At 49.4% G+C, this 285,148-nt stretch overlaps 5 protein-coding genes, 2 long non-coding RNA genes, 1 other non-coding gene and 1 pseudogene across 15 annotated transcripts; 5 read left to right on the top strand and 4 right to left on the bottom strand.

Annotated features, from left to right (window-relative positions):
- The first annotated feature begins 12,415 nt into the window (after positions 1–12,415).
- On the top strand, positions 12,416–12,522 carry LOC132505619 (U6 spliceosomal RNA). Its single transcript, XR_009535472.1, has one exon. It is a non-coding gene; the product is annotated as a U6 spliceosomal RNA (small nuclear RNA).
- Positions 12,523–14,211: 1,689 nt separating this feature from the next.
- LOC132529653 (BOS complex subunit TMEM147-like) lies at positions 14,212–14,860 on the bottom strand (annotated as a pseudogene).
- A 13,814-nt stretch (positions 14,861–28,674) lies between these two features.
- VRTN (vertebrae development associated) lies at positions 28,675–30,816 on the top strand. The gene has a single exon (XM_060166445.1). The coding sequence runs from the start codon at positions 28,675–28,677 to the stop codon at positions 30,814–30,816; it is 2,142 nt and encodes a 713-aa protein (XP_060022428.1).
- Positions 30,817–69,339: 38,523 nt separating this feature from the next.
- On the bottom strand, positions 69,340–71,435 carry SYNDIG1L (synapse differentiation inducing 1 like). Its single transcript, XM_060166432.1, has 4 exons — positions 71,331–71,435; positions 70,632–71,134; positions 69,637–69,777; positions 69,340–69,498 (listed from the first exon to the last, which is right to left on the bottom strand). The coding sequence occupies exons 2-4, from the start codon at positions 71,052–71,054 to the stop codon at positions 69,340–69,342; spliced, it is 723 nt and encodes a 240-aa protein (XP_060022415.1). The 5' UTR covers positions 71,055–71,134; positions 71,331–71,435.
- A 58,719-nt stretch (positions 71,436–130,154) lies between these two features.
- Positions 130,155–139,274, bottom strand: NPC2 (NPC intracellular cholesterol transporter 2). Its single transcript, XM_060138891.1, has 4 exons — positions 138,952–139,274; positions 135,619–135,726; positions 133,857–134,029; positions 130,155–131,006 (listed from the first exon to the last, which is right to left on the bottom strand). Exons 1-4 carry the CDS (start codon positions 139,031–139,033, stop codon positions 130,920–130,922), a joined length of 450 nt encoding a protein of 149 aa, XP_059994874.1. The 5' UTR covers positions 139,034–139,274; the 3' UTR covers positions 130,155–130,919.
- Positions 139,275–139,475: 201 nt separating this feature from the next.
- On the top strand, positions 139,476–145,456 carry ISCA2 (iron-sulfur cluster assembly 2). 2 transcript variants are annotated; one of them, XM_060138700.1, is made up of 4 exons: positions 139,476–139,558; positions 139,760–139,865; positions 139,987–140,102; positions 140,549–145,456. In XM_060138700.1, exons 1-4 carry the CDS (start codon positions 139,488–139,490, stop codon positions 140,721–140,723), a joined length of 468 nt encoding a protein of 155 aa, XP_059994683.1. In that variant the 5' UTR covers positions 139,476–139,487; the 3' UTR covers positions 140,724–145,456. The 2 variants fall into 2 exon arrangements, with proteins under 2 accessions (XP_059994683.1, XP_059994771.1); XM_060138788.1 differs by having other exon boundaries at positions 139,488–139,558; positions 139,763–139,865.
- Positions 145,457–145,589: 133 nt separating this feature from the next.
- Positions 145,590–153,555, top strand: LOC132513967 (uncharacterized). Its single transcript, XR_009538606.1, has 3 exons — positions 145,590–150,491; positions 151,030–151,729; positions 151,833–153,555. It is a non-coding gene; the product is annotated as an uncharacterized LOC132513967 (long non-coding RNA).
- LTBP2 (latent transforming growth factor beta binding protein 2) lies at positions 145,688–243,623 on the bottom strand. Of its 7 annotated transcripts, XM_060138485.1 has the most exons (37): positions 242,848–243,623; positions 236,430–236,500; positions 223,552–223,798; positions 196,572–196,762; positions 194,381–194,551; positions 193,650–193,856; positions 192,359–192,645; positions 191,215–191,317; positions 179,464–179,538; positions 176,398–176,520; positions 174,617–174,781; positions 174,145–174,360; positions 173,009–173,028; positions 171,746–171,785; positions 170,719–170,832; positions 168,469–168,597; positions 167,632–167,760; positions 162,572–162,691; positions 157,648–157,767; positions 156,446–156,568; positions 156,107–156,232; positions 155,559–155,683; position 155,249; positions 154,416–154,538; positions 154,193–154,318; positions 153,678–153,800; positions 152,896–153,027; positions 152,496–152,621; positions 151,781–151,924; positions 150,743–150,934; positions 150,532–150,615; positions 149,693–149,821; positions 149,278–149,415; positions 149,021–149,188; positions 148,421–148,702; positions 147,274–147,423; positions 145,688–146,824 (listed from the first exon to the last, which is right to left on the bottom strand). In XM_060138485.1, exons 1-37 carry the CDS (start codon positions 243,324–243,326, stop codon positions 146,679–146,681), a joined length of 5,445 nt encoding a protein of 1,814 aa, XP_059994468.1. In that variant the 5' UTR covers positions 243,327–243,623; the 3' UTR covers positions 145,688–146,678. The 7 variants fall into 7 exon arrangements, with proteins under 7 accessions (XP_059994468.1, XP_059994037.1, XP_059994115.1 ...); XM_060138054.1 differs by lacking the exons at position 155,249; positions 155,559–155,683 and having other exon boundaries at positions 148,334–148,702; XM_060138132.1 differs by lacking the exons at position 155,249; positions 155,559–155,683.
- LOC132513916 (uncharacterized) lies at positions 242,573–255,072 on the top strand. Its single transcript, XR_009538587.1, has 3 exons — positions 242,573–243,252; positions 244,366–244,527; positions 247,633–255,072. It is a non-coding gene; the product is annotated as an uncharacterized LOC132513916 (long non-coding RNA).
- Positions 255,073–285,148: the final 30,076 nt, after the last annotated feature.

Here is a 285,148-nt window from a genome sequence, read left to right as displayed (position 1 = left end):
ATCCCTGGTTGGAGAGCTAAGATTCCCTATGTCTCGCGGCCAAAAATCCAAAACAGAAAACAAAACAATATTGTAACAAATTCAATAAAGACTTTAAAAATGGTCCGCATCAAAAAAATCTTTAAAAAGATTTCTTAATATCACATATCCTGTTAAAATTTCCAAATGTAACTCTGATATTTCCCTTTTTTTTTACTTAAAAAAAAATCAGGATCTAAATGAGGTCCACGCATTGCAGTCAATCAATATGTCTTTTGAGACCCTTATAATCTATAGGTTCCTCCTCCATCACCTTAGATTAACCACTGTCATCTCTCTCCTGTCTTGCAAAAACCTCCTAATTGGTTTCCCCACTTGAATTCTTGCTACTGTTCTAATGCAGTTCCTACACAACAGCCAGGGAGACTGCAAAAATCAGATCAATACCTCGCTTAAAACCCTTCAGTGGTACCAAAGGCTCTAGGTGCCCTAGCTCCACCAAACACAACCTTTTTAGGTGCTGGGAAACAACCTAGTGCCCTCCATTCTTCTGTTGATCTCTACTCTTCCTTCATCTCCAGTGTAGTGTCCCTTCCCGAGAAAGCCCTCTCCTGACCACTTTCTCTAAAGAAGGACTCTATTATTCCTTCCAATAGCACCGCATTTTTTCTCCTCATGGCACTTATCGAAGCTTGTGATTATATTTTCATTTTGTGAAAATGAAAACTTTCACATAGCTTTATTAATGCCTCTCTCTCCACAGACTATCAGCTGCATGAGGGCAGGGCCCATGTCCACTGTATTCACCATTGTCCAGAAGCACTTAGTAAGGGCACAATAAATATTTGTGCAAGACAGTTCCTAACCTCACAAAACACACAGGCCATTGTCTCTGCTCATACTGTTTAATACTAGGACTGAAATTCCCCTTTTCCAGCTACCAGACTTGGGGCTACTTCCTCTCTCATACAAAGACAAAGGGTTTTTCTTTTTGGTTAAAGAAAAAAAAAAAAGGAAAGCAATTTGATAATAACTATCAAGCTTTAGATGATGCCATGGTTTCACTTCCAGGTTTTCTCTTATAAATATGTTTACACAAGAGCACAAAGGTTAATCGCGAGGGTGTTTCTGCAGTGTGGTAGGTAGGTAATAGCAAAACCCTAGAAACAACCAGAATTTCTATCAAGGAGGAAAGGGTAAAAAAGTATGACAATCACTTTATGGAATACACTTTGCATCCCTTAACAAGAATGAGAGAGGCTGCATGGCCATAGTGGTTCAGAGTATGGGCTTCAGAGCCAGATTGCACGGGTTCAAATCCCTGCTCTACCACTTAATATCTGTGTGACCTTGGGCAAGTTGCCTCAGTTTCCTTATCAGGGAGCTGTGGGAAGTATCTAAACAGCACCTGGCAATGATCAGGGCAAAATGGTGTACTATATAGTAGCATGGGAGAAATGCCTATGTTGTATTGTCTCACTCATTTTTAATTAACTAGTTTAATGGAAAAATTTAAAAACATGATAAAAAAATTCACACAGGATCATTAGGCATATAGTGAAAAATAAGTGTGTCTCCTGCTCCAGAGACAACTACTGTTCACAGTTTCTCAGGAATATTTACAAAAATGTTTCATGTAAATGCAAAGTTATATGTGCGATTATTTTTCACATACACACACACACACAAACACACAGCCTTACCTATTCCTTTTAAACACTCTGCCTTGAAGCTTGCTTTTTAGATTTTATAGTATATCTTGGAGATACTTCCATATCACACAGACCCACCTCATTTTTCCCCACTGCATAGCACTCCACTGTATAGAGAAACTTTTTTTTTTTTTTCTTGGCCGCACAGCATGAGGGATCTTAGCTCCCCAGCCAGGGACCAAACTGGTGCCCCCTGCAGTGGAAGTGAAGAGTCTTAACCACTGGACCGCCAGGGAAGTCCCTAGAGAAACTATCCAGTCCCCTATTGCTGGACATTTTAGTGGTTTATAGCTGTTTGCTATTACATAGAATGTTGAAATGAATATCCTTGATTAATTTTAAAAGATCGCATACTCCATATTTCATTTGAAAGAAAGCATATTTGTGTGTGCACGAGCATATACCTATTTAAAATGATTAGAATCTGTAGGAATTAGGAATTCAAGGAATGGAGAGAGCAAAAGACGTTTGAACGAAAGAGCCTGTGCATTTAAATAGGTTTTTTTTTGTTTTTTAAATGTGACCTGCACAGTAAAACCTTCCCAGAGGTTGTCTCTTAATAAGAAAAAATTACTTCATCTTCTGACCCTCGCAGCTTCTGGTTCACACCTCAGTAATAGAGTTCTTCCTTCTCATCTCTCCTGCTAGCCTGCCAGTCATCTTCATGTCCTGTAAGACTCAGTCCAGTGCCTGGCACGTAGGTGTTCACGAAACAGTTCTGGAATGAATGAAGCTACTCCTCTGACCCCAGTTTGCCTGCATATAAAATTAGGATGGTAAAGTGGACCCACAACTCATGGCCGTCATGGGAAATTATTGAGCAATGTGAATGCTCTTGAAAAAGATGAAACAGTGTGTAAAAATACTCAAGAATAGCCACTGAGGGGCTTCCTTGGTGGCGCAGCGGTTGAGAGTCCACCTGCCGATGCAGGGGACACGGGTTCGTGACCCGGTCCGGGAGGATCCCACATGTCGCGGAGCGGCTGGGCTTGTGAGCCGTGGCCGCTGAGCCTGCGCGTCCGGAGCCTGTTGCTCCGCAACGGGAGAGGCCACAACAGGGAGAGGCCCGCGTACCGTAAAAAAAAAAAAGGCCACTGAATCTGAAACTTATCCTATGGGCTGACCAGGTCAAAACACCTGCAGTGTAGCGGGTTCAAAGGCTCATGGCAGCTTCCCCACAAGACCAGCCTGTTAAATTTATTTTCTGACAAAAGGAGGACAGAGCAGGAGGGATCGAGTTGTTAGCCAAGCAGAGCCCTGCTGTCAGGTCTTTTAGATCTGAAATCATCTGGGCCTGTTCCACTCCAGAAGTAAATCATTTTGGAAAGATTTGCCCCCTGAGCTGTACGTCTGTTAAAAAGTTGACGTTTTCATATTAGAAATCACCCAAGGGTTGATTTGATTTCACCCAAGGACAGCTCCTTGATTGCAGAGTAAACTTAAAGGAGTGAGGAGCTGAGGCGGACGAAAATAATTCATTCAACTTTCAATAGATGTTTACTGAGCACCTAATCTCTATGTGCCAGGCATTGTTCTAGGTGCTAGTGATCCAGCAGTTTCAAAACAAAAAGTCCCTGCCTTCAAGACCTTAAGCAGATACAAGGACTTCCCTGGTCATCCAGTGGTTAAGACTTCATCTTCCAGTGCAGGGGGTACGGGTTCCATCCCTGGTCGGGGAGCTCAGATCCCACATGCCTCACAGCCAAAAAACCAAAACAAAAAAAACCCAGAAGCAATATTGTAACAAATTCCATAAAGACTTTAAAAATGGTCTACATCAAAAAATCTTTAAAAACAAAAGAAGACCTTAAGAAGATACATACGATAAACCAAAAAAATGATATGAAATGTGAATCATAATGTTAAGAAAACCATAGCGGGTGTCCCAGGTTAAATCCTTTGCGATGCACACCCTGAGATGTTTAGCACCTCAGTGGCCAGAGAGAATGTTCTAGGATCACATGTGTGCAAGGGTGGGGAAGGAAGCAGGATTGGGCACAGGGGGAAATCAGGCTGAGAGGCGGCTCGGATGACAGCCTCAGCAGACTCCATGGGGAGCTCCAGGGCTAAAATGGCCCATCTGAGTTGCCTCCTTTCTGCTTAGCCCCACTCAGTTCTTGTATGCGGGCTGCCTAGGGAAGGTCATGACCTTGGGCAAGTCCGCTCTGTGGCTGAGGCAATCCCTGAAGGGGCTGACAGCTGAAGGGCTGTCTGCTTACTACACTCCGAGCAGCTGGGGTGACAATCTTTCCTCAAGGAAGGAACTCTGGGCTGCACACCTCTGTGTCCATCACACAGGCTGCGGGGATCTGGGTGGCAGTGCTCCTTGGGAGAGAGTGATCAAGGAAGGTGTCTCTGGTTGGGTTTAAACAGCAACCCTGAGTGAAATGAGGGAAGGAGCCATGTAGATTCTGAGGGAGCTGGAATGCAAGTAGGGAAACCAGTTAAGAGGCAATTCTGTATTTCAAGTAAGAGGTAGTAATTGTTGAGATTACAGAGTAGAAGCTGTAGAGAAGTGTTTCTCAACCAGGGTGTTTTTGCCCCACCCTCTCCACCCCGCACTACCCAGGCCAGGGACTTTTGGCAATATCTGGAGATATTTTTGGTTGTCACCACCAGGGATATGCTCCTGGCATCTACTGGGTAAGGCTAGGGATGTTGGTAAGCATCCTACAATAATGCACAGGACAGCTCCCCAGAGCAAAGAATTACCTGTTCCAAAATGTCCAAAGTGCCGAAGCTGAGGAATCTTGCTTTAGGGAAAGTGACAAGTGTTGAATTAGGGATGTATTTTGAAAATAGAGCCAACAGGATTTGCGTTTGGACGTGGGGAATGAGAGAAAGAGGAGTCGAGGGATTCCAAGGTTTTTGGTCTGAGCAACGGAGTGAATGATGGTAGCATTTACTGAGATGGGGAGCTCTGGGGGAAGAACAGATTCTGGGTGGGGAACAGGTGGTAAATCAAGAGTGTGTTTATCAACAGTTAAATCTGAGACGCCTATTGGTGATGTTACTTAGGCAATCGTCTGTTTGAGTCTGGAGCTCAAGAATGATGTCTGAGCGGGAGCTGTAGATATGGGGGTCATCAGAAGAAAGGTGGGATTTTAAATCGTAAGAGAAAGAGATCACCTCGTAAGAGATCACCTAAGGAGTAAAGGCAGGTAGAGAGGCAAAGAGGTCAGAGGACTGAGCCCTTTGGGAATCCAATATCTAGTTGGAGAGGAGGAGGGAGAGCCAGCAAAGGAGATGGGGAAGGAGCAGCAGGGAGGTAGGAGGAGAAACACGAGTGTGGTGTCCTGGAAGCCAAGGAAAGCAAGCACTTCAAGAAGCATGGCTGGCTCAGCTATGTTGAATGCTGCTGAGGGGATGCAGGTGAGCTAAGAATTGCCCACTGGGATTGCATCACGGAGCTTGTCAGTGACCTTGACAATAGCAGGCTCCATGGAGTGGGTTTGGGAGAGAGAAAGAGGTGATAAAATGGAAGTAGGGGTTACAGGCAATTCTTTCAAAGAGTTATGCCATAAGAGGGGAACAGATAATATACCAGTAGTTAGAGGAAGATATGGGGTCAAAGAAAGATATTACAACACATTTGCAGGCTGAAGGGAAGATCTAGTGGAGAGGGGAAAATCGTTGATGTTAATCTCTGTTGCCTACTTACTACATCTCAGGAGCTACATTAGGCATTTCATATGGAATTTTTTTGGTCAAGCCGTGTGGCTTACGGGATCTTAGCTCCCACACCAGGGATTAAGCCTGGCCCTCGGCAGTGAAAGCGCAGAGTCCTAACCACTGGACCGCCAGGGAATTCCCTGTATGTATTATTTAATTTAACCTGTACATCAAACCAATGAGGTAGACTATAGTGATTTCCCCACTTCACAGAAGTTAAAACTGAGGCATGGAGAGGATCGGTTGGTTACATGGCCACGGTCACATGGCTAGTAAGTGGGGGAAGTTGGATGTAACCAGGATGTCTGGCTCTGGAGCCCAAGTTCTCACTTTCTTCTTCATCTGAATTCATTTCTTATTGCAGATTGTAACCACTGGCTAAAGTTTATTATCATTTGTTTCCCCCTTCAGAGGAAAACAAAACTGTTGACCCTTCAATACTCAGCTGAAGCTGATCTCCTGGGTTTTGTGTCTGACTGCTCCCACCGTGAGCCCCTCTGCTTCTGGAGCAAACCTCCATCTATCATAGTCTCTAACACAGCCCACCCAGACCATCACCCACCTAATTGTGTCTGTTTACTTGTCAGTCTCCTGCAGTGAAGCAGGAGCTCCTCAAGGACAGGAACTGTGTCTAATTTGTCTAATTCATCTTTCTATTCTTAGTTGGCAGGACAGGCCCTCAAACAATAAGTATTTGTCAAGGAGTTGAATGGATGGATGATCGAACGAATATAAAAACTTATTAAGAATATTGGAAGCCATAAGACAGCTGAGTATGGGCATCAAAATGTACAAGCCTGATACATACAAAAGTGATCTCAGTTCAGAGGAGTGGGGGCTTAAGGGTGAAGATGCTTGTTAAGAAGGCCTCACGTCCATACTAGTCAGTATGTCGAGATGGAGTCCAGGAGTTAGCACAGGAAGTTTCTTCCCTTTTCAAAGAATTCCATGGTCTTACCACTGGAAGCCCAGAGAATCAGGAAACTTGGGGTCCAGTCCACATTCACCCCTTACCATCTGGATGGGATTGCCAGATAAAATATTACATGAAATATTTGATATTTGCGATACTAAAAAAAGTCATTATTTATATGAAATTTAAATTTAACTGGGCTCCTATATGTATATTTGCTCAATCTGGCAAACTTCCAGCTGGTAACCTTGGCCAAGTTGCATAAAACCCCCTTAAGCTTCAGTCTCTGTATCTATAAAATGGAGAAATTTGAGCTTTCCTCATTGGCATGAGAATTAAATAAGGTCTTCAAGTAGAGTACTTAACACAGCGAACGGCACATGGTAAGTGCCCAATAAATGAGATAGTCGGCTTCGTAACATTTGTTTTAATTTCCTTCTCTTCTAGAGCATTAACGTATAATCCATCAAATTAGACTTACAGAGCTTCTCAGGAAGGCGTCAGTTAAGTGGTCAGTTAATGTGAGTTTGGGCAGCTGGCTAGGATGGTGAAGTATAGAGAGTTTGAGACTCAGTCCTGGGCCCCAAAGAGGGTTAATGGAGGATCTGAATTCTCATTCAGCCACTCATTTCTCAGTCAGATCCTGGAGTTTCCCCACATCAGCAACCAGTAAAAGAAAGATGTGATCCTTCCAGAAACCAGTAGAGGGCGGAGTGTGTGCGTTTTGGGATAAAACTGGGATACAGCAGGATCAGTCAAGTAGCACCAGCAGCAGGTTTTCACGTTCCTTTAGAGAACAGCGGAGGGCCCGAGAAAGCCCTGAGGAGGATACTGGCCAAAGGCAGTCAGCGAGACCCCCAAACCTCCAAGCAAATCAGCCTATAGAGGACCAGCCCCTAAGGGCGGTTTTGGGCATACACTGAGTAGAAAGAAAAAGAGACTCTGTATGTTGAAAGATACCAAAAAGCCAAAAGCAGGTGACAGCCAACAGAAAAAATTGCAAATTGTATAACAAAGAATTCCAGAATGCATAAAGGTGTCCCATCAATTGTTAAACCAAAGACAAAACCAAAAACAAACAAAAAACACACCGAAAAAAGGTTAATCTCTCTAGCAACAGGGAAATAAAAATTGAAACAACATTGCAGGGAGTTTCTGCCTTATTTTCCTATGGTTATTAAAGGGAATAACCTAATATTCATTGAATACCTATTCTGTGCCAGGCATTGTGCTAAGAATTTCCTAAACATTAACTCAGCACTTAATTTGTCAAAAACCTTTAGAAGCAGAAACACAGTATTCCCATTTTACCTATAGAAAACTGCTGCTCAGAAAGGTTAGTAACTTGCCTGGAACGCACTCAGCTGGGGAGGGCAGAGCAGGGTTCGGACCCAGGTTTGCATGCTTCCAAGTCCTTCCTCTCCTCACACTGGTTTTTTTTAGGACTTTGGTTCAAGCAGTATCTAATGCTTGAATATGGTGCTTTGGAGAAGGCCCTGGAAGTTGTGAACCCCAAGCAGCCAAATAGGAATGGAAAAGTAAAAACAAACAGAAACCTCAGAAAATCCAACAGCCTTACGAGCAGGCCTGGGGAAACAGATTGGAAAGTGGGGATTTGGGGAATGGACGAGATGGGAGTTCGGAAGCCCGGTTGGGGGGGGGGGCAGGGAACCAGTTGATGGCCTCAATTTTAAGCGAGATGGAGTCTGGCAGGCCTGAAGGTTCACAGCCTTAGAGGCTGGAACCCAAGGAATCTGTTTGTCGTCCACTGCATGCTGAGTTGTAAATTCTCATTTCTAAACCTTCCAGGGCGGAGTCTGCAGCTCCCTCCCCCATCTCGCACCTGCGGGCAGCGGGGGCTCCAATGAATGGACAAGTTCCACGAATTCTTGCCCCTTCCCCCACCTTTTACATAGCCAAGCCGCGGGACAAAAGGCGCCCGGGGCCTGGGGCTCCTTCCCCGGGCTCCTGCCAGCTCCGGGGAGTGTCAGACGGCTGGAGCCGCTCCACACCGCACCATTTACATTTTTTACAGCCTCCCTCCCACCCCCCACTCCCCTCTCCCTTAGGGCCATGGCCAGGGCCACAGGTCCTCTAGGCCCCGGGACTCTCCTTATAGTTCCCTGGAGGTTGAGGGCAGTTGCCTGTGAAGCAGAGAGCCAGGGCAGCAGGAATACAGATGGGGCTCCATGCTGGGTCCACATCCTAGAATCTAGGGCTGAAGGTGCAGGCCCTTTGTTCAGGACGATTTATTCTACCCGCCCAGCAGCAGCAGCCAGAATTTGCTTCCCGGTTCCTTGTAAGCCTGATTCCAGGCCCCACAGAGTGACTTCCTCGTAGGATATGGGTCCCTATCTTTCTTGCATACCTCCCTAATCCACTGATAAATGCAGCTATTATTTATTGAGCACCTACTGCATGCCAGGGACAGTGCAAAATGCCTGTGCATCTGTTCCTTCATTTAATTCTCACAACAAGGCCAGGTGAAATAAGTGTGGACACAATTTTCCAGATGAGGAAAGAGGTTCAGACAGGAGAGGTGTGTCGCCCCCGGGCCTCCACGCAGTCAGCGGCCTATCAGTTGTCAGCAGTAGTGCCAGGATATGAACCCAGGTCTCCTCATACCCCCCCACCTTGACTGTGAGTCTGAGGACCGACTGGGCAACTCCTTCCTCAAACTCTCTTGCACAATCCCTCAGTCCCTGCTGTTTACCTGTTTACCAGGTGGCTCTAAAATCGGACAGACCATCATCCTGATCTTTCCTGATCCTTAGGGCTGGCCCCACCTGGGCTCCCCTTGCCCTCCTAGGTAGCCTCCTATAGAAGCCCACATTTTGTTTCAAATAGTGGTTCAGTAGGACAGGCCAGGAAAAGGGACAGTTATTCCTCACGTCTGTGAAAAGCCCTGTGGAGATTCAGGTCTGGCTCAGATTTGCTACTCCCTGACCCTCCTCCATCTCTTGCAGGCCCTGCCCTTGTGGACTGAGGCCAAGCTTCAGACAAAATGAGGGCCAGTTGATTCTAACTGGCATGTTCCACATCTTCTGATAGCCCCCCAAGGCGCCTCCAACTTCCTAGGATATGGGCCAACACATCAAAAGGCGCCCTGCAGGGAGAGGAATGAAAACTCTGGAACCTGGCCACATCCTGCCTTAGAGAGAAAAGCTGAAATACAGCCACGGAGGTGATCATGGTTTCAGTCAACCCAGCCAGCCCTTGGCGTCCTCAAAGGGCCCAGCAGTCCCAGCCCTTAAAGGGCTCAGAAGCCACTTTAGCCACAATAATTATATGCACTGCACGTACCCAGCAAATGACAACACAAAGTGCTTCCTTCATTCATTTACCAAAACACAGAAATAAATACGTAAGTATCTAAATACTTCTCTACATATTACCTTCTTTGACTAAGCATTTCCACTTTGTGAATCTTACAGAAATGTTTGTACAATGTGTGCAAGTATGTCTTTTCACATTGTTTGTAACAGGGAAAAAGTGGAAACAACCTAAATGTCCAACTGCAAAGAGTTGATTAAATATATTATTGTACATCCCTACAATCAGATATTCTGCAGCTGCTAAAAGGTGTGAGCTAATTTTGTATGTACCAACAAGGAACGTAATCCATGACATACTGTTGGGTGAAAAGAAGCAAGTAGCAGAACAATATATAAATGTCATTCCTTTTTGTTAAAAAAAAATGTATTTATTAAGGTAGAAGGTAGATAGATAATTCTTTTAACCTGAGGATTTAGGACAGCGGTTGTTACCTTAACTGCACATTGGAATACCCAGGAATTAAAAAGATCCAGAGGGGGCTTCCCTGGTGGCACAGTGGTTGAGAGTCCGCCTGCCGATGCAGGGGACACGGGTTTGTGACCTGGTCTGGGAAGATCCCACATGCTGCGGAGCGGTTGGGCCCGTGAGCCATGGCCGCTGAGCCTGCGCGTCCAGAGCCTGTGCTCCGCAACAGGAGAGGCCACAACAGTGAGAGGCCCGCGTACCACAAAAAAAAAAAAAAAAAAGATCCAGAGGCCCAGGCCCACTCCAGACCATGTATCAATATATCACAATCTCTTGGGGTGGGTGGGAGGGAGGGAGTTTTTTAACTTCCCCAGGTGATCCCAATGAGCAGCCAACTTGGGAAACACTACCTTAAAAAAACAGAAGGAGGGCTTCCCTGGTGGCGCAGTGGTTGAGAGTCCACCTGCCGATGCAGGGGACGCAGGTTCGTGCCCCGGTCTGGGAAGATCCCACATGCCACCGAGCGGCTGGGCCCGTGAGCCATGGCTGCTGAGCCTGCGCGTCCGGAGCCTGTGCTCTGCAATGGGAGAGGCCACAACAGTGAGAGGCCTGTGTACCGCAAAAAAAAAAAAAAAAAAAAAACAGAAGGAAGGAAAGGTTGACTCAGAAAGGAAAATCAAGTTGTAACCTCTTTACATGAAATCTAAACAGATATTACCTACTCTGCTCTTTCTGGGAAAAGAAAGGGGCTGGATCGCCTCGAATTATCACTAGCCTTCTGTAAGCACTGAGTTAGTTGAGTTTACCTCTGAGCAATGCCAAACTTTTTGATGACACCTGTAGGGGTTCTAGAAGTTGACCACTTGACTTCAGGAGATGAAGTCTCCAAGGGCAGCAGGAAGGTTAAGAGCCCGCATTGCTGCACCTTCTGAAGGACGTGGGCCACCACCTCATTAGTAAATGGGAACACAAACGAAGCACTTTGCACAGTGCCTGACGCAGTGGCGGTGCTTAATATGTGGTAGCTTATTTCTTTTCAGGAATGGAAAGAGCTCAGAGATAATCTTAGTGCCTGCTGAGTTCCAGGCACATATATATGGTGTCCTGTAATCCAAACAAGTCTGAGGCCAACATTCATATACCCATTTTACAGATGAGGAACCTGGGGCATACCGGGGTTGGCATCTTGTCAGAAACCAGAATTAAAAGCCAGTTCTGTCCAACTCTATATTTTGTACTTTGCTTACCACACTGTCCCTTCTTAGGGACCTTTTGGGCAGGGATTTAACTCTGATTAGGGCTCTCATTTTTAGACTCACTATTCATTTACCTTCAGAGGAAGGGAATGTGTGGCTGAAGTTACCTGGGATCACTCTGCTTAGAGATGATAGGACACCTTAAAAGACTGTGCCCAAAAGTGGTCTGGAAGGCCTGAAGTTGAAGCCACACCATGAAAGGAAAGGAAAGTTCTATCTCTGAGCCCAAAAGGAAACGTTATGGGCTTTGGGCATTTGTTCTGCAAGGCAAATGGATGCAGGCAGAAGACCCCTCCAATCTCGCACCCCAAATTTTCCATTCCCTCCTCGCTCAAAGCAACTGCCTGAGCCTGGTTTTCACATCTGTGTTTCCTGGCCTGGCCTGCGAGTTTATCTTCGCACCTCAGAGGACTTGGTTCTGCTCCCGTTGCTTTTCACTTCCCTTGAAAAAGGGAGGTGCTCTTGGGCTTTGTCCTGTTTTCTCTTCCTCCTCCTTTTCACACCACTTGAATCAAGTACAGCAGTCAAAAACAGGGACTTATTGAGTATCCACCTTAACCAGCACTGTGGGTAGCACATCGGTCCTGGAGAGTCTGCCTTAGATCACCAGTACTTCCTCCACCTGTATCTCTGCTCTATCATCTCTGTTTCCTGGGCCGTGCAACCCCCATGCCACCTCCTCTAGGAAGCTTTCACGGATCTCATCTACTCCGTGTCCTTACAGCACTTGCACACCTCTCCTGCACGGCTTTCCATATCCTGTACTTGGTTTATGGCTATTTGTATGTATGTCTTCCCCACTAGACTGAACATTTCCTTGAAGGCAGAAACAATCTTTTCTTTTTGGCCGAGCTGAGCAGTTTTTGCGATTTTAGTTCCCCGACTAGGGACTGAACCCGGGCCCTCGGCAGGGTGCGGAGTCCTAATCACTGGACCACCAGGGAATTCCCACAATCTTTTCTTTATCTTTGTATTCTTCAAGAACCTAACTCAGTGCCTGGCATATTAAGAAAAAAAAAATTCATATGGTTGTTTGCTTAAACTCTTTCCAAAAAAGGATTTTAAGTGCCTTACTGAAATACAAAAAGAGTAGCAGAAATGGGACTGAAGAAAAGCAAGGGTAAAGAAATCATGGAATGAGAGTGCTCGCTTCGGCAGCACATACACTAAAATTGGAACGATACAGAGAAGATTAGCATGGCCCCTGCGCAAGGATGACACGCAAATTTGTGAAGTGTTCCATATTTTAAAGCAACTATACGCCAATAAAAATTTTTTAGAAAAGAAAGAAATCATGGAATGAGAGCCCATAATAACAACAAAAATATTTGAGTTCTTACTAATGCTGAGCACTGTTCTAATTGATTTACATGCATCACCTCATTTAATCTTTATAATAATCCTGGGAGGTGATTACTGTTATAATTATTTTATATTTGAGGAAATGGAGGCACAGAGAGGTTAAGTCACTTGCCCAAGTTCACACAGTGGGATGTGAACACAGGCAATGTGGTTTCAGAAGCTGTGCTCATAACCACAGCCCTCAGGATACCAACCACAGACATTCTGTGTGTAGAGCTGGGTTATGAATCTGGCTCTGAGGTTTCTAACAGTCAAAGCCAAGAAGAGAAGGCATTTAATGACAGGAGTGATTGTATTTATTAGAAACAATAAACCAAATCCTTGGGAGAAATGCAGCTTTTTGTAACCTTGAGTCTGAGAGAACTCATCAAGACACTGCTTTTCAAACTTTATAAGTTAATCTTCCATGGGTAAAAATTGTTAAACTCCCCAATACAGGTATATTTATTCATATTTATACTAATATATTATGTGCATTGTAAAACACAAAAATAGAAATTGAAAAGAATGAGAGAAACTATAAAAACACATGGAAATTCTGCTGAGGACCATCTTGTACACTCCCTGGGCAGACACAGGCCCCTCCTGAGTTCCCTGGTACGGTAGGTGATTCTATGGGATGGATCCTGGCAATAGATCACAGTGGCTGACATCACCATTTCTTATAACAACCAAAGCATGACACAGAAAATGCATTTCAGCGACAGCAGTTCTAGAGGGACCAAAATAATGTTGTCCAAATGAGTACATCTCTGATTGGCTGGTTTAATCTAGTAATAGATATTTTATTTATTACATATATTAAACTAATATAATATATAACTTAATTATATATATATTATATATGTATAACTAATATCAATTGAGCCTTTTCTGTATGACAGTCATTGTACTAGATGCTTTACTCATGCTCCCCATTTAATCCTATTGCAATCCTTTGAAGTAATTATCAGTATAATCACCATTTTACAGATGAGGAAACTGAGGCTCAGAGAGGTTAACTGGTTCATGGAGTAGAGCTGGGGTTTAGACTCATGTTTATTAGATTCTGAAGCCAACGTTCTTAATCACCTTCTCTACTCCACAGAAAATTTGAATATAGATGGTTTTAAACAGTAGTTTCCCCCTTTTACAAATCCTTTTTATTTATCAAAAGAATGCATTCTTGTGGTAAAAAATGCAAACAAAACTGAAGTGTGCAAAGTAAAAAGGCCACCTTTTCCCACAAACAAGCTCACCAGGTTTCCCGTTAGTCTACTCTTTCTAAAGTCTTCTAGACTTCTTTCTACTCACTGAACATGTGTATATACATATCAATTTTTCAAAAGTAGGATCATAACATATATTTTACTTTGAACTCTCTTTAACGTGGCTATCTTTCCAGGGTGGTTCATGCAGATCTGTTCACATATTAGGAGCAGATAACACAATTGACTACTTACCCCTCTCTTCTTAAAATATTCTCTCTGGGTTTTTCTTTCTGCCTTTTTTTTTTTTTTGGAACTTTGCAAATACTGTTTACTTCACTGAAACCTGGAGATGGGGAAAAGGTATGTGAAAGTCTGGGACACCGAGCCTAGGAGTGCATATTGACAAGGGCGACATACAGGGACAGGGTGCTGAGGGCCAGCAGTGCCGTCCAGCTGCCCAGGGAACAGAGGTGGATGAACATCTCTATGACAAAGGCCTTGTAGATGTTAAGGAACATCAGTAGAAGGACTGCTGGCTGGAAAGTGTGGTACAGGTCATAGCATGTGATCATCTACACCTGGGTAGATGTGATGACGTAATGGACCACACAGATGTTGGAGTCAATGCTCATCTGGATGTATTTCCAGTCAAACTCAGTGCCTGAGCTCCAACCCAGAGGGGGATGTAGCAGGACATAATGAACTTGACGGTGGCCCAGCCCAGGGTAGCAACCATGATCTTGTATTCCCCCTTGCCGGCATTCTGGGACATGACAAGGTTTAGGCCTATCAGGTCTGCCACAACCACGCTGGCCTTCATGAGCTCCCCAATGAAGTCATAGATGCCGCCTTCCCAGCTGGGAAAGAATGTGGCCAGGAACAGCATCTTGCACAGCTGCACGAACAGATAGGTGACCCCGGCCTGGACGCACTTCCAGAAGGCGCTGTACTCGGACAGCCTGCTGCACTTGTAGATGATGAAGTAGGGGAGAAGAAGGCCAGGGCGAAGCAGTCCCCAAAGGGGAATAGTGTCATGGCGTCTGCTGCCCAGCCTGCCGGAGCGCACCTCTCTGCCTCGGAGGCCTGGAGCCTGAGCCTGGGCCTGGCGTCCACCTTCCTTCTGCCTCTTTTCTTTTCCTCTGGGTGACTCTGAAGTTTAGTCCTTTTTCTTTCTCCCTTCTTTTCCTTCTTCTTCTATTCCCTTGCCTCTAGAGCTTATCCATCTATATGCTAACAACTCCCAGACTTACTTCACTCTTTACCTGGAACACTGCAATTTTCTCTATTTTCAATTTGCTTTGTTGTTAGTTTTAAGCCTATTGGAGGATGTATATTTGCATTTGCTTATACTTACAAAAAGATAGTCTGGAAGGAAGTTAATGAAAGGGGTTACCTGTGTGTGGTGGTGGGGAGTGGAGGGAATTGGGAATAAACTAACCAAGATCAAAGGCACCAGGCTTGAGATTACGAACAGAGTAATTGAGAGAACTTGGGTTTGGCCTGTGGTCTTGTCTCTCCTTTACGGATGAAATAGAGGTGACAGAAGAAATGTAATGAACTTGGTGGGGAGAGGACCACAAGGCCTTAAAACCTGGTCTGAGGCCTAGCTGTTCCAGTGGGGTACCTGTGCCTGTTTCCTTGGGACAGGGGAGGGGTAAATTATCCACAAGCCCTCTTCCCTGTCCAGGTGAATTCCCCAAGGGCACCTGCAAAGGCCCTGTAAATAAAGCAGGTGGCAATCTAATGACATAGCCCACCCTTTGCAAGCTCTCCTCCTGGCTAAGGATAGGGCGGCCTGCCCTCCGCCTAAATGGGAATGCTGCACGTGGTAAGTTTCCTTCCCCTTCGCTTCCATAAAGTGATCCTCCCATTAAACAAAAATAGATATTCAACCTTCCTATTATAAAACTTATCAAACACATCAAAACTGAGAGAATGGCATAATGAACCACCTTGAATGAATGGTAAAATGAACCCCTGATTCAATAATTATTGACATTTTGCCATATATGCTTTACCCTTTTCTTCCTTCCTTCCTTCCTTCCTTCCTTCCTTCCTTCCTTCCTTCCTTTCTTTCTCTTCCTTTTTTTAAAAATCAGGTAACAAAAGATCAGTGTTTAATGGCAAACAGTCGGGGGGGGGCACTTTTTCTTCTTCTTTTCCTCTGATTTATTTATTTTTTTTTTCTTTTTGCAGTACGTGGGCCTCTCACTGTTGTGGCCTCTCCCGTTGTGGAGCACAGGCTCCGGACACACAGGCTCAGCGGCCATGGCTCACGGGCCCAGCCGCTCCACGGCACGTGGGATCTTCCCGGACCGGGGTACGAACCTGTGTCCCCTGCATCGGCAGGTGGACTCTCAACCACTGCGCCACCAGGGAAGCCCTTTTCCTCTGATTTTTAAAGAGCAAATACGTAAAGTCCTACCATTTCAACCCTAAATTCTTACAAACATATCTGAAAATTTAGGACTTTTTCTTACTATTATCACCTCTAACAAATTTAACATTAATTCCTTAGAATATTATTAATTCCTTAGAATACGCTAATACCCAGTCTATATTCAAATTTACCACAAAATTAAATGACTTTAAAGCCATAAGGAATGCCAGATCGGAGCTGCAAATGAAACCAGAGAAGCTAGCATCAGCCCAGCAGCCCCCTTAGCACAGGTCTCTGAGAAGTGTCAGTGTCCAGGAGTGAGGGGCATTCCTTGGGAAAAGCAAGTAACAGTAGCTCTTATTGAGCACTTACTGTGGACCCCCCTGTGCTGTGGCTTCTGACTGGAAGAGATGACATTAGCTCTCTGTGTGTCTTCATAGTACTGAACATAATGCCTACATAGAGTAGACACTCAACTAATTGAGATGTGAATTGATCATCATACCTCCCTGGTGTTAAGTGTTTCTTTGCAGCGAAGGAGTGACTTCACTGTTTAATTCAATCATTCGAATAAAGTGGATATTATTATCCCTATTTTAAAGAGGAGGAAACTGAGGGTCAGACTTGTCTAAGTTCCCTAAACTAGAAAGTAGAGGAGCTGAGCTTCAACTCAGGTTAGTCTGACTCAGAGTCTGAGTGGTCATCTGTCTTGGTAATCGCCAAGGGACTCTGATAGGGGTAGTAAAGGCCTGAGTCCGGGGTAGAGTCCTGGGCAAAGAGAGGGTAAAAGGGCACGGGGGGCGGGGAAGAAGAGAAAGGAACAAAGAAAGGAAGCCAGGAGATTATGATGTCATGGAATTAAAACTAGCAGCCATTGGATAAAGAGCCATGATATGCAGTGAACACAGGTATTTGTTCTGCTGTGGAATGAATGAGAAGCTTTTGAACCTCAACCCTCAAACTCCTGAGTCAGGTCCATGGACATCATCATGTACTCAGAGCTAGCCCAGGATCTGGCCCATACTAGGAGCTCAAATATCTGTTGAATGAATGACAGTGCATGAGTGAATGTGTGAGTAAATGAATAACTGAATAAATGATGGACTAATATGTAAATTATTTAATAAGGCATTGAGTGGCTGCATTAATTGAATGACAAATGGATGAATTCTTTAAATATCTATAGAAGGAGAATGAAGTGGGAAGACAACTAAATCTAACAACAGCATCATGTCCAGAGCATTTTATCATGAGACCTGTGCTAAGAACTTCATAAGCAGTTTTTCATTTAATTCTCACAGCAAACTCTCCAGTACTATTAACTGAGGAATAAGGTCTGGAGATGTGAGAAAACTTGTTCAAGGGCACATAGGCACAGAGCTGGAATTTTAATCCTGCCATTACGCTCCAAAGCTCAGGCTTTTCACTATACAGTCAGTGTTCAATCAATATTACTTCACTCAATACCGGACTTGTTTTTTCTAGCTGATCCAAATACAGGTGAACCACCACTTATACAACCCCTGGAAAGCTGTAAATTTAAACACAGTTAATTACTTATCTCAGCTCATTATGTAAAGGAAGCTGTCCTATTGTATGCCCCTTTATAAGTGAAGGATTACCCTGAACTCATCTGCTTCCTAAATCTGAATTTTGTTCAAAGCAAGGTATATATTAACTAAAGATATCTACTTGTAGGAATTGGTTTAATTATTGCTGGGAATCTGGGATTTTTGGTGTTTGGACAGCTTATGATGAGGCCCTTAATTTTGTGATACCTCATCTTAATGGTTTAAATAAAGGTAGATTAAAATGTACCAAATCCAGAATCCATTAAAGACAAGATATGTTCAATATATGTAAAAATAAGCAGATTTCTTCATGATAAAAAAACCACCGTAAGCCAAGTCCAATTATAAACCACAAACTCAGAAAAAAATATTTCTAGTTCCTGTCGTAGACCAAGGGCTGTCTTCATATAAAACTCTCTTTAATCAATAAGAAAAGGTCTATAACCAAATGGCAAAATGGGGCAAAGGATATTCACAGGAAAGGAAATATAAATGGCTCTTAAATGGATGAAAAATGCTCTTTTACTCATAATGAAAATTGTAAATTAAAACCACACTGAGAGACTAAGTTTTCACCTATTAGATTGGCAAAGACAAAAAAAAAAATGTGTTGACACACTATGCTGGCTTAGGGGTAGGAAAACTACACTCATACTTTGTTTTGGGGGGAATAAACTGGTACAACTTCTACGAAGAGAAACTTGGCAAAATCTATCTAAATTACTATATGCATACACTTTGAAGGCATAGTTACACCTACACATGTGCAAAATTATGTATGTGCAAGATTACCAATTGTAGCATGGTTTAAGAGCAAAAGAAGGAAATGACCTTAAGGTTCATCAATAGAGGACTGGATAGGGACTTCCCTGGTGGTGCAGTGGTTAGGAGTCTGCCTGCCAATGGAGGAGAAGTGGGTTCGATCCCTGGTCCGGGAAGATCCCACATGCCGCAGAGCAAATAAGCCCTTGCGCCACAACTACTGAGCCTGTGCTCTAGAGCCTGCGAGCCACAACTACTGAAGCCTGTATGCCTAGAGCCCATGCTCCACAAGAGAAGACACCGCAATGAGAAGCCCACCCGCGCACTGCTACAAAGAGTAGCCCCTGATCGCCACAACTAGAGAAAGCCCACGTGCAGCAACGAAGACCCAATGCAACCAAAAATAAATAAATAAACATATTTTTAAAAAGCAAGGTACATAAAAGTAGTATATTACATTTATGCTTTAAAGAAAGGACAAAAGTGCTCTCTGAGAGATTTGCTTCTTTATACATAACAGATCTCTGGCATGATACCTTAGAAACGATGTTGGTTGCTTTTTTTCCCCTTAATACATCTTTATTGGAGTATAATTGCTTCACAATACTGTGTTAGTTTCTGTTGCATAACATAGTGAATCAGACATACACATGTCCCCATATCCCTTCCATCTTTTTAAAATTTATTTATTTATTTTTGGCTGCATTGGGTCTTCATTGATGTGTGTGGGCTTTCTCTAGTCGCTGAGCGGAGGCTACTCTTCGTTGCAGTGCACTGGCTTCTCATTGCAGTGCCTTCTCTTGTTGCAGAGCATGGGCTCTAGAGTGCAGGCTCAGTAGTTGTAGCAAATGGGCTCAGTAGTTGTGGTGTACAGGGTTAGTTGCTCTGAACATGGCTCGAACCCATGTCCCCTGTATGGCTCGAACCCATGTCCCCTGTATTGGCAGGAGTCTTAACCACTGTGCCACCAGGGAAGCCCTCCCCTCCCTCTTGAGCCTCCCTCCCACCCTCCCTATCCCACCCCTCTAGGTCATCGCAAAGCACTGAGCTGACCTCCCTGTGCTATGCTTCTGCTTCCCACCAGCCAACTACTTTACATTCGGTAGTGTATATACATCGATGCTACTCTCACTTTGCCCCAGCTTTGCCCTCCCACCCCATGTCATCACGTCCATTCTCTATGTCTACATCTTTATTCCTGCCCTGCAACTAAGTTCATCAGTATCTTCTTTTTTTTTTAAGATTCCATATATATGCGTTAGCATATGGTATTTGTTTTTCTCTTTCTGACTTACTTCACTCTGTATGACAGACTCTAGGTCCATCCACCTCACTACAAATAATAACTCAATTTTGTTTCTTTTTATGGCTGAGTAATATTGCATTGTATATATGTGCCACATCTTCTTTATCCATTCATCTGTTGATGGACATTTAGGTTGGTTCCATGTCCTGGCTATTGTAAATAGTGCTGCAATGAACATTGTGGTGTATGTCTCTTTTTGAATTATGATATTGGTTGCTTCTGAAAAGAGAAACTGTAGAAAGGGAACAGGGCTGAAATTTGAATCTTTAATACTTTAGTAAATTCCTGAACCAATATTTACAAGCATTTTGAATAATATACAGTGGTACTGTGGTCCCTCCCTACTTCAGCCCCCCCAACCCCATCCTAAGACCCCCAGTGGATGCCTGAAACCGTGGAGAGTACCGAACCCTATATATACTATGCTTTTCCCTATACTAACTAGTTGGGTAGCATCTACAGCGTGGATAGGCCGATGGGAGGGATGATTCACTCACATCCCAGGTGGGACAGAGCCGGGGGATGAGAGATTTCATCACGTTACTCAGAACAGCGAGCAATTTAAAACTCATGAATGTTTGCTTCTGGAATTTTTCATTTAATATTTTTCCACTGCAGTTGACCACAGGTAACTGAAACCAAGGAAAGCAAAACTGCAGATAAGGAAGGACTACTGTATTATTATTTAGATATCATTTATGTATAGAATACATAGGCACATATATGATATATATTAGTCAAAAGTAAAGTATTTAACACAGAATAAAAATATGCACAGAGAGACGAGAAAAATATACATGTGTATATGCACAGAAAAAGCTGAAAATATACAGAAAAAGAACTGGGCAGTTGTTTTAGGTCTCATAATGAGGAGAATGGGTTTGGGACTAAAAGGGAGGACTGGCTTAATTTACTCTATTTTTTACTCTGTACCGTTTGAGTCTTTTGTAAAGACAAAGTTTAACATGTGTAGTCTAAGAAAAGAAACTAGATTAGAAAGAAATGTACCAAGATGTTCACAATAGCTGTCTTTAGATAATGAGATTATAGGTGATTTTTCCTGCTTACTACTTTACTTTTAAAATTCTCCCAATTATTCATTTTCCCAATTAGTCTATAAATAAGACTCTTACTTTGGTAATGGGAGCGCCAACAAACCTTTTTATCACTAGGGTTTCTTTTTAAAAAATACTTTAAAAGATTCTATTAGCCTTTTAAAGAATTTTAAATTATCTTCATTGCCTTTATTAAATGATAGCAAGTAATACAGACTCCTTATAAAATGTCAAAAGACACAGAAAGCTATGTGGAAAGAAAAAGTTATCTCGTAATTCCATCTCCTTCTACAAAATCACCACTATTGTCTGAAACTGTTAAAATACTGCATTTATATTAAGAACTTAAAAATAATTTCAGATTCACTGGAGAGCCTGAGAACTGGAATATACTTGCTTTGGGCCAAGCAGTCCTAAATGCTTACGTTTATCTTATTGAATCCACCCAACAACTCTGGGGGTAAACGAACTCTCTGGTGTAAATGTTAGGCCCCAGTAACCACTAAATCAGGGCTCTGAGGTTTAAACAATTTGCCTAAAGCCATACTCTAGTATGGGGCAGGGTTGGCATTCAAATCCAAGTCCAGGAGGCGCCTAAACCACTGCCTCAGGCGACTGCCATCATGGTGGGTGGGGCTGGTGTGCTTAAGATGCAGGGACTGGACTTGAGTTCACTTCTGGTGGCCCCCTCATCCAGCTTTCCTGAGGATGGATGTTTGATAAACGAGTTTTGACTTAGGTGATAAGTGTAGGGTTCATGATCGTCAGAGGAGAAGATGATTAGTGGAGCTGGGGCATAACCACACTGGGGGGCATTTTACAGTGGTAGCGAGGGGTAAGGCGATAAAGAGGAGAGGTGGGTGGAACTGAAGCCTGGGAGAAGCTGTTAGCCCCAGCACTCCAAAGGGTTAAGGCTGGGCAGGAAAGCCCCTGGGGGGAGCTACCACCAAAGGCTGCAATCTGGCAGCCCTCACCTCCCCCACCAGCGGGGAACTGGACGGGCGGATAGGACTAGTTCCTCCGGGATTATCTGAGGCCTCTGGGCTGAGGTGAGCTGCGGGGAGGGACGGAAGCCCCAGGTACCACATGTCCTTACCTTCCTGCTGGGCTCAGAAAACCAGGTGTCCTGGGATAGGTGCCCTGGTCCCAGACAGAAGCATCTTTGGCCCAGGCACACTTTGGGAGTGAGAGGTGTTGAGCCTCAAGCCTGGGGGATGCTCAGAGAAAGGTGGGGATGGAGGCCTTTCTGGAAGGGAAGGGGGCCTGCACCAAGGTGGGGGCAGTGAGTTCTCCAGCCTCCCTGTCTTTTGGGGGCCAGGGATGGGGGAGCTGCCTCAGGAAGAGATGCATCTTGGGGGTTCAGAGAGCCCCAAGTCCTCTAACCAATCCCCCAAGGCTAGTTTCCCGGCTCCAGCTTCGCTCTCGCCCCCCTCCCCCTCTTAGCCTTGCCACAGACTTTCCTTAGGTCTTTCTATCTAAACCTCCTCCCCTCCCTTTCCCCTCCCCCCAAATTCTTTGGAAATCTTTCGACTTTCTTTCAAGTTTTCCCTGGGCAGTTTGGGGTCCGTTTCAGAGCTAGGTCAGGGCGCTTTAACACCCACAGCTGGGTAGAGTGGACGAGACAATAGCTGCTATCACTTTACCATTGGAAGTGACCCCCGAATTTGCACTTCTTTCATCTTGGGACCAGAGCACTTGAGGGTGGGCGATTTCCTGGGGGGAGTGGCTTAAGCCGCTTCTCCAACGGCCAGTTGGCTGTAGACGGTCCATGCTCAATGGTCCACCACAGATATGAAACCAGTTCTGGAGTGAGAGTGGCGCTCAGCTAGGGACACTGCCCACAGGGTGACTTAAATGTCCCAAGCTGGAAGGTGGAGAGAGAAGCGGACGCCCCCTGGGCTCTGGGCCACCCTCGAGGTCAGTAAACTAGGAAGTTTCCTCAAAATTAGGAAGGGTGGGTGCCTCGAGCAGTTTGGAGACCCCAGGGGAACGAGGGGGTGGCCTTGGGACACTAAAGGGCTCAAGGGTCATAGAGTGACTCTGAAGATGGGGTGTGTGTGTGTGTGTGTGTGTGTGTGTGTGTGTGTGGAGAGGGGACGCATTGTTTCAAGTTCTCCTTCTCCCCACCCCCACCTCCAGCCTCTTCCCCATCCCCACCCCCCGCTCGCCCGCCTATCTCCCCTCCCCACCCTACACAATGGTCTGGCCTTAGCCCCTCCCCAGACTCCCGGTGTTTCCCCAGTTGGGTCCCTTGTCTCAGATACCCCCAGCCAGCCAGCTCTCTCCCCAACTATCCAGGGCCTCCTGGCGGCTCGCTCCGCTTCCCCTCGTGGGCCTCGCTGCCCATTCTCCTTCCCTTCCAGGCGCGTGGTCCCCTAGAGCTACTCAGCTTGGGAACTACCGAGGCATGATTGACTGGGTGGCCTCAGGCCCACCCTGGTGCCCCCAGACCCTCCTGCTGCCCTTGGTTGGTGGGAGGTTCCTTGGGAAGTCACAGCCAAGGGACTTGCCTGCCACCAGCCAGGACCTGTGGCCGCCCACGCCCCGCGAGGCCTCCTGGCCACCGGGGAAGAAGCCAAGATGGCTGGCGCTCCCTGGAGCCAGGGGCGCAGCCTGGGCAGCTGGGCCGGCCAGAGAGGTGTGGAGCCAGGCCGGGTGAGATGCCAGCCATGCCTCCGCGGCCTTAGGCAGTCTTACTGAGGGCTGAGGCCAGTGTGGCCCTCCCTCACGCTTGTAGGGCCTGGCTGGCTATCGAGACTGCAGGGCCTGCTTTATGAGGGATGGGGAGAACACGGGGTCCTTGGTGAGCGAATGCGGAGCCCAGGATGAGCCTGGCAGGGAGGGTGTTTGTTCTAGAGGCCAGAGACCTACCAACACTGTCAGCAGATGCTTTGGCCCTTTCTTCCCTTGCCCTGCCCAGAGCGCTGGCTCACCCCTTTTAAAATGCAAGGGACAGAGGCCAGAGCTGGGCTCCTAGACCCCATCTGCTTGAAATCAGGAGACTGGGGGAGGAGGAAGTGGGACTTGGTGAAGGTGAGGCTTTGAATTGCCTGCAGAATTGCCCGTGTCCATTCATTCCTTCCTGGGCTCCAGAGCCCTTCTTAGGTGCCAAGATGCTGGCTGGATGCTGTCCTATTTCCTCCCTTCCAACCTCAAGCCGGGGAGCCTGTGTCGCCTTGAGGGGCCCTTCCTCCTCGGTTTCATGTTTTATCAGGTCCCTTGTAAGAGTGGTGGGGCCAGGGGAGCCCAGCTGGGCAAGACCCCTAGATTAGCTCTCACTTTCTGCACCTTATTCCACGAATGCACCTGGTAATTGTCAGATCTGCTTTGCACTGCGTTTCCAGGGAGCCATCACCAGAAAGACTGTTGCACCTGAACCCCATCAACCAATTGTCTACTTAAGTATGATTAGCTTCCCCGTACGGCCTCTGGCCTTTCCCCGCTGCCCCATTCTCTCCTGGTCCAGACCCACCTGAGTTGACGCGAGGTGCAGAGCCTCTCCAGGGAGCTACTTTTTCTCAGCAAGCTTTTGAGGAAAAAAGAAGTAGGGTATTACCTACTCACATCTCCTCTTACCTCTTTGGGGAAGAGGAAGGAATGAGTTAGGGTGGGGTGGGGTGGGGTGGGACTGGGATGGGAAGAGTAGGTAGGGTGGGACAGGGAAGGGGAGGGAGGAGGGTGGGGTTTGTGCAGGAAGACGTGTGGTCTATCTGGACGTGTTGGCAGGTATCTGGATACTACAGCGGGAATTCAGGCAAGTCAACTTTACCTTTCTGGACCTCAATTTCCTTATCTGTAAAATGGCCAGCTTTGTCTCGAAGCCCCAAGAATCCATGTGTTTCTGCAGCCTTTGGATAATGAGCATTTTGGGCCCTGTATTTCCCTGTATGGTGGAATCGCAGGGGTTAGGAGGGGAGCTCTGGAGTCAGATTGCTTAGGTTTTGTAGTTTTAATAGCTTGTGGTCTTGGGAATGTTATTTAACCCCCAAGCCTCCATTTCTCTATGTGTGAACTAGAAGTAGCTATCCTAGTGAAGGTGCAGGTGTGATGGAGTTGTAATGTAGAAGGAAAGTGAGAACCACATATAAATATTATGTCTGAAAAGCCTGAAGTCCAAACGCTCACCCAATGCAAAGCCCACAGAAACCTGTAATCGTTTAAGGGAACATTGTGCCCTCCTCCTGGTGTGGAAGGGCAGGAAGAATCACCCACACAATTTAAATTAATTATCCCCTCTTATTTTTTTTTTTGAGATTTTGGTTGAATTACCTAAATGTACATAGTAAACAGTAGGTGAATGGTGGTTATTTTCATAATTTTGTTTGCGGAGTATCTAGCGGAGCAGAACTCTCATTTATATGCGTCTGTATAGCAGCGTTTACAAGTGACATGCAAGAAAAACAAAACCCCTAGCATCTTTGTTGTCTGCCAGAATGAAAAAGCTCTTCTGTGTTTACAGTTTGCTCCTCAGAGCTCAATTTTTTTATCGCATATGGAAGTGCTCTCGGTGAAGTTTATCTCCTGAGTCCAAAAAACTAAGTTTTTAAAAAAGTAAATATGCAGTATATAAAAGATGAACAGATTAAAAGCCCAATTCCAGGGTCAGATAATGTGGGACAAATAGAAATCCGGTGAGAGGTTAGACCAGGTTTGTCACAATAAACACATTAAAAAAAAAAATCTACAAGCAAGAAATTTTTATCCAAAGGTGATTCTGATAACCAGTTTTTAAAAAGCTTTCTTTTTTATGGTTACCAAGTAAAATTCTGGTGGTAAGCCTTTGGTTCTTTAAAAACTTTTTTTCAACTTTACTGAACCATAATTTACACCCAAATGCATCCCTTGTAAGTGCGCAAAACACTTTCCTTTTAGGTGTGCAGTTTGATGAGTTGACAAGTGTATACACCCAAACACAATTTTTAAACCTAAGGCTAATCTAAAGGAATCTATTAAAATCTGAGAACAAAGATCTGAGAAAGGGTAATGGTCTCCTTTTTAATTTAAAAACAGTGTCCACAAAGGAATATTACTCTGCTTTGCAACACAACACGGAAAACCTACCAGTAATTAGGATGATTAGTTTGAATTGAAAGGTGGCTGGCATTTTAAACTGGAGCAGATGAATCACAGGCCCTAAAGAGCATCTGGTTTCAACTACTGGCAGCACCACTTATGAGGCCTGGGGCAAACTGGGCAAATGAGCCTAAATTTGATTGTCTCAGTTTTTTCACCTGTAAATTGGGGATATTGGTAGTACCCATCTTAAAGTTTCCGCCACCAGGATTGGGAAAGTGCATGGCAAATAGTAAACCTTAGTTATTAGATCTATGTCAGCACAGTGGCTAGGCTGCTGCTACCTCTTTGAAAAGACTAACTTTATCCCAGGGCAGCAGTTCTCAAACGTTTTGGTCTCAGGACACGTGTATGCTCTTAAAAATTGAAGACCCTGAAGAGCTTTTGTTTATATAGGTTACATCTGTCAACATGTTACATTCAAAATTAAAATTTAGACATTTAGAAAAGATTTCTTTATTAAAAAATAACAAACCTGTTACATAGTAACAAATAATAGTTTTTATGAAAAATAACTTTTCCAGAACAAAAAAAATTTAGTGAAAACAGTGCATCTTTTAAATTTTTCAAATCTCTAATATCTGGTTATCAGAAGATAAGTAGATTCTTATCTGTCTCTATGTTCAATCTGTTGTGATACATTATTTTGGTAGAAGTACATGAAGAAAATCCAACTTCATCCGGACACATAAATGGACAGAGGAAGAGTATTTTTGTTTTTCCTTTGGCTTTGCCACCACGGGGCTTGCGGGATCTTAGTTCCCCAACCAGGGATTGATCCTGGGCCACGGCAGTGAAAGTGTGAAGTTCTAACCACTGGACTGCCAGAGAATTCCCAGAGGAAGTGTATTTTGGTAGCATTTTCAGTGGATATTCTTTGACAACTACACCGCAACTCGACAGGTGGTAGTTCCTCAAAGCTTAGTTATAATGCAGAATCTGAAATAATATCCAGGAACTTTAGCACCGTATTATATTAAAAATCTGTTGCTTTCTTTTATACTTTGAATGGATCTTTTCCCCGTGCCATCCCATTGGTTATTTGGGAAATACAGTTCATTGAGTGATGCAAATCTTCAAATGTTGAACATTGCATTATATAGTATAAAAAGTTACATGTCTTAGTGTCACCACTGGTCCCATCAGAAAAATCTTTAAGTATTGGGATGCTGTCAAGCTCACTGTAGTGGATACAAGTTTTCCAAAATTCTAATTTTCAAATGAAAGCTCAGAAATTTTCACTGGCCATAAATAGTAGTAGTTTTCCTTGAAGTGACAGCCTCACCTTATTCATTTTTGAGAAAATGTCTGTCAAATATATCCAAGTCTAAATGACTAATGCCACTCAATTTTTCTTTCAAGTAAAAGTGGTATTCCATGAAAAAGCGGCTAGTTCATCATGCAACCCAATTGTCACTCATTCATTATGCACCAGTGTGCAGCAGAAATCCTCTATGAGCACTCCCCATTTTGTCACTCCCAACATTGAAGCCATGTACTTAAGGGTTATGATTTTAAAAAATAATGATCTTTGTTACTGCATCAAGGACATTTTGGAGTGATACTAGCTTTCTTTTTCCCAACTGTGGCTACATCATGGGGTAGAACACAGTGATTTCTAGTTTAATTCATGCTGAGGTACTAGCTGTACTCCAATGTTAACACGATGAAAAAGGCAAATCACATCTTAGTGTTGTTATCTTAGTATTATTATGAAAACAGTTTAACCTGCAGCCCCTCAGAAAGTCTCAGAGAACCCCAAGGGTCCATGACCTTACTTTTTTTTTTTTTTTTTTTGACTGCGTTGGGTCTTCGTTGCTGCACGCGGGCTTTCTCTTGTGGTGAGCGGGGTCTACTCTTCACTGCGGTGCCGGCTTCTCATTGCGGTGGCTTCTCTTGTTGCGGAGCACGGGCTCTAGGCACACGGGCTCAGTAGTTGTGGCTCGCGGGCTCTAGAGCGCAGGCTCAGTAGTTGTGGCACACGGGCTTAGTTGCTCCGCGGCATGTGAAATATTCCAGGACCAGGGCTCGAACCCATGTCCCCTGCATTGGCAGGCGGATTCTCAACCACAGCACCACCAGGGAAGTCCCCATGGACCATACTTTGAGAATCACTGTTTTAGGAAAAAGGAGACCAATTTAGGCTATGTGTGATTGTCTGTCTTTAACAGGTGTAGAGGTACAGCTTTTATACCTGCACTATATAATATGTATAGTACTAGATAATACTCTAATATATAATAGCTAATGCTTCTTTAGCACTTTACTATGTGCCAGGCACTTTTCTAAGGATGAATATATATATAAATATGTGTATGTGTGTATACACTTATATACACTTAGATGTCTCCGTCCTTTACTTTCATCGTCTCATTTATATCCGCAACTGTCCTATAAGGTAGATAACTTTTATTATTGTCCCCATTTTAACAGAAAAGGAACCAGAAACACAGAGAGGTTGAGTGACTTGCTCAAGCTAATATCAGAACCAGGATTCAAAGCCATTCTCTAAGGCCAAGCTCTTCCTTTGTACCACTGAGTAATTAAACAAACCCCGGGAGGCACGTAGCCATTACCTGCTATGGGGGGATGGGAATAGATAGATCTTGAGGGAGAAGGCAGAGGAGTGGATAAGGCACCATTGCTGGGTATCATCTGGGTGTCTTGGCTGACCTCTGCCCTCTCTCCTTTGCCCTGGTAGGATGACATCCCGGGAGCAGCTGGTGCAGCAGGTGCTGCAGGAGCTGCAGGAGGCAGTGGAGTCCGAGGGCCTGGAGGGTCTCGTTGGTGCCGCTCTGGAGGCCAAGCAGGTCCTGTCTTCCTTCGCTCTCCCCACCGGCCGAGAGGGAGGCCCCGGCCCCCAGGTGCTGGAGGTGGACTCGGTGGCCCTGAGCCTGTACCCAGAGGATGCTCCCCGGAACATGTTGCCGCTGGTGTGCAAGGGCGAGGGCAGCCTGCTGTTCGAGGCGGCCAGCATGCTGCTGTGGGGCAACGCGGGCCTCAGCCTGGAGCTGCGGGCCCGCACGGTGGTGGAGATGCTGCTGCACCGGCACTACTACCTCCAGGGCATGATTGACTCCAAGGTGATGCTGCAGGCCGTGCGCTATTCCCTGTGCTCTGAGGAGTCCCCGGAGATGACCAGCCTGCCGTCCACCACGCTAGAGGCCATCTTTGATGCGGACGTCAAGGCCACCTGCTTTCCTAGCAGCTTCTCCAACGTGTGGCACTTGTACGCCCTCGCCTCCGTCCTTCAGCGCAACATCTACTCCATCTACCCCTTGCGCAACCTCAAGATCCGGCCATACTTTAACCGCGTCATCCGGCCCCGCCGCTGCGACCACATGCCCGCCACGCTGCACATCATGTGGGCCGGCCAGCCCCTCACCAGCCAGCTCTTCCGCCACCAGTACTTTGCCCCCGTGGTGGGGCTTGAGGAGGTGGAGGCTGAAAGTGCCAGCCCCGGCCTGGCCCCGACTCCCACTGCCCTGGCCCCGCTGCCCCCGCTCGCCAAGACCCTGGAGCTGCTCAACCGGGAACCTGGCCTCAGCTACTCCCACCTCGGTGAGCGCTACAGCATCACCAAGAGCACCTTCTACCGCTGGCGGCGGCAGTCCCAGGAGCACCGGCAGAAGGTGGCCACCCGCTTCTCGGCCAAGCACTTCCTGCAGGACAGCTTCCACCGCGGGGGTGTCGTGCCGCTGCAGCAGTTCCTCCAGAGGTTCCCCGAGATCTCCCGCTCCACCTATTATGCCTGGAAGCACGAGCTCTTGGGCTCTGGCGCCTGCCGGGCCCTGGGCTCCAAGGAGGAGCTGGCCATGGAGGAGCTGGAGAAGCTGCCGGAGCAGCAGGTTGCCAAGGGGCTGGGGTGCTCCTCGTCGGCCATGTCAAGCCCTGGAGTGGTCTTAATGCAGCGGGCCAAGTTGTACCTGGAGCACTGCATCTCCCTGAATACGCTGGTACCCTATCGCTGCTTCAAACGCAGGTTCCCCGGCATCTCCCGGTCCACCTACTACAATTGGCGCCGAAAGGCTCTCCGAAGAAACCCCAGCTTCAAGCCTGCACCAGCCCTCTCGGTAGCCGGGGCTTCCCAGCCAGCATCTGTTGGGGAAGAGGCCTTGCTCCCTTGGAAGGGTGAGGCAGGAGAAGGGGCAGGGAAAGCAACGGGTGGGGGGTCACCTGCCCCCCGGGAGTTCCTACCCCTGAGGATGCCCCTGTCCCGTTGGCAGAGGCGCCTGCGCAGGGCAGCCCGCAAGCAGGTGCTCAGTGGGCACCTCCCTTTCTGTCGCTTCCGCCTCCGCTACCCGAGCCTGTCTCCCTCCACCTTTTGGGTCTGGAAGAGTCTTGCCCGGGGCTGGCCCAGAAGTCTGTCCAAGCTCCAGATACAGGCCCCCAGCTTGGGCAAAGGGGGCATGAAGGAAGCGGAGGAGAAACGGGAGAAAGAAGCTGGTAGGAATGTGACAGCCGCCATGGCCCCACCTGCAGGGACCCTGCAGATGACGGCTTCTCCAGGAGAGGATCCAGGGAAGGCCCTGGGAGGGCCTTCCAGAGAGGGGGCCCTGCAAGAGGGGGCCACGGCCCAGGGCCGGCCCCCCAGTGGGTCCCTGTCCAGCCACCCTGTGGTGGCAGCAGCGGCGGGTGGCAGGGACGGCCAGGTGCTGGTGATGGACGTGCTCGCCACCACGAAGTTCAAAGCCCAGGCCAAGCTGTTCCTGCAGAGGCGCTTCCAGTCCAAGAGCTTCCCCTCCTACAAGGAGTTCAGCGCCCTCTTCCCCCTCACCGCCCGCTCTACCTACTACATGTGGAAGCGCGCCCTCTACGACGGCCTCACCCTGGTGGATGGCTGACGGGGAGGTATGAAAGGGGCTGGGAGGAAGGAGGACCACTTTGGAGAAGGTCAGAGACCTGAGTTGCACCCCCCTGGCTTGGCCAGGATCCCTTTTGCTCTCACAGCATCGACCCTGAATCCAAGGGCAGCTTCGTGTTGTTTCCCAGCTCCAGGGCAGAGAGAGCCAGAGATCAGCCATCTTGGCCCCCTGCAGAGAGCTACAGGACCAGAGATATTCTCTTCAGTTGTTTACCATTCTTATTTTGATTATTGTGTCTTGGTTTTAGTCTTTTGATTCAAGTGCGTTGGCTGGGCCCCCTTGCTCGTGTTGGAAGCTGTATGTATGTGGGGACCCGAAGCGGGGTTGGTTAGCTAAAGCTGCTTTCAGCTTTTCCCCGGGACAAAAGGAGTATTGTAGCATGGCCGTCTGTCCCATTGGGTAGAATATATGTCTTCAGTTCCTTTCGGGGGTTGGCACCCCCCTTACTCAAAGATGTTTCCCAGAGGAACATTAAGAGATCAGATGTGGAGCAGGTCATGGCTTCTGCCTGGTGGCCCTAAGGGAGAGGGTGCCAGGCTCAGTGTGAGCAGAAGCAGGGATGTGGAGAAAGAAACAAGTTGGCCTCTAGGGGAGCACTGAAGGCTGGCCTGTCCGTTGTGAGGCGTGTGGTGAAGGACTTGGGGAGAGGGCCTTGGGTCTCTACTTGCTGGTGCTTGGGGCATCTGCTGTGGACCCCGCAGTCCTTGGCCAGCCCGGCTGGCCCTTGGGGACCCCAGTTTTTCTGTTGAGCTCCTCCTCAGAGCCTGTGCCCCATCTCCAGTGAGAGACCACACAGTGGCCACGCAGGCAAGAGACTGAATTTGCATTGTCCAAGAGTGAAGTTGGAAAACCAAAGAAATAAAGTGATGTGGTGCTCACAGCCCTTGGTCTCTGGTATTTGTTTTGTCCCACGTGACTGCCCATTCCCACGTTCCCTTTTGGTTTAAGGAGCAGAGAGTGACCATTTCTCTCCCTTGATGTTCCCATGTCCAGGACTTGGAGGATGGAGGGGATTGCTCTGGGGTTTCTGCTTAGAACTGGTTATTGACCTTGGGTGTTCTTCCCTCTGGGGGCAGGGCTATGGCTGCCTGGAGAGATACTTCCCAACAATGGGAGAAAACTGGCCAACTCAGTGTGCTAAGAGGTCAGGCCAGCGTGAGGGTCAAGTCTGTGTCAGGCTTCTATTCAGTCCTTGTGATGCACCCCGGCAGGCTAGGCCCAGCCACAGGTAAGGAAACTGAGCTTCAGTGTGGTTCACTCACACGCCCCCTCCAGCAGGACTGAGTATTAAGGCCAGGCCTTTGCTTGTTGGGATGCCACATCCTTGGGGAAGACGTTCCCTTAGGCCCTTTCTCCCCGTGTCTAGGTATTCTGCAGTAGCTGTCATCCTCATGGTCTTGGGGAGTCATTCTTGGTTCTGCTGTTTTTTGACCCCACATCCAATCCATCAGCGAGTCCTGTTGACTCTGACTTTAAAGTATGCCCAGAATCCTCCCCTTCACGCTGCTGCCACCACCATCTCTCCTGGCCCACATCTCAGGTTCTACCTGCCTCCTCCTTCCACTCTTGTCCCACACAATCCACTCTCGAGGCGCAGCCAGAGAGATCTTTAAGTGAAATCTGATTCTGTCACTTTCCTGTCTGAAAGGTGTCAGTGGCTTCCCTTCACTCTTAGAATTCCATGCACTGCCTTACAAAGTCCTTCATAAACTGGCCCCTGACTATCTTTCCTGCCTCTGGTCCCTCTGTTGCCTTTACCCACCACATCCAGCCACATTGGCTGCCTCTGATCTTGAATGTGCTAGGCTTGCTCTCCCTTTAAGAGCCTTCGCATCTGTTCCTTTGGCCTAGAGTGCTTTTCCCTGTCCTTCAGATATGAGTCACTGCCGCATATCCCTTCTACATTCTCTACATGGTGCCTATTCCCATGTGTTTTTGTTGTTTATTTGCTTATTTGCGTATGTCCCCCCCCCACCTCCTTAGGGCATAAACTCCATGAAAAGCAGGGCTCTTCCCTGACTGGCTCACACCACTGTATTCCCAGCAGGTAGATTAGTTTCTGACACACAGTTGGTGCTACAATTTGTTGAAAGAAGGAATGAATGAAACGGGGCCACTGTGATGTCCTGCTGTTATTCTTTGACATTCGTTTTTTTTAAATCAAACCTAATCCTAACTCTTCCTCATCGTCCATATTTCTCCATCCCTGCAGCTGCAACCTCATGTAGGCCAGCAGCTGCTCTCATCTCTGGTGCTTGAATGGTTTCCAAATTGACTCTGCCTCCACTCAAACTATTCCAGCCCCCCCGACAAAGTCCAGAATGATCTCACTGAAACCTAAATCTGACTTGTTGCTAGATTTCCCATTACCCTTAGCGCAAAATCCAAACGCTAATGAGGCCCCCCAGCTTGATCCCTACCAACCTCTAGGCTTATTTTTCCCCACTGACCCCTCATGCTGTAGCCCTCACTCAGACTGACCTTGCCTCCTACCTGCTTTTCCAGGAATCATGCAGCATTGTTATGGCATTGTCTCTGCCTGTCTTTCTCTGTGGGGTCTCCACTGAACCCCCAGTGCCGATGTAGTCGCTTGGTAGTCCCTTAACGTTTAGTGAAGAGATTGGACAAGTGATGTTGCTGCCTGGCCTGCGATGGCTACCTACAGCCAGCAGGTGGCACTCTGGTGCAGCAGGAGACAAAGTCTGGGTTCCCAGTAGGAAACAGTATCACGCTGTTTCCAACCACAGCCTACCACCCTTACTGCCTCAGCTCTCAGAGGGTGAAAGCATCTTCCGTCCTGTGAAATGCCGTGGTTGGAGCTCAGATTCTCCTGTTTGCTCCCTTCCTGCACCGTCAGAACCAGAGCAGATCTGATACCTGGAGCAGTGTCTCACAATGGGGTCTAAAAACCACCTGGATCTCAGTCCCTGGGGGAGCTTGTTAGGAGTGTGGACTCCAGCGCTCCACCTGGACCTACTGATTTAGACACTGGAGAAGCAGTATATGCACAGGAGCGAGTAGTCTACCTTGCTGTGCCTCACTCTCTCTATAAATGGGATTATAGTAACGCCTATAGTATAGTATGTTGCACGTAGTAATGCTCGGTGAGGATTTACTATTGGTAACAATGATGTCAAGTCTGAGAACCCCTGGGAATCTAATTCCTGTTTTCTAGGAGGAAGCTAATGCCTAAGGAGATTCTTGCTCAAGGTTACTCTCTAGATGATTAAAAACACTCCTGTCCCAAGATGTAAAGTTCCTTTTGTCAGAGGCCAGCACTGAGCCCAAATCCACAGGGAGATACTTCAGCTTCTGTTGGAAAAGAATTAAGAAAAATGATATGTCAATATTTATTGATTTGGAAAAGGTTTTATAAGTATGGTTATATTATTCTTCTGCAGAAAGCTGTCTCCTTTATAACCTTCTTAGAAAGGCAGAAATACCTAAGCAGTGACCATATTTGCTAAGAATACTTCATGCTGATTTTGAAGTTGACATTTGTTGAAATTATTTGTATTTTTTTGTGCCACTTTCTATCTCATGCAAATGTGGAAAGAAATTCCAGTGAAGTGAACAATGTTTGAATAAAGGGAGAAAACAGAATATGTGAGGTTAGCTTCTCACATTTGGTACTGTTGTAAGGTGACAACGGGTTCTAAAATTTTGAATATAAAAGCTTCACCCTAAAATAACAATCAGGTGAAACATGAATAATTAAAAGAAATTCAGTATCCATATGTTTATCGCCTGGGGCGGGGATCCTCTATTTTGGTGGAGATTGTCTTGTCTACCTTCATGCATGGGTTTGCTCCTCAAATATTTCTGAAGTCCAGCACTCAGACCCTTGGATAACTCTTGGGCCCTGAGCATCACCTCATATCTCACCTGCCTCTCCTGGCTGTTCCACCCTTATCTCAGTCTCACCAACCACCAATCTGGGCTCACCCCCCAACACCCACCAATCTGCTCTTCTCTCAGTGTTTTTTTTTTTTTTTTTTTTTACCATGGTTGCTGCCAGAGTCAGGTTATCAGACGAACTGGCCAGAAAGCTGGGTGTCATCCTAGAATTTTCTCTCCTCCACATCTCCATTGCAGAAGGACCGTAGGAACACTGCAGGCTTCCAGTGTTTCCGCATTGCTGGATTATCACAAGGAAGAGAATTTGATTGGTCCAGGCCATTCTCATCCTTTCATCTGAGCACAGCTCTCATGCCAGGTTGCATCTCAAGTCTGGTCCAATCGTCTGTGGCTGAGGTGCTGGATCAAGCCTTGCTCACCAAAGGGGTCTGGCAGATGTAATAGGCTCCTAGCCAGCAACCCATGATAGGCTGAGCCCTGTGCTGTAAGGTGAGGATACAGAACCATCTGACCTCAGCTCGTGTCCTCGTAAAGGCCTTGGTTTACTGGCAGCTGAGATTTGATTCAATACGACAGAGGCTTTCATACGGAATGCAGTGGGGTCACAAGGAAGCATATGCCGGCTTTGGCATCTCATAGCTCATCCGGACCCCCTCCCAACTTGTAGCTTCCTAGGGCCACCTCTTCTCTGAGAAATGTAGGCTGCCTGGGGGTCTCGGAAATGCCTCAATTGCTCCTCAAATGACTCTGGATGCTGGTTGTAAAAACTCACCCCAGTTTGGTGGCTGTCATGGGAGGATGGGAACTGAGGGACAGGCGCCCTGACACAAGGCAGTTGTTAAGGTGGGGCTGGAAGGCCCAGGGGGTGTGGGCGAGGGGAACCTGCTCTGGCCCTGGGTGCTGTCTGCTCATCTCACTGGTCTGACTTCCAGCAGGAAGGTTCTAGTATGATTTCCCCTCCCCAACTGAGGATGCCAGTAGGTTGTCACTAGCAGGTTCCTAAATATTGCCGTTACTGGTTTATCTCACGGAAGGGGAGGAGGAAGCTTTCAGGGAGATGAGAAGCAGCAGAAAGTAGGTTTAACGGTATAAAAAAAATTTTCCATGGAAAATGACTTTGAAAATAGCATGAAATCTGCTTAACTCTAGCGGCTCTGCCAGGCAGAGAGAGCTGGAGGGGGACCTAGATCGGAGGGCAGCCAGGAAGAGGTGGGGCAGACAGCGGCTCACGGATGGCCCTCCACTTGCGGAAACCGCAGGGATGGTGGAGGGCGAAAGGCCGCAGGTGATCCTCCCCATGCCTCACCTGGGCTAGACTGCAGCTCCCAGGATGCAGGCTGGTGGGAGGCCAGCAACAGGGAGGAGGGAAATCACAGGCTGTGGGGAGTCAGGGAGGTATTTGGGGAGCACCTGAGCGCCTTTGCATTCTGCCTGTCCCCAGCCGAGTCTGGCTCAGAAGGGTCAATGCAGTTTTACGGCTCATACGTGTTGACAGTCAGCCAAGCTCAGTTTCTAGACCCCTTGACTTTGGGCAGAGTTCTCTGTTGTCATTTAAGACGGAATTAGGGGACAGCGAGGGGGTATAGCTAGGCTGCATTGCAGTACCCAGGACAGGGGCTGGTGGCTGTGGAGTCCTTCGCTCCTCAGACCTCACCTTCGTGGGGACAGGAGGGAGGCTGGTATCTTTGGGATATTCAGTACTTAAAAAAAAAAAAATTAATTAATTTTTGGCTGCGTCGGGTCCTCGCTGCTGCGTGCAGGCTTTCTCTAGTTACGGCGAGCAGGGGCTACTCTTCGTTGTGGTGTGCGGGCTTCTCATTTTGGTGGCTTCTCGTTGTGGAGCATGAGCTCTAGGCATGCAGGCTTCAGTAGTTGTGGCACGTGGGCTCAGTAGTTGTGGCTCGTGGCCTCTAGCATGCAGGCTCAGTAGTTGTGGCGCGTGGGCTTAAGTTGCTCCGCGGCTTGTGGGATCTTCCCAGACCAGGGCTTGAACTGTGTCCCCTGCACTGGCAGGCGGGCTCTCAACCACTGTGCCACCAGGGAAGTCCAAGGGATATTCAGTACTTCATTCAGTCAGTCAGTCAGTCCACATTTGTTGGGGCCTAGAGGTGAGGGAGAGGAAGTATACAAAGCTTGATAAGACCTAGCGCCCCTTGGAGTGGTTTAGAAACATTGACTATATAACTGGTTCTCAATCCTAAATCCAGAGGTTCTCAGGGGTCCAGTAAGCGTAGTTTGCACTTTTATGTCTTTGTTCAGGATCTTAGATGATAATCTGAAATCATTTTATTAGAGAGATAAAGGCAGAGGCCTTTTACAATGATAAGTTGCCATTGAATGACATCTCAGTGCAATAAGGCTTTGGTTTTTAAAGTCAGTCTCTTGAACCAGGGACTTGTTTTATTTTATGAGCTGTAACAGAGGGAGGCAATGATGCTATGGGGTACAAGGGAGCAAGCCTGCCTCTGCTTGAGGATTGGGGAAAGATTTCTGGAAAAGCCTCTTAAAAGGCTCATAGGATCATCCTGTGGGGGTGAGTCGGGGAGGAAGGAACTGAGGAGAATGAAAGGCCTGGAGCTGGGAAAAACCCCAAGAGAGCAGGATTTTGCTACAGACGTTGGCCCCGGCACCTCGATGAAGCCCCACATCATCTAAAAATACCAGCTTCTTAAAAATTACCATGTCATGTTGGTAGCTTGAAAATGGCCACGATGGAGTATTTCCACTGCAGAACCGGCAAATCCTACAAATCAGCCAGATGTGCTGGAGCGCCCTCAGATGTCCTGTGACATCCCTTGGGGTCTTTCCTCTCCCTGGAACACTCTTCCCTAGATCTTTACAAAACTGGCTCTTGTCAGTCCCTTAAGCCAAAGTCATGTCACCTGTTCAGAGAGGCCCTCCCTGATCCCTCCACCTCACTTGGGCCCCGGTCACTATTACCACATCCCTTCATGGCCGTCATCACCGTCTGAAACAGTTGTTTTCTGCATCACTGTCCATCTCCCCCACTGGAATGCAAGCCCCCAGAGAGTGGAAACTCATCTGACTTGTTCATTGCTTTATGCCTCTGACCAGAACAGGGCCTGGCCCATGGTAGGTGCGCAAAAATATTTATTGAACTGCGAGAAGAGCGGGTTTGGAGTGGGAGGCTGCTTCCTCCTGGGCCCTGTGCCAGGGACCCCCTGTGGCTTGCAGTGGAAAGGCTGATGCCAGGTACTGGCCTGCTCTTGGCCAGGCCACACTGGGGATGATACAGGAGAGGGAGGGGGCAGGGGAGGGGGAGGAGGAGGAAAGTCTCTATTGCTTTAGAAGCTCCTGCACGAGGTGGGAATGGGCAAACCCATCAGATCCTTGTCTTAGGGATAGTGTTGCCAGATTCAGCAAATAGAAATAGGAGATGCCCAATTAAATGTTAATTTCAGGTAAACAAATAATGCTTTAGTATAAGTATGTTCTATGCAATATTTGAGACATACACTAAAAAATTATTCATTGTTTATCTGAAATTGAGATTGAACTGGGTGTCCTATATTTTATCTGGCAGCCCTACTCAGAGAGTCAGCAGTGATGTGCTGGCGGGCGCTCCCTGAGCCCTCTGGTCTTAGTATTATCCTCCCCGCTCCCAGCCAAGAGCTGTTGCCAGTTCTCTCTGGGCTGTGGGAGGATGGCAGGGGTCCCCCACCTCCATCTTTCTCCCCATGTATCCAGAGAGGTACTGAGCAGCTTGACTTTGACCACTCTGAGTGGCTTTCACCTGAAGCCCATCTGGAGCGAGCCGTGGGCTGACCGTGGACCTCAATGTGGTTAAACATTACAATCACCTGGGTGCTTTTATTTTTTATTTTTGGCCATGTGGCGCAGCTTGTGGGATCTTAATTCCCCGACCAGGGATTGAACTCGTGCCCCCTGCAGTGGAAGCGTGGAGTCCTAACCACTGGACTGCCTGGGAATTCCCACCTGAGTGTTTTTAAACTGGCTTTGCCCAAGCTCAGTTGCAGGCCAATTCTATCAGAACCTCTGCATGATCTCAGTAACCTGCCTTATGATTTTACCTTCTGAATAGTTCTAAAATCTGCCCACTTCTCCCCACTTCCATCATCATATATTGGACTGTATTATACCCTGAACCAACCTTCCCCAGGTACATTCTAGCCCCTTCTAGTCTGTTCTTCATGCTGCCACAAAGAGGGCTTGTTTGAAACACACGTCACTGAACACGTCACATCCCTTGCTTAAAATCCTTCAAGGCCATACCTTTTTTCTTAGGAAAAGATCAAAGCAGTAAATTTACAGTGGAGAAACGTGACAGACACCAATGAAATCAAGTGATTGAGGTTAGCAATACCAGTAATAAGACATACTACATCTATGCAATTCTTGCCAGAAATTCATAACCTTGATCTAACCCTGAGAAAACATCAGACAAGCTGAAATTGAGAGACATTGTACATAATAAATGATGAGTACTCTTCAAAGGTCTGAAGCTTATAAAGACTAAAACTGGAACTGTTACAGATTGGAGGAGACTAAGGAGACACAACAAACAGATGTAATGTGGACTCTGGACTGGATCCTGGAACAGAAAAATGAGATTAGGGGAAAGTTGGGTGAAATTTTAGTAAGTGCTGTAGTTTAGTTAGTAGTATTGTACCAATGTTATTTTCCTGGTTATGATAACTGTACATACCCATGCAAGCTGTTAATCTTAGGGGGAATTAGGTGAAGGGTAGATGGGAATTCTCTGTACTATTTTTGCAACTTTTCTATGGGTTTAAGATGATTTCAAAATAAAAAGTTAAAAAGAAAATCCTTTAAGTCTTGTTAAGGTATAAGACTGCTAGAAAATGGATTTTGGGCTTCTGGAAGACCAAGAAAGAGGGAGGTCTAGGGACAGGCCCGTCATGTGGTACCTCTCAATGATACCTGGTAGATGGTCCCTGCTCTCCTTCCTGGTCTATTTTTAAGCAAAATTTTATATAGGAGCTATTGTCTCTAAAGTATTGGACTGGGGAATATATGGTGTCAAGCCTACTGGGGGTCTGACTGTGGTCAGCATTTTCAAGTTCCAAGAATTTGATTTTCCAAAGTTAGATAGTAAATTCTTGGTAGTCAGGATTGAAACTTAGAACCCCTGGCCTTGTGTCCTGTGGGAATAAACATATCTTTGCAGCCAACAAATAAGTATTCAACAAACTTACTGAGTAACTGCTGTGTGTAAGGTTCTATACTAGGCATCAGATTTGCAAAGATGCATACATGTTGTTACAGTTGATAAGAAAATGTGCTAAGGACATGAACTAGAAATTCACAAAAGAAAATTTCAAATGGTCAATAAACATTTAAATGTGTGGGGAAAAGAAAAGTATTAGCAGCCTGGAGTATCTTTCATTATGTGAAAATTTCAAGCTCATCTCACTTCACTAGATTTCTTTTCATAGATTTGTTATCTAGATGTAAATATCTGTATGCAAATAAATGAAGAAAATGTAAGGAAAAAAAAAAGAAAGAAAATCCTTAACACAGCCTCAAGGGCTCAGCATTGTCTAGCCCTGGTCTGCCTCTTCCACGGTCTCAGATCACTCTCCCTGACATACAAGCCTTTCACATGCTGTGGCCTTTCAGAGGAAAGATTGTCTCTGCCTGCAATGCTTCCCCGTCGCCCCTTTCCCTGCTCAGACCTCAGAGTTCAACCAATACCCCTCTTCCTGGTCTCTCTCTTTTTTTTAAATTAAAGTATAGTTGATTTACAATGTTGGGTTAGTTTCAGGTGTACAGCAAAGTGATTCAGTGATTCTTTTTATAAATACATGTATACATACTTATATATATTCTTTTTATACATATATATGTATATATATACATATATATATTCTTTTTCAGATTCTTTTCCCTTATAGATTATTACAAGATACTGAGTATAGTTCCCTGTGCTATACAGTAGGTCCTTGTTATTTATCTATTTTATATATAGTAGTGTGTGTATGTTAATCCCAAACTCCTAATTTATCCCTACCCCTCTTTCCCCTTTGGTAACGATAGGTTTGTGTTCTATGTCTGTGAGTCCATTTCTGTTTTGTAAATAAGTTCATTTGTATCATTTTTTAGATTCCACATATAAACAGTATCATATGATATTTGTCTTTTTCTCTGTCTGGTTTGCTTCACTTAGTATGATAATCTCTAGGTCCATTCATGTTGCTGCAAATGGCATTATTTCATTCTTTTTTATGGCTGAGTAATAGTCCATTGAATATATATACCACATCTTCGCCCTCCCTGGTCTCTTAAGAGCCTTGTCATTCTCGGTTCTCATGGGCTGTCTGCTGGAGCTCTCACTGCAATTCTCATCAGCACAGTAAGGCAGTGGTTCTTGTCCTTAGAATCACCTGGGGAATGGTGAAAACTTCTGGTGACTTTGATGGGAGTGTGAATAGATTTACCCACTTAGGAAAACTGTATGGCAATATGTATTAAAGATATTTAATAGGTGAACATATACATGCCCTATGACCTGGGAATTCTACTCCTGAGTATATACCTGAGAGAATGTAAACATATGTTCAGAAAAACATGAAGCATACATTTTTTTTGTTTTTTTGGGTTTTTTTTGCGGTACGCAGGACTCTTACTGTTGTGGCCTCTCCCGTTATGGAGCACAGGCTCCGGACGTGCAGGCTCAGTGGCCATGGTTCACGGGTCCAGCCGCTCCACAGCATATGGGATCTTCCCGGACCGGGGCACAAACCCGCGTCCCCTGCATCGGCAGGTGGACTCTCAACCACTGCGCCACCAGGGAAGCTCACTTTTTTTTTTTTAAATAAATTTATTTAGTTTTGGTTGTGTTGGGTCTTTGTTGCTGCGCGCGGGCTTTCTCTAGTTACGGTGAGCGGGGGCTACTCTGTTGCGGTGCGCGGGCTTCTCATTGCGGTGGCTTCTCTTGTTGTGGAGCACACGCTCTAGGCACGCGGGCTTCAGTAGTTGTGGCACGCGGGCTCAGTAGTTGTATTGTACACATTGTATATATGTGCCACAGCTTCTTTATCCATTCATCTGTTGATGGACATTTAGGTTGGTTCCATGTCCTGGCTATTGTAAATAGTGCTGCAATGAACATTGTGGTACATGTCTCTTTTTGAATTATGGTTTTCTCAGGGTATATGCCAAGTGGTGGGATTGCTGGGTCATATGGTAATTCTATTTTTAGTTAGTTTTTTTTTTTTGACTTTAGCCACAGTTACTTTATTGAAATTATCCTCATCAGTGTTCACTCATGACTTCTTCTTTTTTTTTTTTTTAACATCTTTATTGGAGTATACAGCAGAAACGAATACAACACTGTAAGGCAATTATTTTTAGTTTTTTAAGGAACCTCCATACTGTTCTCCATAGTGGCTGTATCAATTTACATTCCCACCAACAGTGCAAGAGTATTCCCTTTTCTCCACACCCTTTCCAGCATTTATTGTTTCTGGATTTTTTGATAATGGCCATTGTGAACGGTGTGTGGTGATACCTCATTGTAGTTTGGATTTGCATTTCTCTAATAATTAGTGATGTTGAGCATCTTTTCATATGCCTCTTGGCCATCTGTATGTCTTCTTTGGTGAAATGTCTATTTAGGTCTTCTGCCCATTTTTTAATTGAATTGTTGGTTTTTTTGATATTGAGCTCCATAAGCTGTTTGTATATATTTGTATCTTTTGTCCGTTGTTTCATTTGCAAATATTTTCTCCCATCCTGAGGGTTGTTTTTTCATCTGGTTTATGGTTTCCTTTGCTGTGCAAAAGCTTTGAAGTTTAATTAGGTCTTATTTGTTTATTTTTGTTTTCATTTCCATTACTCTAGGAGGTGGGTCAAAAAAGATCTCGCTGTGGTTTATGTCAAAGAGTGTTTTTCCTATGTGTTCCTCTAAGAGTTTTATAGTGTCTGGTCTTACATTTAGGTCTTTAGTCCATCTGGAGTTTATTTTTGTATATGGTGTTAGGTAGTGTTCTAATTTCATTCTTTTACATGTAGCTGTCCAGTTCTCCCAGCGCCACTTATTTATTTATTCTTTTAAAAATTTATTTATTTATTGGCTGCGTTGGGTCTTCGTTGCTGCATGCGGGCTTTCTCCAGTTGCAGCGAGCGGGGGCTACTCTTCGTGTGTACATGGCTTCTCATTGTGGTGGCTTCTCTTGTTTCGCAGCACAGGCTCTAAGCATGCAGACTTCAGTAGTTGTGGCATGTGGGCTCAGTAGTTATGGCTCGCAGGCTCTAGAGTGCAGGCTCAGTGGTTGTGGTGCACGGGCTTAGTTGCTCCGCGGCATGTGGGATCTTCCCAGACCAGGGCTCAGAACCGTGTCCCCTGCATTGGCAGGTGGATTCTTAACCACTGTGCCACCAGGGAAGTCCCCCCAGCACCACTTATTGAAGAGGCTGTCTTTTCTCTATTGTATATTCTTTCCTTCTTTATCAAAGATAAGGTATGTGCTTGGGTTTATCTCTGGGCTTTCTATCCTGTACCATTGATCTATATTTCTGTTTTTGTGCCAGTACCATACTGTCTTCATTACTGTAGCTTTGTAGTATAGTTTGAAGTTGGGGAGCCTGATTCCTCCAGCTCCGTTTTTCTCTCTCAAGATTACTTTGGCTATTCGGGGTCTTTTGTGTTTCCATACAAATTGTAAAATTTTTCATTCTAATTCTGTGAAGAATGTCATTGGTAGTTTGATAGGGATTGCATTGAACCTGTAGATTGCTTTGGGTAGTATAGTCATTTTCACAATATTGATTCTTCCAGTCCAAGAACATGGTATGTTTCTCCATCTGTTTATGTCATCTTTGATTTCTTTCATCAGTGTTTTATAGTTTTCTGAGTACAAGTTTTCTGACTCCTTATGTAGCTTTATTCCTAGGTATTTTATTCTTTTTGTTGCAATGGTAAACGGGATTGTTTCCTTAATTTCTCTTTCTGATTTTTTGTTGTTAGTGTATAGGAATGCAAGAGATTTCTGTGCATTCATTTTGTATCCTGCAACCTTACCAAATTCATTGATTAGTTCTTGTAGTTTTCTGGTGACATCTTAGGTTTCTCTATGTATAGTATCATGTAATCTGCAAACAGTGACAGTTTTACTTCTTCTTTTCCAATTTGTATTCCTTTTATTTCTCTTTCTTCTCTGATTGCTGTGGCTAGGACTTCCAAAACTATGTTGAATTTAAGAGTGGCAAGAGTGGATGTCCTTGTGTTGTTCCCGGTCTTGGTGGAAATGCTTTCAGTTTTTCACCATTGAGTATGGTGGTTGCTGTGTGTTTGTCATATATGGCCTTTATTATTTTGAGGTTCGTTCCCCTCTATGCCTACTTTCTGGAGACTTTTTGTCATAAATGGGTGTTGAATTTTGTCAAAAGCTTTTCTGACATCTATTGAGATGATCATATGGTTTTTATTCCTTAATTTGTTAATATGGTGTATCACACTGATTAATTTGCATATATTGAAGAATCCTTGCAACCCTGGGATAAATCCCACTTGATCATGGTGTATGATCCTTTTAATATGTTGTGGATTCTGTTTGCTAGTATTTTGTTCAGGATTTTTGCATCTCTGTTCATCAGTGATATTGGTCTATAATTTTCTTTTTTTGTGATATCTTTTTCTGGTTTTTGTATCAGGGTGATGGTGGCTTAGTAGAATGAATTTGGGAGTGTTCCTCCCTCTGTAGTTTTTTGGAAGAGTTTGAGAAGGGTTGGTGTTATCTCTTCTCTAAATGTTTGATAGAATTTCCTGTGAAGCCATCTGGTCCTGGAGTTTTATTTGTTGGAACATTTTAAATTACAGTTTCAATTTCATTACTTGTGATAGGTCTGTTTATATTTTCTAATTCTTCCTGGTTCAGTCTTGGAAAATTGTAGCTTTCCAAGAATATGTCCATTTCTTCGTGGTTGTCCATTTTATTGGCATATAGTTGTTTGTAGTAGTCTCTTATAATCCTTTGTGTTTCTGCGGTGTCAGTCTGATTTCTCCTTTTTCATTTCTAATTTTATTGATTTTCATCCTCTCCCTTTTTTTCTTGATGAGTCTGGCTAAGGGTTTATCAATTTTGTTTATCTTCTCAAAGAACCAACTTTTTGTTTTATTGATCTTTGCTATTGTTTTCTTCATTTCTATTTCATTTATATCTGCTCTGATCTTTATGATTTCTTTCCTTCTACTGACTTTGGGTTTTCTTTGTTCTTCTTTCTCTAGTTGATTTAGGTGTAGGGTTAGATTGTTTATTTGAGATTTTTCTTGTTTCTTGAGGTGATATTGAATTGTTATAAACTTCCCTCTTAGAACTGCTTTTGCTGCTTCCCGTAGGTTTTGGGTTGTTGTGTTTTCATTTTCATATGTTTCTATGTATTTTTTATTTCTTCTTTGATTTCTTCAGTGATCTCTTGGTTATTTAGTAGCACACTGTTTAGCCTCCATGTATTTGTGGTTTTTACAGTTTTTTCCTGTAATTGACTTACAATCTCATAGTGTTTTGGTCAGAAAAGATGCTTGATACAATTTCAACTTTCTTAAATTTTCTGAGGCTTGATTTGTGACCCAAGACGTGATCTATCCTGGAGAATGTTCTGTGTGCACTTGAGAAGAAAGTGTATTCTGCCACTTTTGGGTGGAATGTTCTATAAATATCAATTAAATCTATCTGGTCTATTGTGTCATTTAAAGCTTGTGTTTCCTTATTTATTTTCTGTTTGGATGATCTGTCCATTGGTGTAAGTGGAGTGTTAAAGTCCCCTACTATTATTGTGTTACTGTTGATTTCCCCTTTCATGGTTGTTAGCATTTGCCTTATGTATTGAGGTGCTCCTATGTTGGGTGCATAAACATTTATAATTGTTATATCTTTTTCTTGGATTGATCCCTTCATCATTATGTAGTGTCCTTCCTTATCTCTTGTAACAGTCTTTATTTTAAAGTCCATTTTACCTGATATGCGTATTGCTACTCCAGCTTTCTTCTGATTTCCATTTGCATGAAAAACCTTTTTCCATCCCTTCACCTTTAGTCTGTATGTGTCCCTAGATCTGAAACGGGTCTCTTCTTGACAGCATATTTATGGGTCTTGTTTTTGTATCCATTCAGCCTGTCTGTGTCTTTTAGTTGGGGCATTTAATCCATTTACATTCAAGGTTATTATCGATAGGTATGTTCCTATTACCATTTTCTTAACTGTTTTGGGTTTGTTTGGTTTGTTTTTGCGGGTCTTTTTCTTCTCTTGTGTTTCTAGCCTAGAGAAGTGTCTTTAGCATTTGTTATAAAGCAGGTTTGGTGGTGCTGAATTCTCTTAGCTTTTGCTTGTCTGAAAAGCTTTTGATTTCTCCTTCGAATCTGAATGAGATCCTTGCTGGGTAAAGTGATCTTGGTTGTAGGTTTTTCTCATCACTTTAAGTATATCCTGTCACTCCCTTCTGGCCTGCAGAGTTTCTGTTGAAAAATCAGCTGATAACCTTAGGGAGATTCCTTTTTATGTTATTTTTTGTTTTTCCCTTGCTGCTTTTAATATTTTTTTCTCTGAATTTAATTTTTGTTAGTTTGATTAATATGTGTCTTGGTGTGTTTCTCCTAGGGTTTGTCCTGTATGGGACTCTCTGTTCTTCCTGGACTTGGGTGACTATTTCGTTTCCCATGTTAGAAAAATATTCATAAAACATCTGACAAAAAACTGATATCTGGGACATCTCATAAATAATTGATGGGAAAGGTCTGGCGGTTTCTTAAAACAACTAAGTATACACCTATCCTACAACCCAAAAGTTTCACTTCAAGGTATTTACCGAAAAGAAATGAAAACATATGTCCACAAAAAGATTTGTGTAAGAATGTTCGTAGAAGCATAACAACTCCAAACTGGAAACAACCCAAATGCCAATTAAGAAAATGGATAAATAAACTGTTGTTTATATAAAGGACACTATTCAACAATAAAAAGGAACAGACTACTGACACACATGACATGGATAAATATCAAAAACACTATGCTGAGTGAAAGAAGCCTAACATAAAGAAGTTTATGCTGTATGATTCCATATCTGTGAAGTTCTAGAACAGGCAAATCAATCTATTTTAGGGGGAAAAAAAAAACCCAGCAAAGAGATTGCCTCTTTGCAGGGGGTGGGGATGGGATAGGGCAAGGATTAGCAGGGAGGGAGAATAAGGGAACTCTCTGGAGTGAATGTAATGTTCTATATCTTGATAGGGTTTTGGATTACACAGGTATATGCCATTGTCAAAATTTGACAAATGTACACTTGAGATTTTTGCAGTTCATTGTAATATAAATTTTATGTAGAAAGTAAAAAAAAATACTGTAACCAAATATTGAACTCTAGCTGATAATATACATGCTGAAGTATTTAGGGAGAAGTAGGTAGATGTCTATGATATATTTTGAAATACATTAAAAAAATTAGAAGGGATTGATAAAAGGATAGAGTAATAACGGGAGATTCTAGGTGGGCGTTTACTGTAAAATTCTTCCAGTTTTTCTGTATGTTTGAAAATTTTGTTATAATAAAATTTTGGGAGTTATAAAATGTCCTGATGAAGTCTCTTCCAAGAAGTACTGGGTCTTGCTTAAAATATACCACTTTTAAACATTTAATGCCAAAGATGGTGTTTAAATGTTAAAGAGGAAGATGACTGGTCTGTCCTATTTAACCCAGCTAGCTATGGCATTGTCTATGTTGGATACATAGGAAATAAGTGGCAAATGAAACAACAAATCAACCTAGCAACAGAAAATACATTGATGTGTTGGTCCTACCCCTGCCCCCGCCCAATCCTAATCATTCATTTGGGGCATGGCTGGGGATCAGCATTTTAAAAACTTCTCTATGTGGTCATAATGTATAGCCAGGGTTAAGAACCACTGCTGGAAGGCCAGTGTTTTGGCTTAGTCACAGGGTCCAACATAGTCCCTGGAACATAGTAGGTGCTCAAGAAATACAACAAATATTAGTTGAATGAATGGTTGAATGATTCAATGAGAGAATGAATGTAAATGTGCTACAAGCAATGTGTGGATCTTCCACCATCAGTAATAATGATGCTACGATATAAAAAATAAAAACAATAAGACAGGCATCACTGGTGTTAAGTTTGGGGTTGGGGAGGGAGGCAAAAAGAGAGGCCCTGGGGGTGAAGTGTAGGTAAACTGGATTACTGGTGAGGCACAAGTAATGAGGCTCATTTCGAGTTAGATGCACGTGGACTTAGCTCTGCATCCCCAGTCACCCTGGAATTTGGGGTGAAGAGATGGGTAGGGTGCCTTGGGGCGGGAAGGGGTTTGATATGGTCCAGATCAAGTTGAGGGGCTGGTCTTCCTGCAGCTCTGTGGTTATAAGGCTTGGGAGTCAAAGTCCCACTCTGTTCCATCCTGGAGGGCACTGAGCTTGGTGGGACTCAGAGGCCTGGCAAAGGCCCTGCTCCTTAGAGGGTTGGTCAGCTGTGTGGCTCTGGGCAGTCATTTCAGCTCTCAGTACGCAATCTCCCTAGTCATGAACTGAGGGCAATAGTAGCGGCCCTGCTTTCCTCAGGGAATGTTGGGAAGATCAATCAGAAAAACATGTGGGAATAATCTTTCAGGAGCTAGAAAGCCCTAGGCATTCACTCTGTCCTCAGGATTCTTCCATCCTAACCCAAACCTCTGGACTAGCTTAAACACCTTTCTCCTCAGGGTCCCAGCATCTGGCCATACTGTAATGATGGCTTAAGCTTTGTCTTCCTAGCTTCTCCCAAATCTGACCCACACCTCTGCTGGTTGAGAGCAGGAGTGAAAAGAAAGCAATTATTTTGATCCACCTTCTTAGTGCCCAGCACACTGGGGATCAGAGTCGGGGTTTAGACAAAGCTGTTTCTGGCATCCAGGCTTCCTGAAGGGTAGGGCAAGTGTGTCAAGAGCCTTGGAGGTCATGGGAAGGGTGAAGGATTGGCAGGCAGTGCAAGCACTTATGGGCCATTCCCTGGACTCTCCCAGATAAAATTCAGGACATCCAGTTAAATTTAAATTTCAGATAGACAGTGAATAATTGTTTAGTATGAATATGTCCCAAATATTGTATGGAGTCCTGTATTTTTATTTGCTAAATCTGGCAGCACCAATGCTGCTATTCAACAATGTATTGGAAGTCCCAGCCAAAGAAATTAGGCAAGAAAAAAAAAAAAGCATCCTAACTGGACAGAAAGGAATTCCCTTGTGGTCCAGTGGTTAGGACTCCACAGAGGGCATAGGTTTGACCTCTGGTCAGGGAACAAAAATTCTGCAAGCCGCATAGCGCAGCCAGAAAAAAAAAAGGCAAGTTGGAAAGGAAGGAGTAGTTTATTTACTTATTTGCAGATGACATGATTTTGTATACAGAAAATGCCAAAGAATCCGCCAAAAAACTATTAGTGGTAATAAACAAATTTAGCAAAGTTTCAGGGTATAATATCAACCACAAAACGAGTTTTGTTTCTATATACCAGCAATGAAATTAAGATTTCAGATTCAGTAATCTGAAAAGGAAATTAAGAAAACAATTCCATTTACCATAGCATCCAAAAGAATAAAATACTGTGGAGTAAATTCAACCAGGGAGTGAAAGACTTGCACACTGGCAGCTATAAAACATTGCTGAAAGAAATTAAAGAAGACCTAAATAAATAGAAAGATATCCCATATTCATGGATTAGAAAACTTAATATTAAGAATAGCGGGGCTTCCCTGGTGGCGCAGTGGTTGAGAGTCCGCCTGCTGATGCAGGGGACACGGGTTCGTGCCCCGGTCCGGGAGGATCCCACATGCCGCGGAGCGGCTGGGCCCGTGAGCCGTGGCCAATGAGCCTGCGCGTCCGGAGCCTGTGCTCCGCAATGGGAGAGGCCGCAACAGTGAGAGGCCAGAGTACCGGGGAAAAAAAAAAAAAAGAATAACAATACTCCCAAAGTGATCTACAGATTCAATGCAATCCCTATCAAAATTCCAATGGACTTTTGTTTCTTTTCGGAGGTGCAGAAGCTGATTCTTACATTTATACTTAATTTCAAGGAACCCTGAATAGCCAAAATGACACTGAAAAGGAAAAACAAAGTTGGAGGACTCACATTTCCAAATTTCAAACTTATTACACAGTTGCCGTAATTATAACAGTGTGGTACTGGGTTAAGGATAGACAGACCGATAGAACAGAACTGAGATTCCAGAAATAAACCCCAAATATCTATGGCCAGTTGACTTTCAACAAAGCTGCCAAGACCATTTAATGGGGAAAGAATTCTCTCTTCAAGAAATAGTGCCTCACTCTATACACAAAAATTAACTCAAAATGGATCAACAATTTAAGTATATGGGCTAAAGCTATAAAACTACTGGAAGAAAACATATGGGTAAATCTTTATGACCTCAGATTTGTCAACGGCTTCTTAAAGTTGACATCAAAACGTGAGCAACAAAAGAAAAAATAGATGCATTTTTCTTCATAAAAATTAAAAACCTGTGCATCAAAGGCCACTATCAAGAAAGTGAAAAGACAAACAGAATGGGGGAAATATTTTAAAATCACGTATCTAAAAACATTCCGTATCTGGAATACATAAAGAACTCTTACAACTCAACAGCAAAGAGACAAACAACTGAGTTCTAGAAAGGGCCATTTGAATAGACATCTTCCCAAAGAAGAAATACAAACAGCCAATAAGCACATGAAAACATGTTCAACATCACTGGTCATTAAGGAAGTGCAAATAAAAGACCACGATGAGGTATCACTTCCCAGCCACTAGGATGGCTATAAATAACAAAAGAAAACAAACAGAAAATAACATGTTGTTCGGGATGTGAAGAAACCAGAACCCTTGTACATTGCTGGTGGGAATATACAATGGTGTAACCACCATGGAACACAGTTTGGTGGTTCTTCGAAAAGTTAACAAAGAACTACCGTATGTCTTAGTCAGTTTGGACTGCTATAGCAAATAGCCATGGACTGAGTGGCTTAAACAACAATTTATTTCTCCCAGTTCTGGAGGCTGAGAAGTCTGAGATCAGGGTGTCAGAATGGCCAAATTCTGGTGGGAAACCTCCTTCTGGCTTGCATCCTTGCTGTATCCTCACTTAGCAGAGAGAGGAGAGAGAGCGCTCCCATGTTCCTTCTTATGGGGCACTAATCCCATCACGGGGCTCCATCCTCTCTCATGACCTAATTACTTCCCAAAGGCCCCAACTTTCCATACCATCACAGTGGGGGCAAGGGCTTCAGCATATGAATCTGGGGGGGACACAATTTAGTCCATAGTACCATATGACCCAGAAAATCCACTTCTAGGTATAATCTCCCCAAATTGAAAATATACTAAAACAGATCCTTGCGTGTGAATGTTCATAGCAATATTATTCACAATAGCTGAAAGGTGGAAGCAATCCAGATATCTATCAACAAAAGACTGGATAAACAAGATGTGGTATATCCGTACAATATTCATCAGTAAAAAGGAATGAAGTTCCGACACGTGCAACAACGTGGTTGAACCTTGAAAACGTGCTAAGTGAAATAAACCAGTCACAAAAGGCCAAATATTGTATGACTCCACTTCTGTGAGGTACCTAAAACGGGCAGATTCATAGAGACTGCAAGTAGATTCGAAGTTATCGGGGGGCTGGGTCGGTGGGAATAATGGGCAGTTACTGCTTAATGGTTACAGAGTTTCTGTCTGGGGTGAGGAAGAAATTTTGGAAACAGTGGTGATGGCGGCACAACACTGTGAGTGTAACTAATGCCATTGAATTGTACACCTAAAAATGGTTAAAGTGGCAAACATTGCATTATATACATTTTACCAGTAATAAATAAATAATCTTTGTAAAAAAGAAATTAAATACTGATACATGCTACAACTTGCATGTGCCCCCAAAACATTATGCTAAGTGACAGAAGCCATACAGATTAGTCTATATATTGTATGATTCCTTTTATATAAAATATCCGGAATAGGTAGATCCATAGAGACAGAAAGCAGGTGGATGGTTGCCAGGGGAGAGGAGGAGGCGGGAAACAGGGAGTGATTGCTTAGCGGGTACTGGGTGTTCTAGAGGGATGAAAAAATGTCGCACCTAGAAAGAGATGGTAGTTGCACAACATTGTTGACTATACTACATGCCACTAGATTGGACACTTTAAAATGGTTAGTTGTATGTTGTGTGAATTTCACCTCAATTAAAGAAGATATCTGGGGCTTCCCTGGTGGCGCAGTGGTTAAGAATCTGCCTGCCAATGCAGGGGACACATGTTCGAGCCCTGGTTCGAAAAGATCCCACATGCTGCGGAGCAACTAAGCCCACGCGCCACAACTACCGAGCCTGCGCTCTAGAGTCCGCGAGCCACAACTACTGAGCCCGTGTGCCACAACTACTGAAGCCTGCGTGCCTAGAGCCCGTGCTTCACAAGAGAAGCCACCGTGATGAGAAGCCCGCGCACCGCAACGAAGAGTAGCTCCCACTCGCTGCAACTAGAGAAAGCCCGTGCTCAGCAATGAAGACCCAACGCAGCCAAAATAAATAAATAAATAATTTAAAAAAGATATCTGGCAACCCTACACGTGGCCCCTCCCCAACCCTGTGCCTTGTCCTCGCCCGGTTCCACGGACTTCTATGCATGAACTACAGAATCAGATTCAATTCTTATTCCTAAGAACATGGCCCATCACCAACCACAGCCCTTAAAAACCCTTCTCTGGGCCCTCAGGGGCTGCTGGGAAACAGGACCTCCTGGCGGCTCTGCCCCAATTCAGTGATATTTGGGTTCATTCATTTAGTACATTCATACCTGCTATGGATCAAATTAGGTCCTGGCCCTCCGGTTGCACAAAACCTGCGTTGGTGAGGGGATGGGAACAGATCAGATATGCAAACAGACAATAAAGCCATGCAACATTGACCCTGGAAGATTGTGCTAAGTAGGAGATGCGACTACACATGCCTGGAGGAGAGAGGCAGCTTCTGAATGGTGAGGAGGAGGAGGAGGAGTTCCTGAGGGGAAAGGGCACCCTAGGATCAAAAACGCCTGGAACGGGCTTCCCTGGTGGCGCAGTGGTTGAGAGTCCGCCTGCCGATGCAGGGGACGTGGGTTCGTGCCCCGTTCCGGGAAGATCCCACATGCTGCGGAGGGGCTGGGCCCGTGAGCCATGGCCGCTGAGCCTGCGCGTCCGGAGCCTGTGCTCCGCAACGGGAGACGCCACAACAGTGAGAGACCCGCGTACCGCCAAAAAAAAAAAAAAACGCCTGGAACGAAGAGCTGTTGCACAGGGCTCTTGAAAATGGGGGTGTCGTGGGCAGAGGATAAGGCCACAGTAGGCGTGGGGCCAGACTGAGAGGGGCGGTGAGGGCTTTGGGCACATCTTGGGGGCCACAGTGAACAGTTTCAGCAGGTTTTGTGCTCTGGGGTGGCCGTAGGGGCTCTGGGTATGCCTGAGGCTGTGTATAAAATTGCGTGTGCAGGTGTGCATCTTTCTGGGGCAAGTCTTCAGCTGCCAGTGCATCCTCAAAGGGGTCTGTGTCTCCAAGGAGGTTAAGACGTTAACTGTTAGCCAAGCTGATTACTGTTGCTCTCCTCTGGCCCCCTGCGTTCCAGCCAGGCCTGATTCCTCTCCACTCCCCAGCACGGGGCTGGTTCCAGGCTGTTTACTGCCTGAACCTACTCTCCACCTGCCTCCTATCACACCCTCTCCCCTCTAGGCTTCCAGGAGCCGTCCCCAGCAGCCTTTACTGCCTGGGCCACCTCTGAGTTAGGCACCGTTGTTTGGCTCCCATGTTGGAGTCTGTGGGTCTCTCTCCATAGAGGGCCTCACTTATTGCCTCCCCTCCTAACAACCTGCTTCGGGCCTGTTCCACCCCTTCCCTCTCCTGACACAGCTCTCAAATGTCACCAGTGAGTGATGAGCGATGTCCCAGGTGCCAAATCTGAAGTCACCTCAGGTACTGCTCTTTCTTCCACCCCCTCCTCCTCTTCATCTTCTGAAAAGCTGTCCTCTCTTGACCTCCCTGACATTGCACCTGCCTGTCTGGAATCTCCTCCTACTTCTAAGATCACTGCTTTTCTGTGTCTCTTTCTGGATTTTCTGTTTTTCCTTGCCTTTAAAACTGTGAGTTAAAAAATAGAGCTAATTCACACACTTGGGGGAAAAAGTCAAAACAGAACAAAAGAACATATAGTGAAAGAAACTGCTTCCTACCATGATTTTCAATTCTCCAAAATCTCTCTACAGGGCGGATGTGAAGTCCTTCCAAAGCTGTGCCGTCCCATGCAATAGCCACTAGCTATACATAACTATTGAGCGCTTAAAATGTGGCTAATTGGATATGTGGAAATGTGGCTAATGAGATATTTTGTAAGTATAAGGTACATGCCATATTTCAAAGACTTAGTACAAAAAAAAATACAAAATAGCAATAATTTAAAAACATAATTATAATTCAATAAAGCTGGAAAAATAACTTTAAAATATTGATTAAATGTTAAAATGATACAATTTGGGATATATGAGGTGAAAAATGTATTAAAATTAATTTCACCTGTTTCTTTTTTATCTTCTAATGGGGATACTGAAAAAAATGTAAATATCATATATGGCTTGCACTTGTAGCTAACATTATAATTTATTGGACAGCACTGTTCTAGAGCTAGGCTCTGCATTTATAAGTATACATGTACATATGTATTCCTTTAAGAACACAAGACGTACACAAATAGCAGACTTCTGTAAATTTCTTTTTGCCCTCAACCATCTTTCTCAGAGATTATGACCCATTGGTTGAACTGGGCCTTACAAAGTCATTCTTTGTAATGCCTGCAGAGCATCCATGAGATGACTGTACCATCATTTAGGGAGCCAGCCCTCTACTGATGGGGATTTAGGCTGTTTGTAATCTTCTAATGCTACCGTAACACAGTGAGTCAGTGACTGTCCTTGAACCTACACCTTTGGGCATATGCGCAAGGATATCTGTAGCCTGAATTCCTAAGAGTGGATTCACTAAAAGTGAATGTTCTTGGAGTACTGTTGTTGGCTTACCTGTGTGTGTCCTGCAGTGTGTACTGAGTGTACTGTGCTCAGGCCAGTACATGGTAGATTATTAGTTGAACAGAAAGCTCAAATGTGGAGAAGTTCTGAGTGGGAAGGGGCTCCATAGTTCACTATTTATTATTTCACAAATGTCTATGGTGGGTTACCAGATGAGCAGATGGGGTCTCTACCCTCGAGGAGCTCACAGAAGAATAAGGAGACATGTGTGCAAACAAATGATTCAAGCCAGTCAGGTGGTTTAACGAGGGTACGTGTGAAACGCAATAGGAGCGTTTTATAGATGATGAAACTGAAGCTCACAAGCCCAAGTGACTGTACCGTGGTCACGGGTGTGGATCTCTTTTCCCCTTTAGAGCTCACACTTTTGAGAGTCAGGATCCATCACAACTGTTTTACATCTGTTGTGAGATTGAGCTCCCCCCGCCTGCAGTCAATATATATTAGTCATTATGACATAACAGCCTTGAGATTTGTATTTTCATACTGGATCTCATTTTTATTTTATTTTTTTTGCGGTACGCGGGCCCCTCACCGCTGTGGCCTCTCCCGCCGCGGAGCACAGGCTCCGGACGCGCAGGCCCAGCGGCCATGGCTCACGGGCCCAGCTGCTCCGCGGCATGTGGGATCTTCCCGGACCGGGGCACGAACCCGTGTCCCCTGCATCGGCAGGCGGACTCTCAACCACTGCGCCACCAGGGAAGCCCTGGAAAAGCTTTTAAAAATAACTCATGTTATCAATGGACAAATGGATAAACAAATTATATATCCACACAATGGAATATTATTCAGCCATAAAAAGAAATAAGCACTGGAAAGTGCTACAATGTGGATGTACCTCAGAAACGAAGCGAAAGAAGCCAGACACAAAAGGTCACGTATTGTATGATTCCATTTATATGAAATATTCTTAAGAGGTAAATTCATAGAGACAGAACTCAGATTGGTGGTTGCCAGGGGCTGGAGGGAGGGGGAACGGAGAGCAGCTACTTAATGGATATAAGGGTATGAGGTTCTGGGAAAACGGTTTTCACAGGGAAGTCCCTCTATGGCTCGGAGCATGTAGGAGAAGAGTGAGGAAGGAATCCAAGGGCCAGAAGGACTTTGCCCAGGACTGGTGCAAAGTCTTACTTCAATCCACCAAATGACAATGAGGCAGGAGATAGATGGGCCCCAGGCTGAGCAGCTGGAGTTTGTCCCCTGTGGACAGATACTCCAGGATGAAGACAGTAGCAGGAGGATAACAGGAGAGGCTGGGTCCTGCCTAGATAAAAGAGACCACATATTCCTCATTCTCGAAGCCAAGGAGACCTTCCTGACTGTACATGTACAGAAATGCTCCTTGGAGGTCAAAAAGGGAGTGATGTCAACCTATCCATAGGCCTCTTTGCTAGAATCCATCTTGGCTAAGAGATATGCACACACACAAGGGAGGACCCTGAGATAAACCAAATACAGACTCAGAGCCCGGCAAACAAGATGATTGGCCAAAGGAAACCCAGAGGAAATGCCCCATGTAAGTGATTAAAACTACCATGAGGGTGCGACTTTTTCTCTGAGCCGACCTGTGTGTGCCTGTTCACATGTACTCTTTTTCCTCCTAATAAACATTTGTTTCACTAAAAAAAAAAAAAGAGTATGAGGTTCATTTTGGGGGAGATGACAATGTTTGAAACTAGATATAGGTGGTGGTTGCACAACATTATAAATGTGCTAATTGCCACTGAATTATTCACTTAAAATGGTTAATTTTATAACCAATGCTAGAGAGGTTGTGGAGAAAATGGAACCCTCCTACACTGTTGGTGGGAATGTAAGTTGGTGCAGCCACTGTGGAAAACAGTATGGAGGTTCCTGAGAAAACTAAAAATAATCCCACTCCTGTGCATGTATTCAGACAAAACTATAATTCAAAAAGATACAGGCACCCCTATATTCATAGCAGTACTATTCACAATAGCCAAGACATGGAAACAACCTAAATGTCCATTGACAGATGAATGGATAAAGAAGATGTGGTACATATATACAATGGAATAGTACTCAGCCATAAAAAAGAACAAAATAATGCCATTTGTAGCAACATGGATGCAACTAGAGATTATCATACTAAGTGAAATAAGCCAGAAAGAAAAAGACAAATGCCATATGATATCAGTTATATGTAGAATCTAAACTATGACACAAATGAACCTATCTATGAAACAGAAACAGAATCAGGGACATAGAGAACAGACTGGTGGTTGCCAAGGGGGAGGGGGCTTGGGGAGGGATGGAGTGGGAGGTTGGGGTTAGCGGACGTAAGCTTTTATATATAGGATGGATAAACAGCAAGGTCCTACTCTAGCACAGAGAACTATATTCAGTATCCTATGATAAACCATAATGGAAAAGAATATTAAAAAAAATGTGTATATGTGTATAACTGAATCTCTTTGATGTACAGCAGTAACTAACTCAACATTGTAAATCAACTATACTTCAATAAAAAGTAAAAATAAATGGTTAAGTTTTTTTTGTGGAACGTGGGCCTCTCACTGTGTGGCCTCTCCCGTTGCGGAGCACAGGCTCTGGCCGCGCAGGCTCAGCGTCCATGGCTCACGGGCCCAGCCGCTCCGCGGCATGTGGGATCTCCCCGGACCGGGGCACGAACCCGTGTCCCCTGCATCGGCAGGCAGACTCTCAACCACTGTGCCACCAGGGAAACCCTAAATGGTTAATTTTATGTTATGAGAATTTCACCTCAATAAAAAAGTAACCCACCTCCATTCTCCCTTTGATGCCATTAGGGACTCCAATTAAGACCCCACTTAGAAACCACAAATCCTTTCACATTATAAAGGAGAAGCCTTGGGAGGTGGGATGGGGAGCAGCTCACCAGGGGTCACAGAGCTGGTCCCAGCTGGAATAGAGCCAGAACCTAGGTCCCATTCACAGAACAGATCTTTATTGAGAACCAGTCCCTGTTCTAAGCACTCAGGATTCAACCAGCCATGAATGAGACCCAGGAGTCCCTTTTCATGGAGTTTGCATTCTGATGGGGGAAGGCTGACGAACACACAGTTAGTAAAATATCAAGCAGGGAGAGAGCTATGAAAGAAAACAAAGCAGCTAAGTGGTAGGTGGGAGGCAGCTGGGGAGGGCCTCTAAGATGAGGTGACATTTGAGCAAGCAAGGCAGAGCAGGTATCTGGAGAAGGGTGTTTCTAGCGGAAGGACCAGGACCAGCAGGTACAAAGGCAGAAGCGGGGCAAGGTCATGCTTGGTGTTTTCAAGGACCAGCAAGGAGGCCGTCTCTATCTGCCTCACTTCTGAGAAGGAGAGACTCATTTTGCCCTGGAGAACATGGTAGACCATTCCTGCTTAATAGCTACTTAGTCAATATTTAATTGATGCTCAAGGATGGAGGAAGTTGAGAGGTTGAGCAGAGTCTGGGGTGGGTGTTGAAGCTACACAGGTTTTTCCCTGGTGGAGAGGTCAGGACAGCTGCCATCTACCCAGCCTGGCCCCTGGCCCCTGTGAGGGGAGCTCCCTGAGGCTTCCTGGGTGGACTCCTGGGGGGTGGGGCGGAGGGGTTCAAGCAGCTCTGAGTCAGGCAGCTCCGCCAGGATGATGGTCCTTAATTGGCTTCTGAGTGTGGAATCCTCTATGCACCACCCCAGGGAGACCATGCAGCCGGAGAGAGCCGCTCATCACCTCTCCACCTGCAGACTTTGAGTGAGGGGCATGGAAAGAGGGGGACTGGAGCTGGTGTGGGTGCTGGCAGGGGCTCTGAGTTAAGGTGGGGTATCCGTGCTGGGCAAAGAGCTGGTGAGTTCTGAGATGTTTTCTTGCTTGAATAACCAGACACAGCTCCTGCCCAAATTGGGATAAAGAAGAAAACAAAAGTTGTTTCAGGCAAGAGTGGAACCTGACCCGTGCTCGCTTATTTTTACTTTACTTTCTGACTCACCTTGCTGGATCAATGGGGTTTGAGGTACAGACATTTAAAGACTGAAAACTTGGCTATTAATTTTAAGGCTCCCCAACTTCCCAGCCAGTTGGGCAATTTAACTTCTCTCTCTGAGCCTCAGTTTTCCTGTCTATAAAATATGGGTTGACATAAAAAGGTAGGAGCCCAGTAGCCAGCATAACGGTGGCACTGGACAATCCAAGCCTAAAACCCTGAAGTTGCCTTTCATTTTCTATCTGAGGTTGAGAAGATCCCTGCTCCATCTCACTTGAGCAGCAGCTCTCCATGGGGACTTATGACTCAAGCGCCATCCATCCCAACTCCCCTTGGCAACATATAGGTCACCTGCATGGGCAGGGTGACAGCTGACCTGTTCCCTGGGCACTGGGTCAGCATTTGGGGGAAGGATATGGAAACAAGGACCTGCCTTCCTGTCAAAGAGGCATGCTTCCTGTGTCTCTGGCTGGTTACCAGCCGCCACACCCACCTTTGCATGACCCCCCTCCCCAGGTCCTGGTGGTCTTGTTTCCCAAGATTCCTGCTCCTCCTGTAGGGATCCATTCTGGATCACAGCTAGATGGGCTGTGGATGCCTATGACTCTGTCCTTGCTTCTCATTGGCCTCTCAGAAGAGGGCTAGATGCTGTTCTTGGTCTTCACCATCTACCAGGTGGCTCGACAGGTACTGGGCAGGTTTGCTGGGCTTCTTGGGTTACAGGGAACAAATATTCCTTAAAATACGTTGGGGGTAAAACATGTGGTCCTCTCTCCATGACCCTAACCCCTGCTCAGGGGGTTATATATATCTGTGATTCTGGTGGCATCAGACTTGGGCAAGATGGGGTAATGGCCCTGGCATGTGGACAGTGGAGCCAGATGGCCTGGGTTCAAATTCCAGCTACTATCCTACTAGCTGTGTGACCAAGGGCAGGTTACTTTACCTCTCTGGACCTCAGTTTCTTTATCCCTATAATAGGGATAAAATACTAATAGAATCAGCCTTCTAGGGATGTCGCAAGGTTTCACTGATTAATATTCGTAAAGTGCTTAGTATAGGCTTGGCGCAGAGTAAGTACTCAATATCTTCTTATTTTGTTTCAGTTTATGTAATTGATTTTACATATCTTTGACAGTGAATTTTTAAATTGAAGTATAGTTGGTTTACAATATTATATTAGTTTCAGGTGTACAACATAGTGATCCAATATTTTAATAGATTATGCTTCATTTAAAGTTATTATACAATATTGGTTATATTCCTTGTGCTGTACAATATATCCTTGTAGCTTATTTATTTTATACATAGTAGTTTGTAACTCTTAATCCCCTACCCTATCCCCCTTATCTCTCCCCACTGGTAACCACTAGTTTGTTCTCTATATCAGTAAGTCTGTTTCTGTTTTGTTATATTCATTCATTTGTTTTATTATATTCATTCGTTTTATTTTTTAGATTCTACATATAAGTGATAACATACAGTGTTTGTCTTTCTCTGTCTGACTTATTTCACTAAACATAATACCCTCCAGGTCCATCGATGTTGTTGCAAATGGCAAAATTTCATTCTTTTTTATGACTGAGTAATATTCCATTGCATATATGTACCACATCTTCTTTATTCATTCATCTGTTGATGGACACATAGGTTACTTCCATATCTTGGCTATTGTAAATAATGCTGCTATGAACATTGGGGTGCATGTATCTTTTGCAATTAGTGTTTTCATTTTCTTCGGATAAATACCAGGAGTAGAATTGCTGGATCATATAGTATTTCCATTTTTAGATTTTTAAGGAACCTCCATACTGTTTTCCATAGTGGCTGCACGAATTTATATTCCCACCAACTGTGTACTAGGGTTCCCTTTTCTCCACATCCTTGCCAATATTTGTTATTTGTGGTCTTTTTGATGATAGCCATTCTGAGAGGTGTGAGGTGATATTTCATTGTGGTTTTGATTTGTGTGACAGTGAATTTGTTTTTGTTTGCTTAAGTTGTCATCTATCTGGGCATTGGGGTTACAATTGAGGGAGACAGACATTAATCCAATATTCATTATTCAATATATTAGTCCAATATAATATTAATCCAATATTCATTAATCCAATATTAATCCAATATTCATTAATCCAACGTACAGTTGCAATGGGGATCTGGGCTTTGAAAACGGGAACAGGGGGCTCAGAGAATGCACAATGATGGGCATAGACCCAGCCAGGCGGGTGAGGGAGGGTTTCCTGGAGTAAGTGACTTTAGAACCAAGATTTGAAGGGTGCATAGGAGTTAATTAGTCCAAGAAGGGAAGGAAAAATATTTCAGGCAGAGGAAATAGCAAAGACCCTGCAAGTATGAAGGGCTGACTCAACCAGATTTGCCTTTAGAAAAGTTCACTTTAGCAAAAGGGAGGCCATTTAGGAGGGTTTTTTGTTTTCATTAAAATCATCTTTGAAAAGAGACTGAACAGATTTATAATAGTATTAGAATATTTCTTTATAATAATAATTATTACTTTCCCCAGTCTTTTAAAAAATTATGGTAAAAAACAATAAAAAATTTACCATTTTATCCATTTTTAAGTGTACAGTTCAGTAGCATTAAGTATATTCACAACGTAGTGCAACTGATCTCCAGAACATTTTCATCTTACAAAACTGAAACTCTGTCCCATTAAATAACTCCCCATTTCCCCTTCCCCACAGCCCCTGGGAACCACCACTCTCCTTTGTGTTTCTGTGAATTTGACTCTTCTACGTCCCTCACAGAAGTGGAATCATGCAGCACTTGTCCTTTTGTGACTGCCTTATTTCACTTAGCATAATGTCCTCAAGGCTCATCCATGTTGTAGCCGGTGACAGGTCATCTTGGAGGCTTTTGCAGGAGCCCGAGTGCGAGCTGATGGGGGCTGGCACTGGGACTTGGCAACAGAGGAGGGAGAAGGAAGACGGGATCATGGAGATTGGGGGGAGGCGGAGTCACAGGATTTGGTGAAGCATGGGAAGGTGATGAAGTCGGGTGAGGCAGGACTCCCGCTTCCGGCCTTGACCTTCAGAGGAGGCTGTGGACAGGCCAGTGTCACTCAGACTTGTGGGCTCCTTTGGAGGATGTGGGTGACCAAGGGGCTGAGTTGTGAGTAGAGGAAACTGAGAAAGAGCCTCTTCTCTGTCTTCAGCCCAGAGTCTTGCGGAGATCAGAGAGGACAAGGAGAGAGCAGCTTCTTTGCCCCCTTGTTTGTATCCTCCTACAGAGCACAGACCTCGCTGCACGGGAAAGGTGGGTCTTTATGGCATCCCAGATGAAAAGGAGGAGGAGGCAACTAAGAGTTCTGTGCTCTGTCCCTTCCTATTCAGATACTACCAGGCTGGGCACCACAAGGGTCCACCCTGCTGTCCCTGGTCTGTTTTGTTCTCCTTGGAATTGTAAAGCCCCTCTCACCTGGAGACCCTCCTGCCAGCTCTCATCTCCCCGAAGAAGTGGGTGATTCTCCCCTCTGAGAGAGAAATCACGCACCAAAGAATCCTAACCCCAACCTTCTCCAGCTGTGTGGCAAGTCACTTCTTTCCCAGCGATGTGCCCAGAGAACCTGTGCTGAATGTCTACAGAAAGCAGGCCCCGCACCAGGCCTATCGAGGCCGAGACAGACACGGGTCCCATCCTCGGAGGAGCAAAAGGCTGTAGATGTGGCAGAGATATCAGTGTGAACGGCTGTGGTGACGGCTCATGAGGGAAGGTGGTTTGTTCCACTTGGTTTTGGGTGGGGCGGTGGGGAAGAGTTGTCAGAAAGTGCTAGAGATGGGATTTTCTAGAACTGTGTCTTGGAAGATTTCTATCAGCTTGGAGGAAAAGGTCAGGCAGTAGGGCAGACAAGGGAATTCTTGGCAGGGGGACACGAGAATCAGGCTCGTGCAGTCAGCTTGTTATCAGCAGACGTGACGCCTGGAGAAGTCAGCAGGTCTCCGTACACCAGGATCTGGCTTTAGTCTCTCTGGTGGTGGACGGTGTCGGGGTGGAGGAAGGTGAGGAGTTTCTGGCAGGGAAGCCACTTAGGGTGGTGGTCCCTTGGAGATAGTTAAAAACATTCTCCAGGGAATTCCCTGGCAGTCCAGCAGTTAAGACTCCACCCCTTGGGCTTCCCTGGTGGCGCAGTGGTTGAGAGTCCACCTGCTGATGCAGGGGACACGGGTTCGTGTCCCGGTCCGGGAAGATCCCATATGCTGTGGAGCGGCTGGGCCCGTGAGCCATGGCCGCTGAGCCTGCGCGTCCGGAGCCTGTGCTCCGCAACGGGAGAGGCCACAACAGTGAGGGGCCCACGTACCACAAAAAAAAAAAAAAAAAAAAAAAAGACTCCACTCTTTCACTGCTGAGGGCCCCGGTTCAATCCCTGGTCGGGGAACTAAGATCCCACAAGAGGCGCGGTGCAGCAAAAAAAAAAAAAAATTCCACATAGCGCTTACTAGACACCTAATGCTGTTGTAGAAGCCATACAAGTGTTAATTTACGTAATAGTCGCACCAACACTTTGCAGTAGTCACCATCATGGTGCCCCTTTTCCACACAGGAAAACACCCAAGGTTGCACAGAGCAGGGCATAGGATTCGAAGCAGGCAGTCTGGCTCCAGGCTCTGTGCTTTCAACCACTGTGTTAGGCTGCGTCTCTCAGCCAGCTCTGAGCACAAGTGTTAGGACAGGGCTGGAGGGGATGAAGGAGGGGAAAATGACCAGGAGCTGGGCTCAGATGGGATGAGGGTGGGGGGTGAGGGTGGAGCCACGTCAGCTGCAGACACCATGGTGGTACCATTCACTGAGCTGTGGCACCAGGAGGAAAGAGAGCCTTGCTGGCCTCGTTCTCCCAGTCTGTAAAATGGGGACAGGAGCACTTGCCTCAGTGCAGAGGGAGCCCGAGTGGAGGTCTTTTGTGCACCAAAGGTGCTCTGTCAGCGTGGCCTGCCCCTGCTGCCTCACCGCTAGCCCTGCCCTCTGCTGCCAACATGCCTGCTGTCCCCTCTGTCCCCCTCCTGGCCGCCTCTGGGGGCACCCTGCCCTCTGGGAATTCCTTTCTCTGTCATTTCCTCATGGAGCTACAAGTGGCTTTGAAGTCTGCCCGGCCCTTTAGAGGGAGGGAGGTGAGAGCAGTTCAAGGGATGAAGGTCGGAAGTATTTGGAAATGCAGATGGGCCGCAGGAGCACCTTTTATTTTCGTTCAGAACATCTGAGTGTCTCTGTGGGTCCCCCACGTCCCAGAGTAGTGCCTCCCGCCCGTTGCCGAGAGGATGTGAGAGCGCCGGTGGTGGTGGCGGGGACTGCTGTGAGCTTGGAGCAGGCAGGCTAAGCAAAGCTCTCACCCTCCCGCCCCACCCTGCCACGCCACCAAAACAGAAGGGCTGAGGTACCAGCCCCAGGGAGGGGCTGCCTGGGACAGCCTTCGAAGCAGGAAACAGCCCGGGAGGAAGGCTCAGGGAAGCAGTTTGTTCTTCCCTGGGTTTTCAGCGTTTCCACAGCAGGCAGCGACATCACCAGCCTAGCTCAGCAACTCCAGGACCTGGGAGGCGAGGCCTGGGTTTGGCTCATAAATCGCTGTGTGACATTGGGCAACTCACTTCCCTCTCTGGGCCTTGGTTGTCTCTTCTGTAGCATCAGGGACTGTGATTAGATCACCTCCAGGTTTCCTTCCTGCTGCAGCATTCCAGATTCATATTCTTGACAACTTGGCCATGGGCCCCTGCCTCAGCACACCCACTTCCTATCCTCCGGGTGGGGTTCAGGCCTGGCTAGACCCAGGAAATGTGCTGGGACTGTCTCTTGGAAGAAGCAGGGATGCAAGGGCAGACTGAGAAGTGGTGGGTTTGTCTAGAGCCCACTCCCCGGGAGCATCCTTAGGGGAGGAGAGAGGCCGTGTGCACACAGATGATGTCTTTGTGGGCAGGGGTGACATCTGAGATACTTAACAGTCAGGGCAGCTCAGGCTGCCTGAGCACTTGGGGGAGGGGGGCAGCTGTGCCCACCGTTAACCCTTTAGTTCCTGGGGGGCGTATCAGGGTCCTGGGGGAGGGACCAGGAAGGCAGGAAAGGGAAATATTTGGGGGGCTTGGGACAGGGCCTGTTTATCAACTGGTGAGGAAATGTTTCAGCATTTTGACAACCCGTGTGACTGTGTCAGCGACCTGCTATCTATCAACCCTGTTTGCGGGGAGGGAGGGAGGGAAAGGGAAGGCTGCTGGGCCCCTCGGGGAGCTGGTTTCTAGCCATTTCCACTATCAAAAGAATTCCTTTCATTCAGAGTGGGTGGCAGGTCACTGTTCTCACTTGGCCCAGCATCCCAAGGCCCCTGGCCTGCCACCTGAGGGTCCCCCTCCTCCCCCTGCCCTTGGGTACAGTGAAGGGAGGCTTCCTCTCCGCAGCTCCTTTCCACACAGCATTTTAGCCCACCTGTCCTGAACCACTGGCTCCTGTTTCCTTTGTGTTGCCCCTCTCAGCCATCCTCCCTCCCCTGCACAGGGCCCATTGGGCCCCCATCCTCCTATCCCCCCTCCCCCAGGTGATGACCTTTAAAATCTCATTCTGCCTAGCCTTTGGAGGAGAAAGTTGAGGTGGGGTTGCAGGGCTGGGTTAGGGGGAGCAGGTACACTTTAAGGGCAGTTGGTGGGGGAGACCCCGGATTTCTGGTAAACGGCCCCTTCTCTGCCGGCTGCCCTGACTTCCCTGTGCAGCAATTTCGGTTTCTATTTTAGACAATTTGAGTTGTTTGCTTCCCTGCCTTCCTGCTGGGTGTTTATAGTGACGAAAATAATTGGTAATATTTGCACAGATGTGCCGGCACTGCAGCTCATCGTGGGCACCTATACCCAGGGGACCCTCCCTGCCCCCAGCTTCTCTGCCAGCCTGAGGAACCAGCCGGAAGTGGGGTAACTGCAAGCCCCCTGCTTCCCAGGAGCCTCAGGCAGTGAGACACAGGCAGAGCTGGGAAGCAGGAGGCCTAAAGTGCCCCAGGCATGCCCGGAGGCTCAGCGTGACAGGGGAGGGGGCCCTGACAGAGTGGCAGGGACTGATCGGGGTGAGCCCAGGCTCCACAGAATGGGCCCTTTCAAGGGGGCCGGGAGCGAAGTCCCTAGGGGCTACATTTCTGATTCCATTTTCTTCTGCAGAGCCTGAATTTGCAGCTGAGGGAAGGGGATGGGGTGAGGAAGGCAGGTAGCAGGACCAGGGTTGAACATAGGAAACCGTTCGGCGGCTTCTTTGTCTCCAGGCCTGGAGCAGCGTTCTGCAGAGCTGGGAAGGAGGTGGGAGCTGTCAGGGCTGTGAGGCAGCCTGCCCAGCCCGAGCAGGGCCTGGACTGGAGTCCGCGCTGCCTGCTGCCCAGGCCGGGGCCCAGTGGGACTGAGTAGAGGGACACTGCAGACCAGACGGGGCCGGGGTCTCCTGCTTCACCCCTGGCATGTGTGCGTGCCGTATGTGTGGACACGCGAGTGTGGGCACGAAGCATTTGTGCCTGTGTGGGCTGTGCCTGTGTGCGCGCGTGCACAACGGAGTGTGCAGCTGCGTGCCCGCGCCTGTGTGTATGTGTGAGTACACACATGCTGTGTGTATAGGTGCACGTGTGCGTGCATGTCTGTGTTTTGGTTTGGGTTCCCCTGGGGCCCTCTGAGACAAGGGTTCGATCCTAGGTAGTTTATTGGGAGCTGATCCCAGGAAGCGCAGCGGGGGAGTAAGGAAGAAGATGGGGACAGGAAGGCAGCCAGCGAGGGACGTGCTTTAAGCCAATTGCCACTGCAGGCGACTGAAGCTCAGTCCTGCTGGGGAGCCCTGAGAGCGTGGAGAATACGACTAGTGTCCTCCCTTCTGGATGCCAGGAAATCTGGGGTTATTTGTCCACCGGCTTCCATCCGTCAGTGGTTGAAGTCACTTTTGGCTTCTCCTGCCTGTGGGCCCAGTATCGCAGAGTCCCCAGGAAGCGGCCCTCGTCGTGGGGAGGCAAATGCCGAAGGGATCTCGGTGGCACCGCCGGGTCTGCTGACGCTTGGTGGGTGTGGCGGGCGCGGTGATGTGCTGCTCGGGACCCCGCAGGAATGATGGGCTTAGTCCTCCAGCTGCTGCAGGTGCTGTCAGCAATCAGCCTTCAGGGCACACCCCGCTTAGGGGGCAGCTCCAGCTGAAGAGATCTGCCTCGCCTGAGAGTCACAGCCCTTTTCTGGGTGGCCCACATCCAATGACTGATCGATAAGCAGATATAAAGGCCTGGCCCTTCGTCCTACCTTGGGTCAACTCTGAAGGGCATCCTGGATCCAGACCCCACCTTGGGTTGGCCCAGCATCGCAGCCTGGCCTCCCCGCCATTCAGATCGGCCTTCCTCAAATGTTATCCCAAGAGCATCTCCTAATGCTCATACATCATGCGCTAATCTCCGTCTCAGGGGTGCCCAGCCTGTGCAACATGTGTGTCCATAGCTGTGTCTTGCAAGTAGGCACATGTGGGTGCGAGTATGCCAGCGCCCTCAGTCCAGGCAGGTTCCTGGGGGCCTGGGACCGAGAGCATTTGGTGCTGAGGCTGTGGTCTGAGGCAGACAGAGATGGTTTCCTCCCCATACCCCCCGTGAACAACCCCCATAAGGGAGGTATGAGGGACTCTAGAGAGGGCATTGGCAGAATGGGGCTCCTTGGTGACCCCGTACCTTGTGTCCACCCTTGATAGCTCCAGGCAGCTCAGTGGAGCCTCAGTCACCCTGGCTCACATCCCTTCCACCTGATCTCCAAGGCCTTCGAGTCTAGAAGGGATTTTTCTTCAGTATGGACCTTGCCTTATCTCGCAGAGTCAAATGCACGCCATCACCCTGCATCCAGGCTACTCTGAGCAGAGAAGTCCTCCAAGCCAGAGTGCCTTCCCCTTCTCCTAAGGCCCGGATGTGGGCATGTGCTCTCAAGAACATGCTGCTAGGGACCAGGAGCAGTAGGCTTGGGGATGGAGGTCAGTCTTGGGGAAGAAATGGACGCAGGCAAAGGTGGAGGCAGGCGAGGACAGTGAGAGGCCCAGAGGGCACCAGGTGTTACAGAAATGTTTATTACAAGGATAATTATATACAATAATGGGACATTAAAACTGCTGATCCTGGGCCTGTGAGACTTCAGGGGATGCAGGGAACGGAGGGCTGGGTAACGCCTGGGATTAGGGGAGATGGTGGGACAAGTTGGTGGATTCATAGCCCCGAGCTCTGGATGGGGGACGGGAATGACCAGGTCCACAGATTGTGCACGATGAGGTCCATAGCTTGAACTCTGAAAGGCCTGCCCTCACAGTGTGCTCCTCCTGCCTGTCTGGATGTCTCTAGAATTCTGGAGGATTCCTAGAGGTTGAGGGCGTTAAGAGCAGCTCTGAGCCGGGGTGCCAGTGAAGAAGCTCCAAGGCTGACCAGGGGTCCAGCATTCAGAGGTGGGAAAACATTACTGGCCTTTGAGACACAGGCCTGACCTTCCTCTTCCTTGAGTTGGTGGAGCCCTCAGTTTGGCTCCAGCCTGGATGTTCTAGGCATAATCCAAACAGCTCCAAACCCCCCTTGGGAGGCTCCTGCCACATCCCTGCCCATGAATACCAAGGGTAACCCCTTAGTATCCCTTAGATACATTCTCTTCATCTATCTAGACCTTGCTCACCTCCTCTAGGAAGCCTTCCTGGGCTGCTCAGCTGCCATGCCAGGCCTGTGTCCCTCCTCTCATCTCACTCACTACTCAGGGTCTCCTCGCTCTGCTCCCACAGGGCTGGATCTAGGGTCCTGTGCTCAGTGGCTGCTGGGCTCATGGCGCTCTCTCTCTGTCTACCTGGGACGGGGCCAGCTCAGAGCCCCCCGGGAGGAGCCTAGAAAAGGATGTTGGGGGAACAGGGGCAACACTATTCCAGGGCCCTCCAGGCTTTGTGTCATCTCATCTGCCTTTCGTTCCTGCACAGAGACGCTCCAAGAACCTGCCCTCAGCACAGAGTTTATACACCCGAGATGTCCCTTCTCTGCCTAGAATCTACACTGTCTTACAAGCCCACAGGAGAGGTGAGCACCCTCCAGAACCCGAAAGACCAAGGGGTCCCTATGTCTCTATGTACTGCCCTCTCGGCTGGCTGAGGTCTGGGCATCATGAGGCAGAGAGTGGAGCTGGGGAAAGTCAGGGTGTCCCAGGTGGAGATGCCTGTGGGCTGCAAGGACTGGGTCAGCTCCTCTTCTCCCCAGGCATCCCTTTCCCTCCCTGTAATCTGTTCTTTCTCTGTGGAGAGGTTAACAGAGTCGGGTAGTGGGGTGCTTGCAGGGCAGGAGACCCTTTAGGAAATAAGCAGAATGGGGAGAGCTCCCAGCTAGAGGGAGGGCCTGCCTGGAAGGCCAGGTGGGCAGCCCTACCCTCTGCTGCTTCCCAACACAGCCTGGGCTGGAGAGTGATGCTCCCAGCCCTGCTGGTTGCAATAGGCAGGAAGAAGTGAAGGTTGCACCCCTCAGGCTGCAGCCTGGGAGGCCTCCTCCCAATAAGCCACACTCATGAGCTGTCTTCAGGGGCCAGGGCTTCCCAGAAAGTCTGCTACCCCAAGCCCCCCTGCCTCCTCAGGTCGATCAGGGGAGTCAGGACGCCAGGACTTCTTGGCCACTAGCTGTGGCCATTCTGGGACATGTAAGCTGCCAGGGCTACCACCACGGCCACATAGAGACCAGCCCCGATGGCGATGGAGAGTGTGGCCAGGAATAGGGCCCGGCGGGAGGTGGTGCTGGCCAGGCGGAAGTCCCCCTTGGAGATGGCCTTGCTGGTCTAGGGAGAGAGAGGCGCTGATGAAAGGGAGCATCCCCACGCCCAGCAAAACAGCCCCAGCCCGCCAGGCCCTGACCCCAGGCCCCCCAGAGGAGCGGGGTGGCCAGAGCAGGAGCCCTGGGCCCCATGGGCTCTTACCCCCTGGGAGAAGTAGAAGGCAGCTATGCCCAGTGGCCAGAAGCAGCAGAGCATGGAGAAGATAGTGAGACCCAGGTGGTCCCTGGGAGGCAGCGTAAGGAAGTTGTCTTCGCTTTCACTCTCTGTCGAGGTTGCATCACTCTGCAAAACATGAGTGGGCTCTTGTGACCTGGGCCGGGATCACCCATTGGCAGGGATGTGGGGCAACGGGAAGACCATCTGTTGTTAGTGGGAGTGTGGGCTGGGCTCGGTACTCTCCACCAAAAGCTTTGACAGTGAATGGCCCAGTGATTCCACCTTAGGAATTTATCACTAGGAAAGAATACAAATATACACGTACCGGAATGTTCATCACAGGATAGTAATTGGGAAAGATTAGAAACAATCTCAACACCCAATGACCAGGAGATTGGGTTAGTAATTGATGCAAGAACCTACAACGGGATACCATGTAACCCTTAAAAATCGCCTTGTAGAAAATATTAGATGACGTGGAGCAAAACTGAAATTTGTTGCTTAAAGAGGACTATAACAACAACAGCAAAATGGTAATTATGTGAGGTGAAGGATGTGTTAACTAACCTTATTGTGGTAAACATTTTGTAACACGTACATGAATCAAATTATACACCTTAAACTTAAACAATGTTATATACCAATTATCTCTCGATTGAGCTAGAAAAAAAACAAGAACAAAAAGTGCTATTAAAAAATTAAATATTCATAAACCTTAAAAATTGTGAATCGCTATGTTGTACACCTACTTACATAATATTGTAAATCAACTGTCGTTCAATAACAAAGAGACCCTAATGCAGTTAATCTTAAAAAAATTAAATAGCCCAAGCTAGTGTTTCTCCAAGTGTAGATAGCACCCGTGTCAGAAGTGCCTTTTTTTTGGTAACATACAGATTCCTGGACCCCAAGCCAGGCCTACAGAATCTCAGCACCTGGAGGTGAGCCCAAGAATCTGCATTTTAAACACACATACTCACCTCCTCCTCCTCCTCCTCCTGGTCGTCCTCTTGGCCTTGGAGCTCCTCTTGAACCCCGTAGGACACAGTCTGGATGGCGACATCCTCTTCCGCTTGGCCAGGTTCTGTGGACCGCTCCGTAGGCCCAGCGGAGGGCTCCCTGCTCTCTGTGAAGCTGGTTTCGCAGCTGTCTGCCCTGGGCTCCTTGAGCTTGTCCCTCCCCAGGAGGCAGTTGGGCCTGTACCAGGCCTCCACGGCCAGCTGCAGGGATCCTGGGTCCAGGAGCTGGTGGGCGTGAGCAGGCCCAGCACCACCCAGGAGGTAGGAGTAGATCTTCTCCCGGCATGGCCAGGGGGGAGAAGCCTCGGGGTAGGGGTAGGGGCCATGGAGGTGTGCGGGGTTCTGAGGCAGCAGTGGGTTCTGTAGCTCGCTCAGACTCTCCATGGTTCTGGGGGCAGCTCTGGGGAGGAGAGCCCCAGAGCCCCAGGACTTGGTGGCCAGCTAAGCAGTCCTCAGAGAGCCTGCTGGGAGAGCAAGACAGACACCGAGGCCGGCATCTGGGTGCAGGACCGGAAGTGGTGAAGAGCACAGACTCTGCAGTCTGACTTGCTCTAGACCCTGCCTGTACCACCGGCCAGCCGCAGGACCTTGAGTTGGCCACTCAACTCCTCAGAATCTCCGTTTCTTTGTCTGCAGATTAGGGATAGCGGCAGTACTTACCTCATAGAGTTGGTTCATTCATCTATCCATTCAACACATAGTTACTGAGCATCAGCGATGGCCAAGCACTGGACAGATGCTGGGGATGCGATGGTGAGAAGGACGGGAAGCGGGGAGAGGAAGAAAGATGCACACTTTGTCTTCCAGAGCTTACAACTGGTGGAGAAAACGCCTGCCCTGAAGGAGAAGTACAGCAGAGGGTGTGAGAATGTACGATGGATAGAACTGACACAGAGGCGCAGGGGAGGCTTTTGAACTGAGATCTGAAGGAAGAAGATGAGCTGACAAGGTGAGGGGAGGGGGGACACGTTTCACGGAGAGGCCGAATAAAGGATGGTAGGCAAGGGAGCTGAGAGAAGGCTGGTGTGGCTCAGGGTACAGAGGAAGGTGTGAGATGGAGTGCAGGCCCAGACCGTGCAACCCCGTTTAGGCCTAAGGGGCCTTCAGGGATCTTGGCAGGGGTGATAGGATGAGATTTGGGTCCTGAAGCCTTCCTTGTGGCTGTGTGTGGGGGGCGGCTTGGACTGACTGTGATACCAGTAGGAGGCTTTGCCATGGCTTCAGGTAAGTTGAGGACAACTGGGACTCAACGGTGAGGAGATGGAGAAAAGGGGGCCGGCCTTGGGAGATACTGACAGGACTTGGAGGCAGGTGGGATGTTGGGTTGCCAGAGGATTTGTTCTAGGGTTGGTGGGACCACCGTTAGCTCAGAGCTCGCTACATGCCATGTGCTCACAGAGGTCAGTTCTTCCTGAGGAAGGATGCTTCTCCCCAGGTATGGTCTTAGGGGGATGCTAACCTCCCTTATAAGGCAAATTGTGGGATCTGGGGCAGGGCTTCCTGGGTGCTAAGGTATGGACTTGCACATCCCAGTTGGAAATGCAGACACCCTCAGGGGCTGCCTCTTCCTCTTTCAGCCAGCCCTGAGCACCTACTGTGCATTTGGGAAGGGCACATAGTGGGTGCTCAGGACTGGCTGAAGGAGAAAAAGGCAACTTTTGAGTGTGTCTACAGCAAATCCATACACACTCTGGGGTGTGGCAGGTAGAAGTGGGGTCTGGAGAGAGAGGAGGGGCACGCCAGGTGGCCTCAGGAGGCTTGCTGTCTCCCTTCCAGGCACATCATGAAGCTGGTGGGGGCCAGGGTCATGTCTTGCCCTGGATTTATAAACTGGAGGTTGGAGACTCAGTCCTGGCCCTGACACTTTGGGCAAATTTTCATGCCCTTCTGAGTTTCCTCACCTGTACAGTGCAGGTGATAATCCCTGCCCACCACACGAGGTTGTTTTGAGGATCCAAAGAGATGGCCGATATGCAAGTATGTTGTATATTATAAGTGGGAGGGGCTGCTATGCTCATTTCTGGGCTTTAGAACTTGTCTTCACCCCCATCTCTGGCCAGGGCCTTTTTTGGCCTTCTAGCTGGTGCTCTGCTAATTTTTGCCCTCCGGACTGGGTTTATCTTCCCCAGTCCTATTCCCTACCAAGAATTCACAGCCAAAGCCTTGCAAAGGCCATTTCTTCTGCCCCAAGAGAAGTGGCTGGATTCTAGAAAGCTGGTTCTTGGGGAGTGTTAAAGACAGAGCATGGCCCCAGAAATAATGCCCAGGGAATGGGACAGAGCGAGGGGAGGAAGAAGGCCAGGCGAGATTGGGGGAGGGCAGTGAGGGAGAGTCCGTGGGAGGCCAGGCTCTCCTGGCTGGGTTGCTATGAGGGCAGAGGGTGGGCTGTTGCCTGCCTCGGGGCAAAGCGTCAAGGAGAGACTGCCCCTGGCTCAGAGGCTCTGAGAGCCTGAGAATTGAGGCCTTGGAGCTGGGGTTCCAAGAATGTCTAACAGAGAATCCTGGAGGGGCGCAAAGAAGAGCATGTGGTCCAGGTGCCCAGCTCTTCACCCAGGGAGGACACAAATGGTGCTGGAGACACTGGACTGCTACGTGCCTGGAGGGCCTGTGGGTGCATTAACCAGCTGTGGCAGAAGTTTCTCCACATACAGGGACTGGGGAAGGGGGGGAGCTTAGGTCACTACTTTCGGGGCTGCTCACAAATGCAGGGGCCTCACTACTTCTCTCTCCTTCCTCTCCAGAGGGCAAACATGCAGGGGGGGAGCCCTTGGACTGTAGTGACGTGGAAGGGCTCCTTCCTGCTGGTGGGGAGCTGGGCACCTAAGGCAGAGGCCTCACAGGGCCACGCTTACGCCTGGGCTCCTTGGGGCATATTCCCAGCAGGTCTAGTCTCTCTAACCCCCAAGGGCAGCTTCAGAGCCCCTGTCACAGCCTGCCTCCACCAGCAGACGTGACCCACAGATGTGGAGCCAAAGGACATGTGACCATAGGCACATGTACTCAGTTAGGTACGCTGAGTTTCCGTTCCTGCTCCGCCCCCATTAGCATTTTGACCTGGCACAGTTACAGTCAGTTTCTCCATCTGTAACAAGAGGGGTTGGATTAAACAGCCATTGATGTGATGGTGGCACTAATATACCGTGATCCCATAGCCTCAAGGAGCCCCTCAGAAGCGAAATCCCCCCACTCCCTATCTTCTTCAATAGTCAGGAAGAGGTGAGCACACTCAGCACCCAGTGAGTGCAGTTTTCACCTTCCCCACTACGGCCCCTCCAGCAGGTTGAGGGAGGCAAAGGAAAGGCAACACGTCTATTTGCCAAATGGGCCGTGGAGCCAAGGAGTTATTGTCCAGCTTCCCACTCCCCCTGGGCTGCCCCTGTCCCGGCCCTGCCCCTGCTCACCTCACCCACCCTCTGCGCTTCCATCCATGTGGGCCTTTCTGAGGGAGTAGGGCTGGGGAGACCAACCCTAGGGCCCTCGGAACAGATTAATGCATCATATTCGCCCCTGCCCCGTGCTCTGCCTCACCAAGAGGCCAAGCTCTAATCCCCCAGAAGCAAAGGAGGGATACTTGTGTCCAGGAATCAGGCCCTGGAGCTCTGAAGACCATAGGGGCATTTGCAGGGTGCTTGTCCAGGGCAGGCAGGAGTGGCTGTGTCCCAGCTCACCCCCCTGTTCCTACCAGCCACCCTCTCTTGGTCAAAGTACACCCAGCTGAGCCTCGGAAACCCAAGCCACATAGCCTCGCCTGGATCACTGCTCTCCAACCCCCCAACACACACATGCTCTGATGGCGCCTTTAGGCAGAACTTCTCAGCACTTCACGCACAAACATGAAGCGTGCATTCACCCCGGGTTTTCCACGGTAGGGACAAACTGGAAGCCACCTGAACGTCTGACATTTGGGGACAAGTTAAGTAAACTATGGTGCAACAGCACAGCAGTACAAGGCCTTCAAACAGGTTTGCAAAGAGGAATAACGTGAGAAAGTGCTCTCTGTAGATTCAGCGAGAAGGGAGAAAAGAACACCGTATGTGCACATAATCTCAACTCTGCCAAAATGTCAACGGTGATTATCTCCAGGGGTGGGAGCACAGGTGCTTCTCATTTTTTTTTTCTTTTGACACCATGTTTTTTCTGTTTTCCACATGCATTTTTTTACGATGAGCACGCATTACTTCTAAACCAGGCAAAAATTAATGGATTTCTTCTGAGCCAAATCATCTAAAATCAGTTTAAAACCTCCCCAGGCTGGGGCATTCCTTCTGAGTTTGGAGGCTGAGCACGGCATGAAAACCTGCCCCCCGCTCTCCCCAGTATGCACAGAGAGGCACGTCACACACACACGCACATACATGCACGCACGCAAGTGCATACTCACACCCACACCTCCACCAAGTCAGGGGCTGCAGTACCCGCTCACAGCCAAGCCACGGGTCACAGTTCTCTAACAGGTCATGTTCTTTCCATAACCTGCTAGGGCCACACAGGAGTTCACTGAGCTGACCCTGGGGACCCAGCACCTGAGTCCTGGCCAGCAGGGGGTGGTGGCTGGGCTCCAGGCCCAGCCTTCTCTGCCCTTGGCCTGACCTGACCTTTAGCCTGTTGCTTAGGGCTGCCTCTCTCTCTCTGTTCCCTGGAATAAGGGACCAGCATTCAATGCAGAGCAATTTTCATCTCCACCTCTGCTGCCTGGTCTCACCTGGACTGCGTGTCCTTCCAAACTGTGTATGGTACTGTGTACATGCACACTTGCTGGTGAATATGTTCCTCTGTGTGTGTGTGTGTGTGTGTGTGTTGTGTGTGTGTGTGTGTGTGTGTGTGTGTGTGTGTGTGTGCATGTGCATGCACACGTGTGCACTCAGCTCCAGAGGAAAACATGAGATGTCTGGGATTCTGAATGAAAGAAGATTGCTCCAAACGTGTGGTCATGGCTGGAGGTCTGGGCCCCGCAAGAGGAGAGGGAGAGAGGTGCGTCTGTGAAGCCACAGTCCCTGGCTTGTTTCCTTTTGAGCTGAGAAGTGAACTGGGCCCTAAGGTTTTCCATTTGGGGAAGGAGAGCACAATGACACCTCCCAGACTAGGGACAGGAAACCATCCAGGAATCCACTGGAGTCCAAATACAGCCTCCCACGGGAGTCTGATTGCACTGGAGTCCAGTCATACAGTGTGACATTAGTTTATCTATAAAATGTATGGAAAGAGTAGAAGGAGTGGAAGGGGTTGATTTTTAACAGCTCAGCTCAACATGACCCTGGGATTCTACTGGGAGAAGAAGAAGAACTTACTTATTGAGCTTTTTGCAACGTGCCAGGAACTGAACTGTTCTAAACGCTCATTTTGACTCTATAATTCTAGTGGGAGAATAACAATAGGACAGAGGGCTTCCTTTCCAGCAGTTGCAGACTAACTTGTGTCACACCAAACCAGCCAATGACAGCTAGAAAAGCTAGGGGAAAATATGAAGGCATTGAAGAATCACCGAGGGAGCATGAACTTGAGGGGTCAAGGTGCCAAGATTCCACAGAAGGGAGAAATATGGTAGTGGTTACATGACTGCAGGTATTTCACAGAACTCACTGAATTGTACACCTGAAATGAGTGACTATTATTGTATGTATATTATACCTCAAAGCTGATATTTTTAAAAAGACAAAGACTAAATTTTTAAAACAACACAATGCAAACTACATGCTACTAATAATCAATGTACCCTAAATATAGAAATACAAAAAAATTCAAATTTAAAGGCTGAAATAATAACACCTCAACACTTACTAAATTCTTACTGTGTTCCAGGCACTGTTCCAAATGTGATGTATTATCTCATTTAATCCTTACAGTAACTCTATGAATCATTATCTCCATTTTACAGATAAAGACATTGAGGCATAAGAAAGTTATAAATGCCCACAGGCACACAGCTGGTGAGTGGTGAGCTGGGCATGGACCCTGGAAGTCTGACTCAAGAGCGACTGTGCTCTGGTGTCATCACATGTCAGCTGCCGTCTATTGAGTGCTTGCTGTGTTTGAACACCATGCCAAGTACTTCAAATGCAGTATCTCATTGAATCCATCCCCTTTCACATGGGTGGGGAGGATGTGACTCAGAGAGGTTAAATAGGCTTTCTGAGAACACACAGCTGGAGAGTGACAGAGCCCCATTTGACCCAGGCCTGTCTGATCAGAGCTCATGCTGGCCTGAACAGCATCAAGTTCAGGATTAGCTGTGGGCGTCCGGCTTAGAGGAAGTGTTTTTCATGCACTGCCTGGTGGGCTCTGAAATGTCTGGGAAGAGGCACCATGAATACTGTTAAAAAGAGACCACAGGAGCGGTGGTTAAGAATCCGCCTGCCAGTGCAGGGGACATGGGTTCGAGCCCTGGTCCGGGAAGATCCCACATGCCGCAGAGCAACTAAGCCCGTGTGCCACAACTACTGAGCCTGTGCTCTAGAGCCCGCAAGCCACAATTACTGAAGCCCGCGCGCCTAGAGCCCGTGCTCCACAACAAGAGAAGCCACTGCAATGAGAAGCCAGTGCACTGCAACAAAGAGTAGCCCCTGCTCACCACAACTAGAGAAAGCCCGCGAGCAGCAACAAAGAACCAACACGACCATAAATAAATAAATAAATAAATAAATAAATAAAAGAGAGAGACCACAGGGACAGTGTGATGTAGGACCAGGAGGATGGGGACAGTCCTCATCAGAAGCCTGTAAAATTATAACAGCTACTATTTACTGCATCCTCACACGAGCCCCGTGTTTCACACACTTTATCTCAAAACTGTACAACAATTCATGAAATTGGCTATTATTATTTCTCATTTTTCAGATGAGGAAACTGAGGCTCAGAAAAGTTAAGTAACTTGCCCAAGATTAAACAGTGACAGACCCTGGATTTGAACCTAGGTTTAACTGAGTCCAAATCCTGGCCTTTCATTTACTACACATTTCCGAGCCTACCCGTGTGTAGAGGGTTGTGATAGATGGTGTGGGTGTGGAATGGTGAAGACTTGGTCTTGAATGGGTTAAAACCAGGGCCTTAGTGAAGGGAATGGGAAATGGGAGCTTTAAGAAAAGATTAAGAGATTTGTGGTGATTTAGCAGCCCAGAGATGGCTGCCTAGATAACTTGAAGGTCTGGATTCAGATAAATACACAGTTTTTGTGAGGGAGCTCAACCTCTGACCACTATCTCTCAGTGCAGCAAGAGAGATTGCTTCTAAGCTGTAAGATAAAAGCCAGAACTTCCTAGCAGGGCAGAAGATTAAATAGAAATGATTACAATCCAGGGAAGAGGTGCTGTCTTTAAGAACAGGTGCTAGACTATCTTCCAGGCAGATAGTATGTAAACCGTTCTGTAAACTGCGAAGTGCTGTGACTTCGGTGGCTGTTTGTAGGTGGCTTAGGGCTGGATTTGATGATTTCTGGCCTGTAAGCAAGAGAGACCCCAAGCCAGCTTTGGAGTCATGGTTGCAGCTTGTTGCATCTCACAGTAACGAGAGCAAGAGTCGGGGGTCGGGGTTAGGTTGGAAGGCAGCAGAGTTGAGGGAAAATGGGGAATTCAGCTTTCTTTGCTTCAGCTGCCTCCTCAGGAAGCTTACGCAATGGATTATCCTTTCTCTCTCCTCTGTCTTCAAAGGCTCCAAACTCCTGATCCTTCCTGTTGGCACTTAAACATATTGCTGTTCCCCTGGCTTAAAAAAGTGATAACTGTAAAACCCGACTGCCAATCCTTTCCTCCCATCGAGAGGCAGGGGTCTATGTCCCTCCTGTCTAATCTGAGTGGGCTTGGGACTGCTTCCACCACAGAGCCCAGCAAAAGTGATGCTATGAGACTTCAGAGGCCGGGTTATAAAAGGCCATGCAGGCTTCACCTTGTTCGCTAGACTACTCACTCTTGGGACCCTGAGCTGCTGTGGATTACTCTGAGGCCGTCATGCTGGAGGGGCTGTGCGTGTAATGCTCTGGTCGGTGAAGCCTGCTGAGCCCAGCCTTCTGGCCATCCCCAAGATGCCAGACATGAGTGAAGCCATCTTGGACTCCTCAAACCAGCCCATCTGTCCTCTGAATACCACAGGGTGACCTCTCTCCATGCCACATGGAGTGGTATAATCACATAGCTCAAACCTGCATGAATTTCTGACCCTAAACATTGTGAGGTATAATAAAATGTCCATTGTTTTAGCCACTAAATTTTGGGGTAGTTAGGCAGGAATAGATAACTGGAACATCTGTCCTCAGTGCCACTTCCCCCCTTCAGCTCCTGTCCTCTCCCTCTCCTTTGCCTCACAGCTGCACTGCTCAGAAGCATTGTCTCCGTGCACATCAGAATACTTCCGCTCTCAGCTCAGAAGTCACCTCCTTAGGGAGGTCACCCCTCCATCCTCAGCCTAGATTTAGGTTGCCTGGTTATCTGCTCTCCAGGCTCCAGCTCTTCCTCTCCAAGAGCTTATCACAGTCTCTATATATGTGTGATTCCTTGATTAGTGTCTTTCTCCCTCACCAGAGCTCGTGAGCTTCAAGAGGGTGGGGAGTGTGTCTGTCCCTCATATTTGCACATAGTAGGCATTCCATAAACAGTTGATTTCATGAATGAGTGAATGAATTAGTGAATGAATGAGCTAGGTGTGCTGAGTCTCCTCCTTAAGAAAGTACTTTCCAGTACTGGGATGGGTGGAGCACATCTGGCTGGGGCACATTTAGTTCTGCACAACAAACATTTCTTAAGCAATTCAGACCAGTTCTTGGAATGCAAAAATAAACCAGAAGTGGTACCTGTTTTGAGGAGTAGTGGAGAATACAGACTAGCAAATACAAAGTTTCAATGCCATGGAGTAAGTTGTGCTAGCAGTCCATGGAGTGTTATGTGTGACCTGATGTGGGACTCCTGTCTTGAGATGGGAGTGGAGGTGATGGTGGGAACTCGGAAAAGGCTTTCACAGCAGGTGACACGTGAACTGAGTCTTGAAGAAAAAAATAAGTCATTAGGTGAGACAATGAGAGAAGAGCATTTCCAGCAGAGGAAACAGCACAGAGGCATGGGGTGGTGTTATAGAGGGGAAACAAGGTGGCTTGGTATTGATGGAATCAAGCAAGACAGGTGGGAAGGCTTCCTATTCCTTGCAGAGAAGCTTTTTTCTTTGGGCAGTGGGGAGCCAATGATGGTTGTAGCAAGGAAGTGATACGGTCATACCCATGTTTTAGGCAGAGCACTCTGGGTGGCAGCAGAAAGGATTTGAAGAGTGTGAAAATGGAAGTCCTGTTAAGAGAATATTGTAAAAATGCAGACAGGAGAGGATGAGGATCTGAACCTGATCTATAGCAAAATGGATGGAGATGAAGGGTCATACCTGAGGAGTAGTTAGGAGGCTAAATGAATAGGACTTTGAGACTAACTATAAGTGAGGGAGAGGTAGGAGCAAGAATGACTCCCAGGTTCTGGGTTTTTTTTTGACTAAGTAGAAGGTGATGCCACCAACTTAGGCAAAAAATCTAGGGGGAAGCTGTTGGTTCAAGAAGGCAGCCTGAGCACAAATGACCACCTCTTCTCCCTCGTAAGTTTCCATGAAAATGACAGGACATATATTTTCAAAAGAATAAAATCACAACAAAACTGGAAAACAGAAAAGAATGATATCAGTGGATCAGAAGCACAGAGGAATTTCTAGGAGATAAAGAACAGATAAGATTCTCTGGTGAAGAAATCAGTACAGAGACACTCACAGTCCCAAACACCGGAAGTAAGAACAATTCCTGTTCAAAGGAGAGGCCTGTTAGGGAAACAAACTTACCCAGCTTCGGAGGATTATGGAAAACAGCTACATGAAAATAAAAGAGAAAGATTAAATAAACAAATAGAAAATTGACCCAATAAGATTCCCAAATCATTCAAGCTATAGAAAAGATATTAAAAATCTTTTTCAATTCATGTCCTTAGAAAGATATAAGAGCACATTGCATCCATAAAAGAAAAACAGTCTGCTATGAAAAAGGAGCAAAGAACAAAGAAGTATTTTTGAAATTGAAAATAATTGTCTAAATTTTCAAAAATTCAGTGGAGAAGCTGGATAATAGAATGGTCACAGTTAAAGACTAACTTTTTTTGTTTGTTTTTTGTTTTGTTTTGTGATACGCGGGCCTCTCGCTGTTGTGGCCTCTCCCGTTGTGGAGCACAGGCTCCGGACGCGCAAGCTCAGCGGCCATGGCTCACGGGCCCAGCAGCTCCGCGGCATGTGGGATCTTCCCGGACGGGGACACGAACCCGTGTCCCCTGCATCGACAGGCAGACTTTCAACCACTGCACCACCAGGGAAGCCCAAAGACTAACTTTTTAATGTAAAAGAAAAAGTTAATGAAATCTCCCAAGACATAGAGCAAAAAGACAAAAAGATGGAAGATATGCAAGTTAAGAGACATGGAAGAGAGTCCCAGGAGATCGAACATCCATCTAACAGGAGTGTCAGAAAGACAGAACAGAGACGCTGGAGGAGAAAAATAGTAAATAAAGAAGTAAAAGCAGAACGTGTTTCCTGAGCTGAAAAATAAAAAAGCATATTTAGATTGAAACGGGTCATCAAGTACCAAGCTGGAAAAATGAAACACACACACACACACACACACACACACACACACACACACACACACACGCAAATGGAAGAATACGTGTTTGAGTTTGGTTTTAAAGTGCCTTTGGGATATAAGAGTAGAAACTCCACCTGGCAATTGATGTATAGAGTTGAAGCCCTGGGTGCTGGTCAGGGCTGGAGAGAGATTTGAGAATGATTGAAGGACATGTGGAGAGTGAGGAGAAGAGGGCTGAGGGGGAAACCCAGGGAAGAGAGAGAAACAGCTGGAACACTTCTCAGCTCCAATGGGAAGCTTCTCAGTTGCTCTTTTCCCGGGAACATCAGTCCACCCTCTTTTTTATCCACTGCCACCCTGGGCTCCTATAGGCTGGACTGGCCTCTCCTTCAGAGCAAAAGCTGCTTGCCTGGGGGGTGGGTTTGTGGCTGAGAAAGGTGAAAATTGCTGGGAGAATTGGGTGGTGACACCACTACTCAAATTAGTCCATTTTCAGGTGGAAATCAGATCATTATTCTTGCTGAAACAACCTGTCTCCCCACTGAAGCAGCTCATTCTCAACCACTTAGAATCAAATAGTGCATCTAATGGTGGAAGATGACACATCTAGCACTGGGCCCTCACTCCCTGCTTGGTTTGCTTGGGGCAGGGTGGTAGGGGAGCTGCAGGAAGGAGGGAGAGAGAGTAAAGGAGGAGGCAAGAGAAGAGAGGACCTGGATACAAAGAGCAGGAATGAGATCAGTCCTTAGTGTCTCCTGGCTTGTAGCAGAGGGGGCCTTGCTCCAGGCAGGCTGTCCACCGAGCCCCTAAGAAGGGAAGGAGGTTGTAAAGTGCCAAAGGTTTAGAGATCTGGGATGTTTCTTCTTCCCAAATTGAAGCCTGTTCCTCCTGCTTTTTTCTCCCTGGAATGGTGTACTTTAGGGCTGGAAGCCCCTTGAGGACGCACAGATGAATTGGCCTTTTGAACCTGAAGGTAATTAATAACGTACAGATTTCTCCAGATATTCTCTGCCTCTGTCATTTTGTGTGTGCTACCAGGGGAAGGGGCCTACATGTGAATATTTCAGTTTCAATCTCTTTCTTCACACACACATACACACACACACACCATTTCTTAATGACCATGTCTCATTGATTTCTTCCTCTTCCTCAGATCTCCCTGCCACCCACCCCCCCCTCCACCCCAAGCTCCAGATAACTGAGATCAACAAGTCACGTGCCAGGGTTGACTCTCTTCTTCCCTTTGAGGCCTTGTGAAGAGGGTCAGAACGGGAGCCTCGGTAGGGAGGGGGCTGGAGGGGAAGATAAGAAGTAGCCAGTGGGTAGTTTTCCCCGGCTGGGAGAGGAGCCAGATGTGTCTGCCTGGGTGACCAGAGGTGCCCTGCACCCTGACAGCTCTGGGGGTGGGAAGTCTATCCAGACAGCTGCAGAAGGAGGGGTGCTGTACTGTTCTAGTCCCCGCAGCAGGCCAGCGCCCTGACAGACCAGTCTCGCAGAACATAAAGCCCCTTTCTATGCTTTCTGCTGCCACCGTTGCCGTCACTTTGTTATGAGGGTTAGTGACTGTCCATTAACTCCGGAGAGCTGAGAGCTGATTCTTGCTGCACCAACAGCTGGGAGCCAGAAAGTGCTGACATGGGGGAGGGGCTGATTCCCCCACCCTGGCTGGGCGTTTGCAGGGTAAGTCCGGGAGGTCACTGGCATGGCTTACTCAGCTCTACCCAAGTGCCAATTAGCTAAGGTTTTTCTGAACATCACCGGGCCTGCCGCAGTTGAGGAAAATTATTGTCAGAGAAGATCATTTTGTTTTTAAATTTAAAAACTCTCCCCAGGGATGGATCTTTCCAGACTGTGCCCGTCTCTAGTCTTCTTAGGAGGAGGAAGCAGCCCTCGGAGGAAATGGCCTAGGACTGGGTCCCTGGCCCTTGGCTACTCACAGTGATGTTCTGGGGGGAGTGCTTTCCTGGCCTCTTGGCTTGGAGGCAGGGACCCTCCCAGCTCAGCAACTGTACACCCTCATGACTTTCTCAGGGAAATAAGGAAGAGAGGGGAATCTGAAGAAAACACCAAAACGATATGTGGCCTTTTCTGGTTCCTTTGTTCCCTTCTACTCCATTAATAAAATCTAATTCTTTACTGAGAGGATATAACTTACTCTCCAAACCAGGTTAATAAAGCTGGTATTCTGTGTTCAAGGAGAACTGAGGGATTTGTGGCCTTGGCCCTCAGAGAGCCCCACAGAACATCAAGGCTTAGAATCTTAAAATTCATCTAGCTCAACCCTTTTCTTTTACAGATGAGAAAACTGAAGCCCACAGAGGGGAAGGGAGCTGTCTGAGACAGTCAGTGGCAGATCTGGGACCAGAACACAGGGCTGTTGACTTCCAGTCAAATGCTTTTGTTCTGAGATATTTTAAAACTTCACTCTCTTATTTTACACCCAATTACTGAGTCCTTACTATCTTCCAGGTGCTATGGGGGAGGGGAGGTGTGGAGGAAAGCAAAGAGATGAAAACAACACAACCCTTGCCTTCAAGGAGCTGTTTCCCTAGATCTGTGATTCTTGGGAAAAAAACAAAACAAAACAAAACAAAACTGTGAGTCAGACTCTCACCCTATATTGTCTTCTACAGGTGATGATGGAAGAGGAGAAGGGGAGGGAACCCTTTGGGCTCCTCAAGATTTATAAGTTGAGCTTCACTTACTCTGGTGCCCCAGGAAGGCCAAGGACAAAGAAAGCCATGGCCGGGCTGGGAGAAAATGGGGTAAGGGTGGCAATGATCAGGTCTCCGCCAGCAGGCCTGACTGGTGGATGGGGACAGTGACAGCAGCTCACACTTGTATGGTGGCATACAGTTGACAAGGCTTCAGTCATGGGCGTTGTTTCATTGACTCCTAAGGCAGTTCCCTGAGGTGAACAGAGCAGCTACCTTATCGCCACTTTAGGTATGAGGAAACTGAGGTTCAGAGAGCTCAGGTAACTGGCCTAAAGCCAGTAAGTGCCAGCGCCCAGCTAGGAACTCCTAGTTTAGTGCTCTTTCTACGATTGACAGTGGAGAAGTTGTGCTGGGTGGAGAGGATGGGGATAAAGCAGTGGTCAGCCACAGCGCGAGGCCAGTCTTCCTCTACGCAGTTTTATTTTGCTCACTACGTTCTGCCACTCAGGGAACTCTGCTCTGAAGAAATGGAAGCACTTTGCAGGCCTGAATGAGCTCATTCAGCATGCTCTTGCCAGAAAGAGGGAGGACTCCAAATGGAGGTCTGTCTAGGGTCACCAGTATTCAGTCACATAATAGAAAACTGGACTCAGGTTCCCCAGCTCTGCCCTCACACACCAAGCAGCGTGTTGCAAAACCAGCCTCCTTCCATGAGAGTCCAGAGGGCCACAGGAAAAAAACTGAGGTATCTTCTGGTACCTCCCTCCTCTGGAGAAATGGGCCTGGCCCATCCCTTGGCCCAAGGGCCGTTTGAGGGCAAAGAAATGTTGAGGCAGAGGGACCAGAGCCACCCGGTCACCCTTATGAACAGGCTTGGAGGAGGAGAGGGGAGATTAGTGAAGCTGGCTCAGATTTCCCTAGTGTCGCAGAGCCCTGGTGGGGACTGGGGTACCAGGAGTCCAAGAGACTCTCATCAGTTCCTTGTGAGCAGGGTGTCTCAGAGCTGCCCGAGGTCGGGGTCAAGGCCTGGCAGTGTAGGGTCAGGGTACCCAGGTGCATGGCTGGACCCCAGTCCCTCAGGCCCCTCCCAGCTTCTCCAGCCTGTAGGGGGAAGGGTAAGGATGGACTTGGCGCTATCTCGGGCCGCCAGCAGGAAGTCAGAGCCCCCATTGCTGAGAGGGGTCCCACTGCCCTCCCCAGCTCAATATCCCCTAGGCGCCTAGCTGTGCGCTCCCGCTGCGCCCCCAGACGGCTCCTTACCTGTCCCGCAGAGGGCAGTCCCACCTCCTCCGCGGGGCTTGGGGGGCCCGGCATGAGCCGGTGAGCGACGGCGCCCCCGCCTCGCGGCTTCGGTGAAGCTCCCAGAAGGTCGCCTCTGCTCCCGGCCCCGGGTCCCTGCCGCTGCTGCCGCCGCCGCCTCTTCAGCACCGCGGACAGCTTCCTCCCGCCACCCGCCGCCGCCGCCGCCGCAGCCCGCCCAGCCCGGCGCGGTCCCGGGAGCCCCGCATCCTGACTCGGCCCCGCCGCCGCCGCGCAGCCCTCAGCCCGGCCCGAGGCGGCTCCGCGCCGACTTGGGAGAGCAGCGAGGACGGTCCCCCGCCTCCCCGCCTCCCTCCGCCGCCGCCGCCTCTCTCTCGCCTCCGTGCTCCGTGCTCCCTTCTACGCTCCGGAATCAGCCCACCAGGCACTCCGGACCTGCTCTGGGGCGGGGCGGGGCGGGGCGGGGCGGGAAGTCGGGGGAGCCTAGAGGAGGCAGCGGAGCGATGGGCGCGCAGCTGGAACTGGCGTCTCTGGTTCCTGGAGCCGAGCCCCCTTTCCCGGCCCTTTTCCTCCCCTACTTCCGCATTCCCCCAGAAGCGATGGGCGGTACTCCCATTTTGGAGCCCCTAGGCACCCAAGCCCGGAGTTTAAACATTGATCTGCCCTAAAAAGAAAAACAAGCAAACAAAAACCACTTATTGAGCACCTACTATGTACCCGACACTACGGCGGGTTTTAATGTTTTTAACCAATATTATCTTACATTTAATTTTCTTAACAACGCTATGAGGCTATATATATATATATTTTTTTTCCTTTTTCTATTTTACACATGAAGACGCCAGGCTCATAGAGATTAAATCTCTTAATTTAGAGATAACAGTGCTGTGCTGGGAAGTGCACAGGCTTTAACGACTGTGGGCCTGAGATTTGGTCCTAGGGTCTCTCTTATTAACTATATAACTTTGAATAAGTTACTTAATTTCTCAAAGGCTTGAGTTTCTCCTTAGCAAAGTGGGGGAGCTGAATTACCTCATAGGGGTCATATGAGGACAAAGTGAGATGGCATGTGTGACACATTGGCCCCAAATAGGCCCTCAGTGGGTGAGTGTTCCGTCAGTTCTCCCAGAGTGGTACCTGATATCCTCAGATATCAGCCAGAGTTTCCGGTTGCTTTGTCTCCCTGACTGTGTTGCTCTTTATCACCACCCCCCACTCCCCCACCATCAGTTTCCATTTTTTAAGTACGGAGGTATCCTCATCTTGAGTGTTAGGAGTGGATGAGGCTATTTTTTTTACAAGGTTGAGTCTCACCATAGTACCAGGAGGTTGGGAAAGGAGAAGAGTCTCATTTTCTGAAGGTAAATAGGGGCCTGCAAAGTAAACCCCAGAGCAAGCTGAAGCTGGGACTGGGGATGGAAGGAGGCACTGAGAACCAGGCTCTGGCAGTGGGAGTCCTCCCTCCCCCATCCAAAGATACCATAGCACACTGAATGGTGGTCTCTGGGACACTCCCACATGACATGGAGTATCTGGACCAGTTCCATTTAGCTCCTAGCATGCACTATAGGAGCCAAAAGCCCCCATCATGGAGCTTGGGTCTCCTTCTCTTCAGCGCTGGGCAGAGAACCCCCTAAGCCTTGTGGTCTGTCTCAGAGTTGATATTGGTGTTTAACCTGCTGGGTGTTGAATATATTCTTGCTTTTCTTGCCTCTGCCCCATCAGAGTGGAAGCCCCAAGACAGGCTCTTGGACCACTCAACCTGAGGCCCATATAGCATCTGTACAGACATCCCCCACCCCCACACAAGACACTGTCCCTTGAGTCTATGTGTCCTCTTGCACCTTTACTCCCCTCTGTCCTCCCTTTCACAGGGGATCATGGTCCCCTACTTGGCCTTTGCCTCCCTCTGCTTCTCCCCTCCCTACCCTGGCTTTGCTCCACATCTGGGCTGCATACCGAATTACTAATCAAAAGGATAATAAAAAAGCCAGTGAAGCAAAAGCTGCATATAAATTCTAAATACTAATGTTGATAATTATATGCTGTCGCCTGGAGGGAAAACTGAAGTGAGGCCATTGGTGTTGTGTCAAGGGCCCTGGTCTCTGGCCCACCAAGAGCCCTGAGTTCTAGTCTGCTCTTTGTCACAAATTGGCTCTGAGAACTTAGGCATTTGCCTAATCTCCCTGGGCCATTTCTTCTTCAGGACTGTAAGCCTCTTCAGTAGCTTTGAAGGAAGTGTAAGGGCCATCAGCACCATGTGAAACTTGTGACAGAGAACGGTGGGCCAATGCACCAGTACGAGTTTGTTTTAGGGAAATTACCTTTTATCCTTCACAAGATATAGGAGGCAGCTCAGGAACTGAAGCATCTACAGTTGTGCCAAGTTTCCATTCCATTCACCATTCCCTTCCTTTCTTTCTCCCTTCCTTTCTCCATTGAGCATTTTCTGCTATGTAATGAAAGTCAGCTCCCCTGCTAGACTCTGAAAATACGAAGTGTGTCCTTGGAGGAGCTGCCATGAAGGGTGGTGGGGTAGCTAGACATGTTAACCAGCAATTCCAACACATCAAGATAAATACTCTCATAAGGTAAGTAAAAAGTACACAGAGAAGGAAATGATTAGCCCTATCTGGGGAAGTCCCAGGAGGCTTCCTGGAGGAGGTGACATTTGAGCTGAGTTTTATTAAAGCATGAGACATTCCTCAGGCAGCCCAGGAGAGGAGGAAATTCGGTATAGAAAGGCTGGAGTGAAGAGATGAGGCTGGAGAACTGATGAGGAAGCTATAGCAGAGTCCAGGAAAGAAATGGTGAAAACATGAATAAGGCAGAGTCCACAGGATGGGGAGCAGGGGATGGGTTTGAGACACTTCTGGGGGAGAACACAGTGGAGAGATTGGTTGTGGGGCAGGGAGTAGGGCATCAAGGATAATGCTGAGGCCTCCTGCTTCTGGGAAGTTGATGCTACCTACAAGAGGGCCCTGGGAGGGAAGCAAGCAAACTCTGCTTACCCTGGGTAATGCTACTGAGTGCCATAAATCCCTCAGTTTCTAGGCTTTTATACTGTCTGTTTCAATTTTATTCTTTTTTTAGTTCTTAGGAAATTTTCTTAATCCCCGTGCCCCAAATCCCATCTTATCTTTTTTTTTCGGTACGCGGGCCTCTTACTGCTGTGGCCTCTCCCGTTGCGGAGCACAGGCTCCGGACGTGCAGGCTCAGTGGCCATGGCTCACGGGCCCAGCCGCTCCGTGGCATGTGGGATCTTCCCAGACCGGGGCACGAACCCACATCCCCTGCATCGGCAGGCGGACTCTCAACCACTGCGCCAACAGCGAAGCCCCCCATCTTATCTTGATTGTCCTAGTGGAAAAGGGAAAGGTTCAGGCTTGGAACAGGAGAGGTCAGTGGGGCAGAGCAGCCCTGGAAGCCTTCCTGGAGGAAGCAGCAGGTAACCTAGCTGGGACCAGAGCAAGATCCACAGATAAGGGATAGAGTAGGCACTGGGTGAAAACCTTGGAAGAGATGACTTCACGTCCTGTTCACCTCTCTGACATTCCCCAAACAGAAAAGCGTGATGGGCTCCATTTCTGTTGGAATTAGCTCTGGTTGTTAATCTCTTTCCACCTGGGGACTTTTCCTTCATAAGCTCTGTCACGCACAAACTCTTAGCTCTTTCTACAAGGGGTTGATTTGCTCACAGCGTTCCCTAAGGAATGTAAATCACCACTAAGTGTGGGGAGATCTGCTTTGTCTGCTACATCAATAGGCTGCATATTGGAAGAGATGCTCCCCATAAGGAAGAAGGCAAACCCCACCCCCATCCCAGTGAGCTCAGTCCAAGTCAAGCTCATGTTCAAGGCTACATGGCTGAGACCCACAAACCCTGGACTGGGGTGGGGTGGTGATAGGGAGACAAGCTGGCAGGTGCAGGGACAAGGAGGCCTTTGGGCTGCTTACTAGCTGAATCCTGTTCCCGTGGACACGGCTCCAAGGATGGGTTCATTTCTGGGTATAAGCATAACTCTGAACTCAAGAGAGAGCACTGGAGATCTTCCCTGCTTCTGAGTCAGACCCTCTGTTAGAGGCAGACCTTCCTCCCCGTCCCTCACCACCAACAGGGTGTGTAGTCTGTTTCTTTTATTATCATTAATGTTATTTATTTATTTTTGGCTGCGTTGGGTCTTCGTTGCTGCGCACGGGCTTTCTCTAGTTGCGGCGAGCGGGGGCTACTCTTTGTTGCGGTGCATGGGCTTCTCATTGCGGTGGCTTCTCCTGTTGTGGATCATGGGCTCTAGGCACGCGGGCTTCAGTACTTGTGGCACGTGGGCTCAGTAGTTGTGGCTCACGGGCTCTAGAGCGCAGGCTTAGTAGTTGTGGCACACGGGCTTAGTTGCTCCGCGGCATGTGGGATCTTCCTGGACCAGGGCTCGAACGCGTGTCCCCTGCCTTGGCAGGAGGATTCTTAACCTCTCCGCCACCAGGGAATTCCCTGTAGTCTGTTTCTTAAACTTCTTTGGGTGCTCTGGATTTCATTACCACAGCCGCCCACTTCTCTCCATAAGGGACTGTAAAACTGAATTGCAGGGCTTCCCTGGTGGCGCAGTGGTGGAGAGTCCACCCGCCGATGCAGGGGACGCGGGTTGTGCCCCGGTCTGGGAGGATCCCACATGCCGTGGAGCGGCTGGGCCCGTGAGCCATGGCCGCTGAGCCTGCGCGTCCAGAGGCTGTGCTCCGCAACGGGAGGGGCCCCAACAGTGAGAGGCCTGCGTACCGCAAAAAAAAAAAACCAAAAAACTGAATTGCAAGCCAATTTTTTTTTTAATTTGTTTTTTTTAGCAACACACCCATTCATGCCAGAGAAATAAGATGAGGAGAGTTCTCAGCACCACTCCTGTGGAACTCCCTGCTCTCCCGCCAGGCACAGGCTCACTCAACTCTTGGAAGGAGAATGGATGAGTTACTGCAACTTTGAGAGGCAGAACCAGAGCATAAGGTGGAGGAACACAGCAACTGCAGACTGCACAGCTCAGAACTCCATCAACATCAAGCCTGGCATCTGCAGGCTGCCTTGGGGGCATGTGAGCATTGGCTCATTGGCAGAGGAACCTGCAGTGTTGACACTTCCACACTTTTCCAGAGCAGGGATGTGTGAGCGTATATGTGTGAGGGTCTGGGGGGGTGGGCGTGGGAATTAGCAGCAGCAGGCTGACTAAGCAGGCTGACTGGGTTTTTCACCTGATGCAATAATGAAAATGAAAATGAGTGGAAGAATAAGAATGCTTGGTATTTGCCTTGCACGCTACAGTTTCTGAAGCTCAGAGATCTGCTCAGCCATTATCTCATATGTTCCTCATAAATGTGTATCATTCCCAGGTTACCGTTGGGAAAAATGAGTCCCAGAGAAGTTAAGCAACTTCCAACTTGGAAAAAGATGTCGGAGTTCAATAGTAGGCCAGAGGAAAGTTGCATTGTCACTGCTCCTTCCTCTACATTCCCTCTTGGGTCCCCTTAGCCCAGCTGAGTTAAGCCGGGATCTTCAAAAGGAACATCAGAAAAATTAAGGAAAAACAAAAGGGAAATAAACGCCCCCAAAGCACATGAAAATCCTTAGCCTTTGAGTTTGGCAAATACAGGTTCCTGACCCAGCAGAGAACGTGGGGCCTTGTGCCACTCTAATTCCACCGAGAGGAAACTTTTTTTCTTTCTGAGGAGATAAACCAATTTTATGGTCTATCATTATGTTATACGAAAGATCTAGAAATAACAGGTTTGTAGAGAAGAAATAAATGAATGGTAAATATGAGACAACAGAAATAAGTTAAAATTGAATTATTTTCCATGACATTGGGATGAAAAGCATTTCAAAGCATGTAGGTGTGGCTTTAGGGTAGGTTTTGTCCACTGGCCAAAGCCTGTCATAAAATTAAGGTGTTCAGCACCTTGTCTGCTCTACTGGCTTTCGATAAAACTGATGCATTATCCTGCCGTTCCCCTGCCCTGGAAGCTACAGCCAGCCAGGTGGGGTCTCCAGGAGGAGGCCTTCTATGCCTTCACCCTGAACTGAGACAGTGTAGAATGGGCCCCGAACTCTTGCCAGGTCCTGCCCTCAAGGAATCTTCTGAAGAGCTACATCCAGGACTATGTGTGTGTGTGTGTGTGTGTGTTACTGTATGCCTGCCCCAGGGGTGGATTTCTACGCTGGGAAAGGAAAGACTTTTCTTCCTCTGTGTGTAGGAAAACACTTTCTTATGCCTCCCTGCTGCATGTGTCTGTGTGTCTAATGTGCTGATGAGAGAAACGACCTTTCACTCCTCGCCAGATCAGGGTCTGGGGAGGCAGGGAGCTGAATGGCGAAAGAGCTACTGATGCTAAGAAAATGTTCTTAGAGCAGCTGAGTACTTGTTACATCCTTCCGCTCAGGGTGAGCAAGAGAGATCCATTCTGGGTCCCTTCTCTATGTTAAATGCTTTTATCTTTTAATCCTCAGAATAATTTAAATCAAGGCTCATGGACGTTAAGTTAATGCGCCAGATTCATACATTCAGCAAACAACAGGCGAGGTTTGAAGCCAAGTCTCTCCGATGCCAAAGCTGAGTCGTTTCCACTCTCTTCCCCAGCAGCCCTGTTCATCTGCATCATGGTCCGAGGGATTGGGACATTTAATGAGGGAGCAGGAAAAAAAACAAGTGGAAACAACCTCAAAATGTAAGAAGAGCCTCTCTGGATGTACATTCTCTCTCAGGTGGAACTGGGATGCCACAAGGCCCCACGTTCTCTGCTGGGTCAGGAACCTGTACTTGCCAAACTCAGAGGCTAAGGATTTTCATGTGATTTGGGGGTTTATTTCCCTTTTGTTATTCTTTGATTTTTCTGACGTTCTTTTTGAAGATCCTGGCCTGATTCAGCTGGGCTAAGGGGACCCAAGCGGGAATGGGGGCGGAGCAGTGGCAACGCAACCCTGGGGGCGAGCAGGGCGTGGCAGCTGAGAGGAAAGTGACAAATTCCAGAATGAAACACTCAGGCTGCTGTTTCCCTCTTCCAGAACACCCACTCCCAAGAGCTCTTCTCTTCGCCTGTCTTGGAAGAGGTGTGTGTGTGTGTGTGTGTGTGTGTGTGTGTGTGTGTGTGTGTGTGTCTGTGAAAGGGACAGGGATTAAGTCCTCAGAGACCAAGCTACTTGCTGTTGTCAGCTTCTTGATTCCTGGTCCCCCACGGTCCCAGCAGCATTCGGGGCACCCACATAAGCCCTGCCTCTTAGTGAGCACATATTTGGTTCCACTGCAGCCTATGTCCCATCTCTCATCCAATCCTGGTATTCAATCCTTTCCCTCTGGCTCCCAAACCTATTATTCCAGTACAAACTTTGGACCCTGACTACACCACCACAACAGGGTTCTGCTGTGTCAATGAGAATGTTTAACAACGAGGGTAGTGAAGGCACACCTTGCCAGGTTGGACACTGGAGAACTAAGGACAGAGAAGTACAATAGACAACAGAGAGATAGACAGAGGGATGGATGGATAGATAGATGACTGACTTTTTTGAGTGTCTGCCTTTGTGCCAGGAACTGGGCTAAGAGCCTGAGTATTATCTTAATGCATCATCTTTTAAATCTATGAAGTAAGAATATACTATACAATGTAAGTTGTATTCATTCTCAAATAATTTAATAGGTGCCAGGCATTGTGCCGAATGTTTCACTTAGTCTTAACAGTAATCCATTTCTTTTGCATTAAGAGAATAATTAATACAGGGATTCCTAGCCCTTCCCTGAGGAGATACTGGAGGGGCGTGGCAAGTAGAAAGAACAGGAGCCTTGGCATCAGGCAGGCCTGAGCTCAAATCATGATAGGTTTGTCAATATGGGTGTGTTCTTTTTTGGAAAGCAATTAGGCGCTATGTGTCAAGGACCAAATTAAATCCACTACTGGGAATCTACCATAAGGCAACTCATGCCAGGCACTGTTCTAACTGCTTTAGATGAATCATCTTATTTATTTATTTATTTATTTTTAATTTATTTAGTTTTTTGGCTGCGTTGGGTCTTCATTGCTGCACACGGGCTTTCTCTAGTTACAGCGAACAGGGGATACTCTTCGTTGCGGTGCGCGGGCTTCGCATTGCGGTGGCTTCTCTTGTTGTGGAGCACGGGCTCTAGGCACGCGGGCTTCAGTAGTTGTGGCTCGCTGGCTCTAGAGTGCAGGCTCAGTAGTTGTGGCCCACGGGCTTAGTTGCTCCATGGCATGTATCTTCCCAGACCAGGGACTGAACCCGTGTCCCCTGCGTTGGCAGGTGGATTCTTAACCACCGTGCCACCAGGGAAGTCCCGAGTCATCTTATTTAACTCTAACAACAACCCCATGAAAAAGTTACTTTTATCATCCCTCTTATACAGAAGTGAAAACTAAGACCCATAATTTACCTAAGGTTATATGACTTGTAAGGGTGGAGCCCAGATTCCAAGCTTGGCAGCCAGGCTCCAAGGCCTCACTCTTCAACTCTACACCACACTGACTGTATAAACTTTGCACATAAAACTGGCTAAACTGATAGCTAAAACTGGCTATCACACACACACACACACACACACACACACAAAAAGGGACTTCTCTGGCCGTCCAGTCATTAAGACTCTGTGCTTCCAATGCAGGGGGCGCAGGTTCAAGCCCTTGTCCTGGGAACTAAGATCCCACATGCTGTGCAGTGTGGTCAAAGACACAAAAACAAAAACAAACAAACAAACCAAAAACAAAATTAAAAAATGGCTATCACAGTATGGATTATTGTTATAGAAAATTTGGAACACATATAAATGTCCCCAAAACAGGGCACAGGGTAAGCAAATTTAAATAATGTTTTTAAAGAGTTTACAATACCATGAGGGAAATGCTTATAATATGAAGTGGAAAAAAGTAGGTTACAAAATTGTACATACAGTATAACCACAAGTATGCAAAAAAGACTAGAAAAACATCCTAGGAGGAACTAAAGCAAAGTGCTATTAAGGGTTGTCTCTGGATGGAGGCAACCATGGTTCATTTAAATGTTCCTCTTTTTTCTTTTCTGTATTTTCTAAATTCTCTGTAATGTACATGATTTACCTTAAAATTATTTTAAAGCTTAAATAAAAACAGGTATTTACTGTATTATATGTTGGGTGCCCTTGGAAGACTCATCTCCTCTCTCAATTTCATCACTTCCAGCAGGGATAATGGAGGGGCTGGAGGGGGGATGACCTCTCCCCCTGGCCTGCGCGGTGGGACAATTATAGTAAACGAGGTCACCTTTCTAAAGGGTTATGGTCTCCTTACAGCTGGGTGGACTGATGCCCTAGTGATTCTCACAGAAAAAAGGAAGGCAAAGAAGAAAGCAGCAGGGAGGATGCAGAGGTTGGGAAACATAAGGTTAGGAGAGAAGGAGGGGGCAGAGGAGACATCTTGGGGAGGAAGGGGGAAATGAGGAAGGAGAGCTGGAGCCCCAAGATGGGTCAGGGAGCTGCGACAGAAGAAAGTGAATCAGTGATGAGGCAAGATAAAGAGTGGGCAGGAAAGAGGATGACAGAGATTGAGAGAGAGAGAGAACACAGCAACCTGTAAGAGATTTAATACTTTTCAATGCCAAGGTTCCTGTTAAGCTGCAGTGGATTGCCCCAATGTTACAGAAACCATATTCTGCAGTTAAATGATGCTTACACCTAGGGGAAGCCTTTCCTTGGGCTTGCAACTTGAATCTGTCTCCCAGCTGCCTGGCCACTCCCCAGTCCTCGAGTCTCCAGCAAGAAAGGACCTTTCTGGGCTGTAACCACTGCAGTTTGCCAGGGACAACTAGACTTATGCCTGCTGCAATTCATCCAGCCAATGCTGGGAACTTTGGTACACATGAGTTATGACATGAACACAGGATTAACACCCAGCTGTCCCAGAACACAGTTTGCAAAGGCTGCCTAAGGCTTTTAGTTTATAGGTACTAAAAAAAAAAAAAAAAAAAAAAAAAAAAAAAAAAAAAAAATCACGGAACAATGTGAGATCTGCAAGGGTCATCTGTAGAAACTACCACAGGGAAGGAAATGAGGTCCAGAGAGAGAAAAAGAATTAGCTGAGACCAACAGCTGTTGTCAGCAGGGGAGTTTGGGCTTTCTAATTTCTTATGAGTAGAACATCGTTTATAACCTGAGTGATGTTTTATGTTTTCAAAGGGCTCACTGTGAATCTAACTACCCTTCTTTTACCCTCATAATATGCCCCTGAGACAGGTAACCCAGGAACAAGCTTGATATTTGTGTGTAGAAAAGCAGCAGCTCAGGGAGGCCATGGAATTCTCCCAGTGTTAATGGGCTGATTAATAAGGTGCTGGGGCTCAAAAGGAAATCTTCTTGAGAATGAGAGTATGGGGCCACACATTTTCCTGCGGAACTTTCAGTCACGGGAAGTCGGGAGCAATTTCAATTTCTGCAGTTTGCTGGAGACTTCAGGTCAAAATTCCTGCTTGGGGCAGCTTATCAAGGGTTAGAGGCAGAGAGTGAGCATGTCCAAGTTTCTACCGTCACATTCTGATTTCTACTGTGACATCATCTGCCTGGCACAGTTCTGATGTGTGTGGCCTTAAAGCCATTATCACTGATAACCATTGATGGAGCACTTACTGTATATAGGGAACGGAACAGGTTCTGGGGATACGTGGAGATACAAGACATGGCTTTGGTCATCAGAGACAAGATGATTTTAGCTGTGGAATAAGGTCAAATACATACAAATACAAAGAGGTGATGAGTCTGAGTCTTTGAACAGTGCCCCTCCCTTGCTTGTTCTATTCTATTTTCTTGAAATGCTCTGCTGCACCCACCTGCACATCCCTAAAATCTCAGCTCAGATGTTTCCTCCTCAGGCATCTTTTCCCAGATTCCTCAGCCTGGGTTGGATTCCCTTCTACTGGCTTCCTGTAAGTCCCTCCATGTTCCCTACTATAGCACTCAGCACTCTGTACTTCTAAATATTACTTGTCTCTCTCTCCCACCTGACTCTAATTTCGGGGAGAAAGATGGGGCTGTCTTTTTCATCCCTGGTAACTAGGCTGTGCCTGACATAACTAGACAATGAATAGATATTTGTTGACTAGACAAAAGCAACCATTCTGCTTCTACCGCCTCCAGTGTAGACTCTCGAAGGACCCTTGCAGCTCTAACTTACTGTCACTTTACACTTGCCAGTTGAGGCATTGTTTTCTTTGAGGCTGGATGTGACTGCCCTTAGTAGTGATGGAAACTACCTCACTGTTGCCCTTCTTTTCCTTCTCAGGGACCTAATGATAATCTGAGCATGGACAACATTGGGAACCTGTGGCTTACCTCCCTTTTATTAGAATGGCCAGGGCTGGCAGGAGTCCAGTAGGAACTTCCTTTCCATGTCTAACAAGGTTTCCACTTAGTTACCTGGTTGCTGGGTAGATGAGGCTGGGAAAATGCAGTGGCTAAGCAACACAGAACACTCAGGAAAGAAAACCAGCTAGAAGTATTTGTAGATTAGAAAAGCAAGGAAAGTTGATGGAAACAAACATTCAGAGTACCTGCCAGGCTGTTAATAATGTCAGAGGAGAAGAGCCTGGAACCAGCTGGAGGAAGAAGATAAGAAACACATTTATTTCCTCTGCCCAGACCACATCAGCTGCCCCCCACCCCCATCCCTATACCTTGTGTTTTACTGTTAGAAAACAATGGTTGCATTTCTCTGGCATGCTGCGCTGCGTCACTCCCTTTCTACATGTAGGAAAACCAAGTCCAAGATGTTAGCAAATTTGTTTGGCAGCAACAATGGGGTGTGTTACTGTCCATGGTTCCCAGTGGGGCCTTGAGGCCTGAGTCTTAGCCAGGCTTGTGTGCCCTCACAGATGACCCAGCTGATGAAGGATAGGAAGCAGTTGGGCTGTGGACAAGGAATACTTGAGAGCCTATCTTTCCAGACAGGCCCACAATAAATTATCTGAAACCCGTGGAGCCAGATGTTCTTCAGAATTGAGAATTTTTCAGATTTTAACAAGGTAATACGGTACATCTACTGCCTAGTATGTAAAATCCTTAGTGAGGTCCAGGGCGGCACCACTTAATCAAGCACATCCATTATCTCCTCAGAAAAACGTATGACTACTCATCCCAAGTGTGATCGATAAAGATGTCAGATAGCCTCATGGCAGTTCAGGGTCTTCCTGCAAATGAGTTTGCCTTAGACTTACGAAAAAGCTTTTGATCTTAGAGTGTTTTGAATTTCAGAATTTTGGTTAAGGGATGTGGTGCTATCCTTGGATTCCACCTTGGGTCAAACTGACCTGCAAAAATTCCTATGGTTGATCAAATTTCTTCAGCTTGTAAATGTCCTGAGTGGGGGTTGGACGCAGGGGATGGATGAGGAATGAAACTACACCAAAGAAAAGCAGCTTAAAGTATAGTCCTCAAACCTCCCCACCCACAAAGATTCACAAGCATAATTTTCTCCTGAGGACAAATAGTTAATAATTCTTAAAGTATAGCTGGAGATCCTGGAAGCACACAGATTGAAAAAATAGAAGCCCATTAGTCCTTTTTTTCTACAAGCCTGACTGCCCCTGGACTCTGGGCAACCTCTCATCTCCTGTTACACAAGCGTGAGCATAGCTGGAATTTCTTTGATGGGGGAAGAATGCTTTGTCATCGATGCATAATAATGGCTACCAGTACTGTTGACTGCTGACTACCTGTCCAGCTCTGTACTGTTTAACATTCATTATCTCTCTTATCCTTACCACTGTCCCGTGAGGCAGGATTGTGCCCATTTCACAGATGAGGAAACCGAGGTTCATAGAGGTTAGATAACCTATCTGAAATCATAAGCAAGTAAATGGTGGTATCAGGGATTTGAACTCTGATCAGATTCCAGTGCTTGCATTGCTTTACCACTCTTTGCCTTCATTGTCATGGGTGTTGGTTTGAATGTGAAAAGCGGGATGACATTACTGCTAGTTTTGAATCAGTTTAGTTTCTGGTGGCTTTTTAGTTAACTATACTGTGAAAAGATGTTTATTTACATTTACAGTACATGTTTCAAGTTTAAAAATTATACAAATAATAATTGCTCATAAAGTAAATAGTAAAAGGCTGCTTCCTTATGGCCTCCCCAGGCCCACTCTTAATAGATTAATAGTTTACTGTGTATCCTTCCAGAAGTATGTATATACTTTTTAGTTCATATAGGAGATCAGACATAGTCTACCATGACTGGGTTTTTTTTTTTTTCCTTTAATATATCTTTCCATATCTGAACATATTTGCATTTAATATATCTTTCCATATCTGGACACCTCATGTTTGTTTATGTTAAACTAGTTTTTAGAATGAAATGATACTAGGCAAACAGTAGTGAAAGAAATGAAGTTCCAATTACTTGACTTTAAGACATATACGCATGGCTGTTTTTTTTCTTTTTTTTTTCAATATTTATTTATTTAGCTGCACCAGGTCTTGCAGCACATGGGATCTTTGTTGCCACGTGCAAGATCCTCCTTGTGGCATGCGGGATCTTTTTAGTTGTGGCACGTGAGATCTTTTTAGTTGTGGCATGCAGGATCTAGTTCCTTGACCAAAGATGGAACCCAGGCCACCCCCCCACCCCCGCATTGGGAGTGTGGAGTCTTAATCACTGGACCACCAGGGAAGTCCCCGTGGCTATTTGTTTTTGAAGGAGCTTAGTATGCTGGTTAAGAGCCTAGACCTAGAACATTTGGATTTAAGTTCCCACGCTGTCCCTCAAAATCTTTGTAATTTTGGAATTACTCAATCTCTCTAAACTTCAGTTTCTTTATCTTTAAAGTAGGCTTAATCATGGTACCTCCCTCATGTAGTTGTATATACTAGAACAGATAATGCCGTGAATGGGTTTAGCAGTTTAGTACCGTTGTCTGGGGCAGACCAAGTAATGTAGGTCAAATCTGAAGCAGCCACACTCCTACTGCTACAGCAGATGTATAAGGATCTCCCTAAATTTGCTTGTAGGATAGCCCCTAATTGATAGCACTGAGTTCTTTTACCTTGGAAAGTGAGAATAAGTGGATCCAGGGATCTGTTGCCTTTTGCTCCCCCTCCCTCATCACAAACTGACTACAGTCAAAAATGTTTGGAGGCCACTGCTCTTGGCAGATTGAACTTTGGACCTTGGACACTAAACTCCTGCCCTGGAAAAGGAGGCAGGGTGGATATATAGAATTCAGGGTGTAAAGCACCGAGTTTGGAGTTAGAAGTTCTAACCCTAAATCTGCCAGCACCTTGCTGTGTGGCTTTGGACAGATTGTGTCTTCTCCACAGAGGATTTCTAAATCCCATCCAACTCCAGGATTCTAGGATTCTGTTCTGATTTGCAGGATTCTGCTTTTGATGTCCAGGACTATGCAGATGTGGCTGTAGAGAACTGGTGTCCTTAAAAAGCTGCTGGTTAGTCTGGTTTTGTCCAGACTGGTGTTTTGTTAGTCTGGTGTTTGGTCCACTTGGGAAAGCAGAGTGCTGCTTAAGCATTGCAGGCTCTGGAATCAGAAAGACAGGCTCAAATTTTGCCTCAGCTACTTCTTAGCTTAGTAATGTACTTAATCTGTCTGAGCCTCAATTTTGTCATTATGTAACATGGGGTTAATAATAGCACCTATCTTAGAAATATTACCTATCTTTTTGATCTTTCATCCTACAAATATTTGTTGTGCTCTCACTGTGAGCCAGGCACTGTGTTAGGCACTGGGATATAAGTATGAGAAATACCAGATGGAAAACAGACAATGACTAGATAATCATACTAACGAATATAAAATTGTAACTGTGAAAAGTGCAGCTAAGCATAGCAGCAGTTATAAGAACCTATAAAAGGGGGATCTGATGTGATAAGAAATTTTCGGTAAGGTTTTCCTGGGAAGGTTATACTTGCAGCATTGAGCACTTAAGAATGAGGATAGCTAACTGGATAAGAAGGGAAACAGGATGTGCAAAAGTCCTGTGGTGGCAGATGAGGAAGAAGACCAGTGAGGCTGGAGGGAAGAGAGTAAAAGGGAACTAGGTGAGGGTGAAGAGATAAGAAGGGTTTCACAATGTTTTGTTTTTATCTTAAAATCAATGGGAGGCCATTGAGGGTTTAATCAGGGAGTTGCTATTATCAGATTTTCCTTTAGAAGAGATCTCTTAATAAGAATAGGTTTGGAGGAAGGTGGTAAAATTAGTTTAGGCACACCAGCTAGGAGGTCACTACTGTAGTCCAGATGAAATAAGATGGTAGCTTACAAAGGGGTGGGAATAAAGGGAGTTAGAGCAAAGTAAACAGATCAGACAACTATTTAGGAAATAAAATAAACCGGACTTGGTAATAGATGGGATGGAGTAGGAGCGGAGTAGAGAGGGACAGGAATTTGTCACAGATGATGCTCATGTTTCTGGTTTGGATGGCTAATGTTGCCAATCTGTGGGAGAGGTACTCCCAGGGGAGTAGTAGGTGTTGGGGAAGGAGCCTGAGTGATTTTGGACCTGTTAGCTTGTGGTGCCCTTGAGACATTCAAGTTAAGTTGTCCAGCAGGCAGCTCGAGCTGAACTGGAAATACAATCTGGTGAAAATTAGCAGAGACAGAAACTGTGCATGTGAAGGAGATGCCCCAGGAATCAAGTATAATGTAAAGAGAGGAGAGGGCCTGGGTCTCAACCTCAAGGAAACCCAACACTTATTTTTGGGTAAGAAGAATGAGCCTGAAAAGGTGACAAGTGTGTAGGGGAGGTGAAACCAAGCTTAAAAATCGTGGGTCACTGAAGTGAAGGCAAGACTGATTCATGAAAGCAGTGCTCAGCCATGTGGAAAGATGATGAAAGGTCAAGTAAAATAGGACTGAAGGATGCTCATTGCATTTAACAGCACAGAAATCTCTGGTGACCTTAGCCAGAGTGGTAGATGTGGAGTGACGGGGTGGATGCCAGGGTTGAGGAGAGAGTGGGAAGTGAGGAAATGATCACAGTGAGTATAGAACAGTGTTTTACAACTGTGAAGGGGAGGAGAGAAATTGGACGGTAGCCTGAGATTCTTGGAAGGTATAAATTATATGATGGGTATAAAATACTTAGGACAGTGCTTCACCCAGAGTAAACTGGGGACTGAGGGTATTTGTCTTAGAGAAAAAGATATGAGTTGTTTGAAAGACCCAAGGATCCTGACTTTAGTGCTTCCACATGTCATTAGTGAAACTTACATTTTAGAACTACAAAGTGGACTCAGCCCTCTTGAAAGGGAACCTGGAGGACAGCTGGGATAGGAAGAGATTAAAGCTGCTTTCTTCAGGAATCACATGGTCCCAGGGTCAGGGAGGGCAAGCAGAATCAACAACTGTGGTTAAGGGTGAGGCATGGGGAGAGATGATTTCCCTCTGAACATCCAAACCTCCAGAGCATCTCTCCTTCAGTGTAATTCAGTCAAAATCCATGAAACTTTGATCAGCTACTTCAACTCACTGGTATCAACTCCTGTAGCACTGAGGACCCTATATAATTTATCAGTTGTTTATATGAGACTCTAATAAATCAAACAGATAAAATTATATTTATTAGAAGGAACTTATTTTATAAGTTCAATATTTATTTATTATAAGGTCAATAAGTGAGAAAAATGAGGCTGTTCTGATGATATTAAAAAATAAAAGAAAGAAAATTGGAGTTCTATTGGCTTCAGAAACCAATTTGTTCCTTTATTTTGTTTCAACTATAAAAGAACCTTCAAATTCTGATTCATTCAGATTAGTAGTTGCAAATAATACCAATTTTACCTAACAATGTCAGGATATTCTCTAATTAATCAAAGATGGCAAAAGGATATTTATTCTAAGATTTGCACAAAAATGAGCTAGTTCAGAGAACAAGAGGCTTCCAATGTTTAAAAAAAAATATATATATATATACACATATATACACACATATATGTTATATAAATTTGACAAACTATTTTTTGAATACTGTATTAACTGCTTTAGTATATTTTTATTTATTCCTCAAAACAACCCTATAGGGTAATTATTATTATTATCCCCATTTAATGTAAGGCTCAGAGAGATTAAGCAGACTTCTATTTCTGGAAGCATGAAAGTCTAGATATATTAAACAACCCTTCCACTAAAAATAGCTAAATTATCTGGATAAAATATTTTTAATGCATCAATGATTGGCATTAACAAAGGAAGTAAAGAATCTTAGAGCGAAAGAAGGAATCCCTGAGGATGTCTTCTCAACCTTAGTAAACTTAGGCTTGAGGTTTTATAGACTCCCAGTGCTCAGAAGACAGAGCCTAGGTGTTCCAAGATTCTTGTAATGTTTGAGAAGAGGGTAAAAATACTAATTTACTTTAGATTTCAATAATTTAAGCATGTAGACTTTTTCTAAGATAATCTGCAAAAGAATAATATCTTCTAAACTAGTATCAGAAGCAAATAGAGTGAAAAAAATTCAATTATTGTGAAAAAAAATCAAGAAGGGGTGGGGGGAGAACTATGAAAGGATAAAACAAATGACATATACAAAATACAATGTAGGAAGAAATCTAAATATTGTTTATTGCAATTAAAATAAATATACATGGGTTAAATTCTACTGTAAAAGATTCATACTAGATTAAAAAACAAAATCTAGCTATACGCTATTTAAAAGAGACACATCCAAAACACAACAATACAAAAACAAATGGAAAATAATATACTAGGAAAACACTCACTTAAAAAACTCTGCTGTAGCTATATTAATAACAGTCAAAATGAAATTTAAGGCAAAAAGGAAAAAGTATAATCATAGAGGGTTAATCATAATAATTAAAAGTTTACCAAACAACAGCAAAAATTCCAAACTTATATGTTCCTAATAACATATCCTCAAAAAAAGAAAAAAGTTGCAAAATTGCAAGGAAAAACTAGACAAATCCACTATCATAGTGGGAGATTTTAACACTTCTTTCAATAATTATTTAATAAATTAAGCAGACAAAAAGGTCAGAAGAATATAGGAAGTTTGAGAAACACAAATAACCAGCTTGGTCTATTGGTAAAATATAGAAGATTTCATCCAAAAGTGGAGAATGAAACCACAATAAAAATATTTTGTGTGATTTATAACATATGTACAAGTAAAATGCATGACAATAATAGTATAAAGGCCAGGAGTTGGAAAATACAAGTATACTTATGTATACTACATATTGTAAGGTTCTTATACTCTATGTGAAGTGGTATAATATCACTTGGAGGTAGACTATGATAATTTTAAAATGTGAAGTATAAATCCTACAGCAAGCACTAAAGTAACAAAACAAATACTTACAGCTAACAAAGAGACAAAACAGAATCAAAAAAATAATCAATTAATCCATAAAAAGACAGAAAAGAGTTTCTGGAGATCTTCTGGAAACATAGAAGAGATGGGACAAATAGAAAATAAATACTAAGATAATAGGTCAAACCTAATCATATCAATAATCATATAAAATGTAAATGATCTAATCATTCCAATTAAAAGTCAGAGATTGTCAGATTAGACAAAAACAAAACAAAACAAACAAACAAACAAAAACCCCAAGGGCTTCCCTGGTGGTGCAGTGGTTAAGAATCTGCTTGCCATTGCAGGGGACATGGGTTCAAGCCCTGGTCTGGGAAGGTCCCACATGCTGCAGAGCAACTAAGCCCATGAGCTACAACTACTGAGCCCACGAGCCGCAACTACTGAAGCCTGCGTGCCTAGAACCACTGCTCTGAAACAAGAGAAGCCACCGTAATGAGGAGCCCGCACACCACAACAAAGAGTAGTCCTCACTCACCACAACTAGAGAAAGCCCGTGGGCAGCAATGAAGACCCAATGCAGACAAAAATAAATAAATAAAATAAATTAAAAAATAAAAGAAAAGGCCAATAACATACAAAAAAACTCTAAATAAAATTTTAGCAAATCAAATCCAATAATATATAAACAGGATAATACATCATGGACCAAGTAGAGTTTATCCAGGAATACAAAATTGGTTTAGCTTTCAAAAATCAACCAATGCAATCCATCTTATTAATAATCTAAAAAAGAAAAACCGTAAGATGTTCTTAATAGATGCAGAAAAAATATTTAACAAAATCCAACACCCATTTCTGATAAAAACTCTCAGCAAACTACGTAGGAATAGAGCGGAACTCCCTCAACTAGGAAAAAGAAAAAAAGCATCCATGGAAAATCTATGGCAACATCACTCTTAATCAAAGACTGAACATTTCCCCCCAAAGATCAGGGTAAGAGGAAAATGTCTGCTCTCACCACTTCTGTTCAACATTGTATAAGCTTCTAGCCAGTGAAATATAGCAAGAAAAAAGATATAAGAGACATTTATTTATATTGGAAAAGAAGAAGTAAAACTATCTTTATTTACTGAGAAGATGGCTGGTAAAAAATCTTGATGGAATCTACAAAAATGTACATTCAAGTGGTCTTAGCAAGATTATAAGATAGAAGATACAAAAAACAATAGTATTTTTATTACCATCAATGAAAATTAGAAACCGAAATTTAAAAAACCTTTACCAATTATAATAGCACCAAAAAAATGAAGTTCTTAAGGGTAAATCTGACCAAAAGTGTACAAGACCTGTACACTGGAAACTACAAAATGTTACTTAGGGAAATTAAAGAGGACGTAAAAAAATGGAAAGTTATTCCTAGATCATGGATCACAGACTGTTTACATGCCAATTGTCTGCAAATCTGTCTGTAGATTCATTGGCTTTCCAATGAAAATCCCTGCCCTTTTTTTTTTTTGTAGAAATCAGTAGCCATTCTACTTCTAGGTATTTACCCATGAGAAAAAAAAGCATAAGCCCACACAAAGACTTGTACATTAATGTTCAAAGCAACTTTATTTGTAATAGCCCCAAACCAGAAACGACCTAAAATCCATCAACTAATGAATGGATGAGTGAAATGTGATCTATCCATGCAGTGGAAAACTACCCAGCAATAAGATGGAATTAAGCATAGATACACATGGATGAATTTCAAAATAATTATGCTGAGTGAAAGAACCAGATGAAAAAAGACTATACACTGTATTACTCCATTTATGTAAAACTCTAGATAACGAAAACTATAGTGACAGGAAGCAGATCAGTTGTTGCCTGAGTGGAGAGGGAAAGGTGGGGAAAAACAGAAAGAAAGGTTTACAAAGGAATAGGAGGAAACTTTTAGTAGTGATGGGTATGTTCGCTATTGTGAATATGGTGATTGTTTCATGGATATATATATCAAAAAATATCAAATGGTACACTTTAAATATATGCATTTTATTGTATGTCAGTTATATCTCGATAAAACTCATTTAAAAAGAAGTTAGAAGGGAGACACAAGAGGGAAGAGATATGGGAACATATGTATATGTATAACTGATTCACTTTGTTATAAAGCAGAAACTAACACACCATTGTAAAGCAATTATACTCCAATAAAGATGTTAAAAAAAAAAAGTCCTTTTGGAGGGAAGTGATAGAACTGATTATCCATCAGTTCATTTTTTCATTGTTCAGTGCAAAAATAATGTATCTTATAATATTCTAAGATATTCATTGACAACATTTTTAAATGCTCATAATTTTGCACTGATCTCTTAAAATTTCAGAACAGCTTAATTTAATTTACTTGGATGATGACTCTTAACTGTAAGGATCGGTTTCATTACTGATACTTTATCTGCATTTATAAGCTTGGTAACGTTTGTGACTGTTTTGTCAGTTTGAGTTTTTCAACTTGATACAAAGCTATATAATCATATTAGTGTGCCAATTATTTACATTTGAAAGATATATAAAAGGGATTTTTAATGAATAAAGTATTTCTTGTTTCTTTTGAAAAAAAAAGAAGTTAGAAAGAGAACTGAATAAAAAACACAAAGAAAGAAGGAAATGACAAATAATAAAATAAAATAAGTAACTTATCCAAGTTCACACAGTTAGAGAATGGCAGAATTGGTCCAAATTCAGATTTGTCTGACTCCAAAACCTGTTTTCTTAACATAAGTAAAACATCATCATTGTTTTCCCAATTTTTTCTTTCAGGCCTCTCACTGTTGTGGCCTCTCCCGTTGCGGGGCACAGGCTCCGGACGCGGCTCACGGGCCCAGCCGCTCCGCGGCATGTGGGATCCTCCCGGACCGGGGCACGAACCCGTGTCCCCTGCATCGGCAGGTGGACTCTCAACCACTGCCACCAGGGAAGCCCTATTTTCCCAATTTTGGTCATGCGGTATCACCGTCAAGATTTTTGTCAAGTACCACCTACTATCGTTAACTTAATATTTTTCTTTAAATTGACTCACTTTTTAAACTTAGCCTCATTCTAGGTAATAATAGCTGTGAATAGGTTGGAATTTTCCTGCTACACATTAAAATAAATACATATCAATTCAAAGGAAAAAAATTTACCCGTTGTGATGGTTGGTTTTGTGTCAACGTGTCTAGGCTATAGTATCTAGTAACTCAATCAAACACTACTAACCTGTTTCTGTGAAGGTATTTTGTATTTGTGATCAACATCTACCACCAGCTGACTTTAAGAAGATTATCTTTGATAATGTGGGTAAGACTCATCGAATGAGTAGGAAGGCCTTAAAAACAAAACTGAGGTTTCCCTGAGGAGGAAGAAATTCTGTCTCAAGACTGCAGCATCACCTCCTGCCTGAGATTTTCCAGACTGTGGACCTTCCCTACAGATTTCAGACTTGTCAGTTTCCACCACCGCATAAGCCGATTCCTTGAAATAAATCTCTTAACACACATGTATCCTCCTGTTCTGCTTCTCTGGAGGACCCTGACGGATACACCCACGTATCACCCATTCCTTCCACTCTTCTTCTTAAAGCAAGGTGAGAAGGAAATAAGTGGGTAGGGAGGAGGGGAGTGAGAGGTGGTGGGCCAAGTGGGGCCAGACGAAGAACCCTCCCTTCGTGACATGGGGAATGGAAATGCAGGAAGCAGCATGGGCAAGCCTCCCCACCTCTCTGGGACTCACCTATCACCTTGGAGCGGTGGGAACAAGAAAGGAAAGGAATGCAGTCCCCACAAGGTACGTCGTTCTTAGCATCATAGCCCAAGAACTGTCCAAGGCCATTGGGAATCACTCCCACCCCACCGGTCCACCCTCTTTTTAAGTAGATGAAGCCTGAGCAACAAAGTCTCTTGCCTAAGGACACAGCAGGTGAGGGGCAGAGCCACTTGATTCCCAGTTTAGCTGTGAATCTCCTCTGTGCTCCTATCAGGGATCCTGGAGCTGTCCATGGTGACACTCCACCCACTCTGTGGTCTCTGTGGAAAGCCACACCAGGGACCGAGACACAAAGGACCCATCTGTCCCCCACATCCTCTCTCGACTCCAGCAGCACATTAGCATCCTCTGGGGAGTTTTTTTAGAAGTTCTAGTATCTGAGGTCTACCCCAAACCACTTCTATCAGGATCTCTGGGGGGACGAGCTTGAGCGTCAATGCTTTTTGAAAGTGCTCCCAGGTGATTCTAATGTGCAGCTGGGCTGAACTGCTGCATTTCACATCCCGTTTTTTACCTCACATTTTACTCCCCTCCGTCCCTACTGGGGGGCTGTCCATTCTTACTATTTTTGGTGATCTGCCTAGAAGGGGAGAACCAGGGAGGAGGCTGGCCTGGCCGGGAACACTTTCTCCCTGTGCTGCCCTGGAGTTTGGCACACCTCACCCCGCTTAGTGCCATCCCATCCGGAGCTGCTGCCCCACCAAAGCAGAAAATACTAGTATCCCTCTCTCTTCCCCAATCTGACATGACCTCTGAGACTTCCTGTTCTCTCTTCAGCCTCTCCTCCCCTCAGACTTCCAACCCCCTTTCCTTTTTCAGTCCTTCTTTACCAGAAGTTCTGAGCCCCCTTCTTGGCTACCTTCCTCCCCACACCTGCTGTTCTCTCTCCTGCAACCGTGGCTAATTTGAGTCCCTCTGTGGTGCCTTTTTCCAGGAGAGGGGTGTGCCTCCCTGCAGCAGATGCCCTGGCTGCCCTAACCCCACGTCTGCAGGGAATGCCTCCCAGATGTCCCTTGCGGCCGTATAGTTGACTTCAGGCTGCAAGCAGGGAGTGTGTCTTTTTCTCTTCCCTCTCTGTGCTGCCTGAGAAAATTCCTGATGAGAAAACTGCAGCAAGAGCTGCCGAGAAAGACAAAGGACTGCTTTGTGGTGTTTTCCCAGTTCTGCAGAATCTTCTCTTGAGGCCCTGCTATGTGCCAGGTGCCAGGATTACAAAAGATGAATAAAGCAGTCCTTTCCCTCAAGGAATTTATAATTAAATAAAAGGTAGAATTTTTTATGGAACAGGGGAGAAAGGAGGACAGGAGAGGGGTATGGGGAAAAATGAATATTAGTACCTGTTATGTGCCGGGCAAATGCCTTCTCCATTTTATATGGAGTTTTATGGGCAAACTCCAATTAAAAGGTACTGTTTTCCCCATTATATAGTTGAGGATACTGAGGCAAACAAGGTTAAATAACTTGCCAAAGGCTATATAGATCTTAAGGGACAAGGTCAGGGTTTGGACCCAGGTCTTTGGACTCTAGTTCCAGCACTTTCTAGGAGTCTGATGGTTATTCCATAACTGACCCAGTGCTCTTCACCATATTGAGCCATGGGGAGAGCAGAAACCCTGGAGCTGGGGGTTTGGCTTCTTGCCCTGGCTTTACTGCTAACGAGCTGTGTGACACTGGGCAGTCACATTCCCTCTCTGGGTCTTGGTTTTTTTCTTTTTTTACATATAAAGTGAGGGAGATAAGAGTAGGTAATTTTAAAGATCTTTTTCAACTCTATGATTTTCTTGATTGCATTTCCTTTTCCCAGTCAGTTATATATTTATTTTGTTTCCATCTTAAAAGAAGGGTCGTGACCCTCGGGGGAGGGTCACGCAGTCAATCCTGTAAAGTCGGAGCCGGCACCCAGAGTCCAGCAGCCTGGCACACTGCAGTGGCCATCAGTCGGGGCTGGATGCATGCAATTAGACTTCCCAGGGCGGCACTGAGAGTGCCTGCGAGGCTTCCAGCAGCTGGGGCAGCGCCCCTGCAAAAGCCACCAAGAGAGATCACTCAGTTCATGGAAACAGGCCGAGGGGGAGAAGAGAACAGCCCAGAACCAGTCATTGTGAAGCCTCCCCAGGCATTTCACGCTTTTGAAAATGGCCCTGAGAGAGATGCTATCAGGAGGCATATTTAATGGATTTGGGAAATCGACTAATTTTGTCGCAATCATTTGCATGATGTCCGATGCATGCTGAGCATCTAGGACCAGCGTGGGTGTGTGAGTGGGGCCAGGGTGTCCGAGGGAGAGACGTGGCATGGGGAGGGCAGGGCAGAGTTGCTGGTCGTTTCTAGTTGCCTGAAAACGCCCCGCTGACTTCAGGCCACCAAGCTGGGTGTTGGGTCAATGCCCTCCCTTGCTCCACCCACCTTCTCCACCCCTCCCTCTTTCACATCGGTCCTCCCTCTCCTCTCTCCCCGGGCCTCCCTTCCCACCCTTGCCCGTAGCCCCGTTTCCCTATTCCCCCCAGTCAGCCCTGAGCAGAGTTCTTCCTGCAGCCACCCTTCTCCCATGTTCCGGGTCAATAGCCATCAACATCCCATGCTGAGAAGGAACACACAGCCCCTTGCATGCCTGATTCACCAAGAGCTGCTCTCCCAGCCCCTCCCTGGGCCTCTGGTGCGCTCCCTCCATCCTATGGGCCCTGCTTCTCCTCCTCCAGAGACACTGCTATCCATCATCTGTCTGCCTCGCTGGTCACAGTTACTTTCGCTGGCTGTCTTCAGCTTGGTTGTTTATTTTCTCTCTCTCCCCTCCTCCCACTCCCTTTTCCTCCACTTGTTCCTGGATTTGGGTTTGCTATGCGTTGCTTTTCAGGGCTGTCCTGCAGAGGGGGGCAGAAAAGATGCTCAAAGCAGTGCACTCACGTCCCCTTCCAGGTGACTCTCTCTCCTCTCCAAAGTTGAGGATCTTCGAGGAAAGAAGGCTACAGTCTCCCGTAGAGGCACACGATGCCATTTAAAGGGCCAAAGATTTGGAATCAGGGGACTCTAGTTTGGGAGCTAATTCTGAGAGAACTTTGGGTAGGTTCCTTAACCTCTCTAAGCCTCAGTTCTCTCATTTAGAAAACGGAGCCGTGATGACTGAGTGAGAAAATCACAGCTAACATTTACTGAGTAAATTCTCTATGTCAGGCTCCATGCTAGGCACTTTCGAATAGGATTGCATTTAAGCATGTTTGTGAAAGTGCTTTGTATATTAGAAAGTGCTGTGCAAATGCCTGTTATTAAAGGAAAGCAGAAAGCCGCTATTGGCATCTACATGGCTATCCTTTGTACCCAGAAAATAATTCAATGGGTACTTTTGACCAGTTCTGTTACAAAATTTCATACATACATCATCTCATTGAGCTTCACGTGGCTGCTCTGTAGTCAGTAAGCAAATATGATCGGCCCCACCCTATAGATAAGGAGGCCAAGACCCAGAAAATGGAGTCTGGGGAATTCTGCCTGTTTTCTCCACTTCCCCCTGTGCCCTCCTGTCCTCCCTGCCCTCCATCCCCCTGAAGTGGGCTGGGAAGTATACCTGTTCCATCTCATCTGATGGAAGGTGGGGGGCAATGTATGAGTGTGCCTGGGCATGGGCAACAGCTAGAAAGATGCAGTGACGTGCCAGGCAGAGGAGCTATTTGGAACAGGCAGGGTGGAGCTCTGAGAGTGGCAGAGTGCCCGGGGGGCTGAGGTGGCACATGCGGTGCTGTCTCCAGAGCGAAAGGGCATGGTGGGACCGGAAACCAGCAGGAAACGGGGCTGCCTAAGAGAAGGCATGGTGTGTCACGTGACTAAGATCCTGGACATGGGGCTCCGAGCCCAAGAGTCTAGCAAGGACTTGTTCTTATTCTCTGCTAACCTTGGGCCAATCAGATCACCTCCCACATATACCTGGTACCCCACATCCTCAGGCCATGGGACCAGACTCTGGTCCAGGAACTTGTGTCTGAACTTGCAGTCCCTTCCAGGCAGCCAGTGTAATTATCCAGGCCTTGACTACCACTTTACCCCCAGCCACCAAAGGCCACAGCTCATTCCCACACAGGCTGAGTCATGGCGCTAGCCGGCACACGCAGACCAGGGCTCCCTCAGAACCATGAAGAATAATCAGGGCTGCTGCTGACCCTTTCAGAGAGGCTCCAGTGCTCCCAACCCCAATAACTCACTGCCTGGGCAGATTCCTTTAAAAATTGCAGCCAGGGCTTCCCTGGTGGCGCAGTGGTTGAGAGTCCACCTGCCGTTGCAGGGAACACGGGTTCGTGCCCCGGTCCGGGAGGATCCCACATGCCGCGGGGCGGCGGGGCCCCTGAGCCATGGCCGCTGCGCCTGCGCGTCCGGAGCCTGTGCTCCGCAACGGGAGAGGCCACAAGAGTGAGAGACCTACGTACCGGAAAAAAAAAAAAAAATTGCAGCCAGTTAAAGCCACCGAGCCCAAGGATGCAGCCCCTTCTGCCAGCTAGGCTCTTCCTTACACTCACCCCCGAATCCTTCTGAGCTTCCTTTTTTCACCTTCCAAGGCCCTCTCTCCTCCAAAATTTTCTTTGGGCTTCTGGGTTCTCCCTTCCCTGCGCCTCCATGGACTGATGCGCTGTGGCTCTCCCCTCAGAGCGCGGTTTCCCTTTGGGCCGTCTCAGGTGGAAGCTGCCCTTCTCTCTCAGCCCCTGGGCTCAGGGGGTGGGCGGGTGACTCTGCTTCAACAAACCATTAAACCCAGCCCTCTACGGTTTGGCCCCAGTGGGTTCCCGCCGCCTGCTTTGCACTCCACTCTTCCTTGGTGCTGCCCTGAGGCCACCTCATTCAAGGAAGACATCGCCCTTCCTCTTCTGGGGACAACTTTATCAGCTGCAAGCCTAAACGTCACCATCATGTGGGATGATATCGTATCTCCATGGGCTGCTTCCTCAACAGCTTCGTCTCTCTGATGCAGCCCCTACTTTATGGCCACTGCCTGGACCTAGTCATCTTGGAACTACCCCACTTCTGGAGTGTTAAACACAAATGCCCTGTGGGCAGACCATAATCCCACACCCTTTGTGCTCTCCACAGCCTTTCCTACACCTGACCTGTGATGTCATTGGCCCTCCAGTTCCTTGGCTTTTAATTTCCTCCTCATATCAGCCCCACCTGTTTTCCCTTCCATCCTGAGCCAGGCTGGGGTCCGTATTCCTTTTTTTTTTCTAGTTGCTCTTACCTCTGTTGTCCCCTTGTCTTTTCATGACATCCTTTTGGCAAAACCCCAGTGTAAAGTTAATTCAGTTACTTGCCTTTTCTGCATCTCTACCTAGGATACTGGGTTCTGTGGTAGAAAAGTCACACGGCTGCACAGAGTGAGGGGACTACACGACCACAGCCAGCATCACAACCAGGCCTTCAAAGTGGCCCGGAATTTTCTTTCTTTTCCTTAGTCAGTTCTCTCTAGAGCTCATGGTCAGCGATTTCTGACCTTCTCCACTCTCTTCAAGACACCACCTTTCCCAGCATCTCCCTACACATTCCCAGCAGATAACCTTCAGAGAAAGTAAGAATCATTTGGCAGAAATTCCATCAGCATCCTGCCATCAAACAGACTTTATTCTTCCCTTCTTTGCTCTCTGGTCACAATGGATGAGGTAGGGGTCCAGATAACCCTCCTAAGAATTTAGGCTAATCCTTTCAAGTGCTTTGGACCCTCTCCCTTTCCACCTCCTTTTGAAATCTCCTTTGGTTGGTTTTCCGTGCACTACTCCCATCTTGTGTTTCTTCCTCCCTACCTGCTTCTTCTCATTAGCATTTAAACATGTTTGAGAACTGTTTCAAAACAAAACAAAAAACAAAACGATCCTCTCCCTTAAACCCACCTTCTTATCTCAATACCGCTGTGTTCATTATTGCTCATATAACAGTTTCACCCCAATATTGTGAAGCTTAAAACAACCAACACAAAACAATAAACATTACCTCATTCAGTTTCTGAGGGTCCGGAACCTCGATTCAGCTAAGCAAGATGGCTTGCGTGTCTCCTGAGGCTGCAGTCAAGATGGGACAGTAATTATGTGAAGGTTAGACCAAGGCTGGAGGACCTGCTCCCGGTATGGCTCAAATATGGCTGTTGGTCAGTGGCCTCTGTTTCTCATCACGTCGGCCTCATGATGTGGCAGCCGTCTTCCCCTAGAGTGAGTGATCCGAGAGAAAGTGGCTAAAATGGAAGTTGCAATATCTTTTGTTAAAGGAAAATCAAAATGGAGTTGGTATTGCTCACAGAGCTCTCTAAAATGGAGCTGAGAGGCCAGTGAGGAAGTGTGACTCATACACATCTCAGCTTGGAAGAAATCTGAGCTTTTGACCACTTATTGTCTTAACAAAGACATCCAGGACATCTGCCGGAAACTCAAGATACTTATCGGACTCTCACCTTAAAATAACTCGTGACAATCTGTCTACTTATCGGACCCTTAAAACCCTTAAAACCACTCTTGAGAGCCTATTCCTTAAGGACAAATAATTCTTTTCTTGTATCATAGTACAGCCTCATGGCTTTTGCCTTTGTATGAGCCCCTGACTCTTTCTCTTCCCTGGAACACGCTTTTGGTTTTACCTGAATCGGTTGTCTCCTGAATTACAATTCTTAAGACCCCAAATAAAGCTCTTTGTTCTTTGCAGCCTCGATACTGATTATTGTTTGACCCTTTTGAAATGTCCTCACTTCGGCTGTATTTCTTTGGTCACACAGAACAGCCCTGATATGATGTGGGAGGTGAGAACCCCAGGAGGTGGGGGCCACCTCGGAGGCTGGCTACCACAACCCACTTTGTAGCCAGACCTGTTCAAAGAGGTGTTCACCTTGGATGTCTCCAGATTTTGCTCTTCATTCAGACTGCTCTCACTGAGTCCCCAGTGACTTCCTTATTTTGAAATCCAAATGCTACTTCTCAGTCCTTATCTCAGGTGGCCTCTCCGCAGCATTCCATCCTGTTGAGTCCCTCCTTCACAAACATTTCCTTCCCTGGTTCTTGTGACATCACAGGCTCCTGGATTTCCTTCACCTTTCGGCCCCTCCTTGGTTTCAGTCACAAGCTTCTTTCCTCCCATCTGTCTATCTCTGAGGGTTGCTGCACCTCAGGGTTCTGATCTCAGGGTTCCCTTCTGTGAACATCATCTTGGCCTCTGCTAACCTGATCTCCTGGTACTCCCTGCACCCCTGCAGAATGTCTCCTGGCTCCTGCCCTCCTCCCACTGTCATCAGTTCAGATCAGCACCTCGGGGCTACTCTTTGTCCAATCATGAATTCCTCAACTAGAGGAAGAGGGAAGAGGCCTGAAGGAAGTAAGGATAATGGCATAAATTAATGCAGGGAGTAACCGAAATTCATCAACCTCAGATGGAGAAGCCTGCGGGGTGGTTTGATTATTGTTTTCAAGTCTACAGAGGCCCCTTGCTTTGAGAAATATGACCAATTGCCCTATCTCTTCCAAAAACCAAATAGGGAAAGGTAAAGTTTTAGTAATGACAGATCCAGGTTAAAATAGAGAAGCGTTAAGTGCCAGGAATTAGCTAGAGCAATGTGGAGTCTGATCAGCAAATTTTTTAAAGTAGGTTAGGTTTTTGCACATTTGAGATGATTCCTGGGTAGACTGAGCTAAGGGTGGGCAGGTGGATTGGGTAACTCACCACATCTTCCGTGGCCGCATGAGGGGAACTCCAGGGTGGCACTGAGCTCAGAACACAATCTCTTGTCCATTTCCAGCAGTGGAGTGTGAGAAAGCCCGTGCTCAGCAACGAAGACCCAACGCAGCCAAAAATAAATAAATTAAATAATTAAAAAAACCAAAAGGGACTTCCCTGGTGAAGCAGTGGTTGAGAATCTGCCTGCCAATGCAGCGGACACGAGTTCGAGCCCTGGTCTGGGAGGATCCCACATGGCGTGGAACAACTAGGCCCATGCGCCGCAACTGCTGAGCCTGTGCTGTACAGCCCTCAAGTCACAACTATGGAGCCTGTGCACCTAGAGCCCGTGCCCCGCAACAGGAGAAGCCACTGGGCTGCAGAATGGGTTCATTGTGGTCTGCAGGGTCAGGGCAGTCTAGCCACTGCTGTTTGGCTGCATCAGTCCTGAAACTGGCCAGAGCCTGGGGTTATAGGTAGGGAGGAGTGGTGTGAAGACAAGCATGAATTGGTATTGAGACGAGGAGCACAACCAGAGAGAATAACCTTGGCTGAGGAGCTGGTTGGTGTATCACCTCCTCCAGGAAGCCCCCCCGATACCACCAGACTGGTTTCAGCTCTGTGCTCTCACAATGCCCTGTGCTCCCTTGGTCCTCAAATGGACACTGTGGCACTGAGATGGTCTAAGGGGTTGTCTTTATACTCATCAAGCCATGAGCTCCTTGATGGCAAGAACCATGTGCTGTTGACAGCTGTCTCTGGGACCTGGCACAGCATGTGGACCGTGCAAAGTGCTGGGTAAATCAGTCTTCACTAATTAACCTAGGGAACAAAGGCCTTGGAGGACTTTGTATCACATCATCCCCAGAGGTAGCTTCAGTATAGCCCAGCAGAAAGCCCTGGCTTTTCAAAACCCCATTCCAATGGGACAACTGAAGAGATGACCCAAGGAAATCTGGGTTCTGGTACCTGCTCAGCCACTTATTAGCAGAATGACCTGGTTAGCACATGACAATCCCTTCCCCATGCCTCAGTCTCCTCATCTATGAAATGGCGGTGATGACCCCACAGATTCACAGAGTTGCTTTGCAAATCAAATGAGATAATGGGTGTGGAGGTGGTGAAAACATCTAGAGAAAAGTCTTTAAGACTTATACAGAGGTAAGAAGTTATTAATAGTCTCATTAATATTCTTACCCAGAATGCCCATGGAGAAGCAGTCTGTGGCAGCTCCAGCCCCCGCACCCCACCCTTCCATACTATTTCTGTCCCTGGAAAGCAGGTTCTTGGAATGGGAGTCCCCATTCTGCCACTGTGCGGGAAGGGGGTGAATGTCAGGCAGTGACGCCCGCCCCCCCAGCTCTCCAGCCTGCCCCTCCTTGGGGGTTCTCACCAAACCCTTTGATTTAGAAAGAATGGCCGACACCAGCACACCAGCCATCTGGAGGATGGCAGGCGGCATCTTGTCTCTGTCATTTCGTTTGATGCTGAGGTGCTGAGGTCAGGCCCAGTCAGGCCCAGGTACAAGGGGAAGCAGCTTCCACTCGTCTCCTGCGTTTTTGGGGAGGCGTGAGCTGCTCCAGGTGGCTGGTCCTTTCTCTCTTCCTACTCTTCTCCCCAGGACTGTTCAGCTGCCTGCGGCCCACCTTGCCTGCAGAGTGGAGTGGCCGGGAGTGGGAACAAACCCAGGATTTTCTCCTCCCCCATATTATTCACTTTCCTGCTGAGCAAGTGTGATGCTTGCCAGCATCAGCTGGCCCATTCCTAGGGAGCAGCAAAGAGAAGTAGGTGGCCCCAAGATGGGGAGAGGAAATCCAGATGGGTGGGGTCTGATGGTGACCTCATCCTCCAGAAAGTTCTGGAGATGACATCCAGGTCCTGCCAGCCAGCAGAATCCCCCAGGAGGTAAGCCTTGAGGGCTCCAGGCAGAACACCTGACCTCCCCTGGGCCTCATCTCCCAGTTTCCCCTGGCCATACTATAACCTGTGAACATCAGCACGAGGGCAGAGCAGATCTGTAGAAGTGGGGTCTTCACTGGCTTTGCAAATAATCAAAGCCTAGGGTCAGCAAAACTGTGGATACGAAAGAAAGAAAGCCAGGAGAATACATCTGAGGTCCAGGGAAGGCTGGCATCTGGAGTGAGGTGTCAGACGGGGGCTCTGCCAGCCCCGCCCAGGGCTGTGTCCACAGGGGGAGGAAGACCAGCAGTGGTTGTTACCTGTCTTGCGGGAATGGGCCACTACCAGAAATGCAGCCGCCTGCTCAGAGGAGGTCTCCTAGCTCAGCCTAGCTCCCCTTCCACGCTGCGCCAGCCAGGTCTGCCGCTGCTGACTTAAAACGCTGCCCTCAATTTTATCTTTAGCTCTGGCTGCTGGGAGCCTGAGTGACAGGCAGGCTGGGGGCTTGTGCCGGGGTGGGAAAAATTTGCAGCTACCTGGTTTGCTGAGGTGGCACGATTGCAAGGAGCAGGGCCTGTGTGGCGTTCGTTGCTGGATCTGTGGCTGGCGCGGTGGTAAGCACGGAGCTCCCCCAATACTGGTTGAACGGATGGGTGGATGCAGCCAAGCATGGATGGAGCAGAGGACCCCAGAGGAGAGGATGAGAGCAGGGCCATCTGGTCCACAGACCAAGTCACGGACCTGGAAGGAACTCCGTGTGGTCTTGGGCGAGTGACTTCCCCTCCTGGCCTCAGTTTCTTCATTTGTAAAAGGGGACTAGATAAGCAGTTCTCAGACCACCTCTGTGGACCACCTCCGCCTCTAATCCCCCACCCCACCTCCATAAACAAGGTGCTGCTGCTGGGCGCTTGAGTTGGAAGGAAGGGAAATGACGGACTACAACGCTCTCCTACCTCTTCTGTCGGGATTGAGTCACTTTTATCAATTCTGAATATTGAGCTTCCTGGAAAGAATTCTTTTATTTTTATTTATTTATTTTTTTAATAATTACTTACACTATCCAGAGTAGTGGATGTTTTGGTTTGGGAAGCAGAGACTGGTGTTTTTTTTTTTTAAACATAAATTTATTTATTTATTTGTTTTTGGCTGCGTTGGGTCTTCGTTGCTGTGCGCGGGCTTTCTCTAGTTGCAGTGAGTGGGGGCTCTCTTGGTTGTGGTGCGCAGGCTTCTCATTGCAGTGGCTTCTCTTATTGCGGAGCACGGGCTCTAGGCACATGGGCTTCAGTAGTTGTGGCTCGCGGGCTCTAGAGCGCAGGCTCAGTAGTTGTGGCGCACAGGCTTAGTTGCTCCTCAGCATGTGGGATCTTCCCGAACCAGGGCTTGAACCTGTGTCCCCTGCGTTGGCAGGTGGATTCTTAACCACTGCACCACCAGGGAAGTCCAAGAATTCTCTTAAACAAAGAGCAGCTCTGTTCCCCAAACACATCCAGACTTGAGGAGCCGGAATGAAATTGCCTCTTGGAGCAGGTAGCAAGAATAGCCCCTCCACTGTCTCTCTTCAGGACTGATATGAAAACCCCTTATCTGAGCAATAAAAAATGTGAAGTGCCCAAGAAAGGATGAGGAGGGGCCAAGGATAGACCCTTGCAGGGCAGTAGGAGGGTGTATTGGAAGGGGCAGACCAGGGGTTGATCCAAACCCACAGCTAGACCTCGAGAAGAAGCAAGCGGCCGTGGAGATGGCAAGGAGACTTGAGGCAGCAGGAGTTCCGAGGAGAGAGCCAGAAGAGGGACTTGAAGCCAGCATCCAGCCACCCCCGACTGTCCTGAGGTGGGAAGGCTCGGCAGACCCTTGAGGTCTCAAGAGGGGGATCCAGCAGCCTGGTGTGCTGGGACCTGGATGCCAGCTTGGGTGCTGACCCCGTGGAGCCCAGGGAACGTGGTTACCAGCAAGGCAGGAAGGCCTGCAGGGAAAGGGAAGCCTGGCCCAGGGAACTCCTCGCCTTTCCTCTTCGTCTGCCTTACGAAAGGAATGAGGTGTGACCGGGACCTCGGGCAAGTTATTTTAATCATTTGTGCCTCCCTTTCTTCCCTTGTTATAGGGAGATGACCTCTGACCCTGCCTATATCACAGAGGTATTCTGATCAAAACAGATTATAGATGTGAAAGTCTTTCTTACTACATATTGAAACTGCTTTACAGGTATTACTCAATGGCCAGAGGGCTGGGGTCTAGCTGGCAGGACTCTGTTTCTTCCAGGCTCTTCTTCCTCCTGTTCTATAAACTTGCTCCAGTGAGAGAGCAAGTACGCCCAGGGCCTACTTCTCTTTCTCCTTTGAACTTCCTTCCGCCTTCCTCCTCAAAGACATTCTCCTGCCATCCCCTTTCTTTCCCCAGCCCTTACCCCGGTCCAGCCTCTGATGCTGAGCTCCCAATAAGGCAAAGTTCCTGTTTGGACCCCTTGCTCCAGCCTCCCAATTCCAGCTCATCCCACACACTCGGCTGGCCTCATTATCCCCTCCCCCTGCTTGGAAACCTGCTGCGTGTTCAGTGTGCAACCCACACGGAGCCCCAGTTACTCATCAAGCGAGTCGCCTGGGCCACTCACTTCTTACTGACCCGACCCCACCCCCGCCAAACACCACCTGGCATGGCCCCCTGCAGACACTCAGCTTCCTACTCCCTCCTGCTCCAAACCATATCCTCAACCACCATCTGGAAGGCCCTCCCCTTTCTTTCTGCTAAATCAAGAAAATACCCCTTGAATAAGTGGTCGAACATCTCCTCCCCTTCAGGAAACCTTTCCCGAATAACCTCACTGAAATCTTGCCTTTCCGTCACTTGAATACTTTCTAGAATAGAACAGGATTGGCATCTCTGTAGTGTGTGTACCTGTGAGGTATGTGTCTGTGGGTTCTGCTAAGTCCTGTGGCAGTCATCTTTCCCAAGTCACCACACCCACTTGTTCCCCATGGTGGGATTGGTACAGACGGCCGACCAACTGGTAAGACTCATTATGTAGGAAGATGACCAGGCCAGGTCTGATGTTGGGGAAGATGGCAGGACAGCATCACGTGCAGAGGCCACAGTGACCTTTATGACAATGAGACTTCCCAGAGCCTTTTCCTTTTTACTTTAACATTTTTTTTTTTTTGATGTGGACCATTTTTAAAGTCTTTATTGAGACTTCCCTGATGGCACAGTGGTTAAGAATCTGTCTGGCAATGCAGGGGACATGGGTTTGATCCCTGGTCTGGGAAGATCCCGTATGTCGCGGAGCAACCAAGCCCATGTACCACAGCTACTGAGCCTGTGCTCTAGAGCCCGTGAGCCACAACTACTGAGGCCTGCACACCTAGAGCCCGTGCTCCACAACAAGAGAAGCCACCGCAATGAGAAGCCCTCGCACCACGTCGAAGAGTAGCCCCAACTCGCCGCAACTAGAGAAAGCCCACGCACAGCAACGAAGACCCAACGCAGCCAAAAATAAATAAAATAAAATAAATAAATTTTAATAAATAAATAAATAAAGTCTTTATTGAATTTGTTACAATATTACTTCTGTTTTCTGTTTTGGTTTTCTGGCCCTGAGGCATGTGGGATCTTAGCTCCCTGACCAGGGATCTAATCTGCACTCCCTTCATTGGAAAGTGAAGTCTTAACCACTGGACCACCAGGGAAGTCCCAGCCTTTTCCCTAAGACATGGCCACAGGCTGTCCTCCTCTAATGCCACCTGAAGCACTCGTCACCTGTGGCAGGAATTGTAGATGAGGCACAGACATTGTCACCCATCCCCAGGATGGCAGGCTGGTTTGTTTTGGTTGCCTGCACATTGCTAAAGGGTAAAGGCTCAGGGGCTGCTTATGTGCACACGTTGGGCTCAGCACACAGTCCTGGCCTATTTTGTGGTTTTATATCCAGAGATGCCAAGGACAGTCCGTGTCTGCTGCTCAGGCTGGTGATTTAACCCAGAATACCCTTTAGGTGCTTTCCAACCCTGCAGTGTTCTTTTGTATCGTTTGGGTTGGAAAATGAAAAGCTCTCTCTGCCAGCAATTAATTTACCAAAATAAACAAAAATTCTGCTTTTCGTGACAAGGACAGTCCCTGAATGCCAGTCTTAGGGCTGCCAGACTGCAATTGCAAGTGGCTGCAGCTTGCGCGGTTACAATTTACAGGTGATTTATCGGGGAGGTTATGAGAAAAGGAGAAAATGCAGTCAGGAAGGAGAGGAGAAAAGTGTCGCGCATCTCTTGCCCTCATCCGCAACTTCTCTGGCAACAAGTCTCGTGTCCTTGACTCTACCTTCCCGTTTTTAGTTTTATTTTTTTTAAGAACTGCAGATGATTTTTCTTTTTCCATTCTGTTCTATTTGGCTTATTTCCAACCCTCTCCTGACAAGGGTGCAGCCTGGCGCCCTGCTTTCAAACCCCATCACTGGCTGCGGGCACCTCCCGCGCATTCACCATCCAAGACCTTCAGCCTGCTACATTTTACAGGAGGGTCTGGTCCCTTCATGAGAGAGCTGCTTCTGGGGGTAGTTGATTTGATACACGCTGGAAACAGTATCCAGACTGCGGAGTTGCAAACTCCCTCGCCTTCCCTAAACGCTGAATGAATAGGGACAGGGATGCGTTGCATTGGAAAGGGAGGTGGCAGCCATGGATTTGAGATACAGAGTTGCTGAGAAGCTGGGAAGAATTTGCTCAGGTAGGCAGAGTGGGGTGTCTGGGGGTGGATGCTCTGAGTGGCACCAGCCAGGGACCATTAGAGATTACGCTGGGGGAGTTAAAAGCAATGATTTAAGTCTGAGAACATTGTCTCCTTCATCTCAGAGCCCGCTGAGAATCAATCCCAGTAATCACTACCCGCATCCCCACTGCTGCTCGCCAAGGCTCAGCTCACTCGTAAGGACCCACCAGCCTTGCTCACACACCTACTCTATCAACTTCCTGCTTCCTACCACCTACCTCTGAGAACTCTGCTCTTCGTGGCTTTGCAATCTGGATGGTTATCTTTGCCAAGATTCTATCGACTCTGATCCTGGGGATTCCCTGGGCCAGACTGTGGACAAGTATTTATGGTGCATGGTTTTCAGGTGCTTTGTGTGAAAAACAGACACAGCCCTGACTTCAAAAAGCTCACAGTTCCTCCTGGAGTCAAGGTAAACACAGAAAACCGAGGAAACATGCAGAGAAACGAATAATTTCCTTATAGGCAATGGCAGGAAGTTGAATCCTCTTCAAACTTTTCTGCTTTGCATCTCACTCTTGCTTCCTCTCCATTGTCTCCCACACAATTCCGTCATGGAATAGTTTGGACACAACACCCCACGGAGCCTCTTTATTTAGCTCCTCTCCAGAGAGACACAGAAGTGACCCCAACTCTCTCTGGAGGAGTGGGTAGGCAGAGCAACCTTGATAATAAAATCCAGTGAACAATTTACTGACCAGACTAACAGTGAGTGGTTTGCTGTGGATTCCGTTCAACACTGCATGCACAACTACTGTTGTGTTAGGTCTTCGAGGGAGGGGTGAGCGGTACAAAAATGAACAAGAAAAATCTTGCCTCAAAGGAGCGTATTCTTGGGCTTCCCTGGTGGCGCAGTGGTTGAGAGTCCGCCTGCCGTTGCAGGGGACACAGGTTCGTGCCCCGGTTCGGGAAGATCCCACATGCCGCGGAGCGGCTGGGCCCGTGAGCCATGGCTGCTGAGCCTGCGCGTCTGGAGCCTGTGCTCTGCAACGGGAGAGGCCACAGCAGTGAGAGGCCCACGTACAGCAAAAAAAAAAAAAAAAAAAAAAAAAAAAAGAGCATGTTCTTCATGTATATCTAATATTTGCTTTATAAAACTTCAATCATATGGAATCCTTTGGAATATAGTACTTTGAGGTATTAATGCTTTTCAGACTCTTTCACTGATCTACCACTGAAGTCATAGCATCAATGTCTTTGAAATCTTGTGTTTTTATCATCATATGAAATTTATACTCCACTTTATATCAGTACTGGTTTTAATATAAAATGATCTTCCTCTCCCTCAATCCCACACTCCTCAAAGTCTAGTTATAACCGAAGCAGTAGGAGAATGGGACACTTATCCTGTCTTTTGGACCCCCGTACATTATCTTACACCCAAGGAACACAAGTAGCCTGTGAGAAAATCAGGGTAATAGCTCAACACCTACCTATTGATTCTCCCTCCTTCCCAACCCACCTCCTAGGTCTGAACTTGCCGGGGGGCTCCAGACTTCCTATTTTTCCTACCTTGGCCCTCCGCTCCTACAAGCCAGTAGCCCCCTATTTCTGGGACATCTCGCCCCTGGTTACCTTCTTTTTGTGCCTCTCTTAGAGGATGTTCCCTGTTCAGTTCTGGTCCTTGATTTTATGTTTGGGATTGTTTTTGGTTTTGGACACAGCCATTTAGGCCCAAGGCAAATAGTGGCAAAAAAGTCATTAATCACTCCATTAATTAATTCTTCCAAAAATATTGATTGGCCACCTGCTCCTCAGGTTGAGCTGTGCTAGACACTGTGCATATAGTGATGAGCAAAATAGAAATGTTTTCTCTCCTGATGATGGTTACAAGTTATTGAGAGAAATGACATTAATCAAATAATCCTACCAGCATGTAACTTTGAACCGTGCCTGGAAGGGAGGAACTAGGGTGCCATGAGAATGTAGAGCAAAGTACGGACTTGCTCTGATCTGGGGGAGGTGGTCAGGGAAGGCTTCCGGGAGGAAGAGGTATTTCAGCAGAAATGTGGAGGATGACTAAGAGTTAACTAAATGAATGTTAACTGAGTGAGGGGGAGCATTCCAGGCAGAGGGAACAGCATGTGTAAGTGTCCCGTGCCTGGGGGAGGGGAGCACAGCCAACTTGAGGAACTGAAAGACCAGTGTGGCTGGAACATAGACAGAGAAAGGAGAAGTGGGTCAGATGGGGGCCAGAAGTCTAAAATCCAAATTGGTAACTTTAGCTGGAGATACACATATGTGTACTAGGTACATAGGACATAACCAAATATGTTTACTTAGTTCCAGAGTAAACGGAGGAGGAAGGACTTTAAGTGAAAACAAATTAACCAAGACGAGAAGTTCAGGAGAAGGTAAATTCACTACAATAAATATTCCCAAAAACCTCAGAAGACAAAGAGCAGGGACATGTTTGTTGAATGACGGAAGGAAGGATAAATGATGGATGAATAAAGATCTAGTACCATATTAGACATCTCCATTTGCAGCCATGCTCCCAGCAGAAGACTGACCTGGCTCTGCCGCTTCCAGGCCAAATTGCCTTCAGTGCTCTGCCCTCTGGATGCCATGGCCTCCTGTACATGTGACTGTCACAGCATTGTCCCATTGTATTGCTGTGATGGGTTGCCACTTGCCTCTACCACTAGACTCTGAGCTCCTTGAAGGCAGGGACCTTGCCCTACTCATTTTTTTCATCCCTCGGGCCGAGCAGAGTGCCTGGCACACAACAGGTGCTCAGTAAGCGTTGGTTGAAGTAATGCACAGTGTCCTGCCCACATAAATTCTGCAAGGGAATGAGGATGACGGAAATGAGCAGTTGCCTTAGCTGCATATACCCTCAGGTCTAACAGCAAACATTTCAGAAGAGTCAGCTGCCTTAGACATCCGTTTTGTGGTGAAATCTTAAACTTGCTCTTAGAGTGATCAAATCCAGGACGCTGTTTTTCTTGTGGGTTTTTCTGTGGGTATGTCCAGCTCATCAAGTCATCAGTAACTAAGCCGGAAAATCTACAGGGTGAATTGCCCATCCTCTCCACTAGCCTATGATATCAATATTCTGAGTATGAGTAGCCTTTGTATTTCCAAGCTATATGTGCACATCCGTCATTTCCTTTTGTCCATACAACACCTCTGTGATGTATTTAACTAAAAGAGGTTAAATGATTCGTCCAAAGATCCTACGGCAAATCAGTCCAGCCTAGAGTCTTTTCTCTTACATCCACTCTGCTGCCTTACTCCCTACCCCAGCGCTTTCCTTTACCCACCTTGAAAGGAGATGGTTCTCAGCAGCCACACTCTTGGAGATGCTCTGGATAGCTCTATGGGCCTTGCTCCTGCTGAGCCAAGCACTGGCAGGCTCTGGAGGGAAGCCGAAAGGCTGCAGCGATTCAGCGTACCAGAGAGGGGATAGAGTTGGATAAGCCAGATCCACTTTCTCTCGAACTCTCAGAGGCAACCTGATACAACATGCAGCTACAGAACTGGCATCGTGACCCAGACAGGGGCAGCCAAGAGCAGCCAGGAGGCTGGGAGAACAGAACTGAAGACAGACAGCTGCCAGGAAGGGAGGGGGAGACATTTCCTCCTGAGCCCAAGGCCAGGGAGCCTGCAGGCTGGAGACAAGCTAGTGTTGTCAATGAGCCCTGGACACAGATGACAACTGACTTCTACAGGATGGGAGCCCGAGTCCTGCTCTAGAGCTACCCACCCAGGATAGGGTACTACCATGCCCTTCTTTCTGTGGATGAAACCAAATCGACTGTTACTCTTCCCAGCTCTTTGGAGACCAAGGCTACTGTAGGGTTAAATGGTCGGATTCAAAACTTAAAGAATCATGACATTTTTTTTCCACATTAAAAAAATTTGTGGGCTTCCCTGGTGGCGCAGTGGTTGAGAGTCCGCCTGCCGATGCAGGGGACACGGGTTCGTGACCTGATCCGGGAAGATCCCACATGCCGCGGAGCGGCTAGGCCCGAGAGCCATGGCCACTGAGCCTGCGCGTCCGGAGCCTGTGCTCCTCAACGGGAGAGGCCACAGCAGTGAGAGGCCCGCGTACCGCAAAAAAAAAAAAAAAAAAAAAATTTGCTAAATGGGAATTCCCTGGGGGTCCGTGGTTAGGACTTGGCGCTTTCACAGCGCTGATCCGGGTTCAACCCCAGATCGGGGAACTAAGATCCCGCAAGACCTGTGGAGCGGCATAAAAATAAAAAACAAAAGCGAAAAAAATTGCTAAATAATTGCTGAGTTTTAGGCATTTACTTAGAGAGGAAAGGGCAGTTTCTATTCTCAAGATGTTTACAGTCTAGTAGGAAGGTAAGCTGACACAATAATTACAAATTACACATGAAAAAGAATGTGGTGAAGTGTCATAAAGAGAGGATTAGAATCGGCCTTAATGAAGGCAAACCCCAGGGAGGCCATCAGGAGGCCACTGGTCTTGAATGGCACCTGAAATGAAGCCTAGAAGACAAATTCATGGCAAATGCCTGTGATTCTAGGCCACTGAGCAGTTTCCATGGATGCAACCTTCTTTTCTTATCTAGAAGGATAATAATAATCAGGTACTTATTAGAGTCAGGCATTGAGCTGAATGCTTTGCATACACCACCTCGGGTCATCATTAGAACCACCCCCGGGTGGACACTCTTATCCTCCTGTTTTACAGCTGAGGAAATTGAAGCCTTAAACGTAAGTTAAATAACTCATCCAACGTCAATCAGCTGGGGAAAGAGTTGGAGCTGGGATAGAAACCCAGTATGTATTTAAAAATTTAAACAGTATAGAAATCTAAACAACTGCTGTGTTCCAAAAGTGAAAACCTCCCTATGAGCCTGGGGAAATGCTCAATGGTCCTGTGGAGTGGTTCAGATTGCAGATGGCATCTGTCTCTGGTGCCAGGCTCCTAGACTCTAAAGCTCTCCAGGAGGGGCCAAGACCAGCGCCTGCAGGCAGGAGAAGGCGAGATGAGGAGAGAAGATCAAGACCACCCATCTCAGAATTGTGGAGAATCGGGTGAAAGTCCCCAGGGACAAACCTATCTGAGATGGTCTCTCAATCAAATATCTTGGCCTTAGTCTGTCCTAAGGCCCTCTGGACACCGGGAAGTGTCCTTGCTCTCACAGGTGAGAGCTTGCCCGTGGTGCTTGAGCTTCCCTTCAGTGTCTTGATGAATCATAAGCTGTTAGTTCTGACAGAGACATTAGAGATTATCTAGCCCAATCCCTTCCATTTTTATATTACACATTGACAGTAATTCATGGCAGAGCCACTAGGATGTTTCGTCTTTGTTTCAGTAAAAGGTCAGCTTACCACTAAACACTGATGTAAGCTATTTCCCTTGATTGCAAAATCCAGAAAAGAAACTCATAACGGTTGTGCGCGTCCATCGAGAACCTCTGCAAAACCCCATCTTTAATATTTTGCTCCACCTGCAGTACCCCTTTTTTTGTGGTAGAGGCCTGTGGGTGGGTAGGGGAGAGCAGAGTAATGCATTTCTCTAACGCTAAGAACAGAAGCCCTACTGCTTCCTCACCTGGCATCTTCCAACTCCCAGCATCTCTGCCATATTCAAGGCCAGCAGTCATTCATTCTGTCTGCCAGGCTCCTCATCAGCTTAGCCGACCGGCAGGCAGAGCTAAGCTCATCCTTTCACTGCTGGCTGCTTATCTGGGACACACGACGTGTGGAGAACAGCCTGCCAGGCAGATAGGAGCCACGACTTTTCCTCTCAGAGCCCCAGCAGATGAGGGGAGCAGCGCTGATGGGCTAGGTCTGCCCCAGGGTCTCATGCCTTTCCTCTATTTGGGACAGCAAACATCTGCACTCTGGCGTCATGGGGCAAGGAGCCGAGAACAGGCAGGGAATGCCTGCAGCAAGTGGGAGACACCACTGCCCCTCTTCCACCCCAGTCACTAAGGAGCTAGCCATGTGTGTTCACCACTTTGCCACCTTCTCCAAGGACCCTCAAGCCACCTCTGCAGCCCATCTCCTGGGCCCCATCCACCACCCTCCCCTCCACTTCTTTTTAGAAACCAAATCCCTGGTTTGGAGAGCATGGTAGGTTCCTATAGCGATGGGCCTTTTAGCTGTTTCCATGGCAACCAACACCCAGACCATTTAGTTGCTAGTCAACTGACAGCTGTAACTGAATAGGATTCAGTTTAGAATCTGAGGGATAGGCCAGGGGATTCTCTTCATAGAAGGAAACACAACAACCCAAAATGACTCAACTCTTCTAAAGACTTTTTTAGGCAACATCTGTGGAGATCCTGTGCCACTTTCTACCGCAGGTCACACAAGACTGCAGCTCCCATTCCCAACACACACACACACACCCTCACCCTCCTCAGCTGAGTATGTCAGGCTTTTAAATCCCCCAGCTTCTACTTCCTGATCTCTCTCCCAAGGGTCCCTGGGAAAAGACTTGTTCAAGGTAACTATCACCTTGGCGACATTTTTCACACATAACCGTTTCCTCTGTGTCAATGCTCTCCCTATGTACCATGACCCTGTCCTCACAACAACCCAGTCATTTAAGCAATATTTGCTTTTTGGATTGTCTGATGTAAATGGCTAATCCCAGATCACCTTCCCTTAGCCTGGACCCCACCTATGTCAAGCCACTTTCCTACGTCCGTGGGTGTTCTCAGAGAACAGACTGTTTTATCAACCTTCGCAAAGCATAATTAAGATCAATCTGTTGCTTTTAAAAAGTCAACTAAAATTTCAAACCAAACATAGGGGATTAGAAATTACTCCATGCTCATTGCTTTTCATTAGCCTGAAGATTTGACGAAATGCCAGCCCTCCCATCTAACGCTCTCCCAAACTGGGGATACTGGGTATTGGATTCCCTTTATTCTGTAAACAGGGGTCTGCATCATGTTTTTTTAACCACTGGAGTCTGGGGTTTCTCTACTCTGGAACTCATGCAAGAGAGGAGCTGTCTAAGCCTCCATGGCTTGCTCAGTGGACTAGAAAAGCGTAAGAGCGTCACAGGAAAGAGCATGACCTTTTTGAGGGGGCTGCCCGCAAACCCTCTGTACAGAAGACGACCTTTCAAACTAATCCCTCCATGGGAGCCCTACCCAGCTCACTGCTGCAGGCTCCACGTAGCCTCACAATGGCTGGTAAACAGTTCTAAGCTGTCGCATGACCCTTCTGCTCTAACAGAAGGGTATACACTAGTGGGACTGCTTTTTTTCTGTCTTCCTTCAACATATGAGGGCAGAGGTACAAAATGCAGGGCAAGCAGTTGTTAGCCTCAAAGGAGCTCAATGACATGAGAGTCTTCTGGGATTAGGGCGAGAGCAGACGCATATGAGAACTGAGGTTTTCCAAGCACATGAGAAAGTTCCTGTGCATAGAGGATTGCCTCACTTTTGAGGTGACGTATCATCACACATCAGATTGAACCTTCTGATTTTCCTGCTATACCTAGATGAGGGACAATGTCTGTCTCTTGGAATGCAGCTAACATTTACTGATTATGTACTATGTGCCAGGGGTCATTCTAAATGCTTTACATACATCGCTTCATTTAATCCTCACAGCTCTACTGTTATTAACTCTAGTTAACAGATAAGGAAACTGACACACAGAAAAGTTAAGGGATTTAAAGATCATACTGGTTATCCTACTGATTGGTGAAGCCAGGATCCAACTACCGGCAGTCTGAAGCCAGAAACTACAGCAGTTAACCACCTCTGGAATCCATTTAAGTTTGATATACCCAGGGTTCAGCATGTGGAGACAGAGTGGGCTGTCCCTCTAGACACAATGTGACAGGATACACAAAACATCTTAGCTAGAGTACAGTGGTTGAATGGCTCCAGGAATTAACTAGGAAATCTTGGCCGTTGATAACATTATTCCCAATCTATTGCTGTCCCCTGGTGGTTTTCCTGGGAAACTCACAAGCCAAAGAAATCCAAGAAATCTAGTGAAACCAGTAGGATGAAAAGAACTGGACCAAACGACTTATTTGCTGCATAAGCACCCCAGACTGAAAGAGATGACCTTCCACATTACCCAACTCCTTTGTGAATAGGGCTGTAATCTCTGTGACAGCTAAAACCTGACTGATAGTACATTGATTCAAAACAGCAAAATATATGCCCCATGATTATACTTGTACTTCAAGAGCAGGACACTCCAAGATTTAAATAATCTAGCCATTACTTCCTGCAACTTCACATTTCATCTTTAAGCTTCTAGGCTTTCTTCAAGGCAGGAGGTTCCCAAAGATTGCCGTGCTTATGCCAACCTACTCCCCGCCTCAACCCCAAATTCAGTTCCCCTGACCCTGCAGATGTTGTTATTCAACTAGGTGATGTTTGCTTTCACTGTTTCTTTCAAGCACACTTGGTGGTATAAGACTGTGCAAAGTGAAGCAAACAAGGTCATTTTGTGTAAGATAGAGAGGTGAGGCCTAACTGTGTGAAAGGGAGAAGTGGCAGTTTCTGAAAGTCATGTCTTTACAGTACTGCACTCTGGGACCACGGGACCAGGTGTCCACCTACCATGGATCTGGGGGAACATACTCTGTGAAAGAAGCAGGTGTCCACAGCCCAAATGCAGAAGAAAAGATTGACGAGTTTTTATTTATTCAAAGGGACATTTCCAGGTGCATAAAGAAGCCACAAGTTAGTGTTGTTAAAAAAAAAAAAAATCAAACATCTGCTAATGAAGTGATGCATTTAATGAAAACCACCTAAGATAGTAAAGGAGACATGAGCTAACTGCAGAGAATTTCTGTTGTAGAAGACCTCCCCTCCACTACCACGCTGGACACCACTGCACAGCAGGTCATGGCCGGTGAAGCAGCGGAGCTGGAGGTGAGGAAGCTCATTGGCCAGATGCACTGAACTCAACGAGGCACGTGGAGATGAGGAACTTGCAGATGTAATATCCCACTTAGATGGATGTGGTTTGGAACCCGTGCTTGGCTGCAAGGGCTAGTAACCCTAGGGCGGGTTATCCAATATCCCCCAAGCAGCCTCATTTGGATCATGTCTGGTTAGACCCTCCTTATTCCAAAAGCAAAAACCAAACCAAAACAAACAAACAAAAAACTCTCCCTGAAGACAATTAAATCAATCCCTACAGTCTCACTTTCTCTTCCTTCCTTCAACCCTTTTACAAAGGATAATACAGGGGCGACAGTTCTGAGCTCTCAGGAAATAGGGTCTTAGATGCTTTTGGAGGTTGAGAGGCTAGAACGGCAGGCTAGAAATTCCTTTCATCTTATGGCACTGATTTAGTTTAGACTTGATCTCTCCTCCTCTCCCTCCACCCGTGCTCTCTCACCCCCAGACGGACATATTGGCATCAAATAGCTCTAGCTTTCAATCTGTACTGGGATTTGCCAGCAGAAGAGACGTTGGTCGTTGTCATCCGTAAGTTCCCACTCCACCACCAGTTTTATCTGGAGAAAGAGAAAAAGAATTGGGAAAAATGAAACTAGAACCTCACCTCAATCCAGAATGGGTTTAACTATGAATCCTAAATGTAAATTGTAACAAACTGCCTAATTCCTCATCCTTTTCTTCTTAAGTCATGCCACCATGAAGGCTGCTTGGGATGTGGGCACAGCCCGTGTCCTTTAGCTTAGAAGGGCAAACCAAGTTACACCTAGGATTTGGTGTTAGCAGTTAGCTTCTCAAATACAATTTCTAAAGCATTTTTTCCCTCTGAGATCAATGGTACATAAATGAAGCCAGGACTTCCCTGGTGGCGCAGTGGTTAAGAATCTGTCTGCCAATGCAGGGGACACAGGTTTGAGCTCTGGATGGGGAAGATCCCACGTGCCGCGGAGCAACTAAGCCCGTGTGTCACAACTACTGAGCCTGTGCTCTAGAGCCCGTGAGCCACAACTACTGAACCCCGTGTGCCTAGAGCCCATGCTTCACAACAAGAGAAGCTACCGCAGTGAGAAGCCCGCACACCACAACGAAGAGTAGCCCCTGCTCGCTGCAACTAGAGAAAGCCCACACGCAGCAACGAAGACCCAACGCAGCCAAAATAAATAAATGAATTAAATAATTAATTAAAAAAATAAAGCCATCCATGAAAAATAATTTTACATTTAAACAATTTCACATGCATTTTGACAACCTGATCCAGCTTTTTCCAACTTTAACTACGAAGTATGAAGAGTAAAAAGTTAGATTCCTAGGTCTCAGGAAACTTATTTGTTAGTTGGAAAATGAAATGTCAAAGCACAAAGGATGTTCAAAGAAGTTTAGGGTTGTATGAATACTTTCAGGGACAGTGACCTTTGTGGCAATACAGTTTTGATTAATGCCCTTAAACTGTTTTTGTTTTGTTTTGTTTTGTTTTTTTGCGGTATGCAGGCCTCTCACTGTTGTGGCCTCTCCCATTGCGGAGCACAGGCTCCAGATGCGCAGGTCCAGCGGCCATGGCTCACAGGCCCAGCCGCTCCGCGGCATGTGGGATCTTCCCAGACCGGGGCACGAACCCGTGACCCCTGCATCGGCAGGCGGACTCTCAACCACTGCGCCACCAGGGAAGCCCAAACTGCTTTTTCTTTCTTCAATAATATACCCGCTTAGAGATCTCTGCCTTGACTTGTTACACTCATACTATGAGCTCTCTCTTCTAATTCTTAATAAGGCACTGGCACTCTGCCAGTCCTTTCTTAAGCTTACTTGCTTTTAGTTACAACCTCTCTTTTGTACTCAAAATGTTTCTTCAGAATGCAACATTTGAGTGACAGTGATACCCAGCTTCTTGAAACTTGTTTGATAAATTTTTCAAGACTAGTACACATCAACTACTGTTTCACTTAGTGCACACATTAACATAGTTTAAGCTGCTTTTCAAATGAAATGTCACTTAAGCTGTGTGGCATGGCAAAACCAACAAAAACAACAACCAACAAACAAAAAACAAATGAAATGTCACTTAACAATAGCCACCATATATTAAGTGCCTACTCGGTATCAGGCCCTAACTAGACACTCTAAGTTATTGAGGCTCAGATATGCCCATGATTACATGGCTGCTCTGCAAATTAATCTACAAATCTCTTCCTGACCTTTAGGGTCTCTGATACCGCTTAAGCACAGACTCCCTATATTTGAGTCTTTTTAGAATGTCCTTTAATTACTTGCTGTTTCTAGGAAATAAATGGCCAGATTGCTCCTGGTTCTACTTGATCGCCTTTTAAGAAATACAGCTCTAGGGACTTCCCTGGTGGCGAGTGGTTGAGAGTCCGCCTGCCGATGCAGGGGACGCGGGTTCGAGCCCTGGTCCGGGAAGATCCCACATGCCGTGGAGCGGCTGGGCCCGGGCGCCACAACTACTGAGTCCACGTGCCATAGCTGCTGAGGCCTGTGCGCCTAGAGCCCATGCTCCGCAACGGGAGAGGCCACTGCAGTGAGAAGCTGCGCACCTTAGCGAATAGCAGCCCCCGCTTGCCACAACTGGAGAAGGCCCGTGCACAGCAACAAAAAAAACCCAACGCAGCCAAAAATTAAATAAATTAAAAAAAAAACAACAAAGAAATACAGCTCTTTTTCTTCATGGAAAAAAAGTAATCCCTTTACTTCCTCCATTCTTATCAAGATTCATATTGTTAACACAGGCTCATTCCAGCAGGCTCTATCTCACAAGTGTTTGGTAGAAAAAGAAGTAGGTACAGCAGGGCGAGTCAGAGGTGAAGGTTGGGGGGGGTGGTGGTGGCGGAGGAGAGAAAGCAGAGGAAAAAGCCACCACTCTGCTACGGACCTAATAAATTACTGCTTTCTTGTTAAGAGATTAATGGAGAAACCAAGTTTTTCTGATGACAATGCTCTGACTACTTGAAATCTTGAACTATTTGGTACCTAGCTAAAATCTTATAACATTGCACAGGTTTTGGAATCACGAGACCTGGGTCTCAATCTAGGCTGTAATTCTTGGCAGAATGGACTCTGTTCATATTGCATAGCATTGGAGGCTAACATCTCTTCATCTGTAAAATGGGGATAGTATCACCTCTACACAGGTGGTCACAAGAATCCAGTGAAATACTGTATATAAAAAAGGCATCGTTAGGCCCAGGCTGACCATTAAGCAAGAGACAAAGACCAAAGGGACACAGTGAAAACTCTCCACCCCAGCTCAAGATTCCTACACTCCTTTCTCCCAGATGTCCAACTCTTCCTCATAGAGATGAAGGATTCCTATTCTAATCTTTTCTTCCTGCCCCCTCTCCTCATATTTCCAATCTAGTCACAGGACCTTTGGTGTCCTCAACTACAATGTCACTTACAGAGGGGTATTCATTCTTCACGGGTAGTTTATTCAAGTAGCTATAGGTCTTGTCTTTTTCAATGGGGCAGCTGATTCCACTCTTACAACCGTCAGGCTCAGGAATAGGAAAGGGAATTGCGACGCCCATCACAATGCCATGCACCACGGCTTTGCTACTTTGAGACTGAGTGCCTAAGAGAAAAAAAAAGAGAATAAGATGGTGATGGAAACAGCCTATTTCCAAACTGTAAATAAAAAATTCAGACATATTCTCAAGCAACGGCATTGCTGGGATAGCAAACCAAATTCTGTACCTCTTAATTCCTACGGTCTATTTCCCTTTGGAGTTATACTTAGTACCTCCGTGAATGCTATACAGTAAGCATTCACTCTGAAACTTGAAAAATTACTGAATTATACAAAAAAAAAAAAAAAAGCAGTCAGTGGGGGCTGTTTTTTTTGCTGTTGACCCCACCTTGCTCTTCACTGCCTTCATAGTTTCTCAGGAGAATCAGAGCCACCTGGATGGATAAATAACTTTATCGAACAAGCTAACTGATTTTTGGTGATAAACTTTCTGTTTACTATTTACATCAGATTCTGTCAAAGTGGATTGCGTATCTTAAAGGGTTTGGGGAGACTGGTCTCTGAATTCTCAAATACCCTGTCCAAAGGATTCCGTTAGAAATTAAGAATAAAATGGAAGACAATATGGAAAGAGGGAACAGGAGTCTCCATAGAAATGCCACGGGCTGTAACAGCAGTGAAAGTGGTAACCCTTTAGAAACTGGGTAAAAGAAAGAGGAACATTTCTTGCTAACCTCTACCCTCCATATTGCAAGTTGGGCAGAGGAATAAATATACTAAAATTAGGGCAACTGGAGTTATGCACTATTAGGTTCTTCTGGAGATCCAGAGCATTGGCTCTGCTTCTTTCTTTCTGTCTGGGTTGGGAATTACTTTTGTTTAGAAGGTACTTTTTTGGTTTGGAACAATAGAGGGGACAGGGTATTGTCCAGGAGAGAGAACAACTCTAGGACTTAAGAGCTGTCTTTAGGCTTACAAACAAGAGATGACAGAAATCTCAAAGTTCCTAATTAGTCTGTCTAGTCTAGTTCCATAGGATAGAAAATGAGGGAAAGAGTCAAGGTAATGCTCTTTCTAGAAACAGAGATTTTCACATTGTCTAGATTCCTGGGAATCTGAAGGAAATGAATGTGGTACCAGAAAGAAACAAGTTCCAACAACATGTCTTCAAGTTGAAGAAGAAAGCTTCTTGATTGTTTCTTGGGTCACCAGTGAGTTCCCCAAACCTTACAGAGGCTAAATATTAATTGTTCCTGTATTTTCAGGCAGAAAATAGACTTAACAGCCAGAAGATATATTGCTTGAAATAACACTTTGGAGGCGTTCCAGAGTCTACAGGGTTGGGGTCTGTACTAACACTCTGCAGTCAGTAGCTAAACAGAGTTGACACTCCCATGAAATGTGAACCAAAAATAGGGCACGGAGAAGCCAAGCTGTCTTCTTTGACCTGTGAAAACATGGAAATCCCCCTGTTTGCTCGAAGGGAGTCTGGCAACTATGGATTCTGAGAAACAGGCATATGGGAACCCAGTATGAGAAGGGAGCATAGTGAATCCAAGCTTTGCCCATTGAGAGGGAGGTCACAGAATTCCTGACTGCAATTCCCCTCCCTCATATTCCCACAATTATTCCAATACTTGAGATTGATGTTACGCTTTAAGATGAATTTGAAGGTAAGAGCCACTTTTACTCACTACTGGTGAATGTGACATTGACACTGTAAGACTGTCCTTTGTGCAGTTGGCAGGGTTCGGTGGAGCACGGGTTCACATTCACTTCCTTTATAACTCCGACCCCAGAACCTGCAAAAGAAGAAAAATTTATTGAGATGGGTGGGAAAACAAACCTCCTACGCTGTCTCTTACCTAATGGGAAGGTGCTCTGCCTTCCCAATGGGGGCGAGTTCTTTCTCCGACCATCCGTGGTCCCCGGGAAACTGTTCACATTTGACAGGTGAAAGGGAATTAAAGAAATTATTGAGTATACCTAGTCAGCTCCCCTGCTCTATATCCTGGGAGGGCTATTCCAGGGGAAATCATCCCCACCCTTCCTTCCATCCTGACACAGGATTTTAAAGCAGCACACTCGGCATAAGCGATGGCTCAGGTTGCACCGCTACTGTTTCCATTTGGAATCTTGAGACTGGCTGCTCCCTAACTGCCTTTCCCTACCATCTTTCAATCCTGTCCTGGTAGCTCTCCAAATCAGTGGTCTCTGAGCTGTGTATACTCCTACAGATGAGAACAATCTTAAGCATGCATCTGTAGTACACTCTACTCTGGAACCTGTGTTCTTCAAAATAAGTGTCTTTGAGGCAGGGTGTGTGTCCTTTTTTTTCAGTCTAAACAAGGACAAAAATACCTTGACCAAAAAAGGTTAAGTACAAATCTTTAAGAATCTCCTTACTTCATCCAGGCCCCTGAAACCAGACAGCTGAATGGGAGAGAACGCAAGTAAATGACAGGGTAAGCCTAAGCTCCGCCACTCATATACCATGGCTGACAGCTAGACTCTGGGATCCGACACCTGGCTTTGAAATCTCACTGGCTCCATTACTTACTATGGAACCTTAAGGCAAGATACTTAGCCTCTCTGGGGGCTAATAATGGTACCTACCTCATAGGGTAGGTGAGCTAATACACATATAGCTCTGAAATAAGTGCTTGGAACATAGTAATGCTATATAGGTATTCACTATTACTATCATATTGGGATTTAGTCCATGAATTCAATCTAGAATAGCTGCTCCTGGGTGGGTTAGCAAGTTTCCCTTTCATACAAAGGGTGAGCCTCTCACCTCAAATTTACTTTGTGGGTAGAAATTATGGATCTAGACAATAGAATGGACTCTGTCTCAAAAGTAGAATGCATGAAGACAGAAAGGAAAAGGCAGGTTGAGAGCACATTATCTGCCTGCTCTTGGGTGGAAGAGTTGCATCATATTGACTAACACTGCTTCAGCTAAGTCTGTAAATCATACTTAGCAGTTCCCTATCACCAACTTGCTTCTCCATCATGGCAAAGTTCTCAAACAATAAATACAAGATTCTCTTCTTTAAGCACTCTCTTCCACTCTGTCCTATCGTCTATGGCCAGGAAAGAAAATATCTGGAATTTTAGTTAACAACTTATTGAAAATCAGTGCTTATGCTGAACTTCTAGTTTCAACTTTCAACTTCTAGTTTCTTTCAAGGCTGGGTCACATGATCTAGTAGGAACTGAGTAGAGTGCAGTACTTGTAGCTCCTTCATCTAGTTTTATTTTTGCTGACAAGACGTTCCTGGACTTCCAGTGTCAATAGAGCAAACTTCTCAGTCCTAACCTGCAAAAATTGCAAAACTAGTTCGCTTGGCCCCATTTCTCACTTGAGGAAATACCACTTCAGGGAAAGGGGGCATAGAGTGGGACTCAAAAAACCTTTTGATGTGGGCACTGAAGTTTTTACACTGTATTTCCCAATTCAAAAGTAAATTGAAAGTCTGTAACTGAAACTCTCCTTCCCTTAAGAGGTTTTTGCCATAGGTCTAACACCTGCTTTATTCACATGAGCAGAACAATGTCAGGATTTAGTTTCCTTAGTTGTTTTTCTTTTTTTAATTTTTAATTTTTTTGGTCGCGCCACGGCTTGCAGGATCTTAGTTTCCTGACCAGGGATGAAACCCCTGCCCCCTGCAGTATAAGCGTGGAGCCCTAACCACTGGACCGACAGGCGAGTCCCCCCCACCTTTTTTTTAATGTTAATGTTACTGTTGAAACCCAAAGTGACTCACAAACACCCACTAGTTTCCTACTGCTTACTAGGAACCTGGTTCCTTACTGCTGTAAGAACTTGGGCAAGTACCTTAATGTGCCTGTTTCCTCATCTGTAAAATAGATTGTGAGAGTTGAGTGACAATAAAGTTAACAGTGTCTTCATCCAAATGTTGGCCACTAAGTTTAGTGGAGAGAAAGGCAGTAATTTGAGGTGATAATAGGATCTTTCAAATGCCAGTCTCCTAGTTCAGTGGAACAGCATTTGTTAAGTATAAACAGGCCAGCAATTTTTATTCCTTAATCACTCCTGTCTCCTAGCCCCCAACTTTGCTTTTGCCTCAACATGAATTTTGGAGATATAGTGGAAAGAGTATTTCTTCCCTCATTTACTTTTCCAACAAATATTTATTAAGCAGTTACTATTACCTGGGCACTGGATATGAAGGAGCAAATTTATTCTGGTTGCCATTCTGCTGTGTGACTGGGTAAGTAACCTAACATCTCTGGAATTCAATGATTGACTATAGGATCTCCAAGTTTCCTTCCAGCTCATAAATTTTATAAAATCAGTTTCATGCCTCTTTCATTTATTATTACACCTCTCCACTTCAGAAAAGTTCTGCTCAAACAATTTAATAGACTTGACTGAAGGAGCTCACAATTTCTACCTCCTGTTGTGCTTCTCAACAAAGATTCCAACCGTAGCTGCATGACAGGGTTATGCATCACAAGTTGTGACCAGCAACATGAGTTTTATAAATAGGAGAGGAAAACTGGTAAGAATCACAAAATTCCATAGCCCAAAGGACGCCCTAACGGAATAACTCATGAAAAGGAGAACTTACTTTCGACTTATCAGCAAAACGGAAATTTAAAAAAGCAAAAGGAGTGGAGAGGCAGAGGACATCCAAGGCACAAGGCATAAATAAAAAGCAGTTTTGCGCCGCACCCCTTACGCCCAACGCTGCACATGGACCTTCGGTTGTTTGCCCTACAATCTTTAGGAAACTTCAGCAAAAGGCCCACCTCCAGGAATGTGCTGGGATCCCAAACACGCGTTCCAAGGAAGGAGAAAAGTTGTGAGTGGTCGGGTTTCATCCAGGCCAGCACCGTGTCCCCTACCCCAACCCACTCCAGCCCACTCCACGAGGGGTCCGAGGCTGAGCCTGGAGGCCCGGGGGACCCACCCAACCTAGCTCGGAGATCTTAGCACCGGGTTCTGTCGGGGTCTCCCGCAGAGGGTGCGGGAACCTCAGGCTGGCCCCGGGGCTCACCGCAGTCCTTGAAATGCACCGGCTCGGCCAGGGCGGAGGCGCTGAGTGCCAGGAACAGGAACGCGGCGCCCAAGAAACGCATCGCAGCTAAGACTACAAGCTCAAGGAACGAAGAACCAGATTCCGCGGTCACAAGATAAACCTTCAGGGGCGGGCCGGGGGAGGAGCCCAGTCAGGCGACCGGTCACCAGCAACCGGGTCCGAGGCCTACCCGCGCCCCGCCCCCGGCTCCAGGGAGCCAGACACAGGGTCCCAGACATTCGCAAACCCCGCCCATCCGCTCCGCTTTGCTGCCGGGCCAGCTGGCTTCCACCTCCCTCCGGCCCAGCTCCTCTCTCCAATGCTCCGTCCGGGCTTTGTGGGTGAGTCCCACAAATGCTTCCGCAACGGGAGCATTTCTAGCCAATCAAATCCCTCCTCCTCCTGCACCACCCAATAGGTGTGCTTAGAGGCGGGGTCTCTGTGGATCCCGCTTCCCGAGGCCCAGACGCAGAAGGGGATTGGGACAATGCGAGGGGCGGTGCTTGTGGAAGAAAATGGCGGCCGTCAGAGGGTTGAGTCTAACCGCCGTGGCCCTGAGAGCAGTCACTCTCTGGTCAGGGGGCAGGTACCAAGCCTAGAAAAGCACCTGGGAAGGGTGTTTGGTTCTGCGCCTCCAGGACTAAAGGGAAACTAAGGCTCGCGGGGGAGGTGAAGGTTTGGCGTGAGGCTGTCCAGGTGGAGGGACTTCAGGTTTGGCTTGAGGCTGTCCAGGTGGAGGGCGCCAGGTGCCTCTCTGCTCCCAGGCTCACCCTCCCCCCTTGCACAGCAGGCTCCTCGCGGCCTCCCGCGGACCTCGGGCGCTTCGGGAACTGTCGTCCTCCAGCCCCGAAGCTGGCGAAGGGCAGATCCACCTCACCGACAGCTGCGTCCAGGTAAGAGGCCGGACGCGGGGCAGCGGTGGCGGGCGAGGGCTGGGAGTGGGGGGATCTCCCCTTGGCCCACCTTTCTCTCTCCCCTTGCCTGGCATTCTTGACCCCCCTTCCTGCATTTCAGAGGCTTCTGGAAATCACCGAAGGGTCAGAATTCCTCAGGCTGGAGGTGGAGGGAGGTGGATGCTCCGGATTCCAGTACAAATTTTCACTGGATACAGTTATCAACCCCGACGACAGGCAAGGAGAAAGGGGTGGGTTCCCGGAGAATGTGCAGGAGGGAAAAAAGTGTCTCCACTTTAAGGTGCACTTTTATTCCACATTTAAAACGTTTGCTAAGGATAATTTAACATCACCCTTCTCACACGGTGGGGATACAGTGAAGATTTGTTGTCTTGATTCAAAATAACTAAGTCATAGGAGGAAAACTGGCCCGTCTAGGTGCATAGGGTAGTTGGTAGAGGGTCAGGCTGGACTAGAAAGATTCCAGGCTTAAACCTCTAAACATTTCCTAGTATTCATTCTGTTGAATCTTTTTGTCTCAGAGAAGATCAGCACCTGTTAGAGGTAATAAGGGAAGCTTCCTCTGTATTTCAGAAAACAGAGGATGTGCATCTCTGGGCTCAGAGGGTGTTACGGTTTTGGTGTGTATGATATACATTAATGCCTTCCTCCCATCTTTTCAGGGTATTTGAACAGGGTGGGGCAAGAGTGGTGGTTGACTCTGATAGCTTGGCCTTCGTGAAAGGGGCCCATGTGGACTTCAGCCAAGAACTGATCCGAAGCTCATTTCAAGTGTTGAACAATCCTCAAGCACAGCAAGGCTGCTCCTGTGGGTCATCCTTCTCTGTCAAACTTTGATGTGATGACAGGTGACCCAGAGATTATCATCATCTGTACGGATTTGAGGAACCTGGGATTAGAAGAATTCTAGAGGTTTCTTTCCAATCCTGTCCCTCTCACAGTTTCATTTCCCTCGATCCAGGAATGCTGTGTTGCACCACTATTTATTTTCAGAATGTGAAGCTTTTTCTCTTGAGTTAATTTCTCCCTCACAGTTGTAAGGCCAAGCCTGTAGATGCTATTACGTAAGATTTAGTAACTTGTTGAAACCAGTATCCTCTGTAGAGCCTCCAAGGTTCCAGAATTTGGAATTCTCTGGCCTTCAGAGCTACTTGTACATATGTGTATAGCTGTGTGTAAAAGCTTCATTTTAAAGAAAGTCCTTGATTACCTGTGTTGTGGATCAGGGTAATAGATTGGGTAGGTTGAACACTGGTTACTAGGCCAGAGAGGATGAAAAAGGCAAATGAAATGTTATCTTTTTCATTTCTTCCTTCCTGAATGTGCTAGTTGACTTACCCTTATTTTCTATGCAGCCCATTCTCTGCTTCCCATTTGTTACAGCAGATACATTTTCCTCTCCTACTCATGAATCTGCTATATTCACAAAACCAATTGCCCATCACCCAGAAAACTTGGACCTAAACCTCACTGATACTTGAATTGTTTGAAAAATAGCCTCATACTCCATATTCACACAGACATTTTAAGCTTCTTTGATCCTTTAGTGACTGAATCTTTTTAGAATATGTTGCTTCACTTACCTTATGGTGTAAAATGTTTCTCGTCTCATTGCATAGCAGGAAGTGGTCCCTTTGTTGGCACAGATAATAGATACTTGGGGATTTTTTTTTTTTTTTTTTTTTTAGTTTGGACTACCAGATAAAATGCAGGATGCCCATTTAAATATGAATTTCAGATAAATAGCAAATAATTTTTAGTATAAGTGTGTCTCAGTGAATACTAGAAATTATTTGTTGCTTATCTGAGATTCAAATTTCACCGGGTATCCTGTATATTTTACTTGTTAAACTTGGTAACCTTACTTTAGAGTCACTGAAAGAGCTTTTTAGCCACAAATTCCAATGAATTTTAAAGTACTTGTTTGGTATGGCACTTAAATAGGCTAAAGAGCTAGAAATGATCGTGGTATGTGTGTGACAGAGCTGGGGCAGCCAGAACTGCATGGACAGACAACTAAAAAAAGATAAAAACGCCACCACCATGACAAATGATTAATGAATGCTAATGCTGGGGAAACCACAACCAAGTTGATTCTGTAAGGATTATTGGTTAAACCCATCTTTTCCTCGAGAGCCTAAAAGTTCATGTTGGCAAATCTTGCATTTCTGGACTGGATTGAAATTTTTCTAGACAGGATTGGAGTTAAGGTCATTCAATAAAGAATTTACCATTAGAAAAATAGAAATACAGAATTTAGAGACAAAATAGCTGAGACAGAAACTTCATACTTACATTTTCAATATGGGAAAACCTAGGACTTAGAGAAAACAAACTATCGTGTGTGCAGTCTGTACAAAGATGAAAGAAAGGGACACTCAGAAACCTGAGCAGTTTTTTTTTTAGCAGATATGCATGGAAGGGGGCACAAAGCAGCATACTGTGGAAGTGTCTGTGTGTAACTTTACTAAGCCATTGAAAGTTGCTGCCAATACCTGGGCCTAATAAGATTTTCAGCTCAGACTAAGGCTTTCATCCTCGTTAGAAAGAGATTTTGTTACATTTTAGGTGTTAAACCTCTTCTTCCATGATATTTTTGTGGGTTATTTATTTATATGGTGATCTTAGCACCGGCATAATAGCTTTAGTTCAAAAAACAATTAAATTCCAGTGGTCAGTTAGGCAGGAACAGTGTCTCTTTGATTGACCATGTGTAAATACCTCATATTAATGGAAGAATTGGAATTTTGTGTTTACAAAGGGTGGGTTAGGGAGGAATCACCTTATCGCACTGGAAAAGCTTCATAGGGAAACCTGAGGTCCCCATTGGAGGAGGGCAATGTAGAAATTTTAAGAACACAGGGCAGGGGGAGTTGATAGCATCAAGGGGACAGGGCAGTTGGCTTGGAATAATAGTAAGTGGAGGTAAAATAGGTTTAGGATCTTCTGTAGGCTCTTCTGACCAGATGCCCTCTTCCTGGCAGGCCGTAAAAGCCAGCACACGTTTTCACAAATTTTGCTCACTGTGCAGTTCATTTAGGAAAATGTTATACTCTTCCAGTATCAGCTGGAAGATTTTTTTGCCTCCCTATTACTTTGAGGGGAGGTTATCAAGACGCTATTTATTGCAGAATTGGTTTTGTTTAACTTCATAAGCTAGTGACTGCCTGGGGCAACATGCCCCACCATTGCCGTAGCCAAACATAGTTGTGTAAGGACTGAAGGCACAGGAGCCCTCCCTCTGCTTTATGTGTGAATCTTTATATGTTGTTGGCTCAAAAGAGGGGGCTTCTTGGTCAACATCCAGATCTTTCCTTGTTGCGAAATCATACTCTTCAGTTACATGATTGATAGTGACCAGTGGTATATAAACTATAGGTGTCCCACCCACCCTTAGTTTCTTTGGGAATGTTGACCAGTTACAAGGGATTCAGAAGTAAGAGATTAGGAAGGACTACTAAGGTAGGTGTCCAAGAAGATACTCTTCTTTCTCTAACTTTTCTTCTGAGAATTGCGCCCCATTCTTTTGGTCTTTTGTCATAAAGCGTGAGCGGAGGGTCGATATTTGGCAGGAGCATCCTGTACAGAGAAGTGGGCAGCACTGACTGTCATGGGGTAGCCCTCCCGTGAACTCTGGCCCTGAACTGACACCCTGCAGTGGGCAGAGCCTGACACTGTCCCTTGCAACATTATCCTGGCCTTGCGTGTTTGTCTCAAAAGCAGGAAACTCCTCTCCTTTTCTAGATATCTTGCATTGATGTTTATGATTGCTCTTTTAAAATCCTTGTTTGCCATTTCTCCACAGAAATGCCGCAGGGCTGTTTAAAGGACGTTTGCTTTAAGAAGTTTTGAAATAATTATCATCTGGCTTTAATTGTAAAATATAGTCAGATAAGTATATAAAGAGAGGGAGCATTTAAGCAGTCTATGTCCAGCAGCTGTATTTAAAAATATTTTATTTTTGAATAGGTAAGACATATGGTACAAAATTCAAAAAGACACAAAAGGGAATACAGTGAAAAGTCTCCCAGTCCTGTGCCCATCCACTCTGTTGCCCTCCCCATCAACTACCCTTGTTTCTAAGAATTTAGCCCGCAGGTACAATTCCGTAGATATAAGGTGAAATAACGTATGCACAAGAATGTTCATTACAGCATTATTTTTAATAGCAAAAGATAGGAAACAATGGAAATACCCATTAATAGGGGACTGATTAAATAAATTATGATTTATCCGTTCAGTGGAGACGTATACAGTTATAAAATAGAATGAGACAGCCCTTTATGTGCAAGTATGTATTAAGTAAAAAATGTGCAGAACGGCATGCACAGTATGCCATTTGTGTTTCTAATACAAGGAAGTATGTGTATATGCATGAACTATCGCGGGAAGGGCGAGCAGGAAGGCGAGGGCTGGGAGGAGGAGCGGTGGGAACGGCATTTAAGGAAGTGCGCTTCCCGAAGGGTATATTGAGGAATGGTGAGTTCTCTGAAATACAGCGTGTGAGGTGGAGCGGCGAGGATGAGGTTAGCAGATATCCAATTCTTTTCCCCCTCTGTTTTAGAGAAATAGCAATAGCAGCGTAGGCTTCACTTTGTTGTATAACCTTCCTTTTTCCCTTAATCTATTTTGGAAATCTTACCCAGGCATTTAGAGCCACTTTTTTTTTTCTTATTAGGGCTCCATAGCAATTAATTGCTTCTAACCTTTTGCTATTACAAATAATGCTATAATAAGTAACCTCTTACATACGTCATTTTTCATTTGGTAAGAATATATCTGAAGGTTAAATTCCGAGAAGTGGAATTACTGATTTAAAGAGTAAGTGCTTTTATAATTTTGAAAGACACTGCCATATTATCCTCTTCAGAAGTTGTGTCAATATATACTCCTGTCAGCTATGTACGTGAGTACCTCTTTCCCCAGGTGCTTGCCGACTAGGAGTTTTAACAAACTTAAATCTTTGCCAGTCTGACAGTTTAAAAAAGTGTCTCAGTGTAGTTTTAACTTGTATTTCTTTTTATTATGAATGAAGGTCAGAATATTTTCATATGTTTAAGAACTATATATTTTTGTCTGCTGAGAACATCTCAACTAGTATAGTGACCCAGATAGAACACATTATTTAAGCTTTGTAAGTCCAAGTTCCTCATCTGTAAATTGGGAATAAAAGTAGTAAGTAGGATTGTTGGATGATTAAATGAAATTTGTGTACAGCATTCAACACAGGCCTGGCACATAGCAAGCATTCAATAAGTTATTTTGTGATGGCTGACAGAGCAGCAAGTAGGACAGGACAGATTAAATTAAGAAAAGAGCATTCATCTCCATGTCTTCAGGCACACAGAGCCTTGTTCATTTACATTGCCATTCATCAGAAATGCAAAGTCAGAGCTTTCTTTGTCTTAGAAGAGGAAAGAACCTTTTCCTCTTGGTTATTGGAACCCAATCATAGGCTATCGGCAGAGCTGGCGAGGGGGTAGCACAGCCTCATCTCTAACATTTAGACTCAGCCAAGAAATTTGGTTTATAAATTTGGTTTAATATGAAATAAAAACAAAAACAGAAGAGCCCAGATGTACATTTCTTTATTCCACCGTGGTTTTAAACTCCCAGCTAGCCAAGGTTGGAGTGAGTCTCTACTTGTAAACTCAGTGGGATGCTGAGTCTCTACTTGTAAACTCAGTGGGATGCTTCCCCTTTTATGAAGGGGAAGAGGACAGAGGCCTCTTGAGTTGAGAGAAGAAACAACGTAGGAAATCTCGCTTCCCCTAAACAAGATTACACTGTATTTCATAAGCTAGAAAATAGACCTCTTTATTTTTAGCACATCAAACTGGTGTCCACAAAAGGAGAGCCCAGGAGAGATTTGTTTCCTGTAAGAAGCAGTATGTATTTAACAGAGGTCTTCTGAGGTGGGCACCCTGCTTTGTGGTAGCCCTTGCTGTGGTGTACAGGAGCTATTGCTGGGTAGATTCTGAATGTTTATTTACCTGAAGCTACTGAATATTTTCTTTAGACTTGTATAAAGCCCTGGCTCCCCCTTTTTTTTATCAACTCCCCATATTTTTTTACATTGCCTTTCTGCTGCTTTCTCAGGCTCCTTGCTCCCCTTCATCTGTGTCTCTTACTAGCAATATAGTATCAGTCTTGCTTCTCTGAGATGAGGGGATCTTCTGCCCCTCCCCGGGGCCACAGAACTGGCAGCAAGGTGGAGATGGGGCACAACTGGCCCAGACCAGATTTGCCGAGTGGTGGTGATGGTTCTTGGGAGGAGGCATTGGAGTCACTCCCCAAACTCCCCCCAATCCTTTTTTGCTTGATGGATTCTGAAGGACCATCCCAGGGCAGATATAGCCTCTGATCCAGGTGTGGAATCATCAGGATGATACGTGGATCATGGCTGGAAAAGGGTGTGTGCAGTGTGAGGCCGAAGGACCTTGCATGTTTGCACAGCTTGAGGGGCTGGTTCAGGGCCATCCTTTGGTAAGCATCCCATAGCAAGGCCAGGACAGATGGCAGACTGGGCCTCACGGCCAGTGGTTGAAGCATTAAAGCACTTGGTGGTGGTTGAGCCAAGCAAGGGCATGGCGGTGTGGAGGTGGTGACAGAAGCTCACAGGCAGAGCCGAAGCTGGGGGAGATGAAAAGCAGGTGAGGCTGGCTGGGAGCTGGCTGCAGGGCCTCCTGCCCGGTGTCTTCATGTCGTCCCCCCAACCAGGAGAGCTTCCTCAAGGCCCCGCCTGTGGCCAGGGCCCACTTCCAGGTAACTGCCTGCACTGACCCCTCACCGCTACTCCTTGGTGGTGCAACGTGGGGGGCCTGCCTCGGCAACATAGCCTGGGGGGCAGTGGCAGCGGTAGGAGCCCTCCGTGTTCTCGCAGTGACCTTGGACACAGAGTGCTGCAGGCCCGTTCAAGTCATCACATTCATTCACATCTAAGAGGAGGAGAGGGAAGAGAGAGCTGTAGGGAGCCCACGTGCCTCCGGCCTGCTGCCTCTGCCCCTCTGGCCACTAAGCCCTGACCCCTGCCCTGCAGTGCAATCCTAGATGTGGTGGCCGGAGGATAAAGCCACTGCCCGAAAGGAAACAACTCACGGATACAAAGCCGGTGATAGTGAGCCCATACTGTGACCATGCTGTCTTGTCCCTGCCTTTCTTCTATCTGGGAACCTCCATGGAAAGGGCTTTCTAAACACAGCGTAGACCTTTGGAGCTCTCACCCCTCGGCCTGGAGACCGGCAGGCCTGCTAGGGGGCAGCAGTGAATCTCCCAGCTAGGCTCAGTCCTGTACCCTCAGTGAGCAGTGGGCCAGTCTGACTTTTCCACATGGAGCCAGCAGGGCCGTCCTGCTCCCTGGGCATTGCCACTCTGATTCCAAACCTACCCACACACGCCATGTTGGCCATGTCCAGCTGGAAGCCCTCGAAGCAGTCACAGGTGTAGCCCTCCTGCACGCGCACGCAGCGGCCATTCTCACAGCCGTTCAGGATGCCGCACTCCTCGGCCTGAAGCCCTTCAAAGCCGGCCTGGTGCTCTGGTAGGAGGGAGTCAGAGAGAGAAGGGGTCTAAGGCCTTGTACTCCACCCTGGGGGCCTCGCCCTCTGCTCAGAGGGTTTCCCCTAATGAGCTCCTGGGGTCGGGGTGGGAAGGATCATAACACTCTCACAGATGCTGAGACAAAAAGCAATACTCTTAAAAATAAGTATGTGTCATTTTAGATGGAGAGGCATGCTTACTTTAAATGAGGGCTCTGGGGAGGTTGGGACTCATTGCTTTCACAACGCCAGGGCTCCTGAGCGCTTGGGTGTCCCTGTACAGTTTTGATTTTGTTGTGGTTGGTGGCAGGGTATTTTGTTAAAATCTTTACATAGTTTTTTTGGGGCGGACACGATTGGTAGCAAAAGGGAATTACCCTCACTCACCACAAAGCAAAACTCCTCCAAGATCTGCCTAACCCTCTTCTTTCTCTAAGCAACCCCCCTCTCCTGGAAACGACCCTGTCCGTAATCTCAGTGCAGTTTTGATCAGTCTGATGCAGTGGCTGTCCCCGTGGCAGGTACCGCATCCACTGCACAGATGCCACGTCCGACTTCCTCATTAGAATCCAAGTCCCGAGTGCTGGGGTCATTGCCACTTACAAACTGGGTGACCACAGTGGACCTTTAAAGTGATTAGAAATCCTTGATTCCCATTTCAGGTCACAAGTGTGAACCTGTAGAGCAGGGTATCCTGCAAACTGTAAGTGGCGTGGTGGGAGTGTGCTTTTGTCCCCCTCTTCAACTCCCACAGGCAGCTTTTGGGGTTGGGATGATGCCCTGTACCTCTCTGTGTCCCCTGTGCTAGTCCATCAGAGGGAGGTGTTAATGTGTGACCCGGGCGTTTGGAGTTCTCCCTTGAGTGACCCGTGAGGGGGCTTGGGGGTCTTTTCCCTTCCCTGTCCTCACCCTGCTGACAGTGATGAGCAGATGGAGGAGATGGAAGTGAAACAGCTTCAGAGCCCACCTCTTCCCCATTTTTGCAGCAACACAGACCTGGATGGCTGGCCACGTAGTGGGGCTGGAGTTCTGAGGGCTGCAGGGGAGGCTCAAGGACCGGTGTGCGGTCCTCTGGGCGGCTGGCCGTGTTGGGGAAGGGCGGCTCAGGGATGGTGTCCTCGGGGCCCAGGTAGTTGTAGAAGGGGACCCCGTCTGGGCCATAGAGGCTGTAGTGCAGGTCCTCGGGCCCAGGGCCATACTCATAGCCGGGCCGGAAGTGGACCCCGGCCTCCCGCTCCGCTTCAATGCGGGCCACGTTGCACAGCTGAGCGTAGACCTCTGTCAGGGAGGAGGGAGAGAGGAAGCTGGGCCTGGCTCCTGGTAGCTGAAGCCTGGAGTGCTCTTTCCCCAGCTCATGCTCACCGCCCCACGGAGAGAGGGAACGTGCTGGGACTGCCGTCCTCTGTCCCCCGTTCTGTCCCCAAACAACAGGGACGGAAGACTTGCCCTACTCCGTTGACTTGCCCTACTCCGTTCTAAACCCACAGACCTGGCTGGCTGTGGATTCCAAGGTGAGGACAGTCCCTACCCTGGGGCCCAGCCCAGCTCCGCAGGTGTCCCCCCTTCCCTCCTTCAGGCACAGGCCGCCCTTCTCACCAGAGCTCCTGGGGGGGCACAGAGCACACTGCTGGCTCCAGGCCTCGCCGTCCTGGCAGCAGCACTCAGTGTAGGTGGTGTGGCGCCCGTGCAGGGGATGGCTGCACACGTAATTGGTGACTTTTTTCCAGCAGATGTCCGTGTGGATGTCATGGTCAGGCAGGTCCTCTGGCGGCACAGGGCGTGGAGGCATGTGAGCCCCCCAGCCCAGGTCTGCTCCCCCGGCTGCCCCACCGCCCCACGGCCCCCCCACTGACCCGCACTGCTGGTGCTGTTCACGCAGCGCTGCTGGCTGAGGTCCAGGGTGAGGGGCGGGCTGCAGAAGCAGTGGAAAGAGCCTTCCGTGTTCATACACCCGCCATTCTCACAGGCCATGTCCTGGCACTCATCGTGATCTGGGAGGCAGGGAGATGGGAGGAAGGTCGGGGGCAGTGCCAACGCGGCCTGCCCACAGGCCACCTTCAGGGAAGGGGGTTTTCTTGTAACTGTGTCCCCTCCTCACTCCCTTCCCAGGGATGCCTTTCCGGTAGGTTCCCTCACCTCAGACCTGCCCGCTGTAGTGGGTGTCTTCCCCGGGAAGGGGAACTCCCAGCAAGAGTTGGGCTGGCTGGCAGGGGTGGGTGAGCACTGAGCTCTGGGCCCCAGGGTGGGGAGGGGTGCCGGGTGTCTCACCCTCACACTTCCTGCGGGCAGCGTCGTAGTGGTAGCCAGGATCACACAGGCAGATGTAGCCAGGCACCGTGTTGAGGCACCGGCCGTTCTGGCAGAGACCGGGCCCAAACATCACACACTCGTCGGCATCTGTGGGAGGGCAGAGCTGAGGCGAGGGGAAGGCGAGAAGCAGGATGGGGCAGTTCTTAGGAATAGGGGTTCCAAAGCCAGGCTGGCTGGGGTCGAATCCCGGCCTTGCCACTTGCTAGGTGGGTGACTTCGGGCAAATTGATTAAGTTCTCCTTGCCTCAGTTTCCTACCTAGAAAATATGGAAATCACTACTTAACCTCTTAGAGTTATTATGAGGATTAAAAGGTTGATACATGTAAGGTGCTTAACACGGTGCTTGGCACGTCGCAAGCATTCAAGGGGAACTCCCATTTCTGTTATTTCCTTTTCCGGTTTCAGGTGTGAGCCCATTCCTGAACCACCCTTTCTGAGTGTGAGTTCCCCAAAGTTTTGGGCTTCGTAAGTGGGGCCAGCAGGGAGACCAGCAGCTGCCTCTGGCCTGTGTCCCTGTGCCCTGTGACTGGGTTAGTCAAGGCATCATAGTTTGTTCCTTGGAGGGTTCAGCCTCGAGTGAACAGAGAAACCAAAGTGGGGTTGTATAGACACTTCAGGAGGAGCTCAGGTCAGAACATCCAGCTAAAAATCTGCAGCCCTGGGACAGGAACGTTGGTTGGAAGCACCCTGAGAGGCAGGGACTGCATGCAGAGTTTCCCTGGGGACCTCCTGGAGGACCGGGCCGGGCCTAGTCAGGTGAGTGGCGTTTGGGAAGGAGGGTCTGTAGGGAGGTTACCTGTGTATGTGGTCTGTCCAAACATCCAGGCTCCTTCCACAGGGATGTAGCCTTTCCCACTAGGGCAGATCTCGCTGAATTCGACTGTGCAGGGAGGCATCCAAGCTCAGAGGGAGAAGGGTTCTGCCACCCCCTCTTCCTCTCCCCCCTTCTTTCAATGTCACCCTGCAGAGCTGACCCTGAGAGGATTTGGGACCCTTGGGGGCCTTACCTGAGTCCTCGGCTGGGCACAGCTCACAGGCATCTCCCCAGCCGGTGCCCTGGGTGCAGCAGCACTCGGCCTGCGTGGTGTTCCGGCCCAGAAGACTGGAGCAGGGCGGCTGGCCCTTTTGCCCAGAGTAGCATCCCATGCGGATGGGGCCTGGGGGGTGTTCCCCTGGCGGGGCCTCAGGGATCCTGTGACCTATTTGCGATAGAAGCCCCTTATTATTGTCTGTTCATGGCCCCCTGGGGCACCCTAGCCTTTGAAGTTATTTTAAAATTTAACCACTTATATAGCGCTTTACAGTGTGCGAAATGCTTCCATTGTCTCGCCTGATGCTCTTCACACCCGTACGGAGAGCTCACCCGAGGCCATCTGTCCTAGAAGAGGCAGCCGAGCCTTCGAGAAGCTAGGTGACTTGCCAAAGCCACCTAGTGGCTTAGCAGAGAGTTGACCCCCGTTCTTCTGGTGCCTTCCAGCGTACCATCCTGCCTCCCTCCACTGCAGTGGGGCGCCCCCAGTCCCTGGCATACCGTATGGGCAGCCCTCTCTGCCCATTCCTCTGCTTCACACTGTACCCCTGCCCCTCCCACCCTTCCTTGTCCTAAGTTCTGCTTGCTTTTCCCCAAGTCAGAGAAGTCCAGCTGAGTCCCATCCCGCCAGGGCTGAGAGGCTGAGCCCAGCAGCATCCCTCGGTGGAGTGGGATGGGGAGAGTCGAACTTAGCTTCAGAGTCTCCCTCAGCCAAGAGCTCCCCGGGGTTGGATTGAGGGTCCCTCCAAGGCTCAATCTGAGATCCCTGAGGCCCCCCTAAATTGGCATTATAGCTTCTTGAGCCTCCTGTAGTGTCATCACAACCCTGCAGCCTCCTGGAAGTTCCCTGGCCTGGAGCAGACTCGGCACCGCACTCTCAGACCCCTCACCGCTCGGCGCTCCATCCCTGAGCTGCAGCCTGGCCGGCCCACATCCCTAAGAGCTGGAGCAGTGGAAGTGGTTTGTAAGCCATGGAGTGGTGGTGCACAACGACGGGGTGGGGTCCGGGGCTCACCTCCAGCCACCCGCGGTCGGCAGCGCCCCTCCTGAGCATCATACTCCTCCAGGTCGCTGGCGCAGAGGCACAGGAAGGAGCCCTCCACGTTCTCGCAGAGTGCCGCCCCGCATACCGCCAGCATGAGCTCGCACTCATTCACGTCTGCCAGGCAGGAGGACAGACTCATGGGCAGAAGAGAGGCAGCCTAGGCACCCCTGCCCCTGCCTCAAGCCCAGCAGGCAGATCCTTGTCTCATCCCCCCCCAAAGAAACAGGCTAGGCCTTGGGGCAAGAGTGGAAGTGGGTATGAGTTAGCAGGAAGGAGGAACAGATGAGCAGAGGGCATGGAAAGGAAGAGGAAGAAGGAGAAGGGTGGCAGAAAAGAGTCCGTAAGTGGACAAAGAGGAAGGGTTCCTCCCTCCACACGGTCCCCACATGTGCCCCTTGAGACCTTAGGGTCTCTGGGGAAGGGTGGTGACTTCACTGGCGTGCTTGCTTCCCCTGCTGGTTGAAGGTGGCCTCGCTTCCTTGACCAACCTGGCCAAGGTGCCCCTGTAGGGTAGGGCTGAAATCTCCCTCCCTTGCCACTCTATGAGGACCCCTTATGGAGCCTTGTTAGACCCTGAACATTTCAGGAGGAGGGCCCTAGGGCCCCTCTATGCAGGGCAGCCAAGATCTGCGGAGATGGGATCAAGGGCCCAAGGGCCTTCCCTTCCCTGGCTCAGGCTTCTCACCAATGCAGTCCCAGCCGGAGGGCGAGGTCTCGAAGCCCTGGTCACAGAGGCAGCGGAAGGAGCCGTCGGTGTTGTCGCAGAAACCGTGGCTCCCACACATGGTGTCGTTGGCACACTCGTCTATGTCTGTGGGACAGGGGAGGCTACAGTGTAGGGTGTGCTCTCTATTCGCTGGGAATTCTTATTTATTTGGTCTACTAACACCAAGATTTCTGAAAGCTAACTTCTGAATACAGGAAAGGAAAACTCTAACACTGACATTCCTCTTCAATTTTTGTGTAAGCACTGCTGTATGGAAAATACACAAACTTCCAACAGCAGCAAAAAATAGTTTCTAGCTGGATACATGAAAAATAGGTGTCCTCAGGCTTCTCACCCTGGACACCCGCTCCCGACTCACCAGCACAGTCTCCAGTCGGGGCCACATGGAAGCCGGGCTGGCAGCCCGGGACACAGCGGTAGGAGCCGGGGCTGTTCTCACACCTCCAGGCCCCACACGCCGAGCCTCCGAAGTCCTCACACTCATCAGTGTCTGTCCCCAGAGTCATGAGAGGGGACAGAAGTGGCCGGGTCACTACTCTGGCCCCACCTCTCTGGCATTAAAAGGTCATGCCCCACAACCTCTGGGGTCTTTGGTCTGTTCCAAACTACTGTGCTCGTGTCAACCCCCAAGCATCAAGTTCAGGATCATTTCCCCTGACCCGCAGGGCTGAGCGTCTAGGAGGTGAGCGCTCTGCTAATTAGGAGAGCACCGAGCTCTCAGCCTCTGTGACACTCTGTCCCCCACACCCTGCTCTCTACAGCAGAGCACTTTCTACTTCTCTTTATAGAAAACCTTCCCCAAAGTGTATTATGGAGAGTCGTCTTCATATCTGTCTCCCTTGGTCCATTTCAAGATTGTCCATAACTGTCTATTTGTTCCAGCAAAAGACATTAAACCCAGGTGGTGTTTAATAAATGTCTATTGCATCAGTTTGGCTTTAAAAACTAGATTATGTGCTCTGCTAGCACAAGGAGTCCCTGAGTCAGCAGAGGCTCAATAAATGCATTGGATGATTAATCTGTGGAAAGTTCTCTGCTTCCTGGAAGCTGGGGGTCCAGGTCCCAGGGAGCTGAGGAGGAGGCAGAGTGGAGGAGACAGATGTGGGGAGGGGCCCCGTTCACTCCCCCCAGAGCCCTTACCCACACACTCCCCACTCTCTGCGGAGGTCTGGAAGCCAGTCTTGCACAGACAGTTGAAGGAGCCCTCAGTGTTGACACATTGCCCCCCGAGACACCGGTCAGTGACTGCACACTCGTCCACATCTAGAATAGAGACATCTGTCAGCAGGACCAGCCATGGGTCCCCAGGGCCCTGTGCAGCTTCCTCTGTGCCCTGAGGAGCCCATGGGAGGGCCAGGGAGTGGCTCGAAGTAGGAAAGTGCTGGAAGGTCCCAGGAAGAGTCCAGAGCTGGAAGCCAGAGGCCCGACTGGGGGGCGGAGCCCTGGAACTGGGGCTGTGTCAAGGGGAGAGAGGGTGAGGGCACCTGCCATAGACACCATGGAGAGGCCCTGGAGGAAGACTGAGACAGACCCTCCTGACACCTGCCTCCCGTCTCATCACTCAGCCTCCTATCTTCCCATCCTGGGTGGGACCGTGAGCATTTTATTTCAGTACTCTAGATAGCCTCTAGCGCCCCCTGCTGCTGGCTCCTCACCCTGGCAGCTGGCGCCCCCCTCTGCGCTGGCAAAGCCGGGAGCGCAGAGACAGAAAAAGGACCCGTGGCTGTTGAGGCACTCGCCGCGCGGTGCGCAGTACTCCTCTCCCACGCACTCGTCCACGTCTGTAGGGAGAAGATGGGCTGTGCTGTCTCCCGGGGACGCTCCCGCCTCCCCGCGCACTCTGCCCCCGTCCCCGGTGGGGAGACCTGAGCTACTCACCCTCACACACAGTGCCATTGGCCAGCTGGAAGCCCGGGGGGCAGAGGCACTTGTAGGAGCCAGCCGTGTTCTTGCACTCGCCTCCCAGGCAGCTGCTCTGGGGGTCTTCACACTCATCCACATCTGCAGGGTCACACAGGGAGGAGGGCAGCCGATGGCAGCACCTCCCAAGGGCAGGAGCCAACGGGGAGGTCTCCAGAGGACCTGGCACCTGCCTGAGGAGACTGGACCCATAGGGGCATCGTTCCCTTGTAAAGCAGCACAGCTGGGAGAAGCTGGCGAGGGAGCCTTTGGGGAGCGGGATAACTGCAGCTCCCTCCTTCTGTCCCAGCTTCCCCGCCTCTGGCAGCTCACACAGTGCCCACCTTGGGGACAGGTGGCCTATCCCAGCAACCCTGGCCTAGGGTGGCCGAACCCCACTGCCCTCATCATGGCTGAGATTTCACTGAGAAACAATTGGGAAGGCAAATGAGAAATAAGCTGAGGAAGCAGATACAGAGAACCTGAGAAGGTAACAGAAACTAGATTATTATTACTATTTTTTTGGGGGGGGGAAATGCGGGCCTCTCACTGCCGTGGCCTCTCCCGTTGCGGAGCACAGGCTCCGGATGCGCAGGCTCAGCAGCCATGGCTCACGGGCCCAGCCGCTCTGCGGCATGTGGGATCTTCCCGGACCAGGGCATGAACCTGCGTCCCCTGCATCGGCAGGCGGACTCTCAACCACTGCGCCCCCAGGGAAGCCCAAAACTAGATTATTTAAATTGGCTACAGATTGCCTGGTACAGGCCAAGGTTTTTCAGAATATGGTCCCAGCACCCACCCTTACAAGGAACCCTTGAGGACCTTCTTAGATGACAGATCTCAAGGGCCCCCGACAGAGGTGGATTTAGTAGGTCTGGGACAAGGCCCCGGGAAGCTGCCTGTTGAACAAACTCTCCCAGTGATTCTGACACGCGCTGAAACTTGTGATCCAGTGGCTCAGTGGTCCCCTAGACCCAGTTCTGCAGTCGCCTTTCCAACTACTGTTGGGGGAGGGGCAAGAATAGGTGTCCCCAGCTGGCCCACCATCTGAGGTGAGCGCCCTTCTCTAAGGGTGATGGGTTAGTCTGCGCTCTTCTCCCCCACGGCGGGGGGGCCTCTCACGTCACAGGTGTGGCCCAGGGCGCTGGGCCGGTAGCCCCGCTCGCAGTCGCTGCAGGAGAAGGAGCCGGCAGTGTTGGTGCAGACTCCCGAGGGGCAGACTCCCAGAAGGGCACACTCGTCTAGTTCTGGGGCAGACAGCCAGCCAGTCCCCGGGGGCCTAGGAGGCCTCCCTCCACCTGGTGAGGCAGGAAGCACCCCACGCCTCTGGCTCCCTCTCTGAGCTCATAGGACTTTCTGGGGGTCCCTGGGGAAGGGGAGGCCCTGGCTGTGAGCCTTCTGTAGGGCAACCCCAGTACCCTCTCCCCAGGATGCTCCTGGGGCAGCTCTACCGTCAGCTTCCCTCTTGCCTCCGTGACTCCCTTTTCCTCCTGTCCTCATGGAGGAGGAAATAGAAGCTGTCCCTGGGGCCAAGTCCATTCACAGGGTCCTCTAGCCTAGCCTGGAGACCTCGGCATCAGCCCCAAGCTGGGGGACAAATGGAATGCTCTTTGAGAGGCAAGAGGGCCTGTGTTCTCGGTCCCTCTCTGCCATCCCCCCGCCCCCGTCACCTTCGCAGGCGGTGCCGTCCTCGTTCACCCAGTACCCGCTCTCGCAGGCCGAGCAGGTGAAGGAGCCCTCCGTGTTGAGGCAGAGGCCCGCGGGGCACGAGGCCCGGCTGGTACACTCGTCAACATCTGAAACAGGCCACTGAGCTCTGTGTGGGGCTCTGCAGGACAGACACGCCAGGCTAGCCAGAGACCAGCGGGGCGGGAGTGGGGCAGGGTGGGGGAAAGGACGGGTCTCGCAGCCGCACGGTGCGTCAGCAGTGCTCAGGGATGCGGGGCCGGAGGGAGGGAGCTGCAGGCTGACTCGCTGCGGACAAAGCGTGCTTCAGATCTTCTCTGTACCTTGGCAGCCCTTCTCGTCTGAGGTGACCTCATAGCCCGGCTCACAAGAGCATCTAAAGGAGCCCTCCAGGTTGATGCACGTTCCACGGGTGCAGACCCCAGGGGTCAGACACTCATTCACATCTGCGGGAGAGAAGTCCAGGATGGCGGGCTGGACTCATCTCCCTCACGCAGCCTCCATCATCAGGCTGAGAGCATCTCAATTACGAGGCCAGGGAATCAGCATTCAGAGGGGCCATAGACACCCTGGGAAGGGCATGAGGTCCATCCTGTTCCTGGGCTTAGACAGGGTACCCTTCTCCCCTGAGCTCACTTCCCCCCACCGAGCTCACTTCAGCTCTATCTAGTGACACAGAGCATCCTGCAAATTCCTAGAAAAGGGGGCCGGGTCCCCCAGCCCTGGGACTGGTTTGGCCCATCTGAGGACACCTGCAGGCAAGTGTCTAAGACCCTTGACTCACCTTATAGTGAGTCTGAATCTCTCTGGTCTCCTACCCGCCAAGCAGACTGGCATTATCTCATGTTCCCAGCCCACCCACCAGGTTCACTAGGCGAGTGGGCAGCGTAGAGAGAGGGCAAGTTATGCCTGGGTGGCTGAGTGGCGGTCTCAAGGGCCTGGGAAACGTCTGCCCTCTCCAGAGCCTCAAAGCGTCTATTCACAACTCAGTCCCTCCTGGCATTCTGAACCCTGGGTCCTTCTTCCTGTGGGGGCTGAGGGGAAAGAGCATTCCTCCTACAGATGACATGCAGCACCCCTCCCCCCGGAGGGAGAAGAGCACCCGCTGTTCAGTTAGGCGTTGCTGTTAGACACTGAGACATTGAGATGCAGAAGAGCAGAAGACCACTCCTCCCTGGGAAACACACCACTGGTGTCAGCCTCTTCCAAAGACGCTTGGTACCTCACTCTGCCTAGCAGGATCCAGCCACAGAAGCCGCTGGGACCTTGGGCTGTAGCCCAAGGATGGATGTGGCCAAGGAGCTGACAGGCACCCCCCGCCCCCGGCTGATTCAGAGGGCAGAGCACCAGTAACTGAAGCACACCCATCTCAGCCCCAGCGTCACCTGGGAACCCAGCCAGGTCATGGAGGACAATAGCCTCCAAGCCACTTCCCTCTGCCCACCCCTTCCCCTTCCTGTTGTGGGCTCATCCAGGGGTCCCAAGGCCAAACAGCCCCCTCAGTGCCTTGGCAAGCAGCCCTCACCTACACAGCTCCCACTCTGGCCCCTGTAGCCCTCCTCGCAGGGCAGGCAAGTGTAGGAGCCAGGGGAGTTGACGCATCTCCCGTCAGGGCAGGTGCCGGGGTGATGGCATTCGTCGATATCTGCAAAATAACAACCCCGCCCGCCTTGGTCATGTCTGCGAACCACGGCACATGGGTGGGCTGTGAAGAAGCAAATCCTTGACCCTGCCCTTGGCTGGGGAGAAAGAGGGATGTCAGTTTCTGTACTGATGGAAACTAGGAAAAAGTGAGTGCTGTCCTGTGTTCCCAACCCCACCTCCCATCCACTGTCCTGGACAAAAGAGAGATGGAAGACCTTTAGGAAGGGAGACTCCCTGGTGAAGGAGGCTGCCCTTCCACTAGCTAGGGGAGGGTGAGAGAGCTTGAATTCATGAGCTGGACTCTTGGGAAGGGCCTTCGTATCTCCCTTGTTCCTTTACAAGGGGTGACAATGACGTGTTTGGACGTGCTTGGCAGATCCCAGAGGCCCCAGAATAGGTCCCAGCTGGGCAATGAGGGCCAAATGGGCTTCCCTGCACCAGGAAATGAGGACTGAGGATGATCCCCCAATCTTAGATGTGGCCAAGACCAGCCCTGAGGCTGATGCAGAGTGAAGGGTGGAGGCTGGCAAGGCTTCTCAGCTGGAGAGGAGACTTTTCTTCTAGCTGAGAACCACACAGAGCTCCAGCACCCACTCTGGTGAGATCCAGGAAAGTCAGCCAGAAAGGATGAGTCTGAGCACCAACCGGACAAGTAGGGGAAGGGGTGACCCATGGAGAGAGAGAGCAGCCAGTCCTGGGAGAGTGACAGGGAGCAGGAGGGTGAGCTCTCTCCCAGGAACTGCATGCAGGGCTCTTCCCAGCATGAAGCTTGCATACTGGGGAGTCCACCATCCAAGGCACCCAGGCGACCTGGGCTGAGTTAGGGAGGTTGTGACACAGGGATTGACCTCTGGGTCAGGACTGCAGGAGGACATTCTGCTCCTCTGGCCCAGTGTCGAGGCTCCCAGTCACTATTCATGACAGACGGAACTATTCATGACAGACAGATTGACCGAGCGCCAGATGTACCCTCCCTATGTGGATAACTGTCATTCTCCTGCAGGGAGGCCACCAGTTCATGTAGATCCAGAGGCCCTACTGCCCAGGAGGAAGACCTACTCAGCACCCATGGAGGAAAGAAAGGCAGGAGGCAGGGCCAAGGGTCAGAACACAGGCTTTCTGCAAAGGGACTCAAGCCAGCAGCTGTCATAATAGAACAGGACATGGGCCCGGAAGTGGAGGGTGAATATGAATCTCCTCTGAGGTTGTTTGGTCTACAGAAGACCGGGTACATCAAAGCCCTCTGTCCCAGGGAACCAGTACCTCTCAAGGTCAAAACTTCGCCCTGAGGGTCCACATGAGGAAGACATACACAGGGCGGGTGGTTTTTCGGGTGGTGTGTGTAAGGAGATACCCAGAACTCCCGGGCAATCTTGGGGACACTGAGATAAGGCTCACCTCTGGAAAGAGGGCAGCCAAGAGCCCCTAGCTGGGCTGTGGTGACACCAGGCTAAACTATTCTAAGGGCTTCTGTAAAGACAGAGATGGAGAGAATGAGGCAGAGGTGGAGGAAATGAAGGTCCTAGGGCCACCAACTTTGGCCAGCACCATGGCCCGCTGGCTTTGACTGAGGTACCGAAGGAAAATGGGCAAAGCCATTGGGAATTATCCACAATTCCTGCTTCAGGGATGTGAGACTCCGGGATGAAGAGAAAGAATGAGGCAAGGATCCTCCTCTAAGACCACACTGAGGAAAAACGGAGTCTTTGGACCTCTCCTGCAGGGATCAGGCAGGACAGGAAGGAGATTAGATTTACCAGGAGCAAAGGGCCCTGAGGTCTGCCCTGCCCCAAATGTTCTGGGCACATCTGTGGAGGTGGTGCCCGAACTGTTTCACACTGGGCGTTAGGAGACTTGCAGGACGAATGCTGTTCACTGAGAATTCCAGCTCTCCACTTCTGGGCCACGGTGGGCTTGTGCCTCCTGATCCCTTGTGGCTGGATGGGGCCAGGGGACTAGCGCTGGCCAGTAGCTATGACGTGTGTAATTCATGGGCCCAAACATTTATTTGTGTGCAACCCCGCAGGGTGCTCTTTCTTTCTTCCATGAACACTGGCCACATTCAAGATGCCGGCCGTTCCTTTAGCCAGGTTCTAGGGTGAGGAAACGTGGGGCAGGACGTTTCCTCATGATGGACGTGTGGCCTTGGTCAGATATCAAGTTTGCGGTGTCCTAAATCACAAGGGTGAGGTTGGTTGTCCATGTAGTATAACCTGGCCTGTCTTGGCACACCCACCACTGCCACACCTGGCACGCCTTCCTCAGACCAGAGCCCCAGCCAGCGATGATCATGTGCGAGAGGTCTGTCAGCAGGTGAGAGAGGGAGGGCAGAGGGTCAGAGCAGCCCACAGTCTCCACCTGAGCCAGGGCAGGCCTCTTCTAAGTGGGGGTGGATATAACAGAGCCACTAGCCTAGCCGATTACAGGAGCCAGGTAAAGATTCTGGATGAAGTGGGTTCCATGTGAAAGGCACAGGCTCTGACGTCACCAGATATCTTGAGGCCGTTCCGCCAGCCTCTTGGTGCCTGGAGCCAGACTTTTCTGCCTAGTCTAGGGTTTGAATTTTAATCTAAGCTTATGATATGCTTTGGTAGCTTTTACCCTGGTCCTCGGGGGGCAGGAGCTGTCTGTCTTTTTATTGCTATATTCCTAGCCCATGGCTGGGACCCAGCTGGCGCTCAACAAGTGTTTGCTGACCGAAGAATGAGACCATGTGACTAACTGAACCTTCACATCCTCTTGGTATGAGGCTGCTGAAGAGATCCCAGAAGACCCAAGGAAACAGTCACCCCAGGGACCAGCTTGCCAGCCTGCTGTCTGTACACTGCGAGGATCCTGGAGCGTCTCTAACCAGCACTGCAGCCTCTGCGTGAGGAAATGTGAGGGTGCTGCCTCTGTTCCTTGTGAGAGCACAGGGTGGGGAGGGTGCTCACTCAGGCGCCAGACGCTCAGGTGACCTTGGACGTGGGTGGGGACAGCAGAGCCCTGGCAGTCTGCAGGGGAATCTAACCCCTTTCCATGGGAACCCAGAGTCCTGGTACGATGGAAATGCCATCGAGACTTTGGATGGGCTGCTGTCCAGACCACTCGGGCCTTTCACCAGATACTTGAAGTTTAAGTGGAGAGAGTGATTTCTTAGTTGGAAGAAGAAGAAAGAAGGAGAGGAAATTCACTGGGCTCTCGGGGTGATGGGCCGGGTCTGTGGTTATGGATGGAAACCTGGGGAAGTGTGCAGGCTACATCCGTTTTTCTCTCAGCAGACTCAGAGTGTCTGCCCTGGGCCGGGAACTCAGCCTGACCTCCCAGCCGAGGTGTGTGTCTGGAACCTGGCGTTGAGGGGAGATTAGACGTGCGAGAGAACGGGTCCTCAGACAGTAGTGCTGCCCCCCACTCGCTGTAGGGCGGCACGTGCACTTTGTATGTGGCAGGTTATTCAGTACTCACAAGAGCCCCTAAGATGGGCATTATGGTTTCCATTTTCAGACATTGAGACAAGAGCCAAACCCAGGCCTGTCTCCGCCAGAGCCTGTGCTCTTGCACGGACTGGTTAGTATAAATTTGATATTTTTAATGTCCTGGTATTTTTCTTAGTTCATTTCCTTTAGTTTTGCTTTACTTTTTAACAAAGTCTAATGCCAAATAAATAATGTTCGATGCTTAAATGAGGCAGTCTATCAGATCCCTAGCGCAGCACCTGGCACATGGCAGGCACACATCAAATGCTAACTCCCTTCACTCTCCCTTCTCCCGGAACACGCCAGGATGTCTGTCCCCAGTAAGTTAGTGAGGATAAGGGAAGTGGGTTCAGGTTGGGATCATAAGTGGGCCTGAGTTTAAACGGGGAGGCATTGAGAGGGGAAAGTAACGTGCCAGGGATGCAGACAGAGTATTGTCTGTCCTACATCCCTAGTGACCTCTCCCCTTTGCCAAGACCTGCCAGGGCTCTGGACTCTGCTTCTGTGGTAGTGGCATTGGGAAGGGGGTGGGCTCCCTTCACCAGACACAGAAGCTCATCTCTCACCTCTAGGACCCTCTGAATCCTGGCCCAGGGAAACCTGGAGGCAGGGAGGCGTCTGGGCCTAACCTTGGATCCAGGGCAGGACTTCCTTCCAGAGAGAGCCTGGATTCCCCCTCACCCCTTCCTGTCTCAGCCAGTCTTGGGAGCACATGACCCAGGCCTCTTGCAAGCATCTGAGACCCCCAGCCTGTCAGGGGGTTGGAAGTGGCAGGGCTGCCAGGAGCTGACATGATGGTGGCAGGTTCAAGCCACTCTGTGAGGACATCAGTTGGCAATGACACAGCCACCTTATGGCAGGGCCTGGGAAAGGGGGCCAGGATGAGGGCTCATTTGTTCATTTATTCCACTAGCATTTGTTGGGGTGTCCAACACATGGACATTTGTCAGGTGTCCATGCATGGTCATCTAAGGATATGGTCCAGCTCTGAGGAGCTCACAGCCTTAAAGCTTTAGCAGGTAAGCCAAGCCCAAGGCCCCAGGCACCTCCCAGATAGATCAACCTTCCCTCTGCCGCATGACTCAAGGTGAGGGACAGAGGTGCATGGAGGGGTGCTCCCGGGATCTCATGTACATAAAGTTACTGTGCTCCGTGCTGCCGGGACAGACAGGATGTCAAAATCCCACTGAGGGGACAGAAGGGCCCCAGAATCCACAGATCGGTCTCTCTGTGTGAAGGAGGGGGCCCGGCATCAAGGGGCCCAGTCGGGGATAAGCTGGAAGGGGAGCTGGTGGTGGGCGGTGCCCGGGGAGGGGCCAGGAGAGGGAAGAGCGGCACCCCATTCCTTACCTTGGCAATGGCCCTTCCTGACCATCGCGTAGCCCTGGTCACACTCGCAGTGGTAGGAACCCTCGGTGTTGGTGCACTGCCCCCCGCTGCACACCTCGGGCTGCCCACACTCGTCTATGTCTGCGAACACACAGAAAAGTCCTGAGTTGGGGCCAGCCCTGGAGGGGGTCCTGGGACATCTGTTCAGAGGCCAAGGCCAAGGACAGCCGTGCTGAGGCCCAGGCAGGGAAGGCATCCTTGCTGCAGCGATGAATGGCAGGGTCTGAGACTGACCTAGCTCAGGCCCCTGTAAACTCCTGAGTTCCTTTCTCCTGGAGGAGACGGCTACTTTGGGGGCCCGTGGGGACTCTCACAGCTGTCTCCTTACCCCAGTGCAAGGGCTGGTCTTTAGGTCAGGTGGCTGTGCCTATGGCACTATCTGAGGAAGCCAACGAAGTCCCCCTCTTGACCCCAATAAACCCCCCAGAAGTCTGCTCCTAGAGTTCCTAGGGGCCTTCCTAAAAGTTAGGGATTGGAATTCCCTGGCAGTCCAGTGGCTAGGACCAGGATGGTGCTTTCACTGCCAGGGGCCCTGGTTCGATCCCTGGTCAGGGGAACTAAGATCCCACAAGCCACGTGGTATGCCCCCCCACCCCCCAAAAAAATAAGTTTAGGGATTAAGCAGCCAGTGAGAGACAGCATCTTAGGCAGCTGTGGATCTGTCCCTTTGGTTTCTGCCATTGTCCCAAAGCATAATGGTGCCCTGTGATGTCTTGAAAGCCCAATCCTGGTCATGCCCCTCCCCTGCTGGGTTCCCTGCTGCTCAGCCTGCCTCACAAGGCCTCACCCCAGCCTTGCTGTGTGTGCTGATCCCCACTGGTCCAGCCTCCAAGCCTTTGTTCACACAAATGCCTCTGCTTGGTTTGATGGCCTGCAGAGCCCTACTCCCATTCCAAGGATGGGTTCAGGGCTTCCCTGGTGGTGCAGTGGTTAAGAATCCGTCTGCCAATGCAGTGGACACGTGTTCAATCCCTGTTCCGGGAAGATCCCACATGCTGTGGAGCAACTAAGCCTGTGTGCCACAACTACTGAGCTGGCATGCCACAACTACTGAAACCTGCGTGCCTAGAGCCCGTGCTCAGCAACAAGAGAACCCACTGCAATGAGAAGCCCGTGCACCGCAACGAAGACCCAACACAGCCAAAAATAAATAGAATAAAGATAAATTAAAAAAAAAAGGGTGGGTTCAATTTGTCGACTCTAGGTCACTCTGGCCACTCCTCATTCCCTGCCCCTCACAGTCAAATTAATGGAGGACTCACCCTTGCCCCAACCCGTAGCAATGGTTCAAACACTTCACAGAGGCTTTGTGCAGATGAAATGAGATAATCCAGGTAAAGGGCTTAGCACAGTGCCTGCCTGACACAAGGTGAGCACTGAAGAAATGTTAGCTGTTATTATTTTTATTCTAGCATTAAACCTACCCTATAAAATCCAAGCTCCTCAGTCTGGCATGTGAGACCTTTTGTGACCTAGCCCCGCCTGGTTCTCTCACCTGGGTTGCTGCTTCCCACATGCCTCCTTCTTTTTCTTTTATGGTCAAAATTTTAATGTCAAAAACTTATAAATGTTTGGTATTAGTCCACATACAATTCAGTTTTTGGTGTAGAGTTCTTTGGCCTCACGAAAAAACACTTGGTTTACTTCACTAATAGGAATATCTCTTAATGCTGAGATGGCCTCTTCTTGGTAATTCTTCTGCTGTCGATTTCTGGCATAGTTATCTGTGATTGCGTGAATGGAGTTGAGTGGAGAGGTACTCATCATGTTCATCCCAAATAAGAGCAATTATAGTAATCACATGATTACTATAGTAATGAGGAGGTACACAGGCAATACAACTGCTCGATATTTTTGAGGCCAACAGGATAAGCCTGAGGAGTTTAGCCTAAGGAGCTTCTGCACGTGCTGTTCCCTCGCCTGGAGTGGCTTCCCACCCACCAGCTTGGCTGTTTCCTTCTCATCTCTCAGTGAGGCTGCCCTCGCCCCTCCAACCCATATGGCCCTTCCCAGGGTTCCCTTAGGAATCAACCCTTATATTGAATAGTAACTGCTTTTTTTTCTCCCTGACTGCTGAGAATGTGCCTTATTATCCTAGTGTCCTTAGTACCTAGCCCAGACCCCCCCAAAGCACTTATTGCATGAATGGAATAGTAAGCATTTGTTTACAGACATGAGCAATACTTCATGACACTTTAGTGCACAGTGGAGTCACTGGCAGATGGTATAAAATGTACACTCCCAGGCCCATGTCCAGAGATTCTGATGCAGCAGTACTGGGCGGGCCCAGGAACCTGCATTTTAATAACTCTCCAGGCAATTCTGAAATAACTGGTCCTCCCTTTGGGAAGCTAAAGAGAACCTGATAAAGGACCCACAAACTGGTAGGGCCAGGATGACTGCCTGATAGATAAGCCTGGGAAAGCTGACTTGTTCTATGGAGAAAAATGGAAATGGAAAAGACCCGATCTTAACACCCATGCAAGGATGGACTCCAGATGGACTAAAACATGTCGTGAAAGGCAAAACTGTAACTTTAATGAAAGAAGGTATAGGAGAATATCTTTGTGAATTAAGAGTGGGGAAGGACTTGTTAACTAAAGCTCCCAAAGCATAAAAAATAAGGCAAAAAGGTGAATTTCAATATATCAGAATTAATGATTTCTGTTAAAGAAAGGACATGTGGATAAGGTCAATGGACAGAGGACAAGGTGGAAGAGTCGTCATATCTAAACCCAGGCAAGTATCTGGAATCTATAAGGAACTCCTAAGGAGCCACAAGGAAAAGCAACAAAGGCCACTGGAAAAGAGAGCAAAAGATAAGAACAAGGGCTTCCCTGGTGGCGCAGTGGATGAGAGTCCGCCTGCCGATGCAGGGGACACGGGTTCGTGCCCCGGTCCGGGAAGATCCCACATGCCGCGGAGCGGCTGGGCCCGTGAGCCATGGCCGCTGAGCCTGCGCGTCCGGAGCCTGTGCTCCACAACGGGAGAGGCCACAACAGCGAGAGGCCCACGTACCACAAAAAAAAAAAAAAAAAAAAAAAAAAAAAGATAAGAACAAGCAGTTTCTAGATAAGGAAACCCAAAGGCTCATATACGAAAAGATGCTCATAGATACTAGTAAAGTAAACGTTATTTTAAATATTTAATAATCAAATAATTTATCTTAATCAATTATTTATATTAATTTCAATTCTAGAAATTGTAATGCCTTCTATTAATTATATAAATTGATGAAATAATTTATAAATAAGAATAAAGTAAATATTTAAAATAAGGAGGTATTGTTTTACCAGAGCAGCAAAATTTAGAAAGTGGATGTTATCCTGGATGAGGCCTCATCACACCACTGCCAGACCCCACTGGGAGAAGCTCTGACAGCTGACCTTGACCTTCCTGCCTCCTCCCCCAGCTGTCGGGTTGGCAGGGACATCTGGACACCCAGGCTGGCACGAGGCAGGACGCTTTGTCTGGGCCAGTCCTGGCGACACCCTTCCCTGCAGCAGCCACTGCTTGTCCCAGGCCAGCATCACGGGCCGGGCCTGCAGGGAGCAGTGCCTCTGGCCCACAACACGTGCCAAGGCTGCGAAGCCCAGAGAAGCCCCTTGCTCCCGGCCTCTGCCGTTGATAACTCCAGACTGTTCTGAGCACTGCTGCCTGAGTCATCTCCCTGAAAGCTGGCTGACCGCATCGCCGCCCTCTGCTTACAAACCTCTATTGGCTGCCACTGTCTGCGGGACAGCGACCAAGCACTTCAGCCTGGCACTCAAGACACTTCGCAAACTGGCGCCGGCTCCTGACACTTCCTCTGCATACCCCGCGCTCCCATCACACTGGATTTATCATTATTCCCAGAGCACGCCAGGCTTGTTCATTGCTCTGCCCTCTGCAGAAATGGTTCCGTTTCCCCGAAATACCCTCTGCTCCCTCCTTCCCTTCATCGTGTGTGTAAGGGAAGGTTTTGGAAGCAAACCATGTTTTGGGGCCAGGGTGACTTTGATTCTGTTTCCAGCTCTGCCACGGCTCTAGGTGTGAGGTCTCTGGGTGGTTCAATTCACCTCTCTGAGCCTCAGTTTGCTGAACTGTAAAATGGGGATAAGGATTTGTGCTGCATGGGGTTGGGATGATGAGCTTCATAAATAAAGGACTTAGGACGGTGCTGCCATATGAGAAGTGCTCATTAAATGGTAGTTGTTATTATTCTGTCCCCCTCAAACGCCCCTTTGGGAAACCTTCCCACATTCCTCCATACAGAACCAGTGCTTCCTCATCCCACAGTGCCAACGTTCACACCTCACTCATTGCAGTAACCCTAGAGCTCACACAGCGCCCAGGCCAGAACCAGCAACGTGAGCCCCAAGAACAGCAGTGTCATTCTCTAGGTGAAGGATCCCAGCTCGGTTACGGATCTTACAGCACCGCTTCGAAAGCGCTGCACCCTATTCTCTGTAGTTCGTAAAAAAGTATGTGGAGTGTTTCGTATGTGGTGTAAATGCCGCATATTAAAGGGCCTTTCTTGGAAGCATCTTTGTCCAGCGGCCCCATGCAGAGCTTCCCAGGGAAGCTTAAAGCCTTGCAGGCATTTCCCAGCAAGGGCAAGCCTGCTCCCAAGGCTGCCTGGAATCCCAGTTGGTGTCCTCACGGGTCACCCTCTTTATCCAATAGGAAAGAAGCTCCTTGTCACTCAGGATTTGGGGACCTGGTTTTTCGTCTTCATCTCCAGCCATGTCCCCAGACCCCTCACACTCTTGGCTCCAGTCACAGTTCCTTGGAGCGTTGGTGAATGTTGCTGCCTTTCAGATTCCTATTCCTCCATCTGGTCTCAGCGACCTTAGCCTCAGCGCAGGGTCTGCTTCCTCCCAGGTCCAGGTTAGAGCCCTGGTCTTGGTTCCTGCGGCCTCCGTATTCCCCACACTCTGCAGCTGTGTCACTGGGTGCTGTGAATGCCTGGATCCTCTTCCACCCCAACACTACCTGTGCGGTCCTGTGCCCCTCCCAGGGGCAAAGGTGGCTCACCTTACCTTGGCATTCCTGTGTGGCCCCCGAGGTGGCCAGCGTGTAGCCAGGGTAGCAGAAGCAGGAGTAGGAGCCCACGTGGTTGACACAGCGCCCCCTTCCCTTGCAGGGGTCCTTCAGACACTCATCGTCATCTGAATGGAGGGAGGTGAGAAGGACAGTCAGGGAGGCCTTCCTTTGGGCACCTGCCAGCCACCTGCCAGCCACCTGCCATGCTAAGGACTGGACAGGGAATGGTGCTGTGGGGCTAGGAGGGGATGAGGGAGCAGAGGAGGCTGGGAGTTGAAAAATCTCTAAGGCTGAGGGCCATGAAGTCGGTTCATTGGGCCCATTCAAGAACCAAGGGCCTGGGGCAGTGGCTCCGCACCTCCCCCCTGCCCCGCGTCCCCCTCCCCCAGTGGCCCGGTGATAACTTCCTTTCTCCTTCAAGGCACAGTGGATGTGTCTCCCTTGTATAAGAATATTGGGGGAGTGGATGAGGCCCACACTGGATGATTTATGTGTTATGCCTCCGAACCTCTCCCCCAGGGATGGCCGTGGCTTCAGTCTGCTATGCAGACTGAGGGGTGGGCTGATCTCAGAGCTGAAGGCTCCAAGTACCAGTCAGGGGACCCTGGGGTGGCTTCCCATCCTCCTCAAGTCCTGGGGACTCATCAGATGGTGCTCCCAGAGACCGCTGTCCCCGAGGTTAAGGTTAGCTTTGTCCATAGGGATTGCTCTCCTCAGTCCATCCACCACACAGCACTGCTCGGGCTTTCAGCTGCCTGGACTCTGGACTGTCCTCCAGCCCTGCCTCCACCCTCCCCAGCCACTGAGTGAGCCCAGGCTGCCCATGTGGATACCTGCGCAGTAGGCCTGGCTGGGGTGCAGCCGGTAGCCGGGGCTGCAGATGCATCTGTATCCATCAGGGAGGTTCACACAGGTTCCCGGGCCGCAGATGTTGGTGGTCCCAGCAGCACATCTGTCAATGCCTGTGGGTGGCGGAGCAAAGCAGAGGCTATGGTGGGGTGCGGATGGGTGAAAGCAGTGGAGTGGGGTGGGGCAGGGCGCACGGGCCTCAGAGGACCACAGAAGCCTCTCCCCAGCCTTAGCTGGGCCCTCCCACATCCACGTATAGCGTGGCCTGCGTAAGAACCCACGGCCCCTCCTCCCAGGGCCCCGAGCCCTACCAGGATAGAGCTTGCAGCACTGCATCCCTCTGACCGAGACCCAGGGGGTTCCAGTAACCTGTGTCCCGCGTCCCAGCAAAGGGGCTCCCCTGCTGAGGCCTCCAGCCTGACCTCACCCTGAATACGGGGACAGCTCTCATCCACAGCGAGTGCTTCCCTTCCCTGGCAACTCCTGACCAGTTTTTCTTAGGCAGACAGACAGATCTGGTGAGGGGGGTCTTGGGACAACTGCCAGGGGAAGAGGGGAGGGGTGGGCGCGGGCTAACTGAGCAGGGCCTTGAGTGCCATGTTGAGACAGGCCTGTAAGCAAGGGGGTCATGGGAGGTGGGGTGTGATCAGAACTGTCTCAGAAAGACCACGCATCTTGCATGTCATCTTGTTCAGAAAGGCAGCAAGATGGCAGATGGACTGGGGTGGGAGGGGAGGCACAGAGGGCCCCTAGAAACCTGTTGAAATGAATTAAACAAGGACTGCCTTGGGTGCTGGTAATGGGTAAAAATGGGAGACGGAAACTGAATTCAGAAGCAGTTTGGAGACTCGCCAGGACTCAGGGCTGAGGCTGCATAGAGAGAAAGAGATTATAGGTCTTTTGAACTGTGTCCATAATACCAGAAAATACCTGGCACTTAAAACATGCCGAATGAACAAATGACTGAATGAATGAGCGATGCTCTCACTCCAGGTCTCAGCCGGAAGCCCACACACCCACGCTCCCAGCCCTGCCCCACAACACAGAGGGAACCCCAGAGACCCAAGGAAATGGGTCAGGATGTGGCCTGTGGTGGTGCACAGCGGGGCTTCACAGCGTTTGCTAAATTGGACTGAACTGAACGTGCACACCGGCCTGTTTGTCGGGCTACCCTGCCCCTGGTCTGGCTCCAAGTTTGTGTCAGCCTGGGGGCTCAGGAGGACCTCCAGCCAGGTTCTAAATGTCCTCCCAGAGGGGTGGGGTTGGGGGATGGCAAGGGGGAAGAGGGATCAGGCGAAAGTCTATAGATCGTGGGAGGGATTCTGTCCCCACATAGCTGAATCCCCAGCTGAGCCCCTTAACCCAGCTCATCTTGCCCGCCGAGCGGAGGGGGGCTGAGGACACTCGTTGGAGCAGCGCACTGAGCCCAGAGAAGAGGGGTCCTGGGGGAGGGCAGCAGGGACGCCCTGGTTCAGGCCTAGGAAGGCCAAGCTCCCAGCCCCACCCACACTCTCTGGACTGTTCCACCAACCTGCAGGGTCTCTCCCTCTGCTGGAGGAGATCTGGAAATACCCCTCACCCCAAAGTGACCTCAGTCTATGAGGTTACAAGCAGCAAGGCCCTGATGAGGATGCTCGTGGGAACACACGCACGAACACACACACGTGAGCACGCACGTGAGCAGGGAACAGCTGCAGCAACACCGGCTCTGCTTCTCTTGAACCAAGTCCCCAGACAACGAGCCTTTGAGGAGGGTGCATTCCAGGGCAAGGTGGATGTGCCGGGGATCTCCCCCACACCACCCCGCAACCACTGCAGCGGCCAGAGCCTGGGGAACGCAGGCTCCAGGGCAGCTAAACAACTGTGAGAAATAGAACCATTTTCCTTCCCTGAAGTCGGCCCTCCCTGTGGGCAGGAGACTGCCCACCGCCAGGGTACTCAGCTGACCCAGGGTCAACAGCCTGGAAGAGCCAGGCTCCCGGAGGCCCCATGTGCTCGCCTTCCTTGAGAAGGCCCCGTGGATTCTCCTGGAAGGCACCCCTTCTCTTTCTCCTGCCTGGCTTGACCAGTGCTCCAGACGGGACTCCCCCGATCACTAGGGGCACCCTGTGCTCTCTGCGGAATGCGGCCGGGGCCGCTGACCCCGGCGGGAGTTCACTGGACACTGTGCATCCGGTGGGAGAGCCCTGGAGTTGGCTCTGGCCGCCCACACCTCATGGGGCTGTTGCAGGTACCTGACGGGGCCGGGGTCACCAGCACATCGGTGGGGGCGGTCACTTGCTCTTCTGCCCGGGCCTCCGGGATCCCCTGTCCAGGCAGTGGCAGCGTTGGTCTTCCTGTGGCGTCTCCTGCGGAGGGGAGAGGGGCGGGGGGAGCGAGTGGGCCTCAGCCCCTGGACTGCCCACTTTCCCACCCCCTGGACAACATCCCCTGCAGAGGTGCAGTGCCCTGTCCTCCTCCCTGCCCTCCAGTCCATCGGGCTCCGAGAACAAGGGGTGGAACCTAGGGCGGGTCATCCCCCCCTGCCTCTTAGTCTCCTGAAACTTAACCTGGCCCCAAACAGAGTCAGAGAATCTGAGAGCCCTGACGGGGCTCAGAGCACATCTGGTCTCCCGGCTCCACTCCGCAGGGAAGGAGGTGGAGGCTCGTGGGAATGGCCACTTGTCCAAGGCCGCTAGCTTGTTGGAGATGGAGCCGTAGCCCGGGTCTCCTGACTCCTATTTCAGCACTCTCCTTCTGTCTGCAGAGTTCTTTACAGTTTACAGAGCTCTGCCTGGACCACCAGTGTCTCATCTGCCTTAAGAGGCAGGCATTCGTGTCCACATCATAGTAGAGAAAGCTGAAGCCGACTTCTGAACAGTGCCCTGTCTGCAGCCCCAGGGACCGGCAAGCTGGGCTCTGCGGAGCTCTAGCCATTTCCTGAGGGAAGACAGGCTGGGGGCAGGGCTCTGTGTACCTGACCCGCCCCTGCTTCAGCCAGCCCTTCCTCTTTGGTCTTGTTTATTTGCTGACCAGCACCATGAAGGGCAGAAAGAGTGCTGTGGCTGCGGAGGTATTTGTAAGGCATCGCGGTGCCTTTCGCTGACCTATAACACCTTCCGCAGACAGAGCTCCCAGGAAAACTGATCACACGTCTCATCACCCTCAAGCTCAGCTGATTTGAGCCTGTGCACCAGCTCCCAGGTACTATCTCCACTCCCAGATTAAGGTCTCTCCTTCCCTCCCTTTGTTTGCTGGGCACCACTAGGAGGAGGCACTCACCTGGGACCCAGGCAGATAGCTGGGTAACACTGGTTGTGACCTGCACAGAAACGGGAGGAGGTCACTCTTGGCTTCCCTGTCACCCCCATGATGTGCTTCCTTCCTCCACACTCACCCCTGCCTCCAGGCTCCCCGTCCAACTAACTCCCTCTTTCAGTCTTTCATTCATTCCAGGTGTTGATGAGTTCTTACTACACCCTGGCATTCTGCCAGGCACTTTATGTCTACTGTCTTAATGAATCTTCTCAACTATCCTCTGGTAGAAGGCTGTGATGATCAAAGGAGCCGATGTATGGAATGGGCCAGCTCAGCGTTACAGCAACAAATATCGTATCAGTGCTATGATCTCCACATCTCAGACAGCAACAGAAGTTTAGACGTTAACCAGTCTACCGAGGGTCACAGGGCCAGTGTGGTGAAGCTGGGACCCCAGGCCACACCTGGTGTCTCTCACCATAGCCCATGGACAGAGGTAGATGAGCTGTGGGGAGCAGGGGAAAGAAAAATGGGCAGGGGATGGCAGAGGGCCAGGAGCATGGCTGGGGCTGGGGGGACACGGAAGAACTTTGGTCTGGGAGACAATGCATGCTTCTCCAGGGAGAGAAGAAGCTCCCTGGGGAAACAATATTTGCGGAGAGTCAGGGATGCAGGTTGGAGGGGCCAAGGGATAGGGTAGGGATTGGCGGACTGATGAGGGAAGAAGCAGCTTCACTCTTCTGGAATGTTTTTCTAGGAGGACACTCAGTTCTTTACAGGGAAATCCTGGGCTCAGGAGAGGGGGTGGGATCCCCCTTTCTCAATGAAGTGGTTTGAGGCTATTCACAGCTCTGCTTCTACTTCCGCACGAGCCACTCACAGAGGAGACCTGAGACCTTAAGCAAGTCAGGCTCAGAAAGTGCTGAATCCGGAATTAATCTGGAATCAGTTCTAGACCTCATCTGCTGTGATGAAAGCCTGAGTGACAGCCAGGACTAACAGGACACGTTCCTGCTTCCTTTCTGAAGGGGGCCCCAGAGCTTCCCGAATGAGAGTACTTGCACAGCAGCTGCTGGAAAAACAGGAGCTGTTGTTATTACTTCCTTTAGGGTAAAACTGGGTCTTTGGATCAACTCTCCCACCACAGCTTCTCTGCAAGTAAAATCCTACGTACACTCCATCTTTCTCCCCTCCCTCCCTCACGGGACGCTGCCCTGCGGCCTCAGTCCTACCACGTCCTGCTCTCTGCCACCCTTGCGCGACTTGCTGGTGGGAGGGCTCGCTTACCTGGCCAGCCTGAGAGTCACCTGGGAAGGAAAGGTGAGAGCGTGAGCTCAGGGAGGAGGGTCTGGCTGCCTTCTCCCTCCCACCCACGGCCAGGGCTGGTTCAGTCCATGACCTCCTGACTTCGTCCCCCGCAGGCTCAGTGGTAGAGAGAGCCCAGACTCTTCTTACCTGCCTCTGCCCCTGCCACCCTTCTGGCACTGGCCAGCCCAGATCCCAGAATCCCAGGTCTGGAAGGCCTACAAGGTGGTCAGTTGGTGAGAGGAAACCTCCGGGGCTCCTTTGATGCCCCCGGTGACAGGAGTCCCACCCGCTCCGGGCCAGTCCACCCCATGGGTGGACTGCCACCCCATCCTCGCTGTAACCCTCCTTGCACTGCCACCTCCTCCCTCCCGACCACATCGGGTCACTCCGCCCCTGCCCCAGGCTACAGGCCAGGGCAACAGTTCTAGGAAGGGGAGGAGTTGCTCCTGGCCTGGCCAGTGTCTGGTTTCCATGATGACTGGGGCTCTGCCTGACTTCCGTGTCTGTCTGTTCCCAATTCCTGGAGCACTTTGGCCATCACTTAGTTCTCCTGGTCCTCATATGTCCTTGGCCTCCTGCACCCTGTGCTACCAGTAACCCGGGCTTGCCTTCTGCGTGGTTTCCCAGGGCACCTGCCAGGGGTGCCTAGAGCCCAGTCCCTTTCCAGCCCCACGCCTCCTGGGCCCAAGGCGATTGAGCTGGAGCCAGTGCTCTGACTCTAAGGCCACGGGAGGGGATCTAAAGCCCCCAGATTCCCCAGGATCCACCTGCCGACCCTTCAGCTTGGCAGCGAGCACCAGCCCCAGAAGCTGCGCGGCCGGGGGCAAGGGATGGAAAGGCCTGGTCAGCTGGAGTGGAGGATGCGGCGGGCCTCTCCCACCCCCACCAGCAGCTCCCTGGGACATGGGTACCTATTGACCCTATATAGGAGAAAGAGGAGGTGAGGCCATGTCATCAGGCCAGGCCATGAGAGCACGTTCCCAGGGCTGTGCTGCTGCTCTGAACTCCTTTTTCTAATGCCCCAGAGATGGAATGCCATGGGTCCAGTGGCTCTTTGAGGTGCTGTAACCCGAGGGGAGGGGGAACCTCTCAGGCATCTTCCCCAACCCAGATACCTTTGTCAGGGATGGTCCCGGCCTCCAGCCAGGTGCCGGTGGCCTCCCGGAGTGGCTGCCTCTCTGCTGGTCTGGGCAGGGTCCTATTGCTCTTCTGCCCCTGTTGCCTCGAGGGCCTGGTCAGTTCCTCCTCCTCAGCTTTCCTCATGGACAGACGGATGTCTGAGCTTGAGTAGGTGTAGCCGTGGCCGGCAGGGCAGATCTCCTTGAAGGCCTCTGCAAGTTCAACAGTCAGAGGACAAGCTGAGGGGTGCTGTTCCCGCAGGAACCCAGGGCCCTCCTTTTCCTGCCTTTTGAGGGACAGGGCAATTGTGCCAACAAGGAGGGAGGGGCCCCAGGTTGGGTTAAGGAGTTGAACAGGAAGGAAAATTAAGAGTCTTCTGGCCTGACGTTAGGTCAGGTAGGGGAAACTGGCCACTGGCTTGGAGGAAGCCCTTCGGCGGCCGGGGCTGAGATGAGGACAGAGGGTTACCTGTGCCAGGCAGGGGGCACTCCTCACACTTGCTGCCCCAGGCTTTGCCCACTCGGCTGCAGCAGCATATCTGCTTGGTGATCTGCTGGGCCAAAGGCAGGGTGCAGGTGCCGGGCCCCAGCAACCGGTAGCACAGCCCCTGCTGCATGGAGATGGCCTTGTCCGCTGCAACAGACACGGCAGGTGGGGATGGGCAGGTGGCCAGCGGGAGGGGAAAGGCAGTGGGTGGAGGAGTGACCGGCCACGTGCGTTCAGATTGGCTTGGCCTGCATCTCGATGTAGAAGTTGGGGCCCTGAAAATGCTCACAGAACATTTGGAAGAGGAGCTGCAGGAATGCTTTTAGCACCTCCTCGTGTTATCTGTTTGAGGCGACCCTTGACTCTCACCCTCATGTGGGGAAGCTAAGAGCAGGAAATGTGGATGTCTCTGCTTGTCTCCAGATTCTGAGTCTATACGTGTTTACAAAAGCCCATCCTGGGGAGCACGAGGGAGGAGCAGTGTGCTCTGAGGGCCACAGTCTCCCTGGGGAGATGAGATGAGGCGAGAACCACAGGCCTGATGGGGAGCTTGGAGGACCAGGCCCTGTCTTGGTCGTCTTTGCAGCCCAGACACCCCGGGCAATGTCTGGCGCATGTAGATACTCAGTAAATGCTCGCTAGATTGATGGCTGCCTGGCTGGAGCCATGAATCAAAATCCCATGGACTGCAGTGAGTGTAAGCCATGCTGGGTTTAGAGAATGACAACACCAAGGGCCAACCCTGCCTCCCTGCATGAAGGGTCTCTATCCAGAACTAATAAATAAGTCACCATGAGCTCTTCCTGAGAGTGGCCAGATGGGTTCTCCCCATTCTGGGTCCCCTCGTTCTCTGCTGTCCCTTTAAGGCTCTTACTACCTCCTTGCCCTGGGGATGCTGGGTCCAGTCTTTCCCTCACATGGGTGCTCCCTCTGGGTGGTGCTGGCGTCTGTTCATCTTGTGGCCTCCCCAGACCCAGTACCTGGTGGTTCACAGGGAACCGGCCACAGGGAACTCTGCTGAGCCTTGGGTGGCCCACACGACCTGGGTGGCTACTTTGCAGAGGCCAGTCGGGACTGGTTTTATTCAGTACTGGTCAGGCCTCCCTGGTCTGGCTGTGCCGTCAGCTCTGCCATGGGGAGTGGTGGGTGGAGGGGGGCACTGCCAGCCTGGGCCTCTCCCAGCTGGAAACCACAGAGGTCACTGGAAACAGCTGCCTGGGTGTTCACACATGCACACACATGGACACGATGCTGATACGACTAGTGACATGTACGCGCTCACGGACACACGGGGACCGCAGGCTTACGGAAAGGCCCCGGGGCCGGCAGCAGTGCTGCTCCTGCTATGGGCAGGCTCCTTAAGAAAGGTCTGCAGTGAAAGGACCAGGCTGCTAAGCTCAGGCACTGGAAGAGGCAGCCACGGATCAGCCAGACGTCACAGCAGGGACAACACACATCCTCCCAAAGCAGATGAGGCAACAGATGGGACAGTAATGATGAGAGAAAAAACAGAGGAGGTAGAAAATCCCAAACTCTAAAGCCCTCAAAGAAATACATAAAGAAAACAGAGAAGCAGTGACTGTCTCCGTCCCAGCAGGATGAGAGATCAGGTTTGGTACTTGGGGCCCAGTTCCAGGTGGAGGAGCAGCCCCTGGACCCTGCGATAGGGTCTAGGGGCACTTCTGCTCTCAGTCTGGCCCGTGGACCATGAGGGTCCCATCTCGCCTCTCAGCGTCCCCACCCTGGGTCCCACCTGCACTCACACACACAGCGACTCCTGGATGGATCCAGCAGGAGGCCGGGTCTGCAGGTGCACAGGTAGCTGCCCCTGGTGTTCACGCAATCCGAGTCCTCGCACAGGCCCAGGGTCAGGCACTCGTTGATATCTGCAGGGTTGGCGGAGATGACCAAGCGCCCCCCAACCCAGGCCTGATGGAGGGGAGGGGTCGGGGCAGAGTTCTCCTATGATTCTCCAAATAGAAGGACAGCAATAAGAGAGCTGCCGTTTACTAAGTGTGATCCCTCTCTCTGGGCCTCAGTTTCTCATTTGTAAAGTGGGGATAATAATAGTAACTACGATGTAGTCCTATTAGGGGTATAAAATGAGATAAAAATTGCGAATCGCTGGGTCTAGGAACCGGTAATAATGGTCATAATATTAAGAGCTAATGTTTATTGAGTGCCTCGTGCCAGGTAGTATGCCAGGTGGATTGCATAAGATACCTTATTTAATTCTCACAGTTTTATCAAGTAGGTCCACACGGCCTCATTTTATAAGTGAGGAAACTGAGGCTCCAGGAGTAACTTGCCCAAAGTCACTCAACTAGTAAGCGGCATCCTGGGACGTAACAGGGGGAGTAGATGAGGGCAGAGTTTGAGTTGGAGGGTGGAGAACAGGCTGCCCAGTCCCTCCTATTCAGTCTTCCTTGAGAGACCCTGAAGCATCTCTGCGGGACCCAAGATCCAGGGACCATGTCCACAGTGAGAAGCTGCAGGATGGAGGGGCCCCGGCAAGGATGAGGAGGTGGGAGGATGGAGGCAGGTGCTGGGAGGTGGAGCAGAGGTTTAAGAGGACAGGGGAAATCACAGTGCTCACACTCTGAGCTCCAAGAAGTCAGGGGCCCTCTTAGCGATGGCACCTTTGCTGCTGATGGTGAGCATGGGAGATCTGTGATGGCCGCCCACCTCCAGTGCCAGGAGATAACACATGGCAGCCCAGTGTCATCAGGGCCGCCTGCTCATTCACAGGCTTTGGAAATTGGCACTGAGTACAGGAGTAAAGGGGCTGAAGGATGACTCAGCTTGGGCACCAAGGGGAACCACTGCTTAGCAGGATGTTCTATTGGGAGGGAGAGCTGGGACGGGGAACTGATCCGTTTGCCTCCAGTCTATGGCCAGAGTGATGTCTAAACTCAAATCTGACTTGCCTCCTGTCTGCTTGAGAAGCTTCTGGGCTCCCCCTCACCTCCTAGAGGGAGCTTCTAAACCCTCACCTGGTATCCAATGTCCTCCACCATTTTCCAAAAACCTGTGTGTGGGCCGGTGGCTCTGATGAGACCCTGGGATGTACTTGTTATCTCCTGTGGGTGCACTGGCTGTACTCCAGCCGGCCCAAACTGCTCCTTCGCTCATACTCGTCCCTCGGCCTGGAATGCCCGCATCCCCTTCTAGCTGGCCAACTCCATTCATTTTTTTAAGTCTAGGTCAGGTATCACCTGAAACCTTCCCTGATCCTCCAGTCTGGGAAGGGGCCCCACCATAGGATCCCATAGCACCCAGTGCCTCTTTCTCTCGAGAGCACTTCTCTCATAGTGTGTAATTGTTAAGGCATCTGTCTTCACCTGGGGCAGCAGCTGTGTCTCATCCATCACTGTGAACTAACACCTAGCACAGTGTATGCAGATCATAGCAATATCCCAAAATTAGCCTGTGGAAGTAGGAGAGAAGGATGGAGAGAGGAGGGATGGTGCCTGCAGGTGCAGAGATGAGCGGGTCCCATCCCAGACAGGGAGACCACAGCCACAGACATGGGAAGGGGGAGGTTTCAGGGGCAGGGCCTCCTGGGGAGGGCACCTTGGCATCCTGAATTCTGTGGGCTTGGTGGAGGAAGGACAGAGAGCACATTCGAGATCTTGGGAATAACTTTAACACTGCAGACTAGGAAACATGCCGGGCGGAGAGGCCACTGAGGACAGTTTAGATACGAGCAGCCCCGTTGCACTCTCTAAGGGCAAAAATACCAACTTCTCCCCACACCCACTGTCCGTGAGGTCCTTGCCTCATTGCCCTGGAGGGAGGCTAAGCCTGGGCTCGGCTGGGTCAGAGGTCTTCCCTTTTGCCGGGTCTAAGCACCTGTTCTTATCCATGGGCCAGAAATCCCCACAGGCAGATAGCTCAGCCGCCCCAGACTCCTCTCTCCTGAAGTCTCCACGGGGAGGGGACCTAGGAGATCGTCTGGGTCAATCCTGTCTGTAACCTAGCTTCAAGCAAAGTGAACTGTACAGACAGCGGTTTGTCCAGTTCCCAAAGCTCTCCAAAGGGACAGCTGCCTCAACCCCAGGAGCCTCCCACTGGCTGGAAAGCCCAGCTCATACCTCACCTATTGCCAGGTCCACAGCCAACAAGGGCTCCCTGCTCAGAGCCATGGCTGAGCTCCCCCCTGCCCACTCTTCTGTCCTGAGGTGTCCCTGGGCCTTGCCCCTCTGGGGGCCTCTAATGCAGAGCACCTGGGCCTCAGCTGGCCTTACAGAGCCTACCAGCCAGGCCAGCAAGGCCAAGGACTGTGCTTTATGGTCCCCCTCCCCCACTCCCCCTCCATCCCGTTCACCTGTGCCCTCCCCGCTCCCGGCTGCGGGAAGGAGGCCTGAGCAGCTGAGGTGCTTTGCTGGAAAGAGTCCATCGTGGTCCCCACCAACTCAGGCTGACTTGATCTCCCACCCTGGAGTTAAAAGTCTTCCCATTCCAGGCAGAGCAGCCCAGGAGGTGAGTGGATGTGCGGGGACCGTGGAGCACCTTGAGATACAGCACAACACAGCCCTACAGAGTCACACTCCCAGATCTGGGTGGGGGTGGGTAGAGATGGGGAGGAGGGGAGGGCTTGGCTCCCAGGCGCTTTCTCAGCTGCACCATCACTATCCTCTGACTTCCTTGGGCCCCTGGAAGCAGCAGCCCCCATAGCTCCCCCGAGCTAGGGCTTAGAGGTGCCCAGTGGAGACCACTCAGACAGTGGCAGCCGCTCCTTCTATCTGGGGATGTGCGAGTCTCCCCGCATCATCAAGCCTCTGTTATTTCTGCTCCCCAAGCCCAGCCCTGTCCCTGGTTATTCTTACCTTGGCAGTGAGTGAGGTTCAGTCTCTTGTACCCCTGGGGACACTCCAACTGGCCATTTTCAATCACTGGGAAGGCTAAGGATTGAAGATACAGACAGGTTTCACTGGAGGGCCCTTGGGCTCCTCTGTCACCCATGCTGGGAAGTGGGGTGCAGTCTGGATGTCAGCCCACTCTGCAGCTGTGAGGCCCCATCCCCCCAAGCCATTGCCCTGGGTGGCTGCACCTCCTTAGCTGAAATCCCTTCCCTGGCTCTCACCAGGCTACTCTCAGCCCACTTGCTATTACTAAAAATGATACCTAGTGACTATATATCTTGTATATATAGTTATAATAATATAGTCATATAGTTATTAGATACAGTATATATTATATGATATCAATGTTATACAATATAACATGTGATTGAACAAACTTGTGTGTTTTGTTTTTTTTACTTTTTGTTTTTGAAGTAATTATGGATTTGCAGGAAGTTGCAAAAAATAGTACAGTGAGGTCCTGTGCTTCCATCACCCACTTTCTCCCAATGTGCATCTTACACAACTCTAGTTGTTTTGTTAGTTTTTAAACATCTGAATATGACAATTCACAGTCTGGTTCTAAGTTCAGTTTATTCTGATACTTGGTTTGAGTGCCACCCTAGCTGACAAAGCCCCCCGATCCTGGAAGAAGCTCACCGTCGATTGCACTTATAAATCCATGATATCTATTCACTCACATTCACCAACCATGGGATGTTGTTGTTGAAATTTGGTTAGTAATTTTCACGTTCCCTGAGGTCAGCTAGTTGTTTTTACAAAGTCAAAAAGAGTTAGAATATCCCAGTTCTTGAGTTTTTCAAGTATGCAAGGGGAGAGGATTTATAGCAGCAAATTACAGGATGATGGAATTTTTTCCAAACATTCATTTTCAAAAGGCTCTGTCCCACCACAACTTCCTTGAAAAGCAGCCCCGCTTAAAGTTTATAACAAAACTGGGCAGTGGTCTGAGTCCAGATGGGCCAATAAGGCAATAACTGTCAGTATTTTGGTGCTGATACATGTCTTATCTTGATTTCACACCATTCCTCTTACTTTAAAGAGAGAGAGAGAGAGAGAGAGAGAGAGAAAGTATGCTTAAAAACAAAAACAAACAAAGAAACAAAAACAACTGACATTCAGTAAAAACAGGGAAAACATCTCCACTACCTTGGAGGGTCAGACTCGCATGTCAACCTCCAAAGAAGTGCTTTGAAGGTGTTTTTTTTTTGAAGATGTTTTTTCTTGAAAAGGGCTAGCAGGTAGTATACTATTGACAGCTGCCTGTGATCACAGAAAAAGGCAGGAAATGTGGAACACCCATCTTTTTGTTTAAAAAAAATGAAGAAGGACTGCTTTTTCAGTTTGATGATTCCTTTGCCAAGACATAGCCAGTAATTCTCAAGGGGCACAGGCATTTCCACAGACACTATTCCAATATGAAGCTCCGTAAAGATACCTTTATACTTTAAAGATCTTGTTTTATGAAGTTAACCGCATGATGACTTCCTGTGACAGCTTGTCTTCTCCCAGCTTTGACTTCTTTGTGGCAATATCCTGCCTATGAAGGGTACAGGGAGGGGACTTTCCAGTTAGCATTCCCCAGCTCCATTGCCTTGCTGGTCCTAACATCAGCCGCTGTACTTATAGAGTTATTGGGTAAACCTTATTTTTATTCAAGAAGTCATTTACTGTGGAGAATATAGGTCTTCTATCTTCTAAACAGGTTCAACCTTTAGTGGCTTACACAATAGATAGTTCTTCATATATTTTATTGCTGAAATAGATTCTTGCAAATACCAAGAGATATGTTAATAATACCTATACCTTCATCCAGTTATACAGCAAAATGTGAGTGTCTCAGTGTTTTAAAATGTTTTCTTTTTTTTTTTTTGAACATTTATCTGTTTATTTATTTGGCTGCATCGGGTCTTAGTTGGGGCACATGGGATCTTTGTTGCCACGTGCGAGATATTCGTTGTGGCATGCAGGATCTTTAGTTGTGGCATTCATGCGGGATCCAGTTCCCTGACCAGGGATCGAACCTGGGCCCCTTGCATTGGAAACGGAGTCTTAGCCACCAGACTGCCAGGGAAGTTTCTGAAATGTTTTTCAAATCAAGATAGCTTTTACTCTATCATTAGCTGTTATCTCTGGGCACATTATACACTGAAGGCAGTCTGGTATTAATGATAGTAGATATAAGCTGTATTTTTTTTTAAGCTGTATTTTATATAGACTTCTTGATCATTTGACTCCTGGGGTCCATTTTGGGTCCCATCTGAGAGGTCATCATTATTTTTACCTTGGAATATGGCCGATTACATGTCAGAGGAGAAGTGTCAGCATTGCATTTTTAAAGGATCGCTTAGGATTATTCATATTATTTTATTTTATTTACTTATTTTTTAAAAGAGGATTTTTAAATAATTAATTAATTAATTTTGGGCTGCGTTGGGTCTTCGTTGCTGCGTGCGGGCCTTCTTTAGTTGTGGCGAGCGGGGGTGACTCTTTGTTGCAGTGTGCGGGCTTCTCACTGCGGTGGCTTCTCTTGTTGTGGAGCACAGGTTCCAGGTGCGCAGCCTCAGTAGTTGTGGCTTGCTGGCTCTAGAGCACAGGCTCAGGAGTTGTGGCGCACGGGCTTAGTTGCTCCGCGGCATGTGGGATCTTTCTGGACCAGGGCTCGAACTTATGTCCCCTGCATTGGCAGGCGGATTCTTAACCACTGAGCCACCAGGGAAGCCCCCCATATTATTTTAAATCCTGTTTCTCTGCAAGAATTTTTTAGAGTCATTTCTCCACTTGGTGAGGGCTGCTTTATTTAAAACTAGACAACCTAACTGAAGAACCCCACAAACAGCATTGTCATGCGTTACATGTTGTGATACCAAAGACAAACATGAGGAGGTGCCGTGTTTCCCTGGAAGCCCCACACTTCCCTGAGGACACTTGCAACAGTCTGACATAGAGATCAAGTGAGGACATAAATTAGTAAAGCTTAATTTTTTTTTTAAGATTAAAGAACTGTAAATTGAAGTTGTAATTTTTTCTTTTTTGCCACAGATGGTATTCCCCAGGGTTTGCATGTTCTTCCACATGGGAATTAGGCTTCAGCCTAAAAGGCCGCTGTGTGGCGATAAGTGAGTATTCTGAAAATGCTGACATTGAGAAAAAGGATGGGGTGAGGCCGGGAAATGTGAGCGCCTGGCCCGGGGCCTGGTGGCATGAACTGAAGACGGGGAGGAAGAAAGAAAGAGGGGAAGTTGTTTGGAGAAACTCAGAAAGCAAGCTGATTAGATGCAGGCGCAGAAGGTGGGAAGGAATATCTTGAGGCTGATGCCAGGGGCCGGGAGAACTGAGACAAGGGGACATCTGGACAGGGCTTCGGAGGCCTGAGGCCTTTGGTGCTATTGTCCTGTCTGTTTCTCCTGTCTGTTTCCTGTCTGTTTCACAGGTTAGGAAGGAAGGTGAAGCTCAGAGGGGGCCTAGTCGGGGTTGCAGCCAAGCTTCTGGCTGCCAAGGGCACGTCCCTCCTACAGCCAGAGAGGAAGGGAGGGGGGAGCCAGGAGGCTAGGGCAGCAAGGTGGTGTAGGCAGAAGGACCTTGCTTCTTGACGGAGCAGGAGAGGGGTGGCAGAGAGCTGGGATCACAGTAAGGCTGGGCACCAGCTGTGGCACCTGCAGGGTACCCCGAGAAGCTGAGCAATGTGTGAACTAAGAGGAGTGGGGCTCATCCGTTAGTCTGGAAACATGCGCTTTTTCTAGAAAGTGATTTCCTCCTGAGAGGACTCTGCCTTCTCACTGGCCTGAAGAGAAACTGTCGGCTGGACAGCCCTTGGTGAGGGCAGACTTCTAGAGAGAAAGAAGTGTCAAAACCAGCGTTCCTCGTGAGACACCCATTTTTGCCAGCACCCTGCACCCCACCCACCCCGAACCAGGGCCCTCAGCCCCCTTCCTCAAACCCACAGAGGCCTCCTAGAGGGGGCTGGATCCCAGCTTCTGTAAGACCAAGTGCAGCAGCCAATCCAGAAAAATCTGCTTATATCTCTTTGGGGGAAAGAAAGTCGAAGTTGAGATGAGCACATGGAAGGGAGAAACCTTGGCTTGGGGTGAGAATTCAGCACTCACCCACGGCTCTGAGCGAGATTTCGGCAGTGATGGGGGAGGGCGGGTATCACCAGGCGCACCTCCCAAGTGCTCCCAGCACACGTAGGCCTTCCCTTGCCGTAATGCTTAATGGACTGTGCTGTGGCTGCCTGTTTGCTTGTCCATCTCCCCTGCTAGTGCATAAGCTCTGTGAGGACAGGGACCTTGCCTTCTTTGTCATTGCTATGTCTCTGGAGTCAAACACAGCACACGGAATAGTATAGGCAATCAAAATGGAATGAGTAATAATAGCAGACACTAAAATAGCTCATACTATGGGCTAGGTCCTATTATAAAGGCTTTACAGGTAATAACTTATCTAATCCTCATAACAGCCTTGGAGATACTAATATTATCCCCATTTTACAGATGAGCAAACTGAGGTACAGAGAGGTTAGGAAACATGCCCAAGGTCACCCAGCTGATGGATTGAGCTGGGATTATGCATCTGCTTCCAGAGGATAAATTCTGAACTATTCCCCTCTACTGCCTACAAATAAATAAATGAACGAACGAATTCATGACGAGCCTTAGAGTTTTCTAGGCCAAGAATCTTAGGGTCCAGAGGCCACAAGGAGATGCCTGCCCAGCAGGAAGCATATGACCCTTCCTGGGAACTCCTCCTCTTCCTTTTATAAAACAAGGGATCAGGAGAGTGAGTGGGGAAAAAAAGGCAGGGACACCCAGAAGGAGGTCAGAAGAAGTAATCAGATGCTGGGTAGATGCTCCGTAATGTGTACAACCAAAGCGTCATGTAGAATCGGTAAAGGAAATAGTGAAGAACATGTACTCCTCCCATGGCCCCTCAGCCAGATCAAGGATAAGTCAAGGGTCAGAGAGCAGAGGACTTGTGGATCTGGAAGAAGAGAGTGGCTGATCTGGGATTCCTGTGGGCGCTTCAGAGAGGCTCTTTCGGGAAGTGGTCTTGCAGCTTTTGGACTTTGACCTGAGAAGCCAAAACAGCTGCTGAGGGGTCAGCTGGACTCAACCTCAACTCCAAGGAGTCTGAACATCACCAAGTGCCTGTGAAGCACATAGGGCAGACATGCATGACTTTCCTGGTCAGGAAACCTGGGCCATGCGGGCCTGGAACTCAGGTCTTCTGGCCCCGGCCCCCAGCCCTGTCCACTCACTGCTGCACCTTGGTTGCTCACAGATGGGGAAGGAAGCAGAGGGTTCCCTGGCTGCAGACTGCCCCCACCCTGCGGATTCTCACCCTTGGCTGCTGGAATTCCCAAGGAGGCCTCAACGAGAGCAAACTGATTGCTGGAGACAGTTTTGGCCCTGACTCCGAGACAGAGCTCGGGGAGGAGACGGTGGAGACATATGTCTGGCCACAGGGCTGTTTACAAGCCATGCTGATCTCAATCTGTGATGACAGATGGCTGCAGCAGGGAGATGTGGAGGGTCCCTTGCCACACACCCTTCTGCCCAGAGAACAGATACACACACACACACACACACACACACACACACACACACACACACACACACACACACACACACACTGGACGAGGCTAAGTTTGATGCACAGGGGCACGTGAGCAGGCTGGAGCTGAACCCCTGATCTGTAAGCTTCAGGTGGGTAAGCTGGATAGAAACTTTGACTCCCCGGGAGCAGTGGAAAGAGTGTGGGTGCTGGGGCAGCCAGACTAGCGCCTAATTCCTGGCTCCACTCTGACTAGCCGTGTGACCTGGGCACATTTCTTAACCTCCCTTGGTCTTAAATTTTTCACCTGTAGAAGTGGGGACAGAAACTCAGTTCGTGGGTTGTTGTGAGGATTAACTGGCTGTTTACTGAAACAACCAATGTCAGACTGAAACTAGCATAATGATAATGCCTGGCACAGTACCTGTAAGTATTCCTCAAGCCTCCCTCCCTCCCTTCCTTCCTTTCTCCCTCCCTCCCTCCCTCCCTTCCTTCCTTTCTCCCTCCCTCCCTCCTTCTCTCCCTCCCTCCCTCCCTTCCTTCCTTCCTTTCTCCCTCCCTCCCTCCCTTCCTTCCTTCCTTTCTCCCTCCCTCCCTCCCTACCCCCTTCCTTCCTTCCTTCCTCCCTCCCTCCCTTCCTTCCTTCCTTTCTCCCTCCCTCCCTTCCTCCCTCCCCCCTTCCTTCCTTCCTTCCTTCCTCCCTTCCTTCCTTCCTTCCTTCCTTCCTTCCTTCCTTCCTTCCTTCCTTCCTTCCTTCCTTCCAGAAACACAGTTTCGAGGAAAGCAAGGTGGCCTGCTGCCCCTCACTGGCTGGAGACACTTGGGCAAGTTACTCTCTGAGCCTTGGCTTTCTTATCAGCAAATGGGGATGACTTTTCCTTTCTCAGAGGGTTACTGTGAACACTAAACAGGCGTGCAAAACCCGGAGCATGATGCTTGTCACATATTGGTAATTATAATAATGTCCATTACTCCAGATCTTCCTCCTTGGTGAAGTCCTAATGGATCCTGCAATGATTGTGGAAATGCCACCCAAAGACAGGCTCTGACTGCTTCCTCGGGAGACTCCGGAGCCAGAGTGGGTGTCTTGGTCACCATGACCAGTGAGGTGGAGAGGGGTCTGGTCAGAGCCCTGGCTCAGACAGGCGCCGCTTCCGCCACCCTAACCCTATCCCTCCCAGGGCTCTCCAGGCCAGAGATGCCACGTGTCAGTGACACCCCTGCTAGGGTAGGGAGGGTGCTAACTGGAGCTGAGTCACAATTCCCAGGAGGCTTCGAGACAAAGAATCACGGCTTTTATCAGCCCAACAACTGGAATTCTGAAAATCTCATTTCTTTAGGGCAGGAGACTGGGTGTCTGACCCAGATTTACAGAGAACAGGAGCCCCACCCCGGCACAGCTGTCCCCCCAGCCGGGGTCCTCTAGCTCATTGAATGCGTAAGCCAAGAAGCAGAGGAAGGGGATTACAGAGCGATTAGAAGCAGGGCTCTGGGGTCACATAGACCTGGAGTTTCAGGCCCAATTTCTTCATCTGCAAAATGGAGATAGTAACACCCACCTAGAGATGTTGTTAAGAGGCAAGGAAATGAGAACGAACTTAGCGTGGGGCTTGGCGCGTATTACATCCTCTGAGTAAAGGGCTGCTAATGAGGACGTGATGAGAGTGATGCTGCCATGACTCGCCCTAGGGTTCTCTGCTCCAGCCTCCTCAGACATCACCTTCACATGCCCACTCTCCTCGGGGGCTGGCATCACAGACCTACACCTGGAACACTCCTTGTGGGCAAGGGCCATGGCAAAACCCAGACAAACCAAGGCTTTCCTTCTATTGAGAGTTTCAAATAAATGTTCAGATGTATATATAAACCTATATTCCCTCAAAAATCAATTTCCTTTCCACACACCTGTTCTTGGTAGGCATACTCCTCGTGGCAGGGAGTTCAGTACTTCTGGAAACATCCCGTTATATTGCTGGGCAGCTGCAGTTTTTAATAAGTTGTCCCTACTGCTCAGTTTCCAGTTGAGTTCTGCCTACTAGAAACATCCACACATCGGCTTTTGCCCACGCCCTGAAACCACACGGAACAAGCCTGCCCACTCCCCCAACCCCCGGATGTTTCTTTCAACGCATCTCTGTTAATTCAGGCCTGCACTGCAGGTTGCTTCCCTGCCTGTCTGTTCAATCCAATCTTCTGGCAGGATGTTGTCCTTCATGTATACGTGGAATACAGTCCCGGGATGCACCCTCTTGACTGTAAAATCCTGGTCTAGCATCCTGATTTGTATTGTCTTCAGGTTGCCCCAACGCCCCCCTCCCCAGAATGATTAGGGAGATCCTTGTCCCCTAAGAATCAGACACACTGTGATTTGAATCCCAGCTCCCCTATCCTAGCTGTGTGACCTTGGACGAGTTCCTCAGCCCTCTCTGAGCTACATTTTTCTCCTCCGTCAAATGGGGATAAAGATCCTTAGCTTGCCACTGGTTGTGACAATGAAATGAGATCACGTAGGTGCAAAGCACGGCATAGCGTAAAACTTCAGTACCTGGCAGCTCTTATTGTTTTTAAGAGAGAGAGACGCAGAATTCCTTGAAGGGGACGAGCAAGAGAATCAGCTCTCCCTGGAGACACAGGGAGGGGCCTGGATTCTGCGGTGAACTCATCCTACGCCAGGCAGACGGAGAGATGGTCTCGTGGCAAACAGCCGGGGCCCACCACTGCGGGCCGCGCGCCGTGTACCAGCCCAGCCTGCCCCAGCAAAGGGGCCTTGGGGTTGACACGCCGGTGCCAAGCCAGATGGGGCAGCGGCCAACTTTCCAGTCAGCCCAGATGTCTGTCTTTCTCGGATGAAAACTCAAAAATGTGGTCTCAGTCAAAGTGGCTTTTGAGAGCTGTGTGCTCTCCAGACCCCGCAGAAGCTCTGAGCTGCGACTTTTGATAACTCCCCAGGGCTCAGGAGGATGTGGCTCAGGCCAGGTTCTGGCAGGTCAGCTGCATCTGTCACTCAGAGTGAAGGGAGAAAGGTGGGGGGACCAGAGGCTGACCTAGATTGACTCTCTGAGCCGTTTCCCTAAGAAGGCACTGAGGAATTTTTCTGGAAGAAAAGGAATTTGTCTGTGCCATGTAACTGAGACTTCAAGGCAGTCCTTTCCCATGTCAGAAATAGCAGCACTGCAGGGACCTTCTTCAACCGTCCTGTACAGCCTCAGAAGCCAAAGCTGATTTAGCGGAAGCCATGAAGTCACGTGGTTCCCCCCGCTGTTGGCTCCATCACTCCCCTCACCCCCGATTCTACTAGACTACCTTGTTGGGGATGACAAAGCCCTTCCCTGAGGGGCACAGCCTTATTTTATGAGAAGAGAAATAGAGGTTCAGAGGGGCAGAGCCATCAGGGCTGAGAATGTTCCAGAACTCAGGAGTATGCCTGTCTTGCCAACCATTCCCAAACCTACCCCAGCAGCTCGCCTTTTTTTCTAGAGTCTTGCACAGTAACTTGCCTGTCTTGCCTACGTAAAGAAACATTCCCCACCCCGGCCCCAGGCCTGGGACTGGAGCTAGGTGTCTGGCACCCTGTCACCACAAACAAGGTTCCCCAGCATCTTGCCCCTTCTCTCTACAATGCCCAGCTGCACTTTAATGCATTTTAAATGTTTACATTGCCCTTTGCAATTTCTTGCTCAGTGTGGGGAATGCCTAACATTCCAGGCTCTGCACCCTTGTGCCCAGCTTGCTGAGGTGTGCTGAACACAGTGAGGGGTGGTGCGAGCAGGGGACAGGGAGGGGGTGGGTGCTCAGCCTTGGGTGTGCTATGCTCCAGGAAATGTTCTCACTCTCTTGATCTCACCTGCCTGTGCAATTTCCTTGGGTTGTTAAGCTCTTTCCCATCTCTTTGGCCCCCTCTAATAATTCTATTTTTAAAAAATAAATAATTTATTTATTTAATTTTTGGCTGCATTGGGTCTTTGTAGCCGCGCGGGCTTTCTTTAGTTGTAGTGAGCAGGGCCTTCTCATTGCAGTGGCTTCCGTTGTTGTGGAGCACGGGCTCTAGGCACGCAGGCTCAGTAGTTGTGCCTCGTGGCTCTAGAGTGCAGGCTCAGTAGTTGTGGCGCATGGGCTTAGTTGCTCCACGGCATGTGGGATCTTCCCGGACCGGGGCTTGAACCCATGTCCCCTGCATTGGCAGGTGGATTCTTAACCACTGCGCCACCAGGGAAGCCCTACTCTAATAATTCTTCAGACCTCATCCTGGATGTCACCTCTACAAGAAGCTTTCCCTGATCCGCAAGTTTGGGAATGGATCTCCTACCCCACGGTGTACAGATGTGCAGGTTGTGCACTGCACAAAAGCTCCACATCTAACAGAATCATTGGCATCCTGGATTTGTCCAATTATAAAGACTATTTTGAACACATGGAAGGGGCACCTTTCTCTAATTTGCACAAAGGTGGTCCCGGTTCTGTTGTCTGCGCCCCCCTCCCCCACCAGCCTGTAAGCTTGGAGAGGGGAGGCACTGTTTCTACCTCATTCTCCACTGTTAAGGCCTACACACTATGGGTACTTCAAATGGGTACTTCATCAATGAAAATATTTGCTGGCTGAGTGGAGTGTGGGATATGGAAGTCTCAAGGGTGGGTCTGACCAGGAGGAATAAAAGTGGTAAAACATCTTTGGCCTGCAGGGGGTGATGCTGAGCAGCTCCACACACTCCTCCCCATGGGGCAGTGGGTCCAGTCCCTCTTCCTTTCTTGGAGGGATACTTCTAACAGTAATTATAACAGCTACCACTTACTGACCTAATGCTAAGTACAGGTGCCATCTCATTTACTCTCCACAGCGGCCTTATGAGGCTGGCCCTATTACTGTCTCCATTTCACAGATGGGAGATGGGGCAGAGAGAGGTCAGCAGGCAGAGCTGGGACTGGTACCTGCCATGTATTGGATGCTCAAGCCTGAAAGTGTAATACTACCCTTCGGTGCTTCATCAAAAATTCTATCACACTGTGAAACTGTCCACATTTATTTTTAGTTTGGAGAATATGGTCACTGCTCCACAGCCGAGTCTGAAGTTAGGAACAGCCCTGCCATTCCCCCCTTCGGGCTGTGGGCCAGGGCCCCCACAAAGCTGACTCACTGAGTTGACTTTTTTTTTTTTTTTTTTTTTTTTTGCGGTATGCGGGCCGCTCACTGTTGTGGCCTCTCCCGTTGCGGAGCACAGGCTCCGGACGCGCAGGCTTAGCGGCCTTGGCTCACGGGCCCAGCCGCTCCGCGGCATGTGGGATCTTCCCGGACCGGGACACGAACCCGCGTCCCCTGCATCGGCAGGCGGACTCTCAACCACTGCGCCACCAGGGAAGCCCCCGAGTTGACTTTTGACAGGCAAAAGAAATACATGCCAGGCCTGGACCCAAGCCCAGGAGTGAGGCCTGCAAGAGGGAGACAGGCTGAGCGGGCAGGGGCCACACTCAGGCATAGGTACCTCGTCACCTGTCTCCCAACTTTAAGATCAGTGCCTATGAGAGTGGCATTTTGCTCACTCCTGAATTCTCAGTGCTCAGTATAGGCAAGGCACCTGGTGAGTATTTGCTGAATGAATAAATGAATATGTTAGGTTTTCCCACCACAAAAAAGAGGGCTGGGAGCTGAGTTTCCCATACCCCAAGGCCGAGGACATTCGGGGACAGATGCCCAACACTGATTCAAAGGCTGAGAGACAGGAAACAGCTGAGGAGGGGGCCTAGGGGTCCCTCCAGGGAGAGAGTGAGAGAAACACTGAGTCACTAAATCAAGACCTCTGGGCCCCTGGTATCTGGGCAGGGGGTATGTGGAAGGGGGTTGAGGGGTAAAAGAGGGCCCAGCATGGGATGTAATTCCTAAAATCTGAGGAAGAACAACTGGCAAAAGAGAGTAACCCATTCCAGGCCATCAGACCGAGCAGGCAGGCCACGCTGCACCTGGCAATGGGTCTGTGCCGTCAGGAGCCTCTGCCACCAGCCAAAAGCACACTCAAGGTCGATTTGGAAAGCTTTCCTAGTTTACCAGCCTGTTCTACCTGCCTGGCCTCTGAGGCCCTGGTGGGAAATGCGGGGGCTGGTGCCTGCAGCAGAGGCCAGGCCCTGGGAGAGCTTTGCCGACAACCCTGGACCCTGGCACCCAGCACTCACCTGGTCTGGGTGGACACGGGGCACAGGAGGTCACTCCCCAGAAGGCTCCCACACTGCCACAGCAGTCCTCTTGGGCAGTCAGCTCCAGCAGGGGGTTGGCACACTGGAAAAAAGCCCATGGACACTCATCACCTGCTTCCCTCCCCTGCTGTGCACAGAGATGTCGCAGGAAAGCCTGAGACATGAGCTCACCACTCACTTCCTGCAGAGAATGCCCCCACCCAAAGGGAGGGGAGGAGAGGGGAGGAGTTGTCCCGGAAGGAAGCAGTGAAACCCAGAGTCCACTCTGCCAGACCCTAAACTTGGGAGGGGAGTGGCAGGAACACATCCAGATAAGATCTTGTCTGTGAAGTCTGCAAGCTGCCCCCATCCATGTTCCCAGCCCACAGAGGTTGGGCTTTCCTCCATCAAACTCCAGGGTATGCCAGGGCCACCTCCGTGAGCAGGGTCCATGCTCAGCGACACCACAGCTGACAGGTGCGGAGGAGCTGCAGACTCGGAGCCCCTATCCCTTGGCTACTCACTACCTCCCCCAGTTCCGAGGAGGGGTTTCTGGGAACGCCAAACTGCAATCCTAGGGAAAACCATCCTGGGTCTGGCTTAGCCTCTATCCTTAGGTGCCTGGACTCAGAAAAGCTTACATGATTTCCCATCACCGACTGAGGATGCCACCGGGGGTAGGGGGGGTGGAGTGTCTTATCTTTGCACCGCCAAGGCTTTGGGGTTTAACCTGCATTTGCTAATTTCACATCTCTGTGACTCCACCCTTAACTAAAGACCAAACTCCTTCTCGCCAGATCTAGTAGCCCCACTACCCACGCACCGGGAGTCCTACACTCAGCTGCAGGAGAGCCCAGGATTTGCTAGGACACAAGGACGTTTGTTCCCCTCCAGAGGGGGCCTCTCTTGGGTCCTCTTCTGTGTGCCCGGCACTGACAGGTACCCAGCGGCGACCAAGTAGGAGGCTTAACCTCTCTACACTCGGGCAATTTTATGCCCTGAGTTTTCCCATGTGGGGAATGGGAGACCCTGTAGGTTCACATTCCTCAAGAACATGGAGGAGAGAGAGAAGGAGGAGGGGCACTGCAGGAAGCAGTCGTGGTCCCAGAAGACCCCGGGGCTGGGGCAGGAGCTGCCTTCTCACCTGTCCATTCACAGCACTCAGGTAGCACCGGCCCAGCAGTGCCGGAGGCCTGGGCACCACCGGGGGTGGCGGCCGAGGAACCACTCCAGACCGAGCTGGGATGCTGTTGCTGTCCCAGTGACCATGGCCGGGGCTGGCGGGGAGCCAGGGCGAGGGTCTGGTCTCCACGCTGTTCTCCTCTGGGGCCTCCTCGACCTCGCCCCGTACCCGAGCCACCTGGTGGACCTGCACGGAGGCCTCAGGCGGGTGGTGGATGTGCACCTTCACCAAGGAGGGGTTCACAGAGGCTGGGCACAGGGGCTGGGGTCAGAGGTGGGGAAACAGGGCCCCACCCTCTGAAGAGTGCAACAGCCCTGGGCCAGGCAAGCCACTGGCTGTGTCTCCCCAAAACTCGCCTCCATTTCTTCACTCTCTACTCAAAACCCAGAACAATACCCCAGGGAGGACAGGACCAAGCACAGGTTCCTTCCCTCCACACCTTAGCACAGGCTCCGGACGCGCAGGCTCAGCGGCCATGGCTCACGGGCCCAGCCGCTCCGTGGCATGTGGGATCTTCCCGGACCGGGGCCCGAACCCGTGTCCCCTGCATCGGCAGGCAGACTCTCAACCACTGTGCCACCAGGGAAGCCCCATACCTTTTCTTGAAAAACCTTCATTACCAACTTCCAAACTACCTTCCTGATTCCACCTCCCCCCATGATCCTGCACAACCTTCGAGCTCCAGCCCAACAGACCCTGCATCGTCCCCACTATATGCCTTTGTTCACACCAGTCCCTCTGCCCAGGAAGCCCTCCACTCCCCTCTGCTTAACCAAAGCCTATGCATTGTTTAAGGCCTAACTGAAGTCCACCTCCCCCATGCAGCCTTCCCTGAACTCCCCAGGCTTGGGGCTCTCCATCCCCTGATCTCCTACAAAATTCTGTATTTTTTGTACCCTTTATTTGGCACCTAATAACGGAAGGCAGAGGAAAGGAAATGTTTTATGATGCTATTCTTTCTCATGCATCCTCTCTCTGTTGTTCAGAGCCATGGGTTCCTTGAAATCAGGACCCTACCCTTATACTCTTTTGTTTCCCCCATCGCACCCAGTAGGCAATAAGAGCAAAAAAAAAAAAAAAAAAAAAAAAATTGATGAACTCAGATGGAAGGGCAGAGAAAAACTTAGGGAATGAAACTGAGCGCTAAGGGTAGAGGAGAAGGAAGGGCTGGACACAGCTTCCCGTCCCCTCCATGAAGATGCCAGCACCCACCCTACGCGTTACCCAGGTCGCCTCCCAGCCCCACACTCACCCATCTGGTTGGAGAGAGGCAGCGTGAAGGTGGACTGCTTCAAGGGGCCCTGTGGCGAGGCCCTGTGGTGGACCCCCCTCTCTGGAGGCTCCCTGTCCAGATTGGGAGCGGGCAGGTGGCAGAACTTCCCAGTGGAGTTGGTGGGGCACCAGCATTCGTCCCTACCAATGCAGCGGCCTCCATTCAGGCAGGGGATCTGGCAGAAATCTACAACATCGACCTCAAGGTGACGTGGTGGAAGAACACAGCAGCACCTACTATGTGGCCGCTGGGTGACAACAGGGAAGCAGGGGGAGCAAGACCCCCAAATCTGGATGGCTCTGGGAACCGGGCACCCCCTGAAATGCAGGGACTTTCCAGGAGGCCTGGGAGGGTGAAGGAGGATGGATAATAACAGGCCTTGCCTTTCCTCCACCCTGCAGTAACCTGGGGGATGGGACGGGAGTGGGGGGCTTGGGGGGAATGGCACTGTTAACGCCTTCACTTTTCTGTGGAGGAAACTTGGATTCAGCGAGGTTGTGAGACTTGCTCAGAGTCGCATGTGACAGAGCTGGGTGAGGACTCAGCACTGTGTGGTTGGAGACCATTCACAGGAGCCACGGTACGAGGGCACCCGGCCTCCTTCCTGCAGAAGAGCTGGGATCCAGCCCAAGGCAGGCCTGTCCTTCTGGCTACCCCTGCACCCAGCCCCAGGGCCAGCCAGGAGCCATGTGAACGGGGAATGGACTCACAGATTCGGAAACCAGACTTGGGGTCATGCCCGTGGCCGCTCTGGCTGTACAGGGTGGTGGTGTCGCCACGCTCGCAGCTGCTGGTACAGCGCCCATGGGCACAGGTCTGCTTGCAGACGGTGGGAGTGAAGACGATCTTGATCTTCTTGATTTTCTCCGTGAGATTCAGCCCTGCAGAGAGAGGGCTTGGGTCCAGGGGGCAAGGCTGAGAGGCACAGCTGTGACCTCCAGAGGCTGGTTAGAAAGGCCCACGGGACTGGGCTGAATCCATCCCAAGGGCATTTGCTAGTACCTCCTGGATGCGAGGTTCCATAGCGGGGGCCGAGTAACAGCTCACAGGCCAACATCTACTGAGGGATGCCGACAGGCCAGCAACTGAGTTCATGCCTTATGCACAATAACTCTCAACCCTGTTGAGTATTATTTTAGGTTGAACCACTAGAAATTGCCATTTTTGTTGGTTAAAATGGTTGAATATTGGCAACGTTCTTACATCTAACCTAATATTTCCATCTGACAGTTAAGGAAACTGAGGTTCAGAGAAGGATGGGTTGCATCCCAAGTCACACAGCTAGCAAGGGCTGCATCTGGGCTTTGCACCAAAGGGCAGAGAACAGAATGTAGCTCAGACTTGCCAGAGAAGAGAGTTTTCCAAGAGAACACCTGAAAGAATGATTTAGAGTCGGGTGTTGGAGGCCCTAATGGCCAGAACAAGGATAGGGAACTTTATTCAGTTGGTGGTGGGAAATCATTGAAAATTTTCAGTGAGAGATCAAAGACGAAGTGGGGGGAGGGTAATGCCATCTGAGCTGGGGTGTGCAGGTGGATGGAGAGACAGGGTGACTGGTTGGGAGGTCTTTGTAGCAGTGTGAGCTGAGGTCGCTTCATTTAACACAAGTGGAAATACAAAGGAGGGGTATTCATTCTGTATAGGGGGCCCAGCGGGGAAGCCAGGAGGCGGAGGGGTTGAGAAGGGAAGTATAAAAGGTCTATGGAGACTTGACTGTGAAGGAAGGAGAGATAGAAAGGAAGGCAGAGGGAAGTGGAGAAATAGCCATGCGTGTGTGTGTGTGTGTGTGTGTGTGTGTGTGTGTGTGTGTGTGTGTGTGAATGGGAGAGCTGTAAGTAACTGTATATGCTCTAGGGAAAGGGCTGAGTTGGGGATAGGTTGAAGGGGGAGGAGAACCGGGGTGGGGGGAGGGCAGGTGACAGCCTAGGGTTCCAGAAGAGTCAAGAAACAGTGGGATGTGCCTTAGACAAGAAGAGGGGCACTTCCTTCTCAAAATGGCAAGAAAGGTCATCAGCTATAAAAAGGACACTGATGCATGCTGTCCACAGCATGGATAAACCTCCAAAACATTACACTAAGTGAAAGAGCCAGACACAGAAGGCCACGTATTGCATGATTCCGTTTATATGAAATGTCCAGGATACGCAAATCTATAAGGACAGGGAGTAGATTAGCGGGACCAGGGGCCGAGGCGAGGGTGGGAGTGGGGAAGGGAGTGACTGCTTAATGGGCACGGGGCTTCTTCTGGCAGCAATGGCAATGTTCTGTAATTAGATGGTGGATGCACAAAATTGTGGATATGCTAAACATCACTGATGTGTACACTTTAAAATGGGCAGGAAGGTGAGGACTCTGGGGAGTAGAAAGCATGGCCATGGGATGGGCCTGGGGAAGGTGGGGGCAGCTTGGAGTAGCTGCTCTGAGGAATGAGAGAAAGTGTCCAGGCACACCGGGAAGGATGGCTGGGCAACGAGCAAGAATGTGTGGAGGCTTGAATCCTCAGGGATGCTCAGCTCTCTCCTCTGGGAAGCAGAGGCCCTGCTGTAGGTAACAAGGGGTTTACAGGAAGGATGAGGTGGAAGGACCGGCGCCAGGGAGGTGAGGTTCACAACTGGATATGAGGGAAGCAAAGGCAGAACAGGTGACAGATGGGGCAGAAATGGAGCAATCAAGGTCTAGGTGTCTCAAAGGGGCAAAGCCTCCAACAGCTGGTTTAGGACCCCTGGAGCCCGACACAAAGCAGATGCTTGACAACTGTTTTGTTCATTGGCTGAAAAGATAAGAGACAGGGTGACAACTCAGCCCTTCTGAGAGGGTGAAGGGGGAAGCAAAGGTGGGGAGAAGGAGGTCCAAGATTTAGATGGCCTGCTCTTTGAGGACCTGGAACCAGGCTGTCCTTACCCCAGGAGGATGACGGGTGGCCCAGATATGCTGCCTGCTGGGCACCATCCTTCCGTTCAGGGCCTGGCCCCATGGGCAGGGCATTGGAGGTCAGCTGGCCATTGGCCGCAGTGGCCAGATAAAGTCGGACAGTCTGGGACAGCCCCACGTGCTGCTGGGTGGCGTGTGTCTGGCTGAGCCCACTCAGGGTCCTGTGGAGACAACCGGGGCATGGGGTTTGCATCCCAGGAACAGCGTCTCTGTGCCCTTCCTGTCCAGGACGTCCACCCCCGCCTCTGCACTAGAAGAGTGTTCTCTGGCTGCCTTCTTGCCAACTCCAGGAAAATGGAGGTGCCCTGAGACAGGGGAACAGGGCTAAGGCCAGCTGGCTAGTTCGGTGGGAGTGCCTACCCCTATGTAGAACTGCCAGGCTTTGGCTGGGTATTCTGGGCAAGTCACTGAGCCTCCCTGGGCCTCAGGGCCCTCGACTGCGAAATAAAGGTGTTAGATTGGTCCCATGTAGCTCTGACATTTGAAGAGTTTGAGACTCTGATGGACCAGCCCTTGCCCTAAAACTGAGTCCTGTGCCTGCTTCTTGCCACTTCTTAATACAACCTTTCATACAAATTGCTTGTGGAACATGTGCCCAGCAAATACACGTTAACAGATTGATTCGGGGGCAGAGCCCTGAATATCCCTCTGATTAATGTTATTGTAAAAATAATATAACAACAATGTTCAAGGAGAAAAAAAATGAATTCATCATCCTCCTACCCCAACACGGCAAATACTTTGGCATATTTCCTTTCAACCTTTGCTCAAGTATATGTTCTTACACTATTGTCATCACTTGCAGATACCATTTAAATTCTGATTTTTCACTTAACATTAGATCGTACTTTATACAATTCCACAATTTTCATATTGACCATCTTAATTGCTACAAGGTAGTCTATCTGAAGATGAATCACAATTTATTCAGACATTCTCCTGTTATATACTTAGATTGTTTTTTTAATTTTTAACTGTGGACATCCTGACTCATATGGATTTTTTTCTTCGGTTAAAATATTCCTTTAGTATAGGGGGATCCATTAAACTGTTTTTATTCTGTATATTTGAAAAATATTTATAAGAAACATTTTGAAAAGGCTTATTATTTTAGGATTAATTCTGTGGACTAGAATGATCATATCAGAGGTTACATTTATGGCTCTAGGTATACGCTGGAGGACTGCTCTCCAAAAGGTTGTATAAATGTCCCATTCAGAGTGCAGCCTCGCCAGCATTATTATATTATACACAGCCTCACCAGTGTATTATTAATTTTTCATCATCATCATCATAAATGATACTTCAATGTTGCTTTAGCTACCTTTTTTTTTGTCATTTCTGAGGTTGAATTTTTTTCATACATCTATTTACCACTTGTGAAAATTTTCTGCTCATGTCCTTTGATATCTTAACTATTTGAGTTGTTTGCTCATAAACTTGAACGGTTCTTTATGTGTTTATTATAAGGTAGGTCATTCTACAAGGCAGCCTTATTGTAAATACTCTGTCACTGTCAAAATGTATGTGAACCACTGTATACATGACAGTGTCTGGACTGTGGTGGGTGTGAGCACATTGTAGACACTGAAGCTGAGAGAGTAATTACTTGCCCAACGTTATACAACAGGTAAATCAGGCCCCAGGACTCCAATCCAGCAGAGCTTGACTCCTGTGTCACCCAACAGAGCAGCCCAGACCATGACAGAAACTCAGCCTAGAAGCCTCTGCTCAGGCCTGGGGTGGTGCTCTTTCCTCCCGTAGGTCCCACCCCTAGCCTCTCCACTGGATTCTTTGCCCAAGTGGGTCCTGGGACCCTCTCCCTCCATTGTCCCTACTCCTGTTCTGTTGGCCCCGGGTGTCCAGGCCATGAGCAATCTCCCTCTTATCCCTTCCTGGCAGAAGCCAGAGCAGCACAGGTGTCAGAGTTGGGCACCTTCCAGCCCTTCCCCAGTCCTGTTGGCCTGGGACTTGGCTCCCGTGAGCTTCACCACTGCGCTTCTTCCAGTGCGACCAGCAGCAAATACTCACCCTGACAGCCCCAAACATGCCCCAGCCTGCTCCCTGAGTTTGAGGGCTGGAGTGAGAGAGAGGGCCCGTTAGCCACCCCAGAAGCTCTGGGAGCTGTAATGGACCAGATTTGGGGGCTCCACCCTCAGGCACCTGCTCCTAACTCCGAGGAGAAGGTCAGCACAGCCAGCTGCAGCAGAAAACACAATCCTTCCAATGGCTTCCAAGAGTTCACCAAAGAGTGAGAGGTAAGTGAGCTGATGGGTCAGTGGAAGTCTCCTCCTGGTGGTACCAAGCCAGTGCCATGGCTCAGCTTAGTGTCAGCATCACAGAGCACCCAGGGAGCTAAAGGGAGTAGTTCAGGTTCTGCCTGGACCACCTGGGACATTTCTGAACTTGATGCTGACAAAGAGCTCTCCAGTCTGGTCAAGGTGGAAACTCAAAGGGTTCTTTCTTGGTCGTTTGCTGTCACTGTTGTTACTGTTGCCATCACTTGTTTCTCTAGTTGGAACTCAATGCTAATGGCCCCAAGATTCCTGAGTTCAAATCCCTTAAGGGCCAAAGGTTTAACTTTGCAGAGAAGAAAAAAATGTCTTCCCTAGTTGTAGAAAGGACCTGTCTGTACAGAGAAGAGAGGACAGGAGTTGGGCCAGGCAGATGTCAGTTCTGCCTCCTACTTGACCAGTCACTGAGATCCCCTGAAACTCAGATTCCTAATCAGTAAAACAGGAATAGTGACACCCACCTCACCGGGCTATGGTGAGGACCAAGGGGAACAGTGACACCATGTGATTATTTTGAAAATATAAATAAGTGGTCACAAGTTGAAAACTATACCAGAATTTTAAAATCACATGAACAAAGAAAAGGAAGTGCTAGCTATAGTTCAGACAAAATACCTCTCCCCAAGCCACTAAAAATTCTTCTTCATCTAAGAGGAATAAAAGACACCTCAAATATCTTGTTATACTGCCCAAGCATCCTTACATATAAAAGGCCAAGGGACTAATCTGGTGTCAATACATTTTTAACAACCACAGCCTTCTGAGCTCAATCCATTGTCATCTACTGCTGTGATGGGGATTTCGGGTTAAACAATACAAATCAAGAAGTCCTACCTTCTGAGAGGCTCACAGCCAAGTAAAGAAGGAAGTCTTGATTCTTTGATAGGTCCTATGTCTTACACTGAAAACACCCCTCGAAAGAGTCAGCTATCTCCCTTCATAAACCCCAGACCAGTCCTTGGAGGTGGACAGGGAGGGAGGGCCCCCCACCCCATGTGTGAAGGGCTTCAGGTCCTCAGCTCAGCTCTGGCTCCTAGAGAGTGGTAGCAACAGAGGCAAGTGAGAGCTGCACTGGGAAGGTGACTTTCTTTGACTAAAGTCCCCGGAGCGGGGCTCTGTCCACTCTCAGCTTTGGAAGAACTGCTTTGATTTCGTTAAAGGATAGCATAAAGGTTCTCAGACTCGCCTGGCCCAAGATTATCTCTCTGGGATTGTTCCAAGGGGGTCCTGGCAGAGCTGCCACAATTGACTGGAACATCCATCTCTCTAGACTTCAGGATTTCATGGATCAGTAAAATTTTGAAACAAATGTAGGGGACCAACATAAAGTTGCCAACTTTTTATTTAGGTAAGACATTAAAACACACACACACACACACACACACACACACACACAACTCCCAATTATTACCACCATAATTTTACGAAAGAAAAGACATTTCAATGCCAATAAGAAATATTTGAATAAGCTTAACTTCGTGGAAATCTCACCTCATTGGTTTTATTTTTTTCATTTCTTCATGGACCAATGAAAACTCTCATCACAGACCATCACGGAGCCAAGGAGGAGCCACTGGGTATGATCCACCAAGATGTGCTCTGGCCTGAGGACTCTCCGGCTCTTTCAACTAACTTGGGAAAAAACCTTCCATCCCAGCTGGCTGGGATCTTCAGACCTGAGTGGAAACTTCCTGGACAGTGCATACCCATGATAATGCCACTCAGCTGAACATGTTGCCCCCATATTCTGCGCAACTCACTAAGGTTCTCAGTGATGGGGAGACGAGTGGGTGAAGGGCTCCGTACCCTCCTTCCCACCCACTTTCACCTTAGCCTGGTGGCTCCACTCTATCTAATTGATAACTGGGTTTCCACATACTATTTCGTTTGCTAAGTGTTCTGCTGCCAAAAGAAAGTTTAAAAACATCACTGCAAGGTACATAGAATAATTACAGCTCCCACGGACAGAGCACTGAAGGATGTACTTTAAATGCATCATCTTTTTTTTTAAATGCATCATCTTATTCATGTTATTTTATTGAATGAAAAAAGTAAGTTGCGGAATAATATGGACAGTAATACTTCCAGGTTTTTGTTTGAAGAAAAACCTCTCTCTCTTCCCTACAGATATTTATATAGGCATAGGAAAGGTCTGGAAGGATCTGTAAACAGTGGCTGCCCCTTGGGGATGAGAATGCCTAGGTATGTGTTACTACTGTTTTAAACTTTATGTTTTCATATTTTTAGATTTTTTTCAGTAAAAAAATTTTTTTTACAGTTTTACAGTAACCATGCATTATGTTGTAATAAAAATAAATCTCTATTTTCCCCAGCAACTCCAATTTATAGGTAAGGAAATTGAGGCTCAGGAAAAGCATGATAAATGTGTGTATATTACTAGGATCCAAGGTGGACTCTGATGGCTAACAGAGGTACAGGAGTTCAGATGTAAGCAGGACCATGACATTTGAGCTGGGGCTTAAGAGAAGGGTGGGAATTTCACAGTCCAAAATGAGGGGGAAGACATTCCAGATAAGAAAAGTAACATAAGAAAACGCGTGAAGGTGGGAAGCATGGGCCATATTTAAGGAAGGATAATGAGCACAGTTGGATAAAGCATAGAATGGAAGGGAAGGGAGGGAAGGAAAATAACATCCATTCAGTGCCTACCAAGTAGTGGACATCATTCTAGGTGTTTTACATAACATATCATTTACTTGTCCAAACAACCAACCCTATGATCAAAAACCTCTGCTTGGCCAAAATGACTTTAAACAAAGTAAAAAGACAAAATGGGAAAAATATGTGCAATTCATATCACGATAAAGAACCAATCTCCATAATATTTAAAGAGCTCCTAGAAACAGAAAAGACAGACCAAACCAATAGCCCTAGAAGAAAAGTCAGCAAAGGAATATGAACTGTTCACAGAAAAAAAAACCCCAAACGTTTCTTTTTTTTTTCAAGATCAAGATTTTTAAAAATTAATGTTTCATTGCTTCATCAAGTACCTTCTCAAGTATAATTTTTTTTGTTTACTATGAATATATGGTGACAAAGAGCACAGTTTGAAGGAACTGCACTGACTTTTCCTAAGGCACCAGCCGTTTTCCCCACCACGGCTTATGAACCATAGTGCAATTGTCAACACAATGAAAAAGGAACTTAGTATTATTATTAAAATAGTTTTAACCCTTAAAGGGTCTTGGGCTAACAGATAGCACTTTGAGAACTACTGTTTTACTAGAACAAAAATATATTTCTCATTTTTGTTATGTTGACTTTGGGTTGGTTACAGGTATCTTCATTCTGGAATCCTGGCAAAAGAAAAAGCCTTTATCTGGCACCTGTTTTTCCTGTGGCAGAGGAAAATGAGCAAAATAAATTCATGCATTGGCTTCCAAAGCTTCTTCTTAGACATGACCTATACAACTTCTCATCTTCCATTGACTTTGGTCAAGTCCCATGGCCAAGCTTGATGTCAATGGAAAGAAGGAAGTACTCCTCCCATAAGTAGGGACCCTGGAAACCGTGGCCTCCGACGCCGCTCCCCTGTCCTGGGAAAGGAGACACAATTCCCCTCCTCGCCTCCGCCGCCACCTCCAACCACCCCCAAAATAACCCCTACGGGTGGGGAGAGGCAATTATAACCCGGGCGAGCGGAGGGCGGGGGAATGGGCGTCGGGTGGGCGGGGTCGGGGAGCGCGGCGCGGGTCCCCAGGTGGCGAGCGGATGTGCTCCCACCGCCCCAAATGTTTCTTAAACACATGAAAGTAGGCTCAACTTTTCTCATTCTAAGGGATGTGCAAATGAAAACTACTTTGAGATAGCATTTTTCAGTCCATCAGATTAGCAAAAAATCCAAAAGTTTAATAATAGACTAATTTGGTGAGATTGTGCAGAAACAGACACTCAGATGTTGCTGGTAGGAATGTAAGTCGACACAGCCCATTTGGAGAGCAATTTGGCAATGTCTATCCACACCGCAATGCATCAATGCTTTGCCCCTGCAGGTCCACCTCCGAGGCTGTGCTGCAGATACACCTGCTGTGGTAGGCACTGCTGCCGCCCTGCCCAGTCCCCTTTGCGGCCGGTGCACCCCACACTGGCTCCCCCTGAGCTGTGCTCCGGACGGAAGACAACCACCTGACAAGCTCCTCCCACCATCATGACCACGAAGCCAATGACTGACTGAACCGGAAGTTTAAAAGCCCCGCCTCCTTGCTTCAAGGTGGGACAGCTGTCCAAGCTCCGCCCTCTGTTAGGCTTTGGCTTGATTTTCCCGGGACCAATCCTTGCTTGGCTCTTTCCGCCTTTCCATTCTGCTTCCCTCCCGCCCTTAGCCCTTCCCGAGTAAATCACACACACACCTGAATTCACGTCCCAGCTCCGCCTCTAGGGGGAACTGACCTAAGACACTTGTAAACGTCCACAATGATGGATGAACAAGATTATTCATAGTAGCACTGTTTTGTAATAGCAAAATATTTTGTAAAGAACAGAAACAATTTAAGTGTCCCTTAGTAGGAGATTGGTTAAACAAACTAAGAGACATCCACGGGATGGAGTCCTATGCCCTCAAAACAGAAAGATGCAGCCCTTTTACATCCACAGAAAAGCTCTCCACGATATATAGAAAAGTGAAAAAACAGCCCAAATCTGGCCCACCGACTGTTTTTGTACAGACTGTGACCTAACAATGGTTTTTTATACTTTTTAATGGTTGGAAAAAATCAAACGAAGAATAATATTTCATGACATGAGAAAGCGATATGAAATTCAAATTTGTTTCCATAAATACAGTTTAACTGGAACACAGTCACACTCATTGTCTAAAACTGCTTTTGCTCTACAGTGGCAGAGCTGAGTAGTTGCAGACACCATATGTTGTACAAAGCCTAAAATATTTACTATCTGGCTTTTTGTGGAAGAAGTTTGCTGACTCCTGGTGTGGGGCATGTAAACTTTTGTGTAAAAATAGAGAAAATAAGCATGAATTTATTTGCATATTCATAAAGCAACCTTGGAAGGATACCCTGAGAATTAATAAGTGGTTTCCTGTGTGTGTGTGTGTGTGTGTGTGTGTGTGTGTGTGTGTGTGTGTGTTGGGGGGGGGAGTGGGAAGTGGATGCATGGGGAAGAAACTGGTGCTACAATTTAATGAATGCTTGTGCTGTGCCGGGCTGCATGCCAACAATGCATGTCACATGCATTATCTCATGAAATCCTCTCCGTAACCCTAAGAGTTAGATACTCATTATCCCCCATTTCACAGTCAAGAAAACAGAGGGTAGGGAGATTCTATACCTTGCTGAAGGTCGCAGAACTCCTAAGTGCAGAAGCCAGGTTACCAAACCAGGTAAGTTCATCCTCAAGCCACCCACCATTTGTCATTTCTCTATCGCCATTTCACTGAGGCTGTGAGGGATTAAAGAAGAATAGGTTCGGGTCCATATCGTGGAGGGCTTGAAATATCAGGGAGGTGTCTGGGCTGTACTGAATGGGTAAGGGGGAGTCCCTAGAGATTTTGGAGAAGCCCACCCTCTTTCATGCATTCAAGAAGCACTTACTGAATGCCTGCCACGTGCCAGGTATCCAGGTCCAAGGGTGGCAAAGACTCTCTTGCCCTCTCTGCTCCAGTGGAGACTGAGCAAAGGAACCAGCATCCCAGCACATGTGTGGAGGTACAGCGGGAGCCATACATTAGCCTTGAGGTGCAGGTGGTCTTCAAGCAGGTCTGGGACATGATGGGATGGACCTTTTCAAATGTTTATTACTTTGATGAAAGATTACCTGGTGGTGGATAGACCAGAGAGGGGAGGGCTGGAGGCCAGCTGGAAGGCTTTGGCTGGGCTCTAGGCTAGCAGGGACCAAGGATGGGACCAAGAAGAGGATCGGGATTCAGGGGATATTTAACACATAGAGAGTTCCCAGCTGTGGCTTAGACAAATGGGTGGAGGACATTCCAAGATCTCAAGGAGTGATCCAAGAAGTGACTCAGTTTGGGACATGGTGAGTGCTGGTGCCTCAGGATGGATGTCAGAAGCAGATGGAAATACCCAGGAGGCAGCACTCAGGAGAGAGGCTGCAGACACAGTCTGCAGACACAGTCAAGGGAGTCCTGGTGGAGAGGTGGGGCTGCAGGGACCATATTACTCGGGGAAGGTATTCATAACAAACCACGACTCAGAGTTCCACTGCTGGACTCTGCTTACACTTGCCTGTTTCAAAAAGGGAAATGTGTTAATGAAGAGACTGGTCCCCGTGTTGGGCTTTGCTCCCATAAATTTGTCTCCAACTTTTGGTGCCTGCTACCGCTTGCCTGCTAGCATGCGATAAAGCAAGTGACAAGCCAAAAAGGAATACTGACGGGAAAACGTGGCAACAGCCCATCACACTTCACTCGACAGCTTGCTGTCTACATGGCTACGTGCGTGTGCCTATAGCGGGTTTTTATTTTGCACACACAGATGATCATCATAGTTTCTGCTAGTAAAACTGTTCCCAGTTCTAATTATGGAATTAATTACATTGATAGCTCATGGTATCCCTTATGACTGCCAGATGCTCTGACACGGAAACACTTTGAGAAATACAGGAGCAAAGAGAGAATAAATAAGGGCAGAGGAGGGGGTCTGGGGAGCAGCAAGGCTTGAGGGGCAGACCAAGAAAGAGGCTGTGGAGATGTAAGAGAGGTAGGAGGGGACAGGGAGAGAGCACCAAGACAGGAGGGCGCTCCTTGTACTCTATCCCTGCTCCGGGCCTTCCTGTAACTGCAGGCCCAGCTCGTTACAATTGAACACACCTTGGCGCCTCCCAAGTGGCTCAGTCTCCCCTGAGAATCTGGGTCCTGGAGATGCAGGGGGAAGGCCTCGCAGAGCTCTGCTCCTTCTCTCCTCCTCGCTGTCCAGGCCTCAAGCCCAGGCCACAGTCAGGTGGCCCTTGTGCCTAATCCCCAGGGACCCAAGGTAGTGTTTCCAGACATCACGCTCTAGCCCCTGCTGCAAACCTGCCCTGCCCCGGCAGGGAACAAGGGGGCACCCAGCCTTGGTGGGCGAAGAGGAGGGGACACCATGGCCTTGGCACAAAGCGAGGAGCCTGCTGATTCTACGTGATGCATAGTTTGGGGGCCTGAGCAGGTGTGGCCCAGGCTGGGCTAAGACAGCAGCCATCACTCCCCAGCCTCTGGGTATCAGAGGTGCCAGGTTGGTGGGTTCCCAGGTGTCACTGTAAGGAGGGGAAGACTTGAACTCTGCCCCTCTTGTCCTAGACAGTAATAATGAACATTTATTGAGCACTAACTCTGTGCTGTGTATTAATTGTTCTATTTGCATATGTTATCTAATCTTCACAACCACCTTAAGGGGCTAGGTACTGTTATTAACCCCAGTTTTTCAGAAAATGAAACTGAGGCACAGAGAGGTTAAGGACTTGTCCAAGGTCATTCGTCTAGAATTGCACTGTCCAGTAGAACTTCCTGTGGTGATGGAAATGCTCTATAGTCTGTGCCATCCAATACGCTAGCTACTAGCCACTGTGGCTTTGAAGCACTTGGAAATGCAGCTGGTGTGACTGAGTTTTACATTAAATTAAATTTAAATAGTCCCTTTGTGGCTGATGGCTACTGCATTGGACAGCACAGCATAGAAAATGGAGGAGTCTGGATTTGAACCCGGAAAGTCTATCTTGGCTATGTGGTTAAAAGTTTCCCTGGCTACCCTCACTGCATTCTTTGTCCCCAGGCACTTGGGTTCCCTGACTGTCCTGGCCTAGGGGAATCAGCACCCTTTTAAACCTTGCTGTCCTGAGGATGTGGCAGGAAAGAGACTGGATTTCCGGAAGACATGGACCCAGGACCAGGTCACAGGGGAGCAGGGTTCAGCATGGCCTGAGGAAGGATGTCTAAAAAGCCAGGGTTGCCTGGCGACATGGTGGTCCCTGGAGAGGCCTGAGCACCTTGTCCTTGGGATCGAGGACCTGGGTCCTCGCCTCTAACCCCCCACCCCCCCACCCCGTGCCAGAAAGGAAGCAGCAGCCATTCCTGCTCAGGGCGGGGCTCTGGGCCCGTGACATCTGAGAGACAAGTAGGGTGGCATGCTCAGTGGGGCAGTCCTGGGGGACCCAGCCCCTTCCCACTGCCTGGCACACAGTTCCGGCATCCCCAACACTGGGACCCTCATACCCTGCTGCCCTCCCGGAAGGGCCGAGAGCTGGCCTCCCCTACATGTTTCAAGACCTCTCCTGCTGCTGGTCCTGCTGTGCCCACTTGCCCGACACCTTCGGCCTCACCGGTCTGCCTGAGGTACCCCCCCGGCCACCTGTGAGTCATATCCCCCTGCTCTGAGGTCTGCACCTTTAGCTTTTTTCCGTGGCCACAGCCAGGTCTGAGAGGTCCGGAGCTCGGGCTCACAGACCCCAGGGAATGCCCCTGCCAGGCTGAGGGTGGGGAGGGGGCAGAACCCAGGGAGCCTCGCCTGCTCAGAACTGCACCCTGCTCCGCTCGCCCAGTAGCTGGGGAGAGAACACAGCACCCTGCTTCCTTGCAGGCGGATAAGAGGCGGAGGCTGGCGGAGCTGTGCACGTCTGGGGCATCGTCTGTGGGACACTGAGCCCGGGCCTGAGGCCTGGCTCCCACCTCTAGAGCAGCATTACGTAGGTGCTGCCTCAGTGTCCCAGGTGTCCAGAGACCCCTCTGAGCCTCCTCACGCCCCTCCACCCTCCAGACACCTCATGCCTCGGTCAGCTGCGAACGCTTCGCCACTGAGCGGCCTGCCTCACAGGCCGCCAAGCCCTTGCTCCTTGACACTCTGCATTGCCTTTCTTCTCTCCTGGTTGGGCCAGGGTGCTGGGCAGGAAGCTGGAGTGGGCAGCCCAGGCCCTGGGATCACACCTAGGGCACCTCAGGGGGCAGAGAGGGGAGGAGGAGGTGCCCTGAAGGGCTGCCCAGGGCCCCAGGAAATGCCCCTCATTTTCTAGTAAGTTTCATTTTGTCCAAGTGTCAAACTGCCGAGCAATCGCCCTCTCCCTCCAGCCGGGAAGGAGGTAAAGGAAGGGCCCCTCCAGGAGCTCCTCTGCCTCCTTCTGGGCCCAGCAAGACCACCCAAAGAGCTGCAGCATGGCCAGGGATACAGACCCCGAGAGGGGAAAGGAGGGGACTGGATCTTACCCTCTTTTTTTTTTTTTTTTTTTTGCGGTACGCGGGCCTCTCACTGCTGTGGCCTCTCGCATTGCGGAGCACAGGCTCCGGACGCGCAGGCTCAGCGGCCATGGCTGACGGGCCCAGACACTCCGCGGCATGTGGGATCTTCCCGGACCAGGGCACGAACCCGTGTCCTGTGCATCGGCAGGCGGACTCTCAACCACTGCGCCACCAGGGAAGCCCCTTACCCTCTTTATATATATATATCCTTCATGGAGTCATCACAGCGCTGGGCAGACAGCTGCCGCCCCCCAGAGAGTCATCACATGGAACTCTGTGGCTCCCAGCACCCTGGCCTCACTGGAGCCATCTCCCCAGGTCAGGCCAGGTCCCACTCCACAGCCATCCAGGGCCAATGAGCAGTCTGAAGCCTTTGGCTCCAAGTTCCCCCAGGAAGACGTGTCAGCTTGTGGGGAACGTGGATGTCATGAATTCATCATCTAACCACTTCCAAGGTCCACTTGTGAGCACCTCAGATGGTACGTGGTCCCACATGGGCACTGAGGGAAAAGCATCTGGCCCACCGAGGGCTTACCATCCAGGCAGGGAAGCAGGAGGCAGGGGAGGGCTGGCAGGCACACCTGGTGCCTTCGTGTGGATTAGAAAAGGGGCCCTGGACAGCCAGTTTACAGAGGCTGCCCTGCTTCCTTCAGGCTGATGTAGCATGGTGCCGGGGCTGGGCAAGCGGAACGTAGGCTAGAGTTTAGCCCCATTCATCTCCTGACCTTTGTGTAGAGTGCAACACGCCCCCCGCCCCACACCATGCACAGTGGTCCTGGGAGAAGACCCTGCACATGAGTGTTTCCTACAATCCAAGAGAGGAAAAGCAGCAGGTAGTCAGGTGAGCTGCCTGGCCAAGATGCTCCAGGCCTCCCTACGCAGGTGTAGCCCTGGGTCTGGATGCCTGGGGAAGACTTTCTAGAAGTTGTGTGATGTTAGCTGGAGGAAGGCATGGGGAGGACAGTGTCCACCCAAGGGCGAGAGAACCACGAGTGCAAAGGGACACATCCAAGAATGTGCTGGTGATGGTGCTCAGGGGGTAAGGAGGTGTGTCTGGTTAAAGGGAAAAAAGGAAGGGCCAAGGATGACAACAAATAACAGCAAATAGCTACATTTATTTGCCAGGTACTGTTCTAAGCACTTTATGTATATCAACTAATTTAATCATCATTATATGAGGAAGTAGGTATTATGATTATCCCCATTTTACAGGTGAGGCACAGAGTTGCTAGGTAACTTGCCTAAGGTCACAGAGCCAATGACTAACAGAGCTGGGGATCCGACACAGGAGGCCTGCATCTGCATCTCGTTCCCGAGCCTGTACTCTAAACCTCTACACTATATCGTGGCTTGAGAGCTATGCTTTGGGTCTGAGCTTTAGAGCCTTATCCTTTGGGTCTCATGTATAAAAGGGAAGCCTTGAAGGAAGGTGTTTTTACCAGGAAGGAACAAGGTTAAAAATGGTCTCTTAGGAAGGCGATCATGGACAACTCCTCCCTGGAGCTCCCACCCACACTGACCACCCAGGTGCCTGGCCAAGAGTGCTCTCCTCCCCCACCCCTGCCCCCCAGACATTTTCTCAGGGCATCTGTGGTCCCCAGGGTGAGGCAGAGGTGAGGCAGGGAAGTCTGTGGAGCCACAGTACTCCACACACACCCACTGGTTCAAGTAACTGCTCTGTTTACGGAAACTCAGGCACAGAACAAACATCACTTTAGAAAGGTCCCCAGTGCCCTGCAAGGCGGCTCCCACGATCCCCACAGCACCTGTGAAGCACTTGCGGTGCAGAGACAGTCAGTCTCTGGCCCTAGCTCACGTGTCTCATGAATGGCAAAACCCAGGATTCAAACCAGGTCTATCACACTCCTCCCAGCACTGCACCCTCACTCTCACCACAAGCTGCTGCTGCATGAGTGACAGAGAAGCAAGTGAAAAAAGGAAGTGGTTGGAGGGGTGAAGAGGTGAAGGGAAAGAAAACACGAGGCAGGGCGTATGGGCACCTGGAAAGTGCTACAGATCAGAGGAGAGAACTTTAGGCTGAGGGGATTGAGTTTGGACCACTTCCCAAAGCCATGAAGAACTTGGTACGTCTCGCCACCACCAAATGGGCCATGAGACGCCCACCTCTTGAACCCCGAGTTCCCAGCCTGTGGTCTTTGGGACCCATCTTCCTTCCATGTATGTTCCCCCAACCCCTGGCGGGCACGTGTGCCCAGGCGCGCGCACACACACACACACACACACACACACACACACACACAGAGCTTAGCTGGCCTGCCTTATAGGACAGCAAACACAGGCCTGTGACTTCAGATGAGTTTACCCCACCCGGACAGGCCCATTGTAGACAAAGGCAGCTGGTGCCTGGGTCAAGGATATGCTTCTCAGGGGCTGGTCAAAGTCTTGGCAGCCTTCAGCCAGCCTGCTCTTCCAGGGCCTGGAACTCTTCCCCAGGACCATAAACAAAAGGAGATTTCTAAAAGACCTGGGCGCCCAATCTGAGAAGCCTTCGCTCATCCCAAACCTACCAACCAATTATGTACCATATACCTGAAACAGACACTTCATTTTAAAATTTTTACTAGGCTCTTTACGCTTGAGAGTGTGATTTTTCTACGCTTTACTTGATTAGTGCAAACCTATGCTATAAAAACTATCATTCCCCATTTTACAGAAGAGAAAACTGAGGCACAGAGAAGCTGTTTACTTGCCCACTATCACCACCGGGCAGGGAGGTGCTGGGATGGGCTCTCAAGGCTTGAGCTCTGTACCTCTGGTGGATGACAGTCCCCAGCATGCTGCTCACCCTTGGCTAAGATAGGAAAACTTACCAGAGCCAGAAACACCTTCAAGTGGTCTGGGGAAACTCTCAGAGTTTCCAGTTACCGCTGTCGCTATAAACAAAGGGCTCAGGTAATCCCAGAGTCTAGGGACAAATAAGAGTTGGTGCCATTCATAGGACACCTAAAAGGTGCGTATATGCATTTACATATGTTAGTAAATCTTCCCGACAATTCTATTAGTGGCAGGCATCCCCATCTTACAGATGAGAAAACTGAGGCTCGTGAGGTTAAATCACTTGCTCTGGGCAGCATAACTATTAAGTGGCAGAGCTGAGATTCAAACCCAGATGTATCTAACAATAAGACATCAATTATGCCACAGTTGCTCCCTCACACACTATTGCCTGCTGTAGGGGCTCTGACCTTGACCCAAGAACCTCCAAAAAAAAGAAAGAAATGTGGAATCAGTTTGTTCCTCAAGGGTGTGGCTTGGCTGGCGTCTCAAGAGGATACCCCCGCCCCTTGGAGTACCAGATTCCCTCCAGAGGCCTCTGATGCAACCCCTACCCACCCCCACCCCCCCACCTCCCCACCCCCGCTGGCTGGGTGCACCCTTCGGTGGACACATTAGGTAGCAGTGAGGAGCCCAGGCTCTGGGAGGAAACCGAGCGTGGGCGACTGGCTGGAAGCAGAAATATGGTATCTCCAGAGGTTTTGATTTGCGATCTTCATTTTGCAAGGAATGGGGATTTTTTTTCTTTTCAAAAAGCAGTGGATTTCCTTGAATTTTAGACCTTTCACAAATATTTTTTTAGGAGAAAAAAGAAGGAAAAAATCCCCCACAAAATGCCTGTCACAGCTACTCACTTCCACATTGAATCACGGACACAAAACCACAGCTATGTGGCTAACAAAGGAACTATGTGTTTTCATATCTTGTTATTGGAAATCATTTAGCAATCTTCACTATGTCATCTGCAGACAGACAGACAAATAGACGCGCAGACACACGCCTCTGGGTCCTAAGCCGCCAATCTTACAAACTCGGTCATCAGATAACTTTGCATTTCACCCATTTTCCCTTTCTAATCCTTTTCTGGGAAATTACACAGCAAGGCTTAAATCTTCCTCCTTAGCCCCTCTCCAGAGGTGGGGTGTGTGTGCACATGTGTGCCTGCCAGTGATTGGAGGAGGAATGCTGAGACATTGATTCAGTTAATTCCACAAGTGGAAACAAGTATACATTTCACAGTCCCTTTTTTATTAATATTATCATAATAGCACTTTACTTTGGTAAAGTGATTTTCACCTGGGAAGCTTACAGTGCCTTTTCTGACAGTGGCAAATTAATTAACTGATGGCAGATTTACAGATTGCATAACTGGAAAAACTACTGGACCCATAAATCAGAAACTTCCTCTGCATCCCAGACAAGGGGTGAAACCTGATATATATTTGAAAACCTTGAGCTCAAAAGGAGAATTCACAGGGCCTGAAAAATCTCCATTCTGATTATGATTTTTGAGGCATGTTCTCTCTGCACAGCTTTCCACCCTCTCTCTCTCGCTCTCTCTCTCTCTCTCTCCACACACACACACACCCCACCCCAGAGGGCTACATTCACTGAGCAGCCAGTTCCGTACAAAGCAACCAGATGGGATGGGCATCCCCCTGGGGCATCTGAAAAAGAGCATTGACTGTCTTTCTGTTACCTTGTGGCTTCATCTCTCCCTAACCTTTCCTTTCAAACAAAAATCCTAGAGGACTTAGGTCAGTACAGCCACAAGCTCAAAATGTTCATCGTTACTACTTTTTTTTGTCGGATGCTGGAAACCGTATACATTAACGTTTTAATGCCCCAACAACTCCTCCAGGCTCTCGCCAGTTTTCTGGAGTTTCCTGAAAAGACACAAGATGCGTTGCCTGACCCAGTCCTCGGCAGCTCCCACGCCAAGCTTGCTGCTCTGCACTGGCCTGAGCTCACCTGCTCTCGGGGCTACTTAGCCAAATGGCTACGAGCACGGGTTCCAGAGTCCTGAGTGGAGCTGGGCTAGAATGGCCCCTCCTGTCAGTTTCCTCCTGGTGGAGTATCCTCCTCATAGGATCCTTGTGAGGAATGGTTAAGGTGCTGGAGATCTTCCACTTGCCTCTGTGGACCTTTCTCTGTCCCATTCTGGGCCCTAGGAGGCTCCTTCACCCTCTGTCTTCCAGTCCTGTTCAGCCCACATGGGAACCCCAGCAAGAGGGCAGAGGGCAGCAGATGGAGGGGAGGTATTGATCCTCCATTTCCCTCCTGACGGGCCACTGTGGGTAGTGGTGGCTCTATTCCTCTGCCAGAGGTCACAGCCCTGTTGTGGTCCTCTCCTGTGGCTGGAGCTGCTCTGGGTTCCAGTAACCGCTGACCCCTTGTCTCTTAGACCTGCAGGGCTGAGGGCTTCCCTATACTCCGCTTCCCTTGTTGTTTCCTTTGACCCTGTCCACACCTTTGCAAATAGACCCTTTATCAAATTGTCCTCACTGAGTGTACCATCTTTTCCTGCTGGAACCCTGACTGATACAGAAAAGAAAGGGTCTCAGCTATCAAGTATTGAGCCCTCAGCTATGTGACTCGGCACTTTATCCACTTTGACTCATGGAAGTGAAGAGACTCACACAACGTCAAGCAGCTGGGGAGCAACAGAATCAGATGAAGCCGAGGTCTGACTCATGACCGCTATGCTGTATGGTCCCCGGTATCAAGTGAGGTGCTGCCTGTAAAGTGCTTTGCACAGTAGGGCCGGCTGACTCAATAAAGCCCCACCAATGGTAGCTTAAAATAACAGCTATACCGCACTCAGAAAACCCACAGTCCTAAAGTCTACTCCAGCGCAACGCGAGCCCCGCCCTAGCCACAGTCCTAAGGTGGAACCCTCGTTCTAATACCACACTAAAGTTGCGCTCCAGGCTAACCGAACCACCACCCTATTGTGAAATAGAAAGTCACCTCGACCACAATCTTCATCCCACCCTTCGTAACCCAAACATTCCTCACCATAACCACCAGGGGAGGCTAAGATCAGGGCTGTGGAGAGAATGGGGAGCCTCTCTGCCCTCCGCACCTGGGCGCTTGCCCCCTCCCAGTGGCAGGAACATCCCACATCCCACTCCATCTGTCCTCCCCTCGTTGGACTCAACACAACTGGCCAGAGGCATTTGTGCAACATCCACTTGCCTCATGTAACTGACTGGTGACTTTGGTGTGGGGAGAAACAGGAGGGCAGAGCACCTACACGAGGCCTGGGACAGAGCAGAGGCGCCAATAAATCCTGTTGGTGGTGATGATGAGAAAGGAGAATTAGAAGACGAAGCTGCTCCTGGCTCCTGCATCACTTGGCTGCCGGCTCTGGGCAAACAGGAGGTGAACAGCTCTCATCTCAGAGATCTGTAGAGGGCCGGGGCCAGGCCTGGGCTGGGAGGGAGGCCCTCTCTGGAAGCCAACCTAGGGAGGGTCTTGATAACCCTCAGCTCTGGGATTATCCTAGAAAAGGGAGTCAGACAGTCTCCATCAGAGACTTCGGGGCCACCTCGGGCCAGATGTCCACTTTCAAGCTTCAATACGAGAGGCAGGAAGAGAAGAGAAGTATGCAGGAAGCAGACACCATTTCCCTGGAATCTGCCCACTTCACTGCGTGGGGAGCGGAGAGGTGTTAGAGGCCCTGGGCCCCTTTCTCCCTTGAGCATAAAGAGGCCTGAGCTTGGCCTCTTCATCGACCCAGAAGTGTCTGCCCTGGGGCCAAGCATGGTGGAAGGGAGAGGATTTGCAGGCTCCGCTGCTTGGAGAGAAGGCACACCGGCCCCTCCCTCCTCACGGCCTCTGTTGGGCTCTCTCCGCCTAGAGCGAAAGCGAAAGCATTGCAAGACTGCGTCCATCCAGAGCCTGTGTCCTTTTGTTTTTACACTCAAGTACCCTAAGGCCAGCTGTGGCCCTGAGCTCCGTGGGCCTCGGGTATTTGTGTGGGTTAGAGAGGTGCATGTTAATACTCTACAAAGTCCAGAGGTCCACCTCCCTTTCGGAGAAACCTAGGAGGGGCCTCAGCAGCCAAACCCAGCTGGAGAGGACTGCCTTGAAGCAACATGCTTTGTGGGGGAAATGGGAGACATTTCCCTCTTGGGAAGAAGCCAGGTCCAGGGTCACCACATACAGCTGCACAGGCTGTGCACTGCACAATTCTTGGAGTACCTGTCATAGAGACTATGAATGTGACAGACATCTCCTGGTGTGTGTCCAGGGACTGAAAGGTCCAGCACACACAGCCTGCCTCCTTCTCCTCCTGGGTGGAAATGGAATGCTTCAGACCCACCCCGCTACTCCAAGCAGTCTCTGCTGGGCAGGGATGGGTGGGGCTGGCAGGGATTAAGTGCCAAGGAACCTTACACAAACCTTAAAGTGGCAGTGTTTCCAGAACCCTCTGCAAACAGCAGGGAGGGGGACAGGGTGGTGAAGGAAGCGCTCAGCTGAGACACAGTTCTCTTCTACTGTCTTCAGAAAGCAGCAGCAGGACTTCTGTGATTTCAGATTTGGGAAAACAAAAGCCTTTCCATTTGTTCTGGCTGGAGGCCCATGAGTGAGCATCTCCCTCTGACTACTCCCCTTTGAGCCCTCCCTCTTCCAAACCCGCAGCCCCAGGGAAGAGCAGGCATGGGACTCTTCTAAGGCCCAAGAGATAGAAGAAACTGGGAGGAGACCCCTTTACAGCTGTTGCAGCCCCTGACAGACTCCTGGAACTCCTAAGGGTTTGCTAAGCCCTGCTCTGGCTGTGCTCCAGTCACCCTTAGGAGAGAAGCATTGCTCTCTGTCTGCCTGGCTTCAGACCCCCAAGACCAAGGGGCACAGGGCAAGCAGGTACCCACCTGTTGGGAGGATTGGGAGAGCCACCTTCCTGATCAACAACATGCCAGGGGATGGGCTGAGTGTCAGCTCAGAAGGGAAGGGACCTGAGACCAACTTTCTTTGCTCCAGGCAGCAACAGAGGATACATGGTGACAGGGATGCTCATTCAGTAGATAGTTGTTTATTTATTTATTGAGTGCTTACCATTATTTATTGAGTACTATTCTAGGAGCTGGGGATATGTCAGTGAACAAAACAGCTCACACTGTACTTGGGGAAAAACAGACAGTACACAATAAACATAATAATTAAATTACATGTTATGTTAGGAAGCGGAAAATAGAAAGCACTGTGGAAATTAAAAGGTGAACCAGATGAGGGCATCCTCAAGTTGGGGGATTATAATATTAAACGATAGGAAAATAGGAGACATCTCCCTCCTGGGAAAGAGCCAGTTTCAGGGTCACCACATACAGTGGCACAGGTTGTGCACTGCACAACTGCGCCGTACCCATCCCAGAGACTATGATGTGAAGCACATCCCCTAGTGTTGTGTCCAGTGGCTTAGGCTAATTCTAAGGTTAAAACCTTACAAAGGTGGTCAGGGAGGGCCTCAGTGAGGAGCTGCTCCTGAAACTGAGCCAGGCATGTACAGAAGGCATAAGTAAGTATCCCAGCCCACTGTCAGGAGGTCCTGAAAGCTTGACTTAGTCAGGATTGTAGGGTTGAGTCAACCCAGCACAGAGGCACCACTTGGTGGCCCTGAGGAAGCGGGTGACGCAGGATGAAAGATGTAGGCTGATTAACCCCACTGCAGCCTTGCCGAGGAGGACTTGAGGCTTACCGTCAGGGAGAGCTAAGGTCTGCCCTGTGAAAGGCATCACGTGTCCTTGTAACGACCTTGGAAGCGGGTAAAGGGGGAGTAAGCACATTTCACCATCGGGGATGGAAAATGGCCAGGCTGGAGGCCAGAGACTGAGACCATTAACTCTCGACCTCAGAGAAGATCCACTTGTTGCTTCTGATTTACAAATATAGAAACTGAGGCCCAGGGAGGACAAGGGACTTTTCCACGATTTCCTAGCATGAGTTGGTCTCTCATCAGGTCCCAGGTGTATCGGAGAATAGCCTTGGGTCCGAGGGACTGGAATAAGGAGGAGGGAGGACCTACAGGGGATTATGTGGCCCAGAGGCGTGAGCAAAGTCGTGTGGCAGCATGCTGGAGCCCAGAGCGGAGGAAGGGAGTGGGAGGCAGGCGGCTGCAGCTGGAGCAAGGCTCGGAGGACCCCGGCAAGCCTTCAGACTGGCCCAGAGTCAGGATCTCCTGGGTTCCCAGGGCAGGCCCACCATCTAGCTGCCAACCTTCGTCCTGCCTCAGTTTCCCCATCTATAAGCCCAGATTGTGGGTTGGAGAAGAAAACCCCTTCTGGCGAGCGGGGCATCTCACTGATTTGCCATGGGCATGGGGGAGTACGCAGGCATGGTAAGACGTTTCACGTTTTTCAGACACCCTACTGACCTCTCTATGTACGTTATTTCAGTGAATTCTCGAAACCACCCTCTGAGATGAGCATCTGTTTTCCCACTTCAGAGAACCTGGGTTTCAGTGAGGCGAAGCGACTTGCACGACTAGTTTGTGAGGACACTAGGGTTTAAATACTGCCTGACTGCAAAGCCCAGCTCTTCCCCGGCACACACGCCGGGGTCGCCTCCTTGCACCTGCTGCCCTCTCCCCAGGTACCCCATTGATTCTGGGTCATCCATCTCCTAGGCAAATGCCTTGCCCTTCTGTCAGGAAGAATGCCTGGGTCCCCCCTGCGGCGGGTCTCCGTGCAGACTAGCAGAGACCACCCCCTGGGGCAGAGTCCCCGCACCCCCTGCAGGAGGCCTGGCAAGGCCTGGGGGTGAGGGGAGGCCGCGCTCCCGCAGGAAACCTGCGGCCTCACCCTCCACCACAGCAGGTTAAAGGTCACACATTGGGAAGCCCACGAGGGCCCGAGTGGTGACGACGTGGGGCTGAACAATGCCAGGTCCTGTTGGGGAGGCGAGTCCTATGCCACCCACCCGTACCCAGTGGCCCGGTGCCCACCCCCGAGGCCAGGCCTGCGGCAGGAGCTGCACTAGTACCCCTGCCCTTCTTCCCTCTCCCCACTGACAAAGGTCCCCCGAGAGGCCAGCCACCCCCACCTCGGAGCCTTGTCAGCAGAACGGGGACATTGGGAACCCACTGCAGGGCTTGTGAGAGTAAAGGAGAGACCACGGGGAGACAGCCAAGCTGCCTCAGCCGGGTTGACTCCACTCTACTCTGGGCCCGTCGTGTTCGAGGTGCTGGAGATACACTGGCAAAGAAAACAGATAACAGCCCTGTCCTCCTGGGCCTGGCGTTTTACTGAGGTAAGAAATAAATACATAAGTAAAATACACAAGACGTTAGTGCTTGGATAGGAGTAGGGAGTGTTTGCGGGTGTGCGGTGCAAAATCAGGTGAGCATAGGTGGGGTTCCCACTGAGAAGAGAAGACCTGGAAGGGGGAAGGAACCAAGCCATGTGTGTATCTGGGAAGAGGGTTTAATGCCGGTTGAATTGGGTCCCCGACCCCCCAAAAGATTTCTTGAAGTCCTAACGGCCAACCTACGAATATGAACTTATTTGGACGTAGGGTCTTTGCAGATGTAACTAGTTAGGGTTAGAGGAGATTATACTGGATTACGGTGGACCCTAAATCCAATGACTGGTGTCCTTATAAAAAGAATACCCCCCAACACACACACACACACACACACACACAACATGTGACGACAGAGGCAGACATTAGGGTGATGCAGCCACAAGCCAGGGGACACCAAGGACTGCAGGAAGTCATCAAATGCCAGGGCAGAGGCATAGGACAGATTCTCCCCTGGAGTTTCCCAAAGGAACAATCCTACCAACACTTTAATTTTGGGCTTTGCCCTCCTGAACTGTGAGAGAATACATTTCTGTTGTTTTAAGCCGTCCTGTTTGTGGTCATTCACTATGGCAGCCCTAGGAAAGGAACACAGGGCTCCAGGGAGGGGGGACAGCAAGTACAAAGGCCCTGAGGTGGGAGCATCTCTAGCATATCTGAGGAAAAACCAGTTGGCCAGTGTGGCAGAAGCAGAGTGAATGAGGGGAGCGAGTGGTGAGAGCTGATGCTGGAGATGTCAGAAAGGTTTTGGGGGCCAGATCATTCATGTAGGGCTGTCCTTGTGGCGAGCCCTTGATAAGAGGAGCTATTACACTGCAGATGGACGGTCCCAACTGGCGTGGGCTGCAGTGTGTGGGTGACCCCGGTGATCTTTGTTCCCTGGTATTATGCCTTTGAGTATGTATATAAATGGCAAAAGGAAATCAAGGCTGCAGGTGGAATTACAGCTGCTAATTAGCTGACCTTAAAATACGGAAGAGTGTCCTGGGTTATCAGGGGGCCCTTAAAAGTGGAAGGAGGCAGAAGAGTCAGTGAGAGATTCCGCTGAAGAGGGAGACACAGGGCAGAGTTAAAACATGAAGAGTTCACCCTCTGTTGCTGGCTTTGAAGAGAGGAAGGTGGCCACAAGCCAAGGAATGTGGGTGGCTTCTAGATGTGATGGCCCTCAAGTGACAGCCAGCAAGGAAGTGAGGCCCTCAGTCCTACAACTGCAAGGAAGTGAATTCTGCCAACAAACAACCTGAATGATCAAGAAAACAGATTCTCCCAAGAGCCTCCGGGAACTCAGCCCTGCTGATAGCTTGACTTTAGCCTGGTGAGCCCCGTGTCAGATGTTTGACCTACAGAACTGTGGGATAATGCATGTGCATTGTTTTAAGCAGCTAAATTTGTGGGGTGTGCAGGGAGCAGGAGATCGAGAAGAAGAGGGAGAGACCGACGGGGACAATAAAAGGAAGGCTGACCCCAGCTGCCTTCTCAGGGGACAGCCCGCTAAGAGCCACGATCACGGGGCCCACAGCTTCCCAGCATCTCCCTGCCAGCCCCGCTTGTCCATCTCAACACTGTCCTCCAGGCCCCTTGTTGTCCAAGTGCTGATCAAGCCCGCTGAGGATGTCTCCAGGGCTCCACCTCTAGGTCCTCTGGTCAGACTAAGGAGTAAACTCAGTGGAGGTCCCTCCCATTCGGAGAATTGTTGTGACACCTCCCTCCCCCCCTCCCCCATAGGGCTGGTGAGACGGCCTTGGTGGAATACCCAAGCCAGCCAAAAGCCACTATTGGTGCTACTGCTGGATCACACCACCCCCGAGACTGGGCCTGGGCTCTAACTTCTCCCCAGAGCCGGTCTGCGCGCGCACACACACACACACACACACACACACACACACACACACACACACGTGCACCCCAGTTTTCTGTCTGCTTTGTGCCACGCAAGTCCTCATGGCAGAGAACCAGCCTGCTGATGGCTAACATGTACTGACCACTAACCCGTATCAGGCACCCTACTAGGTGTTCTACTCAAACGGTCTCATTTCACCCGCTCTGCAATCCTACCAGGTGGAGACTATCGACTCAGAGCTGTTAGGCTATTTTGCCTGATGTCACACAGCCGGCAAGTCCAGAATTGGACTCCAGGATTCCCTGAATCCGAAGCCCAGGCTCAGAACCTCACTCCTCCAGGGGTGGTCCGTGGGCCAGCGGCATCAGCATCACCGGAGACCACGTTAGAGATGCTCACCCCAGACCTGCCGCGTCAGAAGCTGCATGTTAACACGTTCCCAGGTGATTCGCGTGCCTGTTTCAGTCTGAGAAGCACGGTGTGGAGCGCTGTTTTCCAAGGCCTGCTGGTCCTCAACTGTTGTAACCACCTCCTCCCCCAATCTCTCAAGGCCCTTCCCAGCTGCCTAGGTCTTGCTCCACAGGTGGGGTAGGCTCTCTGCCCAGCCTGGGGAAGAAGCCTGAGTCCCGGGCTCGGAGGGAGTCTGCAGGCCCCCCGCGGCCAGTCCAGGCTGCAGCTGGACAACATCAATCCACGTCTGGCTCTCTGCAGGGCGTGCTGCCTGCTGCCCGAGACTCTCCTGGCCCCTCCCTCTCGTCTTCCTTCTGAGACACAAGTCTCTTGGCCTCTGTCTAGTGCTCTCCTGAAGGTGGCCTCTGGCCATCACCAGTCCCTGCAGTGTCTCTCCTCCCTGGACATTTTGCACCGTCCCCCACCCCCCACCAAGAATGCCCTCTGCATTTATGTCACTCCCTTATCTGGACACCAAGGGCCTGTCCAAGTTGCCATCAGGAGAGAGTCCAGCGGCTGCTTGGGAAAGCTGGCCAAGTTCACAGGAAATGTCTGACACCACCAGGCAAGTGGGATTTGGCCTCCCAAAGCAAAACACAGCTGGGCCAACAGTGGGCCGCTCGGACTTTCCCAGATTTCATGGCATTGACACGCCAAGGCAGAGAGAGAGAGAGAGAGAGAGACATGGAGAGAGAGAGAGAGAGAGAGAGAGAGACTGGGCTGGCCTGGAGGCTGCAGCTCATTAAAAACATCACAGTAGCCCCTGGCCAGGGAGTCTGTGAAGCTCAAAAAGGACAGCCCTGCTGTGGGCCGGAGACCTCAGCCCAGGCCTTCACCCTTCCCTGCCTCTCGCACACCTTCGCGGGGGGACCGAAGCCTCACAGAGCTGGTCCTCCTTCCCTCCCAGCCTCCTCCCCGCCCAGCATCGAGCCTCGTCCATTTCTTCATTCAACTTGTGTTGACTGAGCACCTACAGGGTACCAGGTGTGGTATTAGGTGCCAGGGACATGTTCATGAAAGAGGAGGACACAGTAGTCCCTGCTCTCACGGAGCTCCTGGTCCAGCGAGCAAATGCACAGACTGTCCCGAGGCAGAGTGAAAAGCGTGACCCTGGGGAAGCATGGAGCCGCCTGTCCTCCCGCCCTCTGAACACCACTGCGGGTGGTGCCCTTGGTTCCAGGGCAGGGTGAGGGTTCGGGGCCAAATGGGCCCTTGGTTAGGTAAGTCTTCGGTTGGGAGCGAGGGACAGAAAGCAATGCAGATTGAGCACTTCCTGCAAGCTGGGACTGCAGGAGGCACTGTGGGGAAATCCAGTGTGAGACGCAGGCGCTGCCTTCCAGGGCGCAGGCCACACCGTCTGATTGCAGACTCAGGGTGCAGACTCACAGCGATGTGTGTGCCACGTGTGCGCTGCAGGGGGTCAGAGCCTGGTGGATATGAGGGAGTAGGTGCTTTTTGGAGGAAGTGGGACTGGGCCTTGAAAAATAGAAGCGGGATAGGCTGGGAAGATGGGGCAGGGGATGTCAAAAGCCTTCTGACTCAAGGGTACAAGGAACAGAATGACCTGCCAAGCAACCACCCCCAGCACTCACTTGTGCACGCACACAGGGGATAAATGCATTATAAAATGAATGAATCCCACAAGCCAAAAAAGAGCTTGCAGGGGGAAAGCCAGGCTGGAAGGACTCTGCTCCCACCCTGCCCCGGGGCTGGCCCTGGAGCTGCCACCTCTGGGGCTCCTCCAAGTGCCTTCACACCAGGCCCACCCACCTTGGACCCAGAGCCGGGACCAATGAGAACAAGGCTCAGGCCCTGCCCAACTGGTCACAGCCAATCCCAGGCAGTTCACCCTGCCCCCTGCATTGTCCACCTGGCCCTTAGCTCTGCCCCCCATCTCTGCCCCAGCATCCTAAGGCCTTGGTGAAAGAGTTTGGCTCTTCTGGTTTTAACTTTGGGGCTCCCTAGGCCTTGATCCAAGTTCATCCTTCTGTTGTTTCTGCTCCTGGCTGCTCTCGGAAACCACCTGCTTGTTTGGGTGGCCAGGGCCCTGGAAACCCCCTTACTGAGACCCTGGTTTGGCCCGGCCCCCATTGCCCCTCCCCCTTCAGAGTTGCTGGACAACCTTGAGCTCCTTTCCTTTCTCTCCTGAGCTTTCCCCGCTGGGGACCTGGCCTCGAGGTCAGCCTCTTCTCCCTGATTCTCCCAGCTTCCTCTGGGAGGGCAAATCCTTTTTTCGCTGAATTCAGCAAGACAAGGTTCAAACATTCCAGAAAGAAGTTCCTAAGTAGGAAGCGAATGGAAAAAGTAACCTGAAAAACCACAAGGAAAACACAGCCCCCAGAAATGGACCAGTTTACAAAGTTCAGATTTCCTGAGCTGAGCTAGGAAATGTCTAGCCAGGTTGGCTGGCACGCAGGCCAGGGAATCCTGCCCACGAACACACCCCTTCCCACTTTTTCATCTTCTCGCTTCCCCTACGTGCTCCAGCTGCCCCTCCGAGGAGACAGGTTAGCACTGGTGGTGACTGAACGGAAGGGGCTTTTTCTGGCAGAGGAGTCCTTCCTGCATCACAGGGACCACAGGCAGAGAAGGGGGAGGCGGAAACAAACATTTATAGAGTTTACTGTGTGCTAGGCACTGTTCTAAGCATTTTCCTCATAGTCACTAACTTAACCCTTACAATACCATGACTATGATTGTCATCATTTCCCCCAACTTACTGATGAGGAATCAGAGAGATAAGTAACTTGCCCAAGGTCACCCACCTAGGAAGTGGCAACACCAGGATTCGAAACAAGACAGCCTGGTCCCAGGGATGTGCCCTCCTCAGCTCTCTCCCCGGGGCCTGGAGAGTAAAGACTTCCCCTCCCACCTCCCCTGGGCACCCTGCCAGAGCCTGTGCCACCCCCGTACCTGCTGCCCTGCTCGCCGCCCCTCTGGTGGAGCAGAAGGGAAAGGAGGACTCTCCGGCCTTCTCCACCAGGGTCTTCACCAAACGGGCCGAAGGAAGAAGCCCCTCCAGAGAGGCTGCGCCCCCAGACCGGAGGCCCCGCTGAGGAGGGGACTCACCTGGCCAGCGGCGGCTGTGGTGCTGGCGGCCGCGCTCTGGCCGTGGTGCTTTCTCTGGCCGCACTGCTCCTGCGCAGGTTGGGAGACCCCTGGGCTGAGCGTCGGGGTGCCAGCCTGGAGTTCTGGGGGTCGAATTCCTCCTCAGGAATGACCTCTTCACAGCGGGCTCCGCGGAAGCCGGAGCGGCACACGCAGAGCTGGGGCCGGCTGCAGGAGCCCCTGTTCTGGCAGGGCGGTTGGCACACGGCTGGAGAGACAGGGAGAGGGTGAGGGTCGCCTGTCAGCGTCGGACAACCCATCAAAGACTGGGTAACCCATCAAAGACTGGGTGACCCGTCACACCAGCACCCCCGGCAGAACACCCAACATTGGGTTGTACATATACTTAAGCGCTCCCTTTTTGTTGTCTGTCCATCTGGGGACCTGGCCTGCTGGTGTGGCTTCCTCTTCTCTCTGCCTTTGTGTGTGCTGCTTCCCCTCCCTGGAGCTGTTTCCCTTTCCTCTCCACTTACCTAAGTGCTACTGTTCCCTCCAGGCGCCCTCCCCATCCCTGACGACCTGCCTCCAGCAACTGCTCCCTCCTCCGAACAGCTAGGACAAGTGTTCTCCTTGCACAGCACTCAGGCCCTATAGGCCACCATCAGTGTGATGGGTTTGTTATGTATGTGTCTCAACTCCCTAACTAATATGGTCAGCGCCCTCAAGCGCAGTGACTGTTCCTTACACCTCTTTGCCTCCTTAACTCCTAGCATATGCCTAACAATGACACAATCAATATTATTTTTATTACGGCAGCTACTATCTGTTCAGTGCTACAACATGCGAGGAACTGTGCTCTGCACACACTGTCTCATTTAAGCTTAAAACAATCCTATACAGCAAGTGTGATTATGATCCTCATTTCACAAATGATGACTCTGAAGCTTGGAGAGGTTAAAAGATGTGCCTGAGGTCACCCAGCTAGGCAATGGTGGATCGAGGATCCAGTCCAGGTCTGTTTGATGGAAAAGCCCAAGCTCTTTCCACCCCACTGCCTCCCAGCAGCGCTGAACCATCTCTAAACCTTGGCCTGGAGGTGATGATGAAACAAAAGGGATCTGTTGGCTTCAAGTCAGCCACCGAACGCACCCTTGGCCTGGGAAGCTGCACGTCCCAGGTTGGCTCTGGTGGTGGAGACCACAGACCCTCAAACCCATCTCTCTCCAAAGCCCATACAGTCAATCTTAGATTGAGGGAGGATGTTTACCAGCTCCTGCATTCATTCAGTGAACATTAACCGAGCACTCACTAGGTGAGAGACTTGTGGTAAAGAGGATCCCTCTCTCAAAGAGTGTCCTGTTTCACATGGAAGCCAGGACACAGGTCATGTGATAAGTGTCGGCCAGAGCCTCTAACCCAGGCTGAGGCAAGAAAGGGAAAATCAGGGAAGGCTTCCTGGAGGTGGTGATGCTGACCAGAGACAGCAAGGATGAGTAGATTGGGCATTGTGTCAAACAAGGGCAGCCTGTCTACTCAGGGGAGAGTGGGGAAGTCATAGGTCTCGCTGCAGGATTCCAACCATGAGCTAGATCCTGAGGCTAGAGCATTTTCCTCAGTGCTTGGGCATCCCTTCCTGGCAGCCCCAGGCCTCCAGGTAAGCAGACTGTGTGAGAGAATTGTAAACCTGAGCATTTCCCCAAACACAAACTGCCACCTTGGCAGGATTTTGGCCTATCACCTGGCTGCCACTCCACCTGCCCAAGCAGAGTCAGCCCCCACCTGACCACACGCCAGGCCACTGTCACCACCACCACCAGAGACACGGTCTGCTGGGGCCAGCCCTGTAGCCAAACCAGGGCCAACGAACACTGGGGAAGCAGGTTTGCCCAGGACAGGTGTCAGCCCTGGTTTATTTTAGGGAGGGAGTAGAAAGGGAGGGCCTGAGTGGTTTCCCACGTGGACCACAGATGCTACATCACTCCTAGCCCCTCAGATCCACACGCCTCTGCCAGCAAAGCCTGGCGTGGGTGAAGGGAAGGTCACACAGCCCCTCCCAGTCTCCGTGTCTCTTCTACCTCTGCGTGGGTGGTCCCTGCCCTTAAGACAGCCTTCAAAACTAACTTAGCTTCTGTCCTTCCCCTCCTGGGCCCCAAGGATGGCCCATCCTTGACTTCAACAGTAAGATCTTTCTCTGTCTAGAAACCCAAGGCCCCAAATCTTGCAAGCCAAGCCCATGTCTTCCTGAGACTCGCTTACTTCTGGTTCTGCCTTATTCGCCAATACATCCGCAAACATTTAGTGAGCATCCTCTCTCGGTCAGACTGGGTGTCGGGGGGTACAAAGGCTGGTCCCTGGGTGGAGGAAGCTCTGCCAGGTGGGAGGGTTCTCAGAATCATGGAAGCCGCTTGCCCCCAGGCACTTAGGTCCTCAATGAGGACAAGGGTTGGCAGACTTTGGTTGGTACGATGAACAGCTCACAGAAAGTGGGTGTTTGGGGGGAAACTATAAAATTGGCATTTACATATGCATGTAATATTGTGGTTGATAAAAGTTCTAAAAGGCTTCCAAACCAACCAGACTTGTTGGCAGAAATAAACCGTTTTGGGAAGATAACCTTTCTGGACCAATCGTTTATGAAACTGCACAGAGGCCAGATCTGCTACGAAAGGTCCTCCAAGTGCTGGGTTTTCAGAGCCAGCTCTCACCAACTTCATTTGTATCTTCCTCTGAGTTGTCTCCATAAGTCTCAGCAGGAAGTGATTTCCTCACTACAGTGTTCAAGCATTTTGTTCTGAGCCAAGCATCCGCATTATGGGATTGGAGCATAAACTCCTCTCCTCTCTCTCCACTCCCCCAAAAGCCACCCTGCCAATGGCCCCAAATGGTGGCTCCAAGTGCCTGTCTATGAAAGGCGGCATTCTTAGGACAGTGTTCACTGGTCTGCCGTGAAACAAGAAAAATAAAAACAGTTTTCTGTGTTTCTTGTGATGCTATTTTTTCCCACTTAAAATGTGTTTTTTATTTTGAGATTATTATTGTATTACTTTTTTGGTGTTAAAATGTTCTTTTAAAATTAAAGGTGATGGCAAATGGTAGTTTGTTTTTCTAATATCCTCACTTAGCAAAAGGAAAAGCTGGCTATTGTACTCTGGTACCTAAGATGTTTGGGGATATTTACTGGTGCGTGAAATCCAAAAGTTTGGAACCCTTGGGGAAGGAGGGGGGCGATAGCGGTCATGTGCCTTTCATTTAAAGGAAACTGAAGCAAAATATTCCTAAGTCAAACGAGCACAGATTTCAAAACTGAAGTGTCAGAAAGGGGATCAGCCATCGCAGAATCGCCCCATGGCTGGGGCTGTTGCATAAAGCAAGGACGGAAATGCCGAGGCACCCCGGAGACGCAATTGCATGCAGTGCTGTGGGAATTTTAAGAGAGAAAATTCCCAACCATGGCAGGCTGGGCAGTCTTCATGTTTCGCTCTTGGAGACTCATTCCTCCCATTTTCCCACAAGGGCAGAGGTCATGCCTTATGCTTGAGAAATCAACACAGGATGGGGTATATGGCTTTAATGAGTCTTCGGTGATTGATGATTGGTGAGAGGTTATCAAGCACGATACCACGAGGTCCGTGTTTAGCCATCGAGGACACACCCAGCCCCTCCCTGTCAGGGGCTGGCATCCTCAGAGCCCGAAGGTGATGCTGCTTCCAGCCTCCCTGTGCCCGCTCACCAATGCCAGCCTTTAGCCATTCATAATTTGGGCTCCACCTGAACTCTGGCTTCTCCACACTCCCCTGGCACTCTCTTTCTCACTGAGGATTGGACATGTGGAAAGTTTCAGCTTTGGGAGTTCAGCTCTGTGGAGGTAGCCGTATGCCAAAAGACAGGGGAATAAAAAAGAAAACTCCCGAAATTACTTTGAAACAAGAAATAGAAGGCATCGTTCTCCCCAACACCCCACTCCTGGCTGTGCCCCTTCTACCTTCACTCTGCTCCAGAACAGTCAAGCAGAGGTTTGCTCACATTTTCCAAACAAAACCCCTGCCTTTGGGAGGAGACCAAATGCAGAATGGGCAGGCCTGGGGGAGAGTCTGGAAACAGCTCCCACCATCCACTCAGAGCCCCTGCGACCAGAGACTTGGTAGCAAAAAGAACATGGGGTCGGGAGTCAGAAAGATTTGGTTTGACCCCCGCCCCGCTCAGCCACATCCCAGCTGCGTGACCTTGGGCGTGTCATCTCACTGAGATGCCTCAACCAGTGCCTCAGCTGTCTCATCCATAAAATGGGTCTGACAATTCCTGCCTCCAAGAGTTGTGTGAGTCTCAACAGAGATCACGGAAGTACTTTGTACTGTCTAAAGCTGTGCTGTCCAATGCTGTAGCCATGAGCTCTATATGGCTGTTGAAATGGAAATTGATTAAATAAAATTTAAAATTCAGTTCCTCAGTTGCACTAGACACATTTCAAGGGCTCAGTAGCCACATGTGGCTCCCGGCTACCATGTTGGATGGCAAGATATAGAACATTTCCACAGAAAGTTTCCACAGAAAGTTGTATTGGGCATCAATGCTAAGTTAAAAAACAAAAAATACACACACCTAGTGGCAGAAGCAAGAGGGCTTCTGAATTTCTCTGCCATGACCTTTTTCCCAGGAAAAGGCAATGACAAGGCAGGCCCTGGTTAGAGAGATGCCCCAAACACTGTGGTGCAGAGGTAGGGCTGCTCTTCAGGTGTTAAATACAGCCCGTCCCCTCTCTACCTCCTTCCACCCCAGCCAGGTAGGGCTTCTGTCATCAGCTCTCTCTCCCGGGATCTAGAGATGCCTTCTCCCTCCGTCAATTCCATTAGGTGAGGCACCGACTTTAGGGTGGTCCCCTTAAGCCTGTGCCCTCCTCCGAGGCCTCCAGTACCAGGCCCTCCTGTCTGGGAGATGAACCTACCTTCCAGATTAGACTCTGGGCCCAGCACCCCCATACCTGAGGCTCAGCTGCTCCTCAGATTAAAGCTCCATCTTTCCTAAACTCTGTGTCAGTGGGACACTAAGGACCTCCCCACTGAGTACCTGATCCCTCCCTCAGGATGGGGCCCTGTCCCTTCCACACCCAGAGGCGTTTCTAGGCAGGACGGTCACCCACCACCTTCAGTGCTGCCCTTCCCTGGGCCCGCCCCTCACCTTAGACCCCTACCCGGAGGCCTCAGTTTGCCCTTGGAATTCACGTAACTGGGGGTCTACCTGTGACTCTGAGCTGTTTCTTCTCCACAGCCTTGACCTTTGGTTTCCACAGAAAGGGGACCCTGATGTCAGAGTTCCCCGAGGCCAGGAAATCCCTCACTGGCCTTCACACACCCTCAGAATCCACCGAGGACTCATCCTCTCCACACCCAAGCTCTGCCCACGGGCTGTGTCCCCCAAGCCCCGACCTCAGCCCCGAGCCCCCAGGCTGTGGGAGAAGTCAGGTCCTCAAGGATTCGGCCCATTCCCACCACAGCTGTGCTGGGATCGCAGCTCAGGATGGCTGGAAACAGCACTGGGGCTCAGGGGCCAGCCAAGCGCCCTGCTCCAAAATTGCAGTTGTGTTCACATAAAAGCCTTTAATGAGAGAAAGATGCCGTTCTTGGCCCCTTGCGCACGCTCTGCAGACGCTGTCTGGCAGGCCGAGAGGGCCTCTACCGTTTGGCGGCCGGAGGGGAGGAAGGAGGGTTGTGAGTCAGACCTTGGCCCCGGCCCATCAGCATGGACCGCCCTGCTAATTGCATTAACAAACACCGAGATACTGGGCCAGTTGGGGGCCAGGGGCTGGGGCAGAGAGCAGCCCCAATTCCCACTGGCTCCAGCAGGCATGAGGAGGGGACCACTGGGCAGGGCTCGTGGCCCAGGGCAGGGGCCTGGGTTTGCCTCTAACTCCTGCCCTAGAGCAGATGAGTCACCTGTCCATCCCCATCACAGCCCTGAGGGCTTTGCCTGGGAGGAGGCAGGGATTTAAAGGCCTCAGTGCCAGAGAGGCCAGGGAGATGAGAGAAGATGGGGTCCTGGAGCAGCCCCCATCAGGGACAAGCCCGGGGACCCAGCCTTTTCCAGGGGAGCAGCCCCAGGGCGTGCAAGACAGTTCTGTGGCTAACACGGAGCCATCCAAGCCCTCCTGCAGCCACACCAGCTCCGTGCCCAGGACCCATGAAGGTTGAGAGGGGAGGAGTACACCATTGCCATTTACAACTCAGTGAAGGTGGGGGCAGAAGTGTGGCGGAGAGAGCAGCCTGATAGTCAAAGAGACCTGCATTTGAATTCCAACCCCACGACCTCAGGCAAGTTCCTTCACCTCTGCAAGTCTCAGCGTCTAGAAAGTGGTCGTGCGTCCAACATTTACTGTTTGCTTAGGATAGTAAGCAAGACAGTGTCTTTTTCTTCATGGAGCCTCCAACTTAGAGAAATTCATAAAACAAGCAAAAAAACAAGCAGAGGAAGAGAAATTGGGATATGAATGGTGGAAGAAACAATACAGGGGCTGGGATCCAGAGTAACAAGGCAGCTGGGGGCAGCTCTAGACAGAGCGGTTAGGGGGAGCTGGAAACGAAGACAGGGAGCAGCCACATAAAGAGACAGGAAAAGCAAACGGAGAGAGCAGCATGTGCAACAGCCCGGGGGCAGCACATTCCAGGAACCCAGGCTGGATCTGGTGAGTGAGGGGCTGACAGACAAGGCTGGACACACCGCCACAGGAAGGTTTCAATAGGGATGTGTTATGATCTAATTTACAGAGAAAGAACTGGAGAGTAAGGGGGACAGTGGGAGCAGTCAGCCAGCCGCAGCAGTCACCCAGGAGAGCGTGCTGGTGCCCGGGACTAGAGAAGCAGCCGGGGGTGGGGGTGTGGGGGCGGGAAGCAAACAGACTCTCAAGAGATTTAGGAAGTAAAGCAAACAGGGCTCAGGGATGAACTGGATAGAAGCCTGGGCAAGAGGAGGTGTCCTGAATGGTCTGGCTTAAGCATTCACATAGATGGAGATGCCTCTGACAGGATGGGTAAGACCTGGGCAGGATTATGGGCTCAGAGGGAGGGAAACGACGCACTCGCTTGAGACAAGTTGGGGTGGGGGTGGCTGGGAGGCATCAAGAGCAGATGTTGAGGAGGCGGCGGGACGAAAGGAGCCTGGAGGTTGGAGCAGAGGACTGGCTGAAGATGTATATAAATCTGAGTGTCATCAGCCCCGAGACGATGTTTACATCCATGGGAATGCATTAGATCATTCCAGGAGCAGTGCCGTGAGAAAGAAAAGAAGAGCACCCAGAACTCGGCCCTGGGAAACCCAGTGTTTAGCAGCAGGTAGAGGAGAAGCAGTAGCCAGGGACTGCTACTGTGCAGGGGACACAGGATGGCCACTCACAGGGGGAAGGGAGGTGAAGGGCTTAGCGTGGTCCCTGGCACAGAGCGAGCACGGCCGCTCTTACTGTTGCGTGTTAATTGTCTGGCACAGCGTCTACTCGTACTCAGTAATGCTCTGCTTGCTTCATATGGCCCCCTCTTTGTGGGGGGGATTTAGAAGATCTGGGGAAAGTCCTAAGGCAGCCCAACATCAAGATGTTAGGTAGAGGGCTTCCCTGGTGGTGCAATGGTTGAGAATCTGCCTGCCAATGCAGGGGACACAGCTTTGAGCCCTGGTCTGGGAAGATCCCACATGCCGCAGAGCGACTAGGCCCGTGAGCCACAACTACTGAGCCTGCGCGTCTGGAGCTTGTGCTCCACAGCAAGAGAGGCCGCGACAGTGAGAGGCCCGCGTGCCGCGATGAAGAGTGGCCCCCGCTCGCCGCAACTAGAGAAAGCCCACGCACAGAAACAAAGACCCAACACAGCCAAAAATAAATAAATAAATAAAATTTAAATAAAATTAAAAAAAAAAGAACTTGGCTTAAAAAAAAAAAGATGTGAGGTAGAAAAGGAGAAGCCAACCAAGGAGGTGAGAAGAGGCAGCTGAGAATGGCAGAAGAAAACCTCCAGGTCACCTGTGAAATCATTCACCCACTCAGTCCTTTAACAAACACGTATCAAATAGGCACTCTGCTGGTATCAACAGGATACAGCCCCTGGGATAAAAGCATCTCCTAAATACTCCTTTAAGCAAAAAGCCTTGGGGGCATACACCTGCTTACCAAAAAGGTCTAAGGTACCTCTACATGGTCAGGGGAGAGAGGGGCAGTGTCTCTTGCTAGGTCTGTACCCTTCGTGTTAGTTGGGTCTCCACTGAAGTCATGTGATTATTCCCCTTAACCCCTTCCACTTTCCTCTCCACCACTCCCACCAGCTACTGAGTTTCATCGGATGGTTCATCCAGAGACGAGCCATATGTAGACTCAAGCCTCTGGCTCCTGGCAGCTCCTAACCAGTCAGTAAAGAACCTGCAAATCCCACCCCTGCCCTTACCCTTTTCCCCAACATTTGTTCAGCACTTACCATTATGAGGTCGATTTCTTTGCATACATCTCCTCTGTAGATTCTTATAACTACTACAGGTGCTATTCTGATCCTCATTTGACATACGGAGAAACTGAGGCTTAGAGCAGTCCAGCAATGTGCCTGAGATCACCATGCTAGTAAATGATGGAGCAAGGGTTTGAACTCGGGGATTCTGGCTCCAAAGTTGGGTGGCTATAGTCTTGCCCTTTGGGTGGGGTCATTTACAGGGCTGGGATGGGTGGGCCAGGGGAACTCCCTCAGGGAAGCCCAGGAGAAGCCCAGATCAGGAGGGATGAGGGTCTTGACAGCACTGAGTTGTGGCCTAGAAGGCATGTGGTTCTAATGGCCCCATGCGCATACAGGCTTGGGACTAAAAGGCAAGCACAAATGCCTAGGCCATTCCAGGGTCTCCTGAGCACCGTGGGGTGTTTTCCAAAAGGGCTGATAAATCTGGGGCAGCAGAAGGGGACTTCTCTGCACAGGCCTGGGAAAGGTCCTGTGTCATTCAGTACATTCTTGTTGAGCCTTTACCTTGTATCCGGTGAACACTTGCCACTGTGCTGCATGGTGTGGGCTGGTAGACACAGTCCCTGCTCGCAACAGCAAGGCCAGACATGTACAGAACACACAGAACGTGCCAGGCCTTGAACTAAACACTTGCCCTAAGTTATCTCATTTGTTCCTCAGAATTCTCTGAGGCAGGGACTAATATTAGTCCTGTTTCACAGGAAAAGAAACTGAGGCACAGAGAGCTTGAGCAACTTGCCCAGGGTCCTGTAGCTAAGTGATGGAGTCGGCATTGAAACCCAGGCAGGCAGCACAGCCTCCTGGATCTAGGTTAAAATAACAACTAAACTTACCATGTTCCAGGCTCTCTACACACACGTGCTCGTTTCCCAGGAGCACGGTGTTAAGCCCTCTCCTCTGGAGCAGGCTACCTGGATTCACACCCAGGCTCTACTGATTGCCAGCTGCGTGACTTGGACAAATAGTTAACCTCATCTGTACATGGGGATAAAGATCAACTCTAGTTTACAGGGCTGTTGTGAGGATGAAAAATTAATAATAAAGTTCTGACGCACAGAACACACTGTAAGAGCTACAGTGTGTTATTATTATTCATTCTCAAAAACAGCTGTACAAAGATTGTTATACCCACTTAACAGGTGAGGCGCTGTGGCTGGAAGAGGGCCAGGCACTTGCCTGAGGACACGGAGCTGGGATTCAAACCCATGACGCCTTGAATCTGACACCAGAATCTAAAGCACGTGCTCTTAACTTGGAGCCTTCCTGCTGCGGGGGAGGGGAAGATGGTAATCCACCTAGCCCCCTCCTCAATAGACTTCTCCCCAGAACAGCCCCAGCCCCCGTGCATCTAAGCTGAGATAAAACAAGAATTCTTCAAATCTTCTTCCCCAGTGCAAGCCTTCAGAAGCCTCCCAAAGGCTGTGTGTGTATTGGGGCGAGCCAGTCTGGGAAGACTGGACAGTCTTCCAAAGGCCCTAACTGTAAACAGGACCCTGGCACCCCACACCCTACATTGCTTCCCCTCAGCTGAGCGGGCTGGCAGGCCCCAGTCAGCTGCCTCCACAAATACCTAAACACACAAATTGTGTGGCGAGCTGGCAAAGCCACAGAAGGAAAGGCAGATACCAAGACCAGAGGAGGAGATGGGGGCACAGCTCCAGACCCCTCCAGGGTGCAGAGAGCAGCTGGGCTTCTAGCAGTGGACACCTGCAGACACAGTGGGTCCCCAAGGTCCAGTGACTGCACAGGGATGAAGAAAGGGGCCTGCCAAGGAGATGGCTGGTATGTTACAGCAACCTAGGAGTCTGTGAGAGGGGGCAAGTGGGAGTCGGGGGTGGGCCAGGGGACAAAGGCCATCACTCGCTCTGCAGGGGCAGTGGGCTGGACCTACAGATATCTGGGAGAGACCAGGGGATGGATTGAGTCCCCACACTGTTCTGGGACTAGACTTTATTCTTGGCATTGGGGGGATGTCACACACCCCTCCCTGTCACCACCCTCGCCGCGGCCAGGCCAGGAGAGGCACCCCACATGTGGGAAACCACTAGGCCAGAGTCATGAGCATTCCCCGGCGTTGGCAGCCTCTGCTCCAGCCAGAAGGGCAGCTGTGGGGAGGGGATAGGGAGACGCAAACCACGGGGGAAGCAGGAGAGCCAGCTGACAGGGCGTGGAACCAAGAGCCCCATATTTGACAGAGCTCCGGACCTCGCCATCCAGGGCCAACACCCCACTGCCCACGTGGTTCTCATCAAGCTCATTAGCAGCAAAACAGCAACAAGCAAACAGCGCTGGGCCCAGCTAATTAGCACACAGGCCTTCGGTGGGCGAGCCAGCTTCGTGTGGGAAAGGCTAACGCCCAGTGGCAATTCCTCCAGGAGCGCTGCCAGCCCGTGTGCCAGGGCCACAGGTATGACCAGGGGAGCAGCGGAGGGCCGGGGAGAGAAACAATGGGGCTGAGGCCCCCCGGGGTGGAGTGGATACCGACAGCAGGCTGGAGCGGCACCCCCGGATCAGGGCACGAGGGTGCACACGCACGTCAGTTCTGACAGTCTGCAGACTCACCCAACCTCGAGTTTCCAGTGTTGAAACTCCAGATTGGCAGAGAAGGACGCTGGAAAGTCATGAGAAAGTTAGGAAACTGAGAACCTTCAGGGCTGAAGGGCCAGAGCGAGGCCCATGCCCACCCGCCCTGAAGCCACCCTCCCCAACCTCAACTCAAACCTCAGCAACACTCTCACCTCAGCAACACTCTCTGCTAAGCTCAATAGAACTTAGGGGCTCTCCTCCTCATCTCCAGCCCCACATCCCACCCCAGGCCTCAGCTCCAGGACTCGGAGTACTGCTGTCTCCTCGGGCACATTTCCTAACCAAACTGAGTCTCAGTTTCCTCGACTATAAGTAGGATAGATGATCAGTAAATACTCATGTTATAGGATTGGAAGACAACTAAGATGACGTATGTGAAGAGCTTAGCGCAGTGTTGGGCATATAGTAAATCCTCGGCTGTTAGCTAGCAGTAGTAGTCATTGTTATAGTAGTAATGGTGGTAGTAGTGGTAGCAGCAGCAGCTGTAGCAGTAGTGATGGTAGTAGAGGTAACAGTAGTAGTAGTAATGGTAGAGGTGATGGTGGTAGTAGTAATAGGAGGTAGGGGAGGAGTAAAAAAGGAAACGGTAGTACACGGCCATCCCCAGTTCACAGATGCAGAAAGTGAGGTCCAGGAAGATGAGGTAAGATATCTGGCAGCAGAGTGTGGAGATTAAGAAGAGGGACCCTTGGGCTTCCCTGGTGGCGCAGTGGTTGAGAGTCCACCTGCCAATGCAGGGGACGCGGGTTCGTGCCCCGGTCCGGGAAGATCCCACATTCCGCGGAGTGGCTGGGCCCGTGGGCCATGGCCGCTGAGCCTGCGCGTCCGGAGCCTGTGCTCCGCAACGGGAGAGGCCACAACAGTGAGAGGCCCATGTACTGCAAAAAAAAAAAAAAAAGAAGAGGGACCCTAGAGTCAGGTTACCTGAGTTCATATCCTGCCATTTCTAGACCATGTGACCTTGAGCACGTGACTTGTCTGTGCCCCAGTTTCCTCACCTGCCAAAAGGTGAGTGGCTCTCCCCGCCCCACAGGACGTGTGAAGTGAGTCTTGCACAGAGCGAGTGCTGCATAGCTACTGGCTCTCGTGTTGCTGTCACCTCCTCCGAGGGTACCATCAGTGGAGGCTAGGACACAGAGCCTGGCTCTTCCTACCTCACTCCTTGGTCTCCACATAACTAAGATGACTACCCTCTTTTTTCTCATCTGGGCCAGCCTGCCAGGCTTTGGAGTGGTTGAAAGGAAGACTGCTCCAGACACAGGATCAAAGCCTCATCTGACCGTCCTGGTAGGATGCCCGCCAGGGGCCAGGGGCCAGAGCAGAGGTGGACTCCCCTAGCACGGCGCTGGGAGTGGTCCCCCCAGGAATGTGCGATGCAGAGGCTCTGGGGCCAGGTGTGTTCCGCAGACCACAGGGGTATGTGAACACCACAGGGCAAGTTGGGGAGGAGCCCCAACACAGTGGAGCAGCAGGTGGGGAATACAGGAAACTTTACAAGCAAGAGAGGGGATTTTATTTGAAAAGTCATCTTCAGTTGGAGCCTTTTTTTTTTTCGCCATGCCATGCAGCTTGTGGGATCTTAGTTCCCCAACCAGGGATGGAACCCAGGCCCTTGGCAATGAAAGCGCCAGTCCTAACCACCAGACCACCAGGGAATGCCCTGGAGGCATTTTTCAATCTCCTCTCTTCCACTGCCTCCCCCCTGGAAAGGGGCTACCTGCTCAGGAGACAGACTGGGGAAGACGCTTGTGCTCCCCGCACAGATTCTGGGGTCCCCATGCCCCGCCCAGCTCAAGGAAGAGATAGGGAGAGGGTGGATGCAGTGGAGGCACTCACGTTTGATACAGTGGTTGGTACTGTTTGCTGTTGTCCATCCTGGGCAGCACTGTCCCCCGCAGACGTTCCTCCTGCGGGGTCACCAAAACAGGGTCAGCATAGGGTGCTCAGAGCGGGACTATTCACAGAGCCCTACTGACGGTCCCACCCTCTACAGGCAGGGCCTGGGGGAACTCTGCCAGGCCGGGCACTGTCTCCCTTCTCTAGGGAGGCCTCGTGGCCCATGGGCGGGCGCTTTGGGCTCCTTCACATCTAAGATTGAATCCTGACTCTGCCGTTCTCTGCATGAGCTTGGGAAGCCTCATTCTTTTCATCTGTACAATGGAGATAATAATACCTGCTTAACATTGTTGTGAGGATTAAATGAGATAGGATATATAGCCCCCAACACACAGGCACAGGGATCACGAAGATGATCAGAAAGCCAGTTCAGAGTGTCTCAGTCCCTTTCCAAGACTAAACAATAAGTAAATGTCAGAGCCAGATTCAAACCTCAGTTGACCCAACTCTAAGTCACGCTCCAGCTCCGCATGGCCTCTCACCAAAAAATTATCACCGTGGCCCTTGCCAACAAATGCTGATAATCCAAGGGAAGCTGGAAAACGTACCCAAAACAGCCTTAAGGACATACATGTGCAGCACCTGCCAACACATGCACACTGGGAGGAGCCTCAGCCCTCTGGCAGGCTGGTGCACGGTCAGACGGAGCACTGGCTGGGACAGAAGGAGCCGGAGCTCCAGAATTTCTCTTTAAGAGGAGCTGAGGGAGTGGCAAGCTGGTAGGAAGATGGGGCCGGGGACTCGGGATAAGCTGCACTGCACGGTGAGCGCGCTTTTTACTGGGGCAGGCTGATGGAACTTACTCGGTGGGAGATAGCCCTTCCCCCAGCTACTCCTTAGGGCTGGCACCGAGACACCTGCAGGAGGCACTGACCAGCAGTTGCCACCAGGGCCACTCACCTAACTCCCCCGAACTCTGCCCTCAGGTGTGGAGTGAGGTCCCTGCAGCACCAGTATCCTTCACCCACCCTGACTGTCAATCTAAAACCCAAACGCCCGGACGGAGGTGACTTCCTGAGAAGGGCTCTATCTGGAGAAGACCTCTGGGGCCCTGACTTCTCAGCTCAGGCTGGGCCTGGCTCTGCTTCACAGACCCCATCATTACCATCAGAAATTCTCTACTCAGCGCTCGCTGAAGCTCAGGGTGAGCGGGGCAGCAGAGGTACGGAGCCCAAGAGTGGGGTGAAGGACAGACCGGGGGGCCCTTCCTGTGACCTTCGTGGCCGGCGTGGTGAGCATCTGGTCCCACTTAGGAGTTGGTTTGACATTTGTGTGGCCCCCAAAGCTCGTGTGGTTTTTGAAACCTTACGAAACATTCAAAATAAATTCCTTCAGCTTGAAAAAGCTGAGGCCCATTCCTGGCCCTTTGGCCCAAAGCTGTGGGGAGCTGCCTCCCAGGGAGGCCCCAGAATGCCCTCCCACCCAAGGGCTGTGCCATTTCAGCCACCTCGAAGCCCCTCTGCTCCGCTGCCTATTCCCCATCAGGGCCCAAGTCACTAGGTTCTGGGGAAGGGGCTGGTCCTCACAGCCAGGGCTTCTGAGTGTGTGCCCTGGTGGGAGGGGGGACTACCCACCCATTGGTGAGTCATTACCCCCTCTGGTGGTGGCAAGGCCTCTTAGAGGCCTGAGAGGTCTTTGAGAAGGAAGCAGACAGCAGGAGTTTTCTAAAAACTAGGGTCTGTGGGAGTCCAGAGAGCACGGACTGAGGGGCCCACCTGGCTGAGAGGTCATGGAGTGGAGCCCAGCTCAAGGAGGCCCCCCTGAGCCTACTGGTTCCCTAGATGCCTTCAGAATGGCCACGGAGCTGACTGTAGGAAGGCAGCAGCTCGGCGTGCCCGGCCTGACCACGGTAGAGCCCTCAAGGCCGTGGGGGCCACAGCGAGAACTGGTCAGAATCAGAGATGCCAAGCAGGGGGGCAGGGTTTGGCAAAGCGGGCACTCAAGAGGGATACAGGAGCCCAGCCAGAGTCTTGGGTACAGGCTCAGGGAGGTGCCCGATGGGAGATGACCATTCCGTGAGCTCTGGCTATCTGGAGAGAGCAAATGAGCCTGACTAGCTGGGGCCAAAGACTCAGTGGCTCTGAGTCTCTGGAAGATACGACTCAGAGATTATGTAAGCCCAGCCTTCCAGGCCACACCACTCAGCAAACATTAGCCCAGTATCCAACATCATTGCCCAACCCATCTGGCTAACAGCCTAGGACAGCTGCTGTTCCACCTGGAACAAATCTGGTCATACTGGTCCTTTGTTATAGACGCCTCAAGGCTCTCCACTGGCCTCTACAAAGCCAACCGGACCCCTCCTGCCTGTGGAGTCTAATTGCCCCCCTTCCCCCCTTATCTCCATGGCCACCTACAACCAAAACTATGATCCTCCAGATATACGAAGTTTGTTGTCCCCCAGCTGCACTGTGTGTGGGCACGTTTTGATGCCCTTGCTTAAGCTGCTCTCTCTGCCTAGACTGCCTTCCCTCTCTCCTTTGCCGACTGAGATCCGTGGCTCGCTCCAAGACTTCCAGATCGAACGTCACCTCCTTTATGTGAAACCTCCCCTGCCATCTACCCAGCCTTCCCCATTCTCCAGCCGCCACACCATTTGGCACTGATTACCTCAGGCTGTTGGTGTATGTCTCTGTCTTGAGTATCTTGAGGGCTCTTTCTTATTCCTCTTTGTGTCCCTAGAGTCTAACATAGTGGCTGACATGTGGTGTACTTTTAATACCTCTTTGTTTCACTTAATCCAATGTTTCCCAACACACTTCTGGTAGGAAAGGAAGTGTGACGTTTCCATAATCACAACATGCAGCAATGCTGAATCACACAGCGAGAAAGTGATTCCCTTTTTAGTGATCGTTCTAGTGTGATTAGACCGGTGGGAAAAAATCTCTGTCCGAGGTTGGGTCTTCACGCCAGGTTCTCTCTCCAGCCCTTGCCAATTGCCATTTCCAGTAGGGAGAACTACGGGGCTGAACTTCCTATGATAATTGTATTTGACTAGACTTTGAGAACATTTTGTTTTCATTTCAGTTTTCCTACAGTTTCCTCTTTATGACAAGTGGTACTATTTTCAGCTTATGATAGTGATACAAAGTGTCCTTGAAAATGGATTTATTTATGTAGAAAAATGCCAAGCACTGTTTGTAATACCAAAATATGTAACTCATCTAAGTGTCCCAAAACAGAAGGATGGATAAATAAACTGTGGTATATTCAGACAATGACATAATGACCAACAATTAAAATGAATAAACTTGAGCTGATTATATTAATGTAGTTAAATTTCAAACATCTAATGAGGATTGGAAAAGCAAATTTTAGAGGGCTAATGCAGCATAGCACCACTTATCTAAGTTTAAAATATGCAAAACAATATTGTATATGTTATGGATGCATGCATCTATAAAAACCTAGATTGGAATCATGGGTAAATTCAAGGTGGTGGTTAACTCTGGGGAGAGAGGGAGACAAATTTATAGACGATATTTCGACTAAAAAAATCAGAAGCAAAATAGGCCCAAATATTAAGGTTTGAAAAAGCTGGATTGTTAGTTGTATTATTTCCAATACTTTTTGTACGTTTGTATAAAACTTCATAATATAAAATACTTTATTTTATTTTAATAAAGTATTATTTTAACAGTTTATAAATTTAAGTTTATAAATTTAAGAAAATAATAGAACAAGGAGGAAAAGATAGAGGAAACTATTATTAAGGTGGTATGCTGTGAGGCTAAGCTTAAGAAACACTGAATGCTGGGGAACAATGGCTTAAAAAGTCCCCTGTGGACTGTGAATTTCAATAGTGCAAGAATTTTCTGCTCTGGTTACACTGTGTCCCAGACACCTAGCACTGTGCCTGGCGCACACTTAAAATCTTCATTATGTGCAATAAAACCCCACTACATTGCAAGTTCCACGGAGACAGAGGCTGTCTTGGCCACTGCTGTATCCCCATGGTCCAGCAAAGTGCCGGGCATATAGGAGACCTTCCAAACGTTTGTTGAATGAAGAATCCCCAGTAGTGGTGATGCAATTCCAAGCTTTACCAGCAGGTGGCACCTAGTCCTTGGCCCTGAGCAATTCACAAGGCAACGGCCAGAGAGGCCAGCCTGGCCAGAAGCCAGGAACTAGAATGGACTTGGGGAGAGGAAGCCGATGGACAAGACTGCCACTCAGCCCCTCCCCAGATGACTTGGAGTGGCTAGCTGCAGTGCCAGAGGAACCCACCCTTTATCAAAGCTGCAGAAAATAATCTGGGGGAGGGGCCACCCCAGCATGTGATGTGATGTGTGCACCTGTATACGGCAAGTGATTGTGGGTGGCACCCGGCCCAGGTCCTTACACACCTGTGTACATCTACCAGCCTTATCATGGTGACAATCTGCTTTGCTCGTCACACCTCATTTCACAACTGCGAAGAGTGTACCCTCCCACCCCCACTCCACTATCCCATCTCCCCCGAACTCCCACCCGAACGCCGACAGTATAAGCTCCTCCATGATCTGGCTCAACCTATGCCTCCAGCCTCAGCCCTGTGGCTCCCCTACACCAGGGTGCAGTCCTGCCCCGAGGCCAGTGCCAACAGTGAAAAGCCCTTGTCTTTGGGCAGTGCTACAACTCGGGACCCCACTCCTGCCACTTCCCCTCTGCTTCCCCGCATGCTGCCCATCGAACCCCAGGGCCTCCTTCTCCTCCAGGCTCGTCAGCCACAACCATCCATTCCTTTATGCTTAACATGAAGCTGCTGGTACTAGAAAGCATGTTCACCAGTGCCTATCTGTCCATTTCTCCAATTCGATTTGAAGTAATTGAGTTGCCCTCCTGGCAGGAACAATGTCTTTGTCTCGGGGCCCCATCCCCTATCCCAGGCCCTGCACACTTGCTCTTAAGAAGTATGTATTCACTTGCACAGGCCATTACCACCCTCTGACTGATCCTCTGTGTAAGCGACTTGGCAGTGCTCGGGTCTACTCTGTCTGCCTTAAGCTGGGCCTTCCAAGGGCAGCGGGGAATTCATTCACTCACTCAACAGATACTTAACAAGCAGCAACTATATACGAGCACTGTTCTAGGCACCGGTGACACAGCAATGCACAAAACAAGGTCTCTCTTTTTATAGAGCTTACATTAGCGTGGGCTGGGAGACCAGACCATAAACGCAGAAACAGAAACATAATATGTCCAGTGGGAATAAGTGCTATGAAGAAACGTACAGCAGGGTGAAGGAAGAGAGAGGGTGGGGCAGGAGTAGTCAGGAAGGTCTCTCTAAGCAGAGAAATACAGGAGAAGAGTGCTGCAGCCTAGGAAAATAGTGAGTGGAGAGGCAGTAAGAACATCCTCGGGAGTAGAACAGGGGTTGCAGTGTCCTTCACGCTATGAGCCAGGGGACTGAACCCAACTGGCAAATAGGGCCCAAGCCGAGAAGGGCTGCCAGCTTCCTTCCCAGCCTCCCCGATGGTGTCCCCACGCATCCCCACACTGCCCGGGCCTCCAGTGCCCTCCATTCTGGAGATACCTGTCATACTCAGGCAAGACTGAGCCTCCCGCAGCCATGAGGATCTTCAGAGGGGCCGAGGGTTACTGGGGAACCTCTCCCACGCTGCGAGGGAGCCCCCAGCAAGCAGCTGGTCGTCTCAGGGTAGGGGGGAGACAGCCCTGCAAAGTGCGCGAGTCGCGCTGACACCTAGCTGCATAGGGGCACACACAGACCCACTCCCCCACGGACCCACAGTGCCACAGCCACATCGCGAGCAGGCTTCCTGCCCAAAGTGCCCCCGATCCCATGCCCACTTCCACGTCCAGCCATCCGCGGGCCCAGGCCGACCTCTGCCGCAACCCACAGACTCGTTCCCCCGCGCAGGCTTTGTTGCCAGCCTCCTTCCTGGAGATGCATCTGCCCTCGCGCTCTGGAGCCCCCGACGTCCTCCACCTACCCGCGCTCTAAGCCCGCTCAGCTTCCCCTGGGCCTCAAGCGCGTGGAACGCCCACCCCGCTGCCCTCTCCCCGATCCCTTTCAGATCCCCGCACCGCTACGGGCGTCAGCAGGCACCGGTTGGAGGCGGGAGGGAGGAGAGCGGGCGAATGCCCCGGCGCCTTGGGAAAGGATTAACGTCGGGTCTGGGCGAGCTGGTACGAAAGGGTGTGGATGATGTTTCTCTTTCCTCTCAACTCTTTGAGAGTGGGTCAGATGGAGCCCCAGCTCCGGGACCTCGGTCTGTTCCTCCGCAGTACTGAGGACAGAGGGACGAAAGGCAGAGCCCGGCGCCCTGTCTCTAGCCAGCACATCCCTCCACGAACGAGCGTACGGGAGACCGGCCCTCGCTCCCCCAGCCCCCATGCTTCCCTCTCCAGTGCTCACCCCGTTAGCCGCCCTCGCGCAGCCCGCGGCCGCTGCGCGGTCCCGAGGCGCGGGAGAGCCGGGGGGGCCTGGGCCCGGGGTGCGGACTGCTGCTGGCTCAGGGGCCGGCTTCTCCAGGTCTGCGCAGGTGGCTGGACTCGCCGCGGCTGCTGCGCGCGGGGCGACCTCCTGGCCTCCGCCTCGGCGGGCCTGCTGGGGCTCCCCCAGCCAGGTTGGGGCCGCTCCGCGGGCGGCAAACCCGGAACGGGCACGTTCTGCTCCCGGAACAGACTGTACACCTTGGCTGTATCCGCTGCGGGGTGGCTGCCCCCGGGGCGCCGCAGCCGACTCGCGTCCCTTCCAGCCGGCTCGTATCTGCCCAACGGGTCCCTCTGAGCATGACCCATGCCCACGAAGAGAGCCAGGGTGAGAGGCAAGAAGCTCCTCCAGGGGTTCCGAAGGACGCGCCCGGGGCAGCGGGTGGTGGTTGGGAGCCTCATGGCGCCGGGGCGCCCGGAAAGCGGCGCGCGCGGGTAACTGCCCCGGGGCTCGCAGTCTGTGCGCCCGGCCGCCCTCTGGCTGCGCTCCGGTCCCCTCTCGGTGGCCCGCCTCTCCCCGTCTAGGGGGCCCCGAATCAGACTGCGGGCCAGGCTCTCCGTGGAGCGAGGGCCAGGCTGCTGGAGCGGCCCGGGGCTGCGTGCAATGAGCCCGGCGGCCGCGCTCCGTCTCTAGCTGGGTGGGCACCGCTGTCGCACCGCCGCGCCTTCTCCCCGTCACTGTAGCCTTCTGAATGGGAACCGGAGGGTTTTATTTTTGGAAACCTCCCCCCGATTTTTCGTCTCTTTTATCCACACCGTGCCCCCTCCTCGGAGGGACAGCTCAGCCCCCTCATTACGGGAGAGGGAGAGAGGAATTCCAGCAACACCCACTTTGGCACTGGGAAGCGAGCGGGCGGCGAGGGGTGTTAACCCGTGAGGAGCTGGGGGCGACGCAGGGCCGGCCCGAGGGCTAGTAGGCGAGATGACGCCTGCCGGGACAGGGGCACCCAAGCCACCTTTCTCTTGTCCTGGGCAAACTGAACTGCTGACCTGTCCAGAGTTTATCTCCCGCCCCTAACCTCAGGGACAAACTCCCTGTTCGATGACCAAGGCTGCAGCCTCGAAGGTCTGAAGGAGGTCAGGAGAGGTACGAAGAACGGCATGACAGAGACAGGACCCAAAGGCCGGGCCCCGGACCCTTCGCTTCCCGCCCGAGCCACTGGGGGCGTCGGCCGGGGTTGCGGCTAGAGCTGGGACAGCACGGGGCAGCTCGCCTGCCTCCGCCGCCGTGGGACGCGGGAGCGCTGGAAGGTCCCCTGGGGGCGCGCGCCCTCTAGTGGACTAGGCCGCGTCCTTGGCTACCCTGCGGCCGGCAGAGACCTGTCGCTGCTAGCCGCCTTAGCTCCTTGATCTTAATCCCCTTCCTGCTGCGTCAGGATCGAGCCTAGGCCTGAGGCGTTGATGGCGGCGGATCCTACAAGAGGTGTCTTCTCTTCCACAGGGGAATAAACATGGAGGATCTGGAATAAGGTCACTCAAGGAGACAGCGTGTGTCCAAGAAGTGAATGAAATCCAGTCCTCCAGCCTGCGGCTCAGATCCATTTCCTAGATTCCCATCCAGCCCCTCACTCCCTCGGGATTCGATGAGCTTCTGATTGATGCAGTGAGTGTGCTCACATCTTCTCGTGTTGGCAGGGAGAGGGCAGGGGTGCTAGAATGCCAACGGCCACCCATCTTAGTACCCCCAACAATCAGCTCATCACTCACACCATGGTCCCCTGCCCTAAAGTCTAAAGGCCTGGCAACCATGGCTGCCTCCCCCAAGCACCCCACCCCGCCCCTGCATTCCTGCAGCCTACTGCTTCCTGGAGAGGCAGAGGGACCGAGCAGGCAGGAAGGCACCAGTTTATAAGGACCCACACCACACAAAGGACAGACCCAGTCTAATGTTGAAAACAGCCTCAACTCCTGACCTTGGCCTCCAGAGCCCTGCAGGACTGGCCCCCTCTCTGATCTATCTCACCTCTTGCTGGGGCACTCACCACACCGCAGCTGCACTGGCCTCCTCTCTACTCCTTGAACAGGCTAAGTTCATGCCCACTTCCCTCTCCCCGAAACACTCATCTCCAGGATGTTTTACAGGACACGCTCATCGCTTCACCTCTCAGCTCAAACATCACCCCCTGGAGAGGCCATCCCTGACCCCCCAACCTAGAGCAGTCTTCCCACTCCCAAGTCATCACTTTCTAATACAACACCCTGTTTCACCTTCATTGCTCTAGAGTAGTTGAAATTGTTTACCTGTATAACTGATTTATTGAATGGGCTGAACCTGAAGAGGAACAATCAGGAAACAGCTCTATTTTTCTCCTGTCACTGCCTTCAACCATATTATTATGGTGAATTTCTCTTCTCCACCCTTAATGGCATCTCAAGCAGAGTCCTTGGCTTGCCCATCGCCGTTAGTCACAAGAACAGTTTCGTTTCTATAATTAAGACCAATTTCCAGGCACTAAAAAGTCTGGTTCTGTCCAAATCAAAACCTCATCCAATTTAATCAATCTCGTATCCAATTTAATACCCCTCCTCTCCCTCCACAGGCCTGTCCCCTGGCGCAAGATCATGTACTAGGGAGAGTGGGGTGTGGTCTGATTTTCTGACCTTCCTTTTCTGCTGTGGCTCCTCCACATCAGGGTTGGGGGAGAGGTGTTAGGGGGAAAATGGTAAAGTCCTGTGTGACAGGTGCCCTTGGCTGACAGGTGCCAAGCTCTGGCTCTTTCATGGGCACATTTGTGGGTTCTTGGGGAGCTCTCTGCATGATCTCCACCCTGCACTACCATAGCAAGGCACTCTCTGGGCAATTTCCCTGTGTCCCCTACTCCCCATGGGACTTTCCTGTTCATGCCAGCAAACCAGTGGTGAGCTGGCTGCATCGCTTCCTGTTATAAGGGCCACTCCAGCCAGTCTCCATGGTCAGATTTCTCCAGACAGAAAATGCACACAAGCCTCTTCATTTATGGACGTCCCCAATTCCTAAAGACGTAGGTTGGGTTCTCCCAGGAACTTTCTTGCTGTGCTTTGGTGCATTGGGGTGCTTGCAGCTTCTAGCACCTCAGCTAGCATCAGTGGAGACAGAGTTATGGGGAGTCATGCTAGTTTCCTCTTCTTTGGAGGCCCCCAGTCTCTATGACTGGTTTTCTTAGGGCCCTGTTCACTTGGTTTGCTTGGGGAGTACCCTCAGGGGAAATCTCAGCCCTGCTTACTGATGCAGCTGTTCTCTGACTCAATGACTTTCTTCAATCCCTTTGTATTTGTAGGCTGGAATCCAGGGATGTATCTTGGTAGTTGTTGAACTGGTTCTGCCTTTAGTAAGATGCCTAGTACTTCTCTTTGGCATGTGAGAATAGATAGTCCTTATTGTTCTAGCCTTTGCATCTTCAGCAGAAATTCAAAGCCCACAGGAAAAATCCTGCTCAACAACCTGTAAAATTATTGTCTGACTTCCCAAGCCACAATGATAGCTCTAAATGAGCAGGTATCTTGCCTGCCTGGATAACCCCGGTTTCCCCAAAACCTAGAACAGTGCTTGCCTCTAATAGACAGCCAAGAAATATGTGTTCAGGGACTTCCCTGGTGGTCCGGTGGCTAAGACTCCACGCTCCACATGCAGGGGGCCCGGGTTCCATTCCTGGTCAGGAAACTAGATCCCACATGCCGCAACTAAGAGTTTGCATGCTGCAACTAAGAGTTCTCATGCCACAACTAAAGATTCCACATGCTGCAACTAAAAAGAAAAAAAAAAAACATCCCGCATGCTGCAACGAAGATCCCGAGTGCAGCAAAAAAGATCCCGAGTGCCACAACTAAGACCTGGCACAGCCAATAAATAAATAAATATTAAAAAAGAAAGAAAGAAAGAAAAGAAATACGTGTTCAATGGATGGCTAACTGAATGAAAGACAGGGTAATCCCAACAAGTAGGGAGGGCTGGTATCATTAGACCCATTTTCAAAGAGAAAAACTGAGTTCCTGGTCCAAGTTCATGTGCTTGCTGCCTTTAAGGCTGGTCCTAAGGATCTCCTTGAATTCTGCACCTTGCATTTTGGGATGAATGCCATCTCAGTTCCCAGGATGCTCAGCTCTCTCCCTGAGACACTGCTCCTTCACAGCTGTGGGAAAGCCTCAGCTCCACACTTCCCTCCCCTTGCCTCATTATCTACCCAGTTCTGTAGTTCCGGGCTCCCTTCCTCACCCCACTACCTCCCCAGTTCCTTTAGGATCTCTCCTCGTCATCCCTCAACGCTCACCTCAGATCCCCATGAGCCTCCCAAGGCCAGAAACCTTGGCATCATCTTCGTCCCTGACCTATTTTTTCCTCCCGCGTGTCCAAGTCATTATTACTGCTCTGTCTCCTCCGTCTGCACTTCTGGAAGTCTGCTGCCCATTCAGCCTCTCACTGCTCCAGCCCAGCCAAAACCCTCATGCAGACACACTTCCCTCACCTCTAGACGCCCCTCCCACTCTCTGGTGAGTACAAGCGGTCCCTGGAAATCCCCACCTTGTTCTCCTGGGGGCCCACAGCCAGGCTAATTTACTTTGAAGACTGGCATCTCCTCCTCCCCCATCCCAGCACCATCCTCCTGTCCTGCCTCCCACTTACTGCCCATCACTCCCTTTCCCTGTCATCTCTGGGATCTGCTGATGCAGCTCTTCAGAATCTCCAATCCCATAAACAGTGGCCTTTTTTGTTTGTTTTTCCTTTTTGAAGCTGCGAACACTTATGGAGTCTACTATGATCCAAGCGCTGTGCTAAGCATGCTACGTGAATTGGCTCCTTTAACCAAAGAAAGGAGGTGTTGTGATTTCCACGTACACAAAGGAGGAAACTGAGGCTGGGAATAGTTACTGGCTTGCCCACGATCACACAGCTGATAAGCAGCTGAGGAAGTGTTCCAACCTTGGTCGTCGGCCACCTGAGCCCAAGCTTCTAAGACTGCACCACGTTGCCTTCACTCTGGGCTTGAGCCACAGCCGCCCTCCTGACAATTGAGTGGTACCTTTTCCAGCCATCTCTGCAGCTGTCCCCACCTAAGACTCTCCACCGCACGTTCCCCAGCCTCTTCCCTGACGGCTAGCCCACCACTCAATTCCCAGGGGATGGGTATCAGAACTTTCTGTTCCCCTCTCCCTTCCCTGCTCAGGAAAAGAAGGGGAGCTAACTGTTTCCAGCAAGGCCCCTGACTCACCACGTGTCACTTCCCTACCCCTGATTCCCGCTTCCCCCCTAAAGAGGCACAAAATGTTGCTAGGCCAACTAACCCACCCCTTGGGTCTGGGGAGGGAAATCGTCTCTGGAAACCCTGCAGAGAGAGTCCCAAGGGGCTACTAAAAAGATTCCAGTGGGGAAAGTTTTGCCTGGACACGTGCACCATGAGAGGGGATGGCAGTCTGCTAGACACTCGAGGCGACCTCATTGCTTACCCATGTCTTGGAATAACGCCGGCAGCCAGAGAGCTACCAGAACCTGAACTAACTTGGTCAATAAGGACCAAAAACAAGGACCGCATTTCTGCTCCCTTTGCTGAGACCCAGACTCTGGACAGAATTCCAGGGATTTTTCTTCCTTGGAAGTGACTGGACCTCCAGTCCTGAATTCCTCTCCCCAGGAGAGCTTGTTACCCTGCTTAGAACAAATAACACATTTCCTGGTTAATCAGTGGGCGGAAGAGCTGAAGGAAGGTTGATTGGGCCCCCAGCCTTCCAGATGGGAGCAGCTCACGGGCTCAGACGTCCTTGTCCAGAGACCGGGCAGCTGGGATCCTGCACCGTGCAGCCTCAGCCTCCAGTCTGGAAGGTAGAGGCTGTATGAAAAGGCGCCAGTTCCCTCCTGCTCAAGGCCTCCAAGGCCCACAGGGGCTGCCAAGACCACGCCACCTCAGACGCCGTGGCCTGGCAACCCCCCAGTACTCACAGCCACCCTGCTCTGGTCTGCCAGTACTGTCCCCTCCGGGTGCAGTGAATGTTTCTGTCTTCGGTGAGCTCAGCTCTCAGCTATGCTTGGCTTCTATTTTCCCATCTGAAAATAGAGATAATGATGCTTTTCTTGCCACCCCACCTTCAGGGCAAATAGATAACCAGCCCTATCTACCCTGTGATGGGAGGGGTTCAATGACTGCTACTTTCATTTGCCAGTTGATATTTCTGGAGCTTTTGAAAGGTACCAGGCACTGTGCTAAGTGTTTTACAGTCATTCTCTTTTAATCCTCATAATAACCTTCTGAAGAAAGTACTATTATTTCATCATGTAGCAGAAGAGGGAATGAAAGCTCAGAGAGGTAAAATGACTTACCCACAATCACAAAGCTAGTACTTGGTTACACTAGGATTCACTCCTGCTTTTCCTGGTTCCAGACACTATACACAGGCCAGCTTCCAGAGGAGCATTTCTCAGGAATCGCACCTCTGGCTGCTGATGTCTGGGAACCAGAAGCATTCACAGCCTTTTGTGGTGTGGTGTGGGGTGTTTGGTGCTGATGGACACATGAAATGGCTGTCACGAGCTGGCCCCCATCAAGCACATCCCACTCTTCTCAGGCCTATTTACAGCTAGGGGTCTATTTTAGGTCAAGGGCAGGCAAAAGTCATCATGGGGAGTTTCACTGAATCTGATTCCCTCTCACCAAGGGGAAGGAAGGAAATAAGCTTACCCTACATCAAGTCGTTCTCCATTTCTGAGTAAGCCTCATCTCAACCCTCAGCTTTTCTCTTTAGAGCACAGATAGAGCATCTACGTGGCCCTGTGAGGTAGGCATCGTAACTTCCACTTCACAGACTCAGAGGGGTGAAGTCTCTTGCTCAAGGTCATACAGCCAGGAGTCGAGCCAGGATTCAACTAAAAGGTCTGACTGGCTCCAAAGTCCGTGCTGTTTCCACTACAGCACACTGCACTCACTCCAGGATGTCCTGCAATGATGTGGAATGGCAGCTCTTCAAAATAACTGATTTCACTCCGTTTCCCTTCATTTCCAATCCTTGATACAAAGGTGGGCTGACCTGAAAGCTCTGTGCATTTAGCTAAAGTTCAGACCACGTTTCCTATTTACCTGCATAAATCCCTTCAGCTTCTGGCTGGAGTGGAATCCTCTAGAACTCCTGGGGGCTGAAGCTTAACTTCTCCCCGAGCTGAGTCTCTGAAGACCTGAGCAGGAAAACGATGTGAGCAGCCCGGAAGGTCTCCTTCTTTTAATTCCCCCTGTAAGACCACAGGGGTTTCAGGTGCTCTCCTGGCGATGAGGGAGTTATTCAGATAGGGACAGATTACACACTGTATTATCCTTTCCAAATGCCCAGGGAGAAAGCCCTGTGGGCTGAAGGACGATGCAGCCCTATCCTGGATTCTGGAACGGCTGGGCAGGGATTTGAGGACAAGTTGAGCAGGAAACAATTTTCCTCAGCTGTTGCTGAGGTCTCCCAGCCTGTCCCCATCTGGCTTCCTGCTGGGACACGGCAGCATCCCTCACAGCCCAAGGGATAGGGGTTTGGGGGGACAGAGCACAGGGGCTGCCGTAGGGTCTTTCCCAGAATAAGCCCATAAGCAGCTCACTCTTGATCAAGACAAAGAAAGAGGGATGACACCTTCTGCCACCACCTTCTGATGTCCATTTTCCCCTAATTATACACTGAGAATCGGGATACTCAGTGAGGTTTTCCCTGGTGCCCTGCATCCCCTCTCTCTAGGACCCGAAGGCCCTTAGGGACAGGCCCAAACCCCCAGACTCCCCGGGACAGGGTACAGACACCAGGCTTCGGTGGGGTGGGAGGCGGGTAGGAGGAGGTGCAGATCCCAGTGGGCCCCAGCCAGTCTACATGACTCATTCCTTGTTTCCGTCCACTCTGGTCTGAGTGCCTTGGCCCAGGGGCCTCGGGGAGGTTGTAACACAGGCTGGCCCCTCGCCCATCGGGACTCAGCAGACAAAAATTAAAGATCTCACTCCTCAGGAACTCACACAGACAGCAGAGGCATGCTCTGTGCTCTGCCTCACCAGACCAGACCTCAGGCCGGAGGGGGCTGATGGCCAAGGGAGGGAGGAAAGGCATCTCTGGCCCCTCCCCTCCTCCTCACCCTCCACCTCCAGTCCTGAAGCCCTGGCCGCCACGCACTTTCTTCTCACTCCTGCTCAGGCCCTGGCGTGAAGATCCTGGTGCCACCAGCACCTCCTCAGCAGCACTCCGCCCCTCCCCACCTCTGCCCGAAGACAGCAGTGAGGGAGAAACAGACTTGTAAACAACGAATCATACATTTTTCTGGTTGCACAGGGTTGATGACACCAAAAACCTGCTCAACAGTCTTCAATGGCTCCCCACTACCTCACAAATCAAGCCCAGACTTCTTACTGGCCCCGCACCCAAGCGGGTCTCATACCCTTCCCCTCCTGTTTGCAGATACTCAACACAGTCCCACTCACCCAGAATTACCCCCAGTTTCCCCACTCACGTCCCCTTACCCAGATTCCTCGGCTCACACCATTTTCGTCACCTGGGATGTTCTTCCCACCCCTGCCTGCCTGTCCTTTAATTCCCATCTGAAAACTCCCACTTCTTCCAAGAAGACTTCCTAGAACCCCACCGCCAAGTCCAGAAAGCTCGCTCCCTCCACTGAACTCCTGTACCGCCCTCTGCCCCGCATGACTAGTCCACCACTACAGGTCCCGGAGAAGTGGGAAATCCACGGGGCTTTGGAGTGCCACTCGGCACCATCATTCACCAGCTGTGTCTCTTTGGCTAAAGTGACTTAACCTCTTTGAGCCAGTTTCCTCACCAGCAAGAGACTGTCATAGTAGTCCTTTAAAGCACAGCGCCTAGATACAACTGTATTTACCAACACAACACTCCGGACCACAGCCGACTGGACCAGGGATGAACACATGACCCGGGGCAGCCTTTACATTGGCTGGTCAGTGAGCTAAGGCTTCTGTACCTAAGACTTCTGTGGTCTGATTTGAATGCATATGTCATTGGTTACTGGCCAAATAAGATCCTCTCTTGAAAATTTGAACTAAGCCACTTGATTTTGAAAGCCAAGCCCTGGGATTAAAACAACAGGTATGTCCTCATTCCCGAGAGCTCACAGTCGAAGGGGGTCCATATAACCAGAGAACAACAAAGCCGAAGAGGTATAATGACTTGCCTGGGGTCACGCAGCTGGACAGTAACACAGAGAGGGCTGAAGCTCAGGTCTCTGGACCTGAATTTGGTCCAGGGTAGTGGGCTTCTCTGACGGGCTCAAAAGGCAGTGGCCCTGAGCTGATTGCCTGAAGAAGACCAAGGCTCCACCGTGCCCTGCATCAACCTGTTCTGGGCAGCTTGGGAACAAGGCAGTCCTTCAAGGACAAGGTCAGATCACAGCAGCGGGCACAGACCCTGGTTCTGGTCCTGCATATGCCCCCAGTGTCTCCCTGTTGTGCCCCTGGCCCTCCCCGGACTTCAGTTTCCTCATGTATAAAAGAGAGGGTTTTACTGGATGAACTCAAATTCCCTGTCAACACTAAGATTTTGATCTGAGGAGCAGACAGACAAGGGATGGGCGTGGATCCCACAGAATGTGAACCCTGGAGAGGACCCCCCTGAGAGGGCAGCCAGCCTATTCCTTCAATTCACGGTTGAGGAAACTGAGGCCCGAAGCTGGAGAGATGCTTGTCCAAGGTCACATGACTGGCTACTGGCAGCCCCAGCACTTGAACCAGGGTCTCCTGACTCCCAGGCCTCTCAACTCTTTCTCTTTCAACTCCCTCAAGAAGCTAGGAGCTATTTGGCTGTCTGGGCCAGGGAAGCCAAGAGTGGCTGTGCATGTCAGCAGTGGGGCCTCAGAGCCTGAGAACATCTCTGACAGCGTAGGTGCAAGTGGCAAAGCCGCTGGTGGGGAGGGACCGGGCTGGGAGCCAGGGAGGGTGTACTGGAGATAAGCTGTCAGCATCTCCCTTCTTCCAGATGGCAAGAAGAAACATAGAAGGGTCCATGATGATTGAGGGGAAACAGTCCCCTTTTCTGATTGAGCCATTGCTCCACAGAGGACTGGCCTCCCTCTCTGCCCCCTCTCCTCTTTCTCTCTCTCTTTCTCTCTTTCTCACACACACACACACACACACACACACACACACACACACACACTCTATTTAGCTGCTGTATTCTGCCACCTGCAGTTTCAGTCTCAAGATGTGTACTGACATTCTCAGGTGTACTATTTGGTGGGGCTTGGAGTTCCTTTCGCTGCCTGAGCTGCCTCTGAGCTCCTGCCTACCTTCTAATGCTTAGCCTGCTTGGCTGGCATCAGGAGACCTTCCCATTCCACAAACATTTTTTGAGCACCTGGTTTGTGCCAAACACTGTGTTAGGCACTGGGGGTGGGTAGGATATCGTCACTGCCTGTGGGATGGGAATTAACCATCTGGTGGGCTCACTGAAGAAAACCCACTAACCATGCAAGTGGGGTTGGCTAGGGAGCATTTCTCAGAGAGTCCTGACTTTGACTTGAATCTTGAAGGCTAAGGGAGAGTTCACTATGTAGGAGGGGGGACATGCCAAGGAGAAGCAGTGCATAGGGAAAGGCAGGGATGTAAGATGAAGCCTGGTCTGTTAGGGGGAATGACAAGTAACTTATGTGGTTGGAGTTTGGATAGGAATGGGGTTATGGAAGGAGATGAGGCTGGAGGGGTAGGCTGAGGTCAATTAATGGCGTGCTTAGCTCTAGTCAGCTCCTTTTCTCAGAAAGAAGGACCCGTTCCCCACATCTAAGCCACCAGCTGGCCCTGGAGGGGACAGACTATTTATCAGGAATTCTGAGACTGATGTCCTCTGGTCAATTGCAAGGAGTCATTTGTGTGAGGAGGAAGTGGCATGCTCTTAATCTCCATCAACCCACCCAAAGTCATTCCAAATGAACACCAATCGACACGAAGCCAGTGAATTTGCCATGCTTAGAAACAATCCCCTCCAACCAGTCTGTCCCCCAACATGGCTCCTCTATTATAGAAATTGCGGAACTGCTAATAGAGCAAGTCTTGCCCGGCCCCTGTCCTGATGCCATGACCCACCAACCCAACTATGTCCCTTCTTCGCCAACCCTTTCCCCAGGTACCTCTATTGTCTGAATTCCCCCCTCTCTCTGGACCCCTGGAGACTCAGCCCCCCAGTCAGGCTCCTGTCCCCTAGTCTCACTCGTCCTGGGCCTCAGGTCCCTCTGTAATCCCACAAGCTCATGTTGCTGAAGTTACATCATGCCTGAGTATCATAATATACATATCCAAGCCCACGCACTCTGCAGCCTCCCTCATAGCTCTGCCCCATAGAGAGGTAAGCCATATGGGCTTGATGTCAAACGGATATTCTGGGGAGTGCCCTGTGCATTTCAGCCATCGTTCACTGAACATCTTTTTGTCAGGCATCAGCATTGCCAGGAAGAATAAGGCTTATTCCCTGCCCTCAAGGAGTGTCCAGTGTAGTAGGAAAGGCAGCAACACCTATCATGGTAAGTGCTGTGACTGAGATAATCTCAGGGAGCAATGTGAATACAAGGGCAGAGCACTCCAGGCTGGGAATATGGGACAGTTGGTCAGGGAAGATCCTAGAGAGGATTCTATCTGAGTGGGGTCTGGAAGGCAGGGCAAGTCTCAGCTCAGAGAAGGTGGAAAAGATGGTGAGGAAGAGGCACAGTGATGACTACTAGAGCCAAGTTTGCAAAAATTAAATCACACCAGGGTCTACCCCATTTCCTTTTTTGGATGGGGTCCCTGATCAGAGAAATTTTGTCAGATTTTTGAATGATAGTTGAATGAAATTCAAGTGATATTTAATGTGGATAGGCTGGGGAAAATACAGAGCCTACAGTAAGGCAATTATGTGGGGAAACAATTACTCCCCACATTGAAGGATGGATGGAGGTCACTGAGATCTATAGTAGCACATGAGACAGGGCTGGGGCCTGTGCAAGACTTCTCACAATTTGGATGAAGTCAGAAAAAGCATTTTTATCAAATTATCACATGACATAGCACTGGAGGGATAAATGAGAAACTGGAGGATAGAAGCAAGATTTATACTGATACAGATAAGTTGAGATTTAATAGAGATAAGTGAAAAAGTCTTGCATCTTAGTCCAAAAAAGGCAATAATTAAAGAATGAGAGACACTTGCTTCGATAGCAGTTCAGTGAAATGACTGTATTTTGGGGGTGGGGGTGGGGGTGGGAAGAGACTGTTGAAAAGGAAGATCCTAGTTAACCATTGGTTTGAAATAAACCGACAATGTAAACTTCTAAAAGGTCTAGTGCTATCTTGGGTAGAATCCAGGGCTCAGTACAGGGAGGGTACCAGTGTACTCCAAGCTGTTATAACACAATAACAGTTTTGTGCTTAATTCTACTGCCATGTCTTAAACGGCTTATCACAACCCTGAAGTATGTCTAGGAGAAGGTCACCTGAATGAAGATAAAAAATAACCCAGGAGGAATAGTTGAGATACTGGAGGAGAGAAATCCTGTTAGAGGAGAGTCTGGCAATCTTCAACCATTGCAGGATTATCAGGTAAGAGAGGGACTGAGTTGTTCTATGTTTGCATTAGTCATAACAGGTTAACTGCAGTAACAAATAATCCCAAAAAAGTAAGTTTATTTTTGTTCACATCAAGTGGAGCTCTGATCCACACAGTCACGCAGGGCCCTAGGATCCTTCCATCATGGAGTGCCAATATAGAGATTCTTCCTCCTTGTCATTCAGCCAATAAATGAAGGGAGAGAAAAAAATGTGGAGAATAACACAGGTTTTCTAAGGGCAATGTCTGAAAGAGACAAACATCACTCTGTCCACATTTCATTGACTAGAACTCAGTCACATGGCCATACCTTACAACAAGGAAGGCTGGAAAATGTATTCTAACTGTGGGCCCAGGAGGAAAAAGGCTGTGGGTGTGGGCTTTAGAACTGTGGATTTGGAAGAGACTGCCTTAGGAGTAAGAAGAGTTAAGGGTTAGAGTATATCTATGTAAAGACTTACACACGAATAATACAGACTTAACAGCATTATTCATAAAAACCAAAGGTTAGCTATTGTCTAAACACCCATAGACTGGTGAATGGACAGACGAAATCTGGTATATCCACACAAAGAAATACTATTCAGCAATAAAAAGGAGTAAATTACCAGTATATGGATGAACTTCAACTACCACATTGATGAACTTCAACCACATTACGCTCAGTGAAAGAAGCCAGTCATAACACCATATATTGTATGATGGCGTTTATATGAAATATCCAAAAAGGGCAAGGCTATGGAGACAGAAAATAGATCCAAGGGACAGGGGTGGGAGTAGGGGGAGGGGTATTAACAGTAAATGAGCACAAGAGGTCTTATTGGGGTGATAAAAATATTCTAAACCTGATTTCTAGTAATGGTTGCACAACTTGATAAATTTACTAAAAAAATAATTGAATTGTAAATTTGAACATGGTGCATTACATGATTACAAAATATGCGTCAATGGGCTTCCCTGGTGGCGCAGTGGTTGAGAGTCCACCTGCAGATGCAGGGGACACGGGTTCGTGCCCCGGTCCGGGAAGATCCCACATGCCGTGGAGCGGCTGGGCCCGTGAGCCATGGCCGTTGAGCCTGCGCATCCGGAGCCTGTGCTCCACAACGGGAGAGCCCACAACAGTGAGAGGCCCGCGTACCGCAAAAAAAAAAAAAAAAAAAAAAATATATATATATATATATATATATGCGTCAATAATGTTATTTTTCAAGAGTTAAGGGTTTCGTATTTTGAGGTTGAGGGAAACAGAATAATCCTGCAAGGGATATAGTAAAGGATGATTCAAAGTGGAAGGAGGAAGTGGCACAGAATCCAAGGAAAGAGAAGATGTAAAGAAGGAAAGCATGGCCAGCTGCAGTCAAAGCTACTGACATGTCACATAAAATGGAAGGTTAATTTTCTTGTCTCTGTCACAGTAGGGTTCACAGTGTGGTTCCAGATCCAGAGTCAGGAACAAGAAGAAACCTGTGAACACAGATTTCCACTTACAGTAAACGCAAATTTAGAGCTGGCCAACAACAGGACAGATTCCATTGCTGAGCGATGCACTCTCTGAAGTGCTCAGAGAGAGGTTGGATGGGCGTTTAGAAAGGATTTCTACACGGGAGGAAGACCTCTAAGGAGCCTCTCAGTATATGAAAGACCCAGGGTTTTCCTAAGATTTCATTACCTCTCTTTGCCCAAGGCCTCCTCTCCACTCTTGGCCTTGGGCTCCTCATCTCAGACATTGAGAGTTGACCTTTGGGAAGGCAGAGTGGCTCTGCCTCCTGAACCCCCAGGGACCCCACTGCTGTGGTCCAGGAGTCCTTCAGCCACTGAGAGTTCCCTTGAGCCATGAGCTAGCTTCGGGTCAGTGGTCAGACAACAGCAGGTTTCACCAAAGTCAGTGCAGAGAGCTGAGTAATCCTGGGGGACCGGAGGAAGTAGGCTGAACTGCCCGAGAGATGCTATGAGAGGACCGGTGCTGCCTTTGTGTCTCTGACGCACACTCATCCAACACCCCCCAGAGGTAAGATATGCGAGGGAGAGGATGCAAGATGAAGTTCATGGTAAATGCGTGGAGGGTTCCTGAGGGAGGAAGGAGAGGAGGAGATGAAACACAAATGTATCTGCACATCTCCTGAGGGGCAAAAGGGAGCTGGGGACCCATCATGTGAGTGAGTTCAAGAAGAATTGAATGCAGATTTCTTAATAGGGGCTTCGTTTATTTGATGCCCTGTCTTTGTCACCCACCAGGAATGGCCACCATGGTGTAGAAATAAAAACCAGCATCTAGAAGTTGGAAGAGCCTTATTTTCAAGGACTTGGAAAGCTGTGTGGAGCTTCTGCGTGGCCCCGGTCGCCTATGGTCATGACTGTAGCTGCTGGCATTGCTCCAGCATGAACTCTGATTCCATTGTGAAGGGGAAGGGCTCCTTCTTAACAGCCCCTAGAGTGGATCTGACAAGCTGTGGTGCTGCCTGTTCACCAAAACAGACACTTACAATTCATTCGTCCAGAAAATATTTGTGATGCATCTTCTACGTGCCAGGCCCCCTCATAGAGCCCGCAGTCTGTTCACTTTGGGGAACTGCCCCAAAGTGCCAAGGAAGCAGGATGGTTTTAACGTTTTTTCCAGAAGACAGGGAAAGGGCTAGATGGCTTGAGGCGGTCCCATCCAGCGCTAGGAGTCATGACCTCTTAAGTTCACCCCACAAAACCTGCCCGTGGACTTTTGCACTGGTTCCATACTGGCTGAGGAAGGCTGGGCTAGATCCATTGGATCCCCAAGCAGAAAGGCTTCCCCATTTCCAGACGCTGGAAAGAGAGCCAGGCCAGGGAAAACCAGAGAGAGAGAGAGAGAGAGGACCTGTGGGGGTGGGGGAGGGGAGGAGGGTGGCACACCACGTGCCAAGCGCTCCAGACTGGGTGGGAAACGCAGGGTACAGGGACAGGGAAGCAGGGAGGGGCCGTCCAGGAAGGAGCAGGGCTGTGAGCTCAGTGTTAGGCAGGAGACAGGTCTGGCTCCCAGCGTACCTGCGCTAATGAGCTAGAAGCAGGCGGAAATGGCCCAGCATGTGAAGGCCAGCAAAGGGAAGGGCCTCCCCATGCCAGCTGGACGGGAGAGGACCAAACGGGTGGGAACAGGGCCCATCCCCTCTCCACACCCTGAATTCTCAAGCTGGAGGCTGGAACTTCCAAGAGAGGGGACTTGGGAGGTAAGGGCAGATCGGCTAAGGCTGAAATGAGACCTCCTAGGGGAAAGGGGATTAGAAAGATGCCAAGCGTCGGTGGCATAGGGGGAGAGAGAGCCAAGGGGCTGCTGAGGCACCCTGCCAACGCTGGGGAGGGAAAAGGCCCCAGGGCGGTCGTCAGCTGTAGCCAAAAAGAGGCAAATCTGACGGTTGACTGACTTAATAAGGGCAGGCAGGATGGATGAGTCCTCCCAGCCCTGCCGGGGCGGCAGAAATGGCCACAAGCATTCACAGACTGTAAACACCAAGAGGGACGGGCCTTGTCTGGGTCTGCAGGGACCTGGCGAGGCTGAGCAGGGAGGGGCAGGGCCAAGACAGAGGCCTGAGCCTGGCATTCTCTGCAGTGGACCGTCCCGAGGCCCTGGACGAAGGGTCGCTTTGGGAGCCCCAAGGCCAGCTCAGAAAGCCCCACCAGAGTCAGGGTCTGGACACATCCCCAGACACAGTCACTCCTGCAGGGGCCCAGGATGTGGGGACTCGGTGCTGGTGTGTCTGTTTGGATCCTGGACATGGCACTAGAAGTGGGGGTGGGGGAGCCCACTTTGCCCTCCAGCACCAGGGTGGGACCAGGGCAGCTGGACAAATATTTATGGAGCACCCACGTTAACCTTTCCCGTGCAGGGTCCTAGGACCCCCTCCCAATGGTGTCTACAGGGACCCTCACCCCTACTCCATCGCTGGCATGGAAAATTTCTACCAGAGGCAGAAGCCTGTGGGTCCAGCCTGACTTTCTGTGTGCTCCTCGTTCAGCACTGGCTGCCCGTTAGAACCGAGGCTGTGACAAGTCACCTCCTGTCTCTAGTTTATCCACCTGCAACATGAGCAGACTGAGTCTGCTCTATACAACATGATTTTCATTGCTTACAGCCTTTTGCTCAGCTGTGGTTGCCGTGGGTACAGCCCAAGTCAAAGGTAGATCCAGCAGACAGGGGTATCATCCTCCAGCCTATGACTAAGGAGAGCTTTGTCATTTCATCTGCCCAGCATTCCTCCTCTCTCTTATTCTGCTATCAACATTCCTTTTCATTTAAATGGTAACTGTGCTTCCATTTTCTAGATCATTCTGATGGGGCAGCCAATTACAATACCTGCCAGGGGGCACATGACCCAAACTGGCCAATCAGATTTTCTCTCATGATTTGACCCAGAGACACACGGTTTATAATTGGAATACCCAATGGCAGCTCCCAAAACAGACATACTCCAAGGAGTTTCTGGGCCTGAGAACCCTGCCTAGATTCCTGACCTTCTTGATGCTTATCTGTTCAGTTCTTAGATCTATTCTGTTTGCTCCTAAAATCCTTCTGGTAACCCCATTCTTCTTTTTTTTTTAATGTACAAATTAGTCAGAGTGCTTTTTGTTGCTTGCAAGTGAAGAATCCTAATTTATACACAAACCAAGAGAGAGAAGCCGCGTGGCTTAGATGGTGGGCCCCTCCTCTCTACCGTCCTCCCTCCTTTGTGGTCCCAGGGCCATTAGCTCAGCTCTCCAACAACATTCCACTCATGTAGGAGACATGGTGGGGTGGAGTCTGTTTGCTCAACAAGACTACCATCAACAACTAAGCACATTTGTATCCTGGATACAAATGGTTGAGGGTCTTGCACACCATAGGTGCTCATTTGCACTGAATCGAGATCTTACCGCGTGAAACAGGTAACTCCAGTGGGGACAAAACATAACATGATACTTGTGGAGGGCAGATAGAAGCAGTTACTGGAGAAGGCAGTTCCCACTGCCTGCAAGTGCTGAGTGCCAGCGAGAAGTGGTCAGGACCCATTTCAGGGTGTTTGGGGGAAGGCCCACTCTGTCCCCAAAATATCTCTTCCACCTCTTCATGAATACCTCTCATTCCTGAAACAAGAGACAAAGGCACTCAGTGAACACTTAGACACAGGGCTGGAAATCCATCTTCTCTTAGAAGAGCAAGACAAAGTTTTCATTCACTCTGAAGTGTAATGATGGGTGTAGACCATTTCCTGAGAGCAGACCTGGATAAGAGAAAATGGTTGGGAGCATCAGGTTTTTCAGGGCGTGGAAAGTGAAAACGGGTCTGCAGGTGGGTTGAGAGGAAGGGGAGGGGCTAGAAAAGCAGGGAGGTACAAGAATATGGGCTACACATCAGCTTTGACTGCAAGTTCTAGAAGCCGACTCTAGTAAACTTAACTGGGGAAAACGAATTTATTGGAAAGTTACAGGGTCCTGAAGGAGGTGATCAACAGCCAGGCCTGGGAAGCCAGAGACCAGGGCAGCTATGGGAGCCCGTGTGGCAGGAACCCATGGGCTGGAGGGCTTTGGATGATTCTAAGCCAACTGCCTTCTGTAATCGGTAGCGACTCCATCCCAGATTCAAATTCCCTAGGAGAGAGTTTGATGGACGTACCTGGGGTCCTGTGCCCACCCTTTGGGGTGGATGGGTGGGAGGGTCCCCATGGCTGACAGCCCCACCAGGAATGCCTGGAATTGGCAAGGCAGAGTTCCCCAAAGGAAAGTTGAGTTTCCGTTATCTAAGGAAGGAGAAGGAGTGCTGGGCATATGCACGCAACAGATGTTCACTACACACGGCATGTCTATTTACAGAGGAGGGAGATGAAAGGGGTGGGTATAGGAAATTGCAGGACACTCCAGAATCTGCCATGGGGACCAAGGCTCTTGCTCCAGCCCTAGATTCCATCTTCCTCTCTCCCTATAAAAGCAAGCTCAGAGAAAGAATGCTGTTTTTCTGTTCTTCAGAGCTCGGCAGAATTGTCTACTTAGCTTCCAGTCACGCTAGGCTCCTGCTAGAATAATTACCACCCACCTGTTCTCCATGCAAGAATTCACAGCCAGTGGACACACATCTGGCTTGCAAAAGACATGCTTGGAAGTCTCCCCAGCTGCTTGGAACAGGCTGGGGACAGCATGGGGTCAGCCACTGATTCAAAGGCAAGCAAACAGCTGGCCTGAGAGCTGTGGTCACTGTGGCCTGAGGGGCTGCCCACCCCTCCCCCACAAGGCAGCTTGATGCATATGGGACAGGTGTGCCCTGGGACTCAATCCTGGGTCCTGCGCATGGCTGTCCTCCCCACCCCAACCTGCTTCTCCAGTGTTGGCGCAGGGAGGGGCTCTTGCCCTGCCTTTCTTGGGATTCCTTTATTTTTCTTTCTGTTACAGTCCACATCACTCCCTTCTGGGCGCCCTGGAAGTTAAGAAAAGGCCAGATAAGGTTTTAATGGGGGGGGCCCATTAAATATTTTGGTGGTGAAAGTCACTGCATCCAAGTTTTCAAGATGTACATGCAAAACTGGACAAGGCTAAGGAGACTGTAGGTCAGCGCTTCCCAAACTTTTTCCAAGATTAGCAAGAATATTTGTGCAGTATTTCAGCATTCAACAAATATTTACTGAGTGGCTACTGTGTACCAGGCGCTGCGCTAGGGGGCACAGCAGCAGCAGCACAGACCTGATTCCTGGCCTCGTGAGTTTACAGTCTGGTGGGAGAGGCAGATGTTGAACAAATAATTGTAACTCAATAATGAGCTACAATTGGAGTAGAGCTATGAAAAAGATGTATGCAGCTAGGGGGCCTAACATAGCCTTGAGAGACGTTGGGGAAGGCATCCCCAAAGAAGTGACTTTTGAGTTGAGATCTGAAGGGTGCATAGGAAATAAGCAAAGAGGTAGAGGAAAGGTGGTCCAGACAAGACATATTACAAGAGAAATTCCAGAGGCAAGAAAGCCCTTGTATTGGAGGAAACTGCAGATGGCTGTGGTGAAGCCAGGCGGGCAGGGTAGCTCGGATGAAGACAGAGGGATGCAGGGGCCAGACCACAGGGCCTCATGGGCCGGCTCAAGGATGAAAATGAAACTGGGGAGCTGCTCTGGCTGAAAAGGGGCCCAGCCCTGCCTCCTCACCCCCCAACACACACTCATGCCCTTGACTTGTGGCCTCTGAGGCATCTCAGACGAACCACACAGCTTATCAGAACATGGCTTGGAAACCGCTAATCCAGCCCTACTTGCCATTTTCAGATGCAAAGAGTGAGACTTGATGGTCATCCACCCCCAGGGTCCTCTTTGTTAACTCTGGGCACCTATCCCAGCCTCCCTGGAGAGAAGACTGGCCGGGTGTGATCTAGGGACAGGCTCCAAGAACACTGCACATCTTAATGTTTCAAGAAGGAGCCTCAAGAGCCAGTCCAGCGTCTGGCATGGGGGATGGGCCCCAAGGATGGGATTTTGTCCCTTGCCTGCCCCTGGGGCTCTCAAACTATCCCCCCTTGCTGCCAGAGTCCCTGACCCCCTGGGCCCTTCCCCATCACTCAACCCGAGGCAGGGAAAGGCCGCCTGCCAGGACAGCACATCCCACTCAAGCTCCGGCCTCAACATTCCTCTCCACCCGGGGGTCAGGGTCAGATGTGGGGTATTTTCCCACGCCCTGGAGAACAGAGGCGCCTCCTGACATGTACAGCTACTGCCCCGGCCTAGAAGGGCATCTACCAGGGAAGACAGGCTGGATAGGAGAGCATTCAGCTGGCTCTTGCTGCAGAGCTGCACCAAGAGGGGTTCGGGGAGGGCTTCGGGGACGAGGGGCCTGAAAGGAAGTAGAAGTAGAAGCTGGTGATGGGAAAAGGGGCGCATGGCAGGGATCTGAGCTGAGGTGGGGATTTTCCTGCCCCAAGCCAGCCAGTTCTCATCTAATTAACCCCGAAGTCTGGCCTCTCTGGTGACCCTTGCTGGCCTCCGCAGCTCCTGGGGCAGAAGCCAAAGGCGGCCGCCAGTCTGGAGACGGCAGCTGGACCAAGAGCCCCCCCAGCAGGACCAGGCAGCACAGGCACGGCCGAGCCCTCTGCAGCCCTGCAAGGGCCCAAAGCCCAAGCAAGTCAGGCCTGTGAGAAGGCTGCGTAGATGGAGGAGGAGGCAGAGGCAGTCACACCCAGGCCAGACAAGGAGGCGCCGTAGGGCAAGAAGTCCCTTGGGGCCTGAAGGCGGTTACATCAGCCAAGGCTGGCCTGAGGCAGAACTGTGCCACATCAGCCTCCTTCCTTCCCACTTTTCCCTCCTGCTCTGTGAGCGTCGGGCACCTGCCATCCTCCTCCAGAGGAAGGCAGGTACAGGGGAGCGAGGGTGCAGGGGTCAGAGGCCTGACTTCAAGCCCTAGCTGCTCCCCGCTTTAGCTGTGTGCTCTTCAGTGAAGATCACAACTTACTTCTCTGAGACTCCACTTCCTCTTCTGTAAAAATGGGATGAATACTTCTAGACTATGACATGCTAATGGGACATCCAAGAGGTGGTGTCCAGTAGGCAGAGTTTAAAATAATAATAATAATAATAATAATAATAATAATAAGACCTACCGCGTAGAACCATAGAAAGGATTGAATGATGAAACGAAAGAACGGTCTTAGTTAGCTATCATTTAGTTAACCATGGTTTTTTTTTTTTTTTTGCGGTACGCGGGCCTCTCACTGTTGTGGCCTCTCCCGTTGCGGAGCACAGGCTCCGGACGCGCAGGCTCAGCGGCCGTGGCTCACGGGCCCAGCCGCTCCATGGCATATGGAATCCTCCTGGACCAGGGCACGAACCCGTGTCCCCTGCATCGGCAGGCAGACTCTCAACCACTGCGCCACCAGGGAAGCCCCAGCCATGGTTTTAAACCCCATTTCCAAGCTAGAGGCTGGGCTGGAGGGTGGGTGGTGAGGGCCTGAGGTTAGGGAAAGTTATTCTGTTTTAAAAAGAAAACAGAAAGAGGGAAGTCAGACCTCACGACACACCTCAGCCAAGAGCCCAGGCAGACAGCGTCTCCTCTGGAGGAAGGGCTGGTGTTCTACGCTCCATTGCCCTCTGGCAGGCACTCAGCTTCTGTTTTCCTCGTTAAGTATGGCTGTAACCTGGCTCCCTTTAACACTGCTGACACAAGGTCCAGAAACAATTCAGAGTCCTCAAACAGAGAGCGTCACCTGCTTTCAACATCGTTTCCCAATTGGATCAACAAGGTGGGACTGAACTTAGGGCAGACAGCACCGACCCCTGGGAGTGGAAGCCAGGACTCAGGAACCTCGCTGTATGCCCAGCACTGCTCAGCATCACCACGCCGTAAAAGAGGAAAAGTGAATATTTTTGAGCACACTCTATTTGCCAGGCTCTAAGCACTTATGTGTATTATCTCATTTAATCCCCATAACAACCCTACGTAGTTGACATCATTATTATTCCTGTTTTACAGATGGAGAAACTGAGGCACGGGGTAAGTAAGAATTTTAACCAAGGGGCTTAGCATCTGTTGGGGAGGCAAGACTACAGGTTCATATCCCCATGAGAGAAGAGAACAGAATCTGAAATGTTCCCTGCCATCCCAAGTAGCCCACTTCTTAGTTTCCCATCACCACCTGCCTCAGTTTCCACAGGTTTCCAGCTGCCACCATGGTGACCGCTCAAAGGGCAGCCCTCACGGTTCTAGGGGTAGACGTGTTCATTTTCCCAAAGGCCAGTCAAGGCATGGTCAGAATTTTTCAAAAGGAGCTTATCTAGAAAACTTAGAAGAAAACAGAACAAAATTAAAATATAAAAAGCCAAGAATCTGGGAAGAGAGGAGTTTATAAAGCAGTTTTCATGTTCTAAGATAAGGAAAGTAAGGATAGCTTTTGGTTATGCCAAGTATCAGACACTATACTCTTGATATATGGTATTTCGTTTTATCCTCAAGGGTAACCGATGAGACAAATATTATTAACCTCATTTCACAAATAAGGAAACAGATGCTCAGAGAGGTTAAGCAACTTGTCCATGTCACACAGCTTATAAACAGTGGAGCTGGGAGCCAAACTAGCCTTTTCTTTTAACCACCTAATCATAGAGAATGTGCATGGTAAGCACAACTCTCCCAGCAGACGGGCCTCTGTCTTCCGGGCCTCATTTAGGTCTGATGGAGGGATTTGATGAAGCTACCCAGAATCTACACTGAAGGGTTTCAGGTTGGCCCCTCTGCACCATCTGATGGATTTGCAGCTCTTCCTCAGGAAAGAATCATAACACTTTTCCTCCTGGAGAAGGATGGAAAAACTTTGGCAAATCTGTACCTTTCAGTTCTCTGTTCCAACTTATGCTGACCAAAACAAAGCAAAGCAGAACCAAAAACAAGCCAAAACATTAAAACCTTTGTATTTGCACTTGTCCTTTATTTCAAATTACCCTCATGACACATTATGTTTTCCACAGTATTTCACTGGTTAATCATTGGACTAATGGTTCCTGAGGTTGGGAGATAATGTGAGTGAAGCTTTATTTTTTTAAATTAATTTATTTATGGCTGTGTTGGGTCTTTTTTGCTGCACGCAGGCTTTCTCTAGTTGCAGGAGTGGGGCTACTCTTCATTGCGGTGCACGGGCTTCTCATTGCGGTGGCTCCTCTTGTTGCAGAGCGTGGGCTCTAGGCATGCAGGCTTCAGTAGTTGTGGTATGTGGGCTCAGTAGTTGTGGCTTGTGGGCTCTACAGCGCAGGCTCACTAGTTGTGGTGCACGGGCTTAGGTGCGCTGTGGCATGTGGGATCTTCCTGGACCAGGGCTCGAACCCGTGTCCCTGCATTGGCAGGCGGATTCTTAACCACTGTGCCTCCAGGGAAGTCCAGTGATTATTATTATTAAGAGAACTCTTCTTGTGATCACATCACCAAGTTACCCCTGATTTCCTTGATACAAAACAATATAAAATTAGGTACTGATTGAATAGTTGATACCAATAGCTATTAATGAGTAATATTTACTGAGCAGTTACTGCATGCCAGGTTTTAGTCTGAGTAGCTTACATACATTACCTCTTTTAATCTTCATAACAATTCGATGAGATAGGAATTGTTTTTGTTTCCCTTTTACAGATGATGAAACCAAGACCTGGAAATATTAAGTAACAAGGTCACACAACTCCCAAATGGCAGGGCTGAGATCTGAACCCAGACAGCTCAATCCAGAACGTGTCCTAGAAAGCTCTACACTCTACACCTCTGATGATGCATCTGACAATACAATTACATTACAGGGGATAGAACGGAGATGTTGTGTGCTGGGGTAGTCAAAACGAGCTTTCTGGAGACCGTGGGCCCTACAGGATCCTGAAGGAAGGACCAAATGGGTAAAGCAAAAGAGAGACATGTTTTAGAAAACAAACTTATGGTTACCAAAGGGAAAAGGGGTGGGGGATAAATTAGGAGTTTGGGATTAGCAGATACACACTACTACATATAAAATAGATAAACAACAGGTCCTACTGTATAGCACAGGGAACTATATTCAATATCCTGTGATAAACTATAATAGAAAATAGTATGAAAAAGAATATATTTATATATTATATATATATATAACTGAATCACTTTGCTGTACACCAGAAACTAACACAACATTGTTAATTAACTATACTTCAATTTTAAAAAAAGAGAGAGATGTTTTAAGCTGAATGATGATCCCTGAAGTCTCATAGGACTCAAAAATGCAACCTCAGGATGTCCCCCATCCTTAGAACACAAAGGATGGCTTCCCCTCTGATGTAGTGTCATTTGGCCAACTTGGCTGTCCAAGAAAGGATTCAGAGCATGAACCAGAACTTGTGAGGTCTGCTTAGAGAGTCCGGCATCTGAATGGAGAGAAATGATGGCAACAGACCCCTTGGGAGGCCCTGGCAGAGGGTTGGCCAGAGTCAGATTGACCAACCCCTGCTCCGTCATCTCCACACTGACCACCGGTTTGCTTTGAGGAAGCTCTTTTGTTTTGCTATGACTGTGGTAGTGTTGCCCCAGCAAGTATGAATGCAGAAGGACCTGTGCGTCTGCAAGTCTGTAGGAGTTCACAGAAATTTTAGGGAGAAGCTCGAACTTCACTTAAGCTATAAAAATGATGGGGCTGGGGTGGAGTTTAATCCAATGTGTCACACAGCACTTCCTTGCCTAGGGGCTGACCAGAGGGACAGCTCCTGGGAAAGGGACGCTGGTGCTGGCTAGCAGATGAACTGGGAACGTGTGTGCAACCGCAGGCCCAGGCCCGGCTCTCATGGCGTTGACGGAATTCCTGAGTGCGTCAGTAGCTCTGCACCTGTCCCTTCTCACTTAGCTCCAGCCTGGCCTGGCCCAGAAAGGCTGCAGCCAGAGGCAGCCTGGAAAGAAGTGGCCAATACTTCTGAGAAGCAGGCTGAGGTCAGAAGGAGCGAATAGCCTGGAGGATCCTTCTCTGTGCAGGAACCCATGTGAGAAGCCTGTGGCTCTTGTCCCATGTGCCCTCCAGCCATCATCACACAGCGTACTCTCCAGCTTTCATTGTGGCCATGTGTGTGCACGTTTTGCTCTCCTATTATACTTCAAGTCATTGTCACTCAGAGTGTGGTCCATGGACCAGCAGCAACAGCATCACCTGAGAGCTCGTTAGAAATGTGGAATCTCATCACAGACACATCGGATCAGAATCTGTTTATTAACAAGATCCCCAGGGATTTGAATGCACACTGAAGTTTGAGAAACACTGCTACGTGGAAGCAGGAGTTGTCCCCCGCAGAGTTATCTTTGTACAAGTAAGCTTTTGTATCCCAGGTGCTTGGCAGTAAGTAGGTGCTTGATAAATATATGTTTTAGCTTTTTACTTTGAAATGATTTTAGACTTAGAGAAAAGTTGCAAAAACAGTACAGTGTTCACACATACCCTCACCAGCTTCCCCTAATGGTCACAGTTTATGTAGCCATAGCACAACGACCAAATTAACATGGGTAAACTAACAGAGTTATGAGACTATTAACAGAACCACAGACCCTTTTCGAATTCATCTGTTTGTCCCCTAATGTCCTTCTTCTGTTCCAGAACCCTTTGTGGCATTTAGTTGTTGAGTCTCTTCAGTCTCCTCTAATCTGTGACAGTTTTTTAGTCTGTTCTTGTTTTTCATGAAATTAACTCTTTTATTTTATTTATTTAATTAATTTATTTTTGGCTGCATTGGGTCTTCGTTGCTGCACACGGGCTTTCTCCAGTTGCGGCGAGTGGGGGCCACTCTGTTGCAGTGTGCGGGCTTCTCATTGCGTTGGCTTCTCTTGTGGATCATGGGCTCTAGGCGCATGGGCTTTAGTAGTTGTGGCACGTGGGCTCAGTAGTTGTGGCTTGCGGGCTCTAGAGCGCAGGCTCAGTAGTTGTGGCGCATGGGTTTAGTTGCTCCGTGGTGTGTGGGATCTTCCCGGACCACGGCTTGAACCCGTGTTCCCTGCATTGTCAGGTGGATTCTTAATCACTGTGCCACCAGGGAAGTCCCAACCTTAACTCTTCTAATGAGTGCTCCTCAGTTATTTTTTAAGTCTGTCTCTCAGCTTGAGTATATCTGATGTTTTCTTGTGATTATATTGAGGTTATTCATTTTGGGTAAGAATACCACGGAAGTGATGCTGGACCCTCCTCATCAGGACATGAGGACATGAGGACATGTCTATTACTGATGATGTTAAACTTGATCACTTGGTTAAGCTTGTGTCTGCCAGGTTTCTCAACTCTTTCTCTACTGTAAAAATCACTACTCTCCTTCCCTTTGTAATTAGTAAGTATCTCGGTAGGGGGAGATTTTTTGAAACTATGCAAATATCCTGATTCTCCTCAAACATTTCCCACTGATTTTAGCACCCATCACTGGCGAATCTTGCCTATGATTATTACTATTGTGTTTGCCTAATGGTGATTTTGTATTTCCCTCATTACTTCTATATTTATTAATTGGAATTCTTCTATAAAGAAGAGCTATTCCTTCTTCCTCATTTTTTTTCAATATTTTTTTTAACTTCAGTAGGGATTCATGGCTATTTATTTTATTCTATGGGTTATAATCCAGTCTTACTATTATTTTATTGTGTTGTTCAAATTGCTCCGCCCACTGGAAACTCCCACAAGTTGGTTTCTTGTCCTTCTGCCATGCCCCATCCTTTTCCAAACACTTCCTTATTTTCTAGCACCACAAGATGTTCCAGTCTCATTTGATTCAGTAAATCTTTTTGAATGACTGAATGATAGAATGAAAAAGAAGGTGCATGTATAGAAACTCAGCCCCTCTGTGATTCCCCAACTAGGAAGCTGTATCCAACTCAATTTTCAGCTGGGAGGAGGAACAGGTACTGTTCCGAAGTCCCACTGACTCACTCACTTCCACTGCCCTATGAGGGTCAAGGAAAGCTGAAGGAACTTTTAACCTGAAGAGAAAAGAAACAGTATCTGTAGAAATTATAGTCTGGGAGATTTGTCTGCCCTAAAAATCCAACTCGTGGACTTGCCACATCTACTGAGCAGATGAGGTAGTGCTTACGAACACATGTGCTGGAACCATATGCCTGGGTCTGAAGTCTAGGTCTGCCACTTGCTGCATAACTTCCCTGTGCCTCTATTTCCCCATCAGTAACATGCAGGTGATAATAACAGTACTTGTCATGGAATTGTGTAATAGCTAAATAAGTTTAAATGTTTAAACTGCTTAGAACAGTCTATGGTACACTAAACATTGAATAATCACTAGCCAGGAGTCGGGTGTTTACAGCAATTAACTCAACCTTGTGAATTCATTCAGCAGTTATTTATTGAGCATTGTAGCATGCACTGTTGTGCTGGGTTTCCAACACTGAACAAAAGTGACAAAGTCTGTTCTTATGGAGCTTACATTCTCCTGGAATAAAAATAATCCAACACTACAAGAGACTGCAATACTTTTTTAAGACAGTAGTGAGGGGATGGGGACAATTGTGTTTCAAAACCATTCACACTTTTCTGGTGCAAGTAATTTCCCCCAAGGTATCATGGGATGGAGGTCTTAACCAATCAAAGCATTGTATTGTCTTAGCCACAGGGATTGGTTGAGGCAAGGACACACCCAGTCAGCACCAGAGAGATTTTTGCACTGGGGCTGTTAACGGTTAGAACCTGTGAGCAAAGAGCCGGCGGGCAGGGGACTTGGCCTGAGAATAAGCCACTGCCATAGGGTGGAGCCAAGAGTGGAGGGAAACCAAGTCCTGATGATGTCGAGAATGGGCTTGAAGTCTGTCCTAATCTGCACTTTTCAGGTACACAGCAAATACATTCCCTTTTTTTTTTTTGCGGTACGTGGGCCTCTCACTGTTGTGGCCTCTCCCGTTGCGGAGCAACAGGCTCCGGACGCGCAGGCTCAGCGGCCATGGCTCATAGGCCCAGCCGCTCCGCGGCATGTGGGATCTTCCCGGACCGCGGCACGAACCCGTGTTCCCTACATCGGCAGGCGGACTCTCAACCACTGCGCCACCAGGGAAGCCCAATACATTCTCTTTTACTACTCATTACTGAGGAAGTCCTGAGCTTACTTCAATCCCCAAGAAAGCTGATGCCTAAGCAGGAAGCTGGGCGCTGTTCTGAGCTCCTTCTCCCAATCCGAGCACTTCTTCATCTCCTGCCTTGTCCCCAAGTGTAAACCACCACCCCCTACCCCCCCCCCCCACACACATCTCCACTCCATCCCGCTTCCCACCCCTGGCCCACCCACCCCTGCTTCCTCCCCAGGAAAGCCCTGCCCCAGGACAGTAATCAGCCTCCCCTCCCCCATCCTCCAGAGCTGGAGTCTCTCCCCCCTGCTCACCTAGACCCTCCCACCCCCCAAACTCTTCTGCCCAAGCCGCTCCTTGGAGGCAAGTCTGGCTGAATTCCCAGCCTTCAGTCTTGCCTCTTGTGGCCCTGCCCCGCCTCTCCGGCAGGACTGAGGGAGCCCTGCACAGTCCCTGATGGTCAGCGGGAGAGTGCCGCGGGCAACCTCAGGAGTCACACTGAGACTCACACCTTAGGAGGCCCCACTTCATTACCTAATCTGTCCCTGGGGTCTTCCTGTAACTCTAGGCCTGGGCAGCTTCAGGGCTGGCTTGAGGATGTTGGAGCTCTCTCCCTCCACGTCCTGGTAGAAGCCATATCCTAAGGGAGACCAGGGGAACCGAAACTTCCACTTCCTTGGACAAAATTTTCATCTCCCTTCTCCAAAATTCTAGAGAACTTGCTGTCTAAACTACTTCATCATCATACCTTGACTTATGACATTTCTTGTGCTGTCCTCTAACCCCTCTCCTCTTAACTTTCACTCAGTATATGATTTGCCTCTTTGACTGACTGGTGTCTTGGTCAGCTTGGGCTACCATAACAAAATACCACAGACTGGCTGGCTCAAACGATGGAAATTGATTTCTCACAGTCTGGAGGTTGGGAAGTCCAAGATCAAAGAGCCAGCAGGTTCAGGGTCTGGTGAGAGCCCTCTTCCTGGTTTGCAGATGGCCATCTTCTTGCTGTGTCCTCACACGGCAGACAGAGGGTGAGTCAGCTCTGGTCTCTTCTTCTTCTTATAAGGACACTAATTCCATCATGGGACCTCTACTTTTGTGACCTTTTCTAAACCTAACTACCTCTCAAACCCACCTCCAAGTACCATCACGCTGGGGATTAGGGCTCCAACATATGAATTCTTGAGGGACACAAACATTCAATCCACAGCAACGGGACTGTAAGCCTAGGGCAGTGCTCAGGGAACACTGAATGAAGAAATCAGTGGTTGAATATGTGAATTATTGAACGAATGGTTGACATGAGTGAGTGAATGACTAAATGAATGGACTAATGAGGAGAGGCAGTAGTAGGACTGGAGTGACATGAGAGAAGGATCAAAAAGCCCTAGAGGGGGTGGGCCCAGAGAAGGGAGGAGCAGAGAAAGGAGACAGGAGAGGATAGGTAGCTACCATGGCAGAATGACATGAAGGAGACAGATGCTGGGGCTTGGGCCCGGACTCCTTTACAGAGCCCATTTATTAGCTTTTAAAACTTTTTTTTTTTAATATAAGTGTCATTCATCAAGAACTTCGTGCATCTTGCTTTGACGTGGCCAGTCTTGATGTCTGAGGGCTCTGCTCTGGTGTATCTCTCCCCTAGATGTGGAAAGGACAGCTGGCCATGTCACCAGCACAGCAGGTACAGCCTCTGGGGAGGGGCCTGGGAGGTCTGGTGGTCTTGGGCGCCTCCCAAAAGCCTTTCAGCGTGGACTCCAAGTCCTCTCCAGGTCAGAGCCAGGGGGCCAGTATCTCTCTCTCTTCCACTCCTCCAGCCTCTCCTCCCCTTCCCTGGTTCTGCACTGGCACTGCCAGAGCCTGCGGGGCGCCCTACAACTCAAGAGAGCCACAGACTTCTGCATGGATTTGCAGCTACAAATGAAAAGCCGAGGTTTGTTTTGAATGGATCGTGGCTCTGGAGAAAAAGCCTGGGCATGCAAATCCACCATGAGTGGGATGCAGATGGGAAGCAGATGTGGGGATGTGGGAAGTCCCCGCTCCATCCACTAAGGCCCACCTTGGAGAACTCACTCCTGTCCCTGCGGAAGACTGATGGGCAAGGCTGCGCTCAGATGTGGGAGCCCCAGCTCAGGGCCCAGTTAGTCTGCTCAGCTGTTGCCCCCTACTTTCTTCTTCATTTGCATTTCTCTTTCTCTGGCAGTCCTATGCGATATGTCTATTTCCCCACCTCTCCTCTGCCCCTCTCTGCTTCTCTCTTTCTGTCTTGCAGTCTCTCTCTGTTTCTCTCACTCCATCTCTTTGTCTTCATGTCACTGCCTGTCTTACCCTGTCTCTTGTCTCAGTCTCTGACCCCATGTCTGTGCTTGGTCTCTGGATCTCACTCTCTCACTCTTCCTGGCTGCTTCCCAAGAGCAGTGCCCCTACCCTCCATGCTTGGATAAGTCTGCCAATCAGCTTGAGCCCGCAGAGTGAGGAATAGGAAGAACAGGCCAAGGGCAGACGGCAGCCCCTGTTCCATGAAGGAAAGCGATTTTAAGCCAGGGAGGCCCGGGCAGGCCGAGGCCAAGAATTTCTCACTTACCCACAGGGCTGGATATTTAGTCTGAGTTGGGGAGGGCAAGTGGCAACCAGCCTGGAGCTCCCGAGCCTGCAAGAGCAGCTCGGCTGCAGCCCCTTCCCAGCTTGAGGTTCCCTTCAGTGTAACATTTCTCTCTCCCTCCTGGCCCAGACCCTACCCACTCCAGCAGCAGGGAGAGGCAGCACAGCCGGGCACCATGGTCACTGCAAGCAGGACAGAATGGGGTATTTTATATTCCTCACTGCTCTTCCCTTTCAACCCCTGCAGGGCCTCAGACAGCCTCCAAAGGCAAATGTGCTTTTTCATTGGCTTGTGTACAGTCTAAATACTTTATCCAATTGATAAGGGCTCCACCTCCAGTTGCCTTATTTTCCCTTATGAGGCTGTCCACAGCCCTCTGAGCTCTCAGGCAGGATCTTGGGACCACTTGTGGCACGTTCCAGAGACCACTAACGGTCCCACACGCTAACGTTAAACTCATGTACAGGCTGAGAATGTGACACAACTTTTTGGGGAAACTCGAGGGACACACTGAAAACCATCCCCAAATAGGCTGCTGTCGTTCCCAGGAGACTGGAATCGTTTAGAGGGCAATTTCACAAATGCTGCTGCAGATGAGAATGAGGGTGCTATCAGAATACAGCTGGGGCTCGTCAGCCTGGCACTCTCCAAGCCTGTGCTCAGGGCTGCCTTTGCCCTGAGGCATTTGCTCCAGGCCCCAGGGGCACCCTGTAGTCCCTGGCACAGGGCTGGCACCAAGGGGGCATCACCACAGTGCTGTATCATGAGACATGGTCCCCGGCTGAGCCCTCTGTTCTGGAATCCTTTATGCATTGAGCACCTATTTCGTGCCGATGCTACACTAGGCAGTGCGTAGGAGTGGTGCACAAACCAGACAGGGTGCCTTAGCTCCTGAAGGAAGCAAACGGGGTGGTAAGACCTGGGCTGGCAGCCAGGAAGGGCCTGGAGCAGGTCACAGCTGCTGTCTCTGACTTCAGTTGCTTCACCCATGAAGTGGCGGCGATAATGGGGCTGTTCTGAGGAGTCACTGAGATCAATGTATGGTAACCGGTAGTGATAACGAACCACAGGTAAGGACCAGGCAGCTAAAGTGGTTAGCAGCAGCAGACAGGGCATGGGCATAGCATATGCTGTCGGTGCTCTGCCCACGTGTCCTCAGGTCCCCGTATCACTTCAGGACCCGCCCCACCCCCATCCCCCGCTGCCAGCACCTGTCCGCAGCTGCTGGAACCTGCTTTGGCTGCCTGCATGGAGGTCAGGGAAGTGCGTGGGAAGTTGCTTCCCTCGGGCCCCAGGCAGCCCTTACCCAACAACGGCTCTGAGTGAGGGGTATAAACACCTCCACCTCCCAAGCTCCCTGCACACTGAACCACTCCCCCCCTCCCCACCCCCGTGACCTCTTGCTTGACATCACATCTTCGCTTGGCCTCTCTCTCTTCTCAGTCTCCCTCCCCCACTCCTGGGAAGACTCCTAAGAATTTCACTTTCACACAAATCCTTGTTGCAGGGTCTGCTTTTGAGGGACACGATTTAAGACACAGGGAAGTGCCCAGTAAACATTAGGAGTTGTCCCCTAAGCTGTGTGACCCAGTCTTCCTGCAGAGCCACCCTCTGGCCTAGGCAGGTCCTCCCAAGTTCCTAAGGAGTCAGTCACAGTAGCCTTCTAACTCGGAGGAAATCTCTGCTCCCTGCATCTGAACATGGCAAAGGCCAGTGATGTGGGAAGCTGGCCTGTAACTCTCAGCCCTCAATTCGGGAAACTGTCTGAGCCACTGGCTTCAGGAGTGTTTGTGTCCTCCCTCCAGGGGCCTGCACAGGGTGCCAAAAGATGGCATAAAATTCATATGTAATTATTGCCACCTTTCTCCGTTCCTGGGAACCCTAAATGGGTAAGCTGCAGTTGTCTTTTTTGTCCCTCTGCCCACATCCCATCAGAGGAGAAATGGCAGATCTACACACAGCACTGGCAGGGGCAGATCCAGACGCTGGTCTGGATTATTTTTCTGGACTTCGTGATGTTTGTGGTATTTACTAGCTTTTTAAAATTTTGTAACTTGTGATTCTTTTTCTTATTCTAAGTAAATATTCTCATTCATACCTAATTTTGTATTTTTTCTTAAAGCAGCCTCCCCAAATTTTATAAGCTTCAGGCAACAGAAAACCTCAATATGCTTTGACCATCTGAGGAGTGGAAGAATTTCTCACAGACTGGCTTCTGCTCCATCCATCTCAACCCTTGTTTCTCTTCTCTCGCCTGCAGACTTCTGGTGCCAGATGTGACAAGGCTCTGGCTCTGCACCTGTCACAGCATCAGGTAAGAATACCCCCAGAATGGGCGGTGGGAATATTCCAGAAAGCCATTTCTAACCAGGTTGGCTAGCAGTAAATATATTACAAGACGTAAATGTATCACACATGACCCAAATGGATGTTTTCCCAAAATAACCAATGAATATATGACAGTAAACCCAACTGAATATATCGCCAACTCAAATTCCCTTAGTCACACCTCCAAATGCTACAGCCACCTCCCCTCACTGACACAAAGGGAGGCGTGACAGAGGAGAAACTGGGGTGGAGACAGTGTTCTAAACCTACTACAGTTAAAAAATCTTAACTTTAGCAAGTATTATAAAATCTATGACTTGAAAAAATACATAAACTTGGAAAGGGCTTGTGTACCTCGTTAGCTTCTCAGGACTTCTGCCTTCGGTGGCCAGACTCACTTGAGGCTCAGACACATAACATTGTAAGGTCTGTGTGTTTTATCCCCACCGTGTGTGTGTGTGTGTGTGTGTGTGTGTGTGTGTGTGTGTGTGTGTGTGTGTGTGTGTGTGTGTGTGTGTGTGTGTGTGTGTGTGTGTGTGTGTGTGTGTGTGTGTGTGTGTGTGTAGCGTGGTTCGCTGTTGTTCTGGGCTCTCTTTTCCTTTGGTGCTTTTCAACCCCAAACCCACCAGGCAAGGCTGAGGCCTGTGGTCAGGGCTCACAATGAATTTGGCCCCTGAGGTTGGACTTCATAGCAGGAGACATCAGTATTTGTAAGTCCACTTGCTCCTCTTCTTTTGCATTTTCTTGGTTTCATTTACTTTCTTAATTAAAACAAAAAATTATTTATTTATTTTTGGTTGTGTTGGGTCTTCGTTGCTGCGTGCGGGCTTTCTCTAGTTGCAGCGAGCAGGGGCTACTCTTCATTGCGGTGCGCGGGCTTCTCATTGCAGTGGTTTCTCTTGTTGTGGAGCACGGGCTCTAGGCACACGGGCTCAGTAGTTGTGGCTCGCGGGCTCTAGAGCGCAGGCTCAGTAGTTGTGGCGCACAGGCTTAGTTGCTCCGCGGCATGTGGGATCTTCCCAGGCTAGGGCTCGAACCTGTGTCCCCTGCATTGGCAGGTGGATTCTTAACCACTGCACCACCAGGGAAGTCCCTACCTCCTTAATTTTGAAACCAAAGTTTCTTCTGAAAAAATTCCACGCTTGTTTTTGTTGGCTAGAAGGACAAATGGATTTAGCCACCCACAGGCTAGGCCAGTAGCAGGGATGAGATCATCCCAAGGGACAGGCATGGTGCGGGCAGGAGGTTCACAAGCGCCAGAGGTCCCTGTGAGCCAGTGGAGGTAAGAAAGGCAATGCCAGCATTTGCAGCAGGTTCTGTGATTTACAAAATATTGTTCACATCTTTTATCTTATCTGAGCTTCCTACTCCCTCTGTGGGGTACACTGTGTGGGTGTTAGAATCCATCTTTTCTAGTTAAGAGAGATTGTGCAATTTATCCAAAGAGTATTCAACCAAGAAGTGGCAAGGTCAGGATTTGAACCCAGATCTTCCAACTTCAAATCCACAATAAAGCCAAAGATAGCTATGGATATCGGTTTACCATTGTTAATGACGATGATGATACATCTCTGTTTTTTCTTAAGGCTTGATATGCGTCAGGCTCTGCTAGCGCTTTCACGCATTTTCATGAATCCTCACATTCTCTGACACAAGCTAGGTTTGAAGGACGGGGACACTGGATGGAATGAGAAGGGCAGCAGTCCTCATGGAGCCACAATATAAGCAAAGGCTGGAAGGCAGGATGAGCTGGGCCTGGTCTGACCACATTCACCATGACTGCAGAACCGCTGTCCTCGGGCCCCCGGCCATCAGGTGGGCCTCCTAGGACCAGCGCACTCTTCCCTCTTGGTGGAAAGGGGCTGCAACCACATAAAGTGGAAAGTGGGCTCTGGCATAGTCCTGGCAGCAGCAGCTGGAAGAGGCCTGCAGCCTGTCACTATACAAGACAGAGGCCTGCCAGGGTGAGCTGGATGTCAGTGAGGCCAAATGATGGGCTTGGCTCCTACCCCACAGCTTTGAAGTTTAATGGGACTCCTGGTCTGCGGACCTTGGCCAGCTACTGCACTTTAGCGCCTCTTCCACTCCCCGCTAGGGGCCAGGAGCCCAGGCAACTTCCTGAGGAACCTCCTCCAGCTGATTTCGGTCTGGAGATGGAGGGGTGCCACCTGCCCTGCAGGCGGAGGTAGAAAGCAAAGGCTCAAAGGGCAGCAGAAGGCTGAGGAGGCACAGAACAGTGGGACTGGATGGAGGAGTGCCTGCCAGACGGGCTCCCTGTGGTCCCAGAAATCAGAGCCCACACAATCTGTCTCTGGTTTGGAGGACGAACACACTCTGGATTTGACTGTCCTGCCCCCAAACTCCACTTCCTTTGACCTTGTGTGATATAAGGTGTTAGGGCCCGCTTGACACCTAGACACATCACTGGACATGTAACCTTGGCGAGCTGCTTCTCTGTGCCTCATTTTCCTCTTCTGTAAAATGGGAATAGTAATTGTCTTTACCTTGTAGACCAGTGTGAAGATGAAATGAGTTAATATAGGTGGTGCTTAGAACAGGGCAAGGCACAGTGTCAGATGCTGGCTATTGTTATTTTTATTAATTTTTTTTTTTTTTTTTGCGGTACGTGGGCCTCTCACTGTTGTGGCCTCTCCCATTGCGGAGCACAGGCTCCAGACGCGCAGGCTCAGCGGCCATGGCTCACGGGCCCAGCCGCTCCGCGGCATGTGGGATCTTCCTGGACCGGGGCACGAACCCGTGTCCCCTGCATCGGCAGGCGGACTCTCAACCACTGCGCCACCAGGGAAGCCCTGGCTATTGTTATTTTTACAAGAATTTTGAGATTACTCCCTTAGATGTCTCAGCGTTCTCTCTTGGGGTGTCCCTGTCACTTTAAATGGATTGGGATTTCAGGGCAAGTACCAGAGAAACTTAGATCCCTTCTAGTGAGACTTCTGAGGCTTCTGTGACTGACGGCTAGCACTGGCTTGTTTCTTCTCTCCTGCCGCCTCCAGTCCTAGGCTAGTTCTGCTGCTCTGGCTCACAGGCTGTCATCGCAGCTGCTCGCCAGAGAAAAGGTGTTTAATAGCTCGTTAGCACCTCCGCACCACTCGACTGCTCGTGGTGGGAACTAATCTATTGCTCCCTCTGCAGTGACCCTGAGCTGCCTTTGAAAAGCAGGCCATGTGATGCCCGGAGATTTCCCCAGCTGGTCCCAATTCCCTCCCTTGGTTGCTCCCTCTACCCCGAGAGGGAAACAACTTACTGGTAAGATTCTGGTGATATATAGGCACATTAAAAAAAAAGGTCAGACCCTTCTGCAGCACCTGAAACAGAACCTTTCTGTTTCAGAAGCTTTTCCCAGAGTTTTCCTCCTCTTCTTCCTTGTCCTACACCTGCAGACCCCTCACCCTTGCCACCCGTGGTTTGGTACAGGAATCGGGGAGAAGGAAAGGGCCCAAATCTGAAGCAGATGTTTGGGATGAGGAGTGAGGCTGGGGTGGAGACAACAGGAAGGATGTGGACCCTGCTAGAACTGCTTGTTGCCCTGACTTACTGCCAAGGCTGAGAAAAACAGCGACTGTTCCTGGTTAAATACCCAGCGTTTACTCGTGCCAGGCTTTCCTGGGCCTCAGTCCTCAGAGTCTCTGGCTCTGCTTCCGAAGTTCTCCATATCCTTGTGCCAACCACTGTCTTGGCCCCCTTTCCCCACCATGCCAAGCCCCTAAGCCCAGCCTGACCCCCAAAAGTCAGGACTGGAGTTTTGCTTTATTTTTTTAATCCTCCCATAGTTAATCCCCAATGATATTTTTGGAGCCAAAACTCAAGATATGATCTGACAAAAGAGTTTCGTGCTGCTTCCGAGTATGAGAGGCTGTCTGGAATACACAGCTTGGATGCCAAAACAATAGAACTTTCAAGGTGTAGCGGGATCTCAGTCAGAATTGTTGAAACCAGACCCTTATGGAGCAGACAGATGCATCGCTGTGGTGCCCACACCCACCTCCAGACCTCTCCAGAGCGCCACACGTGAGCCTGCCAGGATCCGACAACACGTCTGTCTACCCCTACCGGGATAGCAAATGTCAGATTATGGGAGAACACCCAAGTGTAATTCCGCTGCTCTGACTTGTTGAGGAGATGCAGCCTGGCGTGACCATGACAAGATATCAGAGAAATCACTCTGGGAAAAGAAGCCTGAAAGTTATCCTCAAGGCAATGGCCCCTCCAGCTGCGATCCAGCCCAGAAGCCAGGGGGATCACCTTTAAGATCTGCCCAAACCACAGAGGACTAAGCATCAGCTGCAGCACACTACAAAGACATGACCAAGGACTCCAATTTCCTGGGTTTGAGAAACGTCAGGGGAAACTGGAGCGAAGCTGTGTTTCCACCTATAGTGGCCACAACCAACTGCATGGCTACTCATGAAATTGATTTGCCTCTTCATGCCTCTTGGTTCCTGGGAAATAACATTGTCTTTCCTCGCCACCCCCTAGTTATTCTGACCATAGTAGGAACCCATTGATTGCTGTTAGTGTTGGAGATACGTCCCTCTCCCCATTCACTCAAGATTTTACTTTCATTCACTGATCTGCAGGCTACTAGCCAGTCCCCTGCTGCCGAAGTCAACACCTCAGGTCTGCTTTGTCTGGGAGAGAAGGTTAAAGGGGGAGTGGGGTCCTAAGATGACCGACTTCCCTTTCCTGGGAACGGTTCAGGCGTGATGGCACTTAGGGCACAGTTAGAGGCTTGCTCCTCGGGGTCTTGGTTTGGAATCCATCCTTGCAAGGGTTCTTGCTTCTCTGAAGATCAACAGGGAGACTAACTTCTCTCCCTTTGTATATGTGTAAGGAGCTCAACAAATTTCACTTGCAGCTGTTACTCTATCCTTTGGAATATCTCTAAATGCATAAACAGAAATGCCCCTCCCCCACCAGATTAAACAGGAATGAGAGAAACTATGGGGGTAGGTGGTGATGGCTTTGGGTGCTCAAGCCTTGGGGGAAGGAAACTCTAAGGAAAATGCATTGTTTATGTGTCTGTCTCCCCCCATGAGACTGTGAGCTGTTCAGAAGCAGGGATCACATTCTATCTTGTGTCCCCAGCTCCCTGCATAGTGCCTGATCCACAGATATTTGCTGAAATGCAGAGATGCAAAGAACTAAAGGGAAAAGGGAGGCCATCAAGCCAGTGATGGAACAGAAACATCAGATTTTTTTTTTTTTGGTAGTGGGGGCAAGGGGTACACTTATAGGAAATGAAATGACAACTTGAGAGTAGGATTAGACCCAGGATTTATGAGAACTAGCACAAAATGATGACACACACATAATCTTCCTCTTACATAATAACACAACATTTTGTTTTCAACATAACATAAACACCATCAAAGGCTCTCCAGCTGGCTTGCAAATACTGATATCCCTGACTCTGCTAATGGGCAAACAGAAGACTGTCTTGGCAACTCCTTCGAGTGGGAGTTCTGCGTAGAGAGGGAACACTGTTGGCCCATCAAAAGATGGGAAGATTCAGAAAGACTCCTCCATGTGCAAATCCATAGAAACAGTGACCTCACCCTAGAGAGGCACAGGACCCCTCACCCTGCAGAAGACACTATGTTTATAGTTCCAATAGAGTCAGTCTTGTTTGAGGTGTGTGTCTCCCTTTAACTCTGGCATTCTTGAAAATGTTTACCTCCTCAGCAAGATAACCACCAGGGATTTGGCCTATGCCAAACGGTGCTGCGTTTCATGTCAGGAGAGTTTAGAGACAAAAGATTTATTTAAATGAGGCTTTTTCTGCAGACTTAGTTACCAGAGATAAACAACAGGGTATTGGGTAGCATGTCGGACCTCATTCTAGTATTTCATTTGCTTGCAACCTATGGATTTTCTACCAAAGTTGGGATATTAAAATTTCAGGATATTCTTCCTCAGTTATATCCTCAACGGTGTCTTGTACACTTTATGCAGGATTCATTTAAACTTGGAAGTCACTTCACTCAAGTCATTAGCTGGTTTTCTTTGGAACTTTCTACACAAAAAAATTTTAGAGCTACTGCCAATAGCTCTATCTCTTAGAAGCTCTCTATGCTGAATCAATAGGGCCCTCTCCTCGTAAGTCCCAAAGCCTCAAATGACTGACAGGTAAACAAAGGTAAAGTATTCATCCGTCACACAGTGTCACCAAGTGAATGTGAGACAGGGTCAGTGAACACAGGTGGCCCAGTGCCTGGGTTGTTTCTTAGTCTAAGCTAACCTGCTAGAGACAAACCAGCAATGTGGAAAGAGTTTGGGCTTTGACATAAAACAGACCCATGTTCAAATAATGCTCTGCCACTTACTAGCTAAGGAACCATGGCAGCTACTTATCCTTTCTGAGTCTCAACTGTGTCGTGTAGAATGGAGAAAACAAGACTTACCTTGCAGGGTCATTGTCAACATGAGACAATATATATTAAAGTTCCTAGCATAAGGGAAGAGCTCAAAAATCGGTAGCTATTATTATGATTCAGTAATCAGGTGAGTTAAGGCAAGTCAAGGGTATTAGGTTGCCTACCACATGACATGGCTTGAGATGCAGTCCCTTCAAATCCTTCCTCTGGCCTTTGGAGGGTCACATGAAGAAGAGAGAGGTGGTCTCTTCTGACCTGGGCTCTTCTTCACAGGTGTTTGGACTAGGTGTCCTGAATACCCATTCTCTGGCCTGCCTGGACATGGCAAGGTGGAGCCAGAGCCCCACCGCATACCAGTCATCCACTCTAGCATCCTCTACTGCCCCCAGACCCATACAGTCTCCTGCTGTGGAAGTTACCAGGGCCCTAAGCCATAATCAATATGGTGTCACACATATTATATACAGGAAAACTTTTCCAAGGGCTCCAAGTTATTAGTCAATTTTCTTTAGTTAACAACATCATTTTGCAGGTCAGAAAACTAATACTAAAAGATTGTCTTGCCCAAGGTTGAACCGTGGGAGTTAAAAATAAAATATGAAAGTTCAAGCTCATCAATTCATGGCTCTCTACCCTTTGAGGGTTCCATTCTGCACACTGGATGCAAAAGCATTCAGGGGCATCTTCTTTTAGAAAAGGCCAAATGACAGGAGATGACCGTCCCGCAGGGGAGGCTGGAGGCCCAGGGCCTCTGGAGTCAGAAACACAGGATACAGGTAGGTTCCTGTCATCAGAAGGAGCCACCTGGTCTAGGACACAATGAAGTTTGTAAAAGAAATTTATATCCTCACCTAGCTCGACTGACTTCTTCCTAGAGTCACCCCTAAGAGATGAAGTCCTAGACCTTGCTCACTCGGAAAGTTGCCTGGCTGGCCGGCCAAGCATGGTTTAAGGCATTCATGGCCATCAAAGACTACAAAGGCCCTGCTGGCCTGCTAACTGGGGACTGCAAGGAAGTAGCAACCATATCCACAGGCTTCATCCTGGATAAATTATCCATCACCTCCCTGAAAGAAGACTACAAGGGGAGTCTCTTACTGTTCTTACAAGGTGACTAGATGCTCTGGTTCTGTGCTAGTGTGTTTGATCCCTGCCCCTACACGTATCAACATTATTTCCACCTTGTGTTTAAGAAGCTGTGGCTGCTGGCTGGTATTAACAAGCCAGGACCTTACTGACAACCTGGACAACTTTGCTAAAGCCACCTCTGATGCCATATCAAAAGAACTATAGCGGGCTTCCCTGGCAGCGCAGTGGTTGAGAGTCCACCTGCCAATGCAGGGGACACAGGTTCGTGCCCCAGTCCGGGAAGTTCCCACATGCCGCGGAGCGGTTGGGCCCATGAGCCATGGCCACTGAGCCTGCGCGTCCGGAGTCTGTGCTCCGCAATGGGAGAGGCCACAACAGTGAGAGGCCCACGTACCGAAAAAAAAAAAAGAACTATAGCTAACACTCCTCTAACTTCTCGAAAGAGACTGTGTCCTCTACATCTCCTCACCAGGAATTCACTGAGCATCTTGTAGAGACCACACCTGAGTTCACCACAGCGAACCAGGTCCCTGCTGTGGCTACCACAAAGTATTCATATACAAGCAACGTTAAAGTGAATTGATCTGGTAAGGAAGGTATTTGTAGCAAGGCATATCCCAACTAGCAGCACCCCTCTATCACAGACCAAGATCATCACCATAGCCTCTGCAGATTTCTAAATCCCCTCCCTTTGTACTCCAAGCAAAAGCCTAAGCTCTCCAAGAACTTTGGGATGGCTTTCTGTTAGAAGGTGCACAGATTCAGTACTCTGAATCAGAAATACTAGCCCATCCCACAATTTGGGGGACAATTTAGTACCAAGTCATTTTCAATACTACTACACTCAAGAACCTGCTGCTGACCACCAAAGAGACTCATGATCACATTAGATCAATCCATAAAACCTCTTCAGGGTATAAAAGCAAAGGAGTATCCAATTTAGGATATCTGGGGAAAAACCTCTGCAGAGAGACTTGGTGGTCTTTGAATATGATTCCTCAGATTCAGCATCAGGAACGGGAACTAGATTCTCACGGGGCAACAATGGTTTCAGAAAACCTTTAAAACTAATTGCGAGGTACAGGAATTACTATGGAGAAATTGACTTTGGTTAGCATCTTATCAAGAGATCACATGGGGGGACTTCCCTGGTGGTGCAGTGGATAAGAATCCGCCTGCCAATGCAGGTGACACGGGTTTGAGCCCTGGTCCGGGAAGATCCCACATGCCGCAGAGCAACTAAGCCCGTGCGCCACAACTACTGAGCCTGCATACCACAACTACTGAAGCCCACACACCTAGAGCCTGTGCTCCGCAACAAGAGAAGCCACTGCAATGAGAAGCCCGCACACTGCAACAGTAGCCCCTGCTCACCACAACTAGAGAAAGCCTGTGCACAGCAACGAAGACCCAACACGGCCATAAATAAATAAATAAAAGATCACATGGGCTCTTTTTTCCCCCTCCCCACTGTGATTTTTTAGGGCAGGCTGTTTGAACAGGGAACTGGTAAAACAATTATTCTAAAAGTCAGGAAAAGTTACCTCTAGAAGGGTGGGAGGAGACTTGCTCTGCAGTGCTGTAATGTTTTCTTTCTCTCCTGGATAGTGGTTACATGTGCTCTTCCCTTATAATTATTTGTTAAAATGTACATGCTTGTATGCCTTTTTTTTTTAATATGTTCATCTCAAAATAAAAGAAAAAAGGAATTATTCATTTTTAAAAGAAAGAATAACAGGGTACCTGGAGCTGGTCTATTATGCTTGAGGGCCTAAGCGAAG

This window comes from Lagenorhynchus albirostris, chromosome 1 (genome assembly GCF_949774975.1).
Source record: "Lagenorhynchus albirostris chromosome 1, mLagAlb1.1, whole genome shotgun sequence".
Taxonomy (NCBI): domain Eukaryota; kingdom Metazoa; phylum Chordata; class Mammalia; order Artiodactyla; family Delphinidae; genus Lagenorhynchus; species Lagenorhynchus albirostris.
The sequence above is the reverse complement of the archived record's forward strand: the minus strand, read 5'-3'. Positions and strand labels throughout refer to the sequence as shown.

Bases quoted from the DNA above. Each gene is read 5' to 3' on its own strand.
- VRTN (XM_060166445.1), top strand. From the start codon at position 28,675: ATGACATCCCGGGAGCAGCTGGTGCAGCAGGTGCTGCAGGAGCTGCAG.
- SYNDIG1L (XM_060166432.1), bottom strand. From the start codon at position 71,054: ATGGAGAGTCTGAGCGAGCTACAGAACCCACTGCTGCCTCAGAACCCC. The intron at 69,778-70,631 runs GTGAGTATGTGT...CATGTTTTGCAG, and splicing joins AGGAGGAGGAGGAGGAGGAG to AGTGATGCAACCTCGACAGA. The intron at 69,499-69,636 runs GTAAGAGCCCAT...CTCTCTCCCTAG, and splicing joins CCTTCTACTTCTCCCAGGGG to ACCAGCAAGGCCATCTCCAA.
- NPC2 (XM_060138891.1), bottom strand. From the start codon at position 139,033: ATGCGTTTCTTGGGCGCCGCGTTCCTGTTCCTGGCACTCAGCGCCTCC. The intron at 134,030-135,618 runs GTGAGTAAAAGT...TTTTTCTCTTAG, and splicing joins CAATGTCACATTCACCAGTA to GCACTCAGTCTCAAAGTAGC. The intron at 131,007-133,856 runs GTAAGTGACATT...CTCTTTCTCCAG, and splicing joins TGAAGAATGAATACCCCTCT to ATAAAACTGGTGGTGGAGTG.
- ISCA2 (XM_060138700.1), top strand. From the start codon at position 139,488: ATGGCGGCCGTCAGAGGGTTGAGTCTAACCGCCGTGGCCCTGAGAGCA. The intron at 139,866-139,986 runs GTAAGAGGCCGG...CCTGCATTTCAG, and splicing joins TCACCGACAGCTGCGTCCAG to AGGCTTCTGGAAATCACCGA. The intron at 140,103-140,548 runs GCAAGGAGAAAG...CCATCTTTTCAG, and splicing joins GTTATCAACCCCGACGACAG to GGTATTTGAACAGGGTGGGG.
- LTBP2 (XM_060138485.1), bottom strand. From the start codon at position 243,326: ATGAGGCTCCCAACCACCACCCGCTGCCCCGGGCGCGTCCTTCGGAAC. The intron at 156,233-156,445 runs GTACAGAGAAGA...GGCCTGTTTCAG, and splicing joins AGACGAGAAGGGCTGCCAAG to ATGTTGACGAGTGTACCAGC. The intron at 146,825-147,273 runs GTAGGTTTGGAA...TCCTCCTCTTAG, and splicing joins GGCCAACATGGCGTGTGTGG to ATGTGAATGAATGTGATGAC.